Raw genomic sequence first — 288,358 nt, forward strand, 5'->3', positions numbered from 1 at the left:
GGAACTGACCATCCGCAGGAGCCGCATCGCGCCGGCGCATGGTAGTCGTCGCTGCCTAGCAATCGCCTCTGAGACATAGGTGGTCGCTGGGCGGGAGGGGGCTGAACGGCGGCGTTAAGCCGCCGTTTAGTAGGCGCGGTCCGGCCAACACAGACATGTAGCTGTGCTAAATTTAGAACAGCTACGATTAACTCGGAATGACCCCCAATGTACTAAGCCTTAGAGAGAGATAAAGTGGATGGAGATAAAGTACCAACCAACCAGTTCCTGTCATTTTTCAAACACAACCTGCAGCATGGCAGGTAGGAGCTGATTGGCTGGTCCTTTATGTCCGTCCATTTTATCTCTCTCCAAAGCTTAGTACATAAACCCCACAGTAAGGAGGGGAGTCTACAGCCTGCAAACATTGTAAAGATTTTACTGTTGTTGTAGTGATAGGTATGAGATTGACAGGCAGTGTAGTGTAATGGTGGTCAGACCAATAAGAAGTCTTAAAGCTATTAGGAGGAGGACAATCAGATTCAGGGGTGTAACTGGATATTTGTGGTGCAGTAAGCTTCCACCAAGTAACACCCACTGATAAAACCCACCCATACTGTACAGAAATGGAGGGCCCCCCTTATCTGTGGGCCCCATAAGGTGCAGCTTTGGCAGTTACGATATGTTTTGTAAATATGTGTGTACAGACTTGAGGATGTAGCAGAGTTTCTGTATACACCAGTGGATGCCTTACAACTATGAACAGCCCAGTTTCTTACCCAGTAGAGCGGTTTTATTGAACTGTCTTCCACCGTGGCACTCCCACACACAAGGATAGATTTAAAAATGAGTGATATTCTTGTTATCACTTGTTACGAATGTTAAATGGTGCTCCAGCCAGTCAGCTCCTGTCATTTTTACACATGACAGGAGTTGATTGGCTAGAGCACCGTTTAACACTCGTAATGAGTGATGACAAGTATATCACTCATTGTAAATCTGCTCTACAATCTCAAGTTATCTCCACACATGCGGAGCAGTAGCCTTGGCTGCCATCTTGGCACAGGGAATGAAGCTTCCCTTGAGGAGTAGCAACGTGAAGTCTGCGCAGTAGTACACTCCAATTTCAACACCCCCCCTCTCTATAAGCTTCTCCATGTTACATAAACATTCATAGTAACATAGTAACATAGCTGCTGAGGTTGAAAAGAGGCGAAATGCCCATCGGGTTCAGCCTGAATTCTGTGTTTAGCTGTGCACATTATAATGCACCAGCTGGAGTAATGGTTTTGTACCAATTGTCAACTATATTTCGTACAACTCCCAGATACTTAATGTCAATATATTAAATGCTGTAGCCCTGGATTCTTTTTCAGCTAGAAAGCTGTCTGATTTTGAATGCATTTACAGTGTCCGCCATTATTACCTTCTCCGGCAGGGAGCTCCAAATCCTTATTGCCCTTACCGTGAAGAACCCTTTCCTACGTTTTGTGTGGAATTTTCTCTCCTCTAACCTCAGTGAGTGCCCACGTGTCCTATACACAGTTCTATTAATAAATCCCCTGCTAACTCCTTGTAATGACACTTTACATATTTAAAGATATTAATAATATCTCCTCATAGACGCCTCTTTTCTAGAGTATACATATTTAACCTAGTTAGCCTTTCCTCGTACTCCAGTGTCTCTAACCCTTTAATCAGTTTAGTAGCTCGCCTTTGAACTCTTTCGAATTCCCCAATATCCTTTTTATAATATGATGCCCAGAACTGAACACAATATTCCAGGTGCGGACGTACCAATGATTTGTACAGTGGGAGGATTACATCCTCGTCCCTGGTCTCAATGCCCCGTTTTATGCAAGCAAGGACTTTACTTGCCTTCTTCGCTGCATTTTGACACTGTGTACTGTTATTGAGTGTATTATCTATGAGGACCCCCAAATCTTTTTCCACTACTGTTACCTCTATATTTTCCCCATTAAGTGAATAGGATGCAAGTTTATTTTTAATCCCAAAATGCATAACTTTGCAATTTTCAATATTGAACCTCATTCCCCATTTAGACGCCCAGGATTCAAGTTTAAATAAGTCATTCTGTAGAGACTCCACATCTATTTCCGAATTAATTACCTTACACAGTTTAGTATCTTCTGCAAAGATTGATACTGTGCTTCCCAGACCTATTCCTAGATCATTAATAAATATATTGAACAGTAGCGGGCCAAGTACGGACCCTTGTGGTATACTGGTGCCCGCTGACTACCGGTGCCCAGCTGGAGAATATCCCGTTGACCACTACTCATTGTACCCTGTTATCCAGCCAATTACTTATCCATGTACAAACAGTATATCCTAGGCCAAGTTCCCTTCATTTGATGATCAGTCTCTTGTGAGTCACTGTATCAAAGGCTTTTGCAAAATCTAAATAGACCACATCCACTGCTTTTCCCTGGTCAAGATTATCGCTCACTTCCTCGTAGAAGCTAATTAAGTTAGTTTGACATGATCTGTCCCTCACAAACCTATGCTGACTCTTGCTAATAAACTTAGTATTCCACAGATAACCCTCTATGCTATCCCTCAAAATTTCTTCCAAAATATTACCTACTATAGAGGTTAAACTAACTGGTCTATAGTTCCCAGGATGATTTTTATATCCCTTTTTAAATAATGGCACTACCTCAGCTATACGCCAATCCATCGGTACCATACCCGTTTGAATGGAACTATAGAAAATCAAGTATAAGGGTCTTGCAAGCTGTGCCTTACGCTCCATAATAACCCTCGGATGAAAACCATCTGATCCCGGTGATTTATTAATCTTTATGTTGCTTAGTCTTTCCAGGACTACTTCCTCACTTAAACAAGCATCTAGCCAAGAATCATTACCTTCACTGTCGTTATGCACTGCTAACACCGTCTGATCCTCCCTGGTGAATACTGATGAAAAAAAGCTGTTCAGTGTATCCGCTTTTATTCTGCCATCATTTACCAAGGCTCCCAGTTCATCTTTTAATGGGCCTACGTTCTCCTTTTTTTAACCTTTTACTGTTTATGTATTTATAAAACTTTTGGGGATTGGCTTTGCTCTCTATAGCGATTTGTTTTTCATTTACAATTTTAGCTGCTCTTATTACTTTTTTGCATCTTTTATTGCATTCCTTGTAATACTGGAATGACTCCTCCCCTCCATTAGTTTTAAATGCTTTAAAAGCACACCTCTTTTTAGCCATTGCTTCTTTGATATCCTTATTAAGCCACATTGGTTTGAGTTTAGTACTCCTGCGTTTACCGCCCAAGGGTATGAATTTGTGAATATTGCTATCAAGCAACTCTTTTAAAGCATCCCACATTTCCGATGTGTCTTTACCAAAAAACAAAACTTCCCAGTCAATGTCGTTTAGTGCCTGTCTCAGCATATTGAAGTTGGCTTTTCTAAAGTTTAATGCTTTGGTTGATCCCTTATAGCTATGTTTCTTGAAACTGATGTTGAATGTGATCGTATAGTGATCACTGTTTACCAAGGTCTCCCCAACTTTAGTGTTTGATATAATGTCCACATTATTAGTAATAACTAGTGATGTGCACCAGAAATTTTTCGGGTTTTGTGTTTTAGTTTTGGATTTGGTTCCGTGGCCGTGTTTTGGATTCGGACGCGTTTTGGCAAAACCTCCCTGAAATTTTTTGGTCGGATTCGGGTGTGTTTTGGATTCAGGCAGACAACGTATACTGGTGGTCACTGTCAGCAAAACTCTGCACTGTACTCCTGCTATATAATACAGCTGTTCCCCAGTCCCCACAATTAAGCAGTGTGAGCACAGATATATGCAGCACACTGAGCACAGATATGGAGCGTTTTTTTCAGGCAGAGAACGGATAAAACTGGTGGTCACTGATCAGCAAAACTCTGCACTGTACTCCTCCTATATTAATATAAAGCTGCTCCCCAGTCCCCACAATGATATAAGCAAGCACAAATATTTGCATCAACTCAACAATGAATAAACGGAGAGGACGCCAGCCACGTCCTCTCCCTAACATTTCCAATGCACGAGTGAAAATGGCGGCGACGCGCGGCTGCTTATATAGAATCCGAATCTCGCGAGAATCCGACAGCGGGATGATGACGTTCGGGCGCTCGGATTAACCGAGCCATACGGGAGAATCCGAGTATGCCTAGGACCCGTGTAAAATGGGTGAAGTTCGGGGGGGTTCGGTTTCCGAGGAACCGAACCCGCTCATCACTAGTAATAACTAGGTCCAGAATATTATTACCTCTGGTTGGGTCCTTGACTAATTGAGACAAGTATTGATCCTTTAATGTGTTTAGAAACCTGCAGCTCCTAATTTTTACACATGAATCGTTACTCCAGTTTATATTCGCATAGTTAAAATCCCCTAACACTAGGATGTCCCCCATTCCCACAGCTTTTTCAATTTGCTGTAAGAGTCATTCTTCGTCATGTATGCTAATATCTGGTTGCTTGTAGCTTGTGCCAATTTCAGTGCCCCCACTTGTGATCTCAACCCATAGTGATTCCACATTGTCACCAGTTCCTCGTAAACAACATCTATTATGTTTGGTTTTAGAGATGGTTTTACATAGAGAAATACCCCTTCACCCCTTTTGGTAGCCCTGTCCCTTCTGAAAAGTGAATACCCCTCCAAATTAGTAACCCAGTCGTGAGAGTCGTCCCACCATGTTTCCGTAATACCTATAATATCATACTGATTTTTTGATACGAGCCATTCCAAGTCCCCCATTTTACCTGATAGGCTTCTTGCGTTCGCAAGCATACATTTTATGTTAATATTTCCTTTGCCCATTTGCTTTAATGGTAACTTACCATTATTTATAACTGCTTTTCTAGAATTACTTTTACCGACTGTTATTCTATTCTCTCCCTTACCCCCCCATCATGCCTAATACAGCCTTTCTAAATACTATCCCTAATTGTCCTATTAAGTCTTTCTAACCCCCACCTCCCCCCTGATGTTAGTATTTTCCCTTATGCTATGGACATTATTTTCTATATACCGTACTGTTGAACCATAATCGTCATAAGTTAATAATTCAGGAATTCCATGGGCAATACCCCTATGTCAGTAATTCCTGTGTCAATGCCCCTGCAAATACCCTTGCTGGCTGAACTCCCCCCCCCCCCCCCCTTCACCACCCTCATTTTGTTCACTACCCCCTTCCTTACTGTACTCACTGTTTGATCCATAACCTCTAGCTAAACCCTCCCCCCAGGCTCCTAGTTTAAAAGCTCCTCCAACCTTCTAACCATCCTGCCCCCCAGCACCGCAGCGCCCTCCTCATTCAGGTGCAATCCATCGCGACAAAAAAGATGGCGCCTGACTGAAAAGTCCACCCAGTGTTCCAAGAACACAAACCCCTCCTTCCTACACCAGTCTCTAAGCCACACATTTACCTCCTTAATCTCCCTCTGTCTCCCTTGGCCAGCACGTGGCACAGGTAATATTTCGGAGAATATTACCCCAGATGTCCTTGCCTTAAGTTTCTTGCCTAATTCCCTATAGTCTTTCTTAAGGACATCCCACCTACCACTAACTTTGTCACTGGTGCCAACATGCACCCAGACTGCCGGGTCTCTACCATCCCCTCCCAACAATCTATCTACCCGGTCTGTGATGTGTCGTACCCGAGCACCTGGGAGACAACAGACTGTACGGCGATCACTGTCCCGGTAGCAGATTGCCCTGTCTGTTCTCCTGATAATAGAATCCCCTACCACCACAATCTGACTAGGTACCACACTATTTTCCCATCTGTACCTGAGCTCCTCTGGTTGCTAGAGGTAACAGTCACCTCCGGTTCCGTCATTTCCTCACTGCCATCCTTAGAATCTTTGTCCAATCGGCGAATATATTGGGGTTTGGCAGATTGGAGATGTCCTGTCTCCCCCTCCCCCTCTTCTTCTTCCTTCTAACCGTGACCCAGCTGCCTACCTGATCCTCCTCTTCTACCAGTGCTCCCCCCCTGCAACTCCTCCACTGTTCTATCTAAACTTTGCTCAAGATTGTGAATACTCCTCATTCGCGTAACGGTTTGCTCTAGATCAGTTACCTGGGCTTCCAGGGCAGCCGTACGCTCGCATCTCGCACAGATGTACCCACACTCGGACTGTTGTTCCAGGTGCGCATATATCATGCACGACGCGCACTGAGTGAGATTCTCAATCTCAGCCACCCCCATTTTTAATAAGTACTAACCCCGTTACCTTCGGAAAATTGAAATTTGATAGAAGAAAAAATTAATAAAAATAAATAAATAAATAAATAATTCAAAAAAAGAATACAAATAAGAATAAAAAACAATATATATATCTATGTAGATACGGCACTATACTATGGTCTAGCCGTGTAGAGAAACAATATTCAACAACAGAAAATAACTTATTCTTCTAATGAATAATAATGTACAGTATCAATGCAAAACAGTAAATACAGTAATAATAATAGTGATACTTGTGTGTCCGGGGGATGTCAGGACCTCCTGCAGCAGCAACTACTCACAGGTACCTGTGCTGGCTCCTTCCAGCTGTTCGCAGAGACCCCAAGCACTCACTCCTGGAGCAGCAGCGGCGGTGCTATTACCTGATGCTGGCTCCGCTCAGAGCTCAGTAACCCCCCTCTCCCCACACACCTACAATCAATGTGGAATCAACCCCACAGCGTTCATGCCTGCTGCCTGCTCCCGCGGCTCAGCGCTCCCCCCTCACACACAATCACAAACACTGACGACTGGCAGCGGCAGCGATTCCCCCTGCTGCTCGCTCCCACTAGCGCTCAGCACACGCCGGTCCTGGGGACTTCCGGTAACAGCGTACAGCTTCCGGTTCTGGTCTCTCAACACCTCCTCTGCCAGCACACAACACTACTTTTGGAGGCTCCACAACACATTCAAATAAAGACTTCTTGTAGCGACCTGAAAAGGAAACAGGGTTAAGCACATAAAGAAAACATTAACATATCAAGAGACTTCCAGTACAATTTTCTTCAGGAACATCATTAGTGAATGTGATGTGACGCCTTTCGTTAACACATTTGCAGGATTCAGCTTGAGTGGACTACATGGATCCTTTTTCCACGAGTTCACAAATGAAGTTGTGTCTTATCTTAATATTTTGGACCTACTGTGGTGCTTGGTGCTGTGTGATAGATCAATGGCACCTCTATTATCGCACTCAGTGGTGATGGTATTTGTGTAAGGCCTCCTTGGCTGATTCAGTCAATGCCATGTATACTGCTTCTGTAACATAGAGACATAGAATTTTACAGCAGAAAAGAACCTATTTGCCCATCTAGTGTGACCTTTTTAATTTATCCTTTTGGCAACTTCAATCCTATTTATTTCTTAGGTCTCTGTAAGGATATTCTTATGTCTATATCAAGCATGTTTAAATTGCTACACTGTCTTAGCCTCAGCCACCTCTGATGGGAGGCTATTCTACTTATCCACTACCCTTTCTGTGAAGTCATTTTTCCCCAAATTTCCCATGAACTTACCTCCCTCCAGTCTCAGTGAATGTCAGCATGTTATAATACTTCTCTTCCTTTGAAGAATGTTTGCCTCCTGTACCTTGTTAAAACCCTTGATATATTTATCATGCCCCTCATTTCCCTACTCTGCTCCAAACTATACATCTTAAGATCTTCTTCTAGTCTTTTCGGGTAAGTTTTGTGATGTAGGCCATGCACCATTTTAGTTTGCCTTCTTTGTACAGTCTCTAATGTATTAATATCCTTATGAAGATATGGCCTTCAGAACTGAACACAGTAGTCTAGATGAGGCCATGCCATTGACCCATACAGTGGACTTATTACTTCTTTCTTTCTGTTGCTGATTCCTCTCCCTGTGCAATCAAGCATCTGACTAGCCTTCCTCATTGCCTTTAAGTCACCTGCAATAGTGACTCCTAGATCCCTTTCCTCCTCAGTAGTTTCCCGTATAGTGCCATTAATACTATATTTAGCCTTTGGATTTTTGAGACCCAAGAGCACGATTTTGCTTTTTTTTTGGGCATTAATCTGTAGTTGCTGCTCTACTGATTCTACCATGTCCAGTTCCAGCTTGCAATGAGAACCATTCAGCACACAGTGCATTCTCTGTTTCAAAGAGTACCAGTGAATCTATCCTAGAACAGAAGTTACTCAAGGCCATCCAGTGTACTGTCATCAGCATCAGACTTTATTCCAGCCCGTGACTCAGATCCGGTTCCAGAAACAAATTCAAGTACAAGCGAGATATGGACATACATAGGCAATACTTCCAAAAACTTTGAGATGCTTTAAACTGGATTTTTTTCTTTGAGCACCTTTCAATAGGTATTATGCCCTTTAGTGGAAAAGTAGGGGAACGATTCTTGAGATAGACTGCTGTGTACACGGCTTCGCTGTCTCAGCATTTGAATCACAGGGTACGCATTCTTGGAACTGTAGTAACTTTGCTCTGACTCTGTCTGTGGTTAACTTTGCTTTATCTTCCAAAGACACAACTAATAAGTCATAGTCAGGAATTACATTCTGCAACATTGCTGTAGCAATCTCTTCATCATCTTCTTGCACTCCAACAGACATTAGTTGCTGAGAAACATACATCACTTTGTCAGATACTTATAGTTCTGCAATGTTTTGTTATACAACATGTCTTAAATGTATTCTCATTAGACCTACATCTTACTATAGTACAGTCCACATGCCTTTAGTTGATGTCATCCCATGTATAATAGAGCAGGGCTGTAACTAGGGCTATGCTGAGTGTTCTCCACCCATGGCTCATATGTACTGTGGGTGGAGAACCTGCTGCAACTTCCATGACCCGGTACCTGTGAACACTTGCACCCGCCACATTGCTGCCTGCTGTAATGTATGTAGTGCTACATACAGTACAGCAGCGCTGCCTGCACATGTGCTCCACTCCCTCCTGGCCTCCAACAGCAGGATTGGAAGTGGCTCACTTCAGCTCCCTCCAGGCCAATAGTGCATGTGTGTGTGTGTGTGTGTGGGGGGGGGGATGGAGGGGTCCGAGTACCTAGAACCCCCCTACGACACCACCAGTACGGGCAAATTCTTTTTAAACTGACACGGACAGCCCGAGATCAGAGCTGCAGCGCATGTACGCCAGAACCTCATCAAATACTCATGGAGATGGCCAAGAGAGTAACTGCTGCAGTTGTTATGCGCAGTTGTCCCAACGCCCATTGCAGACAGTGGCTTACTACAGCCACACACAGTGTTTGGAGTCCTTGGCAGGCATGGGTGACTGCAGGTAAAAGTTTACAGTGACTCAAAACAAGTTTTTTTTACTTTTGCAATCGAAAATTTGCCCAGTCCTGAAAAAAAAGAGTGAGTGAGGGACAAATTATATGCCTAACAACACACACATACTGGGGTAAATTTACTATTGTTCGTGTTGCAGACGATTTCAGCCGAGATCAATCTCAGCTGACATCGGCCGTTTGAGATTGTAACTTTTTGAGAAAAACACGTTAATTTACTAAACCGTGTTTTTTCAATTAGAGTTCACCAATGTCAATGTCCTTCGTATTGTCAGGCAGTGTTTTACGGGAGAAAGAAACACTGCCGGACATAACACAATGAAGCCCGGCCGGATCAGTGAGATCCGTGCAGGACTTCATTGTGTACAGTATTTAGATGGTTAAATCAGGGGTAGGGAACCTTTTTTCTATCAAGGGCCATTTGGATATATATAAAATCCTTCGTGGGCCATACAAAAATTATCAACTTAAAAATTAGCCTGCCCCCAGTCAGTTGTTATGCCCCAGTAGATATACCCCCAGTCACTTGTTATACCCCATTAGATATGCCCCCAGTCAGTTGATATGCCCCATTAGATATGCCTCCAGTCAGTTGATATTCCCCATTAGATATACACCCAGTCAGTTGATATGCCCCATTAGATATGCCCCCATTCAGTTGTTATGCCCCATTAGATATGCCTCCAGTCATTTGTTATGCCCCATTAGATATGCCCCCAGTCAGTTGTTATGCCCATTAGATATGCCCCCTAGTAGCACCGCTTACACACACACATTAAAAGAAAAAAAAACACAATACTCACCAGCCCTGCTCCTGTTTCCAGACTGCTGCCCACCGCCTAGCCGCCCGCTCCTCTGAACTATGGGAGCGCCGCACATGTACACTGCCTGATCCGGAAGCTGGAGCTTAGGCGTGAGCTCCTGCCTTTGGCTGTTGCTGAGGAGAAGGAGCTGGGCGCCTGCTGGTAACAAAATCTCAGCGGGCACCCAGCATCTCCCTCGGTTAGATGAGCCTGGCCTAGCCGAATCAAGTGGCTTTGCGGGCCTTATACGGCCTGCGGGCCTGAGGTTCCCCACCCCTGGGTTAAATAGTTAAAAAAAAAATATTGCGTGGGGTTCACCCCTCCTAAGCATAACCAGCCACCCGGGCTCTTTGAGCCGGTCCTGGTTGTTAAAATACCAGGGGAAAATTGCGTAGGTTCCCCCAGTATTTATACAACCAGTACTGGGCTCTTGGACCAGTCCTGTTTCCAAATATATGGGGGACAAAAGACATAGAGGATCCCCGTATTTTTGAAACCAGCACCAGGCTCCACTAGGCAAGGAGATAATGCCATAGCCAGGGGACACATTTATACTTGTCCCTGCAGCCATGGCATTACCCCACCAACTAGTCACCCCTGGTCGGGGTTCCCTGGGGAAGTGGGGACCCCCCCAATAAAGGAGTCCCCCCCCTCCAGGCACCCAAGGGCCAGGGATAAAGCCTGGGGCTGTCCCTGCCATCTGCGCTGTGGATGGCAGGCTGATAGCCCAGGTGTAAAAAAAGATTTAATATTGCCTTTTACCTGTGGAACTACATGTCCCAGCAAGCCTCCCCTGCATGTTGGTACTTGGAGAACCACAAGTACCAGCATGTGGAGCATTAAAGGGACAGTAGTCACGAGGGGTCCTGGCATTAGGGGAAAGGGTATCCATTCTTCTCTGAATCACTCTCAAAACACTGCAAACCTCTTTTTTTTGTTGTAGCCTCCGTCTTTCCCATTTCTTGAACTCTTATCACGAAGTGTTCCCCCAGTTTCACCTGCGCTGACATGCACCAGCAATAGTGACTGAGGAACATCTTAGTGAAAGCAGATTCAACTGCTCCTTCTTCATCCAGAGGGCCTATTCCCCATCTTGGCACTCTCAACCAGCCGCTCACTGCTGGTAAATAGAAACCAAGCGGAATACCTAGGCTCCCTGGTACCTTACTCTGTCATCATAACCCCCCCTGCTTGACATCTATGTAGCAGGACACTATGGGGGTAATTCAAATCTGATCGTAGATGTGCTAAATTTAGGAATGGGGAAGGGGAATAGATGTTAGAGGGATACAGATGGGGGGTGAACAGAGATGAGAGAAGGACAGAGATAATAGATGAGAGAGACAAAAGGTGAGAGGGACAGAGATGATAGAGACAGACAGGAGTGGACAGAGATGAGACAGAGCTAGCATCCTAGTGAATGACTGGTCAAAAATCCGGGCCGGATTATCAATGGGGCGGATGGAGCTGCAGCTCCAGGCCTCCACATAAAAATAGGCCCATCATGCTCGTAGCAGGATAATGACCAGATGCACAGCTGACCAAACAATCATAAATCATAAGTATTCAAATTGTTTTTGTTGTTTTTCACCAAATGCTTAAAATTTTCTATGTTTATTTAGTGCATACTTGCCTTCACTCCCGGAAGCTGCGGGAGGCTCCCCTTTTTTTGGGTAGCCCCCCGCACCTCCGGAGGAGTATGCAGGTCTCCCGCATCCTGCTCGCACCCTAGTGATGCGGGCAGGATGAAGACATAAACTCCCGTATACACGTGTCTGTGGGGTGGGGAAGGGGTTAAAATGACGTAAATTGCGTCATTTTAGCCCCGCCCCCTTCCCACGGACACGCAAATAGCGGCATTTCCTAACATGGGGGTGGGGCTTAATGATGTCATAGCCCCCCCCCGCCCCCCAAAGTCTCCTGCAGTGTCTCCTCCGCAAGCTTCTCCCGGAGAGGAGATATTTAAAGTCAGCAAGTATGAATTAGGGAGACATTGGGGCATATAGTGTATAGGGTACACCCACACAGCACTGGTCACAGCTCCTCTCCTTTTCCGTATAGACCCTTGAAAATGTTCAGCTCCAGGCCCAGGTGGCCCTTAATCCAGCCCTGTCAAAAATACTACTATGTAAATATTCTTCAGTAATATATTAACTTTGAAACACACATTTTAATGACTTCCTGTAAAGGTATTGTGCCCATAGAGTGAGAATTTATTTATGAGCTGTATTTCTATATGATGTTTATGAAGAGGTCATAATGAGGCTGAGATATTTAACAATTATGGAATGGTTTATGACTGAGGTTGGGGTGAATGACTAATTAGAGGGTTAATTATTATCATGATGTGGTTTGTTAAACTTTTTTTATTCCATATACAAATAAAGTCGTCCTGAAGATACATTTTATAACTTTGCTTCTGTGATGTATTTATAACAAAAAAGTACATTATATCCTTTATCCTTTGCGCTGAGGCAGCCTTTGGCAATCCCTTTTGCATACCTCCCAACATCCATACTCACTAAATAGGGACATCGTAGTGCGGCGAAACCACGTGCAATTGAAGACTGGGAGTGCGAGCCAGGCATCCTGTTTTCATCACTGTGGGGGCATGTCTAGCACTCTGTGAGCTGTGGGCATGCCTCCAAACCCTCAATAGATGCTGCGTGCATGTGCACAGCATCTATTCACTGCTGTTCTGCTAAGCAGAGCAGCGAGTAACAGGGAAGCCTCCCAACTGCCCTCCAACCGCGGGACACTGGGACCCGCGGGTGGGACAGAGGGACAGTCCCAAAAAACGTGACTGTCCTGCGAAAATCAAGACAGTTGGGAGGTATGATTTTGGCAGTCTCATTGGTGGGCGGTGGTGCTAGCAGTGTTGGTTATGGACGGTTAGATAGTGATCTTATTATGTGGGTGGGGTTTTAGTTCTTAGTTTTATTTTCCTGTCACCAGTCACTGTGTCTCTTTCCTTCTAGAAATTAGAGATGAGCGGGTTCGGTTCCTCGGAATCCGAACCCGCCCGAACTTCAGCTTTTTTTACACGGATCCGAGCGATTCGGATCTTCCCGCCTTGCTCGGTTAACCCGAGCGCGCCCGAACGTCATCATGACGCTGTCGGATTCTCGCGAGGCTCGGATTCTATCGCGAGACTCGGATTCTATATAAGGAGCCGCGCGTCGCCGCCATTTTCACACGTGCATTGAGATTGATAGGGAGAGGACGTGGCTGGCGTCCTCTCCATTTAGATTAGAAGAGAGAGAGTGAGATTGAGACAGAGACACTTGATTTACTGGAGCTTAGGAGTACTAGAGAGTGCAGAGTTTACTAGTGACTGACCACTGACCAGTGACCACCAGTGCAGTTTTATTTAATATAATCCGTTCTCTGCCTGAAAAAAACGATACACAGTGACTCAGTCACATACCATATCTGTGCTCAGCCCAGTGTGCTGCATCATCTATGTATAATATCTGACTGTGCTCACACAGCTTAATTGTGGGGGAGACTGGGGAGCAGTTATAGGTTATAGCAGGAGCCAGGAGTACATATTATTAAAATTAAACAGTGCACACTTTTGCTGCAGGAGTGCCACTGCCAGTGTGACTGACCAGTGACCTGACCACACTGACCACCAGTATAGTATACTATATTGTGATTGCCTGAAAAAGTTAAACACTCGTCGTGTGACTTGTGTGGTGTTTTTTTATTCTATAAAAAACTCATTCTGCTGACAGACAGTGTCCAGCAGGTCCGTCATTATATAATATATACCTGTCCGGCTGCAGTAGTGATATATATATATATTTTATATCATTATTTATCATCCAGTCGCAGCAGACACAGTACGGTAGTTCACGGCTGTAGCTACCTCTGTGTCGGCACTCGGCAGTCCATCCATAATTGTATACCACCTACCCGTGGTTTTTTTTTTCTTTCTTCTTTATACATACTACATCTCATTATCATCCAGTCTATATTAGCAGCAGACACAGTACAGTACGGTAGTCCACGGCTGTAGCTACCTCTGTGTCGGCACTCGGCAGTCCATCCATAATTGTATACCACCTACCCGTGGTTTTTTTCTTCTTCTTTATACATACTACATCTCATTATCATCCAGTCTATATTAGCAGCAGACACAGTACAGTACGGTAGTCCACGGCTGTAGCTACCTCTGTGTCGGCACTCGGCAGTCCATCCATAATTGTATACCACCTACCCGTGGTTTTTTCTTTCTTTCTTCTTTATACATACTACATCTCATTATCAACCAGTCTATATTAGCAGCAGACACAGTACAGTACAGTAGTCCATGGCTGTAGCTACCTCTGTGTCGGCACTCGGCAGTCCGTCCATAATTGTATACCACCTACCCGTGTTTTTTTTTTCTTTCTTCTTTATACATACTACATCTCATTATCATCCAGTCTATATTAGCAGCAGACACAGTACAGTACGGTAGTCCACGGCTGTAGCTACCTCTGTGTCGGCACTCGGCAGTCCATCCATAATTGTATACCACCTACCCGTGGTTTTTTTTTCTTCTTTATACATACTACATCTCATTATCATCCAGTCTATATTAGCAGCAGACACAGTACAGTACGGTAGTCCACGGCTGTAGCTACCTCTGTGTCGGCACTCGGCAGTCCATCCATAATTGTATACCACCTACCCGTGTTTTTTTTTTTCTTCTTTATACATACTACATCTCATTATCATCCAGTCTATATTAGCAGCAGACACAGTACAGTACGGTAGTCCACGGCTGTAGCTACCTCTGTGTCGGCACTCGGCAGTCCGTCCATAATTGTATACCACCTACCCGTGGTTTTTTTTTCTTTCTTCTTTATACATACTACATCTCATTATCATCCAGTCTATATTAGCAGCAGACACAGTACAGTACGGTAGTCCACGGCTGTAGCTACCTCTGTGTTGGCACTCGGCAGTCCGTCCATAATTGTATACCACCTACCCGTGGTTTTTTTTTCTTTCTTCTTTATACATACATACTACATCTCATTATCAACCAGTCTATATTAGCAGCAGACACAGTACAGTACGGTAGTCCACGGCTGTAGCTACCTCTGTGTCGGCACTCGGCAGTCCATCCATAATTGTATACTAGTATCCATCCATCTCCATTGTTTACCTGAGGTGCCTTTTAGTTGTGCCTATTAAAATATGGAGAACAAAAATGTTGAGGTTCCAAAATTAGGGAAAGATCAAGATCCACTTCCACCTCGTGCTGAAGCTGCTGCCACTAGTCATGGCCGAGACGATGAAATGCCAGCAACGTCGTCTGCCAAGGCCGATGCCCAATGTCATAGTACAGAGCATGTCAAATCCAAAACACCAAATATCAGTAAAAAAAGGACTCCAAAATCTAAAATAAAATTGTCGGAGGAGAAGCGTAAACTTGCCAATATGCCATTTACCACACGGAGTGGCAAGGAACGGCTGAGGCCCTGGCCTATGTTCATGGCTAGTGGTTCAGCTTCACATGAGGATGGAAGCACTCAGCCTCTCGCTAGAAAAATGAAAAGACTCAAGCTGGAAAAAGCACAGCAAAGAACTGTGCGTTCTTCGAAATCCCAAATCCACAAGGAGAGTCCAATTGTGTCGGTTGCGATGCCTGACCTTCCCAACACTGGACGTGAAGAGCATGCGCCTTCCACCATTTGCACGCCCCCTGCAAGTGCTGGAAGGAGCACCCGCAGTCCAGTTCCTGATAGTCAGATTGAAGATGTCAGTGTTGAAGTACACCAGGATGAGGAGGATATGGGTGTTGCTGGCGCTGGGGAGGAAATTGACAAGGAGGATTCTGATGGTGAGGTGGTTTGTTTAAGTCAGGCACCCGGGGAGACACCTGTTGTCCGTGGGAGGAATATGGCCGTTGACATGCCTGGTGAAAATACCAAAAAAATCAGCTCTTCGGTGTGGAAGTATTTCACCAGAAATGCGGACAACATTTGTCAAGCCGTGTGTTTCCTTTGTCAAGCTGTAATAAGTAGGGGTAAGGACGTTAACCACCTCGGAACATCCTCCCTTATACGTCACCTGCAGCGCATTCATAATAAGTCAGTGACAAGTTCAAAAACTTTGGGCGACAGCGGAAGCAGTCCACTGACCAGTAAATCCCTTCCTCTTGTAACCAAGCTCACGCAAACCACCCCACCAACTCCCTCAGTGTCAATTTCCTCCTTCCCCAGGAATGCCAATAGTCCTGCAGGCCATGTCACTGGCAATTCTGATGATTCCTCTCCTGCCTGGGATTCCTCCGATGCATCCTTGCGTGTAACGCCTACTGCTGCTGGCGCTGCTGTTGTTGCTGCTGGGAGTCGATGGTCATCCCAGAGGGGAAGTCGTAAGCCCACTTGTACTACTTCCAGTAAGCAATTGACTGTTCAACAGTCCTTTGCGAGGAAGATGAAATATCACAGCAGTCATCCTGCTGCAAAGCGGATAACTGAGGCCTTGACAACTATGTTGGTGTTAGACGTGCGTCCGGTATCCGCCGTTAGTTCACAGGGAACTAGACAATTTATTGAGGCAGTGTGCCCCCGTTACCAAATACCATCTAGGTTCCACTTCTCTAGGCAGGCGATACCGAGAATGTACACGGACGTCAGAAAAAGACTCACCAGTGTCCTAAAAAATGCAGTTGTACCCAATGTCCACTTAACCACGGACATGTGGACAAGTGGAGCAGGGCAGGGTCAGGACTATATGACTGTGACAGCCCACTGGGTAGATGTATGGACTCCCGCCGCAAGAACAGCAGCGGCGGCACCAGTAGCAGCATCTCGCAAACGCCAACTCTTTCCTAGGCAGGCTACGCTTTGTATCACCGGTTTCCAGAATACGCACACAGCTGAAAACCTCTTACGGCAACTGAGGAAGATCATCGCGGAATGGCTTACCCCAATTGGACTCTCCTGTGGATTTGTGGCATCGGACAACGCCAGCAATATTGTGTGTGCATTAAATATGGGCAAATTCCAGCACGTCCCATGTTTTGCACATACCTTGAATTTGGTGGTGCAGAATTTTTTAAAAAACGACAGGGGCGTGCAAGAGATGCTGTCGGTGGCCAGAAGAATTGCGGGACACTTTCGGCGTACAGGCACCACGTACAGAAGACTGGAGCACCACCAAAAACTACTGAACCTGCCCTGCCATCATCTGAAGCAAGAAGTGGTAACGAGGTGGAATTCAACCCTCTATATGCTTCAGAGGTTGGAGGAGCAGCAAAAGGCCATTCAAGCCTATACAATTGAGCACGATATAGGAGGTGGAATGCACCTGTCTCAAGCGCAGTGGAGAATGATTTCAACGTTGTGCAAGGTTCTGATGCCCTTTGAACTTGCCACACGTGAAGTCAGTTCAGACACTGCCAGCCTGAGTCAGGTCATTCCCCTCATCAGGCTTTTGCAGAAGAAGCTGGAGACATTGAAGGAGGAGCTAACACGGAGCGATTCCGCTAGGCATGTGGGACTTGTGGATGGAGCCCTTAATTCGCTTAACAAGGATTCACGGGTGGTCAATCTGTTGAAATCAGAGCACTACATTTTGGCCACCGTGCTCGATCCTAGATTTAAAGCCTACCTTGGATCTCTCTTTCCGGCAGACACAAGTCTGCTGGGGTTGAAAGACCTGCTGGTGAGAAAATTGTCAAGTCAAGCGGAACGCGACCTGTCAACATCTCCTCCTTCACATTCTCCCGCAACTGGGGGTGCGAGGAAAAGGCTCAGAATTCCGAGCCCACCCGCTGGCGGTGATGCAGGGCAGTCTGGAGCGACTGCTGATGCTGACATCTGGTCCGGACTGAAGGACCTGACAACGATTACGGACATGTCGTCTACTGTCACTGCATATGATTCTCTCAACATTGAAAGAATGGTGGAGGATTATATGAGTGACCGCATCCAAGTAGGCACGTCACACAGTCCGTACTTATACTGGCAGGAAAAAGAGGCAATTTGGAGGCCCTTGCACAAACTGGCTTTATTCTACCTAAGTTGCCCTCCCACAAGTGTGTACTCCGAAAGAGTGTTTAGTGCCGCCGCTCACCTTGTCAGCAATCGGCGTACGAGGTTACATCCAGAAAATGTGGAGAAGATGATGTTCATTAAAATGAATTATAATCAATTCCTCCGCGGAGACATTGACCAGCAGCAATTGCCTCCACAAAGTACACAGGGAGCTGAGATGGTGGATTCCAGTGGGGACGAATTGATAATCTGTGAGGAGGGGGATGTACACGGTGATATATCAGAGGATGATGATGAGGTGGACATCTTGCCTCTGTAGAGCCAGTTTGTGCAAGGAGAGATTAATTGCTTCTTTTTTGGGGGGGTCCAAACCAACCCGTCATATCAGTCACAGTCGTGTGGCAGACCCTGTCACTGAAATGATGGGTTGGTTAAAGTGTGCATGTCCTGTTTTGTTTATACAACATAAGGGTGGGTGGGAGGGCCCAAGGACAATTCCATCTTGCACCTCTTTTTTCTTTTATTTTTCTTTGCGTCATGTGCTGTTTGGGGAGGGTTTTTTGGAAGGGCCATCCTGCGTGACACTGCAGTGCCACTCCTAGATGGGCCCGGTGTTTGTGTCGGCCACTAGGGTCGCTTATCTTACTCACACAGTCAGCTACCTCATTGCGCCTCTTTTTTTCTTTGCGTCATGTGCTGTTTGGGGAGGGTTTTTTGGAAGGGCCATCCTGCGTGACACTGCAGTGCCACTCCTAGATGGGCCCGGTGTTTGTGTCGGCCACTAGGGTCGCTTATCTTACTCACACAGTCAGCTACCTCATTGCGCCTCTTTTTTTCTTTGCGTCATGTGCTGTTTGGGGAGGGTTTTTTGGAAGGGACATCCTGCGTGACACTGCAGTGCCACTCCTAGATGGGCCCGGTGTTTGTGTCGGCCCATAGGGTCGCTTATCTTACTCACACACCTACCTCATTGCACCTCTTTTTTTCTTTGCGTCATGTGCTGTTTGGGGAGGGTTTTTTGGAAGGGACATCCTGCGTGACACTGCAGTGCCACTCCTAGATGGGCCCGGTGTTTGTGTCGGCCACTAGGGTCGCTTATCTTACTCACACAGCGACCTCGGTGCAAATTTTAGGACTAAAAATAATATTGTGAGGTGTGAGGTATTCAGAATAGACTGAAAATGAGTGGAAATTATGGTTTTTGAGGTTAATAATACTTTGGGATCAAAATGACCCCCAAATTCTATGATTTAAGCTGTTTTTTAGGGTTTTTTGAAAAAAACACCCGAATCCAAAACACACCCGAATCCGACAAAAAAAATTCGGTGAGGTTTTGCCAAAACGCGGTCGAACCCAAAACACGGCCGCGGAACCGAACCCAAAACCAAAACACAAAACCCGAAAAATTTCCGGCGCTCATCTCTACTAGAAATGTTTAGGATATATGAGCAGGATTAGCACTTATGAGTTTGTATTTGTTTTATACAATTTTTCTCTGACGTCCTAGTGGATGCTGGGACTCCGTCAGGACCATGGGGATTAGCGGCTCCGCAGGAGACAGGGCACAAAAGTAAAAGCTTTAGGATCAGGTGGTGTGCACTGGCTCCTCCCCCTATGACCCTCCTCCAAGCCTCAGTTAGATTTTTGTGCCCGGCCGAGAAGGGTGCAATCTAGGTGGCTCTCCTAAAGAGCTGCTTAGAGTAAAAGTTTTGTTAGGTTTTTTATTTTCAGTGAGTCCTGCTGGCAACAGGCTCACTGCATCGAGGGACTTAGGGGAGAGAAGTGAACTCACCTGCGTGCAGGATGGATTGGCTTCTTAGGCTACTGGACACCATTAGCTCCAGAGGGAGTCGGAACACAGGTCTCACCCTGGGGTTCGTCCCGGAGCCGCGCCGCCGACCCCCTTGCAGATGCCGAAAAGTGAAGAGGTCCAGAAACCGGCGGCAGAAGACTTTTCAGTCTTCATAAGGTAGCGCACAGCACTGCAGCTGTGCGCCATTGTTGTCAGCACACTTCATAGCAGCGGTCACTGAGGGTGCAGGGCGCTGGGGGGGGCGCCCTGGGCAGCAATGATAGTACCTTATTCTGGCTAAAAATACATCACATATAGCCCCTGGGGGCTATATGGATGTATTTAACCCCTGCCAGGTCTCAGAAAAACGGGAGAAGAAGCCCGCCGAAAAGGGGGCGGGGCCTATTCTCCTCAGCACACAGCGCCATTTTCCCTCACAGAAATGCTGGTGGGAAGGCTCCCAGGCTCTCCCCTGCACTGCACTACAGAAACAGGGTTAAAACAGAGAGGGGGGGCACTTATTTGGCGATATGACTATATATATTAAAATGCTATAAGGGAAAAACACTTATATAAAGGTTGTCCCTGTATAATTATAGCGTTTTTGGTGTGTGCTGGCAAACTCTCCCTCTGTCTCCCCAAAGGGCTAGTGGGGTCCTGTCCTCTATCAGAGCATTCCCTGTGTGTGTGCTGTGTGTCGGTACGCGTGTGTCGACATGTATGAGGACGATGTTGGTGAGGAGGCGGAGCAATTGCCTGTAATGGTGATGTCACTCTCTAGGGAGTCGACACCGGAATGGATGGCTTATTCAAGGAATTACGTGATAATGTCAACAGAGACGGCCGGCAAACAAAATAGTACCTGTCCAGGCATCTCAAACACCGTCAGGGGCTTTAAAACGCCCATTTACCTCAGTCGGTCGACACAGACACAGACACGGACACTGATTTCAGTGTCGACGGTGAAGAAACAAGCGTATTTTCCTTTAGGGCCACACGTTACTTGTTAAGGGCAATGAAGGAGGTGTTACATATTTCTGATACTACAAGTACCACAAAAAAGGGTATTATGTGGGGTGTGAAAAAACTACCTGTAGTTTTTCCTGAATCAGATAAATTAAATGAAGTGTGTGATGATGCGTGGGTTTCCCCCGATAGAAAATTATTGGCGGTATACCCTTTCCCGCCAGAAGTTAGGGCGCGTTGGGAAACACCCCTTAGGGTGGATAAGGCGCTCACACGCTTATTAAAACAAGTGGCGGTACCGTCTCCAGATAGGGCCGTCCTCAAGGAGCCAACTGATAGGAGGCTGGAAAATATCCTAAGAAGTATATACACACATACTGGTGTTATACTGCGACCAGCGATCGCCTCAGCCTGGATGTGCAGAGCTGGGGTGGCTTGGTCGGATTCCCTGACTAAAAATATTGATACCCTTGACAGGGACAGTATTTTATTGACTATAGAGCATTTAAAGGATGCATTTCTATATATGCGAGATGCACAGAGGGATATTTGCACTCTGGCATCAAGAGTAAGTGCGATGTCCATATCTGCCAGAAGATGTTTATGGACATGACAGTGGTCAGGTGATGCAGATTCCAAACGGCACAAAGAAGTATTGCCGTATAAAGGGGAGGAGTTATTTGGGGTCGGTCCATCGGACCTGGTGGCCACGGCAACTGCTGGAAAATCCACCGTTTTTACCCTAAGTCACATCTCTGCAGAAAAAGACACCGTCTTTTCAGCCTCAGTCCTTTCGTCCCCATAAGAGTCATATCTGCCCAGGGATAGAGGAAAGGGAAGAAGACTGCAGCAGGCAGCCCATTCCCAGGAACAGAAGCCCTCCACCGCTTCTGCCGAGTTTCTCAGCATGACGCTGGGGCCGTACAGGACCCTTGGATCCTACAAGTAGTATCCCAGGGGTACAGATTGGAAAGTCGAGACGTTTCCCCCTCGCAGGTTCCTGAAGTCTGCTTTACCAACGTCTCCCTCCGACAGGGAGGCAGTATTGGAAACAATTCACAAGCTGTATTCCCAGCAGGTGATAATCAAAGTACCCCTCCTACAACAAGGAAAGGGGTATTATTCCACACTATGTTGTGGTACTGAAGCCAGAAGGCTCGGTGAGACCTATTCTAAATCTGAAATATTTGAACACTTACAAAGGTTCAAATCAAGATGGAGTCACTCAGAGCAGTGATAGCGAACCAGGAAGAAGGGGACTATATGGTGTCCCTGGACATCAGGGATACTTACTTCCATGTCCCAATTTGCCCTTCTCACCAAGGGTACCTCAGGTTCGTGGTACAGAACTGTCACTATCAGTTTCAGACGCTGCCGTTTAGATTGACCACGGCACCCCGGGTCTTTACCAAGGTAATGGCCGAAATGATGATTCTTCTTCAAAGAAAATGGATAAGAGCAAGGTCCAGAGAACAGTTGGAGGTCGGAGTAGCACTATCTCAAGTAGTTCTACGACAGCACGGGTAGATTCTAAATATTCCAAAACCGCAGCTGTTTCCGACGACACATCGGCTGTTCCTAGGGATGATTCTGGACACAGTCCAGAAAAGGGTGTTTCTCCCGGAGAAGAAAGCCAGGGAGTTATCCGAGCTAGTCAGGAACCTCCTAAAACCAGGAAAAGTGTCAGTGCATCATTGCACAAGGGTCCTGGGAAAAATGGTGGCTTCTTACGAAGCGATTCCATTCGGCAGATTTCACGTAAGAACTTTTCAGTGGGATCTGCTGGAAAAATGGTCCGGATCGCATCTTCAGATGCATCAGCGGATAACCCTGTCTCCAAGGACAAGGGTGTTTCTTCTGCGGTGGCTGCAGAGTGCTCATCTACTAAAGGGCCGCAGTTTCGGTATTCAGGACTGGGTCCTGGTGACCACGGATGTCAGCCTGAGAGGCTGGGGAGCAGTCACACAGGGAAAAAATTTCCAGGGAGTGTGATCAAGTCTGGAGACTTCTCTCCACATAAATATACTGGAGCTATGGGCAATTTACAATGCTCTAAGCTTAGCAAGACCTCTGCTTCAAGGTCAGCCGGTATTGATCCAGTGGGACAACATCACGGCAGTCGCCCACGTAAACAGACAGGGCGGCACAGGAAGCAGGAGGGCAAGAAACTGCAAGGATTCTTCGCTGGGCGGAAAATCATGTGATAGCACTGTCAGCAGTGTTCATTCCGGGAGTGGACAACTGGGAAGCAGACTTCCTCAGCAGGCACGACCTCCACCCGGGAGAGTGGGGACTTCATCGGGAAGTCTTCCACATGATTGTGAACCGTTGGGTAAGACCAAAGGTGGACATGATGGCGTCCCGCCTGAACAAAAAATTGGACAGGTATTGCGCCAGGTCAAGAGACCCTCAGGCAATAGCTGTGGACGTTCTGGTAACACCGTGGGTGTACCAGTCGGTGTATGTGTTCCCTCCTCTGCTTCTCATACCCAAGGTACTGAGAATTATAAGACGTAGAGGAGTAAGAACTATATTCGTGGCTCCGGATTGGCCAAGAAGGACTTGGTACCCGGAACTTCAAGAAATGCTCACAGAGGACTCATGGCCTCTGCCGCTAAGAAGGGACTTGTTTCAGCAAGTACCATGTCTGTTCCAAGACTTACCGCGGCTGCGTTTGACGGCATGGCGGTGGAACGCCGGATCCTAAGGGAAAAAGGCATTCCGGTAGAGGTCATTCCTACCCTGGTCAAAGCCAGGAAGGAGGTGACCGCACAACATTATCACCACATGTGGCGAAAATATGTTGCGTGGTGTGAGGCCAGGAAGGCCCCACGAAGAAATTTCAACTCGTCGATTCCTGCATTTCCTGCAAACAGGAGTGTCTATGGACCTCAAATTGGGGTCCATTAAGGTTCAAATTTCGGCCCTGTCAATTTTCTTCCAGAAAGAATTGGCTTCACTTCCTGAAGTCCAGAAGTTTGTCAAGGGAGTACTGCATATACAAACCCCTTTTGTGCCTCCAGTGGCACTGTGGGATCTCAACGTAGTTCTGGGATTCCTCAAATCACAATTTAAACCGCTCAAATCTGTGGATTTGAAATATTTCACATGAAAAGTGACCTCGGCCAGGCGAGTGTCAGAATTGGCGGCTTTGTCTCACAAAAGCCCATATCTGATTGTCCATTCGGACAGGGCAGAGCTGCGGACTCGTCCCCAGTTTCTCCCTAATGTGGTGTCAGCGTTTCACCTGAACCAGCTTATTGTGGTACCTGCGACTACTAGGGACTTGGAGGACTCCAAGTTGCTAGATGTTGTCAGGGCCCTGAAAATATAGTTTCCAGGACGGCTGGAGTCAGAAAAACTGACTTGCTGTTATCCTGTATGCACCCAAAAAACTGGGTGCTCTTGCTTCTAAGCAGACGATTGCTAGTTGGATGTGTAGTACAATTCAGCTTGCACATTCTGTGGCAGGCCTGCCACAGCCATAATATGTAAATGCCCATTTCACAAGGAAGGTGGGCTCATCTTGGGCGGCTGCCCGAGGGGTCTCGGCTTTACAACTTTGCCGAGCTGCTACTTGGTCAGGGGCAAACACGTTTGCTAAATTCTACAAATTTGATACCCTGGCTGAGGAGGACCTGGAGTTCTCTCATTCGGTGCTGCAGAGTCATCCGCACTCTCCCGCCCGTTTGGGAGCTTTGGTATAATCCCCATGGTCCTGACGGAGTCCCAGCATCCACTAGGACGTCAGAGAAAATAAGAATTTACTTACCGATAATTCTATTTCTCGTAGTCCGTAGTGGATGCTGGGCGCCCATCCCAAGTGCGGATTGTCTGCAATACTTGTACATAGTTATTGTTACAAAAATCGGGTTATTATTGTTGTGAGCCATCTTTCAGAGGCTCCTCTGTTATCATACTGTTAACTGGGTTCAGATCACAGGTTATACGGTGTGATTGGTGTGGCTGGTATGAGTCTTACCCGGGATTCAAAATCCTTCCTTATTGTGTACGCTCGTCCGGGCACAGTATCCTAACTGAGGCTTGGAGGAGGGTCATAGGGGGAGGAGCCAGTGCACACCACCTGATCCTAAAGCTTTTACTTTTGTGCCCTGTCTCCTGCGGAGCCGCTAATCCCCATGGTCCTGACGGAGTCCCAGCATCCACTACGGACTACGAGAAATAGAATTATCGGTAAGTAAATTCTTATTATTACTGCCACTATTGGTAAATTGCTACTGCTTATAACTTTATGTCTCTTCTTGTGCTTGTCTTTTCTTCTCAGTGTCTTGTTTTTACTTTCTCCTTCTTCCTATGTTTACTCGTTTCCTCCTTTTATCTTCCTTTGTCCTCTTGCTTTTCTCTTTCAGTATTCCCTGCCCCTGCCCATTATGCGGAGTGTGTTGGGTCTAGTGCTGCAATTGTGCCTGTTCTGGGAGGTGAACAATTCCACTGCATAGAAGCTGTTTAGAATTCATTAGTTAGCCCCGGACTCTCCATTGGTTGGTGAGGCTTGTCCATCTTATGTTTGCAGGTCATGGAGAGCTCAGCTCCCCAGGCCATTATGGGTTTATGAGTCGGCCTGGTTGGAGTTGGAGCAGTTTCCAAACGAACATGCAGCTGTAGGTACTGTAAGAGTTGTCCTCAGTTATTGTTGTCATTTGTTTGGAGCTTGTATGCCAGTGGTATGCCGAGGTTGGTCCTTGTGAGGATGCTGACCGGTATCTTATATTTTTTACTACTTGATGGACAATGGGATTTCACCAAATCCTTTTTCATTTCTAGAGCACAGGTTCTCAAATTTGGTCCTCAGGGCCCCACACAGTTCATGTTTTCAGGGCCGTCTTAACAGCAATTTAAGATCCTGGGCAAAGCAATGCACTGGGGCCCTTACCCATCCTCCAGCTGTAGGGGAGGGGATTGTTCTCAGTGGCAGCTTTGATGTCTCACAGGTGGTAGGGGGTGTTCCATCTTCCGCTCAGCAAGTAGGACCTGGAGCAGTAATTTCTGCTAATTACTCCTGTACTGCACAGATGGTGGGAGATGGGGTGGGAGGGAGAACACTAAACTGCAGAAGGGGGCATTAGGCTGAATAAAGGGCCCCAGTACATGACTTCCAGGGTGGTAGGGGGTGCTTAATACGCAGGGGAGGGGTGGATAGTGGAGTGGGCTTAATATTCATAATTTTCCGGTTTTAGGGCAGCTTGCTTGACTGCATATATCTCCAGTTCCTGGAAATACATTTATTAGCTTTCAATGGGATAAGAAACTAGAGAGCCCCACCTTTCAGGAGGTACTGGCGACTTGGGGATCAGAGTTTAGTAGCCAGAGCAATCCACGGACGAATATATAAAACTGCATACCAGGAGTATGGAGCTGGATCAGGGACCAGCTGCTGGAAGGCTGATATCTCTGGTTTATTGCATAGTAGAGACAAGCTGTCAGGGTCCCTGAAAGGGGAGAGTCACAGCTTTTAGAATATATCCTCAAAAAAACTCTAAGTTAGACAGAACCCAAGATATCTGGCTGGGAAGAACAATTAACAGGCACAAATGGGGACAACTGCTTTGACGTCGGATATCTCTGGTTCCCCAGGGCTGATTTTCAAAAATCTGGTACCCTTGGAAAAAGGGGACCCTCAGCTATCAGACAATGCCCCTTATACTTCTGGGGCCCTTGAGCAACTGCCCATTGAGCCCATACAAAAAGACGGCCCTGTCTGTTTTACAGGTCTCCTCACAGAATCACAAGTGAAATAATTGTCTCCACCTGTGTATGTTTTAAAGGTATCAGTACGAATTCCCTCTGGAGGGGATCCTGGCGATCGAAATACCGACACCGGAATTCCGACCAGCAGAATCCAGACAGGGGTGAAGAGTGGAAAAAGCAGCCCCTTGCGGGCTCGCTGCGCTCGCCACGCTGCGGGCACGGTGCCTCGCTACGCTCGGCTCACCATTTTATTCTCTCTCTATGGGTGTCGTGGACACCCACGGAGGGAGAATATGTTGGGATTGTGCCGGTCGGGATTCCGGTGTCGGTATTTCGACCGCCGGGATTCCGTCCGGCGGGATCTTGACCACATCCCGTTTTAAAATGTGTCATTGCATAATGAACACCTGCTAGCTGACCTGCAAAACCGAGTTTGAGAACCACTGTTCTAGAGCATTGAAGTGAAGGTCAAGGATTGCCCTATTGACTGTCACTTGCTGACCCATATGTTTTGGTTAATGATAGAGCTGTCTAACGATGGATTCCACGTTCCAAGACGGATATGGCTGGCAGTGGTCGCTGTTTGCCATTAAAGAGGTGCTGGAATGCTATGATATGTCTGGTTTCTTGGGCTATGGAATTTTTTACTGTGAGTTCTCATCCTGGAAGAACCTAGTTGATGCATGATGATGCATTCTCCTTACCTGGTATCAGTTGAGGCAGATCTTGGAATGCTGTATTGTACTCAGGGACTTTCCCCAGCAGATTATAGCACACATTCTTTTAGAATTGGCATGGCCACATCCACTGTGTTGATGTGTGGTGACAGATTTCTCTGTTTTAGAGATAAAGGTGTTTGGTAGAAATCTAATTCTTACAAGCGTTATAAGTTATAACGGGATGTAGTTATGTGACCGGCAGTCACAATAACTCCCCCTACATCCCGCCCCCTCACAATCCCAACGGTCGGCATGCCAACAGGGACTATTCCCACTCATGGGTGTCCAAGACACCCGCAGAGTGGGAATAGAACCCGTGGCGACCACTAGGGGCTTGTTGCGCATGCCCCACCCCCCTTGCCAGGATTCTGCTGCCGGCGTCGGTACGCTGATCGGCAGTCTACTGACCACCGGTCACGCATGCCACACCTGTTTTATTATTAACTGGAATTCATTTTTAATTCCAGTTAGTTATAACAGGTGTGGCATGCGTGACCGGTGGTCAGTCACGCATGCCATAAAGTAAGAAAATTTTAATTTAGCTTAATTAACTGCAAATTTCCTGCATAGTGTAATTTAGGGCTGCGGAAGCTTGTCACTTGTAAAGTGGGAGCCTTGAGGCATTTTACCCTTTTCCCCGAGAATCACATTGGCCAGGTGACTTGGCAGGTTTTCTGACATCTAGTAACACGCTCACTCTCTTAATTTTAGAACACAGAGGCCCCTCTCTCCTAAATGCTCCAGCCCCCCCCTCAAAGTCTTAATCTGCCTCTGCTCGCACCACCTAGCTTGACCTCCCAGAGGAAAAACTTCATAGGCTGCAGTCATAGTATAGCCAAGCACATATTTTTCCCAAATAACTGTTCTGTGGAATATTTATCACAGTATGCATTTTGGTGGGGAATAATGCATATTTCTCTCGTGAAATCTTGCCTGAAGTATATACATAGTGCACTACATAAATTAGATTACAAATCCCAATTCTAGAAAGTCCCAGGAAACAACTTACACTTGGCAGGATGCAATGTGTCTTTTCTGTAAAATGATACGCCCCAGCAAAAAGCACGAAAAGCAGCAACTAGACATTTGTTTCAGCAGTTGCTAACTGGTTGCTATTGGTTACTGCACTTGTACTTTTGCACTATTTCATCAACCATCATTCCCTTAGATTTTACTGGTTGATATTTTGCAGCTAACAGACATCCTGATTCTTATTCATGTAACCTTGAACAGCAGGACAGGCCAATAGCTGACATGGTACATCGTAGATCGCAGATCTGTACAGGGTCAGAGTATATCATGACAGGGCCGAAACTAGGGTTTCTGTCACCCGGGGCAAGGCAGTCATTTGGCGCGCCCCCCCCCCCCCCCCCCCCATGTACACACTATCAATAATACACAGTACGGTACATATCCACAAATCTACACAGCCCCTGAATATACACATACTACCAAAATAAACATATATATGTGCCCCTGTATATGCACATACCCCAATATACTGTGGTTAAATACACCCCTCCTATACATACAAATGAAGTACCCACCCCGGGTACTTCAGCATACACACACAACACCGGGTTACGCTGCACTGCTTCAGTACATACACACACACACACACACACACTGGGTTACACTGCACTGCTCCAGTACACCCACACACAGAGTTACTCTGCACTGCTCCAGCAGACACACACAGTAGGTTACACTGCAATGCTCCAGTACACACACATGCACCGTGTTACACTGGACTGCTCCAGCACACACACACACACACACACACACACACACACACACACACACACGGGTACCCTGGACTGCTCCAGTACACACACAGGGTTACACTGCACTACTCCAGCACACACGCACACATACGCGGTTACACTGCACTGCTCTAGTACAAACACAGGGTTACACTGCACTGCTCCAGCAGACACACACTGCGTTACACTAAACTGCTCCAGCCCACATACATGCACGAACACACACACAGGGTTACACTGCAATACTCCAGCAGACACACACTAGGTAACACTGGACTGCTCCAGCACATGCACACACACACACACACACACACACACACACACACACACACACGATTACACTTCCACTCCAACACACATACACACAGGGTTACACTGCACTGCTTCAACATACACACACAGGGTTATACTGTACTGCTCCAACACACACACACACACACACACACACACACACACACACACACACACACACACACACACAGGGTTACACTGCACTGCTCCAACACACATACACACAGGGTTACACTGCAGTGCTTCAACATACACATACAGGGTTCCACTGCACTGCTCCAACACATACACACACACACACACACACACACACACACACACACACACACACACACACACTTACACTGCACTGATCCAACACACATACACACAGGGTTACACTGCACTGCTTCAACATACACATACAGGGTTACACTGCACTGCTCGCACACGCACACACACACACACACACACACACACAGGGTTACACTGCACTGATCCAACACACATACACACAGGGTTACACTGCACTGCTTCAACATACACATACAGGGTTACACTGCACTGCTCCAACACACACACACACACACACACACACACACACACACACACACACGGTTGCACTGCACTGATCCAACACACATACACACAGGGTTACACTGCACTGCTTCAACATACACAAACAGGGTTACACTGCACTGCTCCAACACATACACACACACACACACTTACACTGCTCCAACACACGCACACACACAGGGTTACACTTCACTGCTCCAACACACATACAAACAGGGCTACACTGCACTGCTTCAACAATGTTGAAGGAGTGCTGTGTAACCCTGTGTGTGTATGTTGACAACATACACACACAGGGTTACACTGCACTGCTCCAACACACACACACACACACACACACGGTTACACTGCACTGCTCCAACACACACACACACACACACACACACACACACACACACACACACTCAGGGTTACACTGCACTGCTCACACACACTAAGTTAAAGTACACTGTCTGCACACACACATATTGTACATATACAGCTGCCTCTCCCTACCTTTACACACTTCTAGTGCTGATCTTCTATATCAGTCAGGGCCCCCTCCTCTCCATTTCTGAAGCGCGCTGTAACACACACACACAAAGCTGGCACATTATGTGTGTGAAGCGGCGCCTGTGTGAAGTGGGAAGCATCTCTACGGACGCGTCCTTGGTGCAGCGGAGCGGGACGGCGCCTCTTCTACCCTGCGCCGTCCTGCACTGCTAGTTGAAGTTCCCGCTTACTGCCTCGCGCCGGCGCCCTCTCCTTTTCCGCGCCCAGGTCGCGTGCCCCCCTAGCCCCCCCGTAGTTGCGGCTCTGATCATGAACCATAACAACTCTTGCATCCCTCCTACTAACTGTAGAATTGCATGCAGGACTGTCAAAGAAAACAGACACATGTTTATGCAAATAAAATAATTTATTAAGTAAGCAAATTGCACTTTGAAAAAAAATTGATTATAGGAATCAACATTTTCTTTTCCAAAATATTCATATATACAGAACAAGCAATATATTACATGTTTACTGCAAAATAATTAAATATATTTTCCTAACAGTACAGAATGTAATAAACTGGCTAAGCTGAACATATCACATAGCTAACAATAGGAACTAGCAGTCATCCAAGTTGAACTTGATCAAAAGTTTATTAAATGATTCTATGGTTCTAGTACATCTGTGATATTTGTTCTGTGTCAGTAAAAGAAGTCTGCAGCCTCTTTTTTTATATCCCCCTTCTTGTGGAATGGATGTATGCTTGCATCCATGGCCTTCGCTCACTCTGAAGGAGATGTACTAAGCTAGGCCTGGCCAACCTGTGGCTCTCCAGCTGCTGTAAGTTTTGCTATTAGGGAATGCTGAAACTGTGGCAGGGCATGTTGGGATGTGTAGTTTAACAAAACATCTGGAAAGCCACAGGTTGGCCAGGCCTGTACTACTAAGCTTTGAAGAGTGTGGTGAGGGATAAAATATCAACCAATCAGCTTCTCACTGCCACATTACAGGCATAAGATTAACATTACACAAACAGCTTTGTTTGACAAATGGCAGTTAAGAGCTGATTGGATTATACTTCAGATCTCTCCCCACATTATCACTCTCAAAGGCTTAATACATCTTCCCCTTTGTTTGGTACCTAGGGGGTCATTCCGAGTTGATCGTAGCTGTGCTAAATTTAGCACAGCTACGATCATTCACACTGACATGTGGGGGGACGCCCAGCACAGGGCTAGTCCGTCCCGCATGTCAGTGCCGCCCCCCGCTGAAGTGCAAAGGCATCGCACAGCGGTGATGCCTTTGCACTTCAAGAGTAGCTCCCGACCAGTGCAGCTTTAGCGTGCTGCAGTGGCGTAAGTTCATCCCAGTTGCCCAGAGGCAAGATAAATATTGGTGTGCCGCCCCCCCTATATTTAGAAGAGAGAGAGTGTGTGTGTGTGTGTGTGTGTGTAAAAATTTATATATTGTATATATAGATTTCCTTATCTTTTATTTTACATTACACATTTCTTAGCAGTCATACCCAGGATTAGAAGCCATGACCTGTTACACTGACAGCAGACACTTTACTGATGGATCTATTTGCTCCTGTACAGGAAGCATGAGAATTATATATATGAAGTTGCGTATAATTGTTAGAGAAGTAACTTCATATAGTTAGAATTCTCATATTTTCTATACAGGACAAATAACTTAATCAGTAAGGGGTCTGCTTCCAGTGTAATAGGACGTGGGTTCTAATCCTGGGTATGACACTTGTAAAATGTGTATCTACACTACAGTATAATAAAAAGGGTGTGATATGTAAGGTGCAGGGACCAGTGAGGAAGTCGGCCACTGAAGAGATAGCGGCAGCTACTGTATCAATTAACTTAATTCAATGGATTCACAGAATGGGAGGAGAGGTGCCCCCTTCAGAGTAGGAGCCCGGCGGCAGATGACTCCGTTGCCGCCCAGAGTTACGCCTCTGGCGTGCTGGCCGGGAGCTACTCATCGCTCCCCGGCCCGCAGCGGCTGCGTGACGTCACGCAGCCGCTGCAGCCCGACAACCATTCAGTCCGGCTACGCCTGCGTTGGCCGGACTGCTCCCACGAAATGGCGGCCAAACGCCGCCGCTCCCTCCCGCTCAGCGACCGCCTCTGCCTGTCAATCAGGCAGAGGCGATCGCATCCCTGCTACGGCCTTCGGCCGTCTGGCATGCGCCGGCGCATGCGCAGTAGGGACCTGTTCGCTTGGCTGCGACAAAAAGCGAGCGAACGGGTCAGAATGACCCCCCATGTGCTTGTAGCTTGCTCTATTCTCCTTTCTGCTGCTTGCACCACTTGCCTTCTTCCACTCATCGTTAAAAGCTATCCAGGCTCTTCGGCTTGGTGAAGATAACGGTCAGGGGGCATCTTGGATAAGTATCTCAGCAATTACATATACAGTATTTTAGGGAAAGAACCCTGCCATGCTGAACTATAACTCTTAGGACTGTCTTTGTAATACTTCTATATTAGCCGGAGGTCTGAAGGCTTCCTCACACCTTAACAATAATATTATTGTACTTATAGGATAAGGCGTAACCTTATGTCACCTTCATTTTTAGTAAAAAGAAAACTATGGAAAAGCTTTGATTAATATATGATACTTTTAAATATCTGTAAGATAGTGAATATAATTGTCATTCTAAGCAGCTACCATTTTACCATTGTGTACATAAGTATTACTGCAGAAATCTCATTACTAATTCTAAAAAACTAATATATGAAGCCATTGGCTTGGCCACCAGGGGGATTGGTAGATCACAGTGTGCAGTCTAGGGGGCAGTGACTATGTGGACCAATAGGAAGCTGTTAGTCTGTGCAGTTACTTCCACTGCAATTGCTTCTGTAGCATGCTGGGGGCCACCCAGCACAGGGCAAGGTGGCCCAGCATGCGGACTGTCCCGCCCAGTGACTGCGAGCAAAATTTAATTGCGGTTGTAGCAACTGTGGACGACCTGGCTGCGAAGGCAGGAGCACCCTCGACATCTTTTCCATTGGAGTGACTACATGTGACATCACAAAAATGGCCACACCCCCGTTTGGAGCATAACACTGCCACAATGTCGCTTTGCCATCCCGTGAACACTCTGTCTGTCAATCATGCAAAGGCGTTCGCAGCCAATGCGTGGCCGGCACACACAGGATGGACCTGTGCGTGCGCACTGGCACCAGACATGGCAAATTGCGGTTGCATCGTGATATCGATGCGACCTGAATAAGGCCCTGCAGGGGCGTGTTAAGAGAGGAGGAGGCCCGGGTGCAGCCTCCTCCGTTCGGGCCCCCTCCTCTCTGCCAGCAGCGCTGAGAGTCTGAGCACTAGAGCGCTCAGACTCTACTGCACATGCGCAGATCTCTGGGAAAATGGCGCGGTGGCCATTTTCCCTGAGATTTCTCTACTGCGCATGTGCAGAACTCCGTAAAAATGGCCGCTGGGCCATTTTCGCAGAGTTTTAACACCGCCGTGGACGTCGCCGCGGGACTCCGGAGAGGTGAGTATTCAGAAAATGGGTGCAGCGTGTGCGGTGGGGGCCTCCTCTGGACTCAGCGGCCCGTGTGGCCGCACATACTGCACCCATTATAGAAACACCAGTGAGGCCCTCTGTCCAGAGTACATCCACCCTCACTTATTCACAACCACTTTGTTCACAGAATAGACCGTCCAGCCTCTCTGAAGGAAGGATGTGGGGAGACGGGGTATGTTATGATTTTTTTTTTTATTGGTTCCTGTGTATGGTTGGGCAGGGGCCTCATTGCATTGCTTTGCTCAGGGTCTACAATGTTAAGATGGCCCTACATTTATATAGTACTTGCAGCCTCACACGGGGGACCCCATTTTTCGGCAAGCCCTACTCTATCACTCAGAATTATAAACATGGTAATTACTTTCAGATTACAATTAAATTTAAGATATGCTTCCTGGCCTGAGCTCACCTGCACACCGGCTTATAATGGTGAGACAGTGAAAAGCTAGTGTGCAGGTGAGTCTTAAATCAGTTAGCATACCTTAAGTTTATCTCCAATGTGATAGCAATTACCATGTTTATAAGAGTGATAGGGGTATATTCAAATGAAGTCGAAAAGCTGCCGTCTGTCGAAACGACGACAGTTTTCAACTTTTTAAGATCGAATTGTGATTCGACCTATTCAATATAACCCAAAAATTTTCGACAAGTCGATAAATCATACTTGCCTACCTGACCCTCTCCATGAGGGAGAAAATGCTCTGTTCCTGGACTTTCCTGGTAATGTATGATTGCCATCACCTATGGTGAAACACCTTTCTTATCAATTAACTAGCTCACCACAGGTGATGGCAATCATACATTACCAGGAAAGTCCAGGAACAGAGCATTTTCTCCCTCATGGAGAGGGTCAGGTAGGCAAGCATGCAATAAATTCGACTTGTCGAAAAGCACATGGATCGCCGGAATATCTGCCGATACACGTGCTTGTGTCGAAAACAGTTTTGGCCCCCTTTTCGACCATCTCAGTCCGACATAAAAAAATGTCGGACTGAGATGTGGGTCCCGAGAGGAGGAGAGGGGGGACAGCCGCGGGCATATAGGGGAGATCAGCGCTACAGCACAGAGCTGCAGCAGGATGTCACACAGCCGTGCCGCTCACGGCAGCTTCCACCCAGCTCCAGCAAGTGAGGTCACGCTTGCAGGAGCCGGGTGGACACTGCCGCGAGGTCGGGCAGCTGTGTGACATCCTCCTGCAGCGCTACTGTAGTGCTGATCTCCTCCGTCTGACGGCGGCTGTCCCCGTTGGTCTCCCCGTGGCTCCCCCCCTCCTGCCTCCTCTGGGTCCTTCATCTCAATTCGACTTGAAAAAGTCGAATTGAGATGAGATTGAATAGGGGTTGTCGGATCCATTCCGACAAATGCATGTCGGAATGGATCCGACCCTAATTGAATATACCCCATAGAGTAGGACTTGCAGAAAAATGGGGTCCCTTGAGGGGGGCAACAACATACTTGCCTACCTGACCCTCTCCATGAGGGAGAAAATGCTCTGTTCCTGGTCTTTCCTGGTAATGTATGATTGCCATCACCTGTGGTGAGCTAGTTAATTGATAAGAAAGGTGTTTCACCACAGGTGATGGCAATCATACATTACCTGGAAAGTCCAGGAACAGAGCATTTTCTACCTCATGGAGAGGGTCAGGTAGGCAAGTATGGGCAACAAGCTTAAATGTATTGACCAATATATGAACTAAAACCCTATTGTTTATTATGGTGAGTAATTATAGGGAGTGCAGAGCCTCTGTGATTTTTATTTAGACAATGTGGTCACATACCACATGCACCCCAGATATAGCAGTGGATCAATGTCTTTTGACTATTTCATTTTTGACCACATCTTCCAATGCACCACAGTGTTAATCCAACTTGTGTCAGCTGTTTTCCTGTGTGTTTTGCAGCAAGTGTGCTTGGTGACTGTTTCACCTTTAAAAAGCGAAGGAGCTGTGAGCTTTAAACCAGTTAACATAGCTTAAGTTTAATTCTAATGTGATAGCGGTTACTAAAACGGATGATGGACGCAGGCTGTGCCTGATTCATTGAAAGCATCCAAGTCACAACCAGTTAATGCAAATGAAGTTAACATGATGCACCTGTGATATAAAAGCAAGATGAAAAATAAAGACTAGTCAGTGTGGGAAGGGGAAGGCTGCATTGTATTTTACAGAGTATTATCGCCCCAGACTACAGGAAGGTTTGAGTTGTTGGACAGCATAGTGTCATACAGGTCAATTTGCTTACATTAGTTTGTAGACTATCCATTTCATAGGCTTTGAAAAAAGTTCAGAGCTTTAAACTAGTGCACAGGTTCTCAAACTCGGTCCTCAAGACCCCACACAGTGCATGTTTTGCAGGTAACCCAGCAGGTGCACAGGTGTATTAATTATTCACTGACAAGTTTTAAAAGGTCCACAGGTGGAGCTAATTATTTTACTTGCACTTTTGTGAGGAGACCTGCAAAACATGCACTGTGTGGGGTCCTGAGGACCGAGTTTGAGAACCTGTGAACTAGTGTATGGTATGTTTGTGTTTAGTTCCGCCTTAAGGGGGTTTCAATTTCTACCTTCTTAATCTGGCCCACTGCTGAGCTACAGAAAATCAGAGACTGTTCCCAGGGAGCCCACCTCCTGCCTGAACTGAAGAGCCAGCTTTGATTCAGGTAACCGTAGGATTGATTCAGATGGGGATGTCCAGAACTGGAATGTAGAGGTTAAAAAGTAGTCTGAAATCATTTATATATACCATGAAAAAAGTATGAAAAAAGAAAACTGGAAAGAGCATGAACCAATATGCTGAAAATGGACTAAAAGAGGAAAAGGAGATGGCGGTTTTTCCAAGGATGTCATGGCTTGTACATCTTCCTTGTTCTAAAACCTATAGTGAAATGAAAAGAAAGAAATTAGAAAACCTGAATGATCTGGTCAACATCAAGGTCCACTCATCCTGGATGGTAAATAACAGGCACTTCCTGATCTGATGCATGCGATATGGCAGGCGTTTGGAAAAAACAAGGTGGAGATGACAGTCAGCGGTCACAGATACAAGTAATAGAATTACCGTATTGCTCCCAGTGATCTGTGAAATTGCCCCATCGTGCTTGGTTCTTCAATGAATATGACTTTGTATAAGCATTAATCCATGTTTATAGAACAATGTTACTATTTACTTTTCCTCTATTGACTCCATGGCCAGGAAAAACATTTTTAGAGCCTCAGCCTTGGCGGTCCCGGTCACACATCCCCTCCACAGCCATTTAGACATGATTAGCCTAATTCATTTTGTATTACTTTTTATTTGATATATTTATGAAATATTGCACATTCCTGGCTTGGTTTGACATATATCTTGTAGTATTGCTTGCTATACAAGTTGAGTATGCCTATCCAAAGTGCTTGGGACCAGAAGTGTTTTGGATTTTGGAATATTTTCATATACATAATGAGATATCTTGATGAAGGGACCCAAATCTAAACACAAAATTATTTTATGTTTCATAGCCTGAAGGTTATTTTAGATAATATTTTTAATGTTTTGGGGCATGGAACAAAGTTTGTGTACACTGAACCATTAGACAGTACAGGTGTCACTATCTCAGTCGGCGCTCAAAAGGTTTTGCGTATTGTATCATTTTGGAATCTCAGCTTTTGTAGGATATATAGTGGTATAGTGGTATGATGAGATGTACAATTAATTGTACACAAATGCTGCAAAGGATTATCATTTACCAGTATAATATTATAACTCAAAATTTGCTACAGTGTTATTTGACTTATAGTTTTATACTGATACAGGTTGAGTATCCCTTATCCAAAATGCTTGGGACCAGAAGTATTTTGGATATCGGATTTTTCCATATTTTGGAATAATTGCATACCATAATGAGATATCATGGTGATGGGACCTAAGTCTAAGCACAGAATACATTTATGTTTCATATACACCTTATATACACAGCCTGAAGGTCATTTTAGCCAATATTTTCAATAACTTTGTGCATTAAACAATGTGTGTCTACATTCACACAATTCATTTATGTTCTATATACACCTTATACACACAGCCTTAAGGTCATTTAATACAATATTTTTAATAACTTTGTGTATTAAACAAAGTTAATGTACATTGAGCCATCAGAAAAAGGTTTCACTATCTCACTCTCACTCAAAAAATTCCGTATTTCGGAATATTTGGATATGGGATACTCAACCTGTAATATAATAATGTGTATCTTATCACTGTGGAGTGAATACATGGTATGCTGCCCAGCAAAGGAAGCCTTTAATTGTAGCATTTGTGAACAATCAATTATACATCTCATTACACCATTATAGAAACATGGAATTTGACGGCAGATAAGAACCACTTAGCCCATCGAGTCTGCCCCTTTTTTAACTCAAACCTTCTTGGATCCTTATTTCTTTGTAAGGATATCCTTAGGTCTATCCCATGCATGTTTAAATTGCTCTACTGTCTTAAGGTGGGTACACACCGGAAGATATATCTGCAGATCAATGAAACTGCAGATATCTCTATAACCGGAACGGGCAGTATGTCGTGCATACACACTGCCCAATCCGCCGTGACTAACGTCACGAACTGGGCAGGCATTTACATGCACCAGCCCAGTTGCGCTGTCAATAAGCGCCGGTTTGGGCAGCAAGTGTATGAGCGGTTAAAAATACAAGAAAGTACTGGCTTCTGTCTGGTGCGCAAAGAATAGGTGCAGCCTAAATCAAATTTCCACCATGAAGGCGTCTCCCACACCACCAAGGAATATACAATGCAAAACAGGAGATTGGTGAAAACAATCAATGGCGCTCCTCTAAATGGGTGTTACATTAATATCACAAATTCATATGAAAAGAGTATATCTCAACAATATACATTCCTGTAGGCCACTTGTATCCTCAGCATGTAATAAAATCAACCGTACTCTGCCAGGTATTCTCCCTCTTGGTTAGTTCTCTCTCAGAATCAACATGGAATAGAGTAAATGCGAACAGAATAGTGCAACAACGTTTTTTTAATGTAAAACAAGCACGACGACATAAAACATAAAATCCTCAATAAAATCCAATCCAAATAAAATTGAAACACACAGGTAGCAGAAGAGAAGCCCAATGGGCAAATGAGGTATGCAATTACCGGACACTCTGAGAACCAAGGCTCTCAGAATAGCTTGGATGTATATAAGTACCAGGTGACCTCCCGGGTTTTCAGCCTCCTGGATCCGATAAGCGCCTCCACCGGATGCCAATTAGGTGATCTCTCTGCACCTCACCAACGCGTTTCAGGTCCTAAACTGGACCCTTTTTCAAGGTAGTGACACTACCTTGAAAAATAGTCCAGTTTAGGACCTGAAACGCGGGAGGCAGGAGGCTGAAAACCCGGGAGGGCACCTGGTACTTATGTACATCCAAGCTATTCTGAGAGCCTTGGTTCTCAGTGTCCGGTAATTGCATACCTCATTTGCCCATTGGGCTTCTCTTCTGCTACCTGTGTGTTTCAATTTTATTTGGATTGGATTTTATGTTTTATGTCGTCGTGCTTGTTTTACATTAAAAAAACGTTGTTGCACTATTCTGTTCGCATTTACTCTATTCCATGTTGATTCTGAGAGAGAACTAACCAAGAGGGAGAATACCTGGCAGAGTACGGTGGATTTTATTACATGCTGAGGATACAAGTGGCCTACAGGAATGTATATTGTTGAGATATACTCTTTTCATACGAATTTGTGATATTAATGTATGAGCGGTTAGTTGACTGCCTGTAGACACAGCACGATGCACTGATATCTCTGTAGATATATCGCCCATCGGCTGTATTGCAGGGCTGACGCAATATGTCTGAACGACGGCGTTCACAGACATATCGCTGGTACACACTGGCCGATGTACCATCAACATATCGGCCTTTAATTAGATCAGCCGATATATACACTGCTCAAAAAAATAAAGGGAACACTAAAATAACACATCCTAGATCTGAATGAATGAAATATTCTTATTAAATACTTTGTTCTTTACATAGTTGAATGTGCTGACAACAAAATCACACACAAATTATCAATGGAAATCAAATTTATTAACCCATGGAGGTCTGGATTTGGAGTCACCCTCAAAATTAAAGTGGAAAAACACACTACAGGCTGATCCAACTTTGATGTAATGTCCTTAAAACAAGTCAAAATGAGGCTCAGTAGTGTGTGTGGCCACCACGTACAGTGTATAATCCAGTGTGTACCCACCGTTAGCCTCTACCACCTCTGATGAGAGACTATTCCACTTGTCCACTACCCATTCTGTGAAGTCATTTTTCCTCAAATTTGCCCTGAACCTACCTCCCTCCAGTCTCAGTGCATGTCCTCGTGTTATATTACTTCTCTTCATTTGAAGAATGTTTCCCTCTTGGACTTTGTTAAAACCCTTTATATATTTGAAAGTTTCTATCATGTCCCCCCTTTCCCTTCTCTCCTCCAAACTATACATGTTGAGATTTTTTAGTCATTTCGGGTATGCACCATTTTAGTTGGCCTTTTTTGTACAGTCTCTTATGTATGAATATCCTTATGAAGATATGGCCTCCAGAAATAAACAGTTTTCTAGATGAGGCCGTACCAATGACCTATACAGTGGCATTATTACTTCTTTCTTTCTGCTACGGATTCCTCTCCCTATGCAACCAAGCATCTGACTAGCCTTCCTCATTGCTTTGTTACATTGCTTACCTGCCTTTAAGTCACCTGAAATAGTGACTCCTAGATCCAATTCCTCCTCAAGTAGTTTCCAGTATAGTGCCATTAATACTATATTTAGCCTTTGGATTTTTGAGACCCAAGTACATGATTTAGCATTTTTTTTTGTCATTTAACGGTAATCGCCATGATCTTTACCATTCGTCTAGTCTACCTAGCTCATCAGTTATTTGTTCCTGCTGTGTCTACCCTGTTGCATACCTTTGTGTCATCTGCAAAAAGGCATAATTTCCCTTTGAATGCTATTTGCAATGTAACCAATAAAGATATTAAAAGGCACTGGTCCAAGAACCGATACCTGGGGTACTCCACTGGTAACATTTCCCTCCTGTGAATGCACTCCATTTACTACAACGTTCTGTTTTCTATCCTGCAACCAAGATATTATCCATTCAACCATCTTCGGGGGTTATTCAGACCTGATTGCTCCTCTGCGAATTTGCTACCCAGACAGAGTAAAAACCCACCCCATGCAGGTCTGTGTATGGCTTGCGAAAATCTCAGCGAATGCCGGTCATCTGCAAATCGGTTTGCAACTCACTCATCATCAAATGATTTATCCAGTCTGTGCATAGACCAGGACCTACTCCCTACAGTGCGATAGAATCAGGCTGATCAGGGCCGGAGCTGATGTCACACACCATCATTGAAAACACTTTGTCACACCTGGGATTTACTAACACTCCCAGAAAACGGGCAGTTACCACCCCCACACACCGGCTTCCTGTCAATCAACCTGCGCATGGCTAGTGATGAAAAAAGTGACTGGATTTTTTTGCTGTTTGGCCTCACGCATGCATACTACGATCTGTACGCATGCGCAGTCGAACGATAATCGGCTGGCTTGCGAATTCGCATAACAGCGATCAGGTCTGAATAACCCCCTAAATCTCCAATCCCATGCTTTCAAGTTTATTTTACAGTCTGGGATGTGGGAAAGTGTCAAAAGCCTTACTAAAGTCTATATAAGCCACATCTACAGACCCACCTTTATCTATTACTTTAGTCACACAGTCAAAAAAGTCAATAAGGTTTGATGACATGATCTCTTCCCCCCCCCCAGTGAATCCATGCTATTTGAGATCCTGTAAATGGCTGGATTTGAGATAATATACAACTCTTTCTTTTAAGAGTGTTTCCATCAGTTTCCTTACTACTGATGTAAGCCTCACTGGTTGATAGCTGCTTGCCTCTTCCTTGCTTCCACTTTTGTTCAGTGGGACTACATTCACTCTTTTCCAGTCCTCTGGAATTACTCCTGTAGCTAGTGACAGGTTGAATAATTCTGTTAATGATGCTACCAGAACCCCTTTAAACTCTTTTAGTATCCTTAGATGTATCCCATCTGGCCCCATTGATTTGTCCACTTTCAGCTTTGAGAGTTCTGTTAGGACCGTCTCCTCTGTAAATGTACTTGTTTCATTTTTCTGAATATCCCTGAAACTTAACTGTGGCCCCTTCCCCTCTCTTTCAGTAGTGAATACTGAGCAAAAATAATTATTAAGATGATCTGCTCTTACATTGTCTCCCAGTCTCTGGCTTTAGGCTTATTATTCTGCCTTTTGTCTTTCTCCATTTGCTTATACAGATGGAGACATGCTAATCGTGGCTCCGTCTGTGCCACAGTGCACCCGCCGAAGTGCGTCTATAGCAGTGTCTGTGCATTCACTGTAATGGGACTGTCTGTGCATTCCCGTAGCATGGCTAGGCACTGGATAGCCATTAGATGAGCGCAGCTCCATCAGTATACCAAAAAAAAAAAAAAAAAAAGGGTTTGCCTCCTTTACCCACTGACTGGGCCATTTTCTCCTCAGCCTTTGCACATCTGATTACCTTCTTAAGGGTATATTCAATTAGAGTCGGAAACTGCCGTCTTGTCGGAAAGACTGCAGTTTCCGACTGGAATAGGTCAGAAAGGGGTTCAGACCTATTCAATCCAGTCTCAGTTTTTCCGACAAGTCGGAAATCCGACTTGTCGGAATTTACGCGGACTGGCGGCTTCAGCCACTGAGACGCGTGTATTGTCGGAATCATGGCCAAACCCGACAGGTTCAGCCCAGATTCCCACCTCTCCTGCACTCCTTCCCTACAAAATCAGCCTTCCTAAAATCTAACGCCTTTGTTTCTGGATGGGATGAGTCAGTCTGTCTTTATGCCGAACCATACTACTTGATGATCACTGGATCCCAGGTATACAGTGTGTATATATACGATATCTTCTCTGTGCTACAAACAGGATCACTTCCGCCTTCTGAGAAAGCCACTAATTGTGGAGAAACACCTTAAGGATGCAGAGAATACAGGAGCCCATTTAGCTTAAGGTCATCAAAGAAGCTGGCTCCCCCAGCGGTGTGTGTGCAGATAATTTTGCTTGATTGACAGCATGTTGTGCTGAGTCCCAGAGATGCTCTATCCATTGAGAGATATGACTGCTAGTTTGCAGCAATTCCAATTTAAACAAACCGCTGCACATTTATAATCCATACCATTGCAGATATCTATTCTGAGGCTTTGGTGAGAGAATGGGGGTCATTCCGACCCAAACGCTCGCTGCAGTTTATTGCAGCGCAGCGATCGGGTTGGAACTGCGCATGCGCCGGCGTATGCCAGACGGCCGAAGGTAGTCGTTGCCTAGCGATCGGCTCTGAGGCAGAGGCAGTCGCTGGGCGGGAGGGGGCTGGGTTTAGGGGGCATGGTCCGGCCCTTGCAGGCGTGGCCGGACCATTGGGGGGGGGGGTGTCGGGACGCAGCAGCTGCGACCCGGGGCAGCGAAAAGGTTCTCCCGGCCAGCTACAGGAGCTGTGCTGGCCGGGAGTAACTCCTGGGATGCAAAAGCATCGCACAGCTATTGCATTTCTGCGGGGCGGGAAGGGGGGGGGGGGGGGGGCGGCACTGACATGCCGGGCGGACTAGCCCTGAGCTGGGCGTCCCCCCGCATGTCTGAGTGCCTGATCATAGCTGTGCTAAATTTAGTACAGCTACGATCAACTCGGAATGACCCCCAATATACCTACTCATGGAAAAGGGGATTCCTAATGAACGATGGTGATCCATTGTATCTTTGGCAAGCATTTACTCATCCCGCTGTCTGATTCTTGCGAGTTTTGGATTCCATATAGGGAGCCACACTTAGCTGCCATTTTCACTCCAGTCCTGGAGAGTGTAGCGAGAGGACGTGTCTCCTCAGTGTCTGTGTGGGAAAGTGGTGTGGCACGTGGGGTGGTGATCTGCTCTTTTGGGTCATTTCAGTGCTGTTTTGTGCTGTATCAGTCCAGTGGTGGTGTCTTGTGCTGCATCAGTCCAGTCACAGTATAAGTCCAGTGCAGTGGTGCTGTCTTGTGCTGCATCAGTCCAGTGGTGGTGTCCTGTGCTGCCATAAGTCCAGTGGTACTGCCGTATAAATCCAGGGGTGCTGCCATAGAAGTCAGGGAATCTGCCGCATAAGTCCAGTCCAGTGGTGGTGCCGTATAAGTCATGGGGTACTGCCGTATAAGTCCAGTCCAGGGGTGCTACTGTGTAAGTCCACCAATATTGTGCGTGCATTACATCTGGGCAAATTCCAGCACATCCCATGTTATGCACATACAATTAATTTGGTGGTGCAGAATTTTTTGAAAAATGACAGGGGCGTGCAGGAGATGCTATCGGCGGCCCGAAAAACTGTGGGCCACTTTCGACATTCAGCCACTGCGTGCCACTCATTGCACCTCTTTTTCTTATTTGCATCATGTGCTGTTTGGGGTCTAGTTTTTAAAAGTACCATCCTGTCCGACACTGCAGTGCCACTCCTAGATGGGCCAGGTGTTTGTGCTGCACACTTGTGTCGCTTAGCTTAGTCATACAGCGACCTCGGTGCAACCTTCTGGCCTACAACCAATATTGTGAGGTGTTCAGAATAGACTGGAAATGAGTGGAAATGAATGTTATTGAGGGTAATAATACCGTAGGCTCAAAGTTACCCCCAAATTCTGTGATTTTAGCTGTTTTTATGTATTTTTCAAAAATCACCCAGATCCAAAACACAAAAGGGTGGTTTTAGCAAAACCAATCCAGATCCAAAACCCGAAAAGTGCACGCCGCACATCTCTACTAAAAGGTTGTGCCCTCATCCTACAAACAAGTCAGTCTTTACAATGTCTGCAATCAAGAACTTTGTTAGATTTACATTTTGTAATATACAGTATGTCAAATCATAAACTGGGGTTAGAAGGATAAGCAGTACTGCAATGGCTACATATACTATATATTAACTGAGCTGTAACTAAGATTGGATAAAATGTGGCACCACAATGGCCCTGTGTGGACTTTGTCTATTCTCCTCATATTTGCGTGGGTCTCCTCTGGTTACCCTGGGTTCCTCCCACACTCCAAAAATAAACTGGTAGGTTAATTGGCTCCCAACAAAAATTATCCCTAGATTGGTTTATATCTGCCGTCAAATTCTATGTTTCTGTTTGGGATATGAATAGCAGCGTAAAGGATAAAGATCCAGACTCTGAAGTTGCAACTTCACCACGCAAGAGTGCCCAGTATAATGGAAAGATACCGTACGCATTATGCCAAATGTGTCACAAAGCAAAAATCATAAGATACCTAATACATATATTTTACCAGTAATAGATCAATCTTCTTTATTGAGGAAGACCAATGCAAATTTCAAGTGTACAATAAAAGATGCTAAATTCAGAGCCCCAGTGAAGGACCCTATGTAAACTGAATTAACCCGAAAGATCAATGGCCACTCAGGCATTCACACATGGCCAGCATATAAAACTGCTTGTGACGGCTCATAGTGGTCCATTTGCATCATTGGTTAAGAGTCTCCCCTTCCAACTGGATATCTATTGAACTACAATAAGACAGAAAGAAGTGGATTTTATTTTATAATAAAGCAGGAGTATAAGGGAGTTTTATTTCAATAAAAAAAAAATTAACCCTTGCATGTGTTTATTTACAGTGAGTAATAGAGAGGGTTCCAGCGGATTAAGGAACCATTATTCTGGGACCAATGTGACATTATGATGGCACTTGCATGGTAGGCGCTGGCCTAGGACACAGAGGTGACCTGTTACGGAACTGCTCTTGCCCCCATAATGGCTTCCCCCTCCTGGAAGGAAGCAGTGAAAAGTTGGGACCAGGACATGATGATGCAATTTAACATGAATATCATCATCAAGGCCCTGAGCCACCCAATTCCTGAGAGTTGTCTCCCAGATGTTCCGGTAGAGAAAATAAAATTGTATTAAGCACATACTTAAAATTATTAGTCCAAAGTAAATTAAAACAAAAAACACACACACAGAACAGGTACTGTTCAGAGAACAAAAACACAGCAATTAATCACCTTAATCAAATTGCGATAGAATTGATTTTCACAATCATCTTGAGAAAATTAAGTTAAGGGTAATCTAATTATTTAATTTAAATAATTAGTTAAATGGTTTGTTGATTATAAGAGACAGTAGTGGAACTAACCACTGGGTGAGTAGATATTAATGTGTTTTTTTGCACAAGATAATTTTTTTTTAAATATCTAATTTCAGAAATCATTCCAAATTCAATTAGAATTGAGGTAACAAAATCAGAAATGTGTGCAGTTGCAACGATTTCATTTAATTTGAGGTGCGATTCTGCCTAATGGCTTCTATGATTATTTGCAATTTTATTAGGTTTTGAGACAATGTGGAGAAAACAGCTCCCACCACCACTAGAAATTCCAAAATAATCTGTTCTAGATCCCTTCATAACAGGTTTTAAAATTCAGCTGTATATACAGTAGAGGCAGCCATCTGGTCATCGGAGCCAATATTCACGATAATAAAAGTCCTTCAATTCAACAGAACTGGTGACATCACTTTGGGCCTCATTCCTCAGTAATGTCATTAATTTTTTTGAGACTTGACAGGCTATCTTCTCATGAATATTGGTGCAGCCCACTCAATATACACTTTGTCTGCTGGTCCATATTAAAGCCACGTGATACCAGCAAGAGGTGACATACACATTAAAGCCACCACACCCATTGGTAGTTCATCTCTGAATTAATCATTTCATTTGAAGAAAGATAGATTAACCCCAATTGATTCGCAAGACATTTAGTTAAAATTGAGGGACATACAAAAAGTAGTTGAACAATTGACAATATTAGTCTAGTAATCACTTTTTTCTAGTATAAGCAGTGAGTTTTGTAGACATTGGTGACGTTAGTTGACACAAATCCTGCTATAGTTACATACCTCACTGTACCACACAACTCTTTGTTTTATGAGTGCCAGAGTCAACAGCAATTTCTGTTTTGTGAGAGAGAAAATGTAACGTTGCTATACGCACAATTAATACATTTAGGCACTAGGAAATCATCTAAGACGTATTACAGACTTCCCTGCAAGTGCCGGAATTTGAAATAATGGAAGATGTGCACATATCATCTTTCTTATAGCTGCTACTAAACCAAGCTGAAGAATTTAATATCTTTCATCAAACAATTGTAATATATCATATATTGCATATACAGTATATGCTTTACTAGCCTAATGTTATACATAAAATGCAATGTGTTTAATTGAGCCTGAAGAGAGCGTTTATCAAATATAAATGTTGTCCTTTTCCCCTTCAGGGCCGCTGAGAATGGCCTCTGTCCCGAGTACTGAAGGAGGCATGGCCAAGTCTGGAGGGGCATGACCAAGCTCCCCCAAAGAGCATCTTTCCTGGATGCAATGGGCGCACCAGCAATTGCACAGGGAGACATTAGTCCCCATGAGCAGACCCTCCAGCAAGCCCAGGCAATTAGTATCCCTGCCCCCAAGCCCCCCCATCCCCCACCTCATATCACCACCACTGTTTGCAATATGCTGCAGTATGTATGGAGGTAATCTACATTCCTTGCATGGACCCTGTGGAACAATGGCCAGGAGAACTAGGTAGGTTTAATATCCAAATCCATCACAACCATTTTTCAGCCATTTTCAGATTGTGTAGGATTATTGCTCCTGTCCATACACTGAGCGATAATCGTTCAAAACAGTAGTTTCATCAACTGAGCTGAATGCTTATTGTTCAGTCTATGGCCTGCTCAAGTCAATTTAGGCAATTGTCTATCACTAGGAATTAACATTCTACTTACACTAGTGATTTATAACATCTGTAAGTAGTAAATTATCCTGAATGGCAAAGCTCTGCAAAGCCATGGGGAAATTTATGCAAACCTAAAGGCTTGGATACCTTAATATAACAATTGTATATTAGACTGTAAAACATTTACAGCTTTTATTTTTTTTTTTACCCTCAAGGCCTCAATTACCTGTAAACCCAGCCGAGCATCAAGGAAATGTGAATATAAACAGTGCAATAATGCTGCACAAATGTTGCAAAGCATTGAAGTGAATTTTATACATTTGACAAATATAAAAATCTGAAGAGAGACATTGCTTCAAAAGCAAAATATTATTATTTGTTCTTTGAAGTGTTATTGGCATTAAACCTTGGCAGAATACATAATTATTATTTATTTGCATAAGTGATGTGGTATAGATGAGCCACAAATATGAATAAAATGAAAATATGTAAAAGAAAAATATAGTTAAATAATTACCTTCTCCACTTTTGGAGTTCTTTTTTTTCTTTTTGTTTTTTGATGAACCTCTTCTGACCGCTGAATCATGAGAAGTTTGTAAATGAGTTTCGCTCTCTGAAGATTTAATTAGGGAATCATCACGGAACACATTTGTCTTGGTTTCTGGTGTAACTTCAGGCGATTCAGTGTTCCCAGGAGACTTAGAAACTTCCACCAACTCATTGTTTTGAGCCGGAGGAAAAACGGAGCATTCATTGCCCTGGACTGGTGAGGAAACGTCAGTGCTCCCATTGCCCTGGACTGATGGGGAAACGTCAGTGCTCCCATGGTCCTGGACTGGTGGGGAAACGTCAGTGCTCCCATTGTCCTGGACTGGTGGGGAAACGTCAGTGCTCCCATTGTCCTGGACTGGTGGGGAAACGTCAGTGCTCCCATTTTTCTGGACTGGTGGGGAAAGGCCAGTGCTCCCATTGTCCTGGACTGGTGGGGAAACGTCAGTGCTCTCATTGTGCTGTACTGGCAGGGATTCAGCAGAAGTCTCAGTCTGAACTGCTGAGGAAGTTTGATTCTGTATTTTATCCTGAGCTAAAACATCAACCACCAATGATTTTTCATTAGAAGAAACCTCTACTAGTCCATTGTCCAAATCTGGTGAAGAGCCATCAGCCAATGATCTTTCTTGTGCTAGATTTCCTGTAGAGTCAGCTGCCCCTTTGCTCAGATTGTGAGGAAGCCCTGTACCAGATGTATTTTTTTCTTCATCCTGAGTATTGATGTTTTTCAAAACATTTGTGTGTTTGGCGTCTACTTCATCTGGCTGAGACTGATCTGATTCACAGGTATGATCTTGGAGCACCACAGCATCACTTAGTGTGAAGTCTTGAGAAAGCAAAGGTGTATCATCTTTGCAGACTGTTAGACTTTCATTCATAGGGGTGACAGAACCACCAGTAATCTCCCGGCTCTGTGCCTTTTCTACACTGCAACTGTTGGGGACACAAGTTAATGAATTTTCAACACTAGGCATTGTATGAACCTGGCTTTCATCAATGTTTCCAACACGACTTTCTGCAATTTGGACAGTGCAACATGAAGGTGTAGGCGAACCCACATTATCTGCTGGTTTACTTTGAGGCAGGTCATTTTTGTCTTTAGTGGAATCAACAGTGAGAGAAGATTTGGAACTACCTTCAGTGTTGAAGGTGGATGAGTCATTTAAATGAACCAACTTTGAGTCTTCTTCCTTCGATTGCGCAGGTTTGCCTTTATAAGATGACATCAGACAATTCTTTTAGTATTGCATCAAAAGCAACACAATCACAGAATAAACTGAAAAATGGGGAACCAGTGCATAAGGGTCTAATCTGCATTAGGCATGCACGAGTTAAGGCAAGATCAGTTAGAAGCAGAAAGTTATTATGCGTAAAAGAAAAAAAAGCATACACAGGAGTATCTAATCAAAACCAAATATTTGCATTAAAAACTTGTTACAGCAAATTAATAAAGGAAAGTAAATAATCAGGATTAGCCAAATAGCAAAAAATATTTTATTCCTTAGATTTCATAGTAGATCTACTCTGGTTTCCAATAAATTAAACAATAAATGACAAAAACATCTGTTCTAGGAATAATGTGTCTTCCCAATGCTGTTTTCGGATTATGGAGCAGTTTTCAGTGACAGTGCCATCATTGTTACATTTATGATGGCTACTCTAAAGGGTTAATACCCAATCGCTACAAAATAAATGTCATTTACAATGCTATGTACATACACGTAGTATTTTGTCTGTTCATTTTCACATATGGATTTAATTGGTACACAGACAAAATTGTTACTTCTCTTCCTACAGATTTTTTTTTAACAATTTCTTTCAAGCTACTGTATATCAGATGACATACAATTAATTTAACAATGTTTCAATGTCACGCAAGCGGTCTCGTATTCCTAGAAACTGTTACACCCCCTCCCCCACTTCCTCTCCCTCTCCACTCTCCCCATCTATAACGACCATTTTCAGGGGCAATAAGAAATCAAGTGAATAGGGGGAAATATGTATATGTACATGTGTATATATATATATATATATATATATATATATATATATATATATATATATATATATATATATAGTATGGTATTCTAAATTAGATAGGGCTACAATGAAAGCAAAACTTGGCAGGGTTGTTGCCATTTGACAATAGAACAAATATTTTTCATTCTGAAAATGCTTTCATGTGATAATTATCTTTATCAAATCAGAAACTAAAGAAAAACCTCCAATTTCAAGCAGAGTTAAATTCATGCATCACATGTACATTGCATTATCAACCATGTTAGCATATATAAAGCAGCAAAATGGAAAACATTTAGTAACGTATGCACATGCAGGTTATAAGCACAGTTACAGCAAACTTTTTGGGCAAAGCCACTTTTCCAAAGCAAAAGGGACATAATTAGTAACAAAACACCCATGCAACTTTGAAAGCATACAGTTTGGCAAACGGTTCGGTAAAGCCACTAGTCTCTTCATGGCCAAGCTGACCGCTGAGCCTGATTGGAAGAAACTTTACCATTTAAATCACTTGCTGAGTTCTTTTGAGCCACATCAGCTTCCACTTTGGTTTTTGCAGTCTTTCGTAGTTGGAATCCTTTCTTTATATCAGATAGTAATAAATCGATAATACAGCCTTCTTCCAACTTCACTGCCCCTTTGCGAACTATAAAAACAAGACATTAGAAGGCTTGGTTATAAGGGAATACTAAAAAAATGCAACCCTTTAGCTGCCCAGCTTTTGGGCAGCTATATAATGTGCTACACCTTATAAGTGATCACTACACAATTCTATATTTCTATCACAATCATGCTAAAGCAGATGAGGCAGAAAGAAAGAACGAAAGAGAGAGAAAACAGAGTTAAAGAATGAGACAGCGCTGTTCACTTTGTATAAAAACTTTTTGTTTACTTTCTTATATATAAAAAGAATACAACATAAAAATATACAATACAGATATTATACTATAATACCGGCCGGTACTGATATTTACCTATTAAGAAACGGGGCCTGGACTGCACACCCTAGCTTATTATAATGGGATGTGCTACCTTGCTGGGACTAAGTACTGTAATACTACAACATAGGAACAAAGGGTGCAGGTGCACCATACACCATTAAAATTATTATAACCATAATATAATATTTGAGGTTCTTGGCATATATTGGCCAGTATATGAGCCTGCCCACCTGCTTCACGGTGACCTCATCGGACAGGTCCCTAACACTATAGGGGTTCACCTCCGGGACGCAGAGCACCCCCAGACGACCCCAGCCAAACCACCCCAGGGCATCACACAGAAAAAAGGATAGGAGTGAAAGATCAGTGTTAAGCATATGAAGGAGGATGCTGAATGTAAAAGAAAAGGACAGCAGTAAAGTGTTAGAATGTGAAGTCTAGCTGAGCAGTGTTAGAAGTGTAAAAAATATGTGAAAAAACCTACATAAATATAAAACAAACACAATGTGATATATGCCATATTGTTAATATTATATTTCTTAATAGGTAAATATCAGTACCGGCCGGTATTATAGTATAATATCTGTATTGTATATTTTTATGTTGTATTCTTTTTATATATAAGAAAGTAAACAAAAAGTTTTTATACAAAGTGAACAGCGCTGTCTCATTCTTTAACTCTGTTTTCTATATTTTTGGGAGAACTGGGATCAGTCTCCCGAGACTAGCTGCTTTCACCTTGTAAGGTGACAGCGCCAGGTGTATACTCTTGTAATACCTTTTTTGAAAGAGAGAGAAAGAACGAAAGAGAAAGAATGAATATATAAATTAGAAAAATATTAACCAAGCTGTATATATGGTTTATTTATTTTCAACAATCAGCATTATTGAGCTTGTGTATGGGATTCAGACATTTTGCAGCTTATTACACCAAGCTGCTTTGTTATGCACAAGGGAATAAGTAAAGTTAACAAAGGAACAAGAGCCTAAGAAACAGAGATAGGTCTTATTCAGGGTCCTTGTTGGAGATTATAACACTACTCTGTTGGTCATAGAAACAAATATGGTAATCAAGAGGGTTTCCCTCAAGGCACCCCAACAGTTCATATTTTAAGGATAGCCATGCAAGAGAACCAAGCCACATAGTAGAGCCCCTTATTCACATTACACTACAGTAGTACCCCTTATACACATTATGACACAGTAGTAGTGCCCCATACACAATATGCCCACACACTGGTAGTGCCCTTTATACATTATGCCCACACAGTAGTAGTGCCCCTCATACATTATGCCCATGGTAGTAGTGCCCCTTACTCATTATACCCCCGATATTAGTACCTCTTACACATTATGCCACAAATTAAAGTCATGCATGCACTCACACATGCATTAAATGGGGTTGAGTTTTGTCACACATATGTACTTATGATTTGAGAGGGTTGTGCTGTGCAGGGCTGTGTTCATGGTGCTGCTGGGTATTAATTCTGCAACTAGCAGCCAAATACAGGACAAGATGAGTTAAGGCAGATGCGAGGGATGCTGGGATTTGGAGTTCTGAGAGACGACAGCAGAAAAGTAAAGCACTACAGCCCCCAGAGTGCACTGGTAGGCTGACAGACCAGAGATTTGTGGATAGAATGAAGCTACACTCAGTACTATAGTGTAATAGTGTACTGTGCTCTGTCCAGGGGGCACCCTGAGAGACCAAGCCCCCATGACCCCCTTAATCAGTCTTTGATTCTACCCCCGGGCCTCGGGTAGCATCCCACGACCAGCGCCCCTTCCTGGCCAAGGGGCAGATACGCCCCTGTTGAGCACAGATGGTTAAATCAAACTGATTGAGGTACTACTTAAGTCACTTGTGCATATGCCTATATTGCCTTCAAGTCTGGACTTTTTGGGTGCCTTGAGGACCATATGCACTGGCACTCACACCAGTAACATAGCTTCAGGGTTATGCCCTACTGCATTTCTCCTCACTGTGCAAACATGCTGGGCACAAGGACCCAGGGAGGTATGTCCTCTAATCTGATCTGTAACTGGACATGGTCCGCAGCCATCTTGTAGATCCTTAGTACTGTGTAGGAATGGCCATTAGTGTGTTCACCATCGATGGTGAAACTGCAGTTGACCATCAATGGTAGCAAACTATGTAATGGAGGACCACTGATGGTTTCACCCACCGATGATCATCCTTGCTCTTTCACGGACTAGCCCATAAGCCAATCAGAACCTTGGGGCAGGGCTTCACGGGTGCACCATGGGCAGAGCTATGTCCCACACAATCAGGGGGCTCTGTACCATCGATGGTGGAGAGCCACTCGTTCTCTGCCATCAATGTCAAACCTATATCATAGTGGCATTAGACCATCAATGTCCAACCATTGTACTGTGTAAGTGTGTGTAAGAAGATACATGATGGAGACATGAGCTTCAGTGATACTGCAATACAAAGCTGTTCCAGCATCCCTGCACTGCTACACATTTGCAGTATACATTCAGCAGCTGGTGAGCTGTATAGAACCCCACTGCATTGAAGCTTTGTTCCATCACCAGTGTGTATATCACAGGGAGTATGGCTGTACCTCTTATACTTCAATAAACCAACACTACTGGTTAAGTAATTTGGTTGTTCATAGCTGGTGTGTAGCTATATAACTCTACAAATATCAACACCTGCACAGTGCACACACACATAATTCCCAACAATTGCAGGTTGTGCAGGGATGTAATTGACACAATCGAGTCCCACTTCTTCCTACAAGATTTTGCATCTGCTGCTCCCTTTTTCTTGAATTCTCTCTCTCTCTCCCACTCAGACTCTCCACCTCTCTACAAAACTTCATGCGGGCTCCCAAGATACACTTCACCAAACCCAGCAGTCTCTCATCCTAAGCCCTCTGTGCCCACGCTTACTTTCTACCCCATCTGTGTCACCCCTGCCCTCCTCTTTGGAATGTAAGCTTTGACGAGCAGGGTTCTCTTCCCGCATGTGCTTTTACGTTTCTTACTTAACTTATCTTCTTTTCAATACTCCTTTTGATGGCACCAAATCCCTCAGTTTTCTGCCGCCCTGATACTTATTTCAGTGCTGTTTACAGACGCAGCTATGTTTTCTATAACCAGTGCTTGTCCTATATTGTACTGAATTGTAAGTCACTGTCTTCATGTTTTGCTTATTTGTTTACTCTGTAATTGGATGCTGCGGATCCCATGTGACGCCATATAAATAAAGGATAACAACAACAACTGGGATTGTGGGATCTTCGTGGAGCATTCCAGATGCTGGTGATCAGCAGGTTTCCACTATGGTCTGCTTGTGACACGGTCTCTGGGTCTTGGTCATGGATGCATCAAACAGATTGTGAATTTTAATATAGCTTGTTGATCACTCTGCACCAGGCTACGGCTAGTGATTTACAGCTGGGTACCAAGGTTCAGCAATACCAAAAAGAGCCATTCATACCTTCCAGAACAGACCGGCATTACTTGAGGCCTAACCATCAGTGAATGAGTCTGATGACATTTCCCTAGGAAGCAGTGCCTCCATTCTCACTGCTTCTTACCTTAGCAGGCAGTAGCACCACCCTTCCAGCCCATCACAGACATGGAGGAGCAACAACTGGCAACTCTACATGTACAAAGTTGCTTACTACAGTACTTCTCCTCCAATTCAGTGGCCAGCACTCAATGTGGGGTGCTGCAGGAAGTGTTTTAGACAGCTTCCAATTGTTGGTGCCTTAGGATTTCCTAATGATAGACACTGATCTCTGGATTAATTCTTCCATAGGGAGAGATTTATCAAAGACAGAGATAAAGTGGAGAAAAATAAAGTACCAACCAATCAGCATCAAACTGCGATATTATAGGCTTTGTCAGGGTCATCTCAAACATTAGGGCAGCTGCTTAGGATGCCGGGAGCTTGGGGGGCACCACTAAGTCTGCCTATCACAAAATTAAGGATGTCTCTGAAAGAAACATCCTTGTTGTACTTAATGCAAGTGGTGGCTGTGGAACTTATACAGTAAGTCGCTCTTTCATCTGAAGGGCTGGGATGGTGGTGCTTGGGAGCGGTAGACTGAAGTTTTGCCTAGGGCAGGCCTGGCCAACCTGTGGCTCTCCAGCTGTTGTAAAACTACAAGTCCCATCATGCCTTGCCACAGTTTTGCTATTAGGGAATGCTAAAACTGTGGCAGGGCGTGCTGGGATGTGTAGTTTCACAACATCTGGCGAGCCACAGGTTGGCCAGGCCTGGCCTAGGGTGCCGAGAAACCTTGCACCGGCCCTGGGCTTTTATTGAAAAATGACAGGAACTGATTAATGGGTGCGTTCATTTTGTTCAAGCTTTGATAAAATCTCTCCCATATCCACAATAACTTGAGCAAAGTTTTTCATCCATTGCTACATAAAGCTACTGTACCAGGCAGGGACAGAGTATGTAACAGCATAATGGATAGAATAACTCTTAGCGTAAGGAACAGATGTATAACTACAGAACAGGATGGCTGGTTTACTAATGGGACTTACTGATTTTTCCATTTTCTCCTTTCTGTCTTTTTGCTTCATCTTCCTCAAGTTGCTTTTTTCTTTTTTCAGCCTTAACCGCCTGTTCTTTTCTATCTTTATTTTCCTAAGTAGAAATCAGTTTTAGTACAGCATTGTGTAGGCAATAGTAACTGTAAATAGTAATCCCTTATGAGAGAAGTAGCCACACTCATTTCTTCATTATAAAGAGATAATACTGCGCAATATGGACAGAACTGTTCAATGAACAGGATATCACAAGACAATAAAAATGTATTTAGAAAAAAACAAAACACACACAAGCACAAATTCCCCCAAAGCTTTCCCTATATCGCACATGCTATACAGAGCCTCCCAAGTTAGGGATACATAGTTCTAGACTAAAAAGGTGTTGCATTTTTCTGTGTTGTCCATAGGGGTCCTAGTGGTGTGTCTGTGCAGTTATGGTGACCAGTGGGTAAAGCTTTAGTAGGAGGGGAACTGGGGGAAACGGGAACATAGTGTACTCAGGGGAACATAGTATACTATGTGTGGGTATTCGTAGAAGATATTGTATAGCCTGCAGGATTCTAGTAGTGCAGTGTAGGAAAATTGCAACCGGGTGTGTGTTGGGAGTGGGGCATACACATTGCTGCACTGTGTGAGGGGTTACCATTTTCAGTCTGTAGCAGGCACATATGCCTTGTGACCTTCCTGCACAATGCAGCTTGACCACGCTAGGTCACTTATGTTGGTGTTTTTTGGTTAGCCAAAACGGGTGTGGGTCGTTGGATAGACACAACTTAGGTCGACCATGGAAGGTCGACATGCATTAGGTCGACAGGGACAATATGTTGACATGGTCATTAGGTCGACATGTACTAGGTCAACAGGTCAAAAGGTCGACATGAGGTTTTTGACGGTTTTCGGTGTCGTTTTCTCCATAAAGTGACGGGGAACCCAAATTAGTGCACCGTGTCCACTCGCCATGCTTCAGGCAAGGTGCCTCGCTTCGCTCGCCACAGATTACCGTTCCAATCATAGTCCACGTGGATCATTAAGTATGAACAAATCCAAAAAATGGGAAAAACGCATGTCGACCTTTTGACCTAGTACACGTCGACTTAACGGTCATGTCGACCTTCAGTGGTCGATCTGAGTGTCGCCCTAAGTTGTGTCGACCTAACGACCGTAACCCAGCCAAACAGCCAATGGGGACACATAAAATACACTTTATTCTACTATAGCTTAGAAAAGGTTTGGTTACTATGGGTCACAGCACACATGAGCACATACTGTAGGAGCAGTTATTACATAAGCATCATAATGACTTACCGACTAGAAACTAAAAATTAACGGATCAAAGTAGTTGGACCCAAGCCTGCCTTGTGTTATATTCCTATTGGGACGGGTGAAGCAGCCAGCCAGGACCCATGGTTTCAGCCCAACCGAGCCAGATTAAAGGTTGGCGTGAAAGTGGGGGCAAAGGACTGCACAGACCAGCATATTCCTATTAGTCCACACATTCACACCCCCTGGGATGCTCACATTACAGCAGTTCTTGATGGTATGTGTTATGTATTGGTGGGACACCAAGACGCCAGCACACTGGGGCCCTAGAGCTCTGTTGACATTCCTATATACATGCATAGGCTTGCAATTGGGTCTACTTCAGTTGGGATAGACCAGTACTCCTGGCCTCTTAATCACTGGTTTCTAGGCAGGGGCCTAGGTTGCCTAACGGCTAATACTACTCTGGCCCATATAAGATTCACTGTGAGTGTGCTAGTATTTTCTTTGTTTTTTTTTTTTAAGAACTATACAATATCTCCTGCATAGATCCAGCATTTACCATATGAGCAGGTTAGTAAATTTCCTTGTTGGCGTTTATAGACCAATTTATCCCAGAAAAAACAAGATTTTAGATGTGGAGTGAGTGATGTGTTGGTTAAGGGAAAGGAGCATATTGGTGTACCGTACAATCTCTAGTTTTGGGCACATTCCCCTACAATGCCAGAAGCAACCGTAAATATTGTGATGCATGGCGTTAGTCTAGTCGGCCAGCAGCACCTGTAAATATTGTGATGCATGGCGTTAGTCTATTCGGCCAGCAGCAACTGTAAATATTGTGATGCATGGCGTTAGTCTAGTCGGCCATAGTATGAATGAAACCTTTCAGAAACATTTTGGTGTGTCAGAACCCCACCCCCTTTCCTGTCCACAGTACTGGTCTGAAATTCAAAACAAAATATGTCACATTTATAATCTAACACTTAGATTACCCAAACCACACTCCAGGGGCTATGCATAAATATTGGGACTGGTCCAAGAAAAGTCATGTCAGCCAGCAGGTGTGCCCTGAGCATACATTTAGTAAAAATCCCCAAATAACCTCAACAGAATTTTTACCTGTTAGTCCCTGTCTTGCAGATTGTTATGAAATAGTTTATGTATACTGTTATTTTAAAACTGCAAACCTTCTTTGCTTTCAGAAAGAGGTCCCTGAACGTCTTCATGGTACCAAATGTATCTTCTAGCGACAGCTTTGTTGGATCTTCACATAAATAATCTGCCAACTTCTTCTTTTTTTGGGAAATATTTTCCAGCTGTTGCACCAGGTCCTTCAGCGAGTCAATGCAGTCCTACATATATCACAGGAAATAGAATCATTCTGATGATCCAGCATTTTCCACCCTATACCAGCCATCAAAAAGGGCTATTCTGCATCTGTACACAGCCAGTATTAGGGGGCGTACACACGGGGCGACTAGTGCTGTGTGCTACGTGATCTAGGTTAGCACAGATCGCTATACACACAGTGATGTGTGCTGAGCGATGTGTGCCAACCAGTGTTTTTTTTATGCACATGCTAGGCGATCTAACTAGATCTTGCCTGCTGCATATGCTAAAGATCTGAGTGGGCAATGGCGACGTGCGGGACCGTGCATCGCCATCGCTATGGGGTGTACACACAGAGCGATCCGTACTTAATTTATACGTAATCTAGACAGATCGCTCCGATAATAGGCAAAAATCGCCCCATTACTTCCTCTCCTGTCTCTGACCATTTCTAAAAGTGTAAAAACCAGCCTTAAGCAAAACAAAGGTTAATGGATGTCTCGTGTGTAAAGATTTGTACAGTAGATCATCTAGGAGAGGAGTTTTGGAGGCAGAATAAATTGCCCTAATGGAAGATTTATTTATTTATTTATTAGCAGTTACTTATATAGCGCAGCATATTCCGTTGCGCTTTACAATTAGAACAACAGTTATAGAACAAAACAGGGCAAAGACAGACATAGCGGTAGGAAGGCCCTGCTCGCAAGCTTACAATCTATAGGGAAATAGGTATTGATACACAAGGATAGATGCAACCTGTTACATAATGTTTCCCCAGGTTGCTAGGTTCTTAATGGGTTGCATGATATGATCACCCAGCAATGTTGGAAGACAAAATGTGAGGTTATGGGGACTGTGCAGAGGGAATGTAACTGGATAGGGAAGCATTGAAGGTTATGTGAGTGGGTCTGGAATTTCATAGGCTTGTCTGAAGAGATGAGTTTTCAGGGAACGTTTAAAAGGTTTGGAGACTAGTGGAGAGTCTTATTGTGCGTGGGAGGGCATTCCACAGAGTGGGTGAAGCTCGGGTAAAGTCCTGTAATTTTGAGTGGGAACAGGTAATACATCTGGATGAGAGACGCAGATCTTGTGCAGAGCGGAGGGGTCTGGTAGGGAGATATTTTGAGATGAGTGAGGAGATGTATGATGGTGCAGTTTGGGTAATAGCCTTGTATGTAAGTAAAAGTATTTTATATTTGACACGGTAGAATACCGGCAACCAATGGAGGGACTGACAGAGCGGATCAGCAGATGAAGAACTTCTGGCGAGGAAGATTAGCCTCGCAGCTGCATTTAAAATGGATTGAAGTGGTGAGAGCCTATGTTTGGGAAGACCAGTAAGGGGACTATTACAATAATCAATGCAGGAGATGATGAGAGCATGGATTAGAGTTTTTGCAGTGTCTTGTGTAAGATAAGGGCGTATTTTAGATATGTTTTTAAGGTGCATGTAACATGATTTAGAGACAGATTGAATGTGTGGAACAAACGACAGTTCAGAGTCAAGGATGACACCTAGGCAGCGAGCTTGTGGGGTAGGGTGGATAGTTGCATTGTCAACAGTTATGGCAATATCGGGTTGGTAACTACTCTTAGCTGGTGGGAAAACAATTAATTCTGTTTTGGAAATGTTGAGTTTTAGATGGCGAGATGACATCCAAGATGAAATGGCAGACAGGCATCCAGTGACACGAGCCAATACAGATGGTGATAAATCTGGGGAGGATAGGTAGATTTGCGTATCCTGATTTGAGGAAGATGTGGTGGATCCTCTTTTATCCGATATAGGCCAGCTATAGAAAAGCCTGCTGATGGCCAGGAGAAGTTGCAGAAAGCAACACTCATTTGGTAAGCCTACAGTGGGCCTGCAACCAGAATATTCTATTTGAAGAGTGGCTCCGTTTGGCAGATATGTACTCTCCTCCACCTTTGTGGTAGAAAGGGCTCACAGGAAGTTCTAACCCCGACCATTTGTACATGGCCCCCCAAAAACTTTTACTGTGACACAAATTCATTTAAAAAAAGTTTAGAAACGCTGTACTTTGTCTGAAAAAGGAAAACTCCCTATAAGACACGAGAGCGGTTATCGTTATATACGTGCATCTAGGGGTGGGATGCATCAAAGGGTATTTCTGAGGTTTGGCCGATTTCCATACACGCACCAAACTCGAGAATGCGATATATTTCTGGACCCAGTGGGTAATGGCATCTTTAGATGGTGTTACCCAATAGAAGCCTATGGTCTTCTTTTCAAGTTCTGCACTGAGATTAATCCAATCTGATGCTTCCCAGTGTCCTCTGTGGCGCATGCATGATATGAGACATGTGCAGAAGGACTCCTGGATCACAAAACCGGAAGTCTACACACCGCAAAAGACATCTCTTATGGGCAGAGCTGTCCTTTATTAACGGCGTATGCATTAAGATTTTAACAAACGCTGAATTGCATGCAATCATTGGTGGGATGCATTGCATTCAAAATGTGATGCTTGATGCGTCCACCCCTAGATCTTCTAAGCAGCACTCAGATGGTTGAAGAGAGCTAAAGCTCCACTACTCCATGCTGTTTCCACCTATGATGAGAATGACTGAAAGGCGAGCGTGCATACAGTACATTTTTCAGATCACCTGGTGAAACATGTCACTGAATAAAAGTTCAGCTGGGATTCTGAAGCCTGAGAAGACATCACCTGCACAAGCTGGACAGTCCAATCACTTGTATCAGTCTGTCTACATGGAAATTTTTAATTACCGGTATATCTTTTACACTCACCTGAACACATTTTTCGTACTGTTCCTTTACATCATTTGTCGACGTGGAAATTTTACTTAGCAAGTCTTTTAATCTTCTTTGATTGCTACTTGTTTCACTATATATATTTTCTATATTAACACTGGAAAAAAAGAAGATCTGGTGAGATGGAGAAACTATTAAATATCAAAATTAATATCCACATGGCACACATGCACAGTATCAGAAAAAGAAAGTGGTGTAAGAGTGAACAACCAGTGCTTAAAAACACAAAGCAAGAAATTGTCACTTTTGAAAAATAACAAAAACGACAACTTCTCCCCCCCAAAAAATTAATAATAAATAAAAAAATAGAGGGAAAAAAATAAGAATTTACTTACCGATAATTCTATTTCTCGTAGTCCGTAGTGGATGCTGGGAACTCCGTAAGGACCATGGGGAATAGCGGCTCCGCAGGAGACTGGGCACAAAAGAAAAGCTTTAGGACTACCTGGTGTGCACTGGCTCCTCCCCCTATGACCCTCCTCCAAGCCTCAGTTAGGATACTGTGCCCGGACGAGCGTACACAATAAGGAAGGATGTTGAATCCCGGGTAAGACTCATACCAGCCACACCAATCACACCGTATAACCTGTGATCTGAACCCAGTTAACAGCATGATAACAGAGGAGCCTCTAGAAAAAATGGCTCACAACAACAATAACCCGATTTGTTAACAATAACTATGTACAAGTATTGCAGACAATCCGCACTTGGGATGGGCGCCCAGCATCCACTACGGACTACGAGAAATAGAATTATCGGTAAGTAAATTCTTATTTTCTTTGACGTCCTAGTGGATGCTGGGAACTCCGTTAGGACCATGGGGATTATACCAAAGCTCCCAACGGGCGGGAGAGTGCGGATGACTCTGCAGCACCGAGTGAGAAAACTCCAGGTCCTCCTCAGCCAGAGTGTCAAATTTGTAAAATTTCACAAAAGTATTTGACCCTGACCAAGTAGCAGCTCGGCAAAGTTGTAAAGCCGAGACCCCTCGGGCAGCCGCCCAAGATGAGCCCACCTTCCTTGTGGAGTGGGCTTTTACAGATTTTGGCTGTGGCAGGCCTGCCACAGAATGCGCAAGCTGAATTGTACTACAAATCCAACGAGCAATAGTCTGCTTAGAAGCAGGAGCACCCAGCTTGTTGGGTGCGTACAGGATAAATAGCGAGTCAGATTTTCTGACTCCAGCCGTCCTGGAAACATATTTTCAGGGCCCTGACAACGTCCAGCAACTTGGAGTCCTCCAAGTCTTTAGTAGCCGCAGGTACCACAATAGGCTGGTTCAGATGAAACGCTGAAACCACCTTTGGGAGAAATTGAGGACGAGTCCTCAATTCTGCCCTGTCCGTATGAAAAATCAGGTAAGGGCTTTTACAGGATAAAGCCGCCAATTCTGACACACGCCTGGCTGAAGCCAGGGCCAACAGCATGACCACTTTCCATGTGAGATATTTTAAGTCCACAGTGTTGAGTGGTTCAAACCAATGTGATTTTAGGAAACCCAAAACAACATTCAGATCCCAGGGTGCCACTGGAGGCACAAAAGGAGGCTGTATATGTAGCACTCCCTTAACAAACGTCTGGACTTCAGGCACTGAAGCCAGTTCTCTCTGAAAGAAAATCGACAGGGCCGAAATCTGGACCTTAATGGATCCTAATTTTAGGCCCATAGACACTCCTGCTTGCAGGAAATGCAGGAATCGACCCAGTTGAAATTCCTCCGTCGGGGCCTTTTTGGCCTCGCACCACGCAACATATTTCCGCCAGATGCGGTGATAATGCTTTGTGGTTACATCCTTTCTGGCTTTTATCAAAGTAGGGATGACTTCGTCTGGAATGCCTTTTTCCTTTAGGATCCGGCGTTCAACCGCCATGCCGTCAAACGCAGCCGCGGTAAGTCTTGGAACAGACAGGGTCCCTGCTGGAGCAGGTCCCTTCTCAGAGGTAGAGGCCACGGGTCCTCTGTGAGCATTTCTTGAAGTTCCGGGTACCAAGTCCTTCTTGGCCAATCCGGAGCCACGAGAATAGTTCTTACTCCTCCCCGCCGTATAATCCTCAGCACCTTGGGTATGAGAGGCAGAGGAGGGAACACATACACTGACTGGTACACCCACGGTGTTACCAGAGCGTCCACAGCTATTGCTTGAGGGTCCCTTGACCTGGCGCAATACCTGTCCAGTTTTTTGTTGAGGCGGGACGCCATCATGTCCACCTTTGGTTTTTCCCAACGGTTTACAATCATGTGGAAGACTTCTGGGTGAAGTCCCCACTCTCCCGGGTGGAGGTCGTGCCTGCTGAGGAAGTCTGCTTCCCAGTTGTCCACTCCCGTAATGAACACTGCTGACAGTGCTATCACATGATTTTCCGCCCAGCGAAGAATCCTTGCAGCTTCTGCCATTGCCCTCCTGCTTCTTGTGCCGCCCTGTCTGTTTACGTGGGCGACTGCCGTGATGTTGTCCGACTGGATCAGCACCGGCTGACCTTGAAGCAGAGGTCTTGCTTGGCTTAGAGCAGAGGTTCCCAAACTGTGTGCGGTGGCTCCCTGGGGTGCCTCGGGACACTTGCAGGGGTGCCCTGGGTTGGTGGACCAGGACCAATTCAAATTATTCATGGTCAATATAATAGGCAAAACCAGTGCTGGTGGCTGCCAGTCATAAAATATGTGGCCAAACAGAAGCAAATCTTGTCCCTCACCACACAGCTGACCCTAAGGATGACATATAAACGCGATCTACTTAATGTAATATTTCTTTCTAAATTTCTCAATAAGAATTTTTTGGCCTAGGGGTGCCGTGAAAAAAATTCTGATATTCTAGGGCACCGTGATTCAAAAAAGTTTGGAAACCACTGGCTTAGAGCATTGTAAATGGCTCTTAACTCCAGGATATTTATGTGAAGTGATGTCTCCAGGCTTGACCACAAGCCCTGGAAGTTTCTTCCCTGTGTGACTGCTCCCCAGCCTCGCAGGCTGGCATCTGTGGTCACCAGGACCCAGTCCTGAATGCCGAATCTGCGGCCCTCTAGAAGATGAGCACTCTGCAACCACCACAGGAGAGAGACCCTTGTCCTTGGGGACAGGGTTATCCGCCGATGCATCTGAAGATGCGATCCGGACCATTTGTCCAGCAGGTCCCACTGGAATGTTCTTGCGTGGAATCTGACGAATGGGATTGCTTCGTAGGAAGCCACCATTTTTCCCAGGACCCTTGTGCATTGATGCACTGATACTTGGCCTGGTTTTAGGAGGTTTCTGACTAGCTCGGATAACTCTCTGGCTTTCTCTTCCGGGAGAAACACCTTTTTCTGGACTGTGTCCAGGATCATCCCTAGGAATAGAAGACGTGTCGTCGGGATCAGCTGCGATTTTGGGATATTGAGAATCCAACCGTGCTGCCGCAGCACTACTTGAGATAGTGCTACTCCGACTACCAACTGTTCCTTGGATCTTGCCCTTATCAGGAGATCGTCCAAGTAAGGGATAATTAAAACTCCTTTCCTTCGAAGGAGTATCATCATTTCGGCCATTACTTTGGTAAAGACCCGGGGCGCCGTGGACAATCCAAACGGCAGCGTCTGAAACTGATAGTGGCAGTTCTGTACCACAAACCTGAGGTACCCTTGGTGAGAAGGGTAAATTGGGACATGGAGGTAAGCATCCTTGATGTCCAGAGACACCATATAATCCCCTTCTTCCAGGTTCGCGATCACCGCTCTGAGTGACTCCATCTTGAATTTGAACCTCTGTATGTAAGTGTTCAAAGATTTTAGATTTAAAATAGGTCTCACCGAGCCATCCGGCTTCGGTACCACAAACAGCGTGGAATAATACCCCTTTCCCTGTTGCAGGAGGGGTACCTTGATTATCACCTGCTGAGAATACAGCTTGTGAATGGCTTCCAATACCGCCTCCCTGTCGGAGGGAGACGTCGGTAAGGCAGACTTTAGGAAACGGCGGGGGGGGGGGAGACGTCTCGAATTCCAATTTGTACCCCTGAGATACCACCTGAAGGATCCAGGGGTCCACTTGTGAGTGAGCCCACTGCTCGCTGAAATTCTTGAGACGGGCCCCCACCGTGCCTGAGTCCGCTTGTAGAGCCCCAGCGTCATGCTGAGGACTTGGCAGAAGCGGGAGAGGGCTTCTGTTCCTGGGAACTGGCTGTTTGCTGCAGCCTTTTTCCTCTCCCTCTGCCACGGGGCAGAAATGAGGAGCCTTTTGCCCGCTTGCCCTTATGGGGCCGAAAGGACTGCGCCTGATAATACGGCGTCTTCTTATGTTGAGAGGCTACCTGGGGTAAAAATGTGGATTTCCCAGCAGTTGCCGTGGACACCAGGTCCGATAGACCTACCCCAAATAACTCCTCCCCTTTATAAGGCAATACTTCCATATGCCTTTTGGAATCAGCATCACCTGACCACTGCCGCGTCCATAACCCTCTTCTGGCAGATATGGACAGCGCACTTACTCTTGATGCCAGTCGGCAAATATCCCTCTCTGCATCACGCATATATAAAAATGCATCTTTTAAATGCTCTATAGTCAGTAATATACTGTCCATATCCAGGGTATCAATATTTTCAGTCAGGGAATCCGACCAAGCCACCCCAGCACTGCACATCCAGGCTGAGGCGATTGCTGGTCGCAGTATAACACCCGTGTGAGTGTATATACATTTTAGGATATTCTCCTGCTTTCTGTCAGCAGGTTCCTTAAGGGCGGCCGTATCAGGAGACGGTAGTGCCACCTGTTTAGACAAGCGTGTGAGTGCTTTATCCACCCTAGGGGGTGTTTCCCAACGTGCCCTATCCTCTGGCGGGAAGGGGTATGATGCCAATAACCTTTTAGGAATTATCAGTTTTTTATCGGGAGAAACCCACGCTTCATCACACACTTCATTTAATTCCTCAGATGCAGGAAAAACTACAGGTAGTTTTTTCTCACCAAACATAATACCCTTTTTAGTGGTACTCGTACTATCAGAAATGTGTAAAACATTTTTCATTGCCTCAATCATGTAACGTGTGGCCCTACTGGAAGTCACATTCGTCTCTTCATCGTCGACACTGGAGTCAGTATCCGTGTCGGCGTCTGTATCTGCCATCTGAGGTAGCGGGCGTTTTAGAGCCCCCGATAGTCTTTGAGACGCCTGGACAGGCACAAGCTGAGTAGCCGGCTGTCTCATGTCATCAACCGTCTTTTGTAAAGAGCTGACACTTTCACGTAAATCCTTCCATAAGCCCATCCACTCAGGTGTCGACTCCCTAGGGGGTGACATCTCCATTATAGGCAATTGTTCCGCCTCCACATCATTTTCCTCCTCATACATGTCGACACAGTCGTACCGACACACAGCACACACACAGGGAATGCTCTGATAGAGGACAGGACCCCACTAGCCCTTTGGGGAGACAGAGGGAGAGTATGCCAGCACACACCAGAGCGCTATATATATGTTGGGATAACACTATACAGAGTGTTTTTCCCCCTTATAGCTGCTGTTTATATTATACTGCGCCTAATTAGTGCCCCCCCCTCTTGTTTTACCCTTTTCTGTAGTGCAGGACTGCAGGGGAGAGTCAGGGAGACGTCCTTCCAGCGGAGCTGTGAGGGAAAATGGCGCCAGTGTGCTAAGGAGATAGGCTCCGCCCCCTTCTCGGCGGACTTTTCTCCCGCTTTTTTCAGGAATCTGGCAGGGGTTAATATACATCCATATAGCCCTGGAGGTTATATGTGATGTATTTTAGCCAGCCAAGGTGTTCATATTGCTGCTCAGGGCGCCCCCCCCAGCGCCCTGCACCCATCAGTGACCGGAGCGTGTGGTGTGCATGAGGAGCAATGGCGCACAGCTGCAGTGCTGTGCGCTACCTTGGTGAAGTGTCTTCTGCCGCCGATTTTCCGGACTTCTTCTTGCTTCTGGCTCTGTAAGGGGGCCGGCGGCGCGGCTCTGGGACCGGACTCCGAGGCTGGGCCTGTGTTCGGTCCCTCTGGAGCTAATGGTGTCCAGTAGCCTAAGAAGCCCAAGCTGGCTGCAAGCAGGCAGGTTCGCTTCTTCTCCCCTTAGTCCCTCGATGCAGTGAGCCTGTTGCCAGCAGGTCTCACTGAAAATAAAAAACCTAAAACTAACTTTTCCTAAGAAGCTCAGGAGAGCCCCCTAGATTGCACCCAGCTCGGTCGGGCACAAAAATCTAACTGAGGCTTGGAGGAGGGTCATAGGGGGAGGAGCCAGTGCACACCAGGTAGTCCTAAAGCTTTTCTTTTGTGCCCAGTCTCCTGCGGAGCCGCTATTCCCCATGGTCCTTACGGAGTTCCCAGCATCCACTAGGACGTCAGAGAAACAAAACAACGACCACATTTACTGGGTTTAAAGATGAAGCTTGTATCAATGGAATAGGAACAGAATTGCAAATATCTAGGGGTATGGCAAGGAACCGAATCTGAAACATGGACTTAGGGCAGACATGAGAAGGACAGAGTAGTGGCTTATAATTTACACCTGTACACAGAAGCTTTTGACCATGCTGCTGTTAGCAGTAAAAAACATATGGATGATGTGGATTGCAACAAATATAATTAATATAATAAGATTTTACTCACCGGTAAATCTATTTCTCGTAGTCCGTAGTGGATGCTGGGAACTCCGTAAGGACCATGGGGAATAGACGGGCTCCGCAGGAGACTGGGCACTCTAACAGAAAGATTAGGTACTATCTGGTGTGCACTGGCTCCTCCCACTATGACCCTCCTCCAGACCTCAGTTAGGATACTGTGCCCGGAAGAGCTGACACAATAAGGAAGGATTTTGAATCCCCGGTAAGACTCATACCAGCCACACCAATCACACCTTCTAACTTGTGATACTATACCCAGTTAACAGTATGAAATATAACTGAGCCTCTCAACAGATGGCTCAACAATAACTCTTAGTTAGGGAATAACTACATACAAGTATTGCAGACAATCCGCACTTGGGATGGGCGCCCAGCATCCACTACGGACTACGAGAAATAGATTTACCGGTGAGTAAAATCTTATTTTCTCTGACGTCCTAGTGGATGCTGAGAACTCCGTAAGGACCATGGGGATTATACCAAAGCTCCCAAACGGGCGGGAGAGTGCGGATGACTCTGCAGCACCGAATGAGAGAACTCAAGGTCCTCCTCAGCCAGGATATCAATTTTGTAGAATTTAGCAAACGTGTTTGCCCCTGACCAAGTTGCAGCTCGGCAAAATTGTAAAGCCGAGACCCCTCGGGCAGCCGCCCAAGATGAGCCCACTTTCCTCGTGGAATGGGCTTTTACTGATTTAGGATGCGGCAATCCAGCCGCAGAATGCTCCAGCTGAATTGTGCTACAAATTCAGCGAGCAATAGTCTGCTTAGAAGCAGGAGCACCTATTTTGTTGGGTGCCTACAGGATAAAAAGCGAGTCAGTTTTCCTGACTCCAGCCGTCCTGGAAATATAAATTTTTAAGGCCCTGACTACGTCCAGTAACTTGGAATCTGCCAAGTCCCTAGTAGCCGCAGGCACTACAATAGGTTGGTTCAAGTGAAAAGCTGATACCACCTTAGGGAGAAACTGGGGACGAGTCCTCAATTCTGCCCTATCCATATGGAAAATCAGATAAGGGCTTTTACATGACCAAGCCGCCAATTCTGACACACGCCTGGCCAAAGCCAAGGCCAATAACATGACCACTTTCCACGTGAGATATTTCAAATCCACAGTTTTAAGTGGCTCAAACCAATGTGATTTTAAGAAACTCAACACCACGTTGAGATCCCAAGGTGCCACAGGAGGCACAAAAGGGGGCTGAATATGTAGCACTCCCTTTACAAATGTCTGAACTCCAGGCAGTGAAGCCAGTTCTTTCTGGAAGAAAATCGACAGAGCCGAAATCTGGACCTTAATGGAACCCAATTTTAGGCCCATAGTCACCCCTGACTGTAGGAAGTGCAGAAAACGACCCAGCTTAAAATTCCTCTGTTGGGGCCTTCCTGGCCTCACACCACGCAACATATTTTCGCCAAATACGGTGATAATGGTTTGCGGTTACTTCTTTCCTGGCTTTTATCAGCGTAGGAATGACTTCCTCCGGAATGCCCTTTTCCTTTAGGATCCGGAATTCAACCGCCATGCCGTCAAACGCAGCCACGGTAAGTCTTGGAACAGACAGGGCCCCTGCTGTAGCAGATCCTGTCTGAGCGGTAGAGGCCATGGGTCCTCTGATATCATTTCTTGAAGTTCTGGGTACCAAGCTCTTCTTGGCCCATCCGGAACCACGAGTATCGTTCTTACTCCTCGTTTTCTTATTATTCTCAGTACCTTTGGTATGAGAGGCAGAGGAGGGAATACATAAACCGACTGGTACACCCACGGTGTCACTAGAGCGTCCACAGCTATTGCCTGAGGGTCCCTTGACCTGGCGCAATATCTAGTTTTTTGTTTAGGCGGGACGCCATCATGTCCACCTGTGGCCTTTCCCAACGGTTTACCAACAAATGGAAGACTTCTGGATGAAGTCCCCACTCTCCCGGGTGTAGGTCGTGTCTGCTGAGGAAGTCTGCTTCCCAGTTGTCCACTCCCGGAATGAACACTGCTGACAGTGCTAAGACGTGATTTTCCGCCCATCGGAGAATCCTTGTGGCTTCTGCCATCGCCATCTTGCTTCTTGTGCCGCCCTGTCGGTTTACATGGGCGACTGCCGTGATGTTGTCTGATTGGATCAGTACCGGCTGGTTTTGAAGCAGAGGCCTTGCCAGACTTAGGGCATTGTAAATGGCCCTCAGTTCCAAAATATTTATGTGTAGGGACGACTCCTGACTTGACCAAAGTCCTTGGAAATTTCTTCCCTGTGTGACTGCCCCCCAGCCTCGAAGGCTGGCATCCGTGGTTACCAGGACCCAGTCCTGTATGCCGAATCTGCGGCCCTCTTGAAGATGAGCACTCTGCAGCCACCACAGTAGAGATAACCCTGTCTCCAAGGACCAGGGTATCAGCCGATGCATCTGAAGATGCGATCCCGACCACTTGTCCAAGAGGTCCCACTGAAAGGTTCTTGCATGGAACCTGCCGAATGGAATTTTGCTTCTTAAGAAGCTACCATTTTTCCCAGGACTCGTGTGCAGTGATGCACCGATACCTGTTTTGGTTTCAGGAGGTCTCTGACTAGAGATGACAGCTCCTTGGCTTTCTCCTGCGGGAGAAACACTTTTTTTTCTGTTCTGTGTCCAGAACCATCCCCAGGAACAGTAGGCGTGTGGTAGGAACCAGCTGTGACTTTGGAATGTATAGAATCCATCCGTGCTGTTGTAGCACTTCCCGAGATAGTGCTACTCCGACCAACTGCTCCTTGGACCTCGCCTTTATAAGGAGATCGTCCAAGTACGGGATAATTAAAACTCCCTTTTTTCGAAGGAGTATCATCATTTCTGCCATTACCTTGGTAAAGACCCTCGGTGCCGTGGACAGTCCAAACGGCAGTGTTTGGAATTGGTAATGGCAATCCTGTACCACAAATCTGAGGTACTCCTGGTGAGGATGGTAAATGGGGACATGTAGGTAAGCATCCTTGATGTCCAGGGATACCATGTAATCCCCCTCCTCCAGGCTTGCAATAACCGCCCTGAGCGATTCCATCTTGAACTTGAATTTTTTTATGTATGTGTTCAAGGATTTCAAATTTAAAATGGGTCTCACCGAACCGTCCGGTTTCGGTACCACAAACAGTGTGGAATAGTAACCCCGTCCTTGTTGAAGTAGGGGCACCTTGACTATCACCTGCTGGGAATACAGCTTGTGAATTGCCTCTAGCACAGCCTCCCTGCCTGAGGGAGTTGTCGGCAAGGCAGATTTGAGGAAACGGCGGGGGGGAGACACCTCGAATTCCAGCTTGTACCCCTGAGATACTACTTGAAGGATCCAGGGATCCACCTGTGAGCGAGCCCACTGATCGCTGAAATTTTTGAGGCGGCCCCCACCGTACCTGGCTACGCCTGTGGAGCCCCCGCGTCATGCGGTGGACTCAGAGGAAGCGGGGGAAGAATTTTGATTCTGGGAACTGGCTGACTGGTGCAGCTTTTTCCCTCTTCCCTCGTCTCTGTGCAGAAAGGAAGCGCCTTTGACCCGCTTGCTTTTCTGAAGCCGAAAGGACTGTACCTGATAATACAGTGCTTTCTTAGGCTGTGAGGAAACCTGAGGTAAAAATTTTTCTTCCCAGCTGTTGCTGTGGATACGAGGTCCCAGAGACCATCCCCAAACAATTCCTCACCCTTATAAGGCTCTATGTGCCTTTTAAAGTCAGCATCACCTGTCCAGTGTCGGGTCTCTAATACCCTCCTGACAGAATGGACATTGCATTAATTCTGGATGCCAGCCGGCAAAATATCCCTCTGTGCATCCCTCATATATAAGACGACGTCTTATGTTCGCAAAATAGTATCCCTGTTTGACAGGGTTACAGACCACGCTGCAGCAGCACTATCTGCAGGTCTCAGTCTAGTACCTGAATGTGTAAATACAGACTTCAGGATAGCCTCCTGCTTTTTATCAGCAGGTACCTTCAAAGTGGCCGTATCCTAAGACGGCAGTGCCACCTTTTTTGACAAACGTGTGAGCGCCTTATCCACCCTAGGGGATATCTCCCAGCGTAACTTATCCTCTGGCGGGAAAGGGTACGCCATCAGTAACTTTTTAGAAATTACCAGTTTCTTATCGGGGGAACCCACGCTTTTTCACACTTCATTCACTCATTTGATGGGGGAACAAAACACTGCCTGCTTTTTCTCCCCAAACATAAAACCCTTTTTTAGTGGTACTTGGGTTAATGTCAGAAATGTGTAACACATTTTTTATTGCCAGGATCATGTAACGGATGTTCCTAGTGGATTGTGTATATGTCTCAACCTCGTCGACACTGGAGTCAGACTCCGTGTCGACATCTGTGTCTGCCATCTGAGGGAGCGGGCGTTTTTGAGCCCCTGATGGCCTTTGAGACGCCTGGGCAGGCGCGGGCTGAGAAGCCAGGTGTCCCACAGCTGTTACGTCATCCAGCCTTTTATGTAAGGAGTTGACACTGTCTGTTTATACCTTCCACCTATCCATCCACTCTGGTGTCGGCCCCACAGGGGGCGACATCACATTTATCGGCATCTGCTCTGCCATCACATAAGCCTCCTCATCAAACGTGTCGACACAGCCGTACCGACACACCGCACACACACACAGGGAATGCTCTGACTGAGGACAGGACCCCACACAGCCCTTTGGGGAGACAGAGAGAGAGTATGCCAGCACACACCAGAGCGCTATATAATTTTGGGATTAACACTATATTGAGTGATTTTTTCCCAATAGCTGCTTGTATATACAATATTGCGCCTAAATTTTGTGCCCCCCCTCTCTTTTTAACCCTTTGAGCCTGAAAACTACAGGGGAGAGCCTGGGGAGCTGTCTTCCAGCTGCACTGTGAAGAGAAAATGGCGCCAGTGTGCTGAGGGAGAAGCCCCGCCCCTTTTTCAACTGACTTTCTCCCGCTTTTTCTGGAATACTGGCAGGGGTAATTTTACATCTATATAGCCTCTAGGACTATATATGATGTAGATTTGCCAGCCAAGGTGTCATATATTGCCCTCAGGGCCCCCCCCCAGCGCCCTGCACCCTCAGTGACCGGAGTGTGAAGTGTGCATGAGGAGCAATGGCGCACAGCTGCAGTGCTGTGCGCTACCTTGGTGAAGACCGAAGTCTTCTGCCGCCGATTTTCTGAACCTCTTCTTGCTTCTGGCTCTGTAAGGGGGACGGCGGCGCGGCTCCGGGAACGAACACCAAGGCCAGTTCCATGCGGTCGATCCCTCTGGAGCTAATGGTGTCCAGTAGCCTAAGAAGCCCAAGCTAGCTGCAAGCAGGTAGGTTCGCTTCTTCTCCCCTTAGTCCCTCGATGCCGTGAGCCTGTTGCCAGCAGGTCTCACTGTAAAATAAAAAACCTAAAATAAACTTTCTTTCTAGGAGCTCAGGAGAGCCCCTAGTGTGCATCCAGCTCGGCCGGGCACAGAAATCTAACTGAGGTCTGGAGGAGGGAGGGTCACAGTGGGAGGAGCCAGTGGACACCAGATAGTACCTAATCTTTCTTTTAGAGTGCCCAGTCTCCTGCGGAGCCCGTCTATTCCCCATGGTCCTTACGGAGTTCCCAGCATCCACTAGGACGTCAGAGAAATATAATTAATGAAACATCCATCAGTCACTGCTAAATATGTACTAATATTTTCTACACATATTGGCCAGTTTTGTTTTTACATTGCAATTTGAGTTTGAGTTTATCTGTGACATTCATCTTACCATTCTAAATCTGCCCCACCGGTACTACAGCACAAGGGTGATATTCAATTGATGCCAGTTATCACGCCCATTAGAGTCAGGTTTAGCCGTGTGAAGCAGGTCACTTTTCTCACATTTCAGCTCGCCACCCCTGGGTGGTGCAAGCTGAAATGCGGACGCTGGCGGCTAGTCGCGCCAGACAGGAGCAACAATTGAATAGCTCTGTCAGGCGTTCAGGAGGGACAGCTGCAGTGCTAACAATTAAATTCCCCCCAATGTTTCCAAAGTGGTAATTTGCTCCCAATCTGAATCAGCTCTAAAGCACACTGAATGTACACCTCAAATCCACCCCAATTCATTGTTTGATGAATTGGGTGGTTGCATCGTCCCACTGGGTGTTCTGACCATGCAACGGGACAATGTGGTGTTGTTACATTATGCCTGTAACAATTGTATCGTCGCACAGAACTGTGCACGGTGATGCAGAATACTGTTACATCTTCCTTGATCCAGCAAATGCTAGTATGGATAGATTAAAATAAAACTGCACCCATTACATAAACATAAATATGCCCAAACTGGGAGCAGGGGTGCTATGGGTTGGTGGTCAAATCAAAATATTTATGGTCACAGTGATAGGCAAGGCCAGTGCTACTGGCTGCCAATCATAAAATATGTGGACAAGCATGGCTCCGTCCACCACCACATAACAGATTCCAAGGATGATATATTAGCACAATTTACTTCATTTTATTTATTTATTCTGAATTTATCAATAAGAAACTTTTGGCCTGGGGGTGCCATGAAACAAATGCAGATATACTTGGTCTATGTGCTTGAAGAACGTTTGGGAAGCACTGGTATAAGGGCAGGTACTATTATACAGGTATACTCGTATCTGAAGGTTGACAAATACAGAGAACTCAGTCAGAGGTCACCCCATAGATTATCCCATAAAAAAATGCTTTGCAAAACATGGTCGCCACTGCAGAGTAGATTTATGGTATCCGCCAGAAATATAGGCTCATCTTACCCAGCAGCTGCCGCCACTTTCTCTAGGTCATTTGGAAGCTCAAGAAGATCGGTGTGATTCCCTTCAATTTCCTGAAACAGAAGCAAATAAAGAACGTAAGTAAAATATTCTGGGGTCTATTCGTGAAGCAGTGAAAAGAGTGGAGAAATGAGCCAGTGGAGAAGTTGCCATGGGCAACCAATCAGCTGCTCCGTACAATTGTATAGTATACAAATTATAAATGCTACATCAATGCTGATTGGTTGCCATGGGCAACTTCTCCACTGGCTCACTTCTCCACTGCTTCATTAATAGACTCCTCTGTATGGTCTGGCAAACCTATTACAGCTTTCCACTTGGACTGACCAGTTTTACAGGTATAAATGTTCTGGGCTCACACCACACAGAGAACGCTTAGTAGGATGCAGAAAAGCGGACACCGTTACCTCTAGGATATGGTGCAGTAGTGTTATACGTGTCTGATTGGCTTTGGTCTCCGTCAGCTTCAGTAAAGTGCCTATTTTGAAGCCATTGGCATTTCCTGTGTGACTTCCCTAAAGGACAGTTGAAGAAAGACATGTGGTCAGTCGGATACATCATACACTAGTAGTCAAGTGAACTTTGTTTATTGCACCACCTTGCATGGTAAATGTTTATAGGGAGCCCATAGACACGAGTGCTTGATTTATACCTGTGTTTGCTAGGTTCATCCTAAGCTGTGGTTCATTGTGGTACTACTCAAGCTCCTATGTGCATCTACCCTGAAAGAGTTCACATTTTTTTATTGTCTCTGCCACCATACATTAGTGACCTGTAGACACACCTGAACCAATAGGACATGCCATCATATCTCATGCCCCAATATTTTCACATATAGCCTCGGGTCCAATGAGGTCTTTCACTGGCTCTGTGGTGGGAGTGTGCTTGGTGACTGTAAGTCGCTTCACCATACATAAAAGTGCTGAATTTGTTTTGAAAATGGAGGTGGGGGTTCCAAGTAAACCTAATAGTTAATCCAGTGGTTCTCAAACTGTGTGCCGTGACACCCTGGGGGCGCTTTGGGTTGGTGGTCCAGGACCAATTAAAATTATTTATGGTCAGTGTAATATGCAAAACCAGTGCTGGTGGCTGTCAATCATAAAATATGTGGACAAGCAGATCAAATCTTGTCCGTCCCTACACAATTAAACCTGAGGATGACATAAAAACACAATTTACTCATTTTAATATTTTTCTAAATTTCTCAATAAGAAACTTTTGGCCTAAGGGTGCAGTGATAAAATAATTACTGATACTTTTGGGCGCCATAATTTAAAAAAGTTTGAGAACCACTGAGTTAACCATTTAATTACACATCTTTCAGTGAATTGTATTAGGTTGTGACATGTCTCGCTCTAGCAAAGAAGGGCTGAGGATCAAAATTTGTCAATGGGCCCAAAATTCTTATGATTCAACATCAAGCGGGAGACCTGATAATCACAATGGGGCAAGGCTATGCCTCCATAAGCTTGATCATACCACCTCATAAGTACCAGGCTCTGACATTTGTAATTTAAAAATGTACAAATGTATTGGCAAGGAACGCTAAACACATATACCACTCTGCGTTATGGCCTGGCCACCGATGGTGCTGTTCCCAGTTTCCTGTATAATACAATATGCAACATAAAGCTATTAGCAACACGTTCAAAATGCCAGATACCTACATAGTTCAAAAAGTTCCCAACTTTCAGGACAAGTTGACAGAACAGTGGAAGCCTATGGCTGGAAAGGATATCTAGGGACATAAAAATACATTGGATGTAGTAACTACAACAATAATGACAATTTGTTCCATAAACAATTTAAAAAATACAACCCCCCAAAAAACAAACATAAAACGGAAAAAAAAACACTCCACCAATACCATCACACGCGGTGCTGACAACATCTGCCTTTGGCTGTAGCATTTCCAGCATGAGAGTAGTTTCTTCACAAGCCAGCATACATTCAATCCGAAGCTGGTAGCTACAAACAGAATGGTATATTTGGAATAAAATGGGAAATTTTATCCATAAGAAATATTAGTATATAAAATAGAGTCTCCAAGACCTCTATGAATGCAAACTGGCTGCACTACACATCCTAGTAACTACAGGATATTATCTAAAACACACACACACACACACACACACACACACACACACACACACACACACACACACAGTATTTATTCATTATAAATGTACAGACATTGCTGGTAGAGTATTGCGTGCTAAACAGTCCACTTTCAGATCTGATTAGAATATAATTTCATTATCCTGCTATTCTTAACTCCATTAGATAGCTCACGTTAAAAAGCTTTTGATATAACCATTTTCACAACAACTATATTTCAGGGTATATTTAAGAGCACTTTGTAACATGGGCCACACATGTAGGTCTGGTTGGTCAACTTGGAAGACAATTACACAGTTGGCCTCATCTTAAACAATCAGAATCTGATGGAATTGTAACAGTTGATCTAAATTGTCAGGATGGAATATCAGAGTGGCCAATAACTAACACCGGCACTTGTGTGTAGACACTGGCTTACTTTTAAGTTAATGGGAATTGGGTGCTGGCAATTGTCCCGTCAATTCTACTGGTTTGGAGCTCAGCCATTTGAGGAGCTCTTTGCCATTACACGTATACTCATGATGAGTGTGGCCAAACAACCAAGCAGGAATTGTATATCATATTATACAATGACCAGTTCAGAATGTAAATAGCCGCCTACTGTATGGGACAACACAAGATAATGATTAATAAAGAAGGGAGTACATTCACTCACTTGGGAACACCTATGAGCAGCACAAAAAATTGGTCAGCATTTGATAACTTGGATTTATCTTCTTGGAACGCTTTAAGATTTTCCACCTAAAAAGCAAAGGTAGTAGTGGGTACAGTATGCAGCAATACGAGATGAACATGTACATTGGGCATTGCATGTAATAAGCAGTATCATCTGTTTGTAGGAGAATTTATACTATAGAAGAAGTTGAACGATTTATCAAAGACAAATTGTCTTATTTCCACCTTATAAGCTATGTTACTGTAATTACAAACCCCAATCAGTGCATTCCCTATGTGGACTGTATGGATTATGTTGGGACAGGATTTCCATCAAGATGGCAGTGTATCTATTAGAGCCACTGTATGCGTCATCACATAACATGAATTATACAGCATTTCACCGGATACTAGGATCCACAAACGGGAGCAGTATGAGATCCTGGCGCAGGGGATTCCGCTGATTAAAAAGCCAGAAGGGGTGAGTAAGGGGTGTTCTCCTCTCTCCCTAACCGCACCCTAACCTCCCCCTTAGTGCCTAACCTTAACCAACCACCGGGAGGTGCCTAAACCTAACTCCCCCCCCCATAGCCTAACCATAACCCTCCGGATGGGGGTGCATAACCCTACCCCCTCCCAGCAGCCTCACCTTAACCAACCGGGACGCAGCCTAACCCCCTGGAACGCAGCACAAACCTAATCATCCCCCCGCAGCTTACCTCTCCAGCGCTGTGGTGTCTCTTTGTTCGACATGGTGTCAGCATTCAGAATGGTGTCGGTATTCCGAATGCCGGTATCATAACAGCTTCCCGCACAAACACAGAATCACGATTCTATATGTACATTGCTTTTCTGTGCTTATTGCGGGGGAATTTTATGAGAGGAGGGGGCCCCCATGTGCACGCACAATGCTGTCTGTGGTGCAATACATTCTGACATTGTCCCAGAGTATACTGTCCGTGTTCAGGTCTCCGGGAACATGGCCTCTGCACAGGGGCGCTTTAAGAGAGGAGAAGGCCCGGGTGCAGCCTCCTCCGTTCGGGCCCCTCCTCTCTGCCGGCAGCGCTGAGAGTCTGAGCACTAGAGCACTCAGACTCTACTGCGCATGCGCAGATCTCTGGGAAAATGGCGCGGCAGCCATTTTTCCAGTGATTTTTGTACTGCGCATGTGTAGAGCTCCGTGAAAATGGCCGCTGTGCCATTTTCACAGAGTTTTAACACTGCCGTGGACGTTGGCGCGGGACTTCGTAGGGGTGAATATTTAGGAAATGGGTGCTGCGTGTGCGGTGGGGGCCCCCTCTGGACTCAGGGGCCCGTGTACATCGCACCCATTATAGAAACAACAGTGCGTCTGCCCCATGTTCCTGGTGACTTATCTTCTGTGTATGTGCAAATCTTTGATAAGATGTCCACCCTGCCATTTTCCCAGTGATTTCTGCTGCAGCACAGACACGGGACCCTGGAGAGGTAAGTATTACACAAGCACGGATGTAGGGTGTACCATCCTCCTGGATTCATGGGCCATACACTCATTATAAATACGCCACTGGTTTACTACATATAAAGCAGAGACTTGACGTAGCATAGAACATTTACTAAAGAAAAACAAAAGCACCATTATACATAAATCAGCATATCAAAACAAAAAGAGAATAGGAAAACGCATTCATATAATTTTAGAAATATTAGTTTATGCTAATATTGGACCCAGCGTTTGGGATAAAAGACAACTGACTTTCTGCCAGGATCATGTTACCCCTTCTACTTCTGGCCCAGGAGAAGGTACTCACAGCTACTGATAACTGCAGCACTTAACTGGCATGGTCAGATTTCATGCAACTGCGCCGTGCCACTCTGTCCCCCGTTTTTGACGAGGAGATCCGTTCTGCAGATGTGCATAATATAATGTTTAAATATTTAAAAAAAATACTTTTTCAACTTTATTAAATAAAATAAATTTAAAAAAACAATGTTAACGCTTTTGAAGAGAAAAATCGTCAGTTAAGTGGTTAAGGGGGGTACACATTGAGCGACGCTCACTTAATTTCTAAGCAATCTGACTAGATTGCTTAGAAATTAGGAACACATCGCTCAGTGTGTAGGGGTGCTGGCGACAGCGTTGCGCGGTCCGGAGCGTCGCTATCGCCGGTGCTAGATTGGCCTGCATGCATGCACAATCTAGCAGGTCACTCATTTCACCACTGGGCGAAATGAGCGGCCCCCACATCTCCCGGTCAGTACGGCTCTTTACAAGTGGGATTGTTAGTTTACAGTAGATCGTGTGGAAGATATTTATTTTTGCAGTTAGCACCAGTGATCACCTCATGTTTCTCCGGAAGCAGCTTGAGGAACTGTTTCAGTATCTCGATGTCAAACTTTGAGCGATCTCCTTTCTCAATCAGGCCAATAATCTCTTCATTGGGGCTGAAAGAAAGGTCACATTCAGAAGTTACATAACTTGTTTGTCTGTTCCTAGCTGCGAAAACAATGAACATACATACATACACACACACACACACACACACACACACACACACACACACACACACACACACACACTACTAGCAACACATTCCGATGTGTGCTGGGTAGAATGTGCTGCACATAAAAATGTACCACTGATATGCAATGTGTAAGCACTCAACTTGCCAAATTCATCGCCGATTTTTCTGTTACCTTATAGCTCAGAAAATGTCATATTTGTGATACGGCATTGGCGGCGTCACAATGGGGGTGTGGCTATTCCGCGACAGTGGTGTGCATAGCATGCTGCCCTATACTTCACGCCAAACAACCATTTATTGCTCTATGTATGTGGGATGCAGAGCAACAGGTGAGGGGATGATGGGTTGTCCAGCTAACCTTCTTGTGGGACAAAACTTCCAGGATAGAGCCTTGTGTGGACTTTGTGACAGTTTACAGGATTATGAGAAACCAAGGCCATATAAACCAGGAGTCTTGAGTTCCAGAATTTGTTTAAACATTTTTTTCCTATAATCAAGCGCCATGGCTGCAGAAGATGGAAAGGACACTGGCTAGAAACATTGTTATATATAGATTTACTAAATAAAATAATATAATTATGTGCGGCAACTTCAATGATATAATCCCTGTTCCTAAATATTAAGTTGGGTAGACACCTATGAGATGTTGTGACCCAGCAACGCGATGTAACTGTATATTGCATAGTTGTAACACTACACAGAGTGCCATATAACACAATAAGAGGATTTTAATTACCTGCCGGTAAATCCTTTTCTCGTAGTCCATAAGGGATACTGGGAACACTGAATTACGATGGGGTATAGATGAAGTCCAAAGGAGCTGGTGCCGTCTCCTCCCCTCTATGCCCTCCCTCACAGCTCAGTCCGAGGAACTGGGGGAATTGGTTTGGCTCCAGGTGTGATTTGTCAAAGTTCTGAACCAAAACCGTGGCGTGACAACAGGAATGTCGTGCGGCAGATGCTGTCCAGCAGGATTTCCTTTGACCTTGCTTTTATAAGCAGATCGTCCAGGTAGGGGACAATGTTGACCCCCTGAATCCTGAGTTGTAACATCATCTCCGCCATTACCTTGGTGAAAACCCTTGGGGCTGTGGATACGCCAAACGGTAGCGCCTGTAACTGATAGTGTTCCTCCATCAGAGCAAACCTGAGGTACATCTGATGAGGTGGCCATATTGGGACATTGAGGTAGGTGTCCTTTATGTCCAGAGAGACCAAGAATTCCCCTTCTTCCAGACTGGAGGAGATCACAGCTCTTAGAGACTCCATTTTGAACCGGAAATCCCTCAGATACGGGTTTAACGGTTTGAGGTTCAAAATGGGTCTCACTGAACCATCTGGTTTTGGTACAATAAAAAGGCTGGAATAGTATCCTTCGCCCCGTTGCTGAAATGGTACAGGGACAATGATCTGGTTCTGGACTAACTCTTGAATGGACTCCCGTAGGGTGAGGCACATGGTTTCTGAACCTTTGCGGTGGAGGACTGTCGAACTCCAGTTTGTAGTAGGGATGTGCACTTGAAATTTTTCGGGTTTTGTGTTTTGGTTTTGGGTTCGGTTCCGCGGCCGTGTTTTGGGTTCGACCGCGTTTTGGCAAAACCTCACCGAATTTTTTTTGTCGGATTCGGGTGTGTTTTGGATTCGGGTGTTTTTTTAAAAAAACCCTAAAAAACAGCTTAAATCATAGAATGTGGGGGTCATTTTGATCCCAAAGTATTATTAACCTCAAAAACCATAATTTCCGGGCACAAGGGGGGGCGTGGCTTGACACAGCATGGTGTAGGCAGCTTCCTGCCAGAGCTCCTGCTAATATCCTGATCTATCTCCTGTTTCTCTGGTGTGCTGTGGCTGAAAATTTCTTCAGGAGTGCAGTACCCCGCTCTGCTCCTGCAGTGTGAATTTTGGGATCCTCGGTGCCAAGAGTCCTAACTTACTGGCTGGTGAAGTCTGTGACTGGATCCTGAGACAGACTCTGCTCTCAGTGTGGCTGGTGCTCCTGCGGCAGCTCTGCCCTCACTCAGCTGCTGGGGCCAGTGTGCTCTGCAGAGGTTTTGGTGGCAGCATCCTGTGGATTTCTGTGCCCTGTCTCCAGCTTTGTCATAATGTGTGAATTCTACCACAACTCTGTAGCTGGTGTGCAGGATGGCTTTGCTTCTATGTCCTTTTATCCTGAATCGGTGCAGCAGCTCTCAGGGACCCTTAGTGAGACTTTATCTGCACCACTTACTATTACACTACAGCAGGTGCTTACCGCTGTGGGTTCGTCCGAGCAACGAATTACTAACAGACTGGAGGAGCTGAGGGATAACCTTACGCATATTCACAGTAAACTACGGCTGGTGATGGCGCGTGTGGATCCTCCAGCGGTCTCTGTTTCTTTAGTGGTGATTCCATGGTCCCGCGTGAAGTTTCAATCTGCAGTCACACAGAGTCACTTATCCGATGAAGAGGGAGAATGGCGACGTAACATCCTCCAGTTTGTTGGCAGTCCGCGAGAGGGAATGGCTTTCCACTCTAATATTTATTTGGAACAGTGGTTCGGTGTAACCCGCGGATGGAGGTTTTTGTCCCTAATCCGGTTTTCTTCAGCTGCCACTTGTCCCTATACGTTTATTATGACACAGATGTGTGTGACGGCTGATGGCACAGTTTATCCTTCTGCCCACTCTCGAGGGACTGTCATTTGGCTGGATTACTTTGTTCCAGGGTGGACTCATCCCCCGGACTGATTTTGCTCACCTTGGGACTGGGAACCATATCACTGGCTGCTGAGACCCTTACTGTGCTCTGTTCTGTATACTGATTCTCGTTAGCTACTGCGTAATTTCATATTGTTTGTATGTCCTTTCATAGTTCCAGTTGTGTTATACTGCTATTTTTGCGCTCAGTCTAGATATTTGCATACAACTAATTATTTTCCAGGAGAATTCTGCTCTAATGTTTAAGGCCATTTATTTAGTGTTATTGTCACTTATATAATTATTTGTCTGTTTTCTGGCTCAGTGCATCTAAACCTACTGTATGTGCATTTTCACTATTTTGCAGAAGCAACTTCCCATATATAGGTTGTGGTCATTTATTTTAATGCCGCAGCCACTTCTCTTTATATTATGTCTGTTCTTTACACTCCGTTATCTTGGTATTTGCATTATACTTTACTATTCTATGGGTATAACCTGCTCTATTTAGTTTATGGTCTTTTATTTAATTGCCCCTTTCATTTACAGTATATTGTGTGCTTATCCTGTAGCTACAGTTTTGTTGTTCTGCTATCCTCGTGCTCATTATAGCTAAATATTTGCGTGTAACACTTACTTTCCGAGAGAATCCTGTTCTAACTGGTGTATGGCCCTTAATATAGTGTTACATCAGTATTATGTCTGTTTTCCAGCTCCTTGTATCTAAGAACGTGTGCACTTTTTACCATTTTGTCAGAGAAGCTTGACATACTTAGTCTGTGGTCGCTTGTTTTAGTTCCACAGCCATTTATATTTATATTCTGTCCTTAAGCTCAGCTAACTCAGTATTTGCATACTACTTTACTATTCTGCGGGTGTAACCTGCTCCACTTAGTTTATGACCATTTATTTTAGCTGCCCCTGTCAATTATACGGTATACTTATCCTGTGTTATGGGGTTGGGGGGTGGGGGGATGTTAGGCATTTAGGTGTAGTGTAGTTAGGGATGGGGTTCTTATGGGGATCCAGGTATGCCTAGGTTGGGGTAAGGTTATATAGGGTGGGGGGTTCTTGGGAGGTTTGCTTTGGGTGTCTTTATTTTATTTTGTGTATTTGTTTTGTTTGTAGGTTAGGGTATATGAGGTGTGGGGGAATGTGAGGCTTTTTGTTTTGATATTCTGATGGATGTGAGTTATTTAATATTTTCATTTATGGTATGTCACCTATGCCCCATTATAAATCTGGTTCTCTCATGTGTACACCCAAATGGCGCCTTCGGGTGGCGATTAATTTATCCGTGTTTGATTTGGGGTATTCTGTATGTCATTGTTTTTACTATATCCTGCTATTGTTCCATTCTCATGTCCGATGGCTTGGTGGCTAATCTTTATTTTGTCATTTATACACTGTTTATGCCCTCCTGTATTATTCCTCATGTTTGCCTTACAATTCATATGCCTCTTTAATGTCTGGGTGTAACTTTTGAAATTTCCAATAAAAATTACACAATTAAAAAAAAACCATAATTTCCACTCATTTTCAGTCTATTCTGAATACCTCACACCTCACAATATTATTTTTAGTCCTAAAATTTGCACCGAGGTCGCTGAATGACTAAGCTAAGCGACCCTAGTGGCCGACACAAACACCTGGCCCATCTAGGAGTGGCACTGCAGTGTCACGCAGGATGGCCCTTCCAAAAAACACTCCCCAAACAGCACATGACGCAAAGAAAAAAAGAGGCGCAATGAGGTAGCTGTGTGAGTAAGCTAAGCGACCCTAGTGGCCGACACAAACACCTGGCCCATCTAGGAGTGGCACTGCAGTGTCACGCAGGATGGCCCTTCCAAAAAACACTCCCCAAACAGCACATGACGCAAAGAAGAAAAAAAGAGGCGCAATGAGGTAGCTGTGTGAGTAAGATAAGCGACCCTAGTGGCCGACACAAACACCTGGCCCATCTAGGAGTGGCACTGCAGTGTCACGCAGGATGGCCCTTCCAAAAAACACTCCCCAAACAGCACATGACGCAAATAAAAATGAAAGAAAAAAGAGGTGCAAGATGGAATTGTCCTTGGGCCCTCCCACCCACCCTTATGTTGTATAAACAGGACATGCACACTTTAACCAACCCATCATTTCAGTGACAGGGTCTGCCACACGACTGTGACTGAAATGACGGGTTGGTTTGGACCCCCACCGAAAAAGAAGCAATTAATCTCTCCTTGCACAAACTGGCTCTACAGAGGCAAGATGTCCACCTCATCATCATCCTCCGATATATCACCGTGTACATCCCGCTCCTCACAGATTATCAATTCGTCCCCACTGGAATCCACCATCTCAGCTCCCTGTCTACTTTGTGGAGGCAATTGCTGCTGGTCAATGTCTCCACGGAGGAATTGATTATAATTCATTTTAATGAACATCATCTTCTCCACATTTTCTGGAAGTAACCTCGTACGCAGATTGCTGACAAGGTGAGCAGCGGGCACTAAACACTCTTTCGGAGTACACACTTGTGGGAGGGCAACTTAGGTAGAATAAAGCCAGTTTGTGCAAGGGCCTCCAAATTGCCTCTTTTTCCTGCCAGTATAAGTACGGACTGTCTGACGTGCCTACTTGGATGCGGTCACTCATATAATCCTCCACCATTCTTTCAATGGTGAGAGAATCATATGCAGTGACAGTAGACGACATGTCCATAATCGTTGTCAGGTCCTTCAGTCCGGACCAGATGTCAGCATCAGCAGTCGCTCCAGACTGCCCTGCATCACCGCCAGCGGGTGGGCTCGGAATTCTGAGCCTTTTCCTCGCACCCCCAGTTGCGGGAGAATGTGAAGGAGGAGATGTTGACAGGTCGCGTTCCGCTTGACTTGACAATTTTGTCACCAGCAGGTCTTTCAACCCCAGCAGACTTGTGTCTGCCGGAAAGAGAGATCCAAGGTAGGTTTTAAATCTAGGATCGAGCACGGTGGCCAAAATGTAGTGCTCTGATTTCAACAGATTGACCACCCGTGAATCCTTGTTAAGTGAATTAAGGGCTCCATCCACAAGTCCCACATGCCTAGCGGAATCGCTCCCTTTTAGCTCCTCCTTCAATGCCTCCAGCTTCTTCTGCAAAAGCCTGATGAGGGGAATGACCTGACTCAGGCTGGCAGTGTCTGAACTGACTTCACGTGTGGCAAGTTCAAAAGGTTGCAGAACCTTGCACAACGTTGAAATCATTCTCCACTGCGCTTGAGACAGGTACATTCCACCTCCTATATCGTGCTCAATTGTATAGGCTTGAATGGCCTTTTGCTGCTCCTCCAACCTCTGAAGCATATAGAGGGTTGAATTCCACCTCGTTACCACTTCTTGCTTCAGATGATGGCAGGGCAGGTTCAGGCGTTTTTGGTGGTGCTCCAGTCTTCTGTACGTGGTGCCTGTACGCCGAAAGTGTCCCGCAATTCTTCTGGCCACCGACAGCATCTCTTGCACGCCCCTGTCGTTTTTTAAAAAATTCTGCACCACCAAATTCAAGGTATGTGCAAAACATGGGACGTGCTGGAATTTGCCCATATTTAATGCACACACAATATTGCTGGCGTTGTCCGATGCCACAAATCCACAGGAGAGTCCAATTGGGGTAAGCCATTCTGCGATGATCTTCCTCAGTTGCCGTAAGAGGTTTTCAGCTGTGTGCGTATTCTGGAAACCGGTGATACAAAGCGTAGCCTGCCTAGGAAAGAGTTGGCGTTTGCGAGATGCTGCTACTGGTGCCGCCGCTGCTGTTCTTGCGGCGGGAGTCCATACATCTACCCAGTGGGCTGTCACAGTCATATAGTCCTGACCCTGCCCTGCTCCACTTGTCCACATGTCCGTGGTTAAGTGGACATTGGGTACAACTGCATTTTTTAGGACACTGGTGAGTCTTTTTCTGACGTCCGTGTACATTCTTGGTATCGCCTGCCTAGAGAAGTGGAACCTAGATGGTATTTGGTAACGGGGGCACACTACCTCAAGAAATTGTCTAGTTCCCTGTGAACTAACGGCGGATACCGGACGCACGTCTAACACCAACATAGTTGTCAAGGCCTCAGTTATCCGCTTTGCAACAGGATGACTGCTGTGATATTTCATCTTCCTCGCAAAGGACTGTTGGACAGTCAATTGCTTGGTGGAAGTAGTAAAAGTGGGCTTACGAATTCCCCTCTGGGATGACCATCGACTCCCAGCAGCAACAACAGCAGCGCCAGCAGCAGTAGGCGTTACACGCAAGGATGCATCGGAGGAATCCCAGGCAGGAGAGGACTCGTCAGAATTGCCAGTGACATGGCCTGCAGGACTATTGGCATTCCTGGGGAAGGAGGAAATTGACACTGAGGGAGTTGGTGGGGTGGTTTGCGTGAGCTTGGTTACAAGAGGAAGGGATTTACTGGTCAGTGGACTGCTTCCGCTGTCGCCCAAAGTTTTTGAACTTGTCACTGACTTATTATGAATGCGCTGCAGGTGACGTATAAGGGAGGATGTTCCGAGGTGGTTAACGTCCTTACCCCTACTTATTACAGCTTGACAAAGGCAACACACGGCTTGACAAATGTTGTCCGCATTTCTGTTGAAATACTTCCACACCGAAGAGCTGATTTTTTTGGAATTTTCACCAGGCATGTCAACGGCCCTATTCCTCCCACGGACAACAGGTGTCTCCCCGGGTGCCTGACTTAAACAAACCACCTCACCATCAGAATCCTCCTTGTCAATTTCCTCCCCAGCGCCAGCAACACCCATATCCTCCTCATCCTGGTGTACTTCAACACTGACATCTTCAATCTGACTATCAGGAACTGGACTGCGGGTGCTCCTTCCAGCACTTGCAGGGGGCGTGCAAATGGTGGAAGGCGCATGCTCTTCACGTCCAGTGTTGGGAAGGTCAGGCATCGCAACCGACACAATTGGACTCTCCTTGTGGATTTGGGATTTCGAAGAACGCACAGTTCTTTGCGGTGCTTTTGCCAGCTTGAGTCTTTTCAGTTTTCTAGCGAGAGGCTGAGTGCTTCCATCCTCATGTGAAGCTGAACCACTAGCCATGAACATAGGCCAGGGCCTCAGCCGTTCCTTGCCACTCCGTGTGGTAAATGGCATATTGGCAAGTTTACGCTTCTCCTCCGACAATTTTATTTTAGATTTTGGAGTCCTTTTTTTACTGATATTTTGTGTTATGGATTTTACATGCTCTGTACTATGACATTGGGCATCGGCCTTGGCAGACGACGTTGCTGGCATTTCATCGTCTCGGCCATGACTAGTGGCAGCAGCTTCAGCACGAGGTGGAAGTGGATCTTGATCTTTCCCTAATTTTGGAACCTCAACATTTTTGTTCTCCATATTTTAATAGGCACAACTAAAAGACACAGAGGTAGCTACAGCCGTGGACTACCGTACTGTGTCTGCTGCTAATATAGACTGGATGATAATGAGATGAAATCAATATTATATATATATATATATATATATATATATATATATATATATATATATATAATATCACTAGTACTGCAGCCGGACAGGTATATATATTTATTATGTAATGACTGATGACGGACCTGCTGGACACTGTCAGCTCAGCAGCACCGCAGACTGCTACAGTAAGCTACTATAGTAGTATGTATAAATAAGAATTTACTTACCGATAATTCTATTTCTCGGAGTCCGTAGTGGATGCTGGGGTTCCTGAAAGGACCATGGGGAATAGCGGCTCCGCAGGAGACAGGGCACAAAAAGTAAAGCTTTAGGATCAGGTGGTGTGCACTGGCTCCTCCCCCTATGACCCTCCTCCAAGCCTCAGTTAGGATACTGTGCCCGGACGAGCGTACACAATAAGGAAGGATTTTGAATCCCGGGTAAGACTCCTACCAGCCACACCAATCACACTGTACAACCTGTGATCTGAACCCAGTTAACAGTATGATAACAGCGGAGCCTCTGAAAAGATGGCTCACAACAATAATAACCCGATTTTTGTAACTATGTACAAGTATTGCAGATAATCCGCACTTGGGATGGGCGCCCAGCATCCACTACGGACTCCGAGAAATAGAATTATCGGTAAGTAAATTCTTATTTTCTCTATCGTCCTAGTGGATGCTGGGGTTCCTGAAAGGACCATGGGGATTATACCAAAGCTCCCAAACGGGCGGGAGAGTGCGGATGACTCTGCAGCACCAAATGAGAGAACTCCAGGTCCTCCTTAGCCAGGTTATCAAATTTGTAGGATTTTACAAACGTGTTTGCCCCTGACTAAATAGCCGCTCGGCAAAGTTGTAAAGCCGAGACCCCTCGGGCAGCCGCCCAAGATGAGCCCACCTTCCTTGTGGAATGGGCATTTACATATTTTGGCTGTGGCAGGCCTGCCACAGAATGTGCAAGCTGAATTGTATTACCCATTCAACTAGCAATAGTCTGCTTAGAAGCAAGAGCACCCAGATTGTTGGGTGCATACAGGATAACAGCAAGTCATTTTTCCTGACTCCAGCCGTCCTGGAACCTTTATTTTCAGGGCCCTGACAACATCTAGCAACTTGGAGTCCTCCAAGTCCCTAGTAGGTGCAAGGCACCACAATAAGCTGGTTCAGGTGAAACACTGACACCACCTTAGGGAGAGAACTGGGGACGAGTCCGCAGCTCTGCCCTGTCCAAATGGACAAACAGATATGGGCTTTTTTGAGAAAAAAACCACCAATTTGACACTCGCCTGGTCCAGGCCAGGGCCAAGAGCATGGTCACTTTTCATGTGAGATGCTTCAAAACCACAGATTTGACTGGTTTTAAACCAATGTGATTTGAGGAATCCCAGAACTACGTTGAGATCCCACAGTGCCACTGGAGGCACAAAAGGGGTTGTATATGCAATACTCCCTTGACAAACTTCTGGACTTCAGGAACTGAAGCCAATTCTTTCTGGAAGAAAATCGACAGGGCCGAAATTTGAACCTTAATGGACCCCAATTTGAGGCCCATAGACACTCCTGTTTGCAGGAAATGTAGGAATCGACAGAGTTGAAATTTCTTCGTGGGGCCTTTCTGGTCTCGCACCACGCAACATATTTTTTTTCCACATGTGGTGATAATGTTGTGCGGTCACCCCTTTCTGGCTTTGACCAGGGTAGGAATGACCTCTTCCGGAATGCCTTTTTCCCTTAGGATCCGGCGTTCCACCGCCATGCCGTCAAACGCAGCTGCGGTAAGTCTTGGAACAGACATGGTACTTGCTGAAACAAGTCCCTTCTTAGCGGCAGAGGCCATAAGTCCTCTGTGAGCATCTCTTGAAGTTCCGGGTACCAAGTCCTTCTTGGCCAATCCGGAGCCATGAGTATAGTTCTTACTCCTCTACGTCTTATAATTCTCAGTACCTTAGGTATGATAAGCAGAGGATGGAACACATACAACGACTGGTACACCCACGGTGTTACCAGAACGTCCACAGCTATTGCCTGAGGGTCTCTTAACCTGGCGCAATACCTGTCCCGTTTTTTGTTCAGACGGGACGCCATCATGTCCACCTTTGGTATTTCCCAACGGTTTACAATCATGTGGAAAACTTCCCGATGAAGTTTCCACTCTGCAGGGTGGAGGTCGTGCCTGCTGAGGAAGTCTGCTTCCCAGTTTCCATTCCCGGAATGAAACACTGCTGACAGTGCTATCACATGATTTTCCGCCCAGCGAAAAGTCCTTGCAGTTTTTGCCATTGCCCTCCTGCTTCTTGTGCCGCCCTGTCTATTTACGTGGGCGACTGCCGTGATGTTTTTCCCACTGGATCAATACCGGCTGACCTTGAAGCAGAGGTCTTGCTAAGCTTAGAGCATTATAAATTTAGCCTTAGCTCCAGTATATTTATGTGGAGAAAAGTCTCCAGACTTGATCACACTCCCTGGAAATTTTTTTTTTTTTTTCTTTGTGTGACTGCTCCCCAGCCTCTCGGGCTGGCCTCTGTGGTCACCAGCATCCAATCCTGAATGCCGAATCTGCGGCCCTCTAGAAGATGAGCACTCTGTAACCACCACAGGAGAGACACCCTTGTCCTTGGATATAGGGTTATCCGCTGATGCATCTGAAGATGCGATCAGGACCATTTGTCCAGCAGATCCCACTGAAAAGTTCTTGCGTGAAATCTGCCGAATGGAATTGCTTCGTAGGAAGTCACCATTTTTACCATGGCCCTTGTGCAATGATGCACTGATTTTAGGAGGTTCCTGACTAGCTCGGATAACTCCCTGGCTTTCTCTTCCGAGAGAAACACCTTTTTCTGGACTGTGTCCAGAATCATCCCTAAGCACAGGAGACTTGTCGTCGGGATCAGCTGCGATTTTGGAATATTTAGAATCCACCCGTGCTGTTGTAGCAGTATCCGAGATAGTGCTACTCCGACCTCCAACTGTTCCCTGGACTTTGCCCTTATCAGGAGATCGTCCAAGTAAGGGATAATTAAGACGCCTTTTCTTCGAAGAAGAATCATCATTTCGGCCATTACCTTGGTAAAGACCCGGGGTGCCGTGGACAATCCAAACGGCAGCGTCTGAAACTGATAGTGACAGTTCTGTACCACGAACCTGAGGTACCCTTAGTAATAAGGGCAATTTTGGGACATGGAGGTAAGCATCCCTGATGTCTCGGGACACCATATAGTCCCCTTCTTCCTGGTTCGTTATCACTGCTCTGAGTGACTCCATCTTGATTTGAACCTTTGTAAGTGTTCAAATTTTTTTAGATTTAGAATAGGTCTCACCTAGCCTTCTGGCTTCAGTACCACAATATAGTGTGGAATAATACCCCTTTTCTTGTTGTAGGAGGGGTAATTTAATTATCACCTGCTGGGAATACAGCTTGTGAATTGTTTCCCATACTGCCTCCTTGTCGGAGGGAGACCTTGGTAAAGCAGACTTCAGGAGCCTGCGAAGGGGAAACGTCTCGACATTCCAATCTGTACCCCTGGGATACTACTTGTAGGATCCAGGGGTCCTGTACGGTCTCAGCGTCATGCTGAGAGCTTGTCAGAAGCGGTGGAACGCTTCTGTTCCTGGGAATGGGCTGCCTGCTGCAGTCTTCTTCCCTTTCCTCTATCCCTGGGCAGATATGACTCTTATAGGGACGAAAGGACTGAGGCTGAAAAGACGGTGTCTTTTTCTGCAGAGATGTGACTTAGGGTAAAAACGGTGGATTTTCCAGCAGTTGCCTTGGCCACCAGGTCCGATGGACCGACCCCAAATAACTCCTCTTCCTTTATACGGCAATACACCTTTGTGCCGTTTGGAATCTGCATCACCTGACCACTGTCGTGTCCATAAACATCTTCTGGCAGATATGGACATCGCACTTACTCTTGATGCCAGAGTGCAAATATCCTCTGTGCATCTCGCATATATAGAAATGCATCCTTTAAATGCTCTATAGTCAATAAAATACTGTCCCTGTCAAGGGTATCAATATTTTTAGTCAGGGAATCCGAACAAGCCACCCCAGCTCTGCACATCCAGGCTGAGGCGATCGTTGGTCGCAGTATAACACCAGTATGTGTGTATATACTTTTTATGATATTTTCCAGCCTCCTGTCAGCTGGCTCCTTGAGGACGGCCCTATCTATAGACGGTACCGCCACTTGTTTTGATAAGCGTGTGAGCGCCTTATCCACCCTAAGGGGTGCTTCCCAACGCGCCCTAACATCTGGCGGGAAAGGGTATACCGCCAATAATTTTCTATCGGGGGGAACCCACGCATCATCACACACTTCATTTAATTTATCTGATTCAGGAAAAACTACGGTAGTTTTTTCACATCCCACATAATACCCTCTTTTGTGGTACTTGTAGTATCAGAAATATGTAACACCTCCTTCATTGCCCTTAACGTGTGGCCCTAATAAGGAATACGTTTGTTTATTCACCGTCGACACTGGATTCAGTGTCCGTGTCTGTGTCTGTGTCGACCGACTAAAGTAAACGGGCGTTTTAAAACCCCTGACGGTGTTTTTGAGACGTCTGGACCGGTACTAATTGTTTGTCGGTCGTCTCATGTCGTCAACCGACCTTGCAGCGTGTTGACATTATCACGTAATTCCCTAAATAAGCCATCCATTCCGGTGTCGACTCCCTAGAGAGTGACATCACCATTACAGGCAATTGCTCCGCCTCCTCACCAACATCGTCCTCATACATGTCGACACACACGTACCGACACACAGCACACACACAGGGAATGCTCTGATAGAGGACAGGACCCACTAGCCCTTTGGAGAGACAGAGGGAGAGTTTGCCAGCACACACCAAAAACGCTATAATTATATAGGGACAACCTTATATAAGTGTTTTCCCTTATAGCATCTTTTTTATATATTTCTTACGCCAAATTAGTGCCCCCCCTCTCTGTTTTAACCCTGTTTCTGTAGTGCAGTGCAGGGGAGAGCCTGGGAGCCTTCCCTCCAGCCTTTCTGTGAGGGAAAATGGCGCTGTGTGCTGAGGAGATAGGCCCCGCCCCTTTTTCGGCGGCCTCGTCTCCCGCTCTTTAACGGATTATGGCAGGGGTTAAATATCTCCATATAGCCCCCGGAGGCTATATGTGAGGTATTTTTTTTGCCAAAAATAGGTTTACATTTGCCTCCCAGGGCGCCCCCCTCCCAGCGCCCTGCACCCTCAGTGACTGCCGTGTGAAGTGTGCTGAGAGGAAATGGCGCACAGCTGCAGTGCTGTGCGCTACCTGAAGAAGACTGAGGAGTCTTCTGCCGCCGATTCTGGACCTTCTTCTCGTTTCAGCATCTGCAAGGGGGCCGGCGGCGAGGCTCCGGTGACCATCCAGGCTGTACCTGTGATCGTCCCTCTGGAGCTAATGTCCAGTAGCCAAAGAAGCCAATCCATCCTGCACGCAGGTGAGTTCACTTCTTCTCCCCTAAGTCCCTCGTTGCAGTGATCCTGTTGCCAGCAGGACTCACTGTAAAATAAAAAACCTAAGCTAAACTTTTCTAAGCAACTCTTTAGGAGAGCCACCTAGATTGCACCCTTCTCGGCCGGGCACAAAAATCTAACTGAGGCTTGGAGGAGGGTCATAGGGGGAGGAGCCAGTGCACACCACCTGATCCTAAAGCTTTACTTTTTGTGCCCTGTCTCCTGCGGAGCCGCTATTCCCCATGGTCCTTTCAGGAACCCCAGCATCCACTAGGACGATAGAGAAAAGAAGAAAGAAAAAAAAAAACCAACCACGGTTAGGTGGTATACAATTATGGATGGACGAGCGACTGCCGACACAGAGGTAGCTACAGCCGTGGACTACCGTACTGTGTCTGCTGCTAATATAGACTGGATGATAATGAGATGAAATCAATATATATATATATATATATATATATATATATATATATATATATATATATATATATATATATAATATCACACTAGTACTGCAGCCGGACAGGTAGATATATTTATTATGTAATGACTGATGACGGACCTGCTGGACACTGTCAGCTCAGCAGCACCGCAGACTGCTACAGTAAGCTACTATAGTAGTATGTATAAAGAAGAAAGAAAAAAAAAAAAAAACCACGGTTAGGTGGTATACAATTATGGATGGACGAGCGACTGCCGACACAGAGGTAGCTACAGCCGTGGACTACCGTACTGTGTCTGCTGCTAATATAGACTGGATGATAATGAGATGAAATCAATATATATATATATATAATATCACTAGTACTGCAGCCGGACAGGTATATATATTTATTATGTAATGACTGATGACGGACCTGCTGGACACTGTCAGCTCAGCAGCACCGCAGACTGCTACAGTAAGCTACTATAGTAGTATGTATAAAGAAGAAAGAAAAAAAAAACCACGGGTAGGTGGTATACAATATTATATACAAATATATATATATATATATTAAACTCACTGGTGGTGATTATTAAACTGGTGGTCAGGTCACTGGTCAGTGGTCACACTATCAGCAACTTGCAAGTAGTACTCCTAAGCAGACAATCACAATATATATTATACTGGTGGTCAGTGTGGTCACAATGGCAGTGTGGCACTCTGGCAGCAAAAGTGTGCACTGTACGTTATATGTACTCCTGAGTCCTGCTCTCAGACTCTAACTGCTCCCCACTGTCAGTGTCTCCCCCACAAGTCAGATAATACAGTCACACTATCTATCACTTCAGCAAGTAACTACTAGTACTCCTCCTAATGCTCCCCAAAATTACTACTGTGTCTCTCTCTACTGTCTCACTCTCTTCTCTATAAACGGAGAGGACGCCAGCCACGTCCTCTCCCTATGAATCTCAATGCACGTGTGAAAATGGCGGCGACGCGCGGCTCCTTATATAGAATCCGTGTCTCGCGATAGAATCCGAGTCTCGCGAGAATCCGACAGCGGGATGATGACGTTCGGGCGCGCTCGGGTTAACCGAGCAAGGCGGGAAGATCCGAGTCGCTCGGCCCCGTGTGAAAAAAACTGAAGTTCGGGCGGGTTCGGATTCCGAGGAACCGAACCCGCTCATCCCTAGTTTGTAGCCCTGGGAGATCAGGTTTTTTACACAGGTGTCCTTGCAGGAGCTGGTCCAAACAGGGCTGAAGAATCTCAGACGAGCTCCCACCCTGAGATCCCCCTGGAGCAGAGGGACACCGTCATGCTGAGGGTTTTGAGGCGCTAGAGCGGACATTCTGGTCCTGAGAAACTGTGGTAGCCTGCTTACGAGACTTACCTCTGGAACCTCGTGCCGCATTTGAGGCACCTCTGGCTTTACTCTTAAAGCGTGTCATCCAAAAGGACTGCAGAGAAGGTCCAGTTTAAGAGCGTCTAGGTGGCGGAGCAGCAGAGGGGAGAAAAGTGGCCCTTCCAGCGGTCGCCTTCGAAATCCAGGTATCCAACTCACCTCAGAACAGCCAATCACCTGGGAAGGGTAAGCTTTCACATTCTTTTTAGACTCAGCGTCCGATACCCACTGGCGTAACCAAAATGCTCTGCATGCAGATACGGCCATGGTAGAGGTACGTGCATTAATAACACGGATTCCTTTGATGGTATCACAGAGGAAGCGGGCAGACTCCTGAATATGCTGAACCAGCTGTACTAAGTCGGCCAGGGACTTATCCCCTGTTATGCCCTCCTGATTACTACCAGCCCAAGTCTGTATGGCGTGCTTCACCCAACATCCTGCAATAACAGGCCGTTGGGATGCCCCCGCTGCAACATAAATAGATTTCAAAGTTACTTCTATTTTCCTATCTGCAGGTTCCTTTAAGGCCGTAGCCCCTGGAAATAGCAGAACTAGCTTTTTGGACAGGCGTGACACAGATGCGTCCACCGCCGGGGGAGTTAATCACACATGATTATATATAATTATTATTATAATTATTTTTAATGACGGCAGGAACGTGCACTTCTTAGTAATAGGAAGAGGAAATGTATTATCAAAATCTACTTCCCATACCTACATTATTTATAGGGTTCAATGATCAATAACATTGTCATACATGACAGCCGCATAGGATAAAGCAATGGGAACCATCCTTCCTCCTCCCATACCTTCGTAGAAATTTTCCCACCCAGAGGTTGTTTTTTTTTTTTTTCAATTTCATAATCTTTATTATTAGTAATATATTTTATTACGTTGTTTCAGTATATTAGTTATTTTTTTGCCACCAACCTTTGTATTTATGGATATATTGGAGTTATGTCGTTTTCTTGATAGCACCAATAAGGAAGATGTACTGTAGTTAATACAGATAAAATAAGAATTTACTTACCGATAATTCTATTTCTCGTAGTCCGTAGTGGATGCTGGGGACTCCGTAAGGACCATGGGGAATAGCGGCTCCGCAGGAGACTGGGCACATCTAAAGAAAGCTTTAGGACTACCTGGTGTGCACTGGCTCCTCCCCCTATGACCCTCCTCCAAGCCTCAGTTAGGATACTGTGCCCGGACGAGCGTACACAATAAGGAAGGATCTTGAATCCCGAGTAAGACTCATACCAGCCACACCAATCACACCGTACAACTTGTGATCTGAACCCAGTTAACAGCATGATAACAGAGGAGCCTCTAGAAAAGATGGCTCACTACAGCAATAACCCGATTTTTTGGTAACAATAACTATGTACCAGTATTGCAGACAATCCGCACTTGGGATGGGCGCCCAGCATCCACTACGGACTACGAGAAATAGAATTATCGGTAAGTAAATTCTTATTTTCTCTAACGTCCTAAGTGGATGCTGGGGACTCCGTAAGGACCATGGGGATTATACCAAAGCTCCCAAACGGGCGGGAGAGTGCGGATGACTCTGCAGCACCAAATGAGAGAACTCCATGTCCTCCTCAGCCAGGGTATCAATTTTGTAGAATTTTACAAACGTATTTGCTCCTGACCAAGTAGCTGCTCGGCAAAGTTGTAAAGCCGAGACCCCTCGGGCAGCCGCCCAAGATGAGCCCACCTTCCTTGTGGAGTGGGCATTTACAGATTTTTGGCTGTGGCAGGCCTGCCACAGAATGTGCAAGCTGAATTGTACTACAAATCCAACGAGCAATAGTCTGCTTAGAAGCAGGAGCACCCAGCTTGTTGGGTGCATACAGGATAAACAGCGAGCCAGATTTCCTGACTCCAGCCGTCCTGGAAACCTATATTTTCAGGGCCCTGACAACGTCTAGCAACTTGGAGTCCTCCAAGTCCCTAGTAGCCGCAGGCACCACAATAGGTTGGTTCAGGTGAAACGCTGAAACCACCTTAGGGAGAAACTGAGGACGAGTCCTCAATTCCGCCCTGTCCGAATGGAAAATCAGATAAGGGCTTTTACAGGATAAAGCCGCCAATTCTGACACGCGCCTGGCCCAGGCCAGGGCCAACAGCATGACCACTTTCCATGTGAGATATTTTAACTCCACAGATTTAATTGGTTCAAACCAATGTGACTTTTGGAACCCAAAAACTACATTGAGATCCCAAAGTGCCACTGGAGGCACAAAAGGAGGCTGTATATGCAGTACCCCTTTTACAAACGTCTGAACTTCAGGGACTGAAGCCAGTTCTTTTTGGAAGAAAATTGACAGGGCCGAAATTTGAACCTTAATGGACCCCAATTTCAGGCCCATAGACACTCCTGTTTGCAGGAAATGTAGGAATCGACCCAGTTGAATTTCCTCCGTCGGGCCTTACTGGCCTCACACCACGCAACATATTTTCGCCAAATGCGGTGATAATGTCTTGCGGTTACATCCTTCCTGGCTTTGATCAGGATAGGGATGACTTCATCCGGAATGCCTTTTTTCCTTCAGGATCCGGCGTTCAACCGCCATGCCGTTAAACGCAGCCGCGGTAAGTCTTGGAACAGACAGGGTCCTTGCTGGAGCAGGTCCCTTCTTAGAGGTAGAGGCCACGGATCCTCCGTGAGCATCTCTTGAAGTTCCGGTTACCAAGTCCTTCTTGGCCAATCCGGAGCCACGAATATAGTGCTTACTCCTCTCCATCTTATCAATCTCAGTACCTTGGGTATGAGAGGCAGAGGAGGGAACACATACACTGACTGGTACACCCACGGTTTTACCAGAGCGTCTACAGCTATTGCCTGAGGGTCCCATGACCTGGCGCAATACCTGTCGAGTTTTTCCCAACGGTTTATAATCATGTGGAAGACTTCTGGGTGAAGTCCCCACTCTCCCGGGTGGAGGTCGTGCTGAGGAAGTCTGCTTCCCAGTTGTCCACTCCCGGAATGAATACTGCCGACAGTGCTATCACATGATTTTCCGCCCAGCGAAGAATCCTTGCAGCTTCTGCCATTGCCCTCCTGCTTCTTGTGCCACCCTGTCTGTTTACGTGGGTGACTGCCGTGATGTTGTCCGACTGGATCAACACCGGCTGACCTTGAAGCAGAGGTCTTGCTAAGCTTAGAGCATTGTAAATGGCCCTTAGCTTCAGGATATTTATGTGAAGTGATGTCTCCAGGCTTGACCATAAGCCCTGGATATTCCTTCCCTGTGTGACTGCTCCCCAGCCTCGCAGGCTGGCATCCGTGGTCACCAGGACCCAGTCCTGAATGCCGAATCTGCGGCCCTCTAGAAGATGAGCACTCTGCAACCACCACAGGAGGGACACCCTTGTCCTTGGTGACAGGGTTATCCGCTGATGCATCTGAAGATGCGACCCGGACCATTTGTCCAGCAGGTCCCACTGGAAAGTTCTTGCGTGGAAACTGCCGAATGGGATTGCTTCGTAGGAAGCCACCATTTTACCCAGAACCCTTGTGCATTGATGCACTGAGACTTGGCTCGGTTTTAGGAGGTTCCTGACTAGCTCGGATAACTCCCTGGCTTTCTCCTCCGGGAGAAACACCTTTTTCTGGACTGTGTCCAGGATCATCCCTAGGAACAGAAGACAAGTCGTCGGAACCAGCTGCGATTTTGGAATATTGAGAGTCCAATCGTGCTGCCGCAACACTACCTGAGATAGTGCTACACCGACCTCCAACTGTTCCCTGGATCTTACCCTTATCAGGGAATCGTCCAAGTAAGGGATAACTAAAATTCCCTTCCTTCGAAGGAATATCATCATTTCGGCCATTACCTTGGTAAAGACCCGGGGTGCCGTGGACCATCCATACGGCAGCGTCTGAACCGATAGTGACAGTTCTGTACCATAAACCTGAGGTACCCTTGGTGAGAAGGGTAAATTTTGACATGAAGGTAAGCATCCTTGATGTCCCGAGACATCATGTAGTCCCCTTCTTCCAGGTTCGCAATCACTGCTCTGAGTGACTCAATCTTGAATTTGAACCTCTGTATGTAAGTGTTCAAAGATTTTAGATTTAGAATCGGTCTCACCGAGCCGTCCGGCTTCGGTACCACAACAGTGTGGAATAATACCCCGTTCCCTGTTGCAGGAGGGGTACCTTGATTATCACCTGCTGGGAATACAGCTTGTGAATGGCTTCCAAAACTGTCTCCCTGTCAGAAGGAGACATCGGTAAAGCCGACTTTAGGAAACGGCGAGGGGGAGACGTCTCGAATTCTAATTTGTACCCCTGAGATATCACCTGAAGGATCCAGGGGTCTACTTGCGAGTGAGCCCACTGCGCGCTGAAATTCATTGAGACGGGCCCCCCACCGTGCCTGATTCTGCTTGTAAAGCCCCAGCGTCATACTGAGGGCTTGGCAGAGGCGGGAGAGGGTTTCTGTTCCTGGGAACTGGCTGATTTCTGCAGCCTTTTTCCTCTCCCTCTGTCACGGGGCAGAAATGAGGAACCTTTTGCCCGCTTGTCCACGAAAAGACTGCGCCTGATAATACGGCGTCTTCTCATGTTGAGAGGCGACCTGGGGTACAAACGTGGATTTCCCAGCTGTTGCCGTGGCCACCAGGTCTGAAAGACCGACCCCAAATAACTCCTCCCCTTAATAAGGCAATACTTCCAAATGCCGTTTGGAATACGCATCACCTGACCACTGACGTGTCCATAACCCTCTACTGGTAGAAATGGACAACGCACTTAGACTTGATGCCAGTCGGCAAATATTCCGCTGTGCATCACGCATATATAGAAATGCATCTTTTAAATGCTCTATAGGCAAAAATATACTGTCCCTATCTAGGGTATCAATATTTTCAGTCAGGGAATCCGACCACGCCAACCCAGCACTGCACATCCAGGCTGAGGCGATTGCTGGTCGCAGTATAACACCAGTATGTGTGTAAATACATTTTAGGATACCATCCTGCTTTCTATCAGCAGGATCCTTAAGGGCGGCCATCTCAGGAGAGGGTAGAGCCCTTACAAGCGTGTGAGCGCTTTATCCACCCTAGGGGGTGTTTCCCAACGCACCCTAACCTCTGGCGGGAAAGGATATAATGCCAATAACATTTTAGAAATTATCAGTTGTTATCGGGGGAAACCCACGCATCATCACACACCTCATTTAATTTCTCAGATTCAGGAAAACTACAGGTAGTTTTTCCTCACCGAACATAATACCCCTTTTTGGTGGTACTCGTATTATCAGAAATGTGTAAAACATTTTTCATTGCCTCAATCATGTAACGTGTGGCCCTACTGGAAGTCACATTTGTCTCTTCACCATCGACACTGGAGTCAGTATCCGTGTCGGCGTCTATATCTGCCATCTGAGGTAACGGGCGCTTTAGAGCCCCTGACGGCCTATGAGACGTCTGGACAGGCACAAGCTGAGTAGCCGGCTGTCTCATGTCAACCACTGTCTTTTATACAAAGCTGACACTGTCACGTAATTCCTTCCAACAGTTCATCCACTCAGGTGTCGACCCCCTAGGGGGTGACATCACTATTACAGGCAATCTGCTCCGTCTCCACATCATTTTTCTCCTCATACATGTCGACACAAACGTACCGACACACAGCACACACACAGGGAATGCTCTGATAGAGGACAGGACCCCACTAGCCCTTTGGGGAGACAGAGGGAGAGTTTGCCAGCACACACCAGAGCGCTATATATATACAGGGATAACCTTATATAAGTGTTTTTCCCCTTATAGCTGCTGTATTGTTAATACTGCGCCTAATTAGTGCCCCCCTCTCTTTTTTAACCCTTTCTGTAGTGTAGTGACTGCAGGGGAGAGCCAGGGGAGCTTCCCTCCAACTGAGCTGTGAGGGAAAATGGCGCCAGTGTGCTGAGGAGATAGGCTCCGCCCCTTTTTCGCTGACTTTTCTCCTGCTTTTTTATGGATTCTGGCAGGGGTTAAAATTCATCCATATAGCCCTGGGGGCTATATGTGATGTATTTTCGCCAGCCAAGGTGTTTTTATTGCTGCTCAGGGCGCCCCCCCCTAGCGCCCTGCACCCTCAGTGACCGAAGTGTGAAGTGTGCTGAGGAGCAATGGCGCACAGCTGCAGTGCTGTGCGCTACCTTGGTGAAGACAGGACGTCTTCTGCCGCCGATTTTCCGGACCTCTTCTGTCTTCTGGCTCTGTAAGGGGGCCGGCGGCGCGGCTCTGGGACCCATCCATGGCTGGGCCTGTGATTGTCCCTCTGGAGCTAATGTCCAGTAGCCTAAGAAGCCCAATCCACTCTGCACGCAGGTGAGTTCGCTTCTTCTCCCCTTAGTCCCTCGATGCAGTGAGCCTGTTGCCAGCAGGTCTCACTGAAAATAAAAAACCTAAACTAAAACTTTCACTAAGAAGCTCAGGAGAGCCCCTAGTGTGCACCCTTCTCGTTCGGGCACAAAGATCTAACTGAGGCTTGGAGGAGGGTCATAGGGGGAGGAGCCAGTGCACACCAGGTAGTCCTAAAGCTTTCTTTAGATGTGCCCAGTCTCCTGCGGAGCCGCTATTCCCCATGGTCCTTACGGAGTCCCCAGCATCCACTTAGGACGTTAGAGAAATAATAGTATTTAAACAGGACTGGCTGGTGGGATTAATGGGAAGTTAAGAGATATAGGGCATTTGATATTTAGATAGTGATTATGTGGGGAGCCAGCATAGAGAAGTTGCCCTTATACAAGTGCCTAATTTATGACATAGTGAGTCTCACGGAAGATAGTCTAACACAGGGATGGGGAACCTTTCGGCCTTCCACCTGTTGTTGAACTATACATCCCAGCATGCCCTGCAACAGTTTTAGCATGGCCAAATAGCAAAACTGTAGCAAGGCATGCTGGTATGTGTAGTTCAACAACAGCTGGAGGGCCGAAGGCTCCCCATCCCTGGTCTAACAGAAAGGTCAAACATCCAGACGTACAGTACCCACATAAACGAATGAGCAACTTACGATCTGAACTGCTTCAAAAATATGTTTAAGTTGAGGTTTTTCTTGGCATCTAAAAATGAAATCTGTTTGCGGGGGGAAAAAAAAGAAAAGAAAAAAGGTTAATATAAAAATAAGAGCTCTAGGAGAAAACGCTCTCTGGTGGTTTTAGCTCCTGTGGACAGTGGTACCTCTTTAGGTGGCTTCTTTACTGGTGTTGAACCTTTAGCTTTATCTACAGCTTGCGGGAGGCAAAACAGCTGCTCAATGCTGGAATAATTGGGTTCTACAGTTTCCTCGCAGGGGGTTGTAGACGCCCACATAGACTGGCCATCTGAAAGCAGAGAGCAAACTGGTTGCGGCACAGCTGCCCTTTTCAATCCCAGACAAACATATACAGAATTGCTGCATGCATAAAAATTAATCTGACATACTGTAACTACACACTCGCCTCATTCTGCATTTGGATGTGAACTTTAGACTATTTCTATGGTGGAAAAAGGCCTTAAGTGTTCCTAATCCTAGTACACAGAACAATACATTCAGAATTAATTGACTAACATTGACCCAGCTCTACTCATTCTGCAACGTGCTCATTTACAACATTATGTATCAGAGCTTGGAGAGAGATAAAGTACCAGCCAATCCGCTCATAATTGCCATTTTTTAAACACGGCTTGTAACTGACAGTTCGAAGCGGATTGGTTGGTACTTTCTATCTCTCCAAGCTTTGATACATTAATAACATTCTGTGGAATGGCGAAGCAAAGTGAAGATTGTTTCATCACACAACTCTCTTCACCTACAATTTTGCTCATCTCTAGACATAAACTACATTCTGGCAAATAAAGGGAACTTAAAAATGTTAGACGTTTTCTGGATTTACCGACTTAGTTCTGTTACAAAAAATTATATTATTGCCATTATCAGCAGATGCATAATTACTTATGTCATTTTAGGGTCACTTCTAATGGTCAGCTGCAAGAAGTCTTCAATATGTGCCATTATAGGTTTTGCCAGGGGAATGCAATTTAGCATACCCTGCGCCTTCCTCACACTGCAACTGGCTTATCTCTCCTTAATAAATTGTTTTGCAGTGCTCTTCACAGTAATTTTAGGAGGCGGCTCTTGAGGTCTGATTCAGAGCTCAATGTTCTCCATCTTACGTTATTGCACTGTGCAAGCTCCAGAAGTACGGCAATGCAGAGGCTAATGCATTTGGATTGCATCAACTTATGATTGAAAAGGCAAAACATAATGTTCTCATGTAGGAAACGTTCAGGGAGGGCATGTTGACGCAAATGTGGGCTATGCAGAGGTGCACAGAAGCTAAAATTCACCTGTTTCCAAGCATATTATTTGCACTAAGTACAGGGTAGGTTCAAGTGTCCACTGATGAGAAACACTAATAGAACGCAGAGCATACACATTGCAAGATGCATATATCATACAGGCAAATTAATATACCCATTTATTTCCCTCTAAGCCAGGGCTGGCCAAACCGGTCCTCGAGATCTACCAACAGTGCATGTTTTCCAGGCCTCCTGGAGATCTGGAGAATTGTCAGTTAGGAATGAATGCATCACATCCTAATTTGTAATGACTACACCTGTGCACCAGCTAGGTGGTCTGGAAAATGTGAACTGTTGGTAGATCTCGAGGACCGGTTTGGCCGGCCCTGCTCTAAGCAATGGCCGATTTCCGCCCAACTCTGCATGAGGCACTAAGAATTATGTCTGCATTTTGTACATGATTTCTGATCATTTCTGATTTATGAACTTTCCGAAAAAAAAGATTTTTGGGTGGGAGGTACATGGCAGGTAACAAACAATTCAGATTGGACAATCATTGAAACCCTATAGTATATTAGAACATTAATTATACATACCTTTGGCAACATTAGGGGGCAGTTTTTGCCAGTTCAGTTTTTTCATTTTCATTGATGGCCTATTAACTTTGAAGCAAGGTTGTCTTGCGTAACCCAAAGAATGATCCACACGTGCAACTACGATTTCTTCATTAACGCCACTTGGGGGTGGTCTCACACCAGGAAGAGGAGGTGGTGGTGGTGTGCCCCCCATGCCTGGAAATGGAGGCGGTGGTGGTGGGAAGCCACCCATTCCTGGAAGGGGAGGAGGTGGTGGCGGGAAGCCACTCATTCCTGGAAGGGGCGGAGGCGGTGGTGGAAAGCCACTCATCCCTGGAAGAGGAGGAGGCGGTGGTGGAAAGCCACTCATCCCTGGAAGAGGAGGAGGCGGTGGTGGAAAGCCACTCATCCCTGGAAGAGGAGGAGGCGGTGGTGTGAAGCCACTCATCCCTGGAAGAGGAGGAGGCGGTGGTGTGAAGCCACTCATCCCTGGAAGAGGAGGAGGCGGTGGTGGAAAGCCACTCATTCCTAGAAGAGGAGGAGGCGGTGGTGGAAAGCCACCCATCCCTGGAAGGGGAGGTGGTGTTGGCAAGCCCCCCATGCTTGGAAGAGGAGGTGGTGGCGGTGGAAAGCCACCCATCCCTGGAAGTGGGGGAGGAGGCGGTGGTGACAACCCAGAATAGGGGAGAGGAGGAGGAGGAGGAGGAGGGGGTGATGGTGTAGACTGTGTGCCAATCACAGACAATGGAGAACCTGATAGATTAACAGGTAGCGAAGGCTCTTCAACAGCTGTTGTAACTGGCTGAGCAATTGAGGACTCCAGCAAGTCATTTGTCTGATGACCTGGTGATTTGCTAATTGCGTCTTCTTTACAAGATTCATCCTTTGGCTTGTCTGTTTGTATACTTTTATTTACTTTCTCAGCATTTCTGCCTTTGGTCTTCTGCTTGCTTTGGTGTTTGTTGGATGTTAAGAGCCTATCCATGACCTCCTCAAGGGTATTACTTTTGCCTACCAGAAAAATAAAATTGTAAAAGGTGGATTAGTAAAATGATAGCAATTAATAAAGCCAATAACCTCTGTACCCGGCATGCTTATCTGCACTGAAATAACAATCTAGACATTTAAATATGATCTTGGAATGTTTCTATTAATCTGTTCAGTCAATAAAATCGACTGACAGGACTGTAACGTACCAACACTGAAGAACGGTTTGTGCTAAGTGTAGATGTGTCCTAATACACCTATCCCATATGAGCCATACGGTGCAAGGCGTCCGACATGATTTTGATGCTCCGCCATGAAAGCGGACATTTGTGTTTGCATACGTTTAACTGATTTTTGTGCCTTAACATACTAATAGTATACTAATGGCCTAATTGAGATGCGTGCAGTGCCTATGTTTGTGCAGTTGAGGGATTTGCTACAGCGCATTCACAAAAGTCTAGGAAAACCTTACTGCGTACCCATGAACCTATGTGTGCAATAGCGTACAACGTCACAATGACTTGAGACAGCAAATGCGATTCAAGGTGGAGACAAGGAAATTACCTAAAGCAGGGATAGCCAACCCTGGTCCTCGAGCACTACCAACAGTTCACATTTTCCAGGCCACCTAGCTGGTGCACAGGTGTATTCATTACTCCCTGACACACTGTAAGAGATCCACAGGTGGAGTAATTATTTCACTTGTGATTCTGTGAGGAGACCTGGAAAACGTTAACTGTTGGTGGCTCTCGACGATCAGGGTTTGCTACCCCTGATAAAGAGTGTCGTGGACGTTATGGGAGTGTCATGGGCAGTGGTGGCTGCAGCACAGTCTGGTGGCTGTAGAAGTGGGGCTGCAGCGCAGTCCAAAATTCAAATAGGAGAACCACACCAACTGCCACTCCAAACATCACCGGCAGTTGGGGTGTCTCCCCTATTTGAATTTTGGACTGCGCTGCATCGCCACCTCTAGAGCCGCTACTGGTAATGGACATGTTTCGATATGTGGCTGCATTCTCTTTCACAGCACAGCAACCAGATTTTGAGAACGTTACAAGGGGGTTGTTAACCAAGCAGAGGCTGCTCCAGAAGTCGATGTTGCAATCAATGGTGTGTCAATGGTGGAGTGATCGATCCACTAGCGTAGTTAAGCATTGCTTAGATATGTAAAGTGGGCATGGCAGTGCTTGCTCAGTCCATCACAGAAGTATACAAGGGGAATGCTCAAGCTGACCTATACATATATTTGCACTTGCTGGTCTGTGAGTGATTGAGGCAAGTTGCTCCCATAGGACATTCGTCTATTGCCTTTTTACCCAGATTCCGTACATTTTCCTAATTTTGTTTGTATGACACGGCTATTTTGTGCGATTTGAGGATAGGAGTAGGTGGACACATCTGGAAAAGTGAAGTTCTTCGGTAATAATACAGCACACAGTTGCTGGAAAGTTATATTATGGGGTGAGAAGGTGTGGATGTGTGTTTTATATTACGTACAGTCATCTGCAAGCAATACAGCTCGATTCACCACGAATTCCAAGGCCTCCCAGAGTAAGGGACAAGAAGAGTGCGAAATATCAAAGTGCAGAAGACCCTGCAAAATGGAAAGCAGCTGGACCGATAATGGTGAAGCGCTTACCTGCAAAGTATAACCAGAAATATACAGTCAGTTTACACAAGAGATGGACAAAATAATCAGCCAAGTTACTTAATTCACCACATTTAGTCATCTAGAGAGATCCTGGTTCTTATACTATGTCAATGACGGACATGGCTGCAATTTTTTTTTTCTATTGTGCATGCATCGCAATTACGTACGTACAGAGTCAAAGTTGGGATTTCAGACGCATGTACGAAGAAATGTATTGGAAATGTGCTTGGCGTTACTGGGGAAAGGAGTCACAAGGTGGGGTGCGGGCAGCTCCAAAGTGTCACCCTCGGAGGGGGTCCTCTGCAGCAACAGGAGCCTGGTTACCATGCAGTACCCGGCTCCTGTCACTGAGTAGGAGCTGGCATTGCAGGCACTAGTCTCCGGGGGCAGCCTAGCATCTCTGGGGATGTTGGGAATGCCCGGAGCTATGCGTGACGGCAGTGTTGGACTCGGCAAGTCCACACCCCCTTTTCAGATGCACGATGGGGGGTTCTAATGACCACACCAGGTGTCACAGAACGCGGTGCTGCCACTGTTCTTGGGAGGTGGTTATTCAGATGTATGGAGATGGTCTGTCCTCTGGGTGTGTTATAAGAGTGTCGCTGAAGGTCATACTCTGATGGAGAACCTGCACCTAGCCTGGAGCTGGTTTACAGGACTCTAGCAGGAGCACAGTCCCAAATGCAACTACGGCAAAAGACGCTAAAGCAATCTAGAGAGCTGCCTGATGGTAGCACCGACCCTGGGTTTCTGCTTTTCCAGAAAAAGACTTACTTTATTAAAGAGTGTACTGAAAACCTCCTGGTGATTGTTCATATCAATCCCTCCATATATTTTAAGAAGATCTTCATCATCCTCTGACTTGGCTTCCTCAAACACGTACGCTTGTACTAACAGGTCCTCATCCTCCTGATCTCTGACATAAGAAGCAATAATAAGGCAGGTGAGCAGGCTGCACCATAGCAGTAAGCGTTATCCCATTGGTGCACAATACAGTATCAGATCTAGGATTAACAGGATTTTGGGATGAAGTCTACGAATATTTAATAATATAATAATGTAAGATGGTCCAGTAAGAACATGCTATTCATTTGTATTAGCAATCCTGTAAAATGCAGAAAATATGTTCCATGTGGCAAACATTTGCTTATCTTGCATACTGTGTGGGGATATGTACTAAGCATTGGAAAGTGATAAAGTGGACGGAGAGAAAGTACCAACCAGTCAGCTCTTAACTGTCATTATTTAAACAGGCGGGTCTATGTACCAAGCCTTGGAGAGAGATAAAGTGGTTGGAGATAAAGGACCAACCAATCAGCTCCTAACTGTCACATTACAGGCTGTGTTTGAAAAACGACAGGAGCTAATTAGTTGGTCGTTTTTCTCTCTCCAAGGCTTAGTACATCTGTCCGTGTATATGATAAACTAATTATAATTCAACCATTTAAATAAAAGTGAAAAACCAGCCCATGTCCAAAAAACTATGAATCTAATGCATCACTGTCCAATATAACAGAGATATGGGGGGTCATTCCGAGTTGTTCGCTCGGTAAAAATCTTCGCATCGCAGCGATTTTCCGCTTAATGCGCATGCGCAATGTCCGCACTGCGACTGCGCCAAGTAAATTTGCTATGCACTTCGGAATTTTACTCACGGCTTTTTCATCGTTCTGGCGATCGTAATGTGATTGACAGGAAATGGGTGTTACTGGGCGGAAACTGGCCGTTTTATGGGCGTGTGGGAAAAAACGCTACCGTTTCCGGAAAAAACGCAGGAGTGGCCGGAGAAACGGAGGAGTGTCTGGGCGAACGCTGGGTGTGTTTGTGACGTCAAACCAGGAACGACAAGCAGTGAAATGATCGCAGATGCCGAGTAAGTCTGGAGCTACTCAGAAACTGCTACGAGGTGTGTAATCGCAATATTGCGAATACATCGTTCGCAATTTTAAGATGCTAAGATTCACTCCCAGTAGGCGGCGGCTTAGCATGAGCAAATCTGCTAAAATCCGCTTGCGAGCGAACAACTCGGAATGACCCCCATAGTGACAAAAATAGAACGTAATTATGTCAGATTTTTGCAAAGTAAAGTACTGTAGTTACACAATCCTGAATGTCTCATTGCACAGAATACAGGAACACGTTTCTTATCACATTTATTGTCTTGGCCACCAGATTATATAGTAGTAGGAAGATAAATTCCAAAACACACGGAACACTTCAAATGACTTTTTTTCTATATATATGTACCTTAATTTTGTTAACACGTCCAGCAGCTGAAGACCTGAAAGAAATACAGAGATTACGATTTTTATATGTTATGGTCTTTGTTCCCCTAAATAAATGTAATGAATGATGAAATCATCTTTGTGAGTGCACCAAGCATGAAATGGTTTCAATACCATCACTCACTCTCCTGTCCCTACTATCTTCTTATGATCCCGTTGCAGTCTGTATTTCCTCAGCAATCCTCTCATTTCATTCTGGTACAAGTGCATGCCCAAGGCCGAAATGATATTGTTCACTATGCTGGTGTCAGAGCGTGTATAACACAGTTGTGTAAGGAGATGAATGAATTCAAATAAATTCTATCCCTGGAATCTAATCTGAGCGCAAAATTAGTAAATTGTGTCAAATTTTGCAAATCTCTGTTTACACTGGCAATTCCCTGCTCAAAATTCGCAGATGGCCTTACAAGGCAAAAACCAAGCCTTGTAAGCGAGTGCCCCTCTAAAAAAAAAAACCCATCCAAGTTCGGCTGGCATCCCGAACAGTCGCTAAACTTGGGCGGCATTACATCCCGCCTTATACTGGTGCCAGCTAGATGCTTCAATTAACAACTGTATGTGTGCTCCAATGCCTGCCAGTAACTGGGCATAAATGCACATGACGCAAACACTGTGTTATCACTGTATAAGTCACTAATTAGCGCACATTTTGAAAATGGGTGCTATCCTGCGGAAACTTCACTAAAATGGATTGAGGACCTTTTGGTCTTGCCCTCTTCTTCAACCACTCTGGAGAGAAATTTTTGATTTAATATCAAATGTATTGGGATATACTATTCCACTTGAACCTCTGGTTGCGCTATTCCATTACCCATACCCACATATTGTTGAGTCTGATGTTTATCTTCTAGGACATGTGCTAATTGCCTCTAAGGCGGCTATAGCTCAGCAATGGAAATAGACAGCGATCCCTGTTATCCAAAGTATTAAAGCCAAAATCCATGGACATTATATATTTGAAACAGCTCCCAGTGTATACACGGTCTCCACACCTTCTAATCCTAATAATTGGGTTGAATGGTGTGTGTGTGTGTATATATATATATATATATATATATATATATACATACACACACACATACATATATACACACAGTTGTGATGCTTCAGACTTCCAATCACAATGATTAATGTTTGAGAGTTTAAACTCGCCTCCTTAACATTTATAGATAAGTATAGATATTACCTATCTATCTATAGGGGCTCTCCATTCTTTCAATACTACTTGTATGTTTCAAGTTCACAATATATTCGATTCACTGTACGCTGTATGTAACTATATTTGCTATATGTAATATTATGCAAGACTCTCCCTTTTTTTTTTTTTTTTTTTAAGGTTTGAAATTGTTTTTATTTTTTTTTAGATAGCTTTACTTTTATAATTGGTATATTTCATACTATGTTTGTCATCCTCAATTTTCACTAAAAATGATTAATTTAAAAAAAACAAACAGGTACTATAAAGAGGATTCATCAATTGTGAATAGGAAAGAGACCTTCCTCATCAGCACAGCTTAGAGTGTGTTTTAATGTACGGACTGCTATGCTGTGGACTTAGCCGGTGGCGGGCTAAGCTGTGGGCTAAGGCGGCGGCAGGCTAAGCTGTGGGCTAAGACGGCGGCAGGCTAAGCTGTGGGCTAAGGCAGGCTAAGCTGTGGGCTAAGGCAGGCTAAGCTGTGGGCTAAGGCAGGCTAAGCTGTGGGCTAAGGCAGGCTAAACTGTGGGCTAAGGCAGGCTAAGCTGTGGGCTAAGGCAGGCTAAGCTGTGGGCTAAGGCAGGCTAAGCTGTGGGCTAAGGCAGGCTAAGCTGTGGGCTAAGGCAGGCTAACCTGTGGGCTAAGGCAGGCTAAGCTGTGGGCTAAGGCAGGCTAACCTGTGGGCTAAGGCAGGCTAAACTGTGGGCTAAGGCAGGCTAAGCTGTGAGCTAAGGCAGGCTAAACTGTGGGCTAAGGCAGGCTAAGCTGTGGGCTAAGCCGGCGGCAGGCTAAACTGTGGGCTAAGGCGGTGGCAGGCTAAGCTGTGGGCTAAGGCGGTGGCAGGCTAAACTGTGGGCTAAGGCAGTGATGGCAAATTCACTGCATTGGATTCTCTTTTTACAATACGATATCTGTAGCTATAAGTGGATAAAGGGAATATATCTGACCGCTTTGCTTCCCTCAACTCCCCTTTCCTCCTGTAAAGTGAAATGGACACCTGGCATTTTTCATTTTTTTCATATTTTACCATCCACATGGACTATGATTGGGAATAGTAACCTGTGCCGAGCTCTGCGGTAGCGGAGTGAGGCCACAGTACACTAATGGGGCTTGTTTGTGGCAGAAAAGTGACAAAACACCCTAAACAACAAAAAAAATAATGGTGTCTACCTTTTTTGTGTCACCATTTCCATGTCGACCTTTTGACCCTGTCAACCTAATGCATGTCTACCATTAGTGGCAGACCTATTTATTGTAGACCTTTTTAGTGTAGATCTAATAAACCACACGTGGCACACAGTAGGGTCTAGACCAGGGGTGGGGAACCTTTGGCCCTCCAGCTGTTGTTGAACTACAGATCCTAGAATGCCATGCAACAGGTTTAGCATGGCCAAATAGCTAAACAGTAGCAGTGCATGCTGGTATGTATAGTTCAACAACAGCTGGAGGGCCAAAGGTTCCCATACCTGGTCTAAACCATGGGTCTTCCACCTGTGGCCCTCCAGCTGATGTGAAACTACACATCCCAGCAAGCCCTGCCGCAGTTTTGCTACTAAGGTATGCTAAAACTGAGGCAGGGCATGCTGGGATGTGTAGTTCCGCAGCAGCTGGAGGACCGCAGGTTGAAGACTCATGGTCTAGACCCTAGACTTCCTTTTGATCCATGCAAATAGAGTTTTTGTATAGTTTAACTCTACGGATCTTTGTATTTTGCAACCTCAGTAACATAACAGTATGAACAGGGAGAGGAAAAATCTGTTTACACTAATCTTAAGTGGCACTTCAGTTTAGTGCTTGGATTGCAGGCCTGTTCATTCACAGCCCCCTGTGAGCTTCAGAATGCTACAAAAGTTACATGAAACAAAGAACTAAACTCACAAAAAACATAGGAGCCACTGAGGCACCATACCTGTAATTGTGATATTCTACAAGGACAAAACAAAGGCAGCTACAGTATGCAGCTGTGTAGCATCTCTTGGACTGCAACTTAAATTTAAGAGCAGGCCCTCCATAGGCTCTTAACGGAACATGGGTCAGATGACTCAGGTTCCCATTTACACAGAGCAGCGACAAGGGTAGGCCTGGCAAGGGTTGGGTATGGGTGACCGGTGATTGGGATCCCGCCGGTCACCATACCGGTGGTGGTGGTGAATAGTCCCTGTTGGCATGCCGACTGTCGGGCGTTACAGTGTTTGGGATCCCGGTGTTGGTAATGTGACCGGTGGTCTCCTGACCGACGGTCACATAGCTACATACCCCTGGCAATAACCCAGGTTATTGCAACAATGGTGAAGGGTATAACATTTCTGGTTTTTGGTGATATCCATGTTGGGGCACAGATTGCTAAATCACAATAACCGAGGTGTGAATTAAGTCACCTTTGCTCAACTATGGCTATTGTTAAGGATTCTAGTGTGGTCTCAATTTTACGATCAGCCGCATCTTTCAGGGAGGCTGCACCCGGGACAGGCAATACAATTTTTCGTGACAGCCTGGATACTGATGCATCCACTATCGGTGGATTTTCCCCATTTTTTCCTATCCCCAGGAGGAACAGGAAAAGATGAGAGCAACCTTTTAGGTTTCAGGATTAACCCATGGTTCTTCAAACAGGCTATTTAGTTCCTTTGACACAGGAAAAGTGGCTGAGGATTTCTTTTTTATTCCTTACTCTCCTCTGTCACCTTAGCAGGGATATGCAGAACTTCTGATAGCCTCTATTCCCTGTGACAGAGTAGCCTCCCCCACCTCTGAGTCCACCTCCATGTCTGACCCCTCATCATCAGAGTCATACTGCAGGATATGGGCCAAGGGACGTTTTTGCGGACAAATGGCAGGGGACTGAGATGCTGTTTTGGGTACTGAGTCTCTTTTCATAAACTCAGTCATAGTTTGTCTTAAGTATTGCGTCTCTTTCTCATTGTGGGACAATTTAGTAGAAATGTTGGAAATCATTTCCCTAATGGAGTCCAGCCATGCTGGTTCTGCCCCGCTAGCCTGGGAAGGTACACTACACTGAGTACACACTAGTGAATCCCCTGTAGAAGAGGAACACTGTGCCTTACATGAAACACACTCCTTGCCTGACATACTGTAACGGTGACAGCACACACAGGAAAAGGTTAAATGCACAATTAACCCACAAAGAGCTCTTGCAGGGAGACACAGAGAGAGTATGGAGCCAGTACACGTAGCCCTTACCGCTAATGCCAAGCTTAGCCGGGTCACAAACTAAGTACCTAGATTAGGGACTTAGTACACTAATAACCACTCCCTCCCCTGCTACGGCCCCCTGGTACCGCTAAGGTAATCTGGAGTCTCTCCAGAGGAGCTGCGCGTAACTGTCAGTCAGCGTCTATGTCAGCTGCAGAGGAAAAATGGCGCTGGTGAGCTGCTGGATCCACTCATAGTGAAGCCCCGGCCCTCCAATGATACGCAACCTTTTTTATACTGCCTGTTTGTGCCCGAGTGCATAAAATAGAGACAGACTCCTTTTATGGCTTTGTTGCCAGACTGGGTACTGTGTCCGCTGTTCAGCGTCTGTGTCCTTACACAGCGGGAGACGCAGTCTGCCCTTCAGAAGCCGTGCGGCTCCATACCCTCATGCCGCCATAATGGCTGGCGACCCGCTAACCGGGACGCCGGCTTAGAACTCACCACTCTATCTTCAGGCTCTGTTAAGGGTGGCGGCGTGCTGCGGGAATGTACGCTCGCCGCGGTGGGGCTTGCGAATAGTTACCTCAGGAGCTAGTGTCCTGTCAGCAGGGAACGGGACCATTAACCCTTCTAGAGGTGGGACCATTAACCCTTCTAGAGGTTCCTCCGGGCACATTTCCTAAACTGAATCTGGTAGGAGGGGCATAGAGGGAGGAGCCAGCACACTCTATCAAATTCTTAAAGTGCCCATGGCTCCTAGTGGACCAGTCTATATCACATGGTACTAAATGGATTCCCAGTATCCCCTAGGACGTAAAAGAAATAAGGCACGTTTTGAGTCTGCCAAAAGGCATGTGGACAACTCGCTAAAATGTATGGAGGAAGGTGCTCTGGTCAGATGAGACTAAAATTACATTTTTCGTGTTATTTACATGTGTTAACAATATAATCCCAGGTCATTTCAATTATAAAATAAGTCAGAAAAGCACTATATAGTAAGTTTTGCACACTGTAGAAAGAAGCAGGCAAGAAATACAAAACAATGACTCGTATGCCCCATACGCACAGGGGCGACTGTCTAGATCGCTTAGAAATTAAGCACAGATCACTCCATGTGTATACCCCATAGCGATGGCGATGCGTGGTCCCGCGGGTCACCATCACCCGCTCAAGTCTTTTTGCGCATGCAGACAAGATCTAATTAGATCGCCTAGAATGTGCATAAAGAAGTTAAAGAACACTGGCTAGAACAGATCGCTCAGCCCACATCGCTGTGTGTATAGCGATGTGTGATGAGCGATCTGTGCTAACCTAGATCGCTTAGCACACAGGACAAGTCGCCCAGTGTGTATAGGGCATTACTCAGCTAATACACCTTGGTGGTCATTCCGAGTTGATCGCTAGCTGCATTCGTTCGCTGTGCAGCAATGAGGCAAAAAAAGGCACTTCTGTGCATGCGTATGCGGCGCAATGCGCACGCGCTACGTACTATTACAACAAAAGATGTAGTTTCACACAGGGTCCAGCGAAGCTTTTCAGTCGCACTGCTGGCCGCAGAGTGATTGACAGGAAGAGGGCGTTTCTGGGTGTCAACTGACCATTTTCAGGGAGTGTTCGTAAAAACGCAGGCCAGCCAGGAAAAACGCAGTCATGGCTGGGCAAACGCAGGGCGGGTTTGTGATGTCAAAACAGGAACTGAATAGTCTGAAGTGATTGCAAGCGCTGAGTAGGTTTTGAGCTACTCTGAAACTGCACAAAAAAACTTTGTAGCCGCTCTGCAATCTTTTCGTTCGCACTTCTGCTAAGCTAAAATGCACTCCCAGTGGGAGGCGGCATAGCATTTGCGTAGCTGCTAAAAACTGCTAGCGAGCGATCAACTCGGAATGACCCCCCTTGTACAGAGATCTTCACTTCTGATACAGAGATAACTTGTGTTAAGCCTCATACACACTAGACGAGAAAATAAAAGATCTCGCTCAGAAGAGCAATTCTGAGCGAGATCTTTTACAATCTCATCTAGTGTGCACGCTCAACGTCGTTAACGATACGCGCTCCAGCACTTCGTTAACAACTCCCTCCCTCTTCTGAACATGTACAGACGAGGGAGGTCCTCGTTAACGACAGGCAGGCTGCAGCATGGGCATCGTTTCCCCCTTCCCCTCTGGCATTAGCAAGTGTGTATGTCGGCACCCCGCCGCTGCCAATATCGGCGTCAGAGGGGGATTAATCAACGCATGGTGAGAGATATAGTACAATGTCATTTTTAAAACATCCTTTAAAATAAAAGTTATGGGTGGGTACACACGGAGCGATTTGTGGCTATTTTCTAAGTGATCTGACTTGATCGCTTAGAAATTAAGCACAAATTGCTCCGTGTGTATGCCCCATAGCGATAGCTATGCGAGGCCCCGCGTACCGCTATCGCCGGCTCAGATCATGCGTGTATGCAATATAAATCTAGTCAGATCGCCTAGCATGTGCATAAAGACTGGTTAGCACAGATCGCTCAGCACACATTGCTGTGTGTATAGCGATGTGTGCTAACTAGATCGCTTAGCACACAGGACATGTCGCCTCATGTGTATGGGGGTATCCGTTCACATGGTCGACCATGTTATGGTCGACAGTCATTAGGTCGACCACTATTAATCGACATTGACATGGTTGACATGAAAATGGTAGACACATGAAAGGTCGACACATGAAAAGGTCGACATGAGTTTTTTAACTTTTTTTTCTTTTGGGGAACTTTTCCATACTTTACGATCCACGTGGACTATGATTGGAACGGTAATCTGTGCCGAGCGAAGCGGTAGCGGAGCGAAGGCACCATGCGAGGGGACGCGGTGCACTAATTGGGGTTCCCAGTCAGTTTACACAAAAAACTACACCAAAAAAAGTAAAAAAACTCATGTCGACCATGTGTCCGTCGACCAATAGTGGTCGACCATTCATACCGGAACCGTGTATGGGGCATTAGAAGCTGAGTGATTGGTGTTTTTGATCTTTCTCCGTGCTTTAATAAATACTAGAGATGTGCGCGGCCCCGTGTTTTGATTTTGGTTCTATTTATCATTGTGTTTTAGTAAAACCATCCTACGTGTTTTGGTTCGGATCCGTTTTTTTATTCAATTAACATACATATATATATATATATATATATATATATATATATATATATATATATATATATATATATATATATATATATATATATATATATATATATATATATACACACACACACACACACACATATATATATATATATATATATATATACATACACATACAAACACACACACACACATCTATATATATATATACACATACATACATACTGTATATATATATATATATATATATATATATATATGAAAAATAATACTTGATTAAAAAAAAAATATGTTAAAAATGTATCAATGAAAAAATATAGCTAAAATCATGTAATTTTTTCAATCTAAAATCCGAAATTTGGATTTAAAATCCAAATCCTGAACCACGGGAAAACCCGAAATGGGACTCCATTCGCTTCTCCTCTGGGGATCTGGTCCGAGCTTTGGTTCAGTTCCGATCCACAAAATTTGTGGATTGGGTACTGTATAAGCAATGGCTTTTCAAAACCCACGATTTTTGCAGGTTGTGTCTCTTTACAGCTTTGCTGCACCACGGCGTATGTGCTTTCCATACAGGACATCTGGGGGAGCCGACAGAGATAGCGATGCTCCCAATACCCATAACTACACAGGGGAGACGGTAGACTGAATGTATGCTTCGGCTAGGCTCCATAGCTTTCAGTGGGGGGGCTGGCAGCTGCAAGAGGCCGCGATACAGCGTCGGGATACGCTATCTCCCGCAGCAACATTGTATGAGCACAGATCTGTATTTAAAAGGACAATAGTAGTACTAGAAAAACCATGCTTGTTTTGCATTAAATATTATTACCCTTTTAAATCTTACAGGCTAAATGCAAAAAACAAAGCTTTGCAAATATACTGCTTAGTAAATTTGCCCTTTAATTGTCATTTAAAAATGAAGCCATAGTATATACCACATAGATAGTATATCATACTTGCCTACCTGACCCTCTCCATGAGGGAGAAAATGCTCTGTTCCTGGACTTTCCTGGTAATGTATGATTGCCATCACCTGTGGTGAAACACCTTTCTTATCAATTACCTAGCTCACCACAGGTGATGGCAATCATACATTACCAGGAAAGTCCAGGAACAGAGCATTTTCTCCCTCATGGAGAGGGTCAGGTAGGCAAGTATGTAGTATATACACAACATGGACAGGTGTGGGGATACTGAGTGCTTCTGACACCAGAGGCCAATCCATTTTTACATCCCTACAGTATATACATTTTGCAAACAAGCTGCAGAAACATGGAGACTGGGTAACAGTCGGTATTGTTAATACATTCTCTTTTATATAAAGCTCTGTGCTGGCCCTGTCAACTGTATAACCGCATAAAGAGGCATTCATGAATATAACTATACAACATACCTCCCAACATGACCCTCTCCAGGAGGGACACCATGCTCTGCTTCTGGACTTTTCTCTTAATGTATGATTGCTGGCACCTGTTTTGATCAGGTTAATGGATAATAAAGGTGTTACAGCACAGGTGAGGGCAATCATACATTTAGAGGGAAGTCCAGGAACAGAGCATTCTGTCCCTCCTGGAGAGGGTCATGTTGGGAGGTATGGTACAATATGTAAAGTGTCAATCTAATCCTAATTTGTACAATTCTCAAATCCTCTACAAATAATCAGCCCTAGGTGTGAACATTGCAGATGTAAAGGAATCAAAATAACCACATCAAGAAACATACTAAGAAAATCATATTTAAAATGCTCATCTCATTTAAAGTCTGGCATTTAGAAATAGAATAATACAATCTTCCATAAACATTGCCGAGTATACTGTAGGACACTTACTTTGAGCAGGATACATCAGTAGGGAGCAACAATCATCTAAACAAATTACCCATGACATGTAAAATGACAGGGGTCTCAAACCATTTCACTAATGCTGCAAACTTTACCCCTACATAGTTATATGTACCTGCTATAACATCCACCATAGGGATTGCCTTTCAACCCATCACAAGCTCAACCCAGCCACCTGAAGCCAGGTTACAGATTGCACACAGGATGAGCCTTTTAAATATGGGTGGAAAAACACTTGGCCCTGCCATCCTTGCTGAATCATTATTTGCCCTTTATTTATTTATGGTATGCTTTTATTTTACTTTAATTCATCTTCTTTAACATGCCGTACACTTTTAAAGCAGGATTGAGTAGAAGGTCTTATTTTACAGTCCAGAGCAGCCCGTTTCTTTTTTAGAGTTGGTGTAATAAAAGGAGGAGGTCACATGGGATCCTGAGCTGTGTTAGTAGAACATGTGCTAAGGGAATGAATTAATTAATTACCTGAAAGGCATTTCAGAGTATACCCCTGGTTGTCCACTAGGGGGAGACGTTTTGCTTTCAAAGTAATTTATAGGAACATGGGAGTTCAAGGAAAATTTTGATTTAACTCTTCCAGTGTCATTTCTTAATTCATGATGAAAATGCCCAATTGGTGAGTAATATATAGAGGGGTAAAAATAAATAAATGGAAGTGGGGATAAATCTTCGATATTTACCAATAAAAAAACCCAAAAAACAGATACACGATGGCCTCTCATTTTTGTAATGCAGATAACAGCACAGTGGAGGGTGATCATCTTAAAAGGAGAATTGTTAGGTCTGATGGAACGATGTGGGAATGTGAAGTAATGGAACGATGTGGGAATGTGAAGTAAACAGGAATTTCAAAGTTCTGGTGCAAGACTACACTCAGGGGACCTTCCACTTATAAATGACTAATGATGTATACATAGGTGTCAGAACAGGTGGGGGGGCAAAGGGGCAGCTCCCCCTCCCCCCCAAAATACTTGAGAGGCGCCAGTCCATGTACTGCAGGCATGTCCAAACTGCGGACCTCCAACTGTTGAGAAACTACACATCCCAGCATGCCCCAACACAGCTTTAGCATTCTCTGACAGCAAAACGGTGTCAGGGCATGCTGGGATATGTAGTTTCTCAGCAGCCGGAGAACCACAGTTTGGACATGCCTGATGTACTGGGTCACAGGGAGCAGTGCGGACACCATCTAGGCTTACCACTTGCAGTGTCAGGATGATTTAATCCCCTTTCTGGCTGCTTCACCTCCTCCCTCCCCACAGCCCTTCTCCACCCTCTGCCCAGCTCTAGCCCCTACAGTCTGTGGCAATTTACTGTAGGATGGCCCCTCCTCTGAGCCCAGCCCTGCACCCATCTCACCTCCCACTTAATATGTCCCTCCCCTCTTCCCTCTCAGCTACCCTTTCGTACTTTCTCTCTCTCTCTCTCCCGCGCAGCACCAGGGCCAGATTAACAATGGGGCAGATGTAGCTGCAGCTCGAGGCCCCCCATTGAAAACAGGCCCACATGATCCCCTGCAGTGCAGCCAGTGTTGACAGGAAAAACTTTTTTTTCTTGTCACCACAAACAGCAAAGCTCACTCGCCTCCCGGCCACCCAAAATAACCATGCATATTTACCCCTGCCGCCAGCCAGCCGACAGAACGCTCACCTACAGTATGTCAGGACCAGTCCGGAGCCCGGCCCCCAACTCGTCAGAAGCCCCTCAGCCGGGTCCCATCAGAAGCCCCGCCCCTGGACCAGTCAGAAGCCCCAACCTGCCTTAAATTTAAGATTGTTTTAAGTAGCTGGATCGTCAGCAGGCGATATCACTGGTGGCCACTGGGGACAGCGGCCTATTACTCAGCTGCCAGGAGATGCACAATGCATGAATCAGGATTTTTGCACTGGGAGCCAAATTGTCTAGAAATGAGCCATTGCCACCATGCTCCATTAGCATGCCTCATGCCAGCACAATAACACTGTTAGGTGTTAGTGTACAGTTCAATTGCTGCAGGAAGGGAAGGTTAGGGAGGCACTGGGGAAAGGTAAATAAATATACATACCTTGATCCTGTTGGGATTCTCACCATCGGGATGCCGTGGCCGATATTCTGACCGTAGGCATCCTGACCGCTGGCATATCACACCAAACCCGCTGTAAGTAGGATACCATAATTTGGGGGGACCTCTGCGGCATATTGAAAATGTGCCCCCATGTATTTATTTCAGTAGCACACACCCATTATAGAGCTTTACATTAAATATTTCATGTAGTCAATCCCCTCAGTCCCTACTTCCAGTGGAGGTTACAATCTATACTCCCTAATACATGGACACACATACACACTACGGTTCATTTTTAGTCAGACGCCTATTTACCTACCAGTATATTTTTGGAGTGTGGGAGGTAGCCGGAACCTCCTGGAGGAAACCCACCAACAGAACATACAAACCCAACTCAGATAGTGCCTTGGTCAGACATTGAGCGTATGACCTCAGTTCTGTGAGGCATTAATGCTAACCACTACGCCATCAGTGCTGCATCATTAATATTAATTTATTTCTTCATGTGGGTTTTTTTTTTTTTTTTTAACCCATACCAATTAACGGTGTTCCAGGTGCAAAGCAAAAGTGGAAGTATAGATTTTTGGTCGACTATATGTGAAGAAAAATGTACGTCTCTACCTACTTAATTCACCTAGGAACTACTCCTGACAGAAACCATTTTAATGTTACATTCTTTGGGCATTAGAAGACCATGATACAGCACTCACACACTCTTATGCTGGTTTGCAGCTTGAGCAGCTGTGAAATGAAATATTACTTCTCTCTAAAGCAAACATGAAGACAATTTCCCTAACGCTTCAAGGAACAGGATCGCAACAGATGATGTTGATAAGGAAGGACGGGCGGGGCTCCATGTGACAGGAGCAGCAACATGATGGCGGGAGGGGAACAGAGGAAACCACAGACAGAGGGGAAAGGTCACAGAGTACCAACATGAGTTTTTTATCAAACGCATGCAGAAAGAGTGTGGTGTTAATGCTCTATGCCAGGCATGTCCAAACTGCGGCCCTCCAGCTGTTGAGAAACTACACATCCCAGCATGCCCTGACACAGCTTTAGCATTCTCTGACAGCAAAACTGTGTCAGGGCATGTTGGGATATGTAGTTTCACAACAGCTGGAGGGCCGCAGTTTGGACATGCCTGCTCTATGCAATTCTCCGGGTATGGGACTCAGGGTCGACACCAATTAGGTTGACAGCCATAAGGTCGACACCCATTTGTCAATAGTGGTTAGGTCGACACAGCCATTAGGTCGACATGAACAAGGCCGACATGAAAAAAGGTTGACATGAGTTTTTTAATGTTTTTTCTTGTGTCGTTTTCTCCGTCAGGTGACTGGGAACCCCAATCGCTCGCCATCCTGCAGGCAAGGTGCCTCGCTCTGCTACGGCTGCGCTCGCACAGGTTACCATTCCCAATCCTAGTCCATGTGGATCGTAAAGTATGAAAAAGTCCCCCAAAAATTGTGAAAACCTCATTTCGACCTTTTTACATGTTGACCTTGTTCATGTCAACCTAATGGCTGTGACAACCTATTTCTAGTGTCGACTTACCCACTGTCGACCAATGGGCATCCACCTAATGGGTGTCGACCCAGAGTCCGGATACCCAATTCTCCTGTTTAGAGTATACTTACGGTTGCTTAGCTATAAAGTGCTTTATTATCATTGTGCTGTAGCGTCCTGTAGCTTTCAGTGTCATTGTTGCTATTACTATACATACAGATAAGAAACTAAAATCCCTCCACAGATAATAAACAGAACTGAGTAATGTTTCCTCATTAATTTAGCATTGATGGAGGGTTAGGAAGCAGCAGTAGGGGGCATTTCTCCATGAGTCTCAATCAGTAGGGGGCACAGTTTGGCAGTTGACAGTGTTGTCCATTTGATCATGGTCTGAATTGTGCTTGTGATACCGCTGCGGTGGGCGCACACCTGATCGGCACGTCGGCGGACCCGCCATTGCGCCGACTCAACAGCTGATCAAGGTTAGTGTACACACTTACCAACCAGCCGCTTGACGTGTTGGTCAGGATCCCCAGCTGGGTGGGCATTTGAATTTGACTGTCAAACTGTGGCGTTAGTCCTCCGCAACAAATGTACAGGTGGTCCACAGATGTGCTGGACAGCCAGTGTTGTATGTCTGTGAATCACGTTGTTCACAGACATATTGGGGGTACATAACCACCAATGGGCGCACAATATATCAGCCATTCGCTTGAACGGCTAATATACCGCTAGCGTGTACCCAGCCTTACAATTCAACTAACTGAATCCACACATGACATGCAGCAGTTAAGATCTGCTATGTTTGGCAGCAGAGTCAAGAGATTGAAGGTGGTCTCCAAACTCCTCTTTTCATATGTTTGGTGCTATAAGCTTGTATTATGCAGTGGCAAACGCAGGATTTGCATGGGAAGGGGGGGGGGGGGGGGGGGGGAGTAGCCAGAAATGGGTGGAGCCAATCACAGGGGTGGAGACTGAGGCGACCCAGTATATGCTGGGTCCGTAAAACTAGTGTGTGTGTTTGTGTGTGTAATTTATATATATGCACACATACACATACTGTATGTATATACTGTATGTAAGTATGTGTGTGTATATATATATATATATATATATATATATATATATATATATATTACATATACCATCATTAAAATAAAGTAAACTTTTATTAAGCACTTACAAGTGCCACCAGGAAGACAGTAGGCTGTAGAGGACACCAGACAGCCATTAATAAGATTCATCTCTGTAGTCTTGTATAGTGGAGGGACGATGGTGGAGATCAGGGGGAGCCACAGCTAGAAGACAAATAGCAGCCAGAGAGAATCTGCCGCACAACCCACAATTCGTGAGGTTTTAAAGGGGCGGAGCCTAATGCAGGGAGGGGAGGGCTTAAATTGTGGTCCGTGAAAAGCAGCAAAATATAAACAATTTTTGTCAGGGGGGTTTCTGGGTGCTCAGAACCACCCCCTGCGTGCGCCACTGCTATGTCCGCTGTGTAGCGGCAAGAAGAGGCCTCTTGGGACCTGGCAGTGTCAATCAGAGCATTTCCTTGCTGATGCTGCATCACCTCCAGCCCAGGGTTGAGAACCCTCAAAAGAGAGGTCATCGACAGAAAAGATCTGTCATAGCAGCTGGATTTGCCCCTCTTCTTCCCTCCTTTTGCTCCCGTAGAGATAAGAGAGAAAAAGAGTGTAAGGGGGCAAAGAAAGTCACAGGAATTGCAGAAGTCAAACCTCCAGTAGGAGTCATTTTATTAGCTCACACTTACACAATGCATTCTCCCTCAATCTGCCTAGACTCTTAGTTATAGGGATTACAGTATTACAACCTCACTGCACTGTGGTCATGGACTTTATTCCAACCATGGCCCTACCTGCGTGGAGTTTCTACGTTGTCCATGTGGGAACTCCAGTTTCTTCCCACAGTCCACACTGATAGGCATGGAAGGAACACTAGGGCAGATGTATTAACCTGTAGAAGGCATAAGGAAGTGATAAACCAGTGATATGTGCAAGGTGATAAAGGCACCAGCCAATCAGATCCAATATGTAAATTAACAGTTAGGAGCTTATTGGCTGCTGCATTTATCACCTTGCACATATCACTGGTTTATCACTTCCTTATGCCTTCTCCAGGTTAATACATCTGCCCTGCTTGGACCACATTGCAAATTTTGTCTACGGGACCCAGTGATGATGCTGCTGTAGCATTCGGGGGCCCCACACTCCAAAAGAGCACAGAGGAGATGTCTTCCAATTACACACAGTCAGGCGCCTTTGTCTAGTGATGCCTACTCTCTGCATTTTTGAGCATCTTATCTGTAATGAAATAACCCCTAGTGTCATGGAATGTTAAAGGTATTCTCTCTGCAACATCACACATACAACTAATATTTTGCTCCCTGTACTGTTGAAGGCACATGCCGAAAACACGTCTTTTGTTCTACAATATACATTCACAATGATATACTGAATCAGCAATGTTTAATATAGTTATTCCTAATGTGCAAATTGTGCATTTACACAGAAATTTACCTATAAACTCATTTCTCAGCTGTGCTCGGTGCCGCAGTTCCTCCGTTCCAAATATGACGGCATTGATGACGCTCAGTAACGTGACCATGTAGGGCACATTATCCGTTGTCGAGAGCTCGTTCATTATGACACTAAATCGATACTGCTGATTCTTCACGGTCTGTAAGGGGGGAAAGAAATCTCTTAGAAACCACTGCTATAATGTTACACATTTTCCATTATCATTTTTATTTATTTTTTGATAGGAAAATATTTGAAAGGCTCCCCAACATGGAACAGAGTAAGCCACTATTATTTTGAGAAAACAGCATTGCAAGGTTATCTCATTTCATGGCTGCAGCTGTGTCACGGTTCCTCTCCAAATCCTCCGCCTCCCCAACATGTGCCCACTACTACATGCCATTTGAAAAAAAATTTGTTAATAAAAGAATATACAGATTGTAAGTGGAATGACAGAGACACTGTATATTTATTGGAGATGTATGCGGAGCCACATGTTTTGGTTTTGGTTGTAATTTATCATTGTTTTTTTATTTTCATTTTAGTTTTGGCAAAACTACCCTCAAGTGTTTTGGTTCGGAATCTTTTTTGACTCAGTTAAAAAAACAAAACAAAAACTAAATCGATAGTCATTTATAAAAACCTGACAAAAACTGGAATCATGTAACTTTTGCAATCCAAAACCTGAAATTTGGATTCAAAATCCAAATTCCAAATTGCGGGAATATATGAACCGGGACATGGCGCCTTACTCAGCTTCAGTTGTAAAATTCCAAATTCGCAAATCGGCCGACTATAGGATGGCTGCACATGCACTGTGACCGCATCGCTTATGCGCAAAGGCCTAAATGCGCTCGCAATGCAATCACAGACCCAACAAAGGGGGTCATTCCGAGTTGTTCGCTCGTTATTTTTTTCTCGCAACGGAGCGATTAGTCGCTAATGCGCAATGTCCGCAGTGCGACTGCGCCAAGTAAATTTGCTATGCAGTTAGGTATTTTACTCACGGCATTACAAGGTTTTTTCTTCGTTCTGGTGATCGGAGTGTGATTGACAGGAAGTGGGTGTTTCTGGGCGGAAACTGGCCGTTTTATGGGTGTGTGCGAAAAAACGCTACAGTTTCTGGGAAAAACGCGGGAGTGGCTGGAGAAACGGAGGAGTGTCTGGGCGAACGCTGGGTGTGTTTGTGACGTCAAACCAGGAACGACAAGCACTGAACTAATCGCACTGGCAGAGTAAGTCTCGAGCTACTCAGAAACTGCACAGAAAAGTCTTTTCGCAATATTGTGAATCTTTCGTTCGCAATTTTGATAAGCTAAGATTCACTCCCAGTAGGCGGCGGCTTAGCGTGTGCAAAGCTGCTAAAAGCAGCTTGCGAGCGAACAACTCGGAATGACCCCCAAAGTGCGATCGCATAGCAATGGCCAGGAAACGATAGTTTGTGGGTGGTTACATGGCATTTGTGGGTAACAACATGGTGCCGCTGCGACTGCGTGAACCCTGCGTAGGCATGGGTCTTCCGGAATTGTTGATAGTACTCGATTTCTGCGTTGCAATTATGCGAATGCATAAGCAAATTTGCGATTACATCAGTGGGCGTCTTACCTTTATGGGCGGCTCTTCACATGCATTCTTTAGCAGAAGCAGTTCTGAGAAAAGAGACATTTTTGTCTCCACAGCGATTCAAGCTGAATAAGGCCCATGGTTTAGTTCGGATCTCCTCAGGAGATCCGGACTAGGTTTTGGTATGGTTCAGATCCACAAAATTTGGGTGAATTCGGATTTCTGGAGAACAACACAGCTGTAATATTTATAGTGTATAACAAATTAGTTAATTTTTGTTTTGTTTTTTTAAATTGAATTTTTTTTTGACATGTACTTTTTGCTAAAATTTATTTTTTAAAGAAAAACATAAGCACTTTGTACTCATTAAATATCAAGTCAGATGATCATTCTTTATAAATAAAATAAATAAACCTGTATTGGATTTACATTGCTAGTAGAGTTCGTGGCATTCCCCAATTAATTAAAAAACAGCAAATGATTTTGGCAGACTAATTATAAACCCTTCTAACGCATAAAAGTGTACCAGACACTTGGCATACAAGTGTGTTTAGGGATTTGAAGCAAGGAAAATTGCATGTTGTATCCATAATAACACAACCATCTATGAATAAATTACCAAACCTTGGAGCCTACTGATCAAGCCTGAAGCCACCCGGAAATGACTGTGTCTGCATGGATAAGGTATATGTTATGATCGGGACATATTTAGGTAAAGCCTAATGCAGGAGAGATCAAAGAGGTCTCCTCCTTTAGACACACTAGCACAGAATACCGCAGTCCTCATAATTCTCAACGAGGACTGTGTTCTGGACCAGATTATCAAGATTAGGCGGGATGTACTAAAGGAAAAATGCGGTAAAACCCGCATTTTCAAATTTACTAAGACCCTACCGCCACGTTTTCACCGTTCAGGGCTTCTTATCGCCGACCGCCGCAACCCGCTGCCTCCGCCGCAGATGCCTCCCCCCCACTCCCCCCGGCATACCTTCCTCCAGGCTGCCCTAAACATGGAAGGTAATCTCCTCCTCCCCCTAACAACGCAGCCGGCGGTCCTTCCGGCTGCAGGGGGGAGGAGGAGGCGCTGGGGGCAGCCTGCTGCTGCTTCCCGGCGTCTAGGCAGTGTGAAGATCCCGGGGAGGTGACGGAGACCCCCCCCCCCCCCCGCAGACCACCTGACAGGTATCGCGGGGGGCCTCCATCACCGCATTGCGATATTGATCGCATATATGTTAGTACATATGCGATCAACATCGCTGCGGTAAGCGGCAATGAATCTTAATACATCCCGCCCTAGATGTTCAGGACTTAAATACAATCGGCCACATGAATGTCTGTTCATGGACTCAATGTGGAGTGTTTGCATACAGCGCAAGTGCAGATGAGAATTTACACATCTGTCCATACTGTGATGAAGTCCGAGTCGTCCGGAGGTGTGGGTTCCCATTCAAACGCACTCTTTTTTTAAAAAAATGGCAATCATTTACACGTCATGGTTTTACTTTGTAAAATGATTGCCGCTTTAAATAAACCCCTGAGTTTGGCTGGGAACCCGCACCTACAGCCAACTCGGACTTCAATACATCCATCCCTGTATGTCCGTCCTATTCTGAACTGAACTCGGCTGGATCTGACTTTACATGAAATACAGCGTACAGGGGCAGGAACTGCGCGGTGACAGTGCAATCGCATGTAACCATCCTGACTTATGGGAGTGAGATGTACATGTATCAAACCCTCTTTGCGATTCGTACATACGAGGAAGCAAAGCACGTTTCTGATGGCATGGGACGTTTATATTGTTAAATTGCTTTAGTAGTTACTATGCTATCACTGTGAATAGTGGCAGAAACAGATGGTACCCAACAGGGAAAAAATGTGATGGGTTATAAATAAATCCCAAAGACTTTTAATGCCAATGCCTATTGTGCACACATGATGTAACCCAATAAAACAAACTCTAAGAAAGAGCTTTTTTTCTTTCAAATAAAGCATAAGCTGTATTTCTGACATTTAACAAATACTAATAACTTTTAATGATGTACTCAACATCGCTCAAATGTGAAAGCATTTTATTGATGTATACAGGCGATCTGCAGGACCCAGTACTAGGCAGGGTCGGACAGACCCACAGGGGTACCAAGGAAACCACCGGTAGAGCCCAATGCCTGAGGGCCCACTACTTCCTCTAGGGATCAGGTTCCAGACTGTGCACTTGTATTATACATGGTAGATATGATGCATTACACTGCACTAAATTATTGTGTGTCTCAAGCCTCTGTGGAGGCTGGCCACACCCCCTTTGCAGGCTGGCCACACCCCTAAGTATGGGCCCCTATCACTGCATCCTCCCGGTGGGCCCTTCATGCCCCAGTCCAACACTGGTACTAGGGGTCCATTGTCGACTGTGTTAGGGGTCTGACCATACCCCATTGTGAATACTGGTGCTCCCTGTAGAAGTGCGCCATCAAAGTGGGCATGGTCATGTCATCCTGGGGGCACAGTTACACCTCCTTATCCCCCCCCCCCCTCCCAAACATACCCAAATACTTTGAACCTATCCCCCTCAACTTCTAAATACAATAGCTAAGAAGAGTCACAAACAGGAAATGGTTTAGACTTTGGTCCATGTCCAATCATTGTCCATAGAAAGACACAGATGAGAATATCATTATATAATGAAAATGGTTACTAAACTGTTACTAGGTTACAAATCTCAACAAAAAGTTATACCCATACAAAAAGAATATTACAGGACATAACAAAAACCTATAAAATACTGTTCTAAATATATGGCCAGTTTGTCACATTTCCAAAAGGAAGGTTTATATTTAAGTAACGCGTAAGTTTCACACAGTCCTCAATGATTTTGTTGAATGGAGTATATTATAATACTATCTGTCTTTATAATCTTTCTCATCATTATTGGCAGTGGTGGATCAAAGGGTTTTGCTACCAAAGGCGGAGAGGGCAGATGCTGCTGGTGTGGATTATTAGATCTACACTAAAAAGGTCTACAGTCAATAGATCGACCATTAATGGTCGAAAATGCATTAGGTCGACAGCGTCACAAGGTCAACATGGCATAGGTAGACAATAGAAAAGGTTGACGGGTCAAAGGTCAACTGGGTCAAAAGGATGAAAAAAATAGTCAAAAGGTCGACACAAAAAAAGGTAGACACAATTTTTGTTTGTTTTTTTGGGTGTTTTGTCACTTTTCTGCCACAAAAAAAGCCCCAGTAGTGTACTGCGTCCCCTTGCATGGCTTGCTTCGCTCTCCATGCTTCGGCAAAGGTGACTTGCTCCCCTACCGCTGCGCTCAGCACAGGTTATTATTCCCAATCATAGTCTACGTGGATGGTAAAGTATGAAAAAGTTGGAGAAAAAAAAAAGTCAACCATATGTGTGTCGACCACTATCATGTCGACCTTTTAAACCATACCTCCCAACTGTCCCGATTCCAGCGGGACAGTCCTGCTATTCGGATACTGTACCGCTGTCCCACCCGCGGGTCGCAGTGTCCCGAGGGTGGGGGTGGAGATGGAGGGGCAGGTTGGGAGAGTCCTGTGATCACCGCTGCTCTGCCCTGCAAAGCAGCTGGTGATCACTGAATAGATGCCGTGCACATGTTCATGTCATCCAACAGTGTGGGGAGGTGCTGCTCAGGGAGAGCTGGGCATGCCCCCAAAATTACGAAACTCGGGGATATGCCACGAGGCTCTGCCCCTCCACCCAAGGCTTCACACACTTCCGGATGCGGGTGCCCCAGGTCCCGTATACAAGCGTTCCAAAGTTGGGAGGTATGTTTCAAACTGTCTACCTTTTACATGTTGACCTTTTGAACCTGTCGACTTAGTGTATGTCGACATTTAGGGGTCGCCCTATTGACTGTAGACCTTTTTAGATCTACAGATACCAGATGCTCCGCCACCCCTTCTGTTCCCTCCCAAACATACTGTACAGTACACATGGCGGCGCCCATTAATTCCGCTTGTACCCTCCTGATGTGCCAAGCAGATAGGTCAGCAAAAACGAAAAAAATCTGTTTTTTGGGCGGCAAAGCACAGCACATTTAATTATATTTAGTAATAGGCACCCAGTAACTCTCGCCCGCTGGCACACACAAATATCTCACCATCGCTTTAGACAAGAGATTTTGCACGAGAAGGTGTATACATTTTTTTTTTATAATTCTGGCTTCATACAAGCTATCCGGATGCCCTGTACTGCTCTACGCTACCATACTTTCATGATGACATGAGCCTATTGGCACATATAAAAATGGTCCCTGAATGTCACGTTTACACCAATGATTTAAGGGCCGCAGCGGAGGAGCAAGAAGTAGGACTGACGTCTGCTACAGACCCGGCTGCCTGCTACCGACATCCCCCAGCAGCTGTGAGCCCCCCTTATCCCGGTCTGCAAGACACAATGTTTCCCAATGCAGTACACAAAGCTAGATTTATGAAGCGAAACACATGTTGCATTTAATTAGAACGTGTTGAGTAATCCCAGGTCCCAATTTACAAAGCATAATATGCAGCAACATAATATTTGCTAATTCATTTATTTATGTATCACTGCTTTCTCCATACTCCTTTGTGTGAAGCCATTTGCTTCTATATAAAACTAATCAGTCTGCCTGAAAATAAACATTCATACATATTTAGTGATATATTGTTACAGAGATAAGGTAAAAAAAATAAATACAAACCGCTGAATAGGTTATTTATTAATACAAAATGCCTAAATGGTAAATATATGAGTATTAATATTTTAATCTGGAAGAGTTTCTACTCTAATGGGGACTACACACAGAGCGATTTTGGCACATTATCTCCGCGATCTGACTAGATTGCTAAGAAATGAAGCACAAATCGCTCCGTGTGTAGTGGTGCCAGCGACGGCGATGCGCGGCCCCTTGCGTCGCTATCGGGCATCTAGATCATTCAAGCTTGCTTGAAATATCTAGATAGATTGCTTAGCAAGAGATGCCAAATCACCCGTGTGTAGTGAAGCCAGCGATGAGCGATTTGCGTCACCCGAACCACTGCCTGAGCCCTCCCCTTGTTTTTCACACTTTTTTTTGTGCTTAAAGAAATTGCCTACACTGAATCGCTTAGCACACATCGCTGGCCAAAATCGCTCCGTGTGTAGTACCCATTAAAAGGAAATTCCATCTTTAGTCTCTTTTCTTTTCATCTAGAACAGTTTACTTCAGCTGCCTTAAGGCCCAAACACACTAGAAGATTGTGAACTATATCGCTCATTTTGGGCTTATGGTGGTCATTACGAGTTGATCGCAGCCAGCAACTTTTAGCTGCTGCTGCGATCAACTAGTCCACACCTATGGGGGAGTGTATTTTAGCTTAGCAGGGCTGCGATCGCTTGTGCAGCCCTGCTAAGCTAAAAAAAAAATCACAAAAAACAAGACTAGGCCTGGACATGCTTACACTGCGCAATGGATCCAGCGATGATGGGCTCGGCTTTGACGTCACTCCTCCGCCCACCGTTCTCCTGGGCACGCCTGCGTTTTACTCACCACTCCCCGAAAACGGCTCCAAGCGGTCCGGATCCGCCCTGCACCGCCCTCTTCCTTTCAATCTTCTTTGCGGTCCGTACTGCGACCACTTTCTTCTTAAGCCGCGACGTAACCCGGCGGCCCCTGTCGCCGGACAACATCGCGCACGTGGACTGCGGCCGCCGCGCATGCACATTCCGCACCCTTTCGCACTGCAGCGATAAACCGCTGCGTGCGAACGGGTCGGAATGACCCCCTATGAGCGATATCGTTCACAATATCGCCTAGTGTGTACACTCAATATCGTTAACGATGTGCGCTCCAGCACATCATTAATGACCCACTCCCTCGTCTGAACATGTACGGAGGAGGGAGGTCCTCGTTAACGACAACCATACCAACGTCGTTCCCCCTGACACCCCCCGCCATCGCTCCCTTCCCTGTTGGCATCGCAAGTGTGTATGCACTTGCCGATGCCGGCACCCCACCGGATCCCTGCAATATCGGCGTCGGTGGGGGCTCATTTAGTGTGTATGGGCCATTAGATGTGACTGCAGATAAGCAATAGTCTATACATGGCAGATCTGTCACCCAATCTTCGAACAAGAAAAAAGGAAAACAAAAATAACCTGGAAGAACATTTGCTCCCTAACTACAAACAGTCCTGATTTTTGGATTTGGTAAGATCTAGATGGGGTTCTCCAAATATGAACCTGATTTGGGTGAGTCAATGCCTATTAAGTTCTGAAATGCTATACAAGAATGTTAGCAGTTATGTTTCTGAAGCCGGAGACCGGAGTTCCCCTTCAATGTATACCTATCAGGCAACTTGCCTCTGCAATGTCACTAGTGGACACCACTATGCAGGTGACATATACGTTAGAAAATAAGAATTTACTTACCGATAATTCTATTTCTCGGAGTCCGTAGTGGATGCTGGGGTTCCTGAAAGGACCATGGGGAATAGCGGCTCCGCAGGAGACAGGGCACAAAAGTAAAGCTTTTACAGGTCAGGTGGTGTGTACTGGCTCCTCCCCCTATGACCCTCCTCCAGACTCCAGTTAGGTACTGTGCCCGGACGAGCGTACACAATAAGGGAGGATTTTGAATCCCGGGTAAGACTCATACCAGCCACACCAATCACACCGTACAACTTGTGATCTAAACCCAGTTAACAGTATGATAACAGAGGAGCCTCTGAAAGATGGCTTCCTAAACAATAACCCGAATTAGTTAACAATAACTATGTACAAGTATTGCAGATAATCCGCACTTGGGATGGGCGCCCAGCATCCACTACGGACTCCGAGAAATAGAATTATCGGTAAGTAAATTCTTATTTTCTCTATCGTCCTAAGTGGATGCTGGGGTTCCTGAAAGGACCATGGGGATTATACCAAAGCTCCCAAACGGGCGGGAGAGTGCGGATGACTCTGCAGCACCGAATGAGAGAACTCCAGGTCCTCCTTTGCCAGGGTATCAAATTTGTAAAAATTTACAAACGTGTTCTCCCCTGACCACGTAGCTGCTCGGCAGAGTTGTAATGCCGAGACCCCTCGGGCAGCCGCCCAAGATGAGCCCACCTTCCTTGCGGAATGGGCCTTAACAGATTTAGGCTGTGGCAGGCCTGCCACAGAATGTACAAGTTGAATTTTGTTACAAATCCAACGAGCAATCGACTGCTTAGAAGCAGGTGCACCCAACTTGTTGGGTGCATACAGTATAAACAGCGAGTCAGATTTTCTGACTCCAGCCGTCCTTTAAATGTATATTTTTAAGGCTCTGACAACGTCCAACAACTTGGAGTCCTTCAAGTCGTCTGTAGCCGCAGGCACTACAATAGGCTGGTTCAGGCGAAACGCTGATACCACCTTAGGGAGAAAATGCGGACGCGTCCGCAGCTCTGCCCTATGTCGAATGGAAAATTAAATAAGGGCTTTTATAAGACAAAGCCGCCAGTTCAGATACTCTCCCGGCCGAAGCCAGGGCCAGTAACATAGTCACTTTCCATGTGAGATATTTCAAATCCATATTCTTTAGTGGTTCAAACCAATTGGATTTGAGGAAATCTAAAACTACATTTAGATCCCACGGTGCCACCTTAGGCACCACAGGAGGCTGTATATGCAGTACTCCTTTGATAAAAATCTGGACCTCAGGGACTGAGGCCAATTCTTTTTGGAAGAATATTGATAGGGCCGAAATTTGAACCTTAATAGATCCCAATTTGAGACCCATAGACAATCCTGATTGCAGGAAATGTAGGAAAACGACCCAGTTGAAATTCCTCCATCGGAGCACTCCGCTGCTCGCACCACGCAACATATTTTCGCCAAATACGGCGATAATGCTTCGCGGTGACTTCCTTCCTTGCCTTTATCAAGGTAGGAATGACTTCTTCTGGAATGCCTTTTCCTTTTAGGATCTGGCATTCAAACGCCATGCCGTCAAACGCAGCCGCGGTAAGTCTTGAAAAAGACAAGGACCCTGCTGAAGCAGGTCCCTTCTCAGAAGTAGAGGCCACGGATCGTCCGTGACCATCTCTTGAAGTTCCGGGTACCAAGTCCTTCTTGGCCAATCCGGAGCCACTAGTCTTACTCCTCTTTGCCGTATAATCCTCAATACCTTTGGTATGAGAGGCAGAGGAGGAAACACATATACCGACTGGTACACCCAAGGTGTTACCAGCGCGTCCACAGCTATTGCCTGCGGATCTCTTGACCTGGCGCAATACCTGTCCAGTGTTTTGTTGAGGCGAGACGCCATCATGTCCACCATTGGTTTTACCCAACGGTTTAATAGCATGTGGAAAACTTCTGGATGAAGTCCCCACTCTCCCGGGTGAAGGTCGTGTCTGCTGAGGAAGTCTGCTTCCCAGTTGTCCACGCCCGGGATGAATACTGCTGACAGTGCTATCACGTGATTCTCCGCCCAGCGAAGGATCCTGGCAGCTTCTGCCATTGCCCTCCTGCTTCTTGTGCCGCCCTGTCTGTTTACATGGGCGACTGCCGTGATGTTGTCCGACTGGATCAACACCGGTCTTCCTTGAAGCAGAGGTTCCGCCTGGCTTAGAGCATTGTAGATTGCTCTTAGTTCCAGAATGCTTATGTGAAGAGACTTTTTCAGGCTCGACCACACTCCCTGGAAATTTCTTCCCTGTGTGACTGCTCCCCAGCCTCTCAGGCTGGCATCCGTGGTCACCAGGATCCAATCCTGCATGCCGAATCTGCGGCCCTCCAATAGATGAGCCTCCTGCAACCACCACAGAAGGGATACCCTTGTTCTCGGCGACAGGGTTATCCGCAGGTGCATCTGAAGATGCGACCCTGACCATTTGTCCAACAGATCCCTTTGCATGGAATCTGCCGAAAGGGATTGCTTCGTAAGAAGCTACCATTTTTTCCCAGGACTCTTGTGCATTGATGTACAGACACCTTTCCTGGTTTTAGGAGGTTCCTGACCAGGTCAGATAACTCCTTGGCTTTTTCTTCGGGAAGAAAAACCTTTTTCTGAACTGTGTCCAGAATCATCCCCAGGAACAGCAGACGAGTTGTCGGCATTAATTGGGATTTTGGAATATTCAGAATCCATCCGTGCTGCTTTAGCACCTCTTGAGATAGTGCTAAACCCATCTCTAGCTGTTCTCTGGACCTTGCCCTTATTAGGAGATCGTCCAAGTATGGGATAATAAATACGCCTTTTCTTCGAAGAAGAAATATTATCTCGGCCATTACCTTTGTAAAGACCCGAGGTGCCGTGGACAAACCAAACGGCAGCGTCTGAAACTGATAGTGACAGTTTTGTACAACGAACCTGAGGTACCCCTGGTGTGAGGGGTAATTGGAACGTGGAGATACGCATCCTTGATGTCCAAGGATACCATAAAGTCCCCTTCTTCCAGGTTCGCTATCACTGCTCTGAGTGACTCCATCTTGAACTTGAACTTCTTTATGTACAGGTTCAAGGACTTCAGATTTAGAATAGGCCTTACCGAGCCATCCGGCTTCGGTACCACAAATAGAGTGGAATAATACCCCTTCCCTTGTTGTAGAAGAGGTACCTTGACTATCACCTGCTGAGAATACAGCTTGTGAATGGCTTCCAAAACCGTCTCCCTTTCTGAGGGGGACGTTGGTAAAGCAGACTTCAGGAAACGGCGAGGTGGCTCTGTCTCTAATTTCAACCTGTACCCCTGAGATATTATCTGCAGGATCCAGGGATTTACCTGCGAGTGAGCCCACTGCGCGCTGTAATTCTTGAGACGACCGCCTACCACCCCCGAGTCCGCTTGCGAAGCCCCAGCGTCATGCTGAGGCTTTTGTAGAAGCCGGGGAGGGCTTCTGTTCCTGGGAAGGAGCTGCCTGTTGCTGTCTCTTCCCTCGTCCTCTGCCTCGTGGCAGATATGAATAGCCCTTTGCTCTCTTATTTTTAAAGGAACGAAAGGGCTGCGGTTGAAAGGTCGGTGCCTTTTTCTGTTGGGGAGTGACTTGAGGTAGAAAGGTGGATTTCCCGGCCGTAGCCGTGGCCACCAAATCCGATAGACCGACCCCAAATAACTCCTCTACGCATCGCCTGTCCACTGTCGTGTCCATAAAGCTCTTCTGGCCGAAATGGACATAGCACTTACCCGTGATGCCAGTGTGCAGATATCTCTCTGTGCATCACGCATATAAAGAAATGCATCCTTTATTTGTTCTAACGACAGTAAAATATTGTCCCTGTCCAGGGTATCAATATTTTCGATCAGGGACTCTGACCAAACTACCCCAGCACTGCACATCCAGGCAGTCGCAATAGCTGGTCGTAGTATAACACCTGCATGTGTGTATATACCTTTTTGGATATTTTCCATCCTCCTATCTGATGGATCTTTAAGTGCGGCCGTCTCAGGAGAGGGTAACGCCACTTGTTTTGATAAGCGTGTTAGCGCTTTGTCCACCCTAGGAGGTGTTTCCCAGCGCTCCCTAACCTCTGGCGGGAAAGGGTATAAAGCCAATAACTTCTTTGAAATTAGCAGTTTTTTATCGGGGCACCCCACGCTTCATCACACACGTCATTTAATTCTTCTGATTCGGTAAAAACTACTGGTAGTTTTTTCACACCCCACATAATACCCTGTTTAGTGGTACCTGTAGTATCAGCTAAATGTAACATCTCCTTTATTGCCAAAATCATATAACGTGTGGCCCTACTGGAAAATACGGTTGATTCGTCACCTTCACCCCCCGAATCAGTGCCTGTGTCTGGGTCTGTGTCGACCGACTGAGGCAAGGGGCGTTTTACAGCCCCTGACGGTGTTTGAGGCGCCTGGACAGGCACTAATTGAGTGTCCGGCCGCCTCATGTCGGCAAACGACTGCTTAAGCGAGTTGACGCTATCCCGTAATTCCACAAATAAAGGCATCCATTCTGGTGTCGACCCCCTAGGAGGTGACATCCTCATATTTGGCAATTGCTCCGCCTCCACACCAATAACGTCCTCATACATGTCGACACACACGTACCGACACACAGCAGACACACAGGGAATGCTCTATACGAAGACAGGACCCACTAGCCCTTTGGGGAGACAGAGGGAGAGTCTGCCAGCACACACCAAAAAAGCGCTATATATGACAGGGATAGCCTTATGATTAAGTGCTCCCTTATAGCTGCTTTTATATTAATATATTGCCATTTATTTTGCCCCCCCTCTCTGTTATACCCTGTTTCTGTAGTGCAGTGCAGGGGAGAGACCTGGGAGCCTTCCTGACCAGCGGAGCTGTGACAGAAAATGGCGCCGTGTGCTGAGGAGATAGGCCCCGCCCCTTTTTCGGCGGGCTCGTCTCCCGCTATTTAGTACATTTAGGCAGGGGTAAATATCTCCATATAGCCTCTGGGGCTATATGTGAGGTATTTTTAGCCTTTTTAAAGGTTTTCATTTGCCTCCCAGGGCGCCCCCCCCCAGCGCCCTGCACCCTCAGTGACTGCCGTGTGAAGTGTGCTGAGAGGAAAATGGCGCACAGCTGCAGTGCTGTGCGCTACCTTAAGAAGACTGCAGGAGTCTTCAGCCGCCGATTCTGGACCTCTTCTTGCTTCAGCATCTGTGAGGGGGCCGGCGGCAAGGCTCCGGTGACCATCCAGGCTGTACCTGTGATCGTCCCTCTGGAGCTTCATGTCCAGTAGCCTAAGAAGCCAATCCATCCTGCACGCAGGTGAGTTCACTTCTTCTCCCCTCTGTCCCTCGTTGCAGTGATCCTGTTGCCAGCAGGAATCACTGTAAAATAAAAAACCTAAGCTAAACTCTCTAAGCAGCTCTTTATGAGAGCCACCTAGAATTGCACCCTTCTCGGCCGGGCACAAAAATCTAACTGGAGTCTGGAGGAGGGTCATAGGGGGAGGAGCCAGTACACACCACCTGACCTGTAAAAGCTTTACTTTTGTGCCCTGTCTCCTGCGGAGCCGCTATTCCCCATGGTCCTTTCAGGAACCCCAGCATCCACTTAGGACGATAGAGAAAAGAGCATTGTACACAAAAATATATTATTGATCATCACACAGTCACACATTTTTTAACATAGCCCAGGTACAGTATATAAACGATAATTAATAACTTTACATGTTAGCACATTTGGACAAATGTGCATCAGATAGCCATCACAAGGGTGTGATGGACCACCTCCATCTAAACCCCCTCCCTTAAAGAACTTTTTGTACAGACTGAATTAGCCAAAGGTTCTATCACAGAAACTATTTGCCAAATTTGCTATTCAGTTAGATGCCTGTGATCAACCCGCGAGCGGCCCAGAGGCAGCAGGTACCACTTATTTCTGGACCTCTGGAGGTGGGAGCAGAAATCAGTATTAACTGCTACCTAGATGCTGCTCACTGGTTGGTCATGGGTCTCTAACTGAATAGCTCTTGGCACTTTATCTGGGACATAAACAATGTGACACAGGGCCATCTTAATGTAAGGACACACTGGGCAGCTGCCCAGGGCCCCATAATTATAGGGGCTTTTCATCAGGGGCAGGCGGAGCCAGGATGCATCCCCCACCCCAAGGCTTTTGCCTCTGAAGCTTTTTTTGAGGCAGGTATACAATACTGCCCAGCCTGCAACAAGTCAGTGACCGCAAGAGGGGTAAGATATGACTTTTATGTTTTTTTAAATGAATGGGTGTGAGGGGGCCCCAGTGAATTGCTGCGCCCAGGGCCTCCTACAGTGCTGTTAAGACAGCCCTGGTGCAACACAACCCACAGCTAATGAAAACAGCCCATTTAAATGCTGAACATTCACAGTACCAGCTAACCTTCCAGCTCGATCAGGAAGGAGGGAAACAGCCCTCGAATTGGGACTGTCCTGCCGGTATCTGGATGCTGGGTCAACACCACTTAGGTCGACAACTTTTAGTCGACGGTGACTATGTCAAAAGTAGAAATAGGTCGACATGACTGTTAAGTCGGCATGACCAAGGTCGACATGCTAAAAAGTCAACATGAGTTTTTTCCCCCCATTTTTTTTTTTTTTTTACTTTTTCATACTTTACGATCCACGTGGACTACGATTGGGAATGGTAACCTGTGCCGAGCGCAGTGGTAGCAGAGCAAGGCACCCTGCCCAAAGTTTGCTCGCCATGCGAGGGGACACGGTGCACTAATTGGGGTTCACTTTATGAAGAAAACAACACCAAAAAAAAAATATGAACAACTCATGTCGATCTTTTTTCATGTTGATCTTGTTCATGTCGACCTAATGGCCGCGTCGACCTATTTCTAGTGTCGACCTAGCCACGGTCGACAAATAGGTGTCGATCTAATGGGTGTCAACCTAGACACTGTCGACCCTGAGTCCCATACCCGTCCTGCCTAATTTTGGACATTTGGGAGGTATATCATTTATTAAATCCTATTTTAGACGTTAGCAGCATATACTTTATAACTCCCTTTTAAATACATGTTCATTTTACAGACGGCCACTTGAATGAGTGACACTAATGAAATGTCATACAGAGAATGCATATATTTTCTAATTAATCAAGAGGCAGCGGGAGAGCAGAAGCGGTTGGGGGTCTGACTGATGATCCATCTACTGAATTATTTACCTTATAGTGCTCAAGAGCATCCAAAGCCAATATATGACCCTCTGGGGAGTAGATACACAGGGCTGCAATTAACTCAAACACTTGCTTCTTCACCATCACATTCGATGTGTCCAGAGCTGTAACAGAAACATACAAATAAATGTAATAATCACACAATAGAGCAGAGGTTTCTCCCTGGAAAGACCATGGGGTAAATTTACTAAGATGGGAGTTCTATTTAAGATGGGATGTTGCCCATAGCAACCAATCAGATTCTACTTCTTTTTTTCCAGGTATTATGTTCTAGACGGTGCTAGATAAATAAGAAGTAAAATCTGATTGGTTGCTATGGGCAACATCCCATCTTAAATAGAACTCCCATCTTAGTAAATTCACCCCCATGTTTCCTGATTTTCTTACATTTATTAAAACCAGATGATGGAATTCCATTATTTCCATATACCACGTGAAATACAAACAGCACACCTAACAAGCCTACTAAGATGCCTTATCGTGTATACTTAAAAATAAATTAAATGCTGATGCGGCAAGAGCAGCAGTTTGGTGCTTTCTGAGGTAAGCATGGCTTAAGCATGGGGCAGTAGGGATGGTGTAATGGTTAGCATTACTGCCTCACAGCACTGAGGTCATGGGTTCGATTCCCACCATGGCCCTAACTGTGTGGAGTCTGTATATTCTCCCTGTACTTGCGTGGGCTTCCTCCGGGTACTCCGGTTTCCTGTGCTTGCGTGGGTTTCCTCCGGGTACTCCGGTTTCCTGCGCATGCGTGGGTTTCCTCCGGGTACTCCGGTTTCCTCCCACAATCCAAAAATATACTGGTAGGTTAAATGGCACCCTACAAATTAACCCTAGTGTGAATGTGTGTGTACGTGTGGTAGGGAATATAGATTGTAAGCTCCACTGGGTCAGGGACTGATGTGAATGGCCAAATGTTCTCTGTAAAAGCGCTGCGGAATATGTGTGCGCTATATAAATAACTAGTAATAAATAAATAAGCTAGGTACACACCGTCAGATTTTTTTTGGTCGGCCAGCCAATCGGACAATTTTTCGGGAAATTGTAGCCACCAATATCTGAGCTACACATTTGAAGATTTTTTTTTTTCAGTTACCAATGTTCTGCCACATCACACAGCATTTGAATATATCCACCCACAAGGTGGATGACATAGTAACAGGAAAACAATGCAAATATGGGCAGAATATTGAGAACACACATTGCTAGATATTGGGAGGTTGTGGCAGATATTTTTGGTTTGGGACGATAGACCGGAAAATCGATTATTCGTGTGTGTTGACAAGATTTTCCCGAATTATCGGCGAAATGATCGTTCGTACACACTATACAATAATTTGGTCGTTCTTCCAATTATTAGCGAATCCGCCCAATAATTGTATAGTGTGTACCTCGCTTAAGGTCACTGTAGAGAACCTGCTTATCTATGTGTGCCCAAGGGTACTAAGGGACCAAGGGCACTAAGCGGTGGGGGTGGGGGGTACTTATTACTTGGGCATCCCAATCAAGCTGCTGAGGTGGACACATGGCCCCCTTTGTAGCATGCAGCATGTCTCAGTCATTTCCATACCTTTTATCGGGAAGAAATGTGGACATGCCGCCCAGATTTAATCACAGTACCTGTGCCCTGCACCCTTGTGTATCCTATTTCACAGTGGGTTGTGAACGGGTGGGGCATGTTAGATAGGTCAAGTGTCTAGGTCAACCACTATTGGTCGACAGTAAGTAGGCCGACATGGTTTCTAGGTCAACAGGGACTCTAAGTCGACATGAGTTTTTAAAAAAAAAAAAATAGGTGTCATTTTCTTCATAGAGTGACCGGTAACCCCAATTAGTGCATCGTGTCCCCTCGCATGGCTCACTTCTCTCGCCATGCTTCGGGAAGGTTACCATTCCCATTGTTGTCTACGTGGATAATAAAGTATGAAAAAGTTCAAAAAATGAAGGAAAAAAAATTAATGTCGACCTAGAAACCATGGTCGACCTAGACACTGTCGACCTAAGTTTTGTAGACCTAGAGACTGGATCCCGTTGCGAACACCTATCGCCAAACAGATATTCAGAATGTTCACTGCAGCAGAGTATTCTGGGATACAGATGTTCCGATCTTGCTGAAAGCAGTGTCTTTCTACTTGGGTTATTATGTACTGTGAGGGCATGGCTGTATGTATTTGCATAAATAGTTTGTGCAGTACTGAAAATTAATTACAGTGCATCCGGAAAATATTCACAGTGCTTCACTTTCTCAACATTTTGTTATGTTACAGCCTTATTCCAAAATGGAATAAATACCCCATAATGACCACTTGAAAAAAGTTTTTATTGAGATTTTTGCAAATGTTATTAAAAATAAAAAACTAAGAAATCACATGTACAGAAGTATTCACAGCCTTTGCTCAATATTTTGTTCATGCACATTTGGCAGCAATTACAGCCTCAAGTCTTTTTGAATACGATGCCACAAGCTTGGCACAACTATCTTTGGACAGTTTCGCACATGTGCTGTTTTTTTTTTTTTTTAGTAAAATTTGCATAAATCTCCAAAAAAACTTTTTTCATGTTGTCATTATGGGGTATTGTGTGTACAATTTTGAGGATAATGTTTTTTTATTCCGGTTTGGAATAATACTAACATAACCGAATGTGGAAAAAGTGAAGCGTTGTGAATACTTTCCCGATGCACTGTAGTCTTCCATAATATTTTATCTATATTCCCTCCTTATCCAGCTGAACCACAGGGCACTTTCAGGACCACTGCCAGTTGCCTAGCACTCAATGCAGACACCCCCGTACTTGGTGTCTTCTCCTAATCCTCTGAGTCTGGGTAATATTACCAGAGAACAATGGACCATGCCTTGTCCAATCCACTTAGACTCGACACAGTGTTGTTAGGTACCCAAGGGTTTATCTAGCGGGGGGAAAAGAAGGGATTGGACGAAGTGTTGCTGTAAGTGGAGGCAGTGTCAGACTGGGGCATGAAGGGCCTACCTGGGGAATGTAGTGGTAGGGGCCCATGTTTAGGGGTAGTATGGCCAGTCTCCAGAGGGGGTGTGGACAGCAACCACAGAGGTTTGGCCAACCATTAGAACAGTGGTTCCCAAATGCGATCCTCAAGGCACCCCAACAGTCCAGGTTTTAAGGATATCCATGCTTAAGCACAACTGACTTCATTAGTACCTCAGTCAGTTTGATTTATATCATCTGTGCACAAGCAGAGATATCCTTAAAACCTGAACTGTTGAGTGCCTTGAGGACAGCACATGAGAACCACTGGATTAGAGAGTGCATGGTCTGGGCCCCTTGGTTTTATATATATATATATATATATATATATTGTTAATACTCCAAGTGCATACCACTCGTCAGGATCCCGGCTATCACAATACCCGACTGGGGCACCATACCGCCGCCGTATGGTGCGGTAGATGAGTCCTCCTCTATGGGTTGCCCATAGAGGGAGAACAGAACCTGTTCCGAGCCTGCAGCATGGTGAGCGCAGTGAGCCCGCAACGGGCTCCGTTGCGCTCGCCCCCTCTCTGCATTCTACCGCTCTGGATGCCGATGACGGTATACTGACATTTGGCATCCAGTGCGGCGGTAAATCATACCGAACCCAATGTAACATATGTAGAATGTATACTTCAAGTGCACAGTCTGGGACCTGATCCCTAGAGTTGGAGGTGGGGCCCCAGGTAGTGGGCACATCAGGAGCTTCGTCTGTAGCTCTGTGGGCCAGTCCAACCCTGAGTGGAGGTTTTCCATAACATTTATCAGCTGTGTTACTCCTGACATCAAACATTGTTTCTATTTGTGGTGCCTGCCATGACAGCCATGGAACGGTGCATTCATACTCACAAGCAGTGATCCAGGGTAGTCGTGGTACACGATTATAGATTTGATACCATTAATGCTTGGTGATACTGTCTAATGTTTATAATAAAGAGAGAATACCACGCACAGAGACTCTTACTTGAGGTACAAGGATCAAGGGCTTTACAGTGAGGTTCCTTTGAGGAATAAAGGGCCAATGAAATATATATATATATATATATATATATATATATATATATATATATATATATATATATATATATATATATATATATATATATATATATAATGTGTGTTTTCCAAGGAAACCCCAACTGAAAATTATATCAGTTAAAAGACTGCTTCTCCCTGCCATTAAAACAGGGGGCGTCAATAGACTGAAGCACTTTGCATAAAATGGCATTAAATCAGATACAGGTTGAGTCTCCTATACTCAGGTCCAGAACTATTTTGGATGATTCCGTAGTTTGGAATATTTGCATACCATAATGAGATATCTTGGGGATGGGACACAACACTACATAATGCATTTATGTTTCATATACACTTTATACCAGAGGTTCCCAAATGTGTTCCTCAAGGCTCCCCAACAGACCAGATATTAAGTATATCCATGGCTCAGCACAGATGGTTAAATCAAATTGACTGAGGTGTTAAGTCACCTGTGGCCAAGCATGGATAATATACTTAAAACCTGGACCGTTGGGGTGCCTTGTAGGCCGCGTTTAAGAACCTCTGCCTTATACACACACATCCTCAAGGTGATTTTATGCAATATTTTTAATAATTTTGTGTATTAATATTAAACAAAGTCTGGGTACATTGACCATTTAGATAGTGAAACTTTTTCTATCTCAGTCACGATCAAAAAATTCTATATTGCTGAATATTACGTATTTCATAATTTTAGACATGGGAAACTCAACCTGTATATTGATTAGATGACCAGTACAAGACATAAGGACCTATGATCATCCATTCAGAAGAATTGCTGTATTTTGGAAAGGTAAATTACTATTATATTCCTATGGAATTCATTATTTTACCCTATAAATAATTAGTGCAGTGGTTCTCAAACTTTTTTGAATCATGGCGCCCTAGAGAATCAAATTTTTTTGTTTTCGTGGCATCCATAGGCTAAAAGTTTCTTAATTTAATATTTCTTCTAAATTTCTCGATAAGTAAATTGTGTTTATATGTCATCCTTAGGTTATATGTGAGGGACAAGATTTGCTTCTTTTTGTCCACATATTTTACGATTGGCAGCCACTAGCACTCGTTTTACCTATTACATTGACAATAAAAATTTTTAATTGGTCCTGGACTACCAACCTGAGGTACCCCTGCAAGGGTCCCGCGGCACCCCAGGGTGCCATGGCACACAGTTTGAGAACCACTGAATTAGTGTGATGAATGCCATAAACAGGAAGAACATGACAGTATTACATTATTCAGATATCCTCACCTTGAGAAAGTTTTCTGACGTAACCTTCATTGTTGACAATGTACTCAATTCCCTTATGGGAGTTCATTAATGTTCGGACACAGTTGATGCAAGTGAGCTGGAGGAGAGCGTCAGAAATCCTGGCTACTCCGCGCCCGGACAGCCTGTCCAAGGCCTCCAGTAGAAGATCCAAGCCACTGAGCTCTAAGAATTGTACCATCCAGTTGTCGTCACTACTCTCAAGCCTCTTTTTGAGGCCGGAATAGTTGACCACAGATGGGATTTGTAAGAGACGGATACAGAGCTCGGGATCCGCATTCTCCAAGTTGGCCTCACTCTGGTCAGACTCTTGAGGTCCTAGTTTCTCCTTCAGGGTTGCCCATTTCTTATGAGCTCCTTCTTTGCCAGACATTTTCTTCACTTTTTCCTGTAAAATAGAAAAAAAAAACAATATATTTATGTAAATCATTGTCTGTAACTTAGATTCCTTGAATATTTGTTGTTTATTCTTTGCTTTAGAGCTTTATTACTATTTGTATGTGCATGCAGCGACTATGCAAAAATATGTAAACGTCGCTGCCGTCTGGATTTGTATTGCGATGCCGAACGGCGGCTTTGCAAATCCCAGCGGCCGAGTACAAGCACTAAGGTCATACAGCATGGCCGCAGGAAGTAAGACGCTAAAGCCAGAGGTGTAACCAGAGCTTTGTAGACCCCATGGCAACTTTTTGAAGTCTCCTGTCTCAGTGCTTGTAGAGAGACACGTCTCTCCAGCAGTTGTTAAGTTTATGACCTATAGTAGTGCTCTAGTTTATTTATTTTCTGAGCCATAGTAGTAGTTCACATTATGTCTCGTTTACACATTTATGCAACACGGGTTCACTACGATATGCTGGCGGTCGGGCTCCAGGCAACCAGCATACCCGCGCCGGGAGCCCGACCGCCGGCTTACCGACAGTGTGGCGAGCGCAAATGAGCCACTTGCGGGCTCGCTGCGCTCGCCACGCTATTTTATTCTCCCTCCAGGGGTGTCGTGGGCCCCCACGAGGGAGAATAAGTGTCGGTATGCCGGCTGTCGGGATCCCGGCGGCGGTATACTGTGCGCCGGGATCCCGTCAGTCGGCATACTGAAGACCACCCATGCAACACAGTACCCGTAATTCATACTATGACATACAGTGCCCAAGTTCATACTATGCCACACTATAGTGCCTTCACTTCATATTGTGCCACCCCCAATTCGTATTAGGGATGTACATTTTTGCTTGATTTGGCTCTGATTCGTCGCCCGGATTTGGATTTTTTTTTTTTACATTGACAATAAAAGCTAAAAATCACATAATTCTGCACTTTTTTTTGTTCCTAGAGTATTATTAATCTCAATAACATTAATTTCCAGTCACATCTGTCCACCTCACAGCTCACAATACACAGGGCTTATAGATGCACTCTTCCTCTTATAACTCTGACCTCATCTCTCTCTACACTCCCATCTGTCCTCTTCACTCTACTAATGCACGCCGCCTCTCCTGCCAACTGATTACCTCCTCCCACTGCTACCTACAAGAGTTTGCACGTGCTGCTCCCTATCTCTGGAATTCTCCACCTCTTCCCATGCGACTTTCCACCTCTCTACAAACATAATAATAAAATGGGCTTTCAAGACACACTTCTTCACCAAACCCAGCTATCTGTCCTCCTAACCCTTTTGTCCATGCTCACAGTCTACCCCTTCTGTATCACCCCTATTGGCAAACGCAAGTGGGGTTTACGGTTGCCTGGAAACCCCTCTCCTCTTGCCCAGCGACTTTATGACAATAGCAATAGTATATGATAACTAGAGCTGCCGCCACATCATGCAGTTTAAAGGGACAGAGCGGATCTGCTGCACATGCCCAGTGGTAGCAGCTTCTTCTACCAAGTTTGCTCCGGGAGTGCATTTGAACCCTGCACTGGACTAGAGAGCAGCTGCCAGGAAGAAGAGACAGGCATCTTACAATGAGGTGGAAGAATGTGTGCTTATAAAGTACAATTCTGTCTCTAATTTTTGTGTAATTATTCATTATGGAATATTTAACCTTTACCTTATTTTATTTATATAAGTTAAATATGTTTAATATAGCCTATAATATAGACCATTTATAGCAGGAATGTCAAAACTGTGGCCCTCCAGCTGTTCAGAAACTACACATACCAGCATGCCCTGACACAGCTTTTGCATTCTCTGACAGCAAAACTGTGTTAGGGCATGCTGGTATATGTAGTTTCACAACAGTTGGAGGGCTGCAGTTTGGACATGCCTGATTTATATAGTGTTAAATATTAATACGGTATTCAATACAGTATCCAGTGTATAAAAAGACCAATGTATACATTAATGTCCAGGGTTGGTACTAGGTTGTTCTACCGCTTGCCAAAACTCCCGCACTTGCTCCAATTTTCCGCAGAGCGTGAGATTGTGGATTGTATTTTGAAACTCCCCTCTAGCAATCCCGCGGTTGCCACTGACCCCGGTCTGTTAGCCCTTCAGGTTTTAGATTGCTTTATTGGTCAGTGGACAAGTTCATCGAATTCTTCAAACAGGACCCATGTGGATTTTTTAACCAAAACGGTCAAGTCTGGATGGTTAGAGGGACTTTATACAAAATTGCGCCGAATCTCCGTTGTTTCATCCCGGATCAACGCTAACTGGAACCTACCCCGAAAAATACCACTGGACTGGTAAATATATCCACGTTATTGGATACTTGTTGTCTATTAATGGATTAAGCCCTGATGCGATCTTGGGCACAATCTTGTCTAATACCATCTATCAGGTCCACCTAAATCTGACCATAAAGATACCTTTCATAAAAAGGGGGAGCAAAGACTTATGTCGCACTTATTCAAAATGTATGTTTTTTAACTGTACAAGCAATCAAAATTTTAACTGTATTTATTAAATGTTATTTTTAATTTAGCACACTGTGTGGCATATATATATATATATATATATAAAATTTTATTTATCATCTGAGTGCTGTTTCTTTATATAAAAATTCCTCCCCTCATGTGCCTTTTCTTCTCTTACTTACACTCCATACTCCCTTTGATGGCACCTAACCCCTGGTTTTCTGTATATACCTTGTACTTGTCCAATATTGTCTCAAACTGTAAGTGCTTTTTTCTTGTTTTGATCATTTGTTTATGTACTCTAATGGTTGCTATGAATCTTATTTGGCACCATATAAATAAAACAATAATAATAATAATAATAATAATAAGAATAATAAGAATACACTTAAACAAAGCGCACCAAACAGTACAAACAATATATATATTTTTTTATTCTTGTTTTTTTACCTTGCAGATAGGTGCAAACTGCATGGGTCACAGTGAACAAAGATTCACGTGAACAAAGCACACTAGTGTAAAGTGCACGTAACAGTACAATTTGCAGCAGAGTATAGCGCAGCATACAGCAGCATGTGTTAAGTGAAATGGCGCTTCATATGGAATTCAACTTCTATGAGAATCTGACACCAAAAGGATGTTTGGCCTCGAAGTGGAATCAGAGTCCAGAGGGAATACCTGAGCAACAGTTGATGGACTCGGATCCCCAGTGTTCAGAGTGGTTCGGATTCCAAGGAATCTGAACCGCTCATCTCTAGTTCATATTAAATAACATTATAATGCCCTCCTCTATTTTATTCCACAATACAATGAGCAGGTTCAGGGGTATAACTATATATATTGCAGGCCTCAAGATAAAAAACTGTAAGGGACCCTGTGTACCACCCGATGGTAAAAAATGTATATTGCACATGTAACTTTGACATCGAAGGTCAGCTCTGGGCCCCATAGCAGCTGCAATCCCAGCACCTATGGTAACTACGTCCTTGGTTATATCCATAGTATAGGATCGCAGCCACAAGCAGTAGCACTCCGCCAGTACAGTCACAACACACCTGCATTGTTACCGCCACTCCCCGTCACTTCACACAATAGTTCATGACTGACCATTACTGTGTGAATAAATCCTCTTTACGGCCACCATTGTAAGCCCTTTATGGCACACAGACTATGCGCAGACTGCTAATAATGGGTGTGGTTCATTAGGCTGACATGAGTTAGGTTGACATGCATTAGGTTGGCCTTAGGTTGACATGATCACTAGGAAAAAGGTTGACACATTTATTTTAACTTTTTTTGATGTCGCTTTCTTTGAAAAGTGCCAGGGAACCCCAATTAGTGAACCGTAACCCCTCGCATGGCTCGTTTCGCTCACCATGCTTCAGGCACGGAGCCTCGCTCCACTACCGCTACGCTCGGCACAGGTTACCGTTCCCAATTGTAGTCCACGTGGATCGTTAAGTATGAAAAAAGTAAAATAAAAAAAAAATGTGAAGAACTCATGTCGACCCTTTTTCATTTCGACCTAGTACATGTCGACCTAATGACCATGTTGACCAAACGTGGTCGACCTAACTCATATGACCGCCATATGCTAATAATGGCTCATCTGTGAGAAAAATCTGGTTTTCATTGCAAGCGTCTCAGAACCAGGCCCATAGACAGGTAAAAGGAACGCCGTTTCAGCGAACTCATGTCTGCCAACAGTCCTGGACAATGTAACCTAAAGATAATCCGTACTGGGTTCACATGAACAATGACCTTGGTTAAGGAGCTCATAGTGCAATTTGATACAAAGTGGGAATTGGCTACAAATTGTCCTGAATTTCCAATTGGGAGAGCTGGCAAGTATGCAGAATGCTTATATAATTGCTATTTCTATATTTTTATATATATATATATATATATATATATATATATATATATATATTTATTTATTAATTTTACGTTGCTTTAATTGAAGTTTATGTGTAAGCAAAGCATTGGCACAATGAGGCCAAATATACAAACACATCGTCCGATTAAATAACGCACCAGGTAGGTGACACCAAGTGCACCAAAGTAGCACCCCCTCACCTCCTGCACACATGTCAAAGTTGCACACAACCAAAATGGAGTGTGGCTTCATGGTAAGGGGCGTGTCCAGCACTCCCAGAGATGCCCCTAGATACAGGGGTGTAGAGAACTATGGCAGGCCCAAGTACATTTTTGGGGTCGTGGCCTAATTGTGGGAGGTGTGGCCATGCTCCCTTATACAGATTAATGTAAAAAAAAAAAAAAAAAAAAAGGGCCTCCCTGCACCACCACAGCACAGCGTGTGCTGGCTGAAGAACGAAGCTGCTGCGGCTTCTTACAGGTAGGGGGGCGGAGGGAGTGCTTACAGGCCCAGGTAATTAGTATCCCCCCCCCCCACCGGCAGTGCCTCGATACCAGGGACGGATTGGGAACAAAAAGCGGACCTGGAAAAATTTGTACTAGTGGCCCCACATGGGCAGCACCAGAGGTGTAAGGTTTAGCCGTGGGCCATGGCAGCAGCACCCTCCCCCCAAGACTTTCCAGATAGTGGAAATGTCCAACATCAAGGGAAAGTTAAAAAGAAATAAAATTACATATTATGAGCACATTATAGGTTACACCTTTAGAATTTAGGAAACTATATAATTCTTTAGAAAGATATATTTTCTGGCTTATTACACCAACCGTATCCCAGTCACTATTCACTCAATCTTATATGTCAGCCAAGCAGGCAGACAGAGCATACACTAGATCATCTGCAATCACAGGCTAAGTGGCAAAGTCATTTTCAAATATGCAAATTGTTTGGAATCTTATTCATTATGTCTATAACTAGGACCACATGTCCTCAAACAAAACAGGCCCCGCGGGTGTGTCGGTCCACCGGGGATCTTCCCTGTGAACCCTATGGCCAATCCGCCTCTGCTCGATACTCTCCCTGCTCTGCTACCGACTCCTCCTCTTTATTGACAAGAGCCAGAAGATACTGCACGATTTCGTACTTTATACTAATGGGAGTATCCAGGACTAAGAATTGCACAGAACTTTTGATAAAGATCCTACAACACTCCCACAAGTCAGGGTGGTTACGTGTGAACCCATGCCACCCTCCAGTTCCCACCCCAGATGCCCTATTTAATGGTAAGACAGATCCAGGGAAGTTCCTTCTGATTTATTATAGGATGGTTGTGTGCAGAAATGCATGCATTTCATTCTGCATATGCGCTGTATCCGCCCCTCCACCTGAGGCCCCACCCAATCCTCTTGAGGCCACACCACCATTTCGGTGCGGTTGCTTCTCCAGCGCAGTAGGTTCCAGGTCACCAGCACCAAAAGTTGGGAGGTAAGACTAAAGTAACAGATTCTTTTTATTTGCTTGCACTTTAGTTACCGTAGCTTATCAAGCCCGTGAGAAACCTACAAGTAGCTCAACACAGACTATTACCTGTTATGTAGCCGACTGAAGCGTAACGTATGAGACGTGCAGCTCACAGATCATTATCTCACATTTGGTTATAATGAGAGCACAAACAAGTGCACAGAAAGTAGACTGTCTAGTAACACATTGTATATTTTTGTACATTGTTTCTTGCAGGAGACGGAAATACATAGTTTAGCAACATACAAGTCACCCAGCTGGTTCACAGAGCACTATACTTGGCAACAAGGCCAGAGATAGAAATCACAGCAAAGAAATGTCATCCAAATAACATTTACATAAATTGTGCACATGAAATGTCACCACTACATTTAAAATGTAATAAAATAAAAAAATAAAAAATGAGAGTATATAATAAAGTTCTGATACATAGATTTGTAGTCATTTACTAAGGTGTGGGGTAGTTCTTTAATATTCAATGCTCACGTCAAAATAATGCCTCTCTTTATGAGCAAAGTTCTACGTATGCTGACATACTGTAGTAATCATTTCTATTGTCAGCCACCGTCATGCCCACGGAACCACCCTAGCCAATCAGGACATGTATGTGGATATATAAAATGCAAATATGCCTCTTAGAAGAAACCTACTTTTATTTTATAGATTGTTTTCACAGTGTTTCTAGGCACTGTATAGAACACTTAATATGAAGGTCACGTGTTTTGACATTGCCAGCAGTAGTTTTTGGCCTTGACGTGGGAAAGGAAGGAAGCTCTGATTAGCTTCCGCACAATGGGTATGTCAAATATTAGTCACTTGATGCCAGCACTGAGTCAGCACAGCTGGGTGGAACAGAAAGTCCAGACTGTAAAACCTGAAGTTTTATCGAAGGAGAACGGATGGCTGAACAAGAGCGTAGTGTTCTAAACCTCAAGACTGGGCGCTGGCTTTTATGGTTCTGATACAGAAAATAGACATTAAAAAGATAGACAGTCATTAGGTCGACAATCAAAAAGGTCAACAGTCAAAATTTCGACAGGGTCAAAAATAAAAATTGACAGTGTCAAAAGCTTGACATACAAAGAAAATTGGGTGTTGTTTTCAAAAAAAGTTACCGCAATTTGTTGAAATGCGACCCCTCGAGTGCTCGCTTGGCTCGCCACGCTTCGGGCACAGTGGCTCATTCCATTCCGCTTCGCTCCCCTCAAGGTTACTAATAGTGATTGTTTGTGATATGGACAGTCAATTTTATGAAATGCGTCCCCTCGCAGGCTCGCTTCGCTCGCCACGCTTCGGGTTTGCAGGTTACTAAAGGTAATAGTTTGTGACATGGATAGTAAATGCAGCACTAGTGGTCGACCTATTAACTGTAGACCTTATAAGTGTAGATCTATAGACCGGATACCAACTTTTTTGACATTGGGGAGATTTATCAAAGCCTGTAGAGTTAAAGTAACAACCAATCCGCTTCTAACATTCATTTTACAGACTGTTTGAAAATGACTGGAGCTGAATGGTAAGTACTTTATCTCTCTCCAAATTTTGATACATCTACCCCCAAGTGAGAAAAGTATCTTGTGGTAGTTTCGGGCAACTCTCTTAGGGCTTTGTAAGGCTGGGTACAGTCTTTTGTTCCTCTCTTGCCACCCTCCCTCCCTATTGTGTGGATTTGATTTGGAAGTTTTTTCATTAACTATTTTAGGCAGAAAATAAAACGTTCGGTCACAAGTTTGGAAGTAGAATTTGTACTATGTTTATTTGTTGTAGTCTTGGGAGTACTCACCTTTGTTGACATGTTTAGTTCACTGTACCACCCTGATGGGGGCAGAATTACCACCCTACTGGGCGGGCAGCCAAGTTAGAAAGTAGAGTGGGTACCAGGGATTAAAGTGAAGGGAAGGGGGGGCACAAGGTGGAGCTTTGTTCCACCACCTGTGATTGTCGGTGGAACTAGTTCCACCTCCTCAAGGGCCTTGCACAGTAATTCCAGATTGTGTACAACAAGTAATGTGAATAAGGGGCACTGCTGTGTGTCATAACGTGAATAAGGGCCACCACTATGTAGTGTAATATGACCAGTGGCACTACATGTGGGGTAATGGGAATAAGACTGTGCTATACTGTGTGGTATAATAAGAATTAAGGGTACTGTTGCGTGACCACTGTCCCTTTATAAAATATAACAGGTAATTGACAAATTTATAGTTTGCATGGGTATGCCGAATACCCTGGCTCTGCGTAATGGGGGGGAGGGGAGTAGGTGGCGAGGGAAATGAGTTCCAGCAGCTCTCCAGGACCACTTGAAGCCCTGGTGGGTACCTTTTGTTGAATTTAGTTTATTTGGGGTTCTTTTGCACCTAGGTTGGCAACCGTATCTGCATTGCTTGTTATCAGTTGTGTAGTGCAGTGTTGGATTAGGCTAATTCTAGCCGTTCTTACTTTACCACCATACTTCCCATTACAGTACTGAATGCACATAATCTGTATCATTAAATAAATTGCTAACAATTTTCTGCCAATCTATGTCTTCAGGTTTTTATTTCAGGTTAATTTTTGGTAATTATTATGATTTACACACACTACAATCCGCAACCGATAGGGTTCCAGGTGGGCTTGTGCACTTCAAGGAAATCTCAAGTTCCATCCATCAGTCTTGCTGAGAAAGTTGGAGAGTGATTTATGAGAAAGAATAGTTGAAGGCTAGAGTGTAATAGTTGGGCTATAATCTGATCACAACGCGTTTCACTGACCACACACAGAGATATGGATAGCCATTTTATATCTGATCACAAATCACCACCAGTAACCATCACCATCTGTTTAAAAAGATGCCACTTGGGACTGGTGGACCATTGATTTCAATGGTACTGCACTAAGCCCCGCATAACCGACAAATTGCCCTTGGTGCTAGAGTTGAGAGGCCATTTCGGCCAATGTATGGACCTCTGACCTCATTTCTCACCTCTTTGTAATGATAAATAATCAGTGAATGAACATTCCACTAGAAAACATAAGAAATGTCATGTGGATATTGCATTGTTGAGATTCCAACATGGCGGCTCCCAATCAGAAAAGGCCTAAATCATTATATACAAAGGAATAAAAAACAGCGCTAATGGTTGGATATGGTATTAAAACAGTTAAAGTATTTATTTATATAGAGATAAATCCAATAAAAAGGATATATACAAATCTGTACCGAATGTCTGTTGCAACAGTATAATATCACATGTAGGGTACAAATGTAATTGCTATGATAAATGCTTATTGCTTATGCTGGGTATAGATAAATGTCCCGGGAGACTTGCCACAGTCCTAGGGATAAGATAGGACTTGGTATTGATTTACCAGTTAACTGGTCGGCGCTGACCTCCAACGATGACCTCCAAGGCTTAATGTAGACCAGTGATGGCTAACCTTGACACTCCAGCTGTTGTTGAACTACACATCCCAGCATGCCTTGCATCAGTTTTAGCATGGCCAAATAGCAAAACTGTAGCAGGATATGCTGGGATGTGTAGTTCAACAACAGCTGGCCATCACTGATGTAGACCGTGGCAGGTTCTTTATAAGAGGCTCCAGACTTTGCCACAGCTCCCAGTTGTTAGAATCCCAATGTTGGACTTCTAGGATTGTCTCCACTTTCTCAGGTATTTCGCTGTGTATACAGCTTTGACACAGGGTGGCACAGTACCACTAAGAATTTTTTTCTACTTGCACCACTGCTAGGTAGACAGTCAGTAGGTCGACTCCATAAGGTCAACATGTTCAAAAGGCAGACATGGCAATGGTCGACTTACAAATGGTGCTTTTTGTATTTTTTTTCATGCTTTACCAACATTTGCCTGATTTATCCACGTGGACTACGTTTGGAAATAGTATGCTGCCAAAAGTGTGGCGAGTGAAGCTATCCCGCAAGGGTATACGTTTCTACTGATGGTGGTTACATATTACCAAAACATACTGTACACAATTTGACCCCCCACAAAAATAAAAAATCTTGTGTTGACCATTTGTGTGTCGACCACTGACATGTCAACTTTTTGACCCGGTTGGCCTTTTGTACCTGTTAACCGTAATCTCTGTCAACCTTTTGTACCTGTCGACTTAATGTATATCGACCATATTGTATCGACTTAGAGACTGTCTCCCTAGACGCTGTAGAACTTTTTTACCACACCGGTCAAAAGGTCGACAATAACAATGTTGAGAATCATAATGTCAACATCGCCAGACTATCAACATTAAGGTTAGGTTGCGGGCGGGAGGCTTAGGCTGCAGGGTGAGGTTAATGTTGGGCTGCGGGGAGGGGGGGAAGGTTAGGCATTAGAGGGAGAGTTAGGGGTAGGGATTAGGGGAGAAATGAATTGGAGGTCTGACCCCAACGTGGTGGTCACATAACCGCCAAGACCAGGAAGACACCTCTGCAGCTGCCAGGACAAGGTAAGTGACTGCTGGGCCATCAGGAACGATATGTCAAATTCTAACATGTTGACATTTCATCATGGTCTACACTGTCGTACATATCGTACCCAACCCTTACCCTGCATGAAAAGACATTAAATGTATTTGTACTCCTTACATTACAACATGCGGCTAAATGTAATAACCTGCGAGTTGCCAAAGGCAAGCCAGCTCTACCATTAGGCAGCTTTTGGCAGCTGACTAGGGGCTCAGGCCCCTGGAGGGCGCCACTGAATTCATTACTCAAAATACTGAAGAATGTCTCTGTATGCGACCTCCTCCTTTTATACTGTGCTGGCCGCTGAAATGGGACTAATCGGGGGCAGCCGCTGCTGGGTGTAGTAGGGTATGCCGGCGGCCGGGCTCCTGGCGGCCAGAATACTGGCGCCGGAATCCCGACCGCTGGCACACCGACAGCGTGGCGAGCGCAAATGAGCCCCTTGTGGTCTCGCTGCGGGCACGGTGGTACGCCATGCTATCTATTCTCCCTCCACGGGGGTCGTGGACCCCCAGGAGGGAGAAAATGTGTTGGTATGCTGGCTGTCAGGATTCTCGCGCCGGTATAATGTGCGCCGGGATCCCGATAGCCGGCAAACTGAAGACCACCCGCCGCCGCTATCAGGCTGTACCACATAATGGAGCAGCTGTATTAAGCTTGGAGAAGTGATAAAGCAGTGATAAGTGCAATGTGATAACATACCAGCCAATCAGCTCATAAATTTAAATTTACATATTGGAACTGATTGGCTGGTCTTCCTCCGTGCGGACATGTGTAACCAGTGTTGGACTGGTGCATAAGGGGCCCACCGGGGAATGCAGTGGTAGGGGGCCATGTTTAGGGGTGTGGCTGATCTCCAGAGGGGATGTGTCCAACTACCATCTTGATTTGCCTAACCAGTAGAGAGTGCATCGGCTGGGCACCTTGATACATATATACATTAAATACTACTAGTGCATGCATGATACTGTATCAGAAAGGCACTGTAGAAAATACATCTGTGCAGTATATGGTAACATATTTATAATGTACTGTAATGTACTGTATAATTCAAGTGCACAGTCTGGAACCTGATCCCTAGATGAGGTGTAGGGTCCACAGGCAGTAGGGCCCACCAGTGGTTTCTCCTGTACCCCTGTGGGCCAGTCCAAGCCTGACATTAAGTCATGTGAAGGCACATAGGAGGTGGATGTAACTATGGGCCTAATTCAGCATGGATCGTTAATTTGAAAATTGCCGTTGTCTGCGAGTAGAAAGGCACCGCTCTGACAGAAAGATAAACCGCCCAGTGCAAATTTGCGAATGTATCACAGATCCCTCGCAGATGCATACACAAATACCTGAACATGGAAGAGTCTATGCCGTCTGAGCAAATGTGAGCAGGTCTGAGGCTGCCACTAATCTGCAACTGAGACGGCTGGAAGTGGTCTCCGCCGGCTTCCTGTCAGTCAAACAGCGGCTGCAATGCATTTACGATCCGTACGCATTGTCTGTCGCTATTACCCAACGCATGTACACAATGCGAATGCTACACATGTGCAGTCATTTGATAATCGCTCAATTTGCAAATTCTCTAATTAGTGATCAATGCTGAATTAGATCCTATGGCTCCTGAGGGGCGCCCCCGCAGCTCCTCCTCATAGCCCTGATGCACCCCCTCCAGGACCCTGGATCCCGGCTCTCCGGCAGCAAACGGCACCTGACGACATGTCTGCACCCACAGCGTCGCTGTAATGCTGCTGCTGCCGCCTGTAATATGAATCCTGCCAATGACTTGGGAAAAACAAGAAAACAGCTTAAGGTAACCCATGGGGGTTCTGCTGGACCACAGATCTTACAGCCGGATGGATGGTTTGCACTTATCAACAGCACAATACTGAAAACACAGGCACTGGGGCAGGGTATCCGTTTGGATGGTCGACCATGTTATGGTCGACAGTCATTAGGTCGACCACCATTGGTCGACATTGACATGGTCGCCATGGACACATGATCGACACATGAAAATGGTTGATGCGTGAAAGGTCAACACATGGAAAGGTCGACATGAGTTTAAAAAAAAAAAACTTTTGTGGAACTTTTCCATACTTTCCGATCCACGTGGACTACGATTGGGAACGGTAACCTGTGCCGAGCGCAGCGAGGTACCTGGCCCGAAGCATGGCGAGTGAATCGAGCCATGTGAGGGGACGCGGTGCACTAATTGGGGTTCCCCCTCACTTTCCGCAGAAAATGACACAAAAAAAAGGTTAAAAAAACCCCTCATGTCGACCTTTCATGTGTCGACCATTTGTCCACGTCGACCATGCCAATGTCAACCAATAGTGGTCGACCTAATGACTGTCGACCATAACATGGTCGACCATTCATACCAGAACCCTGGGGCACTATATGGTACATATGGAGGAGGGGGGTCAGTAACGAACTTACAGATGGGGGATGGAACACAATAAGGAGCATACAAATATATGTATGTCTATGCTTATATGTGCATGTATATGCATACAATTAAAGGGATTTAGTTGGAATCCCGGTGGATGGGATGCCATTGTTCAGAACACCGGCGCCAGAATCCCGATATCTGTCAGAATGCAGACATGGAATTCTGGCAGGCGGCATCCTTAATGTTAGTCTTTGGTGAAAGTAGAAAAAGTGTCTTATAGGTACTGTGTACATGCGCCCGAAAAAAAATGAGTGTAGCTAAATGCCACATGGGGTGTGGCCAATGAAAATGGGGGCGTGATACACATATGGGGTGGCCAGATACACATACGACCCCAATACTGCCAGATACACAAATGCACCCACAGTGCCATATACACAAAGGCCCCCACAGTGCCAGATACACAAAGGCCCCCACAGTGCCAGATACACAAAGGCCCCCACAGTGCCAGATACACAAAGGCCCCCACAGTGTCAGATACACAAAGGCCCCCACAGTGTCAGATACACAAAGGCCCCCACAGTGTCAGATACACAAAGGCCCCCACAGTGTCAGATACACAAAGGCCCCCACAGTGCCAGATACACAAATTTCCCCAAAGTGCCAGATACACATTGCCCCACAGTGCCCCCCCCCCCCCCCCCTCTGCTGCTTCAGTCTGTTGCTGCTATGTGAGGGGAGGAGAGAGCAGCGCCTCTCCTGCCCCTCAATGCTCGCGAAGTCCGGGCTCCCGTGGCGGGGATCTCAAACGAGGCGCCGGTTCGTTAGCCAATCGAGCTTGCGGGCCGGCAGCCAATCAGGAGCCGCGGCTGCTGGTCCACGTGCTCTGATTGGCTAGCAAACCGGTGCCTTATTGAGATTCACCCCGCCGCCGGAGACCGGACATCACAGAGAATTGAGGGGCAGGAGAGGCGCTGCGCTCTCCTCCCCTCACACACCAGCCAGCGGGATGCAGGTATGGTGGACGGTCATACTTGCAGCACTGATGTTAGTATGCCAGGGAGGGTTAGGCTTAGGCTGCGGGGAGGGAGTGTCAGGGGAAGGGTTAATTCATTTAAATTGTCGGGATTATTATTCCCTGAGTGGTCATTGCCTGCACAATTAAACCGCTGGTGTGTATGTACAGTACAGTGCTCACCATCGAGGCTACACACATTCCCAACAGAGGCCCTCATTCCGAGTTGTTCGCTCGTTATTTTTTTTCGCAACGGAGCGATTAGTCGCTAATGCGCATGCGCAATGTTCGCAGTGCGTCTGCGCCAAGTAAATTTGCTAATAAGTTTGGTATTTTACTCACGGCTTTATGAAGAAATTTCTTCGTTCTGGTGATCGGAGTGTGATTGACAGGAAGTGGGTGTTTCTGGGCGGAAACTGGCCGTTTTATGGGTGTGTGCGAAAAAACGCTACCGTTTCTGGGAAAAACGCGGGAGTGGCAGGAGAAACGGGGGAGTGTCTGGGCGAACGCTGGGTGTGTTTGTGACGTCAAACCAGGAACAAAACTGACTGAACTGATCGCAGTGGCAGAGTAAGTCTCGAGCTACTCAGAAACTGCAAAGAAATTTCTATTCGCAATTCTGCTAATCTTGCGTTCGCAATTCTGCTATGCTAAGATTCACTCCCAGTAGGCGGTGGCTTAGCGTGTGCAATGCTGCTAAAAGCAGCTAGCGAGCGAACAACTCGGAATGAGGGCCAGAATGCAGTCACTAGGGGAAGGTATGTAACCGAATTTTGCATCATTTCAGCAAGTGCAAGGATGACAATTACTACCTGGTGCTGGTAGCTACACTTTTATATATAAGGTCATTAAAATGTGTTCACAAGTACAGGAGAGCAATAAATAACAGGCGGTAGCCCAGCTATTGTTTACCATCTGAGGTGGGCATCTTGTCATGTCTTGCTTTTATTATGGACTATGTGAAGTTATTTCTGATTCATCCTTCACAACATTATACAAGATAAACAAAGCGCCAGCAATAAACCAACCAGACATCCTTACAGTGATTCAGCAGTGATCATAAAACCTAGTCTGATGCCTAGCCAAATCCCCACTGCCTCCCCGAGTGCTTGGTTAAAGAAGAACTCCACATTCAGAGGGTTCCACTGTACAACCAGATTTACATTTGTTCCCTCTGGATACAACAAATATAGGCTCTTGACTGTTGTGAAAGTGATAGAAACGCATCTAATAAGCTAATCAGTGTCGGACTGGGGCATGAAGGGCCTACCGGGGGATGCTTTTGTAGGGGCCCATGCTTAAAGGTGTGGCCAGGCTACACTGGAGCATGGCCAGCCACCACAGAGGTTTGGCTAACCATTACAGAGTACATGTTCTGTGCCCCTTGTTAAATATATAATAAACTATATTCTTGTGAAGTATAATGTAACATAAGTATAATGCATCATTCCAGAGCACTAGGATAGAGTCTGGAACCTGATTCCTAGAGGAGGAGGAGGGTCCACAGGCAGTGGGGCCCACCGTGGGTTTCCCCTGTTCCCCTGTGGGCCAGTCCGACCCTGAAACTACTGATGGGGCCGATGGCAACTAAAGTAACTATATCGCACCGATAATATCATTCTATTAATATAAAGTTCCTCTTTAAAGAGACATTATTATAACTACAATGCTTATTTTAAAAACATGATTTTTATGGCTCTTTGGCTGTAAATGCCTGAAAGGGTTTGGATCACCAGATCTACATGGAAAGGTTTACAGTCATTAGGTCGACCACTATTGGTCGACACGCATTATGTCAACAGGGTCCACATGAAAAGGTTGACATGACAAAAGGTAGACAGTAGGAAAGGTCGACTTGGTCCAAAGGTCAACACATGAAAATGTCAAAATGATAAAATGTCGAGAATATTTTTATGTTTTTTGGGTGTCGTTTTTTCACTGTCAAAGCAGGTGGAACCCCAATTAGTGCACCGCTTCGCTCGCCATGCTTCGGGCAAGGTGCCTCGCTCCGCTACCGTTAGGTAGGTTACATTTCCCAATCGTAGTCCATGTGGATGGTTAAGTATGAAATCGTTGATTAAAATGTAAAAGCCCCCACAAAGCTGTGTCGACCATTTGCACCAGTTGACCTTTTGTATCTATAGACCATAAGCACTGTCCACCTTTTACATGGTGACCTATTGTCCATGTCGACCATTAGTGATCGACCTAATGACTGTTGACCATTTCTGATCAAACTAATGACTATCGACCTAGAGCCCAGATACTGCCTGAAATGTGTTGCTTGGTGAACATGTCAAATAGTTAAGGATTTCATGTTTTCACCACTAGGGGCAGTCTTTCATTACAGTCTGCAGTATATATACTGTACAGTAGAATTTCTTTACCTTTAAACAAGCTATATACTATATAAGCTACTATATATAGCGAAACAAGAAGTTAAAGTTACCTCCATTTAGCAAGTTTCTTTCATTAAAGTGTCATATGATAAATTATTCTCTCTAAAGTGTTGCATAACACGTTGTAGGTGTATAAAGAAAATAATAAGATCAATAATAGTTTATGGAGCAGAAACTCTAATATCCGTAATAAATGTGCTCTTCTTCTGAAAGTGCATACTAAACAGGGACGTGCAGGCAGGGGAGGCAGTGCCTCCCCTGTCATTAATGATTAAAATAATACAAAGAAGATATCTGTAACATATTCTGTGTCATAAGTATCTCCTTTATATTAAACTAATCATTACTTCTGTTTAAATGGGTTTGGGAGGCACCGATCGCAGTACCTCCCGTTGTGAATGGGAACAGGGGGCGGGCAGGGGCAGGCCTTGGGCTGTAATAGCCCATTGAAAATATAATGGAAAGCGGCACCTACTAAAGTGCTGCTTTCATACAGGGACGTGCTTTCAATCCATGAAAGCACGCCCCTGTCAGTGATGCCAGATGTGGTTGGCCAGCGGATCCGTCACTGGATCCGCTGCCATCACTCACTGGGTGCGGGCGAATGCGGTGGAGATGCGGGTGGCGTGATGCGGTGGTGGTGCGGGCGGCAGGCATGGATCCGAGATCCCTGCCTGCCATTCTGCAGAGTTTGGCAGTGGAGCGGTACCCATTTCAAAAATGGCACCACAGCATCATTTTTTAAATTAAAGATGGCCGCCGCGAGCCAATCACGGCTCCCCAGGTCATCGCCCCGCCCCCTCAGGCTGACTTATATAAGTCAGCGCGAGGCAGCAGCTGTCAGTCTGATGGCGGAGGAGCAGTTAAGAGCTCCTGAAGATTGAATACGCCGTGGAAGTCCTGGATGGGCAGTGGCCATGAAAAGAGCTTATAGACCGCCGCCCACCAGGTGAAGACGCCGGAAGCCCTGGGCAGGCGGCGGCCATGCAAAAGAGCTTAAAGGCCGCCGCCTCCCAGGTGAAGATCCTGAATAATAAATTTTATTTTAAAACTGTGTCTTGTACAGGTGGACTACAGGTGCCAGCGGGCCCCTTAATGTCCGGGCATGCTGGCACTTATGGTTCTCCAAGTGCCAGCATGCTGGGTAAGGCTCGCTGGGACCTGTAGGCCGTCTGTAAAGTACAATATTACTGTTCTTTACAGGTGGGCAACAAGTGCCAGCGGGCCCCTTAATGTCCGGGCATGCTGACACTTGTGGTTCTCCAAGTGCCGGCATGCTGGGGCGGGCTTGCTGGGACCTGTAGGCTGCCTGCAAAAGAACAATATTATAGCATGAACCCCGCACCCACCGTGACCAGGGATGCGCGGTATAGCACTGGGCTAGCAGCCCAGTGCTGGTTGTTGCTCAGGAGGGGGGGACCCCTCTTAAATTATTGGGGTCCCCACTTTCTGAGGTATGCAAACCCTGGGCTGACTGGTTTGGGGGGTGTACATGTTATGGCAGGGGGACCACATACAGAGTGTCTCCCCTGCTATGGCATTATCCCCCTGGCTGGTTCAGCCTGGTGCTGGTTTTAGTGATGCAAGGGTGACTCTACGTTTTTTTTTTTTGGGGGGGGGGGGGGCAGTTGAATAGCAGCAAGTGCCTCCCCAGCCACTGACCTCACCGCACGTCACTGATACTAAAGCATTTGAACTTTTCTATGCTACTGACTAATCAGTAATATAACGATTATAAGAATGCTATTCAGTTCCAGCTGACAAATAGAAGACTTATCTGTGAAGATAAATAACCATAATGTGCCAACATGGGTGCGATTGCCTCCAGGTGCCCCAGTGCCCACCCACTACAGTGTCGCACTGGGGAATAAAGAGCCCACCGGGGAATGCAGTGGCAGGGGCCCATGGTGAGGGGTTAGCCAGCCACCACAGAGGTTTGGCTAACAATTAGAGTGAATGGTCTGGCGAGTTGCGTTCGGGTGCCCGGCGCTTTGGTGACTGCTGGTCACCATCCCGACGCCGGGATCCTGGGTTTTAGATGTCCGACAGGGAGGCGAGCGCAACGAGGGGCCTTGCGGGTTCACTGCGCCTGCCATGCAGCGGGCTCGGTGGCTCGCCACAGGTTCTATTCCCATTCTATGGGTGTTGTGGACACCCAAGAGTGGGAATAGTCCCTGCTGGTCGGCATGCCAGCATCAGTATAGTGACCGGCGATCTCCCGACTGGCGGTCACATAACCACATCCTGCCCTGGCCCCTTGACAAATTTATATAGTATATACTGTTAGTGCACGAATGATAATGTACCAGATTAAGAACTATGCACTCTAGAAAATACAGTGTACATTAAAATGTAACATACAGAGGTGTCCTCTGTAATGTGTCCATTGTCATCGCACCCGTGACTGGTTTCCCGCCGTTAGCTTTCTCAGGCACGTGCAAACAGTCACACCCACCACGGCAACGATGACAATAGGCAAATCTGCATGTATAATATCTCATTTTAATGCACAGTCTGGAACCTGATCCCTATTGGACCCTCAGGTAGTGGGGCCAAATGGGGGTATCCCCTGTACCTCTGTGGTCCAGTCCGACCCTGCGTCCTCAGTACACAGTGTCGGACTGGGGCATGAAGGGCCCACCGGGAAAATGCAGTGGTAGGGGCCCATGTTTAGAGGCTTGACAAACCATTAGTGTATGGGCTGGGCTCCTTGATAAATATATATAGTAAATACTGCTAGTGAATACATGATAGTGTACCAGATTAATAACAGCAATGTACTGTAGTGAATACACCATAGTCCTGTGCAGTCTAAGGTAACCTATGTATAGTGTATAACTCAAGTGCTCAGTCTGGAACCTGATCCCTAGAGGAGGGGGTGGGCCGCCAGGCAGTGGGGCCTACCCAGAGCCGGTGCAAGGTCTCTCTGCACCCTAGGCAAAGCTTCAACCTAGCACCCCCTAACCTGCAAACCTCCCCAACCACCGCCACCTCCCGGAGGGGAGATGCAGGTGGCCACTAGGTGGGCTGGGGTGAATTGCATCTTTATTCATATACAAAGAAAAGGTACAACAACACTCAAGGACTTTTAAAGAGATAAAGTATATTGTAAACAAGTCACAAAATTTGACAGCCTAACCCTAACCCTCACCGGCATACTAACATTCAGAATGCCGGCTATACAGATGCCGGCTGTGGGTATTCTGGTGTCGGCATACTGACAGGTGTCTGAATTTTGGTGCCGGTATTCTGAACACCAACATCCCATCCACCAGGGTGCCAACTACATCTTTTTAATTGCATGGGTATACATACTTGTATACGCACAGACATACATATATTTGTATGTTCCTTATTGTGTTCCATCCCCCCATCTGTAAGTTCATTACTAACCCGTATACAGAGACATCCTTCAGATTTTTGCTCGACTTTCAATACCACACCCATGTGCTCATGGTTTGTTTTTTTATTTTTGGAATCAATTATGTCAAAAGCCAATTCAATTACTGGTATGTACTGTAGGGGTCGGACTGACCCACAGGGGTACAGGGAAAACCACTGGTAGGTAGGCCCAGGGCCGGCTCTACCATTAGGCAGCTTTAGGCGGCTGCCTAGGGGCGCCAGTCACTGGAGGGCACCACCGAATTCAGGGTGTGGTATTGAAAGTCGACAGTAACTAGGTCGACAATGTCTAGGTCGACCACTATTTGTCGACAGTTACTAGGTCGACAGGGTGTCTAGGTCGACAGGGTCTTTAGGTCGACATGTTCTAGGTCGACAGGTCAAAAGGTCGACATGAGTTTTTAATGTTATTTTGGTGTCGTTTTCTTCGTAGAGTGACCGGGAACCCCAATTAGTGCACCGCTTCGCTCGCCATGCTTCGGGCATGGTGCCTTCGCTCCGCTACCGCTTCGCTTGGCACAGATTACCGTTCCAATCGTAGTCCACGTGGATCGTTAAGTATGAAAAGGTTCAAAAAAAGAAAAAAATTGTGGAAAAACTCATGTCGACCTTTTGACCTGTCGACCTAGAACATGTCGACCTAAAGACCCTGTCGACCTAAACACCCTGTCGACCTAGTTACTGTCGACCAATAGTGGTCGACCTAGACATTGTCGACCTAGTTATTGTCGACTTTCAATCCGGATCCCGAGCACATAGCTATAGTTTTATCCAACTGTCATTTTCCATTGGGATAAACAGAATAAGAGAATGTGGAATGCAGGATTTGTGATTAACATGTGATTAGGAAATGGAATTCTCCTGGACAATGAGTCTCTTCAGCATCTCCCTAATTAGCAGACTCATTACCCTGTCTTGCAGGTAAGTTAGGTAGAACAACTGACACATTGCTGTCCTCTGTGGCATGTGTAGCTATCCAAAATGAAATTACCTTTAGCTCAATGAATACTTTATGCGTAGACTATGTTTACACGGGGAGATGGGGGACCTGCCCTGCCCTAAACCTTTGTTAGCTAATCTGAGAAAATCACATGTTTAGAATAACTTCTAGACAACAAATCTGCTTCTCTGTACAATGAGATTTATCAGAATCAGCTTTATTGGCCAGGTATACTAGGAATTTGTCTTTGGTTTGCTATACAACAGCCAAGTAAGATGACCAGGTGGGGGGCAAGTAAAGTCAGACAGATAGGAATATCGTAGTAGGGACACAAGTGAGTTACATGTATGTCTAGTCAGTCAACGATCAGCAGGAGGACTGCTTGGGGGAAAGAAACTTTTGAGGCTTCTGTCGGGGACGGCCCTGTAACGCCTGCCTGAAGGAAGCAAGTTAAACATCCTGTGGCCGGGGTGTATCTGGTCCTTTACTATCGTTGTTGCCCGCTTTTTAGCTCTGGACATGTACAGGTCCTGGTCTGAGGGAAGGTTATGCAATGTGTCTTGGGAGGAGGTAGAAGGTCTATATACAGCATACAACTCACCTTACTAGTTTCTGTTGCGTTGTGCGGCCGCTGTAGAGAAAATCTAATAGTGCTGTAGATCTGGAAAGCAAGGAATACCGTCTGAAGATCCCACAAACATTCACAACCACTCAGGAGTCCTGCAAACTCAATACCATTGACTGAAGGATGCACCTAAAAGCAGCTTTTTTATTTAAAGAGCCCTGTATAATAAGGGAGGTGCACTCAGAGAGTGCCATTAATAATTAACTACTATCATGTACAGTAACTTGGCTGTAATCTACTAAACCCATAATTGTTAAAGATAAGGCTTAAATAAAATGGTATTTTTAATAATGCCATGCAACATTAATTAAGGTATTTAAGTTAAAAGAAATATAGATCTCATATGTCGTGCTATAAATGCAACATTATCTACAATATGTGGGTAGCGTGGTAACATAGTAGTTAGCATTGTTGTCTTGTAGCACTGGGTACATAGGTTTTGATTGCAACCAAGGCTATATGTGTGGAGTTTGCGTGTTCCTCCAATGTTTGTCTGAGTTTCCGCCCACACTCCAAAACATACTGGTAGGTTGATTGGCTAACCCTAGTGTATGTGTGTCTATGTGGTAAGAAACATAGATTGTAAGCTCCACTGGGGCAGGGACTGATGAATAAATATGCTCTGCAAAGTGTTGTGTAATATGTGTGCACTATATAAAAACTGTAATAATGAAATAAAATATATTTGTTTCCCTATAAAACACCCTATAGAAATCAATTACAGGATCCACTGCTAGCTACATAAATGTCTATATACTGTATTCTGAGAAAAGATTATTTGCATTATACCTGTTATATGTGAATAATAATATTCATGTCTCATTACTGTAAACATAATCCTGCTGTGTCTTTCCATAAATCTTCTAATGTCAAACATACCGTAGCAAGAAGCTAGTCTAACAGATTGAGTTTAGGCAGGGCATGCTGGAACCTGTAGTTCCACTGCAGCTAGTGCTACTGCTTTGATATATCTTAGTAGATTGCTAGAACATAGGCCTCCCAAACAAACAAAATAATGTTAGTTCAAAATGTGCATTAACCCCAATATTGTGTCTTACATGAATTGCTGTGATATAAGTGGACTTGGAATGTGTCTATAAGTGGTAATGCTGCAATGGTGAAATATTATTTATATTGGGTGTGTCCTGTACTTGCTTTTAATAAGACTGAAATGTGTGTAGTTAAAAGCATTACATAAGAAAACCACCAATGAGCTAAAGTGGGGAAAGTAATAGCAGACGAGTTTGTAAAAGTAATTTTTCTGTGATGTTGTAGCAAGATTGGGGATTATTTTAAAGATACTGACACAATGCATCTGAAAGAAATCTGCACTCTGACAAACTCATAAACTGGACATACACTATACAATTAGGGATCCGGACTGAAAGTCGACAGTAACTAGGTCGACAATGTCTAGGTCGACAGTAACTAGGTCGACAGGGTGTCTAGGTCGACAGGGTCTGTAGGTCGACATGTTCTAGGTCGACAGGTCAAAAGGTCGACATGAGTTTTTCACAATTTTTTTCTTTTTTTTGAACCTTTTCGTACTTAACGATCCACGTGGACTACGATTGGAACGGTAATCTGTGCCAAGCGATGCGGTAGCGGAGCAAAGGCACCATGCCCGAAGCATGGCGAGCGAAGCGGTGCACTAATTGGGGTTCCCGGTCACTCTACGAAGAAAACGACCCCAAAATAACATGAAAAACTCATGTCGACCTTTTGACCTGTCGACCTAGAACATGTCGACCTACAGACCCTGTCGACCTAGTTACTGTCGACCAATAGTGGTCGACCTAGACATTGTCGACCTAGTTACTGTCGACTTTCAATACCACACCCATACAATTATCTGGCTGGTTGGAATAAAAATCTGGTAACGGATGAGAGCAAATTACAGTTAACCATTTGCTCCTAAACACTGGAAAACGGTCAAAACCTGTCATTCAGACAAATTGATTAAATCCCGGCTTTAGCCAATTTGTATGAACTATTTTTTTTGTCCTTTTTCCAGTGTTTGGGAGCAAATAGTCGATTTGTCATTTGCTCTCATCCATTACCAGATTTCTATTCCAACCAGCCAGATCTGTCAGATAATCTACCAGATAATTGTATAGTGTATGCCCAGCCATACTCTATTACGAAAATAAAAAATGGGCCCACCCAAACCACTCTAATGGGCCCTAAACACTGGCCAACATCACTGCACGATATGAACGATCTCGTTCATTAATGAACGAGATAACGTTCATATCGTGCAGTGTGGAGGCACCAGCGATGAACGATGCGCGGCCCCGCGCTCGTTCATCGCTGGTGCCCTGTTGGCTGTGCATGCAGGCCAATATGGACGAGATCGTCCATATTTGCCTGCACGTCTACGGAGTCGGGTGACGGGGGGAGTGAAGAAACTTCACTGCCCCCCCGCCGCCGGGTCGCCCGTCGGCCGTATCGGCGGTCGGGCAGCTCGGTGGCACATCGCCGAGTGTGTAGGGCCCATTAGCGGATCCCACACTCCACATCCCCATACTGATAAACCTCACTACATTTGAATCCTGAAAATAACAAATTTCATAAAAATCAGGATTTTGGGGTTTGTGCAGTCTCATGATGAGCGCCAATCCAGTCTTAAGGGCCCCATACACTACAACAATATGTCTGAGGCTGAAGTCGGAGGCAATTTCCCTTGAACTCTACCGGGAGTGGTTCCATACAATTCCATATGATTCGGTACATATTGCATGCGATCTATCGTATGCGATCCCAGCCATGCCTGCGGGAACCGACATATCACGAGTGCAGCACTAACGATCTAGGGGAGCCGATCCGACCCACACGGGAACGTGCAACGGATCGGAAACACATCCAAAATACCCGATTTCACCAGATATATCGGCCTGAATGCCCGAAATTGGTGAAATCGGGCATTATCGTTCTAGTGTATGGGGCCTTTAACAGGTAACACTGCAGTAATATCTGATCCTTTTGTTATGAATAATGATTTTATAAATAATGCAGGGAAACAGGAAGGGGTTGCCTGTCGCTACCAGGTTTTTTTTAACCACTTCACTGGTGCATCCCATGTGACTGTCCCCTGTCGTTTTAAAGAGGAACCCAGTTCTGCACATGTGCTCAAATGATTTCCTCTTGCTGATTCGCCCCCAGGCTGTGACACAGTAATCTATGATCACTGACATCACATGCCCATTTTGCGCCTCACAATGCTATTGGCATTCTGGAACGATTGCGCCAAAAGTGAAAGTGCAAAGAGAGTAACTATAGCTTCCCTCTGAGCACTATTCCACCAATCTCTGAGTTCAGGTACTGCAGGGGGACTGATGTATCCTCTGAGACAGAGGCGGAACTACCATTGGTGCTGCAGGTGCATTGCATCGGGGCCCCTGAGAGACTAAGGGGTCCACTTCTGCCCAGACCAGCAATAAGTTATCCCCTGCCCCCCCCCCTTGTAGACTATTTTGAGCAATGTTAGATGAATGGCCCAGTGCGGAGAGCAGGGTGGGCCCCAGTGCCTGAGGGGCCTGACCCTTACCTTTGGGAAGCAGAGCTGACCTTGTGTGAGCCGGACTGACAGAGGAGTCCCCCCACCTATCAGCGCTGATGATCACAGCCACATAATGCCTCTAATTAACAGACAGCTGCACATTTTTTCTGATTCACTGCTGTCTGTGAATTGAAGACAGCTCACAACCGGTGTAACTGGCACTGTCAGAGTCACCTGACCGAGTGCCAAACTGTGGAAAGCACACGGAGCAGGGGTCCCTGTCACAGACAGAGCTGAGACTGCTGTGTACCTGCCCCGCCAAGGTACAGTACATGCCCCCTGTTCTCCACACCGCACAGGACCTTGAGAGTGTACCCCTGTCACATACTGCCTCTCCCTGTCACCCGCTGCCTCTCCCTGTTATCCACTGTCACCTCCTGTCACCCTCTGATTCCCTTTGTCACCCACTGTCTCTCCCTGTCATCCTCTCCCTGTCACCCACTGCCTCCTCCTGTCACCCTCTGCCACCTCCTACATTCTGCTGTAACCGTATGCTTCGCCTTGCCTACTGTTGTCATCCACTGCCTCTGCCTGTCACCCACTGCCTCTCCCTGTCACCCTCTGCCTCTCCCTGTTATCCACTGCCTCCTCCTGTCACCCTCTGCCACCCCCTGCATTCTGCTCTAACCCTTTGCTTCGCCTTGCCTACTGTTGTCATCCTCTGCCCCCCCCCCCCTGCATTACACTGTCACCCTCTGCCTCTCCCTGTCACCCTCTGCCTCTTCCTGTTATCCACTGTCACCTCCTGTCACCCTCTGATTCCCCGTCACCCACTGTCTCTCGCTGTCATCCTCTCCCTGTCACCCACTGCCGCCTCCTGTCACCCTCTGCCACCCGCTGCATTCTGCTGTAACCCTTTGCTTCGCCTTGCCTACTGTTGTCATCCTCTGCCTCCCCCTGCATTACACTGTCACCCACTGCCTCTCACTGTCACCCACTGCCGTGTGGCGTATTGTCAACTTGAATTGGGGTGGAGGAGGGGGGGCCCAAATTATATTTTGCACCTGCACCCACCACTCACAAGGTCCACCCACTGATGAGTTGGGGTTGGCCTGGTGTTTCAAAGCATTAAACATGCTCTTAGGGGATGTGACATGCCCTCAAAATCGTTTGATCGTGCCCCTAAAGTGGTGAGGTCATCAATAAGGAAAAAGCCAAGTAGTAGTACAGTCTATCAGAATAAAGTCTTCTCTGCCCGCCAGCACTAATACATTCATAATCCATGCAAATTGGATCTAATAGTCATTCCAAGTTTTTTGTGCATAGGGAGAACCTGTTGATGTCTCCCCTGATGATCTTTCAGGTTTTACTGTTAGAAACTAAATAAATACAGTATGTTAAAGGTCTTTCTTGATATATACTATTTTAATAATCAAGTTTTTTTATTTTATTTATTCGTTTTGTACATGGTTTGTCGGTTTCTGTAAATCACACATGCTCATAAAACAAGCCGAATCTTGAAAAGAACATTAAATTACATCTTGCATCTGCTGCTTTACTTTAATTAGATTTCTTCTGCTTGTGCCAGTACATTGCAGAGAACCTGTCAGCAATGTCAGGCAAAGGCTGGTTTAGTCAGTCATTTATTTTTTTAAACTGGAAAAGATTTAACTCCCCCTTTTGGGCGCCAAAACCCTGTAACTACCTATTGCTAGGTGTCAAAGATAATCAATGTACATTGAATAAAAGATATTTTTAATAAAAGTAAAATAAAACTTGTTTGAGAACATTGACATTAGATTCAAATTCAGATTAAAAAACAGTGGCCCTCATTCCGAGTTGTTCGCTCGCAAGCTGCTTTTAGCAGCTTTGCACACGCTAAGCCGCCGCCTACTGGGAGTGAATCTTAGCTTATCAAAATTGCGAACGAAAGATTAGCAAAATTGCGAATAGACACTTCTTAGCAGTTTCTGAGTAGCTCCACACTTACTCGGCAACTGCGATCAGTTCAGTCAGGTTCGTTCCTGGTTTGACGTCACAAACACTCCCAGCGTTCGCCCAGACACTCCTCCGTTTCTCCAGCCACTCCCTCGTTTTTCCCAGAAACGGTAGCGTTTTTTCGCACACACCCATAAAACGGCCTGTTTCCGCCCAGAAACACCCACTTACTGTCAATCACATTACGATCACCAGAACGAAGAAAAAACCTCGTAATGCCGTGAGTAAAATACCTAACTGCATAGCAAATTTACTTGGCGCAGTCGCACTGCGGACATTGCGCATGCGCATTAGCGACTAATCGCTCCGTTGCGAGAAAAAAATAACGAGCGAACAACTCGGAATGACCCCCAGTGCTAGCAGGAAAAAGTCATACCGGTAAGGGTAGATTGGAGCCGCAGGTGTTAGAATAAAGCAGAGTATCCCGGGAAAATACCCTGCTTAGGCTCCAAAGGTTTGTCCCGCCGATCGTGATGGAGAGTTCAAACGTCCGTAAATGGTGAAGGCACAGTAGGGCAACGCCGACGCGTTTCGCGACTATCCTGTCCCTTTTTCAAGGCAGATCTGTCTTGCACCCTCCTGCACTTCTTTTACCCCACTATCAGTATTCACACGGACCCCGATATCAGTTGAAATAAAGTCTGCTGACCTCTTTGATCACAGCGCAATCGTTCTTCCTTTTCTTTTTTAAAATAGCGCTAAAACCATTGGAGACCTATGGTGCAGGTAACAGTGCATCAGAACCCCCCCCCCCCCCAAAAAAAAAAAAAGACTGGTTCCTAATCTATGCGGGGCTCCTGGGCTTTAGCCTAGTCAGCCTAATGGATACTATAGCCCTGTTCCCCATTACATCTATTCCATATTACCCTGGGAACCTCATCATTACATCTATTACATATTACCCTGGGAACCTCATCATTACATCTATTACATATTACCCTGGGAACCTCATCATTACATCTATTCCATATTACCATGGGAACCTCACCATTACATCTATTAGATATTACCCTGGGAACCTCATCATTACATCTATTACATATTACCCTGGGAACCTCATCATTACATCTATTACATATTACCCTGGGAACCTCATCATTACATCTATTACATATTACCCTGGGAACCTCATCATTACATCTATTCCATATTACCATGGGAACCTCACCATTACATCTATTAGATATTACCCTGGGAACCTCATCATTACATCTATTACATATTACCCTGGGAACCTCATCATTACATCTATTACATATTACCCTGGGAACCTCATCATTACATCTATTCCATATTACCATGGGAACCTCACCATTACATCTATTAGATATTACCCTGGGAACCTCATCATTACATCTATTACATATTACCTTGGGAACCTCATCATTACATCTATTCCATATTACCCTGGGAACCTCATCATTACATCTATTAGATATTACCCTGGGAACCTCATCATTACATCTATTACATATTACCCTGGGAACCTCATCATTACATCTATTACATATTACCCTGGGAACCTCATCATTACATCTATTACATATTACCCTGGGAACCTCATCATTACATCTATTAGATATTACCCTGGGAACCTCATCATTACATCTATTCCATATTACCATGGGAACCTCACCATTACATCTATTAGATATTACCCTGGGAACCTCATCATTACATCTATTACATATTACCTTGGGAACCTCATCATTACATCTATTCCATATTACCCTGGGAACCTCATCATTACATCTATTAGATATTAACCTGGGAACCTCATCATTACATCTATTACATATTACCCTGGGAACCTCACCATTACATCTATTCCATATTACCCTGGGAACCTCATCATTACATCTATTAGATATTAACCTGGGAACCTCATCATTACATCTATTACATATTACCCTGGGAACCTCATCATTACATCTATTACATATTACCCTGGGAACCTCATCATTACATCTATTACATATTACCCTGGGAACCTCATCATTACATCTATTCCATATTACCATGGGAACCTCACCATTACATCTATTAGATATTACCCTGGGAACCTCATCATTACATCTATTACATATTACCCTGGGAACCTCATCATTACATCTATTACATATTACCCTGGGAACCTCATCATTACATCTATTCCATATTACCATGGGAACCTCACCATTACATCTATTAGATATTACCCTGGGAACCTCATCATTACATCTATTACATATTACCTTGGGAACCTCATCATTACATCTATTCCATATTACCCTGGGAACCTCATCATTACATCTATTAGATATTACCCTGGGAACCTCATCATTACATCTATTACATATTACCCTGGGAACCTCATCATTACATCTATTACATATTACCCTGGGAACCTCATCATTACATCTATTACATATTACCCTGGGAACCTCATCATTACATCTATTAGATATTACCCTGGGAACCTCATCATTACATCTATTCCATATTACCATGGGAACCTCACCATTACATCTATTAGATATTACCCTGGGAACCTCATCATTACATCTATTACATATTACCTTGGGAACCTCATCATTACATCTATTCCATATTACCCTGGGAACCTCATCATTACATCTATTAGATATTAACCTGGGAACCTCATCATTACATCTATTACATATTACCCTGGGAACCTCACCATTACATCTATTCCATATTACCCTGGGAACCTCATCATTACATCTATTAGATATTAACCTGGGAACCTCATCATTACATCTATTACATATTACCCTGGGAACCTCACCATTACATCTATTACATATTACCCTGGGAACCTCACCATTACATCTATTACATATTACCCTGGGAACCTCACCATTACATCTATGACATGTTATCCTGGGAACCTCATCATTACATCGATTCCATATTACCCTGGGAACCTCATCATTACATCGATTCCATATTACCCTAGGAACCTCATCATTACATCGATTCCATATTACCCTGGGAACCTCATCATTACATCTATTACATATTATCCTGGGAACCTCACCATTACATCTATGACATGTTATCCTGGGCACCTCATCATTACATCGATTACATATTACCCTGGGAACCTCACCATTACATCTATTACATATTATCCTGGGAACCTCACCATCATCTATTACATACTGCCCTGGGAACCTCACCATCATCTATTATACTGTATGTTAAGTTGGGTACCTCACCATTATATCTATTACATATTACCCTGGAAACCTCATCTATTACAGAACAAATTGCCCTGTGAACAGCACAATAACATCTATTATATTACATATTACCCATGGAACCTCACCATTATATCTATTACATATTACAGTGGGAACCTCACACTTATGGCTCCCATATATTACTGCGATTTTTCCTATGGGAGAAATTGCAGCAGATGCCCCTTCAGCCACCCGGGAGCTTCCCGGGCAACAGGGTCACATGCGATATATCGTGTGCGGTCCTTTTGCATGTGACATATAGCAGACGATCCCGTTCCTGGCTGCCGGAGCCTGAGTCGGTGGTCATACGTGCAGCGCGTCCGATCTCCGACTCTGATTCGATGCGCACGGTACCGTGCATCGGATCGGATGTCAAACACATCCGATTTGGCCACTTATCATCCGATTTCACGGAATCGGGTAAACAGAGGCCATATCGGACAAGTGTATGGCCAGCTTTGCATCTATTACATTTTACCCTTGGAACCTCACCAATACATCTCTTACATATTACCCTTGGAACCTCACCATTACATCTCTTACATATTACCCTGGGAACCTCACTGTTACATTTATTACGTATGTTCCTGGGAACCTCACCATTACATCTATTACATATTAACATTGGAACCTCACCATTACATCTCGTACATATTACCCTAGGAACCTCACCATTACATCTATTACATATTAACCTTGGAACCTCACCATTACATCTCGTACATATTACCCTGGGAACCTCACCGTTACATCTATTACATATTAACCTTGGAAGCTCACCATTACATCTATTACATATTAACCTTGGAACCTCACCATTACATCTCGTACATATTACCCTGGGAACCTCACCATTACATCTCGTACATATTACCCTGGGAACCTCACCATTACATCTATTACATATTAACCTTGGAACCTCACCATCACATCTATTACATTTTACCCTTGGAACCTCGCTGTTACATTTATTACATATTAACCTTGGAACCTCACCATTACATCTATTACATATTAACCTTGGAACCTCACCATTACATCTCGTACATATTACCCTGGGAACCTCACCATTACATCTCTTACATATTACCCTGGGAACCTCACTGTTACATTTATTACGTATGTTCCTGGGAACCTCACCATTACATCTATTACATATTAACCTGGGAACCTCACCATTACATCTCGTACATATTACCCTGGGAACCTCACCATTACATCTATTACATATTAACCTTGGAACCTCACCATCACATCTATTACATTTTACCCTTGGAACCTCACTGTTACATTTATTACATATTAACCTTGGAACCTCACCATTACATCTATTACATATTAACCTTGGAACCTCACCATTACATCTCGTACATATTACCCTGGGAACCTCACCATTACATCTATTACATATTAACCTTGGAACCTCACCATTACATCTATTACATTTTACCCTTGGAACCTCACCATTACATCTCTTGTATATTACCTTTGGAACCACACCGTTACATCTATTATATATTACCCTGGGAAGGGAACATCAACATTATGCCTATTACATTATTTCAGTAATCTACTTGAGAACTGTTTGGTAAATTGCTCTAATGCTCCTGGATATTTACTGTGGTTGTCGCCCAACTGGATTTTATGGAATTCTCAATTCAAATGAATTCTGCTCCAGTTAGGACTTTCATCAGCGTGTCGTGTTTAAAGGCCAGCACACATTAGGACGAATGTGTGCTGAGCGATCTATCAGTGACCGCTCAGCACGCGTCTCTCCCCCCGGCACCGGCGATGGGGGCTGCACAACGCTATCGCTGGGGGGTATACACACGAGAGATCCGTGCTTAACTTCTAAGCAATCTAGTCAGATTCAAGAACGGATCTCTCCTTGTGTAACCCCCTTTAGTATCACATATAGAGCAATGTCTGGCAGTTTTGCTCTCAAAGACAAATTTCTAAGCATAATTTCTCAGTGTGTATTGAGTATTTGCTGTCTCACAGTACTGGGACCATGGGTTTTGAGATATATATATATATATATATATATATATATATAAGAGATGCCCACCCCTTCATCAGGACCTCTCCAGCACACATCCTGATGAAGGGGTGGTAACCCCTAAAGCATTTGACATTCTTCGTTTGGACTCTTATATGCTGTTTTTATGTGCACCTGGAGCTGCTGCACTGAGCTGATAGAGTGTCGACTGCCATTGGATTTCTATATATATATACAGTGTTCATTCTAGCACCCTGCACCTTTCAAAATATGTGCAGTTCCTCTTTCCTGCCTGGGGTGTCGCTCTCTGTTGTGGTGCTTCTCAGCACACTCTGGTCTGTTACTCAGTGCTGTGAAACAGACCAGAGTGTGCTGAGAAGCACCAGAGCAGAGAGCGACACCCTAGGCAGGAAAGAGGAACTGCACAGGATTTGAAAGGTGCAGGGTGCTAGAATGAACACTATATATATATATATATATATATATATATATATATATTGTGTTTATGCTGGAATGAACTGGCTGTTAAGATGATGCTATTATTTGCTTGCAATTAACAGGACTTCTGACAATGTAAAGTTTCTTTTGAAATGCATAGAACATAAAAAGTGTAAACTCATGCTGTGAAGAGATAACGTCTGTAAAACCGCGAGATGACAGGAAAACGTATGCACACTCACATCCCTATATTTCTCGGTCTGTATTACAGATTAGCACAGTACTACATTTTACAATCTGCTATACTGTTACTGATGCTTTGATACATATGTGAATAAGAATTGTTCCTACCATAATTTCATCAGCGACATCATTGGAAAATGTATTACAAGTTATTTATACAATGCAGCACTTTACAGACCATACTTGCCCATTCACCTTAGTCCCTGCCCCAATGGCGTTTAAAATCTATGGGGCAGATGTATTAACCTGGAGAAGGCATAAGGAAGTGATAAACCAGTGATGATTGCAAGGTGATAAACACACCAGCCAATCAGCTACCATATGTAAATTAACAGTTAGGAGCTGATTGGCTGGTGCATTATCACCTTGCACTTAACACTGCTTTATCACTTCCTTATGCCTTCTCCAGGTTAATACATCTACCCCTATATTCCATACTACATACACACATACGCACCAGGGTTAATTTTTTTTTTTGTCAGGAGCCAATTAACCAACAGTTTATTTTTGGATTGTGGGAGGAAACCAGAGTACCCCGATGAAACTCACCCAAACACAAAGAGAACATACAAACTCCACCCAGTTAGGACCGTGTTGGGAATCAAACTCACGGCCTACACGCTCAATCGCGGACACTATTAACTCACCTGTACAATACATGCATTTGTTTATGCCATTCTTCTGCTCTATCAATGGGAATCGATTAAAATACCGCCAGTCGGGATCCCGGCGGTCACAATGCCGATCCTGGAATTCCGATAGGAGGTGAAATGCCGCAGCTGGAATACCGGCACCACAACACCCATAGAGGGAGAATATAACCTGTGGCGAGTGCAGTGAGCCACCGTGCCCGCAGCATTGCGAGTGCAGCGAACCTGCAAGGGGCTTTCTAGCGCTGGCCCCGCTGCTGTCATACTGGTGGCCAGGATGCCGTTGTCGGTATACTGACGGCTGGCATCCCAACCGCCAGTAATTCATACTGAACATCTATCAACAATATTACTTATGCTAATATTGTATTTTCCTAATTTTGTCTTTGCCATTTACAGATCTCGTTATCAAAGTTCCCTCTAGCACCCCTTCTACCCCCTCCGTGCTTCATTTACTTAAATCCATTTTTCGGTCATCGATTTGTTTTACTGCTGGCAACCCTGATTTCTTTACTATGAAAAGGGTCCATAAAAAGATTTTCTTTACAAAAAAACAACAGCAAAAACGATTTTTTAACCTGAATACCTTTAACTTGTAATCATACTTACCGACATTCTGGCTGCTCTCTGCGGGAGAGAGCAGCCAGGACGGCTCAGCAGGGGGGCAGGGGAGTGCTGTGACGTGAGGAGGGGTGGTCCGGAGGCGGGGCAAGAGTGGGGCGGGGGTTACAGTGACACCTCCTTTAAGCCACGCCTCCCGCCCTGTAATGCCGCGATCACTGGCATTGCACTGCAGGGTGCGTGGCTATGATGACGCGATTCAGCAAGAATCACGTCGACTGCCCGGACCGCCCACTTTACACACTAAGTGGGCTGATGGGCAGGGGGGACCCCCCAAATCAGGAGACTTGCCTGCTCTTCCGGGGGGCCGGGAGGGTCACCCGATTTTCGGGAGCCTCCCGGCCATTCCGGGAGAGTAGGCAAGTATGCTTGTAATGCTACGATGTTTGTGTATGAAATAAGGAGCTAGAAGACCAAAAGAATGTTAATGGGATCAGTTGAATGTTATGGCTGTAGACCCAGCAGTTACCAGCACACAAGTCACAGCACTAACTTTTAATGAGCTCTCAGCTACAGTATAAAGATAAAGCACAACCAAATAAATGAATAATGTGAACTATCTGACCTCTGCAATACATGCCGCCCTTCTACTAACGTATTTCCTGTGTTAATTGTAATTAAGTGATGTACTGTATAAGAAAGTAATAATATGGTTTTAGAAAGTAAAGCATGACCCTCCCTGCCAGTGGACAGAAGAACCTTTGTCTAATAGTCTGCATGTCTGGCTCTGCCACCCCCCTCCCCCTGCACAGGTACAAAAGCATCACACAGCGGCGAAGCTTTTGTGCCTGAAGAGTAGCTCCCTACCAGCACGGCTCCTGCGCGCGGGCAGGGAGCTACCCGTCGCTCTCTGGGTCGCAGTGGCTGCATATGACGTCACGCAGCCGCCGCAGCCTGCCCACCGCACGGTACAGGCATGCCTGCGTTGCCCGGACTGCACCCCCAAAACGGTGTTCCAACGCCACCGGCCCGCCTCCTCCCGCCCAGCGACCGCCTCTGCCTGCCAATCAGGCAAAGGCGATCGCTGGGCTGAGATGCCGATCGCACCTCTGGCCTGCACCGGCGCACTGCGGCGCCCGGGCATGTGCGATTCAGACCTGATCGCCCGTTGTGCGAAAATACACAGCAGCAATCAGGTCTGAATTAGTCCCATTGTGCCTTATAACCATTGCAGGGGAATGGCACTGATGACCCCATTTGAATTTATGTATCTCTGATTTATTCAAACCCCCCCCCCCCCCCCCCCCCCTTCTGTGCTGTGGAGAGGAGGGTGCCTATCTGAAGTCTGCACCTGGGCCCCCTCCTCTGTTAAAATGCTCCTGCTGTATCCTGTTACATCATTCTATTCCATACTTACCGACATTCTGGCTGCTCTCTGCGGGAGAGAACAGCCAGGTCGGCTCAACAGGCGGGCCGGGGAGCGCTTTGACGTAAGGAGGGGGTGGGCCGGAGGCGGGACGGGGGCGGAGCAAGGGCGGGATGGGGACGGAGTTACGGTGATGCCTCCTTTAAGCCACGCCCCCGCGGTGTAATGCCACGATCACCGGCATTACACTGCAGGGGGCGTGGCTATGATGACGCGATTCAGCAAGAATCGCGTCATCGACTGCCCAGACCGCCCACTTTACACACAAAGTGGGCGGACGGGCAGGGGGACCCCTCAAATCGGGAGACTTGCCTGCTCTCCCGGGGGGCCGGGAGGGTCACCCGATTTTCGGGAGCCTCCTGGCCATTCCGGGAGAGTAGGCAAGTATGTTCTATTCTAATACATGAAAAGTGTGCAGATTATTATTGCCTGAAGGTTGAAATTCAGCGGAAGACAATAGCATTTAAATAGGAAGTAAATGTTATCTGTGGGCTCAATGTTTATTATCCTGACTACTATCCTATTATATACCGCAGCCCCACCCAGTACACTGTAACCAGCGAAAATGCTATTGTTAGAAGAATTAACATGTAATCTCCCAAAGAATGTGCTTTCTACTGCAAATGAGAAACAGGTAGTGAATGATTCAGATGTAGGTATCCAGACTGCTCATTGATTACTGTTAGATTTATGCGCTGTATAATGCACACCTCCCAGCTGTCAGGCTATTGGCCCTCATTCCAAGTTGATCGCAAGTAGCAACTTTTTGCTGCTCGTGCGACCAACTTGACGCCGCCTATGGGGGAGTGTATTTTAGCATAGCAGGGCTGCGATCGCTTGTGCAGCCCTGCTATGCTAAAAAAGTTTCATGCAAAACAAGACCAGGGTAAGAGTTACTTACCCTGTGCGACGGATTCAGTGACGAAGGTCTCGGAATTGACGTCAGACATCCGCACTCCATAGCCTGGATCCGCCTGAGTTCGCCTCACCACGCCTTGAAAATTGTCAGTTGCCGCCCCGAAATGCCTCCCGCCTGTCAGTCTTCATACAATCGCCGCTGCGAGCACTTTCTGCGCTGGCGGCGTCGCTGCCCGGTACGCAACGACGCTCGTGCGCATTGCGGGCATCGCGCAGCCACAGTCCCGACCCGTTTGCACCGCAGCATAGAACCACTGCGTGAGAACGGGTCGGAATGACCCCCACTGGCGGGACAGTCACTTTTTTTGGGACTGTCCCTCTGTCCCACCTACGGGTTGCAGTGTCCCGCTATGGTGGTGGGGGGTTACTGGGTGTCAACTCACCGTTTTCAGGGAGTGTTTGCAAAAACGCAGGCGTGTCTGAAAAAACGCAGGCATGGCTGGGCGGGTGTATGACGTCAAATCCGGACACGAATAGGCTGAAGTGATCGCAAGCGCTGAGTAGGTTCAGAGCTACTCAGAAACTGCACAAACTGTTTTTGCAGAGCTCGGCTGCACATGCGTTCGCACTTCTGCTAAGCTAAAATACACTCCCCAGTGGGCGGCGGCATAGCGTTTGCACGGCTGCTAAAACTAGCTAGCGAGCAATCAACTCGGAATGAGGGCCCATGTGCACTGCAGGGGGGCAGATATAACATGTGCAGAGAGAGTTAGATTTGGATGGGTTATATTGTTTCTATGCAGGGTAAATACTGGCTGCTTTATTTTTACACTGCAATTTAGATTTCAGTTTGAACACACCCCACCCAAATCTAACTCTCTCTGCACATGTTACATCTGCCCACCCTGCAGTGCACATGGTTTTGGCCATCTACTAACAAATTTGCTGCTACGATCAGGTCTGAATTACCCCCGTAGAGAGGTCCTCTATTTCTGCTGATATACTTGCAAGCTCGATGGGGTAAGTTTTCTAAGATGAGAGTTCTATATAATATGGGATGTTGCCCATAGCAACCAGTCAGATTCCAGGTATTATCTTTTAGAAGGTGCTAGATAAATGAGAAGTAGAATCTGATTGGTTGCTATGGGCAACATCCAATCTTAAATAGAACTCCCATCTTAGTAAATTTACCCCGATGTGTGGAAACGTAATGAGAGATAAGTATCTTGTTTCCTTTATCTTTCCCTCTTTTTCTTTTCTTTTTTTCACCAGTTCCCACCAATGCCAGAGAGGCAAGTTCCCCTATTTTCTATATCCGATGTAAGGGTCTCTACTATGGGGTCGATTCTATTTGGCAACTTAAGAATAGCGCCGGGAATTAGCTCCCGACGCTATTCAATTCAGCTCCAGTTAAGTCGGCGATGTCCCGTTCTCGCCGACTTAACAGGTAGTTTTGTCGGGAGAACGGGCATTCTCCGACTTAACTACCCGCGGCGATGCTGATTCCCGACAGAATCAGCCTCGCGCCGGCCGCGAGGCAGCACTTTTGTCGGGTTTCTTCTCTCATCCCCCGGGGATGAGAGAAGAATTCCCGACAATTGCGGGTCACTAGCAGCTGAATTGAATAGCGTCGGGAGCTAATTCCCGGCGCTATTCTTAAGTTGCCGAATAGAATCGACCCCTATGTGTGTGGGTTTGCATCTTACCTAAACCTCGTTGTTCCTATTTTCCTGGCAGGAAAACCTAATATATGCCAACTACTGTTATGCTTTAGGAACAATTTTTAAACCAATTGTTATATTCTTAGCATACTTCACACCATACTTGCCTACTTTTGAAAAAACATTTCAGGGAGATGTGAAAGTAACACCTATCAGTGTGGGCGTGTACCGCTACAGCTGGGAGGCGTGTCATAAAAATGACTTACATCCAAATGTAAATGAGCCCCAAAGTTAGTAAGATCTACTTGTTGAAGAAAAGACTCTTATATTTTGCAGAATTTGTTCATGTATTGTGCTTTACAAGAGGTTCCATATACTGTAAGTCATACTTACCGACTTTTTGGCTGCTCTCTCCGGGAGAGAGCAGCCAGGTCGGTGCTGCAGGGGGTCGGGCTGCGATGTAAGTGCAGAGGGGGGCGGGCCGGAGGCGTGGCATAGGCGTGTCGGAGGCAGACCGGGGGCGTGGCTACGGGATCGTTCCATGTAAGCCCCGCCCCCCGCTGTGTAATGCCGCTATTGCAGGCATTATACAGCAGGGGGCATGGCTATGATGACGCGATTCAACAAGAATCGCGTCATCGCCTGCCCGGACCGCCCACTTTACTCGCTAAGTGGGCGGCCGGGCAGGGGGGGACCCCTGTAACTGGGAGACTTGCCTGCTCTTCTGGGGGGCCGGGAGGGTCTCCCGATTTTCGGGGGCCTCCCGGCCATTCCGGGAGAGTAGGCAAGTCTGCTGTAAGTGGCCACGAGAAACTTCATTTAAAATTCATGTAGCCATAGGGATTATTGGGGTCTATTTACTAAGCCCTGGATGGAGATAAAGTCGCTGGAGATAAAGTACCACCAGCCAATCAGCTCCTAACTGCCATGCCACAGGCTGTGTTTGAAAAATGACAGTAAGGAGCCGATTGGCTGGTAGTTTATCTCCAGCGACTTTATCTCCATCCAAGGCTTAGTAAATAGACCCCATTGTGTCTTATAACCAATGCAGGGAAATGGCACTGATGTTCCCATTCGAATGTATGTATCTGTGATTTTTCTCCCCCCCTCCAAGAATAATGTATCTCCTGCACAATGGGATTAAGGAGCAATCAGGGAGATTGCTGGACTATTCAGGGAGTCAGGGAGATTGTTACTATTTCAGGGAGTCTCCTGCAGAATGAGGGAGTGTAGGCAAGTATGCTTCACACATACTGATGTGAAGGAATGTCAATTAATTTATCTTTATTTTTCCTGAACACTTCAGCAGGAACTTCGCACTAGGCACATGAGGGCACATGTCCCAGACTCTGGAAGCACCAAATGCTGGGAGTGGCACAGACAAACGTTTGCCTTGGGGCCTACAATATATCTAGTTATGCCTCTGGGCCTGATCATTGTAATTGGCAAAACATGTACTGGAGATCATTATGTTACATAATATGAACCCGGGCACCATAATGTGGTAAAATATGAACTGGTGGAACTATAGTGTGGCATGATATGAATTGGAAGCACTGTGGTGCAGATGTACTAAAGCCTTGGAGAGTGATAAAATGGAGAGAGATAAACTACCATCCAATCAGCTCCTGTTACTTTTTAAACCCGGCCAGTTACTGTAGGTGCTGATTGTTTAGTACTTTATCTCTCTCCACTTAATCACTCTCCAATGCATATGGGAGACGTCAGCCAGGTCGGCGCAGAAGGGGCGTGGTGCGACACAGGGGTCGCGATGGGAGAATAATTATGCTGCATCGGCGGTGGAGTGCCGGCGTGACCACGAGATCGAGTCCTCAAAGCCCCACCCTTCCTACACTATGCTGAGATTACCGGCATAGGGGAGCAGGAGGCAGGGCCTCGATGATGCAATTCAGCGTGAATCGCAAAACGTGCACCCCCACTGCAGGGGATTTGTGTGCTGCTCCATGGCTTCTGGCCGGGAGACTTGCCAACTTTTCCGGGTGGCCGGCAGCATAACCCGATTTTAAGGAGCCTGAAGTATGCTCCAAGGCTTGGTACATCTCCCCTGTATGCCATAATGTGACAGCCCTACAGTGTGACATAACATTAACTAAGGCACTGCTAGTATGGGTCAGAAAATTAACTAGGGCACTATTATGTGGCATACAATTAACTGCTGCAGAGAGGCGTCTCTCTAGAAGCATTGGGGTAGGGCCCCTTTAAAATGTTGCTCTGGGGCCCACAAAGCTCAAGCTATGCCCCTGCCACTATCTATATCATAGCAGAAGTCAGCACTTAGGGTTTGCTCAGTCTGTCAGTGTACTGTATACAGAGGCGGATTGGCCATAGGCTTTACAGGGAAGATTCCCGGTGGGCCGGCGCACCCGTGGGGGCCTGTTTTGTTTGAGGACATGTGGTCCTTTTTATAGACATAATGAATAAGATGCTAAATAATTTGCATATATGAAAATGACTTTGCCACTTAGCCTGTGATTGCAGATGATCTAGTGTATGCTCTGTCTGCCTGCTTGGCTGACATATAAGATTGAGTGAATAGTGATTGGGATACGGTTGGTGTAATAAGCAAGAAAATATATCTTTCTAAAGAATTATATAGTTTCCTAAATTCTGAAGGTGTATCATATAATCTGCTCATAATATTTAATTTTATTTCTTTTTAACTTCCCCTTGATGCTAGACATGCCCACTATCTGGAAAGTCTTGGGGGGAGGGTGCTGCTGCCATGGCCCATGGCTAGAACTTACACTTCTGGTGCTGCCCATGTGGGGCCACTTTTTGTTCCCAATCCGCCCCTGACTGTATAGTAAGGCTATAGCTGGAGTTACAGTTAAACCGACACACCTCCTTTCTGATACTTGAAGTAGTCTGTGCAGTTGGTGTTAAGAATGATGTAAGTGGGCAAACAGGCTACTGGCAACCTAGTGGAGCTACCTGGGGTATTGGTTACCTGAGGGCTCTTGCAGTTTACCACTCCTGGTCTGCCTCCAGGGGGCGGTTCTCAGCGCCAGGAATATCCTTCTCTGCATACAGCTGCTCTCTGGTGTGTATGCTGCTGTTGCTCCACAGCGTGTCACGTCTGCAGGTTCTATAAGATCTCCTTCTGGAAATGGCACTGTAATACCCCTTATTTGGCTGCACAAGCCCCAATCAGTCCCTGGGCAGTGCTCACTAACTTGACTAGCTACTTGACTAGAGCGTCGACAGACATACGCACTCACCAACTGGTACTGGCAGATAACAGCCGCTTAACGGCTCTCTCCTCCCCATAAACAGCTAGTGGCTCATGCTAACTCCTCCCCTTTTGATAGCTAGTGGCTCATGATGGCTCCTCCCATTTTTAGAGCTAGTGGCTCATGCCGACTCCTCCCACTTTTATAGATAGTGGCTCATGCTGACTTCTCCCTTGTTTATAGTTTTTTGGGGGGGGAGGGGGGCCGTGTGCAGCCTCCGTACGTGCCCACCTCCCTTGCCGGCAGATTTGCTTAGTAGACTCTGGTCCTGTGCCAGAGTTCACTGAGCATGTGCCGATCTCCAGGACAACGGTGCGGGCGCCATTTTCCTGGCATGCGCAGATTGCTTGAAACATGGCGTCTGCACCACATTTCTGGTGATATCTGCGGTGCAGATCTCTGGAAACATTTCGGTAATATCTGAGGTAAGTATTGCAGAGGTAAGTATTGTTAATAAGAGCAGGGTGTGCGATGTGGGCTCCCCATCCCCTCCCCCCGGACCCAGGGGCCACTGCAGCGAATGCTCTGGATCATTCTGCTTTACCAAATAGAAATGCATGAATGTGCAGCACAACAGCCCGTCAGTGGTGTGTTTGGCCACAAAATTTAAAGCAGTACTAACATTAGGTACAAAACATGCCATGCTATACAGTTAGGGGTAAATTTACTTCAGCTTCTAAAAATTAAGGTTATGTTGCCAATAGCAACCAATCAGATTCTGTCTGTCATTTTCTAGGCTGCAATAGAGAAATGAAAAATAAATAACGAGGTCAGACACACTGAGAACCGTTGGCTAGTCTAGCCCTTGGACTCAAAAGCGCCCTGCTATACAAACAAAACCAGCTCACTGGCTACGTGAAGCCCCTTCCTCCATATTGTAGTCTTATTGTTTACTGGGCCTGATACGGATCTGCAACGTCGATCGCACTACGGCAAAAGACTGTCAGTAATTGACAGTCTGATGCTGATTGAAGTGGTGAAGGCCTCAGTTTCCCATAATAGAGGTATGTTGCTGCTGATGTTGGGGAGGGACTAGGACAGGAACTCAGTCCGAAGGCCTAGATTTCCTGGCCTCTTGGTAGGAGCTGCAGCAGCCGGCTTTCGTGGCATAACGCCCCTTCGGATTTGGGGTATGATTCGGGGTATGTGCCCCAGCTCCCAGGAAAAGTAGTGCCGAGATCTCTGATACTGTGCGTCTCACTCACAACACCACACTGTGATACGCACGCACCACAGGTGTTTTTAGGGATGTCCACACACGCACAGTAGTAAAAACATGCTCAACTCCACCAACATCCGCATCATCTGCGGCTCTGATCCAGGCTCCGTATGTTTTGCTGAAAGTGTTCCCAAACAGAAACAGGGTGCTGGATTCCCAGTATAAGCTCACAATTACCATAGAAGAAAAATATAGATATTTTGCACAAAACAAAGGTTTAAATCACAACTGATTCTAAAATATTATTTGCTTCACATACAAGAAATATCAATATATCCACTGCCTGGAGAACATGTCAATAGACTCCCTTGTAATGTCCGAGGGCGACGACATGATATTGTTGGCTAATTCCTGAATTTGATACATTAGTGCTCTGGTCACCATGGTTATCCAGGACCAGACTCACTACAACACAATACAAACACAGCTGAGGACACAAGGTAACAATGCAGCATACAGATGCATGGAGGCCTTCAAGAAGTTTATATGCTGATATCCACATTAATATATTTAAAGGGGGGGGTTTGAGGAGGGAGTGCCGACCCAGACCCCTCTAACAAGCCTGGGCACCTGTAATTAGTACCACCCCAGCACCAATACAGTGGTGGTACCAATACATTTTATGGACATATAATTGTAGGGGGGGGGGGGAGGTTTCAGGGTGATTTAAAATCCCCCTTTTCCCGCAAAGGTGTTACACTGATGTAATTAAAACCTGGTATTTTAGGGTGCCCTGAGGCCAGAGTTTGAGAATCAATTTCCTATGTAGTCAGTAAAAGACCTGTAATGTGTTGTATAAATTATGTGATTGTAGAACTATAGTTTCTCATTGAATACATATTGTACATCCAATGTAGAACTAGGAATCATCTTCAGTGCTTAAGGGGGAGATGTATGAAGCAGTGAAACGAGTGGAGAAGTGAGCCTGCGGAGAAGTTGCCCATGGCAACCAATCAGCATTGAAGTAATATTTCTAAAATGCATTCTATAAAATTACAAGTAGCAGCTGATTGGTTGCCATGGGCAACTTCTCCACTGGCTCGCTTCTTCACTCTTGTCACTGCTTCATACATCTTCCCCTTAGATTGATAAATATGTCATGAATTATATAGACAGGTGTAAGTTAAACTGAACTTAGATTCTGCATATTTAAATGTTTTTGTATTGATTGCAATACAGAGATAATATGAAATACCACTGCTACTGTATACAGGAAGCGTACTGTTACTGAAGTTGCCATGATGATGATGATGATAGAAAACTTGCAAAGAATTAACACACATATTATTTTTGTAGTGTTTTTACCACTTTAATGTCCCTTTAAGAAATCCTATTTCTTCCTTGTCTTTCGTTCTGCCGAGTGGAAAAATGACTCATATGGGGAAAAATGTTGACTGTGTCCCGACTCCCAAATGAAGCTGGATTCTACAGACCTCATATGTTTTTACCCTTCATGTTCCATCTCCCTCCAATCTCTGTGTTACTAGGCTGCCTCTAAGGTTTCTGCATTTATTATAGCTTTGGTTAAGGGAGATCTATCAAGTCTTGGAGAGGGATAAAGTGGAGACGCTGCATATATATATATATATATATATATATATATATATATATACTTACATACATACATGATATTTCATGGACAGTAGCGGATCTTGCTACGGGCACACAGGATTTTTGCCCGGGGCGCCGCCTTCCGGAGGGTGCCGCGCCATGGCAAGATCCGCTACTGTTTGTCAGTGTCCCCCGGTGCTGTGCGGCGCTGTGAACGAAACTAGACGGGTTACGCTACCCGTCTAGTTTCCCTTCGCGGAGAGGACCTTTGCTGTGCAGTGCGCAATGACGTCATTGCGCACCGCACAGCATTGTGGGACTGGCACATAGACGCTAGGGGTCATAATTGACCTCTAGTGTCTATGCTGTGCTATGGGAGAGACGTCATGATGTCTCTCCCATAGATCCGAGGAGCGGCGCAGGTGGAGGTCAGCAGCGGTCGTGAATCAGGAGCGGGGATAGTAAGTATTAATTAATTAAATTTTTTTTGTATTTTTTTTTTAAATCTGCGCTACTCTACAGGGGGCACAACTCTACACAGTGCACAAATGGGGGCACAACTCTACAGGGGGCGTAACTGACCACGCCCCTGTATGAAGCCACTCCCCTATTTTCGCCTGGGGCGCCACAAGGGCTAGAACCGGCCCTGTTCATAGACTGTGCTACATAAATGACAGAAGCTGATTGGTTCCTTTATATCTCTCCGAGGCTTGATACATCTCCCTTAGGAGTATGTGGATGTTTTCTTAACCAGAGCTACACACACCTTAGTGTACTACGTTATGCCGGCGCTCGGGATCCCGGCGCCCAGCATACCGGCGCCAGGATCCTGACCGCCAGAATGCCGGCAGTGGGGCGAGCGCAAAAGAGACCCTTGCGGGCTCGCTGCGCTCTCGCCACACTGCGGGCGTGGTGGCAAGCTACGAGCTCCACGCTATTTATTCTTCCTCCAGGGGTGTCGTGGACACCAGAACAGTTGTCGGTATCTGAGCGCCTCCCCTTGGAAGCAGTGACGTGCGGAAGACAGGAGCAGGTTAAAAGCCCTTTTAAGAAAAATGAAGTCTGTAATGGCTAATTATGAGGCAAGAACTGGAGCTACAATGGGTGAATAGCGTTTGTCTAAAAACTGTCATTAGTAATGTACACAATTCGGTAATGTACACAATTGGTTGTTGTGAGCAGTGCAGAAGTTTAGATAAATTACTTACACCATTCATTTTTTATGGGCCCTACACATTTAACGATCCACCGCCGAGCTGGGCGACAGCGGATACGGCCGACGGGCGACCCGGCGGCGGGGGTGCAGTGACGGGGGGAGTGAAGTTTCTTCACTCCCCCCGTCAACCGGCTCCATAGAAGTGCAGGCAAATATGGACACGATTGTCCATATTGGCCTGCATGCACAGCCGACGGGGCACCAGCGAAGAACGAGCGTGGGACCGCGCATCGTTCATCGCTGGAGCCTCCACACTCAAAGATATGAACGGTATCATTAATGAACGAGATCGTTCATATCTTTGACTATTATCGCCCAGTGTGTAGGGCCTATTATCCTTCAACTGAATTTGTGTGAAAAGGGAACCCTCAATAGGAGAATAAGTTCCCATTTTCCCAGTGACTTTGCAGCACTGCGACTGCCGACGCTACACCACGGAACAGTAACTATAGATGAAATGGTTGCAGGGTGTGCGGTGTGGGGCCCCGTGGTCCCAGAGGCCCATGGGGTTGGGTATGGGTGACTGGTGCTTGGGATACCGCCTGTCACCATACCGACGCCGGGATCCCGGAGATTAGAATGCCGGCAGGGGGTGGGGTGCGAAATGAAGCGCTTTCCGGGCTCGTGGACTTTGGGGAAATAGTCCTTGCTTGTTGGTATGCCGACCATCGGGATCTTGAGGTGGCGGGATGTAGGCGGCGGTATTGTGACCGGTGGTTTTCTGACCGCCACTCACATAACTACATCTGGCCAATGTGCATCCCACACACACACACACTGCACCCATTGCTGTCAAGCAACTGAGATACCTGTATATGTTACAAAAAAAAATATTCTTTTTGGTTATGATATTAGGGCCGTGCTAATCTTCAATAAAGATGGCTTTTGAATAAAGTCTTGTTCAAGATTCTCCTTAATATATTTTACATTGGAAGGATGTAATAACTTGCAGCTGACTGCAAAGCTCTAACAGGCCTCACTGGAATGAAGCACTTATGTAATCACAATCTGGCCAGAAATCCAATCAGCGATGTTCCTGAATCCAAGGAAAACCTTACATAAGATGGTCTAGAGCAGGCATGTCCAAACTGCGGCCCTCCAGCTGTTGAGAAACTACACATCCCAGCATGCCCTGACACAGCTTTAGCATTCTTTGACAGCAAAACTGTGTCAAGGCATGCTGGGATATGTAGTTTCACAACAGCTGGAGGGCCGCAGTTTGGACATGCCTGGTCCAGAGCAGTAGTGCTACCTAGGAATTTTCAAGAGCTATTTAATAGGTACTAATATGTACAAGTAGGATGCAACCAATTGAATTATAATTCCATTAATGCATTAAAACTAAGGCTAATAAAGATAGGTATATATAGGTATATATTATGTTTTTTATTATTATTATTATTATTATTATTATTACTGTTGTTATTATTATTATTATTTAGTATTTTGTTAGTACTGCTTTTTTGCAAAGTGTGTAACTTTTTTTTGGGGGGTTGCATATATCTTCAATTAAACATCTCCCCCACTGACCCCCTCATATGTCTGCCATTGCCATCAGTGGTGCAGAGAGGGGGGTACTAATTACTCAGGCCTGGGCTTGACTAGCCTGGCAGGTGCCTGAGCTGGCTGGTAAAACCCCCTTGCGCCAGCATGCAAATCTTCAGATGGCCATACCCTCTCTCTCACACCAGGGTTCACAAAGTATTGCAGCAACCATGACTTCCAGTTCCACCCTTGCATCTCTCCCATTGCCAGCTATATATCTCTCATAGCTATGTTCACTGCCCCCTCTCACAGCTATCCTTACTGCCCCCTTCTTATCCAAACATTCTTATGTTACAGTATGCAGCTTTATACAGTAACTCCCAGCCTGTGCCAAAGAGCAAGACTATTTCCTGTGTAGTTCACTTGGGGACAAATATGGGATTTTAGTATATTAGAAACATCGGCCGGGATGTATTGAAGTTTGAGTTCGGTAGCCATGCGGGTTGCCAGATGAACTCTGACTTTTTTTAAAGGGGCAATCGTGTACAAGGCTAAACCATGCCTTGTACATGATTGCCCATTTAAAAAAAACATCAGAGTTTGGCCGGCAACCAGCATGGTTGCCAAACTCGGACATCATTACATCCATTATATGTACATCATTACATCATCTTTATTCCATGTAATTAAAAAAAAACTCATTTGATTCTTACGGAATCTATTTAATTCCAGAAAAATATAACTGATATTGTTATATGTGGTGGGATACAGTACATTGGGGGTCATTCCGAGTTGATCGCTCGTTGCCGATTTTCACAACGGAGCGATTAATGCGAAAATGCGCATGCGCATGGAACGCAGTGCGCATGCGCTAAGTATTTTAGCTCAAACCTTAGTAGATTTACTCACGGCAGAATGAAGAATTTTCATCATTGAAGTGATCGGAGTGTGATTGACAGGAAGTGGGTGTTTCTGGCCGGAAACTGACCGTTTCCTGGGAGTGTGCGGAAAAACGCAGGCGTGCCAGGATAAAACGTGGGAGTGTCTGGAGAAACGGGGGAGTGGCTGTCCGAACGCAGGGCGTGTTTGTGACATCAAACCAGGAACGAAATGGCCTGAGCTGATCGCAGTGTAGGAGTAAGTCTTGAGCTACTCAGAAACTGCTAAGAATTTTCTATTTGCAATTCTGCTAATCTTTCGTTCGCAATTCTGCTAAGCGAAGATACACTCCCAGAGGGCGGCGGCCTAGCGTGTGCAATGCTGCTAAAATCAGCTAGCGAGCGAACAACTCGGAATCACCCCCATTGACCCCAGTTAAATGAAAGGTGAGATAAACAGTTCAAGATAAAGATACAATCTCCTATATAATAGCCCAGATCTGTGACTCTGTGTATAACGCTGGGCTTGGCTAGGAGCTCTCATTGGGTTAGCGGCAGGTCTATCACACCCAGTCCACAGCTGATTGGACGAGAAACGCCCTCCCACACAGGTTACATCCAATGGGAGGCTCTGCCCTTTGGCTGCTGTGTGTTCCCAGAGCAGTATTAACAATGGGGCTGATGGAGCTGGAGCTCCAGGTCCACACCCCAAAATAGGCCCACTGCATCTGCAGCAACATACCCTCCAACAACTTACACATAAAAATCGGGTCAAATTTTAAAAGGGGGCGTGGCCATGGGTAAAGTGGCGTGGCCACTTTCAATGGAAGTTTGGAGAGCCAAAAATTGGTACAGACCATAAAAAAAAAAGTACTGTACCTGCCAAAAAGGTACAGCTGGAGGGTATGCCACTGCATCTGCAGCAAGTCTCGCGCTGTAGATAAGGGAAAAAAATCCTTTTACTGCAGCGTCCTATGTCCTGTTGCCAGTCCGCCTGCCCCCTCCGGCATCAACAATACCCTCTCCCTATCCGCGGCGCAGGTGGAACAAAAGCTGATGCGGCCATCGGCATAAATGTGTATGAAAGCGACGCAGCGGAACGCTTTCATAACCCTCCCTGCGCCGCATACTCTCTGAGCCCCGCAGCCTCCTCTGCACTTGATTTCACAGAAGTGCCTCCCCGCCACAGCCGCGCCCAGATCCCCAGCACCTGGGCTGCCGGCCTGGAAGCCTCGAGATGGCTAATGTAACGGATAGAGTGGGTGATATCACGGAGGGTAATGTCTGGACGCTGAATCAATGTAAAAGATGACAAACTATCAGTGGGTGTGCACACTGATTCAGCGAGTCAGTCAGTTCTGCCAGCCAGTCACTATTGTTAGCGCCGGTGTCCCAACGCGCCGCATTACAGGGAAGTGGATGCACTAAATAAACTACAGCTCCCAGCAGCCCTTAGAGCTGAAGCATTCCGGCGCTAAGGGCTGCTGGGAGCTGTAGTTTATTGAGTGCATCTTCTTCCCTGTAATATGGCATGTTGGGACACCGGTGCTAACAATAGTGACTGGCTGCTTGGCTGCTGTGCGAGTCTCCAGGAGAGCCACTGCCAAAGGGAGTACAACAGCTTAGCTGCTTCCAGGAGGAGAAGCAGGAGAAGCATTATCCGCCCCTCCCCCACTCGCAATTCCTCTGGCCCCATCCGCGGCACCCCCACAACCCTCCTCCACCACCTGCGGTGGCTCCGGACCCTCTCCCCCACCCGTAGCACCTCTGCACCCACCCCTCCCCCACCAGTGCAACCACCGCACCCGCGCAACGGCTCCTCTCCCACCCGCGGTGGCTCCAGACTCCCTCCCCCACCCGTGGCACCCACGCTTCCACGGCACCAGCCCCACCTGTGGCACCCCCGCAGCCACCTCTCCCCCACCCGCGGCACCCCTGCACCTCCTCCCCCATCCGCACCCGTCACTCCCCCAACCACAGCACCTACTAGGTGATTCATCAGGCCCTGTGTGAGCTGTTCGCGCCGCTGCAAGGGGCTATGACCCCTTAACCATCGCAAGCCCTTTGTCCGTGCAATATTTAACAACTCACACAAGGGCGTGCAAGGGCTAAGGGGGCGTAGCCGCTTACGACAGTGTGAACAGCGCCCGTAGGGCGCGATGAATCACCTAGTTCTTACTATATCAACTTAAATGTACAAGAGGCACTCAGAGAAATTTTAGTCCATATACTGTTTTTGTAATATTGTATGGGAGTGAGCAGAATATACCTATAGAAATAATTATTAACATATAGCATGCTGAATCTAATGTGCTTTCCAATGTTACAGATGTAGCCACGCTCAGCTTTGCCGCTGAGCGCCTTATCCATGGCAAAGATGGCACTGCTAGTGTGGCCGTGGCTATGACACGCGCGTGTGTATGCACCTGTGGCTCGGCGCAGAACGTGTGCCCCTGCGGCTGTGCCACGGGTAGGATGAGCGTGGCTACATCTGTATGTAGGCTTTTTATTTATACAGGACTTCCCCAACTTTGTAAATGCTTCATGTAAATGTATCTGATAGGGCAGACAGACAGACTAGGCCAGAGTGCTGCCCTGCCTCATTATTAATCTCAGATGCTGCGGTCCAGAGCTGAGCGGCATATTGACTTATGGTTATATTATAATACACAGGAACAAGAATATAGAGCACTAGGCATACTTGCCGACTTTACTTGAATGTCGGGTTTTCTCATGGCCACTTGAAAGTATGTATATGTATATATATATATATATATATATATATATATATATAAAATCAGTGCCGTAATGTCAAAGTCAGAAAAATGTCTCAATGCACGTTGCCATATTTGCACCGCACACTGGTCCGCGCTGCGCGTGCGTACGCTCTCCCGTGGAGGCGCATACCCGCAATAGCGTGCACTCGCAGGCGCGGTATGCGTATTTACGGTAGAGTTTATGTAGTCGTAGCGTGCGACTCATTCGTTACAAATGTTCACAATTAATGTAGTTTGTAGATCATGGTCCCCTTGATAGATTCTGAAAGTTTGGTTAAAATAGAAGGTCCCTGGTTAAAGGAATCCCTCTTTGTATTGTACGAAGGGTCTGACAGGAATCATACAGCAGTGTTTGGTACCCATCGGAAGAGTATTTAATTAGTAATATTCCGGTGTTGGTTTGGAGCGTATTAATCGCTCGTGCGAATAGTTATGGACATAAGAAGTTTATGTCCATTTCTATTATTTACACATACTCAGGTATGCGGCGGGAAACCCAGTTTCCCACCCACCTGAGCTGTTGGAAATCGTCACAGCCCACCTGTATGAATCACCCTATGACCTTTTGTTATGATGCAGGGCCGAATTCCTTCGGCCAATGGACAATGGGATTGTAGGACCATGAGATTGCATTGTGTGTGGGGCATAAATAGGCAGGCCGACCACATCCAGCTCTCACTCTCTCATCAACGGTTGTCTGCTGATAGCCGGGAGCTGGATATCGAGGCGCAGGCGATCATACCCTTTGTGCGTAAGTTTCTCTCCGTAATCATTGTCTTTCTGTGAGCCAATTTCTCTCCATCTCTCTCTCTCTCTCTCTCTCTCTCTCTCTCTCCTCTTTTCTCTTATATCTCCCATAGTATTATAGTATTGTATTGTATTTCATTTAGGTCAGAGTAGTATTGTCTTTTTGTATTTTAGTTCTGTGGTTAGGAAGTCTCTGTTATATTGTAGTGTATCATTTGTACTGTTATCCCCTTTTACAAGTATATTAGATATAATACAGTTAATAGGCTTTGGAACCTAAACCAGTATCTGTGTATTTTCTATAGTGTTAAGTGTTCACTTGAGCGTCGGTGACGCTCAAGCAGCTTTGTAGTTAGTCAGGTTACACAAGGTTGCACTTACACCCTGTACTCACATTAAGGTATTCTTTGTATTTCTTTGGTATAAGGTTTAAACATTAAGGTATAGCGTTGTGAGCGTCTGCGCCGCTGGTGATCTCCTCGTGGTCTCGAGCGTCCGCTACGCCATAGCGAATCATTACTCTAGACATAACCAATAACGTGTCCTGTGATCACTGGGCCGCGAGCGAACGTGACGCTTGAGCGTCTCGCCTACGGCTGAGCGATCGCTACGCCAATAGCGTACCATTACGGTACTTCTTAAGTAAACAGCGTACAGTGTTCTTAGCTTCATAAAGGGTTGTTTATACGACAAGGAATTTGGCATTGTCAATTGGGGGCTCGTCCGATCCTTCTCATATCTGCACTAGGTAGATCAGCAGACGTTATCCCTCCAGCAAAGGGTGGGAGGTTGTCTCGCAGTTGCTGACGGGATAAGCGTCTGCTTCGCTTAGATAAAGAGTGCTGAAGGAATCCGGTAACCGGAAGTAAGAACAAAACGCTTGTGTCTTTTTAAAACTGTTTATTTTTCTCTTGTCTTGCGTACGCACGCATATATCTGCATTTCTGTTTCATTTTCGTATATCACTATTCCTGTTTGCCAATTTTATAGTTGATAGAAAGTGCTAAAAAGAGATTTGCTGTTATTTAATAGTAGAGGTAATAGTTAAAGTATAGAACAACACACGGTTTGTCTAGGAGATACAAGGCAGTCAGTGTGGATTGCGGTAGATGATCAGGGATCATTTACATTGATAAAAGTATATATTGTGTTACGGTGGATCCTTTGCATTGCGTACACGTGTCGCTAACAAAGACTAGCGTACGCAATCCAAAAGGCAGACGCACGCAGCGTTCATTACGCAACGTAGCGTCCGGTTACGCCCACGTAGCTCAAGCTGTGATAAAGTGAAGTAACGCAAAGGCGATAATTAACGCACAGCGGTAGATAACGCGACGCGGTAAATAACGCAAATCTATTTTTGGAAAAATCTGAAATTTAGTTTAACAGATCCTGCTCCTAATTGGTAACACTTTTGGCCTAAAGACAATTTCTGCGCAGAAATAGATATAGAAACAAAAGTGTACATGTGTTGAGTGAGTGTGTTTTGTATACAAAAGTTTATATAACTTTAAGGTGGAACCAAAAGGAAAGCCGGGTACTCGTCAAGGGACATACGTGTAAGTGACATATACGGTGGCTAGGGAGGCATCCCTGGTTAAATAATATTTGAGCATTAGAGTATAGCGGACCATAAGGTAACAAGACCAGGAGGTCATAAGGTAACAGACCAGGAGGTCATAAGGTAACAGGTAAAATAGACAAAGAGGTCCGCTATAAAAGCCCAGTGGCACAACGCCTGGGGTGTTGGTGCAGAACCCATATAGGCCATACAAGCTCTTGCTGAAGGAATCGCGGCCGGAAACATCGATTCCATTGATCTTTCAGTACATGACAAGTAGTGCTCGTGTACTGAACGATTGGACCGCACGTAATTGTGTGCAGTAGTTAGTAATCTGACCTAATACCATTAGAGTAAAGTGGTCACAAACGCTATTTGTACATTCTGACGTGATTTGTGTAATTTTTTATTTTTGGAAGGGAAGTTCGCTGGTCACTCAGGAACTATCCAACAACCGATACTTGCTGGGGAACGCGCCCCAGTAAATAAAGGTTCACAGGGGCCCTAGGTTGGGTACAGCAGCTCTGGTTACAGTGATTGCAGTACTGGCCAACGTGGGCGAGAAGTAAGTGGGGTACTTGATAAACCACCACCGCCGGCCTGCCCAAGGACATCTTGGTTTGTTTGTAAGGGTTCGCTGAAAACCTTGAGATAAAGATCCAAGGAGGAATAAGCAACGCCTGCAGATTATGGGGGCCATTTGTTCAGGTAGGGGGCGATCAACCTCGGTTCGGGTTGATTCAGAGAACCGACCAGTTGGGTCGGCACGATATGTAATGTGTGAAAAATACGGTAGTCACACAGAGGTTTTATGTGATGAATGGGAGAGAATGACTGTACAAGACAGGGACAAATTCCCAAGAATAGGTAGCTTCAGTCCAGAAGTGTTACAAAATTTAAGGAGGAGGATATGTCTCGTAAAATCAACAAAGAGACGAATTCAACATCATGATTGTTTACAGTTATGGCACCAGGAAGGTGAGATACAGAGAGGGTTGGCTCTGGCGGCGGGATCTGGGGCAGTCAGGAAGTTGATTGCCACAGCTCCTCCTCCACCATACATTGCAGGAGAGAAGTTGATTGCGGAGAGAAACGCACTGGGTTGTAAAACACAAACTCTTAGTAACACTGTAAATGTTAATGATGTTAACCAAATAACTCATGCAAGTATTAACCCGTGCAAGTTGTACCCTGTTTTGAACCTTCCTCAGGAGTGTGATCAAGAAGAAGATTCGGCAACAATTTCAGCTCTCTCTCTTGCGGCCACCATAGCAGAGACCACAGTAGGCACAGCGACACCCACGAGATTAGTGAAGGCCCCTAGCGGAGGGATAGGTGAGGTCGTGTCAACGGGTAAGTACGGCACCATGCACTACACTGAAACCATCGTACCACAAGTTGTAGAATCTACACAGGAAGAGGCTGTTAGAATTGCTCCTGTAAGGGTAATAGCAGTTCCCAATGGAAAAACAGATGTGTCTGGAGCCACTCCCATAAGGAACATTGCCATGTACACTCCATTTTCCCGAATGGAATTAAGAACAATAGTGTCCGAATTTCCTGACCCCAGGAAGGATTTAGTTGCTAGCCAAAAATACATCAGGGATTTAGGTAACACTGTAGAACCCAACAACAAGGATTGGCAGATACTGCTAAGAGCTTGTTTACCTTCCAATGTTGATGCAACTCAGTTTTTAGCTGATTGTGCATTGGATAAAGATGTACCGCTTACAGACGTGTACAACAAGGATAATGTAAAAAGGATAAATTTACAGCTAAAAGAGTATTTCCCAGCCGTTGTTAAATGGAATAAAATATTTTCCATTAAGCAAAAGGAGTCCGAAACGGCAATAGAATATTTTCACCGGGCACTATTAGAAATGGCAAAGTACACTGGTATAGAAGACATTAAGACCAACCCAAACCATCGAGAAGTAGCAGTATCTGTACTGATGGATGGTTTAAAGGAAACATTAAAGACTAGGGTTCAGACCACGCAACCATGCTGGCGAGGTCTGTCAGTGTCCGGCTTGAGAGAGGCTGCTATTGATCACGACAGAAACATCACTAGGCACAGAGAGTCGCAAAGTGATAAGTTGATGTCCGTAAGTATACAGGCGCTGACCACAAGGCAGCCTGCGTATGTACCACCGAATCCTGTGGGTAAGGCAAGTGTAATAACATGTTTTTCTTGTAACAGACCGGGACACTATGCACGAGAATGTAGAACAAAGAATGTACAAAGATCTTTTCAACCCCCTAGACAACAACACAACACACGACATTGGGAGCAGGGTCCACAGAGGCGGAGTTTTGAGCCACATACAGGGGAAACAAAAAGATATCCCCCGAACAGAGATTGGCATGCCTCTGGTAGTTCCCAGCTAACTCCCCCACAAGTAGTTGCTGCCAATGGGATTCAGGGAGGTCAGCATACCCAATAGGGGTGTGGCCATACCTGTAATCTGCAGCCAGTTAAGTTGATTGCCAGTCTTGGAAGCGAACCAGAGATTGCAATCAATGTGGCTGGTAAAACTTTAAACTTTCTTGTAGACACAGGGGCGGCCAAGTCAGTGATAAATTCGACAGTGGGCATGAGAACCACTGGTAGGACAATTCCAGCCATGGGAGTAACAGGAGTAGTCCAGCACTACCCTGTTAGCAAACCAGCCGAGATTACAATAGGGCCTTTGCATACCAAGCATTCCTTTTTGCTGGCTGCATCTGCACCAACTAATCTCCTGGGAAGAGACTTACTATGTAAAATGGGTTGCGTCATTTATTGTACTCCTGAAGGTGTATTCTTGGACATTCCTGAGAATCACGCTCAGGAAGTACGAGACATGCTAGACTCCCCATCAAAATTAATGTCACATTCCATTATGACAAATAGGAATCCATCCCAAGTAGAAGAGATGACATCTCAGATACCAGAGTCGCTTTGGACAAAAGATGGACAGGACACTGGATTAATGGCAAACGTAGCTCCAGTAGTTGTGCAAGTAAAAGATGGTAGGATAGCTCCAAAAATCCCACAGTATCCTCTGAAGCCAGAGGTGGAGCTAGGAGTTTTTCCCGTAATAGAGCGCTTGCTACAACAGGGCATTCTAGTAAGAACGTCCAGCACAGCAAATAGTCCCATCTTCCCTGTTAAAAAGAGTGGGGGGAGGGGTTACAGGCTAGTGCAGGATCTAAGGGGGATTAACAAAATAGTTGAGAGTCAGTTCCCCGTAGTGCCTAATCCAGCTGTCATCCTAATGCAAATTCCTCCCACTGCCAAATTTTTCACTGTTATTGACCTCTGCTCCGCTTTCTTTTCGGTACCTCTGCACCCTGACAGCCAATATTTGTTTGCATTCACATACAGAGGAGTCCAATACACGTGGACTCGGTTACCCCAAGGTTTCATAGACAGTCCAAGTATATTTTCTCAGGCTTTGCATGATTGTTTACAGTCTTTCCAACCAGACAGTGGATCAGTATTGATACAGTATGTGGACGATTTATTACTGTGTTCAGATTCACTGGAAGCATCTCTGAAGGATACGAAACAGCTCCTGTTTCATCTTTCAGACACAGGTCACAAGGTTTCCAAAGACAAGTTGCAATTATGCCAAGCTAAGGTAAAATATTTGGGACACTGTCTAACACAAGGACTGAGACACCTGACCGCTGATAGAATCCAAGCCATTAGAGACATGACACTGCCACAAACCCAACAACAGATCAGGACGTTTTTAGGAATGTGTGGGTATTGCCGTAATTGGATCCCAGGGTTTTCCATATTGGCGCTACCTTTGCAGGAAATGGTCTCCTCAAACAAACCTGATCGGATTTCGCATACAGACGAATCCGAAACAGCATTTGAGAGACTCAAACAGTGTCTAACGCAGGCACCAGCACTAGGTATGCCAGACTATGGGAAACCCTTTGAACTATACGGAACAGAAAGTGCTGGGTGCGCAGCAGGTGTACTAACACAAAAAAACACGGTGACGCCAGCAGGCCAATTGCATACTACAGCGCCCAGCTAGACACGGTAGCGCGATCCCTCCCCACATGCTTGCGTAGCGTTGCGGCGATAGCATTGCTAGTGACAAAAAGCGAAGATGTTGTGCTAGGCCACAACCTCACAATCCATACACCGCATGCGGTATCTGCCTTATTGAATTCTGCCCAAACCAGACACGTCTCATCAGCAAGGTTTACGAGATGGGAATTGGCATTAATGGCCCCAGTAAACATCACCATAAGAAGATGCAGTGCATTAAACCCTGCAACATTTCTCCCAGGTGTGCCTGGTCAGACACAAAGGGTGGAAGGTGAGAGTGATGGGGAAGGAGGATTTAATGCAAAGGAAGATACACATGATTGTATGGAATATTTGACCCAAAATTTTACCGCAAGGCCTGACATCAGTGACAATCCACTGGAAGATGCAGAACTCACGTTCTACACGGACGGTAGTTGTCACAGACAGTCAGACTCGGGAGACTTGTGTACTGGATACGCAGTCGTAGATGACCAAGACACCATAGAAGCGGAACCGCTTGGCCCACCTCACTCAGCCCAGGTTGCTGAACTGGTCGCCCTAACCAGAGCATGTGAATTGGCTAAGGGTAAGTCTGCCAATATCTACACCGATTCTAGATACGCGTTCGGGGTAGTACATGATTTCGGAGCGCTATGGCGTCTCAGAAATTTCATGACGGCAGCTGGTACACCGATAGCGCATGCAGCTCACATAAAAAGGCTTCTAACAGCGATACAGGAACCCGACAGAGTGGCTGTTATCAAATGTAAAGCACATACATATAGCCAAGACCCAGTATCCCTTGGTAACAGCCGAGCAGACGAAGCCGCAAAGCTTGCAGCTGCTACCCCCACACGGACAGACACCACACAGTTGATGGTATTTAATACCATCAACACACAGAAGTTGTGTGAGATGCAGAATTTGTGTTCCACACAGGAAAGAGCAGTCTGGAAGGCAAAGGGATATGGCCAGGAGTCCTCAGGGCTCTGGACGGATGGACATGGTAAACCAGTGGCCCCCAGGGCATACCTTCCATGTCTGGCTGAAGCAGCTCACGGGCTGACTCATCTAGGCAAGGAGGGGATGTGCAAATTGGTAAGAGCATACTGGTGCGCCCCAGGATTCTCCTCTCATGCGGGTAAAAGAGCAATGTCATGCCTTACCTGTCTGAGAAAGAATATTGGAAAAGCAATACCTACAGAACCATCCCATATCCCACCTGCCGGCGGCCCTTTCCAGGTAATACAAATTGACTTCATTCAATTACCCCCATGTCGAAATTTGAAATATGTACTTGTTTGTATAGATGTTTTCTCGAATTGGGTCGAAGCTTTCCCAGCAGCTACAAATACCGCTATGTTTACTGCTAAGAAAATTGTGCAGGAATTTGTATGTAGATATGGTATCCCTAGAATCATTGAAAGTGATAGGGGTACCCATTTTACAGGTGATGTCTTTCAAGGAATGTGTAAGTTGATGGGAATTGATAGTAAACTGCACACTCCGTACCGTCCACAGGCGAGTGCGAAGGTCGAAAGAGTGAACAGCACTATTAAAAATAAATTGAGTAAAGTAATGACAGAGACAGGATTGACGTGGCCAGAAGCTTTACCCATTGTTTTGTATAGCATCAGAACCACTCCCAGGTCCCCCCTTAATCTGTCTCCTTTTGAAATCTTGTTTGGTCGACAACCGCATGTCATGATTTACCCTCAGGATGATTTGAAATGTAACAATGAAGTAACTGTAAAGTACTTGATTAACATGAGTAAGCAGTTGAGGAGTCAAAATGATAATCTGAAGTTGGTGATTCCTGATCTACCAGGTAGTAATTGTCATGACATTGAACCTGGGGATTATGTAATGATACGAAATTTTCTACGCTCAGGTTGTCTTATTGATAGATGGGAAGGACCATACCAGGTCTTATTGACTAGCACCACAGCATTGAAGGTTGCTGAGAGAGAGACTTGGGTCCATTCATCCCACTGCAAAAAGGTTGCCGATCCAGAGAAGTCCCGTGATAAGGAACAGACGGTAGAGGTTGTATCACTGGAGTGTCTGTTCCAGGAGGACTGAGGCGGCACCTGAGCCTTGAAGATCGAAAGCAGCTGTCGACTCCCCTCTCCCTTTTATTGTTTTCTCCACTTCCCATCCCCTCTCCCTTAAAATTTCTTTTTCCCCCTTCTCATTCTTCTCTATTTCCTCCTCAAAGATGGACTTGCCCCAAGAGACTGTGATCCGGATTTTGATGTTAACCATGATGTTGACCAGAGCAGTCTGTTCCGGCGAGAGTACCATAGAGGTCGAGAGAGGTTCTGGAATGGGTTCCGATTATGATGATGGAGGCGTAGTTTTCCAAGATCAACCAAACCAACAAGCAAAGGCGAGTATCAGAAAACGATCCGATAGAAGAAATTGTGATGGATTGTTAGCTGAAGAAAATTGTATCTGTAGGCTCTGTGATAATCTGGTTGAAGATGGATGCATAAAGAAATGCCAATCTAGTTTTAATATCCATATGGACCGGCATCCATTGAGTGACTATCACTCTCTAGTGGGTAATGTGTTAAACAAGACCGATTGTTGGGTATGCTCTCAAGTACCTCAGGGTCACAGTAAATCAGGGCTAGTACCATTTCCTTTAACGTTAGGGGAGGTACTTGAGCTAAGTGGTGGGAGACCGGTGGACCGGAGGTTTAACATCTCCAGCCCTCCTAGTTTGAAGCTCCACCAATACCATGTGGATAGGTCCCTCTTATGTTTTAACATCTCCAATCCCAGAAAACCGGGAAATTGGGAAGTGTCATGGAGCAACCTTACCATGACCTTTTCACACAGAGCAGATAGAATGCCTACAGATACAGAGCTCGTACGCCACATAGCCAGTAGAGGAAAATCTTTCCGATATCGATATACCCTAGGAAATAGGATTACTAGAGTTGGAGAGGTATCACCAGGATACTGTGCACATATCGTACAAACCGATACGTGCATTAGGCAGATGGAAGAATTAGGGTCAGGAGATTTCACCTGGAAGGTTTGTAACATGGTCATGTCCTTCTCCGTCCCATATGTTCTCCCCGATGATGCATATTTCATATGCGGGAGAAAGGCGTACAAGTGGCTTGCCCCAAACTCTGAAGGATTGTGTTATATTGGAAAAGTATTGCCTGAAGTGATGACTGTTACACATGACAAAATGAAGGACATACACCGTGGTGCCCAAGCTCCTTATACTCACACTCATTACGAGCACCGAGTTAAAAGACAACTGTCAGAAAGGTTAGAGCATCCGGCCTCTGATCTTATCCATGAATCCACCGGGATTCAGGTTCTGGTAGCGTTAGATTTCACTCGTACCGCTCGGGGAGTGATGAATTATAAATACATTTCCGCACTCGCCAATTTGTTAGATAATATCACTGAAATGTATGATGACACGTTTAGATACACTGGAAGAGAACTTCAAGCTTACAAAACAGAACTAGTTCAGCATAGGATGGTTCTTAATTATCTTACAGCAGTAACAGGCGGATATTGTGTTACATTGGCAACACAGTACGGCATAAAGTGTTGCACGTATATCACAAATAGCACCGAGGATCCGGTAGAGGTCATAGACCAAAAGATGGATGATATTCTCCAATTGAAGTGGGAATTTCGTCGAAAACACAATCTCACCCTTGCTGCTGTAGGTAATGAGCTGACTAGTTGGGTGTCATGGTTGAACCCGCGAAATTGGTTCTCCGGTTTAGGAGACTGGGCTCAAGGAGTCATAATGGATGTTGGAAAGTTTCTACTATGTATCTTGGGTGTCGTTATATCGATTGGATTGATATTTAGATGCGGGCAGGCTTTAATGAGGTGCAAGCAAAGTACAAAAGTGATGAGCTTGAGGAGCGAGGAAACTGTAATTAACCTGGATTTGATTTATGACCCAATGATAGAAACCAGAATGTGATGAAAATGCGATTATACGGTCCGTTTCTTTCACCTGTTTTTCTGCTTTTCTCCAAGATACAAAGACCCCCTTGGACGAGGAAGTTGACGAGACGCTATACAGACAACAGACAAGCACCAAAGAAGAAGATTTGACAACTTTAAATATGGACACTTGATGAACTTTGCCATGGATCCCCAGTTTCCCTAGTATCTTTAAACTCACGCTAGCCCAACATTTTTGTAAATCTGATGGCACTGACAAAGCTTGTTGCTCATGCCTAAGGAGCAAAACAGCGCAAAGAAGACGACTCTCAACAGATACCGAACACAACTTCAACAACAGATGTACATTTCCCTGACATAGAATATCATTGCATTTTTCGTAAGTGTTCTTTATCTTCATCTCTACAACCCTCAGGTAACGACACACATAGACGATAGGGAATACAGGCACAGATATCAGCAACCACATACCTCCCCCATTCATGTATCATCAACTAAAATGTGCATCCCCATTTTGTTACAACCACAGCCGAAATGAGCTCGGTAGAGTTTGACAGCCCATCCACAGACCTGTACCACAGGATAAGAAGGAATTCAAATGTATACTTCGCAATACCTCGAAGCTAGATTTACCACACGTACGGCACGATGATACATGACCCTCCAAACATGGACTCATACACACATGCTTCTACTTTCTCACTAGGTCATACCCTCTTCACACCTACTCCACTCTTCTCCCCTACCCAACCATGGAAATCAATTAACCCCTGACTTACATTTTTCTCCTTAAATGTTTTGTGGCAGTTATTATTGACTGCCAAAGGGTGGACTGTCAAAGTCAGAAAAATGTCTCAATGCACGTTGCCATATTTGCACCGCACACTGGTCCGCGCTGCGCGTGCGTACGCTCTCCCGTGGAGGCGCATACCCGCAATAGCGTGCACTCGCAGGCGCGGTATGCGTATTTACGGTAGAGTTTATGTAGTCGTAGCGTGCGACTCATTCGTTACAAATGTTCACAATTAATGTAGTTTGTAGATCATGGTCCCCTTGATAGATTCTGAAAGTTTGGTTAAAATAGAAGGTCCCTGGTTAAAGGAATCCCTCTTTGTATTGTACGAAGGGTCTGACAGGAATCATACAGCAGTGTTTGGTACCCATCGGAAGAGTATTTAATTAGTAATATTCCGGTGTTGGTTTGGAGCGTATTAATCGCTCGTGCGAATAGTTATGGACATAAGAAGTTTATGTCCATTTCTATTATTTACACATACTCAGGTATGCGGCGGGAAACCCAGTTTCCCACCCACCTGAGCTGTTGGAAATCGTCACAGCCCACCTGTATGAATCACCCTATGACCTTTTGTTATGATGCAGGGCCGAATTCCTTCGGCCAATGGACAATGGGATTGTAGGACCATGAGATTGCATTGTGTGTGGGGCATAAATAGGCAGGCCGACCACATCCAGCTCTCACTCTCTCATCAACGGTTATCTGCTGATAGCCGGGAGCTGGATATCGAGGCGCAGGCGATCATACCCTTTGTGCGTAAGTTTCTCTCCGTAATCATTGTCTTTCTGTGAGCCAATTTCTCTCCATCTCTCTCTCTCTCTCTCTCTCTCTCTCTCTCTCTCTCCTCTTTTCTCTTATATCTCCCATAGTATTATAGTATTGTATTGTATTTCATTTAGGTCAGAGTAGTATTGTCTTTTTGTATTTTTAGTTCTGTGGTTAGGAAGTCTCTGTTATATTGTAGTGTATCATTTGTACTGTTATCCCCTTTTACAAGTATATTAGATATAATACAGTTAATAGGCTTTGGACCCTAAACCAGTATCTGTGTATTTTCTATAGTGTTAAGTGTTCACTTGAGCGTCGGTGACGCTCAAGCAGCTTTGTAGTTAGTCAGGTTACACAAGGTTGCACTTACACCCTGTACTCACATTAAGGTATTCTTTGTATTTCTTTGGTATAAGGTTTAAACATTAAGGTATAGCGTTGTGAGCGTCTGCGCCGCTGGTGATCTCCTCGTGGTCTCGAGCGTCCGCTACGCCATAGCGAATCATTACTCTAGACATAACCAATAACGTGTCCTGTGATCACTGGGCCGCGAGCGAACGTGACGCTTGAGCGTCTCGCCTACGGCTGAGCGATCGCTACGCCAATAGCGTACCATTACGGTACTTCTTAAGTAAACAGCGTACAGTGTTCTTAGCTTCATAAAGGGTTGTTTATACGACAAGGAATTTGGCATTGTCAGTAACTAGACATTTTAGCGCTGAAACTGCATCGGCGCCCCCTCCATATATAAAATAGGGACAGTGCGCGCCATAGGCGCAATGGTGCTATGATATTAGGTAGTGCTCAGCATTGCTGCTTGCAGCGACCAAACGGGGTGGATGCTGATGGTGTGCCCACAGCGAAAATGCGCTGTGTGCAACGCACTATCTGCCCACACCTAGTTACGGCCCTGGTGTGTGTGTGTGTGTGTGTGTGCGCGCGCGCGCACGCCAAACTATAACTGTTAAGGGGCTCATTTACATTTGGATGTAAGAAAAATTTTATGACACCTCTCTCAGGCAGTCTACGTCCCCTTTAACACCGCACTCGTACTGTAGGTGTTGTTTTCACAAACTCCCTGAAATGCTTTTTCTAAATAAGCAACGTATATGTCACTAGAGAGGAAAGAGACACTATGTAGATGAGAAGTGATGACGGATGGGGACAGGCAATTGGGTGGGGAAGTTGGGGCACATGCGTGCATGAACCACTTTGCATGTTTCTGCACAGAATTCCTTAAATATAAATGAAATACTGTATATATCGTACATAGCTTGTTCCTTTTTAGCATGGCGTGTGCGACTGACCACTCTGTGTTATCTAAAGGTAGCAAAGTGTTGTATAAATTATTGCATAGCTAATTACACCAGTAGTTCTAAGTTTCTATATTATTCTATAATATATATATGTATATAAAATATAGGAACTTCTGGACGGATGTTGGACTACATCTAGTTGCAGAACCTAAATTGCTATTATGTCCTATACATTATAAAAATCTTCTTTTAGAAACCAAGGGAGTGAGTGGTGTACAGGATCAGATGGTGTTCTTATCAGTTTTTGGGTAGATAAGGATGGAGCACTGGTGTATTTAGCTATACAATAATTTATACAACACTTTGCTACCTTAAGATAACACATTTCATGCTGTAGCAGTAATTCAATTATCCAGCGTCTCAGAAAAGTTTTTTAAACTGTTTCAAACTTCATCACAACTCTACAAAGTTTGAGCCTGTAGTGTAGTTTGTAAGTGATACCCAAGTCATGTATCAAACATGTGTTTTGTGAGTTAATAAGCACTTACTAGCCCAACTATCTATTAACCTTATTATTATTCATTCCTGAGCAATATGCGTCATTTACCCCTGAATAAATCACATCATTTAGTAAAAGGTGACCGGCCTTTAAGGTTTTTTTTCTATTAAAGTCACATTTTACTTAAATCCATTTAAACTTTTCCCCTTTGTAGTCCAACAATCCAGCATACAACATTCTGCATATCTACAGTAACTTTATACTACAAATCAATAACATACCCCAAATCAGTTTCTAGGTAAGATAATTACAGTAAGTATAGTGTACAGTCTGCTGTGTCCCAGGATGCTATTAGGAAATATCTGAGAAATAACCCAGAAAGCAGCTGCATTACATTGCTCAATCACACTGACTTACCGCAGAATCGCTGTCTTCCTTCTCCATAGCTGTCCTTGGCAATTTACAAATGCTTTCCAATAATAATGACCACCATTATCTTCAGTGGGGGACTCTTGTTCTGGAGGCACTCCGAAACAGCAACAACACAGACCAGTCCTGATGTACTGTATAGGGAGAATATGCGGCTGCCTGATCAACAAGTGATAGGAGAGACTGCTAGCAGACAGCAGCCTGAGGAATGTATTACATTGTGGGTGTGTGAGTGAATCACACACTGCTTATGTCAGCAGGCTGGACAGTTCTACCCAAACCAGCCCCCTCTTTGCTCCCCTCCTTTTCCTCTTGGGATAGGCCTGAAATCAGCTCAAAACAGAAGAAGGGTGCAATCAAAATGTACAAATTCCTCAAATACTTGTTATCCCAAAACAAACTTTCCTCTCATTGACAGCTCTGTTTAATGCACATGCATTTGTGTATAGGGTGCTGCTCACTTAGAATACACATTGTAGTATTATTATTACTATTATTATTATTATTATTATTACTACTACTACTATTTTATTCATTTATATAGCACCAGCATATTTCACAGAACTGTAAAGAAAAAAATAGCAGACAAAGAGCCCTGCTTTCACTGATACATTATTATGGCAGTACGGATTGTGTAATGGTTAGCATTACTGCCTCACAGCACTGAGGTCATGGGTTCGATTCCCATCATGGCCCTAACTGTGTGGAGTTTGTATATTCTCCCAATGCTTGTGTGGGCTACCTCCAGGTACTCCGGTTTCCTCCCACAATCCAAAAATATACTGGTAGGCAGGGCCGGTGCAAGGGTGTTCGGCGCCTCCCTGCAAACTATAAATTTGCGCCCTCTCTCCCATACTTAATAAAGGGACAGTGCGCACCGAAATTGCACGCCGCAAGAAGCTGGTGGGGTGTGGCCACACAATAGTAACAATTAAAATCACTCCATAAAGTAGCACAATCTTGTTCACATTACACCGCACACTGGGGGTCATTCCGACCTGTTCGCACGCATCGGTTCTTCGCTGCAGTGCAAACGGGTCGGAACTGCGCATGCGCGCCAGACGCATTGTGCATGCTCAGCGTTGCCTGGCGACGGCCGTCACCGGGAAGCGACGTCGCCAGCGAGAAATGTGATTGCATAGGCGATCGCAAGAAGAAGGACAGGCAGGAGGCGTTCTGGGGCGGATACTCACCGTTTTCCAGGCGTGGTGAGTCCAACGCAGGCGGATCCAGGCGTTTGGGGGGCGGATGTCTGACGTCACAGCTGGGAACATCATCGCTAGATCCGTCGCACTGGGGAGTAGCTGCAGGTCTGGTCTTGTTTTGCTTTAAACTTTTTTTAGCATAGCAGGGCTGCACAAGCGATCGCAGCCCTGCTATGCTAAAATGGTTGGTTCTAAATCGGAGTCACTAGGGGAGGAGACACGTCACCAGGGGGAGGAGCTACGGCCGAACAGGGTACCCCCGAAAAGTACGCTCGCTCCGCTCCGCTCACCACCTGATTACTATAGGTAATAGTTGGTGGTGTGGATAGTAGAGGACCTATCCCGCTGGCCTAGCTCCTCCCCCTTGTGTCGTGCCTCTTCCCCCTGTCATAAAAGGTCCCTTAGGCCACTTGAATCTCGCATACACTCCCCAAGATATGAGATAGAAAGATGGATAGATCGACAGACACATAGATAAATAGATAGATAATAGGCAGACACATAGATAGATAATAGACAGACACATAGATAGATAGATAGATAGATAGATAGATAGATAGATAGACAATCACACATAAAAAGAAAACTCACTTTAGTTCCTCTGTACTGGTCCCGGGCAGTCTCTTTTGTTTCTGAGTCCTGTGATGAGATGGCTCCGTCCATACAGATGGGGGCACCTAGTGGCTCCTGGCAGAACTGCAGTCAGCAGTGACTGCAGCTCTCTGCTCCCGAAGCTGTCCTTTGCTGGTCCCGCCCCCACACCTCCCCTTACTAGCGTCACAGCGCTGACACAGGAGGGGAGGATGAGACATCAGCGGCGGGGCAGGAGTGGGGGGGACAGAAGATCCGCGATCCAGGCTGCCGGCTGCCGCTGCTTGTACAGTGGTAGGCGCAGCGGCAGCCGACAACAACAGTGCAGTGAAGGGATGCAGAGCAGTTAGAGCGCCTCTCCTGCCTGGCGCCTACCTGCACTGCATCCCTTCGCTGAGCGGGTTCCGCCGGCACTGCTGGTAGGTTAATTCACTCCCAACGAAATTAACCCTAGTATGAATGTGAGTCATGTGGCAGGGAATATAGATTGTAAGCTCCACTGGGGCAGGGACTGATGTGAATGGTCAAATATTCTCTGTAAAGCGCTGTGGAATATGTGTGTGCTATATAAATAACTGGTAATAAATAATAAAAATAATAACAATATATCATTATCACCTGCCTAGATTAATAACAAAGCTGATCTCATAATATTTCTTCAGACAATGTTTGTGTTTATATAAGAATTAATGATAATATTGTATCACTTGTATGTTGCAATGCAGTGTACATTGGCCCTTATTCCGAGTTGATCGCTCGCTAACTGTTTTTAGCAGACGTGCAAACGCATAGTCGCCGCCCATGGGGGAGTGTATTTTCGCTTTGCAAGTGTGCGAACGCCTGTGCATCCGAGCTCTGCAAAAACATTTTGTGCAGTTTCAGAGAAGGTCTGAACTTACTCAGCCCTTGCGATCACTTCAGTCTTTTTGGTGCCGGAATTGACGTCACACACCCTCCCTCCAAACGCCCGGACACGCCTGCGTTTTCCCTACCACTCCCATAAAACGGTCAAATAAATAAATAAATTGAGTCAAAAAAGTGTAATTATAAAAAGGTCCACTGGGAGTGACCAAAGCATGAAGGGAGACTAGTGCCCCTTTTCCACTGTAAGCACGGGTCGCAGCCATGTCGCCTGACACGGCTGCGACCCGTGCTACTGCCCCCTTTCAGCAGCGCTCACCACCCCGGCATATTGCCGGGTTGGTGACGCTGCTAGTGACGTGGCAGGGACGGCGCTGGGAGATCACATGATCTCCCAGCGCCGCCCTCCCTATACACTGTGAACGGGAGCCGTGTCGCCTCGACACGGCTTCCGTTCACACTAGACAGCTAGCCGGGTTGAACACGTATTCAACCTGGCTAGCTACCTGGGTAGGATTCCCGGATCACTTGATCCGGGAATTTGCCGGGGGACCCGTTTCCACTAGGGAAAAACATGGGTAAATGCGCGCCCCCGTGCATTTACCCGTGTTTTAAGGAGCTAGTGGGAAAAGGGGTATAGTTTAAAAGGTGACAGTATTAGTAGAGCTGTCAATGGAGATGGTGCAGAGCCGTAAGTAGACTTTTTGGTGCCCTAAACCAGAAAAGCATTGGTGCCTATTCTTTAAAGGGCTTCAACCATTTTTAGATATCCAGACACTGGCTCTATATACAGTATAAACAACACAAGAGCACAGATATCCGACGTCTACAAAACATACTTGCCTACTTTGCTGCCCCCTCCACCGGGAGGAGGCAGCGTTGTAGGCGCATGGAGGCGTGGTCAGAGTCAATGTGGGCTGTCCGGGGGCGTGATGATGGGGAAGTGGGCAGACTGGGGGGAGTGTCATTGTGGCTCCGACCCTCGCTATACACCGCCGAGAAAATAGGCACTGTATAGCTGGGGGCGGAGCTACAATGCCACGATTCAGCCCGAATTGCGTCATTGGATCCCCTTGGACCACCCACAGCAGGCCGAGGTGGGGTGCGGAGGTTCTGACATGGAAAACAGGAGGCTTGGCCACCTTTCCGGTGGGACCGAGAGGGTTACCCAATTTTCGGGTGCCTCTTGGCCACTAAAACATATGCAGGCATCAGGCATAAGACCTTCATTTAACCCCTCACTTGTCCTAGTGAAGGTCTATATGCACATTTGAATAAAAAGAGGAATAATTTATTTAAATAAAACACTTAGGGGTATATTCAATTAAAATCGGATCCATTTCAGATTTTTCCAACTCCCCATTTCCCCTCTCTGACCACCACCTACTCTCCTTTAACCTATCTCTCTCTGCTTCCCCATCTCTACCTCCTAAGGCTACCATCACTAAGCGTAAAATTGAGGCTATTGACACCACATTACTTTCCTCCCTGTTTGACTCAATTCCTCTCTCTCTCTCATGCCCTGAACAAGCCACTTCCATATACAATGTATCCCTTACTTCTGCTCTTGACTCTGTTGCTCCACCAACCACTAGTCACCCTCGCAAATTAACACCTCAACCCTGGCACACCAAATGCACCAGATATCTGCAAAGATGCTCACGTCCTGCTGAGTGACACTGGAGGAAATCACACTCTAAGGCAGACTTCCTCCATTTCAAACTTATGCTCTCGTCCTTCAGTGCTGTCCATTCTCTTGCTAAACACTCATACTTCAAGAACCTCATCTCCTCCCAGTCTTCCAACTCCCGGCGCCTCTTTGCTACTCTCAACTCACTCCTCTGCCCACCTCTACCTCATCTCCTTTCCTCACTCTCTGCTCTTGACTTTGCAACTTATTTCACATCCAAAATTGCCCCCATACGTCAGGACATCACATCACACCAGACCATCAGCAACCAGCCTCCTCCCATCCCTTACCACCCCTCCCCATCCCTCTCACCAACTCTGACATCTTTCTCCCATGCATCTGGTGAGGAAGTCATGACCCTCATTTGTTCCTGTCCCCTCACCACCTCCCCACTTGACCCTATCCCCTCCCACCTCCTCCGCTACCTCTCTCATTCTGCCTGTTCCCATCTATCCCACCTTCTCAATCTCTCCCTCTCATCAGGCACTGTCCCCTCTGCCTTCAAGCATGCACTCATCTCTTCTATTCTTAAAAACCCTACCCTTGATCCAAACACTCTCTCCAACTACCGACCCATCTCTCTCCTCTCTTTTCTTCCAAACTCCTTGAGCGTATTGTCTACAACCGCCTTACTTCCTTTCTTTCCTTACACTCACTGCTTGACCCATTCCAGTCTGACTTCCGTCCTCTCCACTCCACTCCACTGAAACTGCCCTTACAAAAGTATGCAATGACCTCCATGCTGCTAAATCTAAGGGATACTACTCTCTACTTATTCTTCTTGATCTCTCTGCTGCTTTTGACACTGTGGACCACCCTCTCCTACTGCAAATCCTTCACTCCATTGGTCTGCATGATACTGCCCTCTCTTGGCTGTCTTCCTACCTCTCTGACCGTTCATTCTCTGTCTCTTCTCATGACTCCACCTCCTCACTTCCACTAACTGTAGGTGTACCCCAAGGTTCTGTCCTTGGTCCTCTTCTTTTCTCTCTCTATGTGTCCTCACTAGGTAAGCTCATTAGTTCTTTTGATTTCCAATATCATCTCCATGCTCATGACACTCCTCTCCAGACCTCTCCCCTGCTCTCCTCACTCGTTTCTCCAACTGTCTCTCTGTTATCTCTGTTTGGATGTCCCAGCGCTCTCTTAAACTTAACTTGTCTAAGACCGAGCTGATCAACTTCCTTCCCTCACGCATAACCTCACCTCCTACAATTTCATTGTCTATTGATGGTACTACTATCTCCTCTAACCCCCAAGTGCGCTGTCTTGGAGTAATCCTTGACTCCTCACTCTCCTTCAAACCACACATTCAGCACCTCTCGCAAACCTGCCTTTTTCTTCTAAAAAATATTTCCAGGATCAGACCCTTTCTGACCCAGGATGCTACTAAGACTCTTATCCACTCACTGGTCATCTCCAGACTGGACTACTGTAATCTCCTCCTGACTGGCATTCCTGACAAATACATCTCTCCACTCCAATCTATCCTCAATGCTGCTGCCCAGCTCATTTTCCTCAGCAAACGCACTACGTCCACCTCTCCTCTCTTACTAGACCTTCACTGGCTTCCCTTCCATTTCAGAATCCATTTCAAGCTTCTCACACTCACTTACAAAGCCCTCACCCACTCCTCTCCCATCTACATCTCTGACCATATCTCCCTGTACACTCTCACCCGTCCTCTTCGCTCTGCTAATGCACCCCTACTCTCCTGCCTACTGATTACTTCCTCCCACTCCTACTACCTCCAAGATTCTTCATGTGCTGCTCCATTTCTCTGGAATTCCCTACCTCTCCCCATCAGACTCTCCACCTCTCTACAAAACTTCAAATAGGCTATCAAGACCCACTTCTTCACCAAACCCAGCCAAATCTCATCCTAACCCTCTGTTCCATGCTCTCTATGTACCCCGTCTGTGTCACACCTGTCTGTCTGCCCCTCCCCCTTAGAATGTAAGCTCTCACGAGCAGGGCCCTCTTCCCTAATTTGCTTATCCTTTTTCTTACTTTAATAATCTTCAACTGCACCAAATCCAGCAGTCTTCTGCCACCTGATACTTATTCCAGTGTCATCTGCTGATGTAGCTATGTTTATTTACCCTGTACTTGTCCTATATTGTCGTCAACTGTAAGTCGCTGTTTTCCTGTTTTGATTATTTGTTTATGTACTCTGTAATTGCGCTGCGGAACACTTGTGACGCCATATAAATAAAGGATAATAATAATAATAATAATAATGCATTTGTCGGAATGGATCCGACAGGACCTATTCAATGATCGTCCAAATCCGACTCTCGGATTTGGCCGTTCCCTGTATCCGTCCTGCTGCTGCTGTCAGTGCCGCTGCGGGAGAGAGGATGGAGCCTGGCAGGGGGGACGCGCAGTGATGGTCAGTGAGCCACTGCGGGAGAGAGGACGGAGCCTGGCAGGGGGGACACCCAGTGATGGCCGGGGAGCCGCTGCGGGAGAGAGGACGGAGCCTGGCAGGGTGGACGCCCAGTGATGGCCGGGGAGCCGCTGTGGGAGAGAGGACGGAGCCTGGCAGGGGCGATGCCCAGTGATGGCTGGGGAGCCGCTGCGGGAGTGAGGAAGGAGCCTGGCAGGGGGGACGCCCAGTGATGGTCGGGGAGCCGCTGCGGGAGAGAGGATGGAGCCTGGCGGGGGAAAGCCCAGTGATGGCCAGGGAGCTGCTGCGGGAGAGAGGACGGAACCTGGCAGGGGGGACGCCCAGTGATGGCCGGGGAGCCGCTGCGGGAGAGAGGATAGAGCCTGGCGGGAGGAAGCCCAGTGATGGCCGGGGAGCCGCTGCGGGAGAGAGGATGGAGCCTGGCGGGGATGGAGGATGGAGCCTGACCACGCCCCCTGTATGAAGCCACGCCCCCTAATGCCGCCCGGGGTGCAAGAAATCCCGGAATCGGCCCTGGTGGTACCCACACTATATTTCACACAGTAACATACTGTATACAGTATGTGTATATATATATAGATAGATAGAGAGATAGATAGAGAGATAGATAGATACTGTAGATAATATACTTGCGCAGGTGTAACCACTTACTTTTAATAGTGCACAAAACAGGTTCAGGATCAGGAGACTGTTGAATTGTATCCGCTTGTAATGTTTTCTAGGTAGAGGTTGTTAAGCTCAGATTATACTATATAAAACTAAACACACAAAGTGCAATGGGAACTCGCATGATTGTTTACCAGGATATTCTGTATGACTGTGATAGACATCGCTGTACGGCAGCTGCAGGTTGTGGCCTCAGGCGAATCTCGCTAGGCTGCTGATTATTACAGTGAAGGGTGATGAAGTACAGGGTGACAGTGTCTGTGCTGGCAGCTCTGATAGTAGATGATATATAATTTTGAAGGTTGGGGCTGGTAGTGGAGATTCATATACAGTAAACCGATGAGACTGATTAAACAGCCTCTATAAAACACCCTATATTACGTAAGCACTATATAGATAACCATAGGTGTGCGCAGGGGGGGTGCGTGGTGCGCACAGGCACCCCCTAATGTCTGGCACCCCGATCTCACATGCCTGATGCAATGATCGCCGAGCAGGCTGATTACTGTACCCTCTGCGCTGCACCCTGTCAGGACTGCATTACTGACCGGACGGCTGGGTTAATCAAGGGTGCCACTGCCACCGGCTTTCAAACTCCCGGCTCCACCTCCATGTACAAAAACATGCTCGCACGCCCACCTGCCACACCCGCCACATGCCCACCTCTCTCCTTCTATGCTATGCCAACGCCAGCCACTGATGAGGATCAGCATGCAGCCAGCGTTCCTCTTAGGAAGACAAATTCAATACTGGCAGGCGGTCGGCAGCAGCATTGACACGTCACTCGTTTTTTCCAGCAGCGGCAGTACTAGTCTGCGACTGTCAGTGTCAGTGAGTGACTGACTTGTAAGTAAGCTGCTGTAGCTTGCAGGGGAAAGAGAGGGGGAACCAGACCAGGCTGAGGAGGAGCAGTGTAATTGCAGTGAGTGCCATCAGGGGTGTTTGTTTGGTGCACACCACAACATCTGACAATGTACCTGCTTTATTAGGATTGGTACAAGGGTGGATATTTTATATTGCGTTGACCGTCAATAGATGGTGCTAGACACGCCCAAAAGGTGGTGCTAGACACACCCCGTCGATGGTGCACCCCCTAATAAAATGTGCTGCGCACGCCTATGTAGATAACTGTTGTTTTTTTTTAAATAAATAATGGAAATAATGAGGGGCAGATTTAGAGAGACCTGAGTGACAACATGAACATATGCCAGATCACACTCTCATGTAACACGGTCTGCATCTGGCACCTAGGGGGTCATTCCTACCCGATTGCACGCTGCAGTTGTTCGCAGAGCAGTGATCGGGTCGGACCTGCACATGCGCCAATGCCGCAGTACGCTGGCGCATGCCAGACGGCTGAAGGCCGTCGTTACCTAGCGATTGCCTCTACCTGATTGACAGGCAGAGGCGGTCGCTGGGCGGGAGCGGGTGGCACGGCGGCGTTTGTCTGCCGTTATCGTGACGCGGTCTGGCCAACGCAGTGGTGGCAGAACCGTGCGGGGGGCGGGCCGCAGTGGCTGCGTGACTTCATATGCAACCGCTGCAACCCGGGGCAGCGGTGAGTAACTCCTGGCTAGCCGCAGGAGCTGCGCTGGCCGGGAGTTACTCTTCAAGTACAAAAGCATCACCGCTGTGCGATGCTTTTATACTTGTGCGGGGCGGGGCCGGACTGACATGTGGGGTGGGCTAGGCCTGTGCTGGGCGTCCCCCCGCATGTCTGGGAAGATGATCGTAGCTGTGCTAAATTTAGCACAGCTACGATCAACTCGGAATGACCCCCCTCGCACCTATTTAGTCATGTGAAACTACAGCCAGCCATGTCTCTAGCCATTTGCACCTAAGAATCGTAGGTAACAGCAGAGGTTTAGCTAGGCGCCATGATGAATCCCGGAGCAAGGGTGTGTTTTGGTGCCCACCCTCCTCTGTAATGAGTTGGGGGCCTGGCCAAGATGTAGTGGCATGTTACATTTGAAAAGAAAAATATAAAAAATTCCCAAACTGATGACAGGGCCAGTTCTAGAACTTGTGAAGCTCAGGGCGAAAGTTTACATTGGGCACCCCCCATGTTTAAAATAGGGACAGTCCGCACAGAAGGTGCACCCCAAAAATATAGGTGCGTGGCACAGTATGTCCATTATTCACATTACACTACACAGTAATATCCCTAAATAAACGTTATGCCACACAGTAGAGCCTCTCATACATGTTATGCCACACAGTAGAGCCTCTCATACACGTTATGCCACACAATAGAGCCTCTCATACACGTTATGCCACACAGTAGAGCCTCTCATACACGTTATGTCACACAGTAGAACTAGAGATGAGCGCCTGAAATTTTTCGGGTTTTGTGTTTTGGTTTTGGGTTCGGTTCCGCGGCCGTGTTTTGGGTTCGAACGCGTTTTGGCAAAACCTCACCGAATTATTTTTGTCGGATTCGGGTGTGTTTTGGATTCGGGTGTTTTTTTCCAAAAACACTAAAAAACAGCTTAAATCATAGAATTTGGGGGTCATTTTGATCCCAAAGTATTATTAACCTCAAAAACCATAATTTACACTCATTGTCAGTCTATTCTGAGTACCTCACACCTCACAATATTATTTTTAGTCCTAAAATTTGCACCGAGGTCGCTGTGTGAGTAAGATAAGCGACCCTAGTGGCCGACACAAACACCGGGCCCATCTAGGAGTGGCACTGCAGTGTCACGCAGGATGTCCCTTCCAAAAAACCCTCCCCAAACAGCACTTGATGCAAAGAAAAAAAGAGGCGCAATGAGGTAGCTGTGTGAGTAAGATTAGCGACCCTAGTGGCCGACACAAACACCGGGCCCATCTAGGAGTGGCACTGCAGTGTCACGCAGGATGGCCCTTCCAAAAAACCCTCCCCAAACAGCACATGACGCAAAGAAAAAAAGAGGCGCAATGAGGTAGCTGACTGTGTGAGTAAGATTAGCGACCCTAGTGGCCGACACAAACACCGGGCCCATCTAGGAGTGGCACTGCAGTGTCACGCAGGATGGCCCTTCCAAAAAACCCTCCCCAAACAGCACATGACGCAAAGAAAAAAAGAGGCGCAATGAGGTAGCTGACTGTGTGAGTAAGATTAGCGACCCTAGTGGCCGACACAAACACCGGGCCCATCTAGGAGTGGCACTGCAGTGTCACGCAGGATGTCCCTTCCAAAAAACCCTCCCCAAACAGCACATGACGCAAAGAAAAAAAGAGGCGCAATGAGGTAGCTGTGTGAGTAAGATTAGCGACCCTAGTGGCCGACACAAACACCGGGCCCATCTAGGAGTGGCACTGCAGTGTCACGCAGGATGTCCCTTCCAAAAAACCCTCCCCAAACAGCACATGACGCAAAGAAAAAAAGAGGCTTTTTACTGATATTTGGTGTTTTGGATTTGACATGCTCTGTACTATGACATTGGGCATCGGCCTTGGCAGATGACGTTGCTGGCATTTCATCGTCTCGGCCATGACTAGTGGCAGCAGCTTCAGCACGAGGTGGAAGTGGATCTTGATCTTTCCCTAATTTTGGAACCTCAACATTTTTGTTCTCCATATTTTAATAGGCACAACTAAAAGGCACCTCAGGTAAACAATGGAGATGGATGGATTGGATACTAGTATACAATTATGGACGGGCTGCCGAGTGCCGACACAGAGGTAGCCACAGCCGTGAACTACCGCACTGTACTGTGTCTGCTGCTAATATATAGACTGGTTGATAAAGAGATAGTATACTCGTAACTAGTATGTATGTATAAAGAAAGAAAAAAAAACCACGGTTAGGTCACTGGTATATACAATTATGGACGGGCTGCCGAGTGCCGACACAGAGGTAGCCACAGCCGTGAACTACCGCACTGTACTGTGTCTGCTGCTAATATATAGACTGGTTGATAAAGAGATAGTATACTCGTAACTAGTATGTATGTATAAAGAAAGAAAAAAAAACCACGGTTAGGTCACTGGTATATACAATTATGGACGGGCTGCCGAGTGCCGACACAGAGGTAGCCACAGCCGTGAACTACCGCACTGTACTGTGTCTGCTGCTAATATATAGACTGGTTGATAAAGAGATAGTATACTCGTAACTAGTATGTATGTATAAAGAAAGAAAAAAAAACCACGGTTAGGTCACTGGTATATACAATTATGGACGGGCTGCGGAGTGCCGACACAGAGGTAGCCACAGCCGTGAACTACCGCACTGTACTGTGTCTGCTGCTAATATATAGACTGGTTGATAAAGAGATAGTATACTCGTAACTAGTATGTATGTATAAAGAAAGAAAAAAAAACCACGGTTAGGTGGTATATACAATTATGGACGGGCTGCCGAGTGCCGACACAGAGGTAGCCACAGCCGTGAACTACCGCACTGTACTGTGTCTGCTGCTAATATATAGACTGGTTGATAAAGAGATAGTATACTCGTAACTAGTATGTATGTATAAAGAAAGAAAAAAAAACCACGGTTAGGTCACTGGTATATACAATTATGGACGGGCTGCCGAGTGCCGACACAGAGGTAGCCACAGCCGTGAACTACCGCACTGTACTGTGTCTGCTGCTAATATATAGACTGGTTGATAAAGAGATAGTATACTCGTAACTAGTATGTATGTATAAAGAAAGAAAAAAAAACCACGGTTAGGTCACTGGTATATACAATTATGGACGGGCTGCCGAGTGCCGACACAGAGGTAGCCACAGCCGTGAACTACCGCACTGTACTGTGTCTGCTGCTAATATATAGACTGGTTGATAAAGAGATAGTATATAACTAGTATGTATGTATAAAGAAAGAAAAAAAAACCACGGTTAGGTCACTGGTATATACAATTATGGACGGGCTGCCGAGTGCCGACACAGAGGTAGCCACAGCCGTGAACTACCGCACTGTACTGTGTCTGCTGCTAATATATAGACTGGTTGATAAAGAGATAGTATACTCGTAACTAGTATGTATGTATAAAGAAAGAAAAAAAAACACGGTTAGGTCACTGGTATATACAATTATGGACGGGCTGCGGAGTGCCGACACAGAGGTAGCCACAGCCGTGAACTACCGCACTGTACTGTGTCTGCTGCTAATATAGACTGGTTGATAAAGAGATAGTATACTACTAATATTATATACTGGTGGTCAGGTCACTGGTCACTAGTCACACTGGCAGTGGCACTCCTGCAGCAAAAGTGTGCACTGTTTAATTTTAATATAATATTATTTATCATGTACTCCTGGCTCCTGCTATAACAACCTGCAGTGCTCCCCAGTCTCCCCCACAATTATAAGCTTTATATACAATACATTGATGTGCAGCACACTGGGCTGAGCAGTGCACACAGACTGAGTCACTGTGTGACTGTGTATCGTTTTTTTCAGGCAGAGAACGGATATATTAAATAAAACAAACAACTGCACTGTCTCTGGTGGTCACTGGTCACTGTGGTCGTCAGTCACTAAACTCTGTCTGCACTCTCTTCTAATCTACAGTATCACAGCAATCTCTCTCTCTCTCTTCTAAATCTAATCTAAATGGAGAGGACGCCAGCCACGTCCTCTCCCTATCAATCTCAATGCACGTGTGAAAATGGCGGCGACGCGCGGCTCCTTATATAGAATCCGAGTCTCGCGAGAATCCGACAGCGTCATGATGACGTTCGGGCGCGCTCGGGTTAACCGAGCAAGGCGGGAAGATCCGAGTCGCTCGGACCCGTGAAAAAAAAAGTGAAGTTGGTGCGGGTTCGGATTCAAAGAAACCGAACCCGCTCATCTCTAAGTAGAACCTCTCATACATGTTATGTCACACAGTAGAACCTCTCATACACATTATGACTAGAGATGAGCGGGTTCGGTTCCTCTGGATCCGAACCCCCCGAACTTCACCCATTTTACACGGTTCCGAGGCAGACTCGAATCTTCCCGCCTTGCTCGGTTAACACGAGCGCGCCCGAACGTCATCATCCTGCTGTCGGATTCTCGCGAGATTCGTATTCTATATAAGGAGACGCGCGTCGCCGCCATTTTCACTCATGCATTGGAGATGATAGCGAGAGGACGTGGCTGCGTTCTCTCAGTTTCTGTGTTCAGTGTGCTGCAAATATCTGTGCTCAGTGTGCTGCAAATATCTGTGCTCAGTGTGCTGCAAATATCTGTGCTCAGTGTGCTGAAAATATCTACGTTCTCTGCCTGAAAAACGCTCCATATCTGTGCTGCATTGTGGTATATAGTAGGAGGACAGTGCAGAATTTTGCTGACCATCAGTATATATATAGCAGTACGGTACAGTAGTCCATTGCTCTACCTCTGTGTCGTCAAGTATACTATCCATCCATACCTGTGCTGCATTATAGTTGTGCACAGTATATAATAGGAGGACAGTGCAGAATTTTGCTGACCACCAGTATATATACAGCAGTACGGTACAGTAGTCCATTGCTCTACCTCTGTGTCGTCAAGTATACTATCCATCCATACCTGTGCTGCATTTTAGTTGTGCGCAGTATATAGTAGGAGGACAGTGCAGAATTTTGCTGACCACCAGTATATATATAGCAGTACGGTACAGTAGTCCATTGCTCTACCTCTGTGTCGTCAAGTATACTATCCATCCATACCTGTGCTGCATTTTAGTTGTGCGCAGTATATAGTAGGAGGACAGTGCAGAATTTTGCTGACCACCAGTATATATATAGCAGTACGGTACAGTAGTCCATTGCTCTACCTCTGTGTCGTCAAGTATACTATCCATCCATACCTGTGCTGCATTTTAGTTGTGCGCAGTATACAGTAGGAGGACAGTGCAGAATTTTGCTGACCACCAGTATATATATAGCAGTACGGTACAGTAGTCCATTGCTCTACCTCTGTGTCGTCAAGTATACTATCCATATGTGTGCTGCATGTGCTGTTTGGGGACTATTTTTTAAATCTGCCATCCTGTCTGACACTGCAGTGCCACTCCTAGATGGGCCAGGTGTTTGTGTCGGCCACTTGGGTCGCTTAGCTTAGCCATCCAGCGACCTTGGTGCACCTCTTTTTTTCTTTGCATCATGTGCTGTTTGGGGACTATTTTTTAAATCTGCCATCCTGTCTGACACTGCAGTGCCACTCCTAGATGGGCCAGGTGTTTGTGTCGGCCACTTGGGTCGCTAAGCTTAGCCATCCAGCGACCTTGGTGCACCTCTTTTTTTCTTTGCATCATGTGCTGTTTGGGGACTATTTTTTAAATCTGCCATCCTGTCTGACACTGCAGTGCCACTCCTAAATTGGCCAGGTGTTTGTGTTGGCCACTTGGGTCGCTTAGCTTAGCCATCCAGCGACCTTGGTGCACCTCTTTTTTTCTTTGCATCATGTGCTGTTTGGGGACTATTTTTTGAAGTGCCATCCTGTCTGACACTGCAGTGCCACTCCTAGATGGGCCAGGTGTTTGTGTCGGCCACTTGGGTCGCTTAGCTTAGTCATACAGCGACCTCGGTGCAAATTTTAGGACTAAAAATAATATTGTGAGGTGTGAGGTGTTCAGAATAGACTGGAAATGAGTGGAAATTATGGTTATTGAGGTTAATAATACTATGGGATCAAACTGACCCCCAAATTCTATGATTTAAGCTGTTTTTGAGGGTTTTTGTAAACAAACACCCGAATCCAAAACACACCCGAATCCGACAAAAAACTTTCAGGGAGGTTTTGCCAAAACGCGTCCGAATCCAAAACACGGCCGCGGAACCGAATCCAAAACAAAAACACAAAACTCGAAAATTTCCGGTGCACATCACTATTTATGACACACAGTAGAGCCCCTTATACATGTTACACCACTGTAGAGCCGCTTATACATACTATGCCACAGTAGAGCCGCTTATACATGTAATTGTGCAGCTTTTAATGCAGAGAGAGGTTCTGCAGCAGCAGTTCGGGCAGAGAGAGTTGCTGCAGCATCAATGTAGAGAGAAGTGCTGTAGCAGTTAGGGCAGAGAGCGGTGCTGCAACAGCCAGGGCAGAGAGAGGTGCTGGAGCAGCCACGGCAGAAAGAGGTTCTGCAGCAGCGGTGCAGAGAGAGGTGCTGCAGCAGCTGTGGCAGAGAGAGGTGCTGCAGCAGCTGTGGCAGAGAGAGGTGCTGCAGCAGGTGGGACAGAGAGAGAGGTGTTGCAGCAGGTGGGGTAGAGAGTGGTGTAGACAGTGAGACATATAAAGAGGCCGGCAGAGCTATGGCATGTACTGGCTGTAAGTGTCTCCTGCTGTTGCCTCTGGCCTGCCCTGTACCCTAACAAGTCACCGAGCCCGAGTCAGTGTGCACCCCCTCTGCTTCTTCTCCTCCTGCTCTGCGGCTGCCTGTACAGTGGCACACAGTATAGCGGGCAGAGGGAGGGGGGTGGTCAGATGGTGGCACACCATCTATTTTTTCCTGCGCCTGGAGCTCGCGCTGCACCAGCGCCACCCTCGCTACACCCCTGGCTAACAGGGACTGTATAAGACAACATGATTTAGATGAATAGGTTAATTTTTCAGACAGCATGCCTGGGTGAAAAGAAGCCTTTTCACTGGAGCCACAGTACTGATCTACCCGTTCAGTTATAAACAAGCAAACAAACATATACACATGGGCCCCTGGGAACCAGGGGGCCCACACAACAGTATACCCTACACCAGAGCCAGCGCTAACCAATATGATGCCCTAGGCAAGATTTTGGCTTTTGCCCCCTTGCACAGACGCTAGTTCCGCCTCTGACCATGCACCCCTTTCCAAGCACCATAACCCCTCTCCCATAGCAGTCCTCATTTTGGTGCTCCTAACCCCTATATTTTAAATAGGAACAGTGCGCACATTCGGTGCACAACCCAAAACGGGGCATGTTCTTGCTGGGAAGGGGCATGGCCACACAATAATACCCCCAGTTTGAAATTACGCCACACAGTACTGCAACTTTATTCAGATTATATCATGCGATGGTGTCTCTTATTCACGTTACATCACACAGTAGTACCACATTACTCCTCACAGTAGTGCCCCTTATTCACATTAGAACACACAGTAGTACCCTTTCTATAAAGCATGTTCCGCCAGAAAGTACTGCAGTACACCTTATACACATAATGCCGCACATTAGTAATGTATTTCGTATGCAGATAGAGCTGTAGTCACATACAGAATATAGGCCCTCATTCCGAGTTGTTCGCTCGCTAGCTGCTTTTCGCAGCATTGCACACGCTAAGCCGCCGCCCTCTGGGAGTGAATCTTAGCTTAGCAGAATTGCGAACGAAAGATTTGCAAAATAGCGAAGAGAAAATTCGTAGCAGTTTCTGAGTAGCTCGAGACTTACTCCTCCAGTGCGATCAGTTCAGTGCTTGTCGTTCCTGGTTTGACGTCACAAACACACCCAGCGTTCGCCCAGCCACTCCCCCGTTTCTCCAGCCACTCCCGCGTTTTTCCCTGAAACGGCAGCGTTTTTTCACACACTCCCATAAAACGGCCAGTTTCCGCCCAGAAACACCCACTTCCTGTCAATCACACTACGATCAGCAGAGCGAAGAAAAAACCTTGTAATGCGTGAGTAAAATACCAAACTTCTTAGCAAATTTACTTGGCGCAGCCGCAGTGCGAACATTGCGCATGCGCAGTTTGCGAAAAATCGCTCCGATGCGAAGTAAAATAACGAGCGAACAACTCGGAATGAGGGCCATAGGCATGCTGCATATCATTTTAATCAGCAGAAGCTGCTTGTGCCCCTAGGCATTCCAAATGCCCTAGGCATATGCCTAGTTTGCCTATGCCTAGGGTCGGCTTTGCCCTACACCAACACCCATTCATGAAACTCTCTGTTGGTGTCACAAAGATCACATGGAAGATTTTCCTGAAGATCTGTGCAAGAGCAGTACACAAATTACTGGGAACATGGGGCCTGATTCATGTTTGTAAGTAAAGCATAAAAAGCAAGTAACTGTGTCAGGAACAAACCAAGGCCCTCATTCCGAGTTGATCGCTAGCTGCTGTTGTTCGCAGCACAGCGATCAGGCTAAAAATCTGCATTTCTGCGCATGCGTACGGGCCGCAGTACGCACGCGCTAAGTACTTTCACACAAAACTATGCAGTTTTACACAAGGTCTAGCAACGCTTTTCTGTCGCTCTGTTGATCGGTGAGTGATTGACAGGAAGTGGGTGTTTCTGGGCGGTAACTGGCCGTTTTCAGGGAGTGTGCTAAAAAACGCAGGCGTGATAGGTAAATACGCAGGCGTGCCTGGGGAAACGGGGGAGTGGCTGGCCGAACGCAGTGCGTGTTTGTGATGTCAAAGCAGGAACTAAACTGACTGAAGTGATCGCAAGGTAGGAGTAGGTTTGGAGCTGCTCAGAAACTGCATGAAATTTTTTTTGAGCAGTTCTGCTAACCTTTAGGTCGCACTTCTGCTAAGCTAAGATACACTTCCAGAGGGCGGCGGCCTAGCGTTTGCACTGCTGCTAAAAGCAGCTTGCGAGCGATCAACTCGGAATGAGGGCCTCTGTTGCCATGCAAGGGGAGCAAATACATTTATATTGTTTTTGTGCAAGGTAAATACTGGCTGCTTTTGCATGTAGCCCACAAATGTTAGCTTTATTTTTACACTGCAATTTAGATTTCAGTTTGAATCCACCCCACCCAAATCTAATCTCTGTGCATGTGTTACATCTGCCCCACCTGCAGTGCAACATTTTTCCCAGTTGCTTGCTGTTTTGCTTTGCTTACAAACATGAATCAGGCTTATGGCGTGGGCGCCGTGTTCACGGAAATCTGCGCATGCTGTAGCAGAGTTCTTTCAAAGGTTGTTTCTGCATCAGGTGCATATTGTTAGCATTACTGACTCACAAGACTGAGGTCATGGGTTCTATTCCCAACATGGCCCCAATTGTGTGGAGTTTATATGTCCCCCCCGTACTTGCGTGGGTTTCCTCAGGGTGATCCGGATTCCTCCCACAATCCAAAAATATACTGGTAGGATAACTGGCTCCCAACAAAATTATCCCTAGTGTGAATGTGTGTGAGTGTGTACATGTGGTAGGGAAAAGAGATTGTAAGCTCCACAGATCAGGGACTGATAGGAATGGACAACATTCTCTGTACAGTACTGCAGAATAAGTGTGCAATATATAAATAACTGGTAGTAGTAGTAATAATAATAATAATAATAATAATAAATAAATATTGTGATTAATTCTTCCCTGAGTCTTCCTGAATACCAGCTACTGTGCCCCTTCTGGATATTATATGTGCTTATTTATGTCAGTCTTGCACCATGTTTTACAACGATTTGAAACTACTGCAGTTCTTGTATGAAGGCCCAAGGGGATCTATGGTAAAGTGTAGCAGGCATCTACAACAGAGGCTCAATATACCACTCAATTTAGGCACTGAAATATTTGGGAACAAGTAGACAATCCTGCAGGATGAGCCAGTACTGTATATTTGGACCAGTGTACGGTTGTCTGACCAAGCTCACTGGTAGACCTCCCAACTGTCCCGGTTTTTGCAGTGTCCCGCAGTGAGGGGGGGGGGGGGGGGGCAGTTGGGAGGCTCCTGTCACTGCTGCTCTCAGTGGAGACAGGAGGAGAGGGGGCATGCCCCTTTTCATAGGCCACGCCCCCTTTTTGCCGCGCGTGTGTCCCTCTTTCTTAAAGAAGAAAGTTGGGAGGTATGCACTGGTTGTGTCTATGTTACTTTCGTGATCAGGACCTGGAAGTGACATAGCAAGAGGGCAGGAGAGAACTTCTGCCCTTACAGCACCTAAATGTTTTCTCCGTTCGTTTGACGTTAATTTTTTTTTCTATGCACCATTGGACCCTCGCAGGCTCGCTACGCTCGCCACGCTTCGGGCTCGGTGTCTCGCTCCGCTCGCCACACGTTACTATTCCAAATTGTTTGTGACATGGACCCAGGGGCTTATGGGAAAGGTCCTCTCCACGAAGGGAAACTAGACGCTACCCTGATGCACTGGTCTAGGTGACATCTGGCTTTGTGTACCACTACCAAATTGCTTGCATTTCTGGTGATTTTCCTATTGGACTCTCTCCATCGTTCTCTCTTACAGTAACTAATAGAAATACTAACACCATTAGCAAAGATCCAGTGTGAGGAAATAATAAAATTAGTTCATCTCACTTCCTAGCTTCCTACTGCTCCCTCCATCTCTCTACTAATTAAAAAAACAAAACAAACAAACAAGCGTACCTATATATGTATACAAAAATCAGGAAACTCTTGCCAAGTAATATTTTATTGAACAATTAAATTAAATTAAATAAATGAAGTAATTTAGTCCACAAAACAGTAGAGATGAGCGCCGGAAATTTTTCGGGTTTTGTGTTTTGGTTTTGGGTTCGGTTCCGCGGCCGTGTTTTGGGTTCGACCGCGTTTTGGCAAAACCTCACCGAATTTTTTTTGTCGGATTCGGGTGTGTTTTGGATTCGGGTGTTTTTTTCAAAAAACCCTAAAAAACAGCTTAAATCATAGAATTTGGGGGTCATTTTGATCCCAAAGTATTATTAACCTCAAAAACCATAATTTCCACTCATTTTCAGTCTATTCTGAATACCTCACACCTCACAATATTATTTTTAGTCCTAAAATTTGCACCGAGGTCACTGTGTGAGTAAGATAAGCGACCCTAGTGGCCGACACAAACACCGGGCCCATCTAGGAGTGGCACTGCAGTGTCACGCAGGATGTCCCTTCCAAAAAACCCTCCCCAAACAGCACATGACGCAAAGAAAAAAAGAGGCGCAATGAGGTAGCTGACTGTGTGAGTAAGATAAGCGACCCTAGTGGCCGACACAAACACCGGGCCCATCTAGAAGTGGCACTGCAGTGTCACGCAGGATGGCCCTTCCAAAAAACCCTCCCCAAACAGCACATGACGCAAAGAAAAATAAAAGAAAAAAGAGGTGCAAGATGGAATTGTCCTTGGGCCCTCCCACCCACCCTTATGTTGTATAAACAAAACAGGACATGCACACTTTAACCAACCCATCATTTCAGTGACAGGGTCTGCCACACGACTGTGACTGATATGACGGGTTGGTTTGGACCCCCCCCCAAAAAAGAAGCAATTAATCTCTCCTTGCACAAACTGGCTCTACAGAGGCAAGATGTCCACCTCATCATCATCCTCCGATATATCACCGTGTACATCCCCCTCCTCACAGATTATCAATTCGTCCCCACTGGAATCCACCATCTCAGCTCCCTGTGTACTTTGTGGAGGCAATTGCTGCTGGTCAATGTCTCCGCGGAGGAATTGATTATAATTCATTTTAATGAACATCATCTTCTCCACATTTTCTGGATGTAACCTCGTACGCCGATTGCTGACAAGGTGAGCGGCGGCACTAAACACTCTTTCGGAGTACACACTTGTGGGAGGGCAACTTAGGTAGAATAAAGCCAGTTTGTGCAAGGGCCTCCAAATTGCCTCTTTTTCCTGCCAGTATAAGTACGGACTGTGTGACGTGCCTACTTGGATGCGGTCACTCATATAATCCTCCACCATTCTTTCAATGGGGAGAGAATCATATGCAGTGCCAGTAGACGACATGTCCGTATCCGTAATCGTTGTCAGGTCCTTCAGTCCGGACCAGATGTCAGCATCAGCAGTCGCTCCAGACTGCCCTGCATCACCGCCAGCGGGTGGGCTCGGAATTCTGAGCCTTTTCCTCGCACCCCCAGTTGCGGGAGAATGTGAAGGAGGAGATGTTGACAGGTCGCGTTCCGCTTGACTTGACAATTTTCTCACCAGCAGGTCTTTCAACCCCAGCAGACTTGTGTCTGCCGGAAAGAGAGATCCAAGGTAGGCTTTAAATCTAGGATCGAGCACGGTGGCCAAAATGTAGTGCTCTGATTTCAACAGATTGACCACCCGTGAATCCTTGTTAAGCGAATTAAGGGCTCCATCCACAAGTCCCACATGCCTAGCGGAATCGCTCCGTGTTAGCTCCTCCTTCAATGTCTCCAGCTTCTTCTGCAAAAGCCTGATGAGGGGAATGACCTGACTCAGGCTGGCAGTGTCTGAACTGACTTCACGTGTGGCAAGTTCAAAGGGCATCAGAACCTTGCACAACGTTGAAATCATTCTCCACTGCGCTTGAGACAGGTGCATTCCACCTCCTATATCGTGCTCAATTGTATAGGCTTGAATGGCCTTTTGCTGCTCCTCCAACCTCTGAAGCATATAGAGGGTTGAATTCCACCTCGTTACCACTTCTTGCTTCAGATGATGGCAGGGCAGGTTCAGTAGTTTTTGGTGGTGCTCCAGTCTTCTGTACGTGGTGCCTGTACGCCGAAAGTGTCCCGCAATTCTTCTGGCCACCGACAGCATCTCTTGCACGCCCCAGTCGTTTTTTAAAAAATTCTGCACCACCAAATTCAAGGTATGTGCAAAACATGGGACGTGCTGGAATTTGCCCATATTTAATGCACACACAATATTGCTGGCGTTGTCCGATGCCACAAATCCACAGGAGAGTCCAATTGGGGTAAGCCATTCCGCGATGATCTTCCTCAGTTGCCGTAAGAGGTTTTCAGCTGTGTGCGTATTCTGGAAACCGGTGATACAAAGCGTAGCCTGCCTGTCACGATCCGGGTATCTGGACGCCATTTCTTACCCATCAGATGCCTCCTAAGGCTGGCTCAGCGCTCCAGGACCGGATCCCATCTGTTATCCTGATGTGTACATTCCTGCATCCTCTCCTGTCTCTCTGAGACGCTGTCACAGTAACGCCTTATTATTACATCTGGCATGGCGTCTCCCGCGGCCTCCGCCGCCGTCCCTGAGCTTCTGCATGCAGAGTGTCAGAGTGGCGATTACGTCAGCCGCGGCCTCCGCTGTGTCCGCGTGGTTGGATGTGCACTTGTCAGCCTGGCGTCTCCTGTCTCCAGTGGCCGGCGCCGCCATTACTGTTTTCATTACCACATGGATTACAAACCAAACTTCCCTCCAAGTGTCTGCATGGGCGCAGCCATCTTGGATTCTGTCAGCTGATCATTTCCTCCAATCTGTTGTCAGTATTTTTAATCTGCATAATTGCCAAGCCAATCCCTTCCTTGCTGCAGGTATAAATACACTGTGCCTGAGCAAGGAAGGCGTCAGTGCTTTGGTTGTCAAACCTAGTTCCTGTTTGTCTCTCTCCTGTGATTGTCTTCCAGGTTCCAGCTCCTGTCTCAAGACTTCCACCATAGAGACCCGCACCAGCATTCCACCTGCGGTGTAGCCTGACTCTCCAATCCATTGTGGATTCATCTGTTTCCAGCTACAACATTACCTGCTTCCAGCTCAGCTTCCAGCAGAGTACAGCTTCCCTTAAAGGGCCGGTGTCCTTTCTACACTTTACCACTCTCCACCGGTATTATTATTTCTCCGCTCTCAAGTTCTACATTTCAGTTCATATTTCATCGCTCCCAAGTTCATTTATTATTTAACTGGTTCCAGCCAGTATCCACTCCGTGCTAACAACAGTCTGGTTCCAGCCAGTATCCACAGCAGCTGTTTTATCTTCAGCAACCCAGCTTTTCCTGGAACACCAGCTGGCACAATCCTGGGTTATCTCCATTGCTACAGTCGGGCCTGGTAAGGACTTTCCATCTAGAAGATCATAAGAACTATCTCACACTACCAGTGCCCTGTGGCTCCTGCCATCCTGTAGTACCCAGGAACTGTATTTATTCTTTGCTGACTTTTACGTTTTCTTTTACTGCTGCTGTGTTGCGGAGTTGTCATAATAAACATCATTGACTTTTATCCAAGTTGTCGTGGTCACGCCTTCGGGCAGTTATTATTCATGTTACTTACATGTCCAGGGGTCTGATACAACCTCCCAGGTTCCGGTACATCTCAGCCCCTACAACTGAGGCTGCCTCCCGTCAGCTCAGGCCCTCAGTTGTGACAGTAAGCACTGACCTAATGAATCCAGCCGGAGACCAGGATCAAGCGGCCAGGCCGATGCAAGAACTGGCAGCCCGACTAGAACATCAGGAGGCTGCAAGGGCCACATCATCCGCTGTCTCCAGGATCTCTCTACTCGGCTGGATGGGATTCAGACAACTCTCCGTGGATCAGGCGCGTCTGGTGCGTCAACCACAGTGACTCCAGCTATAACCCCACCCACCTTACCCATTTTTGCTCCACGTCTTCATCTTCCAACGCCAGCAAAATTTGACGGATCTCCAAGATTCTGCAGGGGATTTCTCAACCAGTGTGAGATTCAGTTTGAGCTACAACCTGGCAATTTTCCCAGTGACCGTACAAAAATTGCCTACATTATTTCTCTTCTCAGTGGCTCAGCCCTTGATTGGGCATCACCGTTATGGGAGAGGTCCGACACCCTGCTATCTTCCTACACTGCCTTCGTGTCAACATTCAGGCGCATCTTCGACGAGCCAGGCCGGGTAACCTCAGCTTCATCCGAGATTCTCCGTTTACGCCAGGGGTCACGTACTGTAGGACAATATCTGATACAGTTCCAGATCCTGGCATCCGAACTGGCATGGAACGACGAGGCCCTGTATGCTGCATTCTGGCATGGCTTATCTGAGCGTATTAAAGATGAGTTAGCTACCAGAGACTTACCTTCTAAGTTAGACGAGCTAATCTCACTCTGCACGAAAGTTGATTTACGTTTCAGAGAGAGAGCAACTGAGCGTGGAAGATCATCTGCTCCAAAATCTTCTGCTCCTCCTCCTCGTCAACTGTCACCATCTAAAGATGAGCCCATGCAACTTGGCCGTTCCCGTTTAACTCCTGCTGAGCGCCGAAGACGTCTCTCCGAGTTTCTCTGTCTCTATTGTGCAGCTCCGTCTCACACCATTAATGCCTGTCCCAAACGTCCGGGAAACTCCAAATCCTAGCTCGCCAAGGAGAGGGCCGGCTAGGAGTAATGATCTCCTCTCCATCTCCTCAAGATTGTAATCTCCCAGTCTCGCTTCAAGTTGCTCAACGTTATCGGAACGTCATTGCCCTCCTTGATTCCGGAGCAGCTGGGAACTTTATTACCGAAGCCTATGTTAAACGGTGGTCCCTACCCACCGAGAGACTTCCTTCGTCCATTTCTTTAACTGCCGTGGATGGCAGCAAAATTTTTGATGCAGTTATTTCTTTAAGGACTCTACCAGTTCGTCTGAGAGTGGGAGTTCTTCATTCCGAACTTATTTCTTTTTTAGTGATTCCAAGAGCCACACATCCTGTGGTCCTGGGCCTTCCATGGCTCCGTCTTCACAATCCTACAATTGATTGGACGACTACGCAAATCCTGGCATGGGGTTCCTCCTGTGCTGAGACATGTTTGTTTAAAGTATTGCCTGTCTGTTCTTCCTCCCCCAGGTCGTCTGATGTTCCACCTCATCCATATCAAGATTTCACGGATGTGTTCAGTAAAGCTTCTGCTGATATCCTTCCTCCTCATAGAGAATGGGACTGTCCGATTGATCTCGTTCCAGGGAAGGTTCCACCTCGAGGCCGAACTTATCCGTTGTCTCTGCCTGAGACGCATTCTATGGAGGAATATATTAAAGAGAACCTAGCAAAGGGGTTCATTCGACCTTCTTCTTCTCCAGCCGGCGCAGGCTTCTTTTTTGTAAAAAAGAAAGATGGTGGTCTGCGGCCGTGCATCGACTACAGAGGTTTGAACGACATTACCATCAAGAACCGTTATCCTTTACCCCTGATTACTGAGCTCTTTGACAGAGTTAGCGGAGCTACCATCTTTACAAAGCTGGACTTGCGAGGTGCATACAATCTCATCCGGATCCGTGAGGGTGACGAGTGGAAGACCGCCTTTAACACCCGTGACGGACATTATGAGTACCTCGTCATGCCCTTCGGATTGAGTAATGCTCCAGCTGTCTTCCAGCATTTTGTCAATGAGATCTTCAGAGACATTCTATACCGTCATGTCGTGGTCTATCTAGACGATATCCTCATTTTTGCCAACGATTTAGAGGAACATCGTTTTTGGGTTAAAGAGGTTCTGTCCCGTCTCCGTGTCAATCATCTCTATTGCAAATTAGAAAAATGCGTCTTTGAAGTCAAGTCCATTCCGTTTCTAGGGTACATTGTGTCCGGTTCCGGACTAGAGATGGATCCTGAGAAACTACAAGCAATCCAAAATTGGCCGGTACCCTTAACCCTCAAAGGGGTCCAGAGGTTCTTAGGGTTCGCCAACTATTACCGAAAGTTTATACGAGACTTTTCCACCATTGTGGCGCCTATTACTGCTTTCACTAAGAAGGGTGCTAACCCGTCCAAGTGGTCTGAAGAAGCCATGCAAGCATTTCATCTTTTAAAACAAAGGTTCATCTCTGCGCCTGTTCTGAAACAGCCTGACATCGACTCTCCTTTCATCTTAGAGGTGGATGCCTCCTCCGTTGGAGTAGGAGCGGTGTTATCTCAGAGGGCTAAAGATGGCCATTTACACCCTTGCAGTTTCTTCTCCCGGAAGTTCTCCCCAGCTGAGCGCAACTATGCCATTGGCGACCAGGAGTTGCTAGCCATCAAGCTCGCTCTAGAAGAGTGGAGGTATCTGTTGGAGGGAGCTTCTCATTCAATCACCATACTTACAGACCACAAGAACCTTTTATACCTGAAGGGCGCACAATGTCTCAACCCTCGTCAGGCCAGATGGGCACTTTTCTTTTCCAGGTTCGACTTTAAACTCCAGTTCTGTCCGGGCTCTCAGAATCGCAAGGCCGATGCCCTTTCCCGCTCATGGGAGCAAGAAAATGAGTCAGAGTCTTCAGACAAGCATCCTATTATAAATCCGTTGGCATTCTCCACGGTAGGGATGGACTCTACGCCCCCATCAGGGAAAAGTTTTGTGAAGCCGATGCTAAGGAAGAAGCTCATGCATTGGGCCCATGCTTCCCGTTTTGCCGGACATACAGGTATCCAAAAAACCCTGGAGTTTATCTCTAGGTCCTATTGGTGGCCAACTCTGAAAAAGGACGTCTTGGAGTTTATTGCATCTTGCCCAAAGTGTGCCCAACATAAAGTATCCCGCCAGTCGCCTGCGGGGCAACTGGTTCCACTATCCGTTCCCCGTCGACCATGGACCCACTTGTCGATGGATTTCATTACAGACTTACCCATGTGCAACAAGTTCAATACCATCTGGGTGGTAGTTGACCGGTTCACCAAGATGGCACACTTCATTCCTCTCACCGGTCTTCCGTCAGCTTCCAAGTTGGCTCACGTATTCATACAAGAGATCTTCCGACTCCACGGTCTTCCTGAAGAAATTATCTCAGATCGAGGAGTTCAATTCACAGCCAAATTCTGGCGAAGTTTATGTCAAGTCCTCCAAGTCAAGCTAAAGTTTTCCACGGCTTACCATCCTCAGACCAATGGTCAAACCGAGAGGGTGAATCAGGACTTGGAGGCCTTCCTCCGCATCTATGTGTCCTCCTCTCAAGATGACTGGGTTCAATTACTTCCCTGGGCCGAGTTCTGTCATAACAACCAGTATCATTCTTCATCTGCTTCAACACCATTCTTCACTAACTTTGGATTCCACCCTAAAGTCCCTGAGTTCCAACCGCTTCCAGCAACTTCTGTTCCCGCAGTGGATATCACCTTGCATCAGTTTGCCAATATCTGGAAGAGCGTACGATCAGCTCTGCTCAAGGCATCGTTCAGGTACAAGAAGTTTGCGGATAAGAAGCGTCGAGCAGTTCCTGCTCTCAAGGTGGGTGATCGGGTATGGTTATCCACGAAGAATTTGAGGTTAAGAGTTCCCAGTATGAAGTTTGCACCTCGCTATATCGGTCCTTTCAAGATTGAACAAGTCATCAATCCTGTTGCTTACAGACTCCAGTTGCCTCCCTTCTTAAAAATACCCAGGACATTCCATGTTTCCCTGTTGAAACCGCTGATCTTGAATCGGTTTCATTCCTCACTTCCTCCAACTCCGAAAGTCCAAACTCAACGAGGCGTTGAGTATGAAGTGGCCAAGATCCTGGACTCGCGTCACCGTTACGGTCAACTACAATATCTTATTGACTGGAAGGGTTATGGTCCTGAGGAACGTTCATGGACCAATGCTTCTGATGTCCATGCTCCTGCCTTGGTCCGGAGATTCCATTCCAAGTTTCCTCAAAAGCCAAAGAAGTGTCCTGGGGCCACTCCTAAAGGGGGGGGGTGCTGTCACGATCCGGGTATCTGGACGCCATTTCTTACCTATCAGATGCCTCCTAAGGCTGGCTCAGCGCTCCAGGACAGGATCCCATCTGTTATCCTGATGTGTACATTCCTGCATCCTCTCCTGTCTCTCTGAGACGCTGTCACAGTAACGCCTTATTACATCTGGCATGGCGTCTCCCGCGGCCTCCGCCGCCGTCCCTGAGCTTCTGCATGCAGAGTGTCAGAGTGGCGATTACGTCAGCCGCGGCCTCCGCTGTGTCCGCGTGGTTGAATGTGCACTTGTCAGCCTGGCGTCTCCTGTCTCCAGTGGCCGGCGCCGCCATTACTGTTTTCATTACCACATGGATTACAAACCAAACTTCCCTCCAAGTGTCTGCATGGGCGCAGCCATCTTGGATTCTGTCAGCTGATCATTTCCTCCAATCTGTTGTCAGTATTTTTAATCTGCATAATTGCCAAGCCAATCCCTTCCTTGCTGCAGGTATAAATACACTGTGCCTGAGCAAGGAAGGCGTCAGTGCTTTGGTTGTCAAACCTAGTTCCTGTTTGTCTCTCTCCTGTGATTGTCTTCCAGGTTCCAGCTCCTGTCTCAAGACTTCCACCATAGAGACCCGCACCAGCATTCCACCTGCGGTGTAGCCTGACTCTCCAATCCATTGTGGATTCATCTGTTTCCAGCTACAACATTACCTGCTTCCAGCTCAGCTTCCAGCAGAGTACAGCTTCCCTTAAAGGGCCGGTGTCCTTTCTACACTTTACCACTCTCCACCGGTATTATTATTTCTCCGCTCTCAAGTTCTACATTTCAGTTCATATTTCATCGCTCCCAAGTTCATTTATTATTTAACTGGTTCCAGCCAGTATCCACTCCGTGCTAACAACAGTCTGGTTCCAGCCAGTATCCACAGCAGCTGTTTTATCTTCAGCAACCCAGCTTTTCCTGGAACACCAGCTGGCACAATCCTGGGTTATCTCCATTGCTACAGTCGGGCCTGGTAAGGACTTTCCATCTAGAAGATCATAAGAACTATCTCACACTACCAGTGCCCTGTGGCTCCTGCCATCCTGTAGTACCCAGGAACTGTATTTATTCTTTGCTGACTTTTACGTTTTCTTTTACTGCTGCTGTGTTGCGGAGTTGTCATAATAAACATCATTGACTTTTATCCAAGTTGTCGTGGTCACGCCTTCGGGCAGTTATTATTCATGTTACTTACATGTCCAGGGGTCTGATACAACCTCCCAGGTTCCGGTACATCTCAGCCCCTACAACTGAGGCTGCCTCCCGTCAGCTCAGGCCCTCAGTTGTGACACTGCCTAGGAAAGAGTTGGCGTTTGCGAGATGCTGCTACTGGTGCCGCCGCTGCTGTTCTTGCGGCGGGAGTCCATACATCTACCCAGTGGGCTGTCACAGTCATATAGTCCTGACCCTGCCCTGCTCCACTTGTCCACATGTCCGTGGTTAAGTGGACATTGGGTACAACTGCATTTTTTAGGACACTGGTGAGTCTTTTTCTGACGTCCGTGTACATTCTCGGTATCGCCTGCCTAGAGAAGTGGAACCTAGATGGTATTTGGTAACGGGGGCACACTGCCTCAATAAATTGTCTAGTTCCCTGTGAACTAACGGCGGATACCGGACGCACGTCTAACACCAACATAGTTGTCAAGGCCTCAGTTATCCGCTTTGCAGCAGGATGACTGCTGTGATATTTCATCTTCCTCGCAAAGGACAGTTGAACAGTCAATTGCTTACTGGAAGTAGTACAAGTGGGCTTACGACTTCCCCTCTGGGATGACCATCGACTCCCAGCAGCAACAACAGCAGCGCCAGCAGCAGTAGGCGTTACACGCAAGGATGCATCGGAGGAATCCCAGGCAGGAGAGGAATCATCAGAATTGCCAGTGACATGGCCTGCAGGACTATTGGCATTCCTGGGGAAGGAGGAAATTGACACTGAGGGAGTTGGTGGGGTGGTTTGCGTGAGCTTGGTTACAAGAGGAAGGGATTTACTGGTCAGTGGACTGCTTCCGCTGTCGGCCAAAGTTTTTGAACTTGTCACTGACTTATTATGAATGCGCTGCAGGTGACGTATAAGGGAGGATGTTCCGAGGTGGTTAACGTCCTTACCCCTACTTATTACAGCTTGACAAAGGGAACACACGGCTTGACAAATGTTGTCCGCATTTCTGGTGAAATACTTCCACACCGAAGAGCTGATTTTTTTGGTATTTTCACCAGGCATGTCAACGGCCATATTCCTCCCACGGACAACAGGTGTCTCCCCGGGTGCCTGACTTAAACAAACCACCTCACCATCAGAATCCTCCTGGTCAATTTCCTCCCCAGCGCCAGCAACACCCATATCCTCCTCATCCTGGTGTACTTCAACACTGACATCTTCAATCTGACTATCAGGAACTGGACTGCGGGTGCTCCTTCCAGCACTTGCAGGGGGCGTGCAAATGGTGGAAGGCGCATGCTCTTCACGTCCAGTGTTGGGAAGGTCAGGCATCGCAACCGACACAATTGGACTCTCCTTGTGGATTTGGGATTTCGAAGAACGCACAGTTCTTTGCTGTGCTTTTTCCAGCTTGAGTCTTTTCATTTTTCTAGCGAGAGGCTGAGTGCTTCCATCCTCATGTGAAGCTGAACCACTAGCCATGAACATAGGCCAGGGCCTCAGCCGTTCCTTGCCACTCCGTGTGGTAAATGGCATATTGGCAAGTTTACGCTTCTCCTCCGACAATTTTATTTTAGGTTTTGGAGTCCTTTTTTTACTGATATTTGGTGTTTTGGATTTGACATGCTCTGTACTATGACATTGGGCATCGGCCTTGGCAGACGACGTTGCTGGCATTTCATCGTCTCGGCCATGACTAGTGGCAGCAGCTTCAGCACGAGGTGGAAGTGGATCTTGATCTTTCCCTAATTTTGGAACCTCAACATTTTTGTTCTCCATATTTTAATAGGCACAACTAAAAGGCACCTCAGGTAAACAATGGAGATGGATGGATACTAGTATACAATTATGGATGGACTGCCGAGTGCCGACACAGAGGTAGCTACAGCCGTGGACTACCGTACTGTACTGTGTCTGCTGCTAATATACACTGGTTGATAATGAGATGTAGTATGTATGTATAAAGAAGAAAGAAAAAAAAACCACGGGTAGGTGGTATACAATTATGGATGGACTGCCGAGTGCCGACACAGAGGTAGCTACAGCCGTGGACTACCGTACTGTACTGTGTCTGCTGCTAATATAGACTGGATGATAATGAGATGTAGTATGTATAAAGAAGAAAAAAAAAACCACGGGTAGGTGGTATACAATTATGGATGGACTGCCGAGTGCCGACACAGAGGTAGCTACAGCCGTGGACTACCGTACTGTACTGTGTCTGCTGCTAATATAGACTGGATGATAATGAGATGTAGTATGTATAAAGAAGAAAAAAAAACCCACGGGTAGGTGGTATACAATTATGGATGGACTGCCGAGTGCCGACACAGAGGTAGCTACAGCCGTGGACTACCGTACTGTACTGTGTCTGCTGCTAATATAGACTGGATGATAATGAGATGTAGTATGTATAAAGAAGAAAGAAAAAAAAACCACGGGTAGGTGGTATACAATTATGGACGGACTGCCGAGTGCCGACACAGAGGTAGCTACAGCCGTGGACTACCGTACTGTACTGTGTCTGCTGCTAATATAGACTGGATGATAATGAGATGTAGTATGTATAAAGAAGAAAAAAAAAACCACGGGTAGGTGGTATACAATTATGGATGGACTGCCGAGTGCCGACACAGAGGTAGCTACAGCCGTGGACTACCGTACTGTACTGTGTCTGCTGCTAATATAGACTGGTTGATAATGAGATGTAGTATGTATGTATAAAGAAGAAAAAAAAAAACACGGGTAGGTGGTATACAATTATGGACGGACTGCCGAGTGCCGACACAGAGGTAGCTACAGCCGTGGACTACCGTACTGTACTGTGTCTGCTGCTAATATAGACTGGATGATAATGAGATGTAGTATGTATAAAGAAGAAAGAAAAAAAAACCACGGGTAGGTGGTATACAATTATGGACGGACTGCCGAGTGCCGACACAGAGGTAGCTACAGCCGTGGACTACCGTACTGTACTGTGTCTGCTGCTAATATAGACTGGATGATAATGAGATGTAGTATGTATAAAGAAGAAAGAAAAAAAAACCACGGGTAGGTGGTATACAATTATGGATGGACTGCCGAGTGCCGACACAGAGGTAGCTACAGCCGTGGACTACCGTACTGTACTGTGTCTGCTGCTAATATAGACTGGATGATAATGAGATGTAGTATGTATAAAGAAGAAAAAAAAAACCACGGGTAGGTGGTATACAATTATGGATGGACTGCCGAGTGCCGACACAGAGGTAGCTACAGCCGTGGACTACCGTACTGTACTGTGTCTGCTGCTAATATAGACTGGATGATAATGAGATGTAGTATGTATAAAGAAGAAAGAAAAAAAAAACCACGGGTAGGTGGTATACAATTATGGATGGACTGCCGAGTGCCGACACAGAGGTAGCTACAGCCGTGAACTACCGTACTGTGTCTGCTGCGACTGGATGATAAATAATGATATAAAAAATATATATATATCACTACTGCAGCCGGACAGGTATATATTATATAATGACGGACCTGCTGGACACTGTCTGTCAGCAGAATGAGTTTTTTATAGAATAAAAAAACACCACACAAGTCACACGACGAGTGTTTAACTTTTTCAGGCAATCACAATATAGTATACTATACTGGTGGTCAGTGTGGTCAGGTCACTGGTCAGTCACACTGGCAGTGGCACTCCTGCAGCAAAAGTGTGCACTGTTTAATTTTAATAATATGTACTCCTGGCTCCTGCTATAACCTATAACTGCTCCCCAGTCTCCCCCACAATTAAGCTGTGTGAGCACAGTCAGATATTATACATAGATGATGCAGCACACTGGGCTGAGCACAGATATGGTATGTGACTGAGTCACTGTGTATCGTTTTTTTCAGGCAGAGAACGGATTATATTAAATAAAACTGCACTGGTGGTCACTGGTCAGTGGTCAGTCACTAGTAAACTCTGCACTCTCTAGTACTCCTAAGCTCCAGTAAATCAAGTGTCTCTGTCTCAATCTCACTCTCTCTCTTCTAATCTAAATGGAGAGGACGCCAGCCACGTCCTCTCCCTATCAATCTCAATGCACGTGTGAAAATGGCGGCGACGCGCGGCTCCTTATATAGAATCCGAGTCTCGCGATAGAATCCGAGCCTCGCGAGAATCCGACAGCGTCATGATGACGTTCGGGCGCGCTCGGGTTAACCGAGCAAGGCGGGAAGATCCGAGTCGCTCGGATCCGTGTAAAAAAAGCTGAAGTTCGGGCGGGTTCGGATTCCGAGGAACCGAACCCGCTCATCTCTACAAAACAGTAAAGCATGGAAAGTTTAGACATTTCAAAAAATTACAGATTTGCTTTAGAAATGAAATTGCTTTATTGTGGCTTATCTAAAAAATATGATTTCTTTACTGATTTCCAACTAAAGTTCAACTTTTTATTCTAAAATATTTGAATAATTATAATGTTATTAGGCACAACCAGGATCAAGTTGGCTAAATACAATTTCTTTAAGTGGACTGTTTTCTTTACTGCAAAAATGTGGGAACAACAGAATACCATCATTATCTTTCCAAAAAAGTCTAATACATAATGGTGGTCATTCCGAGTTGTTGCTTTTAGCAGCAGTGCAAACACTAGGCCGCCGCCCTCTGGGAGTGTATCTTAGCAGAATAGCGAACGAAAGATTAGCAGAAGTGCTACTAAATATTTCCTTGCAGTTTCTGAGTAGCTCCAGACCTACTCCTAGATTGCGATCACCTCAGTCCGTTTAGTTCCTGGTTTGACGTCACAAACACGCCCTGCGTTCGGCCAGCCACTCCCCCGTTTCTCCAGACACTCCCGCGTTTTTGCCTGACACGCCTGCGTTTTTTTGCACACTCCCGGAAAACGCTCAGTTACCTCCCAGAAACGCCCCTTTCCTGTCAATCACTCACCGATCAGCAGTGCGACTGAAAAGCGCCGCACGAACAACAGCAAAACTGCTAAGTTTTTAGTAAAATAAATAAGCGCATGCGCCCTGCGTACCATGCGCATGTGCATTTAGCAACAAATCGCAGCATAGCGAAAATCGGCAACGAGCGAACAACTCGGAATGACCCCCAATATTAGGGCATATTGATCAATACCAGAGGATACCTGGAACTATTAAAGGGCCCTACACACCTAAAGATTTCACTGAACGATATGAACGTTCTCGTTCATTACTGAACGAGAACTCATTCATATCGTTCAGTGTGTAGGCACCAACGATGAACGATGCGCGGCCCCGCGCTCGTTCATAGTTGGTGCCGGGTCGCTTATGCATGCAAGCCAAAATGGACAATGTCGTCCATATTAGCATGCACTGCTATGGAGCCGGGTAATGGGGGGGGGGGGGGGGGAGTGAAGAATCTTCACTCCCCCTGTCGCTGGGTCGCCAATTGGCCGTATCGGCCATTGGGCAGCTCAGCGGCGGGTCGCCCAGTGTGTAGGGCCCATAAGAATCAGAATCAGATTTATTGGTCAGGTGTACTCATGTACACTAGAATTTTTTTGCGGTACAATGCATCACCAAGCAGAAACATGAAGAGGGAATGCATAGCATAAGAAAGGGGAAAAACGTAGCATATATTACAAACATTACACGTATAAGTTCATACTGCACATTGCAACTGTACGATAGACTCGGCATATTATACATGTTAGACTTTTTATATATTGTTCAGCTGGTGGGCAGCTAGTGGGAAGAAGCTTTTAATGGATCTGGCCGACTTCGCGGGAATGGGCCTGTAGCATCTGCCTGATGGAAGCGGTTCAAACAGTTTGTGAGCTGTAAATCTTCCACGGTTTTCTCCGCTCGCTTCCTGACCCTTGACTGGTATACTTCCTGGACGGGAGGAAGGTCAACCCCAACAATCTTTTCAGATGTCCTCACCACCCTTTGCAGCCTCCGTCTGTCACTCTCATTGGCAGCTCCATACCAGACTGTGATCGAGGAACATAGGACCGATTCTACGATCGCTGTGTAGAAGATGAGCATCCCAGGCAGGCGCGATCGCAAGAAGATTGACAGCGGGAAGGAGGATCGGGGCATCTACTCACGTTTACCGGGCGCGGTAAGGCGAACGCAGGCGTGTCCAGGCGTTTGGAGGGCGGATGTCTGACGTTACAGCCGGGACCTTCATCGCTGGATCCGTCGCACAGGGTAAGTAGCTGCAGGGCTGGTCTTGTTTTGAAGGAAACTTTTTTAGCATAGCAGGGCTGCACAAGCGATTGCAGCCCTGCTATGCTAAAATACACTCCCCCACAGGCGGCGTCTAGTTGATCGCACGAGCAGCAAAAAGTTGCTACGTGCGATCAACTCGGAATGACCCCCATAGTGAACTGACCCCAGGAAAGTGTACCACTTCGTGTTTCGTGAAACTCCACTCTCTTATTTTAGTTATTAAAGATATATTTTAACTTATGCGGGCCATACATCTAAGGCCCAATTCCATGTTCTGCCGATCTGTTTAGGCATCAAGGGGGTCATTCCGAGTTTATCGCACGCTGCAATCAACTTTACGCCGCCTGTGCGATCAACTAGACGCCGCCTATGGGGGAGTGTATTTCTGCATAGCAAGGCTGCGATCGCTTGTGCAGCCCTGCTATGCAAAAAAAGATTTGTGCAGAACTAGACCAGGGTGTGAGTGAGTTACCCTGTGCGATGAATCCAGCGTTGATGGTCCCGGAATTGACATCAGACATCCGCCCTCCAAACGCCTGGACACACCTGCATTCGCCGCACCACTCCCAGAAAACGGTCAGTTGACGCCCTGGAACGCCTGCCTCCTGTCAATCTTCTTGCGGTCGCCGCTGTGACCACTTTCTTTGCTAGTGACGTCGCTGCCCGGCGACGGCCATCGCAATCCGGCTGCAGCTCAAGCGCAGTTCCTACCCGATCGAACGGCTGTGATGAAGCGCAGCGTTCGATCGGGTCGGAATGACCCCCCCAAGTGTCTGTGATCCGTCTACAGTAAGGATGGCAATCCTGAGCAATGCAAATGCAGGAGGAGGTGCATATTACCTTTTTCCTGCATTTGCTATGCGATCATATCTGTGATGAACATTGCGATGGTTGCGATGTACATCTGCAACAGCAGACTGAGTAAGCCTAAGCTTTCTCAGGCTTGCCATCGCAGTGCGGCTTGAGAGGCCAAGAAAACTGTGTACGCAATGCAGTCCTTGGCCTCGCCACTCTGTAAACAAAAGGGCGACATGCCTGTTTTTCCCAACGCCGTTCCTCTTTCCGAAAGCCTCCGCCTGCATTGTCATCCCTGTGATGCGATCGCAGGTCCTGTGCTGCACATGCGCAGAACAGGTCCTGCGCATGTGCAGTTTCCCGAACATTGGAAAACTGCAGTAAGGATCGCATAAGCGATCCTTACTGATTTAGGCCCTTTGGCCCTCATTCTGAGTTGTTCGCTCATTGCCGAGTTTCGCTATATTGCGATTAGTCGCTTACTGCGCATGCGTAAGGTTCGCAGAGCACATGCGGTTAGTTATTTTACTCAAAAGTTAGGTATTTTACTCACGGCATAACGAGGATTTTTCATCGTTCTGGTGATCGGAGTGTGATTGACAGGAAGTGGGTGTTTCTGGGTGGAAACTGGCCGTTTTATGGGTGTGTGCGGAAAAACGCTGCCGTTTCTGGGAAAAACGCGGGAGTGGCTGGAGAAACAGGGGAGTGTCTGGGCGAACGCTGGGTGTGTTTGTGACGTCAAACCAGGAACGAAACTGACTGAACTGATCGCAGTGGCAGAGTAAGTCTGGAGCTACTCAGAAACTGCTAAGAAATTTCTATTCGCAATTATGCAAATCTTTCGTTCGCAATTCTGCAAAGCTAAGATTCACTCCCAGTAGGCGGCGGCTTAGCGTGTGCAAAGCTGCTAAAAGCAGCTAGCGAGCGAACAACTCGGAATGAGGCCCTATGTACAGGGCTCAACAAGAATTGTGTGTAAATACTATTTTTCTTTGTCCTGAAGTTCCATTAATTACTTTGCCATTTTCGTGTGATAACATTTAGGATTGTACATGCATTTTACTCCTTTGATTTATCAAAACTGACTTATTTTCTCCAGTTCTTTTTAATCTGTTTCAGCCAATGTTTTAATTTGTGTATATAGAATCGGCAGAGGCAGTTTAAGATAGGTGAGGGCACAGCTGCAGCCTAGTGCGGGACACCGCCCCCAATCTTGTCAGCACAATTGCAGAGTAGTAGACAGACACTGGCACAGGCCTCCGGGAATATGGCGCCCATAACTAATATACTGTGCAACAATGGCAGGCACACCATTCTCCCACTGATTTCTGCAGTCCAGTGCCGGACCTTGGAGAGGTAAGTACAGTATAATGGCATGAGTTCAGGGTGTGCGGTGTGGACCCACCTAGACTGCACCCATCATACATACACCCATGAAAGTTGCTTACATCAGTAGCCCTGGGTCTGGTGTATGACATGGGTGTGGTATAACAGATAGACGGTGCCTTGTTAGACAGTCAATAGATAGACACCACATGTTAGACAGTCAAAAGGTCGACATGGTCAAAAGGTCGACAGGGTCAAAAGGTAGACATGAAAAAAGTAGACAGTACAAACGGTCGACAGGGTCAAAAGGTAGACAGGGTCAAAAGGTCGACATGAAAATGGTCGGCATAAAAAAGGCAACTTTTTTTTTGCATTTTTGGGGTTTGTGTGGATAGTTTTGTCATCTGGAACCCCCAATTGTAGAAAGGCATACCCTTGCAGGGCTCGCTTCACTTGCCACACTTCGGGCTCGGTAGCTCGCAGCGCTCACCACAAGCTTTATAACCAATTCTATGCCGACATTGATAGAGAAGGTATGAAAAAGTCCAAAAACATGTAAACATTTTTTCAAAAGTGTCTACCTTTTTTATGTCGACCATTTTCATGTCGACCATTTGACCCTGTCTACCTTTTGACCATGTTGACATTTTGTACTGTCTACCTTTTTCATGTCGACCTTTTGACCATGTCGACCTTTTGACCCTGTCGACCTAATTTCTGTCTAACATATGGTGTCTATCTATTGACTGTCAAAGTGTCGGGCCACACATAGCGGCCAAGCGGGTCCCGCTGAATAGGATGCCGCAGAACAGGATCCGGCCAGTGACACACAGGATTTCAATGGAGCACATTCAAATGTATGTGTTCACATTGAAATCCTGCCGTCCTGTCATCCACCCCGACTGCAGCGTGCTGCGGTCGGATTCGGCGGCGGCGGGACTACCGCACATATGTGGGCGCCCGCATAGACGCCCATGAGCAGTCTCCTTGCAGCCAAGCGGGTCCCACTGAACGAGACCCGCTTGGCCGCTATGTGTGGCCCGACACTTACTAGACCCTGTCTATCTATCATCCGGATACCGTATGATACGCAGTAGCTATCAACAATTGTATCCAAGGCAACATACTGTAGTGCTGTGTGATATTCCATGGCAACTGAAACCAGGAAACCAACCTCAGTATAGTACAGTACAGAAAGATGTTAAAACACAAAAGCAACAAAGTTTAGTAGAAGTTGCAGGAGGATAGGTAATATAACTAGTAAAGCAATATTCTCTCAAGTTGGACACAATGGGGGTCATTCCGAGTTGATCGCACGTAGCAACTTTTTGCTGCCCATGCGATCAACTAGATGCCACCTATGGGGGGAGTGTATTTCTGCATAGCAGGGCTGCGATCGCTTGTGCAGCCCTGCTATGCTAAAAAAGTTTTCTGTAAAAGAAGACTAGGGTAAGAGTTACTTACCCTGTGCGATCGATCCAGCGATGCAGATCCCGGAATTGACGTCAGACATCCACCCTCCAAACGCCTGGACACGCCTGCGTTGTACTCACCACTCCCCGAAAACTGTGAGTTGCCGCCCGGTTCTGCCTTCCTCCTGTCAATCTTCTTGCGGTCGCCGCTGCAACCGTTTTCCTCGCTAGAGGCGTCGCTGCCTGGCGACGGTCGTTGGCGGGCAACGACGCAGTTCCGACCCGATCGCACGGCTGTGGAGAAGCGCAGCGAGTGATCGGGTCAGAATGACCCCCAATGTTTAATATTCAAAAGTGGATTCAGCTATTTTTTTTTATTTAAAGAGCACTTAAGGGCCAGGGCCAGGTAGCTTCCACTACAGATGTTGACTAATAATATCATTAAAGAAAATGCAGACGGACATCACATAGTAATACTGAGATGCCTATAGCGATGACGGTAAGAAAAATACTCTATTCTTTACCCTGGACGTGAATAATATAGAAGCCTACTATAACACACTACCTTTTTTGTCTGGTAGAACAGACTTCCATTGTGCTTTAAACATCCAGATATACAGGGAAATGGGAATTCTGAAAGAGTGCTAACAACAGTAGCTGCCTGTTTCTGTTATGTAAGACTGGCACGTTACCATCGTTACAGCTTGTGCACTGGTTCTATTTAAAGGGAAATTATAGCTTTTAAAATAATGTGCTGAAATATAATCATATTAGTACATCAGTGCAGTATAAGAATGCCTAGAATAATTAGATTGAAAGATCCCACAAGACTCCTAAATTAGCTCTCTCGTGTAAGTGACAGTTGGGGTAGATGCGTCATCACTTGGAGAGTGATAAAATGGAAAGAGATGAAAATGTACCAGCCAATCAGCTCCTAAATGCCATTTTTCAAACACAGCCTGTAACATGACAGTTATGAGCTGATTGGCTGGTAAATTTTCTCTCTTTCCATTTTATCACTCTTCACGTGATGATGCATCTAGCCCACAATGGGCCTAATTCAGAGTTGATCGCAGCAGCAAATTTGTTAGCAGTTGGGCAAAACCACGGGGGTCTATCCGAATTGATCGCTGGCTAGCAAAGTTTTGCAGCGCTGCAATCAGGTTAACTCTCGGCAAAATTGCGCATGCATATGCACCGCATTGTGCAGGCACATCGTACGGGTACAAAGAGGATCGGTGTTGGGCGATGGATTTAACGAAGAATACATTCGCACAGCCGATCGCAAGGTAATTGACAGAAAGAGGGCATTTGTGGGTGTCAACTGACCGTTTTCTGGGAGTGTTTGTAAAAACGCAGGCGTGTCCAAGCGTTTGCAGGGTGGGTGTCTGACGCCAATTCTGGGACCAAAAAGACTGAAGTGATCGCAGCGGCTGAGTCCAGAGCTACTCAGAAACTGCAATAAAAAAATTGTGCCGTCGGCTGCAAAAGCATTCGCACACTTGCAAAGCTAAGATACACTCCCCCATAGGTGGTGACTATCTGATCGCAGCACTGCAAAAAGTTGTTAGCGAGCGATCAACTCGGAATGACCCCCCCCAATGTGGACTGCAGTGGGGGCAGATATAACATGTGCAGAGAGAGTTAGATTTGGGAGGGTTGTGTTCAAACTGAAATCTGAATTGCAGTGTAAAAATAAAGCAGCCAATATTCACCCTGCACAGAAACAAAATAACCCACCCAAATCTAACTCTCTCTGCAAATGTTATATCTGCACCCCCTGCAGTGCACATGGTTTTTCCCAACTGCTAACAAATTTGATGCTGCGATCAACTCTGAATTACCCCCAATGTTTTAAAGAGACAACATTTTCTTAAGCAGTGACCAGAGCAGAACTACGGAACTGCGGGTGGTCTAAATCACATGGCATCATCTCAGATGTGGTCAGGGTCGGACTGGCCCACAGGGTACCAGGGAAACCACCGGTAGGCCCCACTGCCTGACGGCCCACTCCTTTCTCTAGGGATCAGGTTCCAGACTGTGCACTTGTATTATACACGGTTGATATGTTGCATTACACTGCACTAAACTATTGTGTATTTCAAGCCTCTGTGGAGGCTGGCCACATCCCCTTTGTAGGCTGGCCACACCCCTAAGTATGGGCCCCCTATAACTGCATTCCCCCGGTGGGCCCTTGATGCCCCAGTCCGACACTGGATGTGGTTCTGTATGGTAAAATATAAGTTGAACCTCCTAGTATATATTGAGAGTGCATCAATCACCTACACACAATGGAAGTAGCCTTATCCTGGGCTGAATCGATGCTTATGAGACGGCAGCCTGTCATTTCACTAATACCCCTTTTCCACTAGCTAAATTTACCCGTGTTTTTGCACGGGGGCGCGCATCAACACGGGTTTTTAGTAAGTGGAAACGGCTCAACACGGGTTGAGTGACCCTGCAATCCTACCCGGGTAGCTACCTGGGTTGAACACGGTATTACCCCTTTCACACCGCACAAATAACCCAGGTTGCCAGGTTGACACGGGTCGGCGTGCGGTGTGAAAGGGGCCTTGCCGAAATCGCGGGTCGCCTGACTCGGCAATTCAACCCGGGTATAATATAAAGCAGTATTATACCCGGGTTGAATACCGGGTCATTGGCTGCGTAAATGGGCTCCCGGGTCAATGCACCCGGGACCCGTTTACAAGATAGGGAGAGGCGGCGCGGAGATGAGCTCATCTCACAGCGCCGCCTCCACCTCCGCCCCCGCCGCCGGCTCTGCCCCCCCCCCCTTCCCGCTGCTATGGCAACTCGCCCGACTTATGACTGCCAATGCCGGATCCCACCCGGGAAGGACCAGCTTCAATTCCTGTGTGGGATCCGGCATTGGCAGTGTGAAAGGGGTATAACATGGTAATGACCCTGGTAATTGTGCAGTGGAAACGGTCATTACCCGTGTTTTCAGACCCGAGTAACGAGTGACATCAGTAGGATTTTACAGAGCTTACCCGGGTTAAGTGGAAACAGATCCTACCCGGGAATAACCCGTGTCTAAGTGCAGTGGAAACGGCGGGGCCGACATGGGTTGTAGCCGGATTATACATCCCGGATCGGACCCGGTACACAGGTGGAAAAGGGGTATAAGAAACAAGGACTCATGAATATTTTAGAGATGAGCGGGTTCGGTTTCTCTGAATCCGAACCTGCCGAACTTCAGCTTTTTTTACACGGGGCCGAGCAGGCTCGGATCCTCCCGCCTTGCTCGGTTAACCCGAGCGCGCCCGAACGTCATCATCCCGCTGTCGGATTCTCGCGAGGCTCGGATTCTATCGCGAGACTCGGATTCTATATAAGGAGCCGCGCGTCGCCGCCATTTTTCACACGTGCATTGAGATTGATAGGGAGAGGACGTGGCTGGCGTCCTCTCCGTTTAGAGTGACTAATAGTACTAGAGAGAGAGAGACACAAATTTTGGGGAGCATAATATAGGAGGAGTACTACTTGCTGCTGATAGTGTGACCAGTGGCAGTGACCAGTGCCACCAGTTTAATGAATCCGTTCTCTGCCTGAAAAAAAACGATACACAGTGTGACACAGTCACACATACCATATCTGTGCTCAGCCCAGTGTGCTGCATCATATACTGTATATCATTATCTGACTGCTGAGTGCTCACTGCTCACACAGCTTAATTGTGGGGGAGACTGGGGAGCAGTTATAGCAGGAGTACATATTTTAAGTACAGTGCACACTTTTGCTGCCAGAGTGCCACTGCCAGTGTGACTGACCAGTGACCACTGACCACCAGTATTGTGATTGTCTGCTGACCACCAGTATATTGTGATTGTCTGCCTGAAAAAGTTAAACACTCGTCGTGTGGTGTTTTTATAAACGCATTCTGCAGACAGTGTCCAGCAGGTCCGTCATTACATAATATATACCTGTCCGGCTGCAGTACTAGTGTGATATATATATATATATATTTTAATTTTATCTCATTATCATCCAGTCTATATTAGCAGCAGACACAGTACGGTAGTCCACGGCTGTAGCTACCTCTGTGTCGGCAGTCGCTCGTCCATCCATAATTGTATACCACCTACCCGTGGTTTATTTTTTTTTTCTATCTTCTTGATACTAGTAGCATACTTTAGGAGTCTGCAGTGCTGACAGACAGTGTCCAGCAGGTCCGTCATTACATAATATATACCTGTCCGGCTGCAGTACTAGTGTGATATATATATATATATTTTAATTTTATCTCATTATCATCCAGTCTATATTAGCAGCAGACACAGTACGGTAGTCCACGGCTGTAGCTACCTCTGTGTTGGCAGTCGCTCGTCCATCCATAATTGTATACCACCTACCCGTGGTTTATTTTTTTTTTCTATCTTCTTGATACTAGTAGCTTACTTTAGGAGTCTGCAGTGCTGACAGACAGTGTCCAGCAGGTCCGTCATTACATAATATATACCTGTCCGGCTGCAGTACTAGTGTGATATATATATATATATATATATTAATTTTATCTCATTATCATCCAGTCTATATTAGCAGCAGACACAGTACGGTAGTCCACGGCTGTAGCTACCTCTGTGTCGGCAGTCGCTCGTCCATCCATAATTGTATACCACCTACCCGTGGTTTATTTTTTTTTTCTATCTTCTTGATACTAGTAGCTTACTTTAGGAGTCTGCAGTGCTGACAGACAGTGTCCAGCAGGTCCGTCATTACATAATATATACCTGTCCGGCTGCAGTACTAGTGTGATATATATATATATATTTTAATTTTATCTCATTATCATCCAGTCTATATTAGCAGCAGACACAGTACGGTAGTCCACGGCTGTAGCTACCTCTGTGTCGGCAGTCGCTCGTCCATCCATAATTGTATACCACCTACCCGTGGTTTATTTTTTTTTTCTATCTTCTTGATACTAGTAGCTTACTTTAGGAGTCTGCAGTGCTGACAGACAGTGTCCAGCAGGTCCGTCATTACATAATATATACCTGTCCGGCTGCAGTACTAGTGTGATATATATATATATATATATTTTAATTTTATCTCATTATCATCCAGTCTATATTAGCAGCAGACACAGTACGGTAGTCCACGGCTGTAGCTACCTCTGTGTCGGCAGTCGCTCGTCCATCCATAAGTATACTAGTATCCATCCATCTCCATTGTTTACCTGAGGTGCCTTTTAGTTGTGCCTATTAAAATATGGAGAACAAAAATGTTGAGGTTCCAAAATTAGGGAAAGATCAAGATCGACTTCCACCTCGTGCTGAAGCTGCTGCCACTAGTCATGGCCGAGACGATGAAATGCCAGCAACGTCGTCTGCCAAGGCCGATGCCCAATGTCATAGTACAGAGCATGTAAAATCCAAAACACCAAATATCAGTAAAAAAAAGGACTCAAAAATCTAAAATAAAATTGTCGGAGGAGAAGCGTTAACTTGCCAATATGCCATTTACCACACGGAGTGGCAAGGAACGGCTGAGGCCCTGGCCTATGTTCATGGCTAGTGGTTCAGCTTCACATGAGGATGGAAGCACTCAGCCTCTCGCTAGAAAAATGAAAAGACTCAAGCTGGCAAAAGCACAGCAAAGAACTGTGCGTTCTTCGAAATCACAAATCCACAAGGAGAGTCCAATTGTGTCGTTTGCGATGCCTGACCTTCCCAACACTGGACGTGAAGAGCATGCGCCTTCCACCATTTGCACGCCCCCTGCAAGTGCTGGAAGGAGCACCCGCAGTCCAGTTCCTGATAGTCAGATTGAAGATGTCAGTGTTGAAGTACACCAGGATGAGGAGGATATGGGTGTTGCTGGCGCTGGGGAGGAAATTGACCAGGAGGATTCTGATGGTGAGGTGGTTTGTTTAAGTCAGGCACCCGGGGAGACACCTGTTGTCCGTGGGAGGAATATGGCCGTTGACATGCCTGGTGAAAATACCAAAAAAATCAGCTCTTCGGTGTGGAAGTATTTCAACAGAAATGCGGACAACATTTGTCAAGCCGTGTGTTGCCTTTGTCAAGCTGTAATAAGTAGGGGTAAGGACGTTAACCACCTCGGAACATCCTCCCTTATACGTCACCTGCAGCGCATTCATAATAAGTCAGTGACAAGTTCAAAAACTTTGGGCGACAGCGGAAGCAGTCCACTGACCAGTAAATCCCTTCCTCTTGTAACCAAGCTCACGCAAACCACCCCACCAACTCCCTCAGTGTCAATTTCCTCCTTCCCCAGGAATGCCAATAGTCCTGCAGGCCATGTCACTGGCAATTCTGACGAGTCCTCTCCTGCCTGGGATTCCTCCGATGCATCCTTGCGTGTAACGCCTACTGCTGCTGGCGCTGCTGTTGTTGCTGCTGGGAGTCGATGGTCATCCCAGAGGGGAAGTCGTAAGCCCACTTTTACTACTTCCACCAAGCAATTGACTGTCCAACAGTCCTTTGCGAGGAAGATGAAATATCACAGCAGTCATCCTGTTGCAAAGCGGATAACTGAGGCCTTGACAACTATGTTGGTGTTAGACGTGCGTCCAGTATCCGCCGTTAGTTCACAGGGAACTAGACAATTTCTTGAGGTAGTGTGCCCCCGTTACCAAATACCATCTAGGTTCCACTTCTCTAGGCAGGCGATACCGAGAATGTACACGGACGTCAGAAAAAGACTCACCAGTGTCCTAAAAAATGCAGTTGTACCCAATGTCCACTTAACCACGGACATGTGGACAAGTGGAGCAGGGCAGGGTCAGGACTATATGACTGTGACAGCCCACTGGGTAGATGTATGGACTCCCGCCGCAAGAACAGCAGCGGCGGCACCAGTAGCAGCATCTCGCAAACGCCAACTCTTTCCTAGGCAGGCTACGCTTTGTATCACCGGTTTCCAGAATACGCACACAGCTGAAAACCTCTTACGGCAACTGAGGAAGATCATCGCGGAATGGCTTACCCCAATTGGACTCTCCTGTGGATTTGTGGCATCGGACAACGCCAGCAATATTGTGTGTGCATTAAATATGGGCAAATTCCAGCACGTCCCATGTTTTGCACATACCTTGAATTTGGTGGTGCAGAATTTTTTAAAAAACGACAGGGGCGTGCAAGAGATGCTGTCGGTGGCCAGAAGAATTGCGGGACACTTTCGGCGTACAGGCACCACGTACAGAAGACTGGAGCAACACCAAAAACGCCTGAACCTGCCCTGCCATCATCTGAAGCAAGAAGTGGTAACGAGGTGGAATTCAACCCTATATATGCTTCAGAGGTTGGAGGAGCAGCAAAAGGCCATTCAAGCCTATACAATTCAGCACGATATAGGAGGTGGAATGCACCTGTCTCAAGCGCAGTGGAGAATGATTTCAACGTTGTGCAAGGTTCTGCTGCCCTTTGAACTTGCCACACGTGAAGTCAGTTCAGACACTGCCAGCCTGAGTCAGGTCATTCCCCTCATCAGGCTTTTGCAGAAGAAGCTGGAGACATTGAAGGAGGAGCTAACACGGAGCGATTCCGCTAGGCATGTGGGACTTGTGGATGGAGCCCTTAATTCGCTTAACAAGGATTCACGGGTGGTCAATCTGTTGAAATCAGATCACTACATTTTGGCCACCGTGCTCGATCCTAGATTTAAAACCTACCTTGGATCTCTCTTTCCGGCAGACACAAGTCTGCTGGGGTTCAAAGACCTGCTGGTGAGAAAATTGTCAAGTCAAGCGGAACGCGACCTGTCAACATCTCCTCCTTCACATTCTCCCGCAACTGGGGGTGCGAGGAAAAGGCTCAGAATTCCGAGCCCACCCGCTGGCGGTGATGCAGGGCAGTCTGGAGCGACTGCTGATGCTGACATCTGGTCCGGACTGAAGGACCTGACAACGATTACGGACATGTCGTCTACTGTCACTGCATATGATTCTCTCCCCATTGAAAGAATGGTGGAGGATTATATGAGTGACCGCATCCAAGTAGGCACGTCAGACAGTCCGTACTTATACTGGCAGGAAAAAGAGGCAATTTGGAGGCCCTTGCACAAACTGGCTTTATTCTACCTAAGTTGCCCTCCCACAAGTGTGTACTCCGAAAGAGTGTTTAGTGCCGCCGCTCACCTTGTCAGCAATCGGCGTACGAGGTTACTTCCAGAAAATGTGGAGAAGATGATGTTCATTAAAATGAATTATAATCAATTCCTCCGTGGAGACATTGACCAGCAGCAATTGCCTCCACAAAGTACACAGGGAGCTGAGATGGTGGATTCCAGTGGGGACGAATTGATAATCTGTGAGGAGGGGGATGTACACGGTGATATATCGGAGGATGATGATGAGGTGGACATCTTGCCTCTGTAGAGCCAGTTTGTGCAAGGAGAGATTAATTGCTTCTTTTTTGGTGGGGGTCCAAACCAACCCGTCATTTCAGTCACAGTCGTGTGGCAGACCCTGTCACTGAAATGATGGGTTGGTTAAAGTGTGCATGTCCTGTTTATACAACATAAGGGTGGGTGGGAGGGCCCAAGGACAATTCCATCTTGCACCTCTTTTTTCTTTAATTTTTCTTTGCGTCATGTGCTGTTTGGGGAGTGTTTTTTGGAAGGGCCATCCTGCGTGACACTGCAGTGCCACTCCTAGATGGGCCAGGTGTTTGTGTCGGCCACTAGGGTCGCTTATCTTACTCACACAGCTACCTCATTGCGCCTCTTTTTTTTCTTTGCGTCATGTGCTGTTTGGGGAGTGTTTTTTGGAAGGGCCATCCTGCGTGACACTGCAGTGCCACTCCTAGATGGGCCAGGTGTTTGTGTCGGCCACTAGGGTCGCTTAGCTTACTCACACAGCTGCCTCATTGCACCTCTTTTTTTCTTTGCGTCATGTGCTGTTTGGGGAGTGTTTTTTGGAAGGGCCATCCTGCGTGACACTGCAGTGCCACTCCTAGATGGGCCAGGTGTTTGTGTCGGCCACTAGGGTCGCTTATCTTACTCACACAGCTACCTCATTGTGCCTCTTTTTTTCTTTGCGTCATGTGCTGTTTGGGGAGTGTTTTTTGGAAGGGCCATCCTGCGTGACACTGCAGTGCCACTCCTAGATGGGCCAGGTGTTTGTGTCGGCCACTAGGGTCGCTTAGCTTACTCACACAGCTACCTCATTGCGCCTCTTTTTTTCTTTGCATCATGTGCTGTTTGGGGAGTGTTTTTTGGAAGGGCCATCCTGCGTGACACTGCAGTGCCACTCCTAGATGGGCCAGGTGTTTGTGTCGGCCACTAGGGTCGCTTAGCTTAGTCATCCAGCGACCTCGGTGCAAATTTTAGGACTAAAAATAATATTGTGAGGTGTGAGGTATTCAGAATAGACTGAAAATGAGTGGAAATTATGGTTTTTGAGGTTAATAATACTTTGGGATCAAAATGACCCCCAAATTCTATGATTTAAGCTGTTTTTTAGTGTTTTTGAAAAAAACACCCGAATCCAAAACACACCCGAATCCGACAAAAAAAATTCGGTGAGGTTTTGCCAAAACGCGTTCGAACCCAAAACACGGCCGCGGAACCGAACCCAAAACCAAAACACAAAACCCGAAAAATTTCAAGTGCACATCTCTAGAATATTTATTATGCCACATAAATATTAATGACTGAAAGCACAGTGTGTTGATAACAGGTTTGGACGAGTGAATGTGGTTTATTTGAATTGAGATCATATGTGGAACAGTCTCTCTTGCAGAAAGGTCTTACTCCTATGGGCAACAGGCACCACTAGGATGGCATGAAAACCTCCATGCCTGTCACACATACTGCGATACAGCAACCAATGTTCCTCCATTGTCAAACAAGCCCAGTCACAAATTTGTCCAGATTTTTAATTCTGGATTATGGGATTATTTAAGAGTCTTAATTTACACACAGATGGGATTAAGGCCTTTTAAAAAATATAATTTTTTTACACTATGTTTTTTTACTGATTTGATGACCATAGTTTATAGGGGATGTAGTGAAAATTCTGGCAGTTGGGAGACCAAGGGCAGGATCCTGGCGGCCAGAATCCCAATGGATCCTGACAGTAAGTACAGGGAGTTAGGGTTAGAGGGATGGTTAGTGTTAGGCTACAGGTGGGGGAGGATAGGGTTGGCCTGCAGGTGTGGGGTTGGTTAGGTTTAGGCTGTGGGGTGGGGTTGGTTATGGCTGCAGGTGGGGGTGGTTAAAGTTAGGCTGCGGGGGTGGGGGAGGTTAGGGTTAGGCTGCACGGGGAGGAGTTAGGGTTAGGCTGCAGGAGGGTGAGGTTAGGATTAGGCTGCTGGAGGGGGTTTAAGGTTAGGCTGTGGGAGGGGTGGGTTAGGCTAAGGGTTAGGATTATGGGTAGGGCAGGGGTGTATCAAGAGAGATTGCACAGGGACCCCCTCCCCTCTTACCGGAGGTGCTGATTTTACAGCGCTGCAGCTGGCGATTCTGGGCTCTGGAAAGGTAAGTATAGAGAACTTGGTGCAGGGTGTGTGATGTGGGCCCTCATGGACCGATGGGCCCATGTGCACCGCACATACTGCACCTATTATAGATATGCCACTGGGGTTGGGTGAAAATACCAGGATTAATTGGGATTCTGCTGTCGGGATAGCGACTGCTGGGACTTTGTACCCAACTCAATGATAGGCATGGCATTGCAGAGAACGATCCCTGGCATGCCAAACTGAATGCCCAGCTAAGTGTGGGCACAGTGGTCGGTGATGCACACAGTGACTTGTACATCTGTGATTTTGTATGAGGAGGACTTCCGACAATATACTGATGACTCAGATACGTTTTGTACATAGAGACACCCACTGCCGGCATCTCACATCCATCAACAAAGTACAAAAGCAGGAACATCAGCAACATTGAACCCACATCGGTCGCACTAACGAAACTCTGAGCATTCGTATGCTGTCTCAGAATATTCGTCTCGCCCCATACTCTGGGGGTAATTCCAAGTTGATCGCAGCAGGATTTTTGTTAGCAGTTGGGCAAAACCATGTGCACTGCAGGAGGGGGAGATATAACATTTGCAGAGAGAGTTAGATTTGGGTGTGGTGAGTTCAATCTGCAATCTAATTTGCAGTGTAAAAATAAAGCAGCCAGTATTTACCCTGCACAGAAATAAAATAACCCACCCAAATCTAACTCTCTCTGCAAATGTTATATCTCCCCCCCCCCCTGCAGTGCACATGGTTTTGCCCAACTGCTAAAAAATTTCCTGCTGCGATCAACTTGGAATTACCCCCTCTGACCACCACTTTGCCAACAGCGAAGAGGAGAGGTGCTGGGAGCAAAAGCGCCAGACAGAGTACGATGGAAGACTAAGGGGCCGATTTATCACCATCCAGCACATATTGGACCCGATGACCGGGGCCCACACTGGATCACCGATCACCGGCTCCTGGGACAGGTAAGTATGTTTTTTTTTAAAGTTATTATTATTATTTTTTTTTTGTTTTAACCAATGATCAGCTTGTGTGTCCATCAGACACACAGAGCTGATCACACTGGCCGGGTCCCACACAGCTTTTTCTCTCTCTCTCTCTCTCTCTCTCTACATATATATATATAAACCTATCACAGGCTGGCCGGAGCTTTAGCAAATGTGGTAGCAGCCTGCTCCCGTGTAGCTCCACCCCTCCATTTCATGTAGCTCCGCTTCCTTTTCATGACTGAGATCTGGCACTGTCACAGGAGTTGGAGAGTATGCTGCAAGCTTCTACTGAAAAGTTACTGCCAAAATGTCTGCCGCCTCAGAGGAGACAGTTACTAAAGATACTAGAGGAGACTTAATAACTGTCTCCTCTGAGGCAGCGGCCATTTTTGGAGAGACGTTTACAATAGAAGCTTGCTGTGTCCTCTCCCCCTCCTATGACAGTGCCAGAACTCGGTAATGAAAAGTGGGTGGAGCATTGCGGCGGGCGTACGGCGGCATGAACAGCCTGGGCCCTCTCCTCTCTGTTAGAGAGACAGGGCCCGGGACAGCTGTGCCCGCAGCACTCCCCTGATGGCGGGCCTGGTGCTGCCCTGTGGTTTCGCGAGCCTGAGCTGGCATTAACATCACAGGGCACACTGCAGTGTTTTTTTTTACATTTTTTGTAAATTCCGCCATAGCGTATTTCCCATTATGAGTATGGGAAATGCGATGTGGGTTACTAAAAAAAAATGACAAAGGGTTTGTAGCCGTTTTTCACAAAAACTGCTCCAAATGGCCTTTAATACATTTCAGTGATACTAAAATAATGTAAAAAGGGTGTGAAAACACCATTTTTTCACATTTCTTTAGTAAAAATAAGGGGGGTAATTTTGAGTTGATCGCAGCTTCAAGTTTGTTAGCAATTGGGCAAAACCATGTGCACTGCAGGGGAGACAGATATAACATGTGCAGAGAGAGATAGATTTGGGTGTGGTGTGTTCAATCTGCAATCTAAATTGCAGTGTAAAAATAAAGCAGCCAGTATTTACCCTGCATAGAAACAAAATAACCCACCCAAATCTAACTCTCTCTGCAAATGTTATATCTGCCCCCCCTGCAGTGCACATGGTTTTGCCCAACTGCTAAAAAATTTCCTGCTGCGATCAACTTGGAATCACCCCCAATGTTAATAAATAGGCCTCTAAGAGGAAACGAAGAAGGGGAAAGGAGGCTTAGGTCTATTTATTAACATTATTGTTACTAAAGAAATGTGAAAAATGGTGATTCAGGATTGTAAAGAAACCAAAAAAGCACACATCTAGGCAAAACCATGCTGCATTTGCAGGTGGGGCAGATGTAACGCGCAGAGAGAGTTAGATTTGGGTGGGTTATAGTGTGCAGGGTAAATACTGGCTGCTTTATTTTTACACTGCAATTTAGATTTCAGTTTGAACACACACCACCCAAATCTAACTCTCCTGCACGTTACATCTGCCCCACCTGCAGTGCACATGGGTGGTCATTCCGAGTTGTTCGCTCGCTAGCAGTTTTTAGCAGCCGTGCAAACGCTATGCCGCCGCCCACTTGAGTGTATTTTAGCTTAGCAGAAGTGCTAACGAAAGGATCGCAGAGCAGCGGCAAACTTTTTTTGTGCAGTTTTAGAGTAGCTCAATACCTACTCAGCGCTTGCGATGACTTCAGATTGTTCAGTTCCTGTTTTGACATCGCGAACATGCCCTGCGTTCGCCCAGCCATGCCTGCGTTTTTCCTGGCACGCCTGCGTTTTTACGAACACTCCCTGAAAACGGTCAGTTGACACCCAGAAACGCCGACTTCTTGTCAATCACTCTGCGGCCAGCAATGCAACTGAAAAGCTTCGCTAGACCTTGTGTGAAACTACATCGTTCGTTGCAGTTGTACGACGCGTGTGTGCATTGCGCTGCATACGCATGCGCAGAAGTGCCGTTTTTTGCCTCATCGCTGCACAGCGAACGAATGCAGCTAGCGATCAACTCGGAATGACCACCATGGTTTTGCCCAGTTGCTTGCTTTTTTTTGCTTTGCTTACAAACATTTTTACCTTAGATTACTATAATTTATCATAATTCAAATACATTTTTTAATAATTTTTCGGTATGTTCTGAAACCACTGGTGTTTCTATAATGGGTGCAGTGTGTGCGGTGCACATGGGCCCCTGAGTCCAGAGGGGGCCCCCACCGCACACACTGCACCCATTTTTAAAATACTCACCCCTCCGAAGTCCAGCGCCGGCATCCGCAGCACTATTAGAACACAGTGAAAATGGCTCAGCGGCCATTTTCACGGAGTTCTACGCTTGCGCAGTAGAGAAATCTCAGGGAAAGTGGCCGCCGCACCATTTTCCCGGAGATCTGCGCATGCGCAGTAGAGTCCGAGCCCTCTAGTGCTCAGACTCTACAGCGCTCCGGGCAGAGAGGAGAGAGGAGGGGGCCCGAACGGAGGAGGCTGAACACGTGCCTCCTCCTCCTCTCTTAAAACGCCCCTGACTGAAACACTAATTTTAGTGCAAATGATGAACCTTAAACAAGTGTTGTAGCACCGTACAGGGAAAAATTACCATGCAATACAATCAATTCAGCATAAAAAGTACAAACAGACTGCACTGCAGAAGGAGATAAATGAAACAGTGAAATAATAAGACGACAAAGTAATGGTGCACATACGCTTGTGTGATGCCAAAGCGACTACCATGCAATAGATTGCATGGTAATCACGTGATTGGCACGTCACCGCCGTGTGGGAGCAGCCTCTGGCCGCTCCCGGCGGGTGCCAATCGCACATCGCAGTGCGATATATCGCATGTGTTTTAAAAACACATGCAATCGCACTGCGATGCGATAAATATAAAGTGCAGCACTTACTATTTTGCGACGCGATAGTCGAGCTGCGTGCCCGCGCATCGCATCGCAGGGCGCTCAATATGTGCATACAATCAAGCGATTGATCGCACAGATGCGATCAGAATCGAAGGATTGTATGCTATATTGTACGGGCTACATTAGTGACATTAAAAACATAAGGCCCATGCACACTAGACGAGAAAATGAAAGATCTTGTTCAGAAGGGCCGATCTGAGCGAGATCTTTCACAATCTCGTCCAGTGTGTACACTCAGTTGCATTAGTGCTCACAGGCATCGTTAACGACTCCCTCCCTCATCTGAACATGTACAGACGAGGGAGGTCCTCGTTATCGACCGTCACCCCTTGCCGTCGCTGCCTGTCCTGGCCGCATCGGCAAGTGCGTATGCAATATCGGCATCGGCGGGGATCAGGTAATGTGTATGGGGCTTTACTTGCCTACTCTCCCGAACCTCCCAGAAAGTAGAGCAAGTCTCCCGGAGCCTGCCCACACCAGGTCATCCCCACCTTGCCCCCCATTCACCCCCACAGTCGCCCGCCTACCTGGTGTAAGTGGTCAGGGCTCCCTGCTCTACAATTCTGGTAATCTGGGCATTGTATAGTGGGGGTAGGGTCACGATGAGCGATTGTGCCTCCACGCCCCAACACCGCCCACCCATCCTAATGCCATGCCCCCTGTTGTGCAAACATGGTTGTCCTATCCTGGGGTGGGCAGAGAGAAAGTATCATAGACATTGACCATGAGTGGAAGGCATTGGAGATAGAGATAGAGCAGGAAGAGAACAAGGGATTTGGGGAATAACTGGGAACTGGACTGGGCTGAAATTTTTGAGCTTCCCTAGTGTGCTCTATACAAGGCAATTATTACCATTTTGCATGATTAGATGTGCCAAACAAGGTACATTCTATGAATGTAAATATTTACATCCCGATTTTATTTTTAAATAAATTATTTTAATTTACTGTCCTTAAAAATTGCCAAATTATAGGGGCGCCTCTGAGTAACACTGTTTTTAGTATTTAGACATAAGTATTCATTGAATCTATAGATGTTCCCATTGTGGGTTGTATTTTTGAAGGACAGATATAGATAGTAACCTACTTTGGCATGTAATAAGATAGAACATGTCATTGGTTAGGTAGCGTTCCTCTGCTGCTGTCTATGGTTTATACTTCCTTATATCTAGGGAAAACAAACAATCATTATAATTAATTAATGTATGAATGAATAATACTACTGCTATGTTTAGGTAAACAATAATTAAAGACTAATTTGCTATACTGAGTCACTGTTTCTGATGATGACATGAATTAGGACAGAACGCAGACTGTGGGCCCAATATTCTATTTTCCATCCTGCCCCGATTTGCTGCACTGTTTGCACTGGTCACAGACTGGAGTATTATACAAGGAGTGTGTTTGTTTTTCATGTGTACTGGAGATTGTGATGTCTGAGTATGGGGGGTAAACGCGGAGCGATAATCTAAGCTATCTGACTAGATTGCTTAGATTTTAAGCACGATCGCTCTGTGTGTAGCCCTAACAGCGATAGCGATGCGCAGCCCCGCGCATCGCTATCGCTGGTGCTAGATTGGCCTGCATGCAGGCCAATCTAGCGGGTCGCTCACTTCACCCGCTGGGTGAAATGAGCGCCCCCCCCGTCTCCCCTCCGCACGCTCAGCACAGATTGTGCTGTGCTGAGCGCCGGGAGAGATGTGTGCTGAGTGGTTCGCTCAGCACACATCTCTCCCGCATCGGGCCGTGAGTACTGGCATTAGAGTGAGGTGTTCTGGGTGGAACGGAACATGTTATAATGTTCTTCGGCTTTCATTTTTCCCTGGGTTTAAATTGATATTCATAGAATATTTATTCTTTATGTAGATAAGCTTGTTTTTAACTGAAGGAATACTTTTTCAATGTAAAAAGTTTTTGTTTATATGCATATCTGCAAAATAACATATTGTATGATATGTTCTAATCTTTAAGTACTCTTTCTGGACTGTCTAATTAGTCTTCAACAACAGCAGCATATTTCCACTAGCAACCAGCGATCAGCATGAAGTAAAGTGGTCACATATGAGATCACTCTTTCTCCCTGCTTCTTGCCACCTCGCCGGTACTGGGCACAGGTGCATACCCTCCAACTGTACCTTTTTGGCAGGTACAGTACCTTTATTTTATGGTCTGTACCGATATTTGGCTCTCCAAACTTCCATTGAAGGTATAGGAAAAGGGGCGTGGCCACACCCCTATACCCGTGGCCACGCCCCCTTTTAGAATTTGTACCAGTTTTTAGGTGTAAATTGTTAGAGGATATGCATGTGCAATGGTCGGATATCACTGGGGAGGGATCCTACGGATCCTATCTCCCTAAGACAGGAATGGGGAACCTTCGGCCCTCCAGCTGTTGTTGAACTACGCATCCCAGCATACCCTTCAACAGTTGTAGCATGGCCAAATAGCAAAACTGTAGCAAGGTATGCTGGTATGTGTAGTTCAACAACAGCTGGAGGGCCGAAGGTTCCCCATCCCTGCCCTAAGAAATATGCATTAGGTACTGTATCATAGGCTACAGGGGCTGAAGCCATCTGAAGATGGTGTTGGCTACTGTGGCCAAGCCCCAGAATAGTATATTCAGCATTAACATAAGCCCACTTAAAAACCTATGCTGTTTTCGTTTCTGTTGTTGGCTGATGACAATGGGTCAGCGCAGCCAATGAGAGAACTACTGGCACCCCAAAATCCTGTTACTGAAAGGAGAAATTTATGACTGACAAAGGTGGGTCACTAAGACTCTCCCTACTAAGAAAATTAAATAATTATGATATTAAATGATCAATTTGTACAATTTGTAATTTAATTCTGACTATTGACTATTACCTATAAAGCACACCTTTTTGTCCAATGGCTGAGGCCAGGAGGAATGAGTATATACCTGTACTATTTTAAATAATGTATGTTATATGTCACTTTATGTAGTGTGTTAATATTTCGCCTTTTAGCCGGAGTTGAAATACTCTACTTTTAAATGATTCAATAAAAGTTTAATTTTTAATGTTTGGTCTAAGGATTAATGGGTAACAAGTTATTGCACGTTTGAGTGCCCCTATGTAGGAGAGTCTTTTACCATTCTTTCTCTTTTTGGTAATTTTTTTGTATTGTAGTTTACTCTCAGGGAGCACCACCAATCCCTTTAGGAGGCGTATGATATTTGCCATCCACATGGGAAGGATTGGAGTTGCACAATATTGTTAAGGTCACTTTAATGCTCGCGAGTCTGTGTGGACAGTACAAACTTTTATTTTCATGTTTAAAATGCCGACATAATCAGAATACCGACATTTGAAATGCCAACATACGTTTTTAAGGAATTTTTGCCCCAAAACAGACTTGTTCACATTTTACCATCCCAGTGGACCTGGAGTGGGAATATAGTAGTGTGTCGAGCGCAGCGAGCCATGCGAGGGGACGCGGTACACTTAGACTGTGTCCATGTCGACATTGACACAAAACCCAGAAAAACTCAAGTCGGTATTTTGACATGTTGGCATCTCAAATATCAGTATTCTGACTTTGTGGGCTTTTCGAACATGTCGCACAATGAATGTCAGTATTTTGACCATGTCGGTATTTTGACTGCATTTGACGCTACGTCACTGCATTGCTTTCTCCTCTCTCTGTCTCTCCCCCTCTCTCTCTCTCCCTACCTTGGAGCTCAAGCATACTACATTCAAACTCACCTCAGGATTACACTGATGTAGACTAACAGTATTCATGGAGCTGGGAAATGCATTATGCCCATGTCACACTGCACAAATAACACGGTATCGACCTGGTATATTGCCGACTTGCCGTGTCAACGCGGGTTGCTGTGCGGTGTGAAAGGATCAGTTGCGAATTCCCGGGTCGCCTTCGAATTCCCGGGTCGCCAATTCAAACCGGGAATAAAGTGTTATTCCTGGGTTATTACCGGGTCAGGTGCAGTGTGAACGGGTTGCTGCGTCGTTGCGACCCGGTACCCATTCACAGCATAGGGAGAAGTGACGCAGAGATTATCTCATCTCCTAGCTCTGCCTCCGCACCCACCCCCGATGACACCGCGTTCTCCGCCCCCCAATGGCAACTCGACCCAGGGGCGCCATTTCTCATGGTCCAATGCTGGATCGCACACGGGAAGGACCCGTTCCATGTGCGACCTGGCATTAGCGATCTGAAAGCGGTATAACTCGTCCAGCTCCTCAGACTCCGCTCCTTTCTCCACACACTTTGATCTGGTTCTCTTTAGCCTCTCCTAAATTACACCACTGGGGCTGTTACACCAGTGACTCTAAAATCTCATGATTGTTGCATCAAAATGGAAACTTCCTCTGTGTATTGGTGCAGTAGCGGATCTTGCCACGGGCAAGCAGGACTTTTGCCCGGGGCGCCGCCTTCCGGAGGGTGCCGCAGCATGGCAAGATCCGCTACTGTGCCCCCCGCCGCTGTGCCCCCCGGTGTGAAGGGAACCAGATGCTACGCGTGGTTTCCCTTCGTGGAGGGGACCTTTGCTCTGAGGTGCACTGCACAGCATTGTGGCACAGACGCTAGGGGTCATAATTGATCTCTAGTGTCTATGCTGATCCGAGGAAAGGAGCGGCGCCAACAGCTGTCTGCAGCGGTCTGGAATCAGGAGCTGGGATAGTAAGTATACATTTTTTTCCCTCTCCCAGCGGCGCTACAGGGGGCACAAATGGGGGCGTAACTGACCACGCCCGGGGCGCCACAAGGGCAAAAACCAGCCCTGTATTGGTGACTGATTCACAGATTAATAGCTTTGCCAATATTGGCCTGTTTCAGTGACGTGCAGTGAGGTAAGGCTGTGAGGCAGAGCCTTTCCTGTCATACTAACGTATACGCCAGAGGTTTAACTATATAAAGTGTATGAAAAATACAAAGAATATATGAGAAATATCTGCTTTGTATTTTTCTAATCATTTTTATAGTCAACACTCTGGCGTAAAAAGTCCATAACAAGTGGGGCAGTGACCCCCTGCCTATCTTTTCTGCACATGTCTGATCAAATCTCTCCAAGTTCCCAGCAGTACAGTATATAATGTTGCACCTGTTGTGTATAATGCCCACACGCACCCTTGGGATCATATATTGTGTGTAAATCTGGCTCTAGTACTAGCCTGTGCCTCCTGAGCCATTTACCTCGCCGCACGTCCCTGGCCTGTTTAAACTGTGCATGTATTCTCACATTGCAGTTGTGTGATTCTTAATCAATCAATCTGTTAAACAAATGATACTCCTGTGTGATGTGATGTGATTACCAGATAATTGTAGTATTATTAGTAGCAATTATTAATCGGGCACATATAAAAATGAAGTCACCATATATTTATTGTAGCATGGAACCTAGTAAATTGCTCATCTGCACATGTCTAGAACCTCACACATACGTGAGTATAATAATGCTTCCTTTTTTTGTACCCTAGTAAAAATGACTGTGTCATGAGAGGCAAAGAAATGAGATCACACGCGTATGACTAAAAGGGATGTTGGTGTTATTATTACACATTTATAAAAGTTAAATCCTAACTTATTGCTTTGTCCTAATTTATATCCCAGCTATGGGAGAGAGTAACGAAAAGAAAGTGAAGCCTGCACAATAGCCCTCATTCCGAGTCGTTCGCTCAGTATTTTTCATCGCATCGCAGGGAAAATTCGCTTAGTACGCATGCGCAATATTCGCACTGCGACTGCGCCAAGTAATTTTACAATGAAGATAGTATTTTTACTCACGGCTTTTTCATCGCTCCGGCGATCGTAGTGTGATTGACAGGAAATGGGTGTTACTGGGCGGAAACACGGCGTTTTAGGGGCGTGTGGATGAAAACGCTACCGTTTCCGGAAAAAACGCAGGAGTGGCCGGAGAAACGGGGGAGTGTCTGGGCGAACGCTGGGTGTGTTTGTGACGTCAAACCAGGAACGACAAGCACTGAACTGATCGCAGATGCCGAGTAAGTCTGAAGCTACTCTGAAACTGCTAAGAAGTTTGTTATCGCAATATTGCGAATACATCGTTCGCAATTTTAAGAAGCTAAGATTCACTCCCAGTAGGCGGCGGCTTAGCGTGTGTAACTCTGCTAAAATCGCCTTGCGACCGATCAACTCGGAATGAGGGCCAATGGCTGAAGGGGTCAGTTCACCAGCATTATAGCAGGTAAACCTGATGGAAATGCAGACAGGGCTGCAACTAGGGAGGGACTAAGGGGGCATGCGCCCCGGGTACAGGATTTGAGGGGACGCCGAGGAGTTATAGAGGAACAGCGTTTTTTTTTTGGTTTTTTATTTTACCAGCAGTGCTGTGCTGCTCCAGTAAGACAGCAGACAGCTTCGGGACAGTGTCTCTGACCCACCTGTCTGCCTGCAGCTAGCTCCGACGCTGTGCAGGTGAGCTCCAGTACCTGGGATCAGTGCCGTAACTAGGCATTTTAGCGCTGTGTGCAAGAAACGATAGTGGCGCGCCCCCCCCCATGTAAGACTGGGGCAGTGCGCGCCGTAGGCGCGCGAAAAATTTAGAGGGGCGTGGCCACAAAATAATAGCAATTCATACTACGGTGCACAGTAGTCTATATTATTCAAATTACGCTGCACAGTAGCGCCACTACACCAGGTAGAGACCCTTTTATACATTACAGCAGACAGCGTCCCCCTTTTGACACATTACAGCAGACAGTCCCTCTTTTTACACATTACAGCAGACAGCGTCCCCATTTATACACATTACGGCAGACGGTGTCCCCCTTTATACACATTACGGGAGCCAGTCCCCCTTTTTACACATTGCGGCAGCCAGGCCCCCTTTTTACACATTACGGCAGACAGTCCCCCTTTTTACACATTGCGGCAGCCAGTCCCCCTTTTTACACATTGCAGCAGCCAGTCCCCCTTTTTACACATTGCGGCAGACAGTCCCCCTTTTTACACAATGCGGCAGCCAGTCCCCCTTTTTACACATTGCGGCAGCCAGTCCCCCTTTTTACACATTGCAGCAGCCAGTCCCCCTTTTTACACATTGCGGCAGACAGTCCCCCTTTTTACACAATGCGGCAGCCAGTCCCCCTTTTTACACATTGCGGCAGCCAGTCCCTCTTTTTACACAATGCGGCAGCCAGGACCCCTTTTTACACAATGCGGCAGCCAGGACCCCTTTTTACACATTGCGGCAGCCAGTCCCCCTTTTTACACAATGCGGCAGCCAGGACCCCTTTTTACACATTGCGGCAGCCAGTCCCCCTTTTTACACAATGAGGCAGCCAGGACCCCTTTTTACACAATGCGGCAGCCAGGACCCCTTTTTACACATTATGGCAGACGGTGTCCCCCTAAAAGAGAGAGAGAGAGAGATACTTACCTGACAGGCTCCTCGTGCAGGCAGCTCCCTCGGTGCAGGCAGTGAGATGAGAAGGAGGGAGGGGGAGCAGGGAGCCGCAGCAGCGCTATTTGATTGGTAGTAAGCGCCGCTGCAGCATCCCCCTCTTCTTCTGTATTGGCTGCCTGGCGCTGCTGTGGATGCTGGGATGAAGGAACCGCATCCCAGCATCCATAGCAGCGCCGGGCAGCCAATACAGAAGGAGAGGGGGATGCTGCAGCGGCGCTTACTACCAATCAAATAGCGCTGCTGCGGCTCCCTGCTCCCCCTCCCTCCTCCTCCTTCTCTCCGCTGCTCGGCGCTTTTGTCTTCCCCTCCACAGCGCGGCGGCGGGGCACACAGCAGAGGCGGCATGTAATGAGTCAATTTGACTCATTACATGCCGCTGGCCGTTGCGCCCTCAGGGCAACTGCGCTGTGTGCCAAGCCCCCTTGGCACACACGTAGTTACGGCCCTGCCTGGGATCTCTCCTATGCCAGCTACTGTTTTAAACTCTATTTTTTGCCATGCAGTGCTGCAACTAGCGTGCAGTGCACCGTGCAAGCTTTAGAAGTAAGATTTTGGTGCTGTGTTTTTCAGCAGGCTATGATACCGACTGCCTGCCCAGCACCAACTGATAACAAGCTGCCAGCTATACACCATTGAGAGAACACGCTGCCCCAAGCTTTTGCTTGTTAACAGTTGCAGTCTCCGATGTTATAGAAACCAAAGACTCACTTAGGGGCATATTTATCATGAAAAAATTGTGAAATGAGAATTTTTAGTATTTAATTCTCACCCATTTATTTCACAATTTTTTCACTATGCATGATGCCTCTCTGAGAAAAATATAATTCTCCTGCAGGGTCCACAGGGTATCCACAGGATACATTGGGATATGGTGGAGCGACAGTGGATCTGCACCAAACGGTCAAAGCTTTTTGGCCTCCCATCTTGCAGTGGACCAGTCTATATATCCCCACCTCCTGGCTCAGGCAAACCAGTTTTTTGTTTGGTGCGGCAGGAGCTGGACTATTGTCTAAGGGCTGCTGGTTTTAGCAGTCATAAGCTTTCTTTATTTTATTTTTATAGTCTTACTATTTTTTCTGAGTGATCTTTCTAAACAGTGTCCTATACGTACCTTAGAAAGAGTCGCTCCAACAACTCTCCGCCGGGTCTCGACAACGCTTACCCACGTGTACAGTGCTGTGTCGGCAGGTGTCTGTGTCGGATAAAACTAGCAGGTCCAGCAGACGTTACAAGGCTGTGGCCAGAGCACGAGGAGAAGGTAAGGCATCGGTTCCGCTTAGAGGGGGAACATGGACACAGCCTCACTGTTTGGGAGGAGACTACCAAACAGTCGCTGAAGCGGCTGCCACCGAAAGTGCACCAGCTCTAGGCCCTAGGGATCATAGGCTCCAGGGATAGTATGAGGCTGTGATCCCTAAGGTTGATGTCAGCAGTGGGGATTAGGCGCTCCCCTGGTCGCCCCTTCCCCCGGTTCATGACCAGTTTCCTCCGAATCTCCCGCCATGAACTGTTTTCCTGCTTCCATCCGAGACGCTGTGTACTAAGGGACCCAGACGCAGCATAGGCAGCTGTGTTCACTTGGGCGTCTGTGTTCACTATAGGTTCATGGAGCAGCGGTGTACATTTATAGCGTCTGGATCCACTCAGCGTTTGCAAACATATTGATCGATCCTGGAAGCGGGGTAAGGCTCCCTGTAGCCCACTCTACTGTGTATGGGTTATACAGCACTTAGGGGGTAATTCCAAGTTGATCGCAGCAGGAAATTTTTTAGCAGTTGGGCAAAACCATGTGCAGTGCAGGGGGGGGGGGCAGATTTAACATGTGCAGAGAGAGTTAGATTTGGGTGTGGTGTGTTCAATCTGCAATCTAAATTGCAGTGTAAAAATAAAGCAGCCAGTATTTATCCTGCACAGAAACAAAATAACCCACCCAAATCTAACTCTCTCTGCAAATGTTATATCTGCCTCCAGTGCAGTGCACATGGTTTTGCCCAATTGCTAAAAAATTTCCTGCTGCGATCAACTTGGAATTACCCCCTAAGTATCTATCTACCTTTTGAGTACGAATAGTTGGATAGATGCATAATGCATATGAGTCTGATAATATTACTGTGACTTCTTTCGCTATGCGTCTGAATATGGTTTACATTTTTATAAAGTAATGCAGTAATGTTTCTCCTACATACTTGAAGTGTATCTGTAGTTGATTATGTGCTCATATTGCTTATTATACTAATGTATAACCTGTGACTGACTGCTAGTGTGATTGCTGACTGTGCTAAAATTCTGTCAGTTTTCTCTATGTATTCCGATCCTCATTGCTGGTGCTAAGCAGGGTAGGGTTGGATGGTATGTCACTTTAACACATCTTAAAGTGATTACAGTCACAAATTGTGTAGTACACTGTGAAAGTGAGCAGCAAAGGTGAGGAAAATACACTCACAGCAGCACCAACACTCATTTCATGTTTGTCATGCAAAGCTGGGTTAACCTCTCAGAATCTAGTTCAGAATGGGTTGTGTGCAAATTGTTTTAGCTTTCACCAAGGTCTCTTGAAAAATTTAAGGCAGACGCAGGTGCAAGTTGATCCCCCATGGGCTATGTTTGCACAGACATTATCCAGCATAGCTGAGCAGATTATTCCAACTTCTGTACCAGGGATAGGCTACACTATTAACCCTTATGTGCAGCATTCCATCTGCAGTTTTTCATTTCTAGGAGGGGAAGCAGTAGCCTCTCAACAAAAGCAGGCTGAAAAGGCAGTGACAAGTAAATCACATAAACACGAAACAACATCTTCACAGTCTACACATGTTTCAGATGAGGATTCATCAGAAGAGGAAGACTCATTACACTTTGGTTCTGCATATGAGGATGAGGAAAAAGGTCTCAGCTCAGTGGACATATCTGAGTAGATTATTGCAATGAAAGCCATTCTATCCTTAGAAGAATCAGCAGAGCCTATGTTAAAATCCAAGGCACCTGTATTTAAATGTCTCAAAGCATTTAAGACTGAATTTCCTGGATCAGTACTGCAGACGGAAATTATGGAAGAGGCTTGGGCTATGCCCAGTAAGAAATTTAGAATTCCTAAGAAATGGAATTCCAATTATCCTCTTCCGGCTGGGGACTGTTTCAAGAGGGAGGTAACCCCTAAAGTAGATATGCATGTTATTCGATTAGTGCAAAAATCTACATTACCTCTGCCTTCAACATCATTAAATGATGTCACGGATAGGAGATTAGATGTTTTGTTAAAAACCATTTTTTCCCTGTCTGTGGCAATCAATAGACCAGCAATGGCTTCAGCCTGGACGGATGCATTGGAAGGGGAAACTTCAATGACATCTAGAGAGCAAAAATCCCATGTTGCACATATTAAACAGGCTGCAATATTCTTAGAAGAGGCAGCCTTAGATATGGGTACCATTGCCTCTCAAGCATCAGCTTCAGCAGTAGGCACTCCTAGAGCAGTTTGGCTACGCACTTGGAAAGCTGATTCAGAATCCAAGAAGGTTACTGGAAATAGTCTCTTTGGTAAAGCGTTATACTTTGGAGTCAGAAGCAGACTCCAAGAAGGTAAAGCTTCCTTCCACTTACAAATTTAAGCTTAAAATCCCAGCTTTTAGGCCTTTTCGGTCTCAAGGGAAAGCTAAAGTAAAAGGTGATGGCAAACAGTCCCAATACAACAGGGCTGCGAAGACTAAAAAGCATTGGGCTACCAGAGGACCAGCTTCTAAAACAGAAGATAAGCCATCAGCCTGATGGTGCGGGCCTCCACCTGGGGGATCCCATGGTGGGAGGCCGACTTCTTCATTTTGCACAAATCTGGCAGCAGTCTACCACGGATGCCTGGGTGCAAGTAGCGGTATCTTACGGTTATGCATTTGCTTTCAGGAAAAACCCTCCTCAAAGTTTTTTTTCGTACCAGCCCGTCTTTAGTAGAAACGAAGTCCAAGACTTTGCAAGAGACTGTTCAGAAATTGCTTCAGTCAGGAGTAATCATTCCGGTTCCTCCTACACAACGAGGACAGGGTTTCTACTCCAACCTGTTTCTAGTCCAGAAGCCAAATGGGTCATTCCGGCCCATACTCAGTCTAAAAATGCTGAACAAGTACAGTTTGGTACCTCGTTTTCATATGGAGACTTTATGTTCCATCATTTTGGCCATGGAGCCTGGGGATTTTATGGTGTCCCTGGATATTCAGGATACTTACCTACATGTTCCTATAGCCCTATCCCATCAGCACTATCTCAGGTTCGCTAACCTCCAACAGCATTTTCAGTTCCAGGCTCTGCCATTCAGATTGGCCACAGCCCCCAGTGTATTCACCAAAATTATGGTGATAATGGCAGCTTATCTCCGCCAGCAGAGGATAAGAATTTTTCCATACCTCGATGATCTTTTAATCCTGGTACAGTCTCAAGAAGTGCTTCTGTGTCATCTACAACAGACAATAGAGTGTCTGCAGAATCACGGTTGGCTCATAAATTGGGCAAAATCGTCTCTGGTTCCGTCACAACGGATGACTCACTTAGGGGCTGTATTGGATTCGAACAAAATAGCGAAACTTCAGTTAAGGATTCAGGAGCTTCTACACAGTCGGAAAGTGTCCATTCACGCAGCAAAACTAGGAAAAAGTGCCGTGATGCTAATAGTTCCTGCTTGGCCCAGAAGACATTGGTACACAGATCTGCAAAGGATGTCGATGGATGCTCCATTCCTACTCCCTCAATATCCAGATCTACTGATTCAGGGGCCTTGTCATCACAGACATCTGGATCAATTGTCTTTGATGGCGTGGCTCTTGAGACCTCCATCTTGAAGTCAAGAGGATTCTCACAACAGGTAATTCAAACAATGCTTAAAACAAGGAAACCCCCCTCAGCTTGCATTTATCACCGAATATGGCAAGCCTATATTCAGTGGTGCAGTGAACGGAAATTTGACCCTAGGTCTTTCAGAGTTTCCGGATTCTTAGCATTCCTTCAGTCAGGAATGGATAAAGGTTTAAGGGTGGCTTTCTTGAAGGTACAAGTGTCAGCACTGACTGTATGGTTCCAAAAGAAAATTGCCAACTTACAGGATGTGCGCACTTTTTTCCAGGGAATGCTGCACATTCAGCCTCCTTTTGTCACTGCTACAGTGCCTTGGGACTTAATTTAGTTCTAAAGGCCCTTCAAGTTGCCCCATTTGAACCACTTAGAGTGGATCTTAAATGGTTGACAGCTAAAGTTCTCTTTCTGCTAGCCATGGCTTCAGCTAGTAGAATTTCAGATTTAGGGGCATTGGTATGTCGTCCGCAATTTCTGATTTATTTATCCAGATAGAGCAGTTATCAGAACTAAATCTGGGTATCTTCCTAAGGTGGTGTCTAAATTCCACCTTAATAAAGAAATTGTAGTCCCGGCTTTCCAAGGGCCGGATCTTTCTAAGGGAGATGCATCGTTGGACGTAGTCCATGCCTTAAGGATCTACGTAGATTGTACCAGTGCTATCAGAAAGACAGATTCTCTCTTTGGGGGTCATTCCGACCTGATCGCACGCTAGCTGTTCAGTGTGATTTCAGAGAAAAATTGCGTCTAAACCTGACGTTCATACATTCACTCAGGGTGTGTTACAGATTCAGCCTCCCTATGTCCCTCGTGTGGCTCCAAGGGACGTGTCTGTTGTCCTGAATGCTCTGCAGGAGTCTCCATTTGAACCGCTTGAGTCAAAGGACCTTAAATGGCTCACAGCCAAGGTCCTGTTTCTGTTGGCTATTGCCTCAGCTAGAAGGGTGTCGGACTTAGGCGCTTTGTCCTGTCGTCCACCCTTTCTGATATTCCATCATGACCGGGCAGTTCTGAGAACTTGCCCAGGTTACTTACCTAAAGTGTTGTCATCTTTCCACCTTAACCAAGAGATTGTGGGTCTGGCCTTTATCTCTTCTGACTTGTCCCCCAAAGAGTGGTCATTGGATGTGGTAAGGGCTCTCTGTATATATGTGGAGAGGACTGCCTCTATCAGGAGTTCAGATACCCTGTTTGTACTATTTGGTTCATCTGGGTCTATGCCTTTGATACTTCTGCCTCCCAGGATGCTTCCTTTGGATGCCGGGTTCTTATACCCACTAAGGCTTATACCCACTAAGGCGCGTCCCCTCCCTTGAGGAACTGCTTTAGGACATCACCCGATGTTTTTCCTGTGGAACACAGTGTACCCCGCTGTCTTACCTGCTCCTACATTGCACTGGTTAATGAAACTGAGCTCACTGTGCCTGGAGGCGGGTTTACAGAGGAGGTTCCACAATGTATCCTGGGACAGCCTAAAGCTTTAGCCTGTTGGTGCCTCTCTGGATCAAGATCCACTCTACACCCAGTGTTTTCCCTGTGGAACCCAGTGTACCTCGCAGAAAGAGAGTTAACAATGGTAAGTCTACCATAAGTCTCCTTTTTAAAAAAAAAATGCTTCACTCTGCTGTGCACTCTTCTTCTGTTCATATAGGATAAGGGGGTTATTCAGAGTTGATCGCAGCAGCAAATTTGTTAGCAGTTGGGAAAAACTATGTGCAAAATGGGGGGGGGGGCAGATATAACATGTGCAGAGAGAGTTAGATTTGGGTGTGTTATTTTGTTTCTGTGCAGGGTACTGGCTGCTTTATTTTTACACTGCAATTTAGATTTCAGTTTGTACAAACCCCACCCAAATCTAACTATCTCTGCACATGTTATATCTGCCCCTCTCTGCAGTACACATGGTTTTGCCCAACTGCTAACAAATCATACTTGCCTACTTTAAAAAAAGCATTTCAGGGAGATGTGAAAGTAACACCTATCAGTTTGGACGTGTACTGCTACATCTGAGAGGCGTGTTATGAAAATAGGTTCACCATATTATCCCTTTAACCTGCGACACTCATAAATTACACAGGTTCTGTGGCTGGCTGACTACAAGCCCGCATTTCACCTGGTTTTAAGCAGCCACAGAACCTGTGTAATTCATGAGTGTCCCAGGTTAAAGGGATAATATGGTCAGCCTAATGAAAATGACTCACATCCAAATGTAAATGGGCCCCAAAGTTAGTAAGATCTACTTGTTGAAGAAAAGACACTTATATTTTGCAGAATTTGTTTGTGTATTGTGCTTTACAAGAGGTTCCATATACTGTAAGTGGCCACAAGAAACATTATTTAAAATGCATGTAGCCATAGGGATCATTGGGGAGATGTATGAAAAACGTCCTAACGGACGTTATGTGCCTGGGAGCGTATCACCACATTATACGCCCCCTCCCACCGGCACAATGTATTGTATGACTGCCTGCCGATGTGGGAGGGCGTTATCTCACCTGTCCTGTGATATGCTTTCTCCCACATCGGCTAGGCTGGTATCACCGCTGCTGGCTTTCTGCGCATGCGCCCGTCTTCCGTTCTTTCTGCCTGCGCCGCTGGCGGCCTCCGGCGCATGCATGATTAGGCTGGCTGTGCGCCCCACCGGCTGTGTGTGGAAGCTCAGCCTCAGAGAGGAGGAGGCGCATGCGGGACTCTGGCGATTGGGGAGCGGGTACTAGTAGTGGGCTTGGCAGGGCATGAAGAGCCAAGCAGTCATATTACACGATCGCTGCTGTGAGGTAAATACTGTTTTTGTCCACGATCAATAAAGTTTTATTGTGAAAATTACAATAATAATAATAATAATAAAAAATGTTTCATGAATGCTTTATCCACACATCGCCTGCCTGGGGGAGGCGTTCCAGACCGGCGGCCTTAGGAGGCAAAAAGTGGCAGCAGAGGCAATCATACATTGCCTCTGCCCTTCTTCTCTCATTCTCCACAGCGGGGAAGCAGCAGGGATGTCTTTTCGTATGGGCTCAATGGGCTCTTGCCCAAGGGCCCCAGGAGTATAAGGGCCCTAGGCTGATAGCTGAGGGTCCCCTCTTTCCAGGGGTACCAGATTTTTGAAAGTCGGCACTGGAGAACCGGAGATATCCGACTTGAAAGCAGTGTTCCCCATCCAAGCCTGTTAATTGCTCTTCCCGGCCAGATATCTCAGGTTCTGTCTGACTTAGAGTTTTTATAAGGGTATAATCCAAAAGCTGTGACTCTCCACTTTTGGTGGATACTGGCAGCTTGTTTTTTCTATGCCCAGAACCAGTGATATCAGCCTTCAAGCAGCTGGTCCCTGCTCCAGCTCCACATGCCTAATATGCAGTTTTATATTTTCGTTGGTGAATTGCCCTGGCTCCTGAGCTCTGATCCCTAAGTCCCCAGAACCTCCTCCTGAAAGGTGGGACTCTCCAGTTACTTATACCATTGAAAGCTCATAAATCTATTTTCAGGAACTTGAGATATCTGCAGTCATGCAAGCTGCCCTCCCACCAGAAATCGATGAATATTAAGCCCACTCCACTATACACCCCTCAGTCACCTGCGTATTAAACCCTGCCCTACCACCCTGGAAGTCATGTACCAGGGCTTCTTCATTCAGCCCAATGCCCCCTTCTACAGTTTAGCCCCATCTGTGCAGTAAAGGAGTAATTAGCAGAAATTACTGCTCCAGGTTCTACATGCTGAGTGGAAGATAGAACACCCCCTACCGCCCACGGGACATCAAAGCCCCTAAAACTGGAGGATGGGTAGGGGCCCCAGTGCATTGCTGTGCCCAGGGGCCTACACTGCTGTTAAGACGGCCTTGGGAAGCGGGAAGCGGCGGGGGTGCGCAACCCTCATAGCACACAGCGTTACTACGTCATTCTTACATTATGTACTTCCCCCAAAAGCAGGCTTAGCGTGCGCTGTGGCTGATAAAAAGCACAGCGCACTTTCATACATCTCCCCCATTGTGCCTTATAACCAATGCAGGGAAATGGCACTGATGTTCCCATTTGAATGTATGTATCTGTGATTTATTCCCCCCCCCCCAAGAATGTAACAGCTACATATAAGGTGCAATCAGGGAGATTGATGGACTATTCAGGGAGTGAGGGAGATTGCTGCTATTTCAGGGAGTCTCCTGTAGAATGAGGGAGGGTAGGCAAGTATGTAAGAAATTTGTTGCTGGCTGCAATCAACTCTGAATTAGGCCCTAAATTAAGTGTTTCCGAGGAGGAGAAAATGAAGGGGAGCTGTAAATAGGAAAGAAGGATGTTGATACTGTAATAACTAACAATGACCTGCTTCTACTAACCAATCGGAGGACTAACAATTGCGCCTAGTGTTCATTCAGTCTATTTAACTTTATTTTAATATTGCATGTTTGTTTCAAATAATTATTTACACTAAATTAGATTAATGTTCTAGGGTTTTCGGTACTCCTTACTATTATTCTGAGACCACTGAGCTGTAAATTTGCCACTGTAGGGGTCCCAGTAGTCCTCATTAATTTGGTACCCACAGGCCTGGCATTCCGGGAAGGGTCACATCTACTGTAGCAGACATGTTGTAAACCCCTTTGAAATGAATTGGTTTACCGCTTGTGCTTTGGATGCATGTGAACACATCCACCTCATATTAACCATATATTAAATGCTTATTGGATGCATTATAAATGCAAAACATGTATATGTGGTAAATATCTTTGTGTTCTGTATTACCAGACTGTTTACTTTGTCTTTTTTTGTGTGGTCTTTTTCCTATGTCATGCATCTTTGATTTTTGAGCATAATGTTGAATAAGCACCTATTTGCTATCGTACCTGTAAATCGCAAAATGGGTCTATTTGCCACACCAATAGGGAGATAGCTGCAGCTTTTCAACTTTTCTATTCCCAATTGTACAACCTCCAACTCCCGACGGAGAAGGGGACTGATTTGTCCAGACGGATTTCTATTACAGAGTATCTAAGAGAGGTTGATTTTCCTACGCTTACGTCTGGGGAGGTGTAGGCTTTAGAGCAAGGGTGGGCAATTATTTCAGCTGGGGGGCCGCTTAACACTTCCAGTGAATATTCGAGGGCCACACACAAAATACTCAAAAAGAGTCCCCTTTTTACACATTACGGCAGACAGCGTGCCCTTTTTTTACACATTACGGCAGATAGCGTCCCCCTTTTTACACATTAAGGCAGACAGCATCCCTTTTTACACATTACAGCAGACAGCGTCCCCTTTTTACACATTACAGCAGACAGCGCACCCGTTTTTACACATTACGGCAGACATCGTCCCCTTTTTACACATTACGGCAGACAGCGTGCTCTTTTTACACATTATGGCAGATAGCGTCCCCCTTTTTACACATTAAGGCAGACAGCATCCCTTTTTACACATTACAGCAGACAGCGTCCCCTTTTTACACATTATGGCAGACAGCGTCCCCTTTTTACACATTACGGCAGACATCGTCCCCCTTTTTACACATTACGGCAGACAGCGTCCCACTTTTTTACATATTATGGCAGACAGCGTCCCCTTTTTACACAATAAGGCAGACAGTCCCTACCCCCCTTTCCCCCCCTCCCCTAAACCCATATTGCAGTTTTTAACTCCGCTGCCTCCCCACCCCTAAACCTATATGGCAGCTTAAGCGCTGATCCAGGGGCTGGCTGGACAGGGGGTTTACCTGTTTGTCACAGTGGCAGACGATCTCCACTGTCCGATGATCCACGCTGCTGCTGCCTGGAGTCGCTGCTGATGTGGCCTCTCCTGCTCCCGCTCGCTGGCCACCGCTTCTTCTCCTCACTCAGCCGCCGCTCCAGCTCACTGCAGTGCCCGCCCCCCGTGCCGCCCAGCGCGCGCATGGTAACAGAGGAAATCCCGGTCAGCTGACCCTGTGACGTGACCGGGATTTCCTCAGCGGCGCCACGTCTGAGAGCAGTGCAATGACAAGCGGCCTGTCGGGCCGCTTGTCATTGCACTCTGGTGGGGCCCAGCGGGCCGCATCCGGCCCGCGGGCCGCATGTTGCCCACCTTTACTTTAGAGGCTCCTTTTTCTGTGCAGGCACTAGAGGAGGCCATAAAATCATCCCTTAATGGTAAAAGTCCAGGCCCTGATGGGTATTCTATTGCATATTACAGGATGTTTGGTGATGTTCTTTCCCCTTTGTTGCTCCGTGCATTCAATCAGGTATCTGATCAGTCCCCCTTTTCCCCCAATCGCTGTTAGCTCATATCTCCATTATCCCTAAGGAGAATAAAGACCCAGCCCAATGTTCCAGTTTAAGGGGTCTATTTACTAAGCCTGCGATGGAGATAAAGTTGCTGGAGATAAAGTACCAGCCAATCGGCTCCTAACTGTCATTTTTCAACCACAGCCTGTGGCATGTCAGTTAGGAGCCGATTGGCTGGTACTTTATCTCCATCCAAGGCTTAGTAAATAGACCCCTTAGGCCCATCTGCCTGCTAAATGTCGATGTGAAGCTGTTTGCTAAGCTGATAGCTAACCGTGTAAAATTGCTTCTTCCAAATTTGATTCATACTGACCAGGTGGGGTTTGTCCCCGATCATGAGGCCAGGGAGAACACTACTAAGGTTTTGGATCTGATACACTTAGCCTCAGGACGTAGTACGCCGACTGTTCTACTCTCTACAGATGCTGAGAGGGCATTTGACAGGGTAGATTGGGAGTTCCTTATGGGAGTACTGGAGCATCTGGGCTTGGGGCAGGTAGGTCTTCAGAGAATTTGTGTCCTTTATGCTAATCCATTGCAGGCGCGCACACAGGGAGGGTTTCCGAGTACCTAGAAACCCTCCCCCAAGCCGCCGATCTATCGAACTGCTGTTTGACTATTTTTTTCTTTTATACCACGGCAGTCAGCGTCTCCCTCTGCGCGGCTGCACACTGAGAGAGCTGGCAGCTGCATGTAGGGGGACCTGCAGCTCCTCTCAGGCTGCGCAGTGTGTGTTCTCCCTGCCAGCAGCCAGCCCACGGGACTCACTGTGAGAGGACTCCAGCAGCGCAGCCAGCAGGGACCAGGTCGGAGGTTGATCGCGGTATGCCGAGTACTGTGGTCCGAGATACAATGTGACAGATGCGGCCACTATGAGTGCAGGAACCGGGGGGGGGGGGAAGAGAGGGGAGATGAATGATGCAGGCGCTGATATTTTATAATAAATGCTGAGTTCTGATACATGAGTGAGTGTGTCCCTGTCTGTCTGTGTGTAGGGGGGGGGGGGGGGGGAGAGGAATGGTTATGCTGCCAGTATGGAGGGGGGCTAATGATCAGACTTGGGGATCCCCTTTCTCACTTATTATGGCTGTAGAATCTTTATATCCTCCTGGTAGTGGAGACTGTTCTTGTTTTGTGTTTTTTCATTGTTTTTACTTACCTCTGTATCGACACTTTTTAATCTACTAAATTGACCTTGCATTTGGGATCTGAGTGTAGAGTCCATTCCTGTAGTAAGACTGGTATACAGGAATATTAAAGAAACTGCTACAGGTGTGTATATATAACAGGATTTGCTACATGTAAGCATCTATCTCTACACCATTACAAATCCTTGGTGGAGTCGTATTTTGTACATAATTGGATAATGTGTTCTTTGAACAAACGACACTATTGGATTTTTTTAAATCTTTTCTGTCTTCATTTCTTTTATGTTTTGGGAGGAAAACTTGGACTTGCTGTATACTGTATACGCGTATGTTCAATGGTGGTCGGTTAAAAGGAATTAGGACTTTATTATGTATTATATCTCTGCAGTGGGGTGCGTTATTCCTATTGTATTCTTTTTGTCACAATTTCTCAGTGGTTTGGTGCATTCTCCAACAGTAATCTGCACTTGTGCTGGCAGTAGCTAGCATAGGTGCAAGGTCAAACGGGAGGGGGGGTTCCTGTTGCCTGGAAACCCCATCTCCTCTTGGCAAATGGATCAAATTATGACAACAGCAATGGTATATAATACGATTACTAGAGCTGCCGCCACATCAAGCAGGTTAAAGGAAAGAGCAGAGCTGATGCACATGCCCAGTGGTAGCAGCTTCTTCTACCAAGTTTGCTGTGTGTGTGATTCGGAGTCCTCAATCAGTGCATTGGACCAGAGAGTAGCTACCAGGAAGAAGAGACAGGAGACTTACCATGAGGTGGGAGAATGTGTGCTTATACCCCTTTCACATCGCACAAATAACCCGGTATCGACCCGGCACGGGTCAGTGTGTGGTGTGAAAGCGCCAAGTCCAAATTCCCGGGTCGCATAACCCGATAATTCAACCCGGGTTATAAGCAGTGTTATTCCCAGGTAGAATACCGGGTCAGTGGCTGCGTAAACAGATTCCCAGGTCGATGCGACCCGGGACCCATTTACTAGATAGGGAGAGGTGCCGTGGAGATGAGCTCATCTCCCAGCGCCGCCTCTGCTGCCGGCTCCGCCCCCCACGCTGCTATGGCATCCAACCCAGCATAATGCCGGGACTGGAAGCCAGCGAAAGGGGTAGGAGAGTCTCCATTGCCGGGAAGGACTTAAGAGTACTTAAAATAATAAAGAGGACTTAAAATAATAAAACGCAAACCTGATCCACGCACTGGCTGTGCGCGTCTGAACATAGGCGCTCCATTGTATCCAATGGTGGGAACTTTGCGTTAGCGGTTGAGGTTACTCGCAGTCAACCGCTGACCGCAAAGTTCCCACCATTGAATATAATGGAGCGGCATAGTGCTATGCGCCGCCTGACAGCTCAGACGCGAACAGCCAATCAGGAGAGTGCCACGACGTGGCGCTCCCTGATTGGCTCAAGGGACCTTCTTTGACAGGAGTCACGGGGGTCTCAGCAGTCGGGGAAAGGAGGCCCATGTGTAAACATGGGACCCCTTTCAGTGCGTGGATCAGGTTTGTGTTTTATTATTTTGCCAAGTATGTGGATTACAAGCAGAAGAGGACAGATCTGCACTGGAGTGTTGTGAGTATAATTTTATTTACAGGTAACCCATGGATTCTACTGGTGAAGAGCACCGAGCCTTGTGTCAACATAGGTAAGTAAGTGTGTGTCGGTGTGCATGTATGTAATAAAGTTGTACTTTCAAGGTGTGCGTGTCCTGTTTTTATTTGGGTATTTTTTTTGCAGTAGAACTACAGGTACCAGCGGGCCCGTTTCCCCCCCGCATGCTGGTACTTGTGGTTCTCCAAGTACCAGCTTGCGGGGGAGGCCAGCTGGGACTTGTAGTTCTGCTGCAAAAAACAATATTCTTTCATTTCACAAAAGGCTATCAGCCTCCCATCCGCAGCCCATGGATGGGGGGGACAGCCTCGGGCTTCACCCCTGGCCCTTGGGTGGCTGGAGGGGGGGACCCCTTGATTGAAGGGGTCCCCACTCCTCCAGGGTACCCCGGCCAGGGGTGACTAGTTGGGGTTTTAATGGCACGGCCGCAGGGACCGATATCAAAGTGTCCCCCGGCTGTGGCATTATCTCCCCAGCTAGTGGAGCCCGGTGCTGGTTCCAAAAATACGGGGGACCCCTACGCTTTTTGTCCCCCGTATTTTTGGCACCAGGACCGGACGCAGAGCCCGGTGCTGGTTCTAAAAATATGGGGGATCCGCTGTCATTTCCCCCCCCCCCGTATTTTTACAACCAGGACGGGCTCAAAGAGCCCGAGGCTGGTTATGCTTAGGAGGGGGGACTCCACTCATTTTTTTTTTCAGATTTTTAACCCATTCCATAAAAAATAAATATTTTAAAAAATATATCTCCTATATAATAGCCCAGATCTGTGACTTTGTGATTAATTTGCTAACGCTGGGCGGAGTCACAACAGTGGGCGGAGTTAGTCAAATGAGTCACAGATCTGGCCAAATCTACAGGAGACTAGGAGCAGAAGCAGATAGTATGGGCATGGCACAGGCAGGGGTGCATACCTCCCAGCTTTCTTCAGGAGCTTTCTTCAGACAGAAGGAGGGACACACACTCGGCGAAAAGGGGGCGTGGCTTCACGGGAGGGCCCCGTTTTCGTCAATGAGGGGGCATGCCCAGTGCTCTGTGAGCTGCTGGCATGCCCCCAGGGGCTGATTATGAGTCCGGGGGGGCCAGGGCACTTGAGACAGGGGAGCCCTATCTCATTGCTGTGCCTGCTGTGGGTTGGCGGCGTGGCCTAATCGCGGGACGCGAGGCCACGCCCCCTTACACAAATTCCATTTTTTTTTTAAATGGAATTTTGGCCCCTCAGCTACGGGTAAATCCAGAGGAGGTGGTCGCTCCCACCTACACACCCGCACAGGCAGAAGAAAGCAGGGAGATTGCTGCCTCCCTGCAACACCACAGACCTGCGTGTGCTGACAGCAGCACAAGGCTGCCGTTGTTGCTGGCAGGACGGGGGGGGGGGCTTCTGAGCTGGGACAGAGCTACTCGAGCCGGGGGGCCCCCTAAAACTGTGGGGCCAACGGTACGTACCCCCTGCCCCCCCCCCCCACCCCTTAATCCGGCTCTGCTGCTGGAACCCCCCCCTTAATCCATACCCCCTGATGCCCCCTCTCCCTCTGTCTCCACTATTCACCGCTGCTCTGCTAAGCAGAACAGCGAGTACAGGAGCTTTCCAACTGACCCCCCCGTTACCGCGGGACACTGTGACCCGCGGGTGGGACAGCGGGACAGACCCAAAAAAATGGGACTGTCCCGCGAAAATCGGGACATTTGGGAGGTATGTGGGTGTGTGAGGGGGTATGCCGTATAGACAGACGGGCACCGGCTCACTGTGTGCTTGACCCCCCCCCCCCTCTCTGGCGCGGAGGAGCATCACTTTCTGGCACACTCCACGCTTCTTAGCTGCAGTTTTGTGGGGCACCTGCCGCTGTGCAGGTTCCGTACTGCCTCTGTTATCTCCAGCCCCGGCAACCCCACCGCTAGCTGCCACCCACAGTGAGGTGCGCCCAGCTCCTTCACACACTTTAGCCGGCGGGTAACGCTGCAGAAGTCCGAGCTGCTTGCAGGCTCCGACCCCCTCCTCCCTCCAGCCGCAGCATCTCCTGGGGGCTAACCAGTCACTCCCAGTCTCCCCTTACCACAGTGCCCGGCAGCTGCGCGAGGTCTGCGGTGTGTGACTGAGGAGGGGGGGAGGGATGCTGACGGGCAGAGTAAGCAGGACTCCAGCCTAAGAGAGTCAGCCATGCCAAGTCTCCACCAGCAGCAGATCCCAACAGGTTGGAGTGGAACAGCAGCAGCCAGCAGCAGTGACTCCGGTAAGACACATCTGTCTGTCACCACTGTTTTGTCCCTAATACCAATCTCTCCCGTGCCCTGTGTTCTGTCATGTCCCTGTCACCCCTGGCCTTGCCCTGCCACCCTTATCCTGGCCCTTTCACCCTTATGCTGGCCCTGTCACCCTTATGCTGGCCCTGTTACCCTTATGCTGGCCCTGTTACCCCTATCCTGGCCCTGTTACCCCTGTGCTTGCCCTGTCAACCCTATACTGGCCCTGTCACCCCTGTCCTGTTCCTGCCACCCCTACCCTGGCCTGTCACCCCTATCCTGTCCCTGTTATTTCTGTCCTGGCCCCGTCGCCCCTGTCCTGGCCCCGTCACCCCTTTTCTGACCCTGTCACTCCTGCCCTGGCCCCGTCAACCCTGTTCTGACCCTGTCACCCCTGTCCTGGCCCTGTTACTGCATACCCTCCAACTACCTTTTTGGCAGGTACAGTACCCGCAGCGCCTCCAGACCTCTCCCCAATGCACCACACCTCCGCACCTTCCCCTCCACCCCTCCCCCACACGCTGTGCCTCCAGACCCCCTACACCACCCGCAGCTCCCACTCCTCCGCCCCTTCACCACCCGCAGCACCTCCAGGCCCCCTCCACCATCCACCCCCTTTATATGTCTCCCCCCACACCTGCCCCCCTCCACCCGCAGCATCTGCAGACACCCTCCTCCATCCGTGGTCCCCCCCTCACCAACCCCTCCCCCACCAATGGCACCACCGCACCTGCCCCTCCACCACCAGCAGCACCTCCGGACCTCCTTCCCTTTGCGCCGCACCACCCGTACCTGCCCCTCCCCTACCCATGGCGCCTGCGGACCCCTACCCCACCCCCGGCACTCCCGCCCCTTCCCATCCCACAGCACCTCCGGAACCCTTCACCCATCCACAACATCCTCACACCTGCCCCTCTCCCACCCATGGCACCCCTGCCCCTCCCCCACCTGCAGTGCCTCCGGACCCCTCCCCAATCTGCATCCCCCATTCCTCTGCCCCTCCCCCACCCGCAGCACCTCCCGACTCTTCCCCATCCGGGCCCCACCCCCACTTCTGCCCCCCCTCCACCTGCAGCATCTACAGACACCATCCGCAGTCCCCCCCGCACCCGCTACATTCTGTACATCGTGCCCTGCAGGTGCTGTTCACGCCGTCGCAAGGGGCTGCGCCTCCTTCACCATCGCACGCCCTTTCATTGTGCAATATTTAACCACTAACAAAGGAATGCAGGTAATACTTTATATAATACAAATATTGAACCCCAGAAAGGCATGCAAAGGTTAAGGGGGCGTAGCCCCTTGCGACAGTGTGAAGAGCGCCCATAGGGCGCGATGAAGCACCTAGTAAAAAATACTTGTGCCTCCTAAATAGACAAACCAAGTACCTAATCCCTTCTAATATAAATAGATATGCGCTCAGTGTTGTTTCATGTAGACAAATAAAATCAATACTTAAAGTCCATATATGCAACAAAGGAAAAAGAGTCCAACTCCAATGAAAGCCTCCTGTGGTGATGTAGATGTATCTTCTGATCCACAAGTACCTCACGGTGATATGCAATGGAAAAATAAATGAAATATCATGGTATAGTAAGTCCAATAAAGCTGAATGATATTCTCTCAGACAATTACTAGACCAATTATTAAAGGGTAGCGTACCCCACTCACACTGAATAGAGCTAAACTCCACATGTAAAGGTATCTTTTAATACTGGACTGTAGAGATATTCCATAACATTGAATGCGTACCATTACTCACTCAGAATCAAGTGTCGATCCTCCCATAACGGTTTCTTTTATATCCTGCTCCAAAGATGGACGAGGGAGTGGTAATGTAAAAACTATTTATTTAAAAATAGATAGGAGACAACACATATACAACTCAAGGGTAGCAATAGAAAAGCCAGTGATAGCCGCCGGCCGAAAACGGCAAAACCAGCCAGATGTGATACACAATCGCAACCAGGGGCGGATCCAGAAAAAAATTACAGGGGGGGCACCATAAGGGGCGTGGCTTCATTGGAATGGGCGTGGCTTTGTTTGAATGGGCGTGGTATTGCAGGAAAAGACTACCTTATACCCCAGTTTTGCAACCTGCACGCCCAGACGTTGGCCACCACAGGAAAGAAAAATAATCCTGATTCATGCCCCTTACATTATTTGTCATTTGTCCTCCTTATAGTAATGCCCAGTATACATTATTCCACATACTGCAATGGCCCTTAGACATTATTCCACACACAATAATGCACATGACACAATATGCACACACTGTAATGCCCTAGACACATTATGCCACACACCGTAATGCCTGTGACACATTATGACAGGAATCGCAATGCCCGTTATACATTATGCTACACACTGCACTGCCCCTGATACATTATAGCACATACAATGTCTGTGACACATTATGCCACACACTGCAATGACCTTGAGACATTATACCACAATGCCCGTGATATAGTATACCATACACCGTAATGCCTGTGACACATACCGCAATGCCCGTTATACCCTATGCCACACACCGCAATGCCCGTTATATATTATGCCACACTGCAATGACCCTGAGACATTATACCACATACCACAATGCCCGTGATATAGTATACCACACA

General features: G+C 46.2%; 1 protein-coding gene across 9 annotated transcripts; it reads right to left on the reverse strand.

Moving 5' to 3' along the window:
• Positions 1-35,513: 35,513 nt before the first annotated feature.
• INF2 (inverted formin 2) lies at positions 35,514-209,592 on the reverse strand. 9 transcript variants are annotated; one of them, XM_063947423.1, is made up of 23 exons: positions 209,371-209,592; positions 144,897-145,302; positions 139,586-139,701; positions 124,422-124,581; positions 108,969-109,002; positions 107,496-107,637; positions 106,568-106,709; positions 104,105-105,094; positions 102,408-102,550; positions 102,241-102,302; positions 79,622-79,724; positions 77,302-77,387; positions 76,396-76,496; positions 76,196-76,266; positions 74,936-75,043; positions 74,511-74,581; positions 61,151-61,271; positions 58,236-58,400; positions 55,783-55,885; positions 50,811-50,957; positions 48,258-49,502; positions 46,903-46,956; positions 35,514-36,783 (listed from the first exon to the last, which is right to left on the reverse strand). In XM_063947423.1, exons 1-22 carry the CDS (start codon positions 209,395-209,397, stop codon positions 46,904-46,906), a joined length of 4,596 nt encoding a protein of 1,531 aa, XP_063803493.1. In that variant the 5' UTR covers positions 209,398-209,592; the 3' UTR covers positions 35,514-36,783; position 46,903. The 9 variants fall into 9 exon arrangements, with proteins under 9 accessions (XP_063803493.1, XP_063803495.1, XP_063803496.1 ...); XM_063947425.1 differs by lacking the exon at positions 209,371-209,592 and adding an exon at positions 185,934-186,292; XM_063947426.1 differs by lacking the exon at positions 209,371-209,592 and adding an exon at positions 185,918-186,292.
• Between the last annotated feature and the right edge of the window lie 78,766 nt (positions 209,593-288,358).

Source organism: Pseudophryne corroboree, chromosome 12 (assembly GCF_028390025.1).
Source record: "Pseudophryne corroboree isolate aPseCor3 chromosome 12, aPseCor3.hap2, whole genome shotgun sequence".
In the NCBI taxonomy this organism is placed as follows: Eukaryota; Metazoa; Chordata; class Amphibia; order Anura; family Myobatrachidae; genus Pseudophryne; species Pseudophryne corroboree.

What these genes read in the sequence shown, in the direction of transcription:
- INF2 (XM_063947423.1), bottom strand. Translation starts at nt 209,397, where the DNA reads ATGGAGAAGGAAGACAGCGATTCTGCG. An exon ending in TCAGTACACTCTTTAATAAA is followed by an intron (nt 106,710 to 107,495) that starts GTAAGTCTTTTT and finishes TATACTTTGCAG; the next exon opens with GTAAGCGCTTCACCATTATC. An exon ending in TGTATTGCTTGCAGATGACT is followed by an intron (nt 105,095 to 106,567) that starts GTACGTAATATA and finishes TTTTTCTGGTAG; the next exon opens with GCAAAAGTAATACCCTTGAG.